The 276,453-nt window shown below is 39.7% G+C and overlaps 16 protein-coding genes, 2 long non-coding RNA genes and 1 pseudogene across 33 annotated transcripts; 9 read left to right on the forward strand and 10 right to left on the reverse strand.

Annotated features, from left to right (window-relative positions):
* Positions 1 to 930: 930 nt before the first annotated feature.
* Positions 931 to 1,771, reverse strand: LOC122843367 (ladderlectin-like). Its single transcript, XM_044138049.1, has one exon. The coding sequence runs from the start codon at positions 1,699 to 1,701 to the stop codon at positions 1,216 to 1,218; it is 486 nt and encodes a 161-aa protein (XP_043993984.1). The 5' UTR covers positions 1,702 to 1,771; the 3' UTR covers positions 931 to 1,215.
* A 4,191-nt stretch (positions 1,772 to 5,962) lies between these two features.
* On the reverse strand, positions 5,963 to 6,702 carry LOC122843381 (lactose-binding lectin l-2-like). The gene has a single exon (XM_044138064.1). The coding sequence runs from the start codon at positions 6,638 to 6,640 to the stop codon at positions 6,137 to 6,139; it is 504 nt and encodes a 167-aa protein (XP_043993999.1). The 5' UTR covers positions 6,641 to 6,702; the 3' UTR covers positions 5,963 to 6,136.
* A 1,559-nt stretch (positions 6,703 to 8,261) lies between these two features.
* Positions 8,262 to 56,372, reverse strand: rapgef5a (Rap guanine nucleotide exchange factor (GEF) 5a). The gene is made up of 26 exons (XM_044138131.1): positions 55,733 to 56,372; positions 45,217 to 45,267; positions 42,215 to 42,321; positions 41,591 to 41,712; positions 39,882 to 40,059; positions 34,539 to 34,620; positions 34,367 to 34,415; positions 34,168 to 34,241; positions 30,741 to 30,923; positions 24,521 to 24,666; positions 23,525 to 23,625; positions 18,925 to 19,003; positions 18,697 to 18,841; positions 15,195 to 15,286; positions 15,078 to 15,108; positions 14,855 to 14,933; positions 14,490 to 14,639; positions 14,136 to 14,233; positions 13,675 to 13,797; positions 12,901 to 13,079; positions 12,722 to 12,812; positions 12,588 to 12,638; positions 12,346 to 12,433; positions 12,192 to 12,256; positions 11,899 to 11,953; positions 8,262 to 10,935 (listed from the first exon to the last, which is right to left on the reverse strand). The coding sequence occupies exons 1-26, from the start codon at positions 55,874 to 55,876 to the stop codon at positions 10,817 to 10,819; spliced, it is 2,682 nt and encodes an 893-aa protein (XP_043994066.1). The 5' UTR covers positions 55,877 to 56,372; the 3' UTR covers positions 8,262 to 10,816.
* Positions 56,373 to 68,089: 11,717 nt separating this feature from the next.
* On the forward strand, positions 68,090 to 72,316 carry LOC122843371. The gene is made up of 5 exons (XR_006372698.1): positions 68,090 to 68,151; positions 68,589 to 68,751; positions 69,513 to 69,584; positions 71,889 to 71,960; positions 72,277 to 72,316. It is a non-coding gene; the product is annotated as an uncharacterized LOC122843371 (long non-coding RNA).
* Positions 72,317 to 81,070: 8,754 nt separating this feature from the next.
* On the forward strand, positions 81,071 to 84,012 carry LOC122844091 (interleukin-6-like). The gene is made up of 3 exons (XM_044139284.1): positions 81,071 to 82,373; positions 82,506 to 82,683; positions 83,297 to 84,012. The coding sequence occupies exons 1-3, from the start codon at positions 81,934 to 81,936 to the stop codon at positions 83,480 to 83,482; spliced, it is 804 nt and encodes a 267-aa protein (XP_043995219.1). The 5' UTR covers positions 81,071 to 81,933; the 3' UTR covers positions 83,483 to 84,012.
* A 720-nt stretch (positions 84,013 to 84,732) lies between these two features.
* Positions 84,733 to 87,973, reverse strand: tomm7 (translocase of outer mitochondrial membrane 7 homolog (yeast)). The gene is made up of 3 exons (XM_044138371.1): positions 87,813 to 87,973; positions 86,327 to 86,375; positions 84,733 to 85,063 (listed from the first exon to the last, which is right to left on the reverse strand). The coding sequence occupies exons 1-3, from the start codon at positions 87,913 to 87,915 to the stop codon at positions 85,048 to 85,050; spliced, it is 168 nt and encodes a 55-aa protein (XP_043994306.1). The 5' UTR covers positions 87,916 to 87,973; the 3' UTR covers positions 84,733 to 85,047.
* Positions 87,974 to 89,157: 1,184 nt separating this feature from the next.
* fam126a (family with sequence similarity 126 member A) lies at positions 89,158 to 112,267 on the reverse strand. Of its 4 annotated transcripts, XM_044137709.1 has the most exons (12): positions 112,082 to 112,267; positions 110,414 to 110,588; positions 102,580 to 102,661; positions 100,898 to 100,999; positions 100,524 to 100,703; positions 99,714 to 99,794; positions 99,501 to 99,616; positions 97,109 to 97,204; positions 96,383 to 96,499; positions 95,601 to 95,688; positions 94,410 to 94,566; positions 89,158 to 91,262 (listed from the first exon to the last, which is right to left on the reverse strand). In XM_044137709.1, the coding sequence occupies exons 3-12, from the start codon at positions 102,628 to 102,630 to the stop codon at positions 90,742 to 90,744; spliced, it is 1,509 nt and encodes a 502-aa protein (XP_043993644.1). In that variant the 5' UTR covers positions 102,631 to 102,661; positions 110,414 to 110,588; positions 112,082 to 112,267; the 3' UTR covers positions 89,158 to 90,741. The 4 variants fall into 4 exon arrangements, with proteins under 4 accessions (XP_043993644.1, XP_043993642.1, XP_043993643.1 ...); XM_044137707.1 differs by lacking the exon at positions 110,414 to 110,588; XM_044137708.1 differs by lacking the exon at positions 110,414 to 110,588 and having other exon boundaries at positions 112,153 to 112,263.
* A 738-nt stretch (positions 112,268 to 113,005) lies between these two features.
* On the reverse strand, positions 113,006 to 117,259 carry si:ch73-345f18.3. The gene is made up of 5 exons (XM_044138380.1): positions 117,178 to 117,259; positions 116,065 to 116,155; positions 115,472 to 115,553; positions 115,133 to 115,354; positions 113,006 to 115,033 (listed from the first exon to the last, which is right to left on the reverse strand). The coding sequence occupies exons 2-5, from the start codon at positions 116,113 to 116,115 to the stop codon at positions 114,636 to 114,638; spliced, it is 753 nt and encodes a 250-aa protein (XP_043994315.1). The 5' UTR covers positions 116,116 to 116,155; positions 117,178 to 117,259; the 3' UTR covers positions 113,006 to 114,635.
* Positions 116,857 to 122,012, forward strand: klhl7 (kelch-like family member 7). The gene is made up of 12 exons (XM_044138379.1): positions 116,857 to 117,311; positions 117,395 to 117,497; positions 117,876 to 117,969; positions 118,438 to 118,562; positions 118,644 to 118,819; positions 118,900 to 119,074; positions 119,520 to 119,662; positions 119,815 to 120,055; positions 120,219 to 120,420; positions 120,896 to 120,993; positions 121,084 to 121,267; positions 121,474 to 122,012. The coding sequence occupies exons 1-12, from the start codon at positions 117,183 to 117,185 to the stop codon at positions 121,631 to 121,633; spliced, it is 1,830 nt and encodes a 609-aa protein (XP_043994314.1). The 5' UTR covers positions 116,857 to 117,182; the 3' UTR covers positions 121,634 to 122,012.
* A 250-nt stretch (positions 122,013 to 122,262) lies between these two features.
* On the reverse strand, positions 122,263 to 128,146 carry aste1b (asteroid homolog 1b). Of its 4 annotated transcripts, none has more exons than XM_044138377.1 (8): positions 128,019 to 128,146; positions 127,328 to 127,397; positions 127,147 to 127,243; positions 126,200 to 126,466; positions 125,102 to 126,066; positions 124,141 to 124,372; positions 123,879 to 124,071; positions 122,263 to 123,773 (listed from the first exon to the last, which is right to left on the reverse strand). In XM_044138377.1, the coding sequence occupies exons 2-8, from the start codon at positions 127,382 to 127,384 to the stop codon at positions 123,473 to 123,475; spliced, it is 2,112 nt and encodes a 703-aa protein (XP_043994312.1). In that variant the 5' UTR covers positions 127,385 to 127,397; positions 128,019 to 128,146; the 3' UTR covers positions 122,263 to 123,472. The 4 variants fall into 4 exon arrangements, with proteins under 4 accessions (XP_043994312.1, XP_043994311.1, XP_043994310.1 ...); XM_044138376.1 differs by lacking the exon at positions 128,019 to 128,146 and adding an exon at positions 127,622 to 127,744; XM_044138375.1 differs by having other exon boundaries at positions 127,147 to 127,397.
* Positions 127,886 to 135,650, forward strand: smarcc1b (SWI/SNF related, matrix associated, actin dependent regulator of chromatin, subfamily c, member 1b). Its single transcript, XM_044138373.1, has 28 exons — positions 127,886 to 128,156; positions 128,478 to 128,597; positions 129,329 to 129,414; positions 129,509 to 129,590; positions 129,680 to 129,772; positions 129,899 to 129,968; positions 130,061 to 130,130; positions 130,281 to 130,356; positions 130,768 to 130,893; positions 131,132 to 131,211; positions 131,319 to 131,425; positions 131,529 to 131,588; positions 131,706 to 131,734; positions 131,874 to 131,989; positions 132,085 to 132,156; positions 132,241 to 132,354; positions 132,425 to 132,578; positions 132,674 to 132,784; positions 133,044 to 133,103; positions 133,281 to 133,539; positions 133,628 to 133,699; positions 133,782 to 133,822; positions 133,903 to 134,011; positions 134,117 to 134,247; positions 134,494 to 134,628; positions 134,903 to 135,035; positions 135,162 to 135,245; positions 135,342 to 135,650. Exons 1-28 carry the CDS (start codon positions 128,001 to 128,003, stop codon positions 135,407 to 135,409), a joined length of 2,814 nt encoding a protein of 937 aa, XP_043994308.1. The 5' UTR covers positions 127,886 to 128,000; the 3' UTR covers positions 135,410 to 135,650.
* Positions 135,651 to 139,184: 3,534 nt separating this feature from the next.
* LOC122843560 (chondroitin sulfate proteoglycan 5-like) lies at positions 139,185 to 158,870 on the forward strand. Of its 6 annotated transcripts, none has more exons than XM_044138386.1 (7): positions 139,185 to 139,454; positions 147,975 to 148,743; positions 150,779 to 150,967; positions 151,212 to 151,374; positions 151,744 to 151,806; positions 153,871 to 154,029; positions 157,792 to 158,867. In XM_044138386.1, the coding sequence occupies exons 2-7, from the start codon at positions 148,049 to 148,051 to the stop codon at positions 158,347 to 158,349; spliced, it is 1,827 nt and encodes a 608-aa protein (XP_043994321.1). In that variant the 5' UTR covers positions 139,185 to 139,454; positions 147,975 to 148,048; the 3' UTR covers positions 158,350 to 158,867. The 6 variants fall into 6 exon arrangements, with proteins under 6 accessions (XP_043994321.1, XP_043994319.1, XP_043994320.1 ...); XM_044138384.1 differs by lacking the exon at positions 139,185 to 139,454 and adding an exon at positions 141,533 to 142,184 and having other exon boundaries at positions 151,212 to 151,290; positions 157,792 to 158,866; XM_044138381.1 differs by lacking the exon at positions 139,185 to 139,454 and adding an exon at positions 141,535 to 142,184 and having other exon boundaries at positions 157,792 to 158,853.
* An 11,260-nt stretch (positions 158,871 to 170,130) lies between these two features.
* mrpl3 (mitochondrial ribosomal protein L3) lies at positions 170,131 to 182,837 on the reverse strand. Its single transcript, XM_044138388.1, has 11 exons — positions 182,755 to 182,837; positions 182,573 to 182,676; positions 177,743 to 177,924; positions 177,568 to 177,659; positions 176,241 to 176,339; positions 174,517 to 174,616; positions 174,370 to 174,430; positions 173,424 to 173,535; positions 173,255 to 173,332; positions 173,074 to 173,151; positions 170,131 to 170,330 (listed from the first exon to the last, which is right to left on the reverse strand). The coding sequence occupies exons 2-11, from the start codon at positions 182,653 to 182,655 to the stop codon at positions 170,181 to 170,183; spliced, it is 1,035 nt and encodes a 344-aa protein (XP_043994323.1). The 5' UTR covers positions 182,656 to 182,676; positions 182,755 to 182,837; the 3' UTR covers positions 170,131 to 170,180.
* A 1,962-nt stretch (positions 182,838 to 184,799) lies between these two features.
* cpne4b (copine IVb) lies at positions 184,800 to 221,728 on the reverse strand. 2 transcript variants are annotated; one of them, XM_044138389.1, is made up of 16 exons: positions 221,370 to 221,728; positions 213,732 to 213,922; positions 209,643 to 209,822; positions 206,160 to 206,231; positions 205,837 to 205,911; positions 205,255 to 205,338; positions 204,422 to 204,511; positions 200,093 to 200,194; positions 199,814 to 199,900; positions 195,997 to 196,056; positions 195,749 to 195,882; positions 194,101 to 194,155; positions 193,802 to 193,853; positions 193,135 to 193,268; positions 192,457 to 192,693; positions 184,800 to 188,142 (listed from the first exon to the last, which is right to left on the reverse strand). In XM_044138389.1, exons 2-16 carry the CDS (start codon positions 213,900 to 213,902, stop codon positions 188,011 to 188,013), a joined length of 1,665 nt encoding a protein of 554 aa, XP_043994324.1. In that variant the 5' UTR covers positions 213,903 to 213,922; positions 221,370 to 221,728; the 3' UTR covers positions 184,800 to 188,010. The 2 variants fall into 2 exon arrangements, with proteins under 2 accessions (XP_043994324.1, XP_043994325.1); XM_044138390.1 differs by lacking the exon at positions 205,837 to 205,911 and having other exon boundaries at positions 221,370 to 221,650.
* A 7,794-nt stretch (positions 221,729 to 229,522) lies between these two features.
* LOC122844092 lies at positions 229,523 to 238,194 on the forward strand (annotated as a pseudogene).
* Positions 238,195 to 238,544: 350 nt separating this feature from the next.
* dync1li1 (dynein, cytoplasmic 1, light intermediate chain 1) lies at positions 238,545 to 247,292 on the forward strand. The gene is made up of 13 exons (XM_044138391.1): positions 238,545 to 238,722; positions 238,979 to 239,052; positions 240,352 to 240,468; positions 240,593 to 240,823; positions 240,965 to 241,119; positions 241,524 to 241,617; positions 241,896 to 242,031; positions 242,117 to 242,228; positions 243,325 to 243,384; positions 243,503 to 243,547; positions 243,664 to 243,751; positions 243,859 to 243,978; positions 245,943 to 247,292. The coding sequence occupies exons 1-13, from the start codon at positions 238,619 to 238,621 to the stop codon at positions 246,059 to 246,061; spliced, it is 1,455 nt and encodes a 484-aa protein (XP_043994326.1). The 5' UTR covers positions 238,545 to 238,618; the 3' UTR covers positions 246,062 to 247,292.
* A 2,802-nt stretch (positions 247,293 to 250,094) lies between these two features.
* On the forward strand, positions 250,095 to 261,369 carry LOC122843564 (catenin beta-1-like). Of its 2 annotated transcripts, none has more exons than XM_044138392.1 (17): positions 250,095 to 250,269; positions 251,238 to 251,287; positions 253,096 to 253,305; positions 253,407 to 253,657; positions 253,749 to 253,987; positions 255,729 to 255,930; positions 256,007 to 256,151; positions 256,246 to 256,349; positions 257,288 to 257,422; positions 257,525 to 257,728; positions 257,813 to 257,971; positions 258,069 to 258,188; positions 258,311 to 258,461; positions 258,551 to 258,672; positions 259,694 to 259,754; positions 260,097 to 260,292; positions 260,379 to 261,369. In XM_044138392.1, exons 2-16 carry the CDS (start codon positions 251,275 to 251,277, stop codon positions 260,285 to 260,287), a joined length of 2,307 nt encoding a protein of 768 aa, XP_043994327.1. In that variant the 5' UTR covers positions 250,095 to 250,269; positions 251,238 to 251,274; the 3' UTR covers positions 260,288 to 260,292; positions 260,379 to 261,369. The 2 variants fall into 2 exon arrangements, with proteins under 2 accessions (XP_043994327.1, XP_043994328.1); XM_044138393.1 differs by lacking the exon at positions 250,095 to 250,269 and adding an exon at positions 250,932 to 251,065.
* Positions 261,370 to 263,712: 2,343 nt separating this feature from the next.
* On the reverse strand, positions 263,713 to 265,643 carry LOC122843565 (forkhead box protein H1-like). 3 transcript variants are annotated; one of them, XM_044138395.1, is made up of 5 exons: positions 265,600 to 265,620; positions 265,121 to 265,236; positions 264,770 to 265,050; positions 264,573 to 264,668; positions 263,713 to 264,468 (listed from the first exon to the last, which is right to left on the reverse strand). In XM_044138395.1, the coding sequence occupies exons 3-5, from the start codon at positions 264,911 to 264,913 to the stop codon at positions 263,890 to 263,892; spliced, it is 819 nt and encodes a 272-aa protein (XP_043994330.1). In that variant the 5' UTR covers positions 264,914 to 265,050; positions 265,121 to 265,236; positions 265,600 to 265,620; the 3' UTR covers positions 263,713 to 263,889. The 3 variants fall into 3 exon arrangements, with proteins under 3 accessions (XP_043994330.1, XP_043994331.1, XP_043994329.1); XM_044138396.1 differs by lacking the exon at positions 265,121 to 265,236 and having other exon boundaries at positions 265,600 to 265,643; XM_044138394.1 differs by lacking the exon at positions 265,600 to 265,620 and having other exon boundaries at positions 265,121 to 265,254.
* A 3,112-nt stretch (positions 265,644 to 268,755) lies between these two features.
* On the forward strand, positions 268,756 to 271,812 carry LOC122843567. The gene is made up of 2 exons (XR_006372726.1): positions 268,756 to 268,806; positions 270,922 to 271,812. It is a non-coding gene; the product is annotated as an uncharacterized LOC122843567 (long non-coding RNA).
* The last annotated feature ends 4,641 nt before the right edge of the window (positions 271,813 to 276,453 follow it).

The following is a 276,453-nucleotide window of genomic DNA, read 5'->3' on the forward strand; positions in this document are numbered from 1 at the left end:
TCCAACCCTTAATCCTAGAAAATTAAACTATCTGAATAGTCTAATTATTTTGAATCCTCATATTAAATAATGCCGTAATTATAAAGTTTGGAACCAAAAAGAATCATCCAACAGCACCATCAAATGGCTGTGCTATCATTGCACTCTGCTCCTCACCCTCGCACACTGATATTAAATCTCTGTCTGCTCGTATAGTCATTAAGGTTGGCAGAGACATTGGTGTCATAAACTTCATCTTGTCGGGACTCTTGTTGAGTACTTGTTAGTACCGTATATATATATATATATATATATATATATATATATATAAATATATATAGAGTACCGTATATATATATATATATATATATATATATATATATATATATATATATATATATATATATATATATATATATATATATATATATATATATATATATATATATATATATATATATATATATATATATATATATATATATATATATATATATATATATATATATATATATATATATATATATATATATATATATATATATATATATACGGTACTCTATATATATTTATATATATATATATAGGATTGTGCGGAGTGTCAATCAGTTTATGAAACTGGGTTTGAGTTCTTGTGCCTCGATTTGGATTTATTTTGATCAATCTCCATGATCCTGTGACATTAACACATGAACAAATCAAAATAGCTCTTTTAATTGACTCAGATTTCTTTAATGCACAGACAAAAATGAATCTTAGTGTTAATAGTTAAATTGCAAAGTTCTCAGTGTGTCGCATTGTGATTGTTTTTGCATTCAACCAAACACTCCAGAATATTGTCTTCCTCATATTTGGAAGTTTATTGTGATGTAAGTTCAAAACAAGTCAATGATTTTATATCATCTTTGAAACAGACACTTGCGATCATAATCTCTTTCAACACATTTTGTGTTTTTGGAAATCTAAACAAACTTCAGTCAAATTTCTTCAAAGCTTTATTTGCTTCAGTTGATATTTCTGACAAGCACATGTAAGGAGTAGCAATATCAGAAAACTGGGCAAGCTTCACAAAAAAATTAGTAATTATAAAGAATGATAAACAAAGGTCAAAAATCATTTTAAAAAAACCCAACCCAATTACACAAAACCTTCTGGAAAACCCTTAATTCTCCTGTTGAGTTTGATGTTTTCTGATTAACACATTTAAAACAACTGAGCAGATTCAGAATGACATCCTCAGCAAACCGGACGAGCTTTACAAACAGAGGAGTATTTGCCTGTGCACACAGAATCGTTCCATCCCTTGGATGGGCCAACGTTGGTGTGCACGCACGGTTCAGGTCCTCCTGAATTGTTTGGTTCTTTTGCATTCCACAGCTTGAAGTTGAATCTGGACCCGTCAGACCAGAAATATCTTCCATCCTTATGAATGTCAGAGAGTCCGATCCAGTTGACTCCCTCAGCGTGATCAAAGTTTCTGATCAGAAGTTTGACAAAGTTCTCTTCTGCCCGACTGTGGATGGACACCAGGTTTGCTCCTTGGGTCACACAGTACTGCTCTGCATCGGCCCAGGTCATCAAAGTGGAGACGTACTTGTAGCAGCGGCCGTTGAAGCTGAACCAGAACGGGGGGCAGCCGCCCCGCTGGAGCTTCATCTCCTGTCTGTCTGAAGGAACCACAGCAGCCAGAGAGAGACCAAACAGGAGGAAGAGCAATATCATCTTGGAGTTTGATGTTTTTCTCAGAGATTTCTGGTATTTGTTGGAGTTTATCTGCAGGGATGAATGCTGAAGAGAGTTCTGGATGGACAGGAATTCACCTGGTCTCTTTTATATATTTGTCAGAAAGGGCGTCAATAATGTTCCTGTTAATGAGCTACTTTAATGTTTGTTTTAAATTCCCATAAAAGTTCCTTCATAAAAACTCTTTATCTGTTTCCTTCCCTGGAAGTTATATTATCATCACAATTGTGGAAATATAATTGAGGGCATAGATGCCAGCTGCTGGTTGTCTTTATTACTTTCTCCGGTAACTCAGAACAAGTTTGATTACTGAAGAAGTAAATCAGATATACACGATATTAACATTACATTTGTCCACTTTTTCTGTAACTGAGGTTTTGAAATTTTTTGGAACTCCAAAAACTTCCTTCTGCAAACTTTTCACAACTTTATTTTCAACTGAGTTCACGACATTTTTGTTTTTCTTTATTTTATTTTATTTTTTACAAATTAAACCACCGGGTATTGCAGGTGTAAATCGTAAGACTCCAATATGGAGGCCTCAGTATTTGACACAGTGGTCATAGATTTGAGTTCAGACTCATCGATGTTTCCTGTCTGTCTAAAATTAGTCCCCAACCAGTGCAGGGAGGCAAGAACAGCAGTAATGAACTATCCATGTGGTCTGAAGGATTCATTTCTCACTTTCAAAATGTTATAGGTCGCTATATAAGTCAAGATCATTTTCCATGATTAATTAGGCAGCTCTGATCCAACAGACTGCTTAACATATCATACATAGATATGATATGTCTAAATACATGTTAGAAGTAAAATATTTTTTTACTTCAGACTTGTACAAAATGCACAAGATGCAGCTTTTGAATATTTCTTTAAACTGGTTGAGTTATTAATTTATCCCCTCCTACACTGATTTAAAAGGAAAATATTGCATAAAAATATGAATATTCTTATGCTAACTGACTCATGGGATAAGCCTCCATTGGTTCTAGATGGAACTCTAATAAAATATTAGGCATTATAATATTCTTCCTATTATTTCCACACAGAGGAAAGGATCAAAGAACAGAGAGAAAGCATTTTAATGTCGGATTTTAAAAGAGTTTATTACAATTATTTATTTTACATTGATGGTTATATAACATACACATGGAAATACAATTAACAATCACATTTCCATTTCTTTGCCTTTATGTTGGCTTTTGTTTTAAAAAAAGAAACAACAGTTGAATCTAAGCAGAAAAATCATCAGGAAACGCAGCATAATTAAGATCGTTTCCTTTTAATTGTTGTGTATCTAGGGACAAACTGTACGAGTTGCGCAGACAAAAGCAAATCTAACAGAGTGAAGCACAAACGATCATTGAAGTAAAAATTGCTTCCGTAGTTGGTGTGAACACAGTGTTCATTTCCACCAGCATAAAATGGATACTGACCTCTAGTGGCCAGAAAATGTAACAAGCACTTCCTAAATTTTGTCAGAAAGGCCGTCTATCGTGTTCCTGTTAATGAGCTACTTTAATTTTTGTTTTCATTTCCCATGAAACTATCCCTAAAACAACAAAACAAAACAAAATCTTTATCAGATTCCTTCTCATGAATGTATTATCTTATCATTGTGGTTGTGCACACAAAAATGTTTTCAAAAATCAGATCCCGAAAAGTGCAGCTGATGGAGTTTGCATCAGATCCTGCATCAGTTCTCCCGTCTTCAGATGCAGCAGAAGAAAAAAAGCTGAAAGAGAAAAAAAACAAAAAACAAATAAAATACAATGATATTAAAATTTTGGGAGCATCAGATGCTGATCCTGTCCCCCTTCAAAGAAGCAAAATCTCAACACAAAGGAATTGCATAGGTCAAAAGACAATGATGGTTCCAAGTAACAGTTCCAGATTGCATTCAACACTGGAAGAATTTTCTTTGACTCATTCAAAGGAGAAAGAAACAAAAACCAAGAGGTACAGCAATGTATTCTTGGAGTCTGATGTAGAGATTTGAGTGTTTTGCTGGGATAAAAGCTGAAGAGAGTTCTGGAGAGACAGAACAATATCTGTTCTCTTGTATATTCCTCAGAAAGGGCGTCTATTGTATTCCTGTTAATGAGCTACTTTAATGTTTGTTTTGAATTCCCATAAAAGTTCCTTCATAAAAACTCTTTATCTGTTTCCTTCCCTGGAAGTTATATTATCATCACAATTTTGCAAATATAATTGAGGCCGTAGATGCCAGCTGCTGGTTGTCTTTATTACTTTCTCCGGTAACTCAGAACAAGTTTGATTACTGAAGAAGTAAATCAAATATACACGATATTAACATTACATTTGTCCACTTTTTCTGTAACTGAGGTTTTGAAATTGTTTTGGAACTCCAAAAACTTCCTTCTGCAAACTTTTCACAACTTTATTTTGAACTGAGTTCACGACATTTTTGTTTTTCTTTCTTTTCTTTTTCTTTTTTTTTTTTTTACAAATTAAACCGCCGGGGTGTGTGATGGTATTGCAGGTGTAAATCGTAAGACTCCAATATGGAGGCTTCAGTATTTGATACAGTGGTCATAGATTTGAGTTCTGACTCATTGATGTTTGCTGTCTGTCTTTCACACTTTCCCATCATTTCAGTTTCAAATAAAGGCCGTTACAGCCAAAAAAAATTCGTCATAAATTTAACATCACATTTTCAGCTGATCGGCACATTTCTTGAGCACCAGATCCAGACATAATTAAAACTTTGGAAGCAACATCTGACTGTAGCACAAACCTTTTGTGCTAAAAGTTGAAACTAAAATTTTAAAATTAGTTCCCAACTGGTCAGGAAGCCAGTGCAGGGAGGCAAGAACAGCAGTAATGAACTATCCATCTCTGTGCCTGTGGTCTGAAGGATTCATTTCTCACTTTCAAAATGTTATAGGTCGCTATAAAAGTCAAGGTCATTTACCATGATTAATTAGGCAGCTCTGATCCAAAAGACTGCTTAACATGTCATATTTAGATCCACTGGACTGTACAGAAGCTCCTTCTTTGTAAAAATCTGACTCCAATCCATGTGAACGGGAAAGTTGCACAAAGTTCTCGATCAGCAACTTCACAAAGTTGTTTTTCTCCAAACTGTGGATGGACCAGAGTTTAGATTTATGGATTGAGCCTGTCCCAAAGGTTTAGGCTGGACCAGGCCAGAATTATTTGCTTGATGGTCAGGCTCTGGTGGCGTGTTTAAAAAGCTTGCAAAACATATAGAGCAGTAAGAACCAAATGAGAGTGCATGATTTAAAGTTGTGTTGATCTACTTACTACAGTGTAAATAGAGGAGTACATACTATAACCTGTTGAGCATATGAAGAAAATAAGTAGATGCAGAAGTTAATCTGATGGTAACAAGTGCAGCACACTGGGTGAAATTTACACAGGAAAGACTTTTCACAACTTTATTTTGAACTGAGTTCACGACATTTTTGTTTTTCTTTATTTATTTTTTTTTACAAGTTAAACCGCCGGGGTGTGCGATGATATTGCAGGTCTAATTGTAAGACTCCAATATGGAGGCCTCAGTATTTGACACAGTGGTCATAGATTTGAGTTCTGACTCATTGATGTTTGCTGTCTATCTTTCCCGCTTTCCCAGCATTTCAGTTTCAAATTAAGGCCATTACAGCCAAAAGAAATTCCTCATAAATTTTACATCACATTTTCAGCTGATCGGCACCCAGGGTGCAGATCTACCTCTGCACCCTGCTTATTACACTGTAATAAGCAGGGTGCAGAAGTTAATCCGATGGTAACAAGTGCAGCACAAAAAAAATAACCTGTCTAAATGTTTTCATTAGATGAAAACAGGGTTAAATATAAATATTTATTTTAATGCAAAACATTTTACTTCAGACTTGCACAAGATGCAACTTTTGAATATTTCTTTAAACTGGTTGAGTTGTTAATTCATCTCCTCCTACAGTGATTTAAAAGGAAAATATTGCATAAAATTATGCAATATTTTTATGCAATATAAATATTGCATAAATATTTGTGTAGCAAAATATTGCTTAAATATTGCAATATTTTAGCTATATAAATATTTAGGCAAAATATTGGAAAAATATGTCATGCAATATTTTTGTGGGATAAACCTCCAGTGGTTCTAGATGCAACTCAAATAAAATATTAGGCATTATATTATTCTTCCTAATATTTCCACAAAGAGGAAAGGATCAAAGAACAGAGAGAAAGAATTTAATGTCGGATGTTAAAAGAGTTTATTACAATTATTTATTTTACAATGATGGTTATATAACATACATATGGAAATACAATAAACAGTCACATTCCCATTTCTTTGTTGGATTTTGTTGGAAAAAAAAAATACAGTTGAATCTAAACAGAAAAATCATCAGGAAATGCAACACAATTAAGATGTTTTTCCTTTTTAATTCTTTTGTGTCTTGGGACAAACTGTGCGAGCTGCACACACAAAAGCAAATTTATTTGAGCACAAAAGATCGTTCCAGTAAAAATTGCTTCCAAGGTTGGTGTGAACACAGTGTTCATTTCCACGAGCATTGTCAGGCTGTCCAGAATCCCAAAGGGAAAACTTGTATTTAGACCCATCGGACCATATCCACCCTCTTTCCTTATGCATATCAGTGAGTCCAATCCAGGTGAATGACCGAGTAGGATCAAAGTTCTTGATCAGCACATTGACAAAATTGTGTTCATTTAGACTGTGGATGGAAACCAGGTTGGCTCCCTCTGACACACACTGGAGCTCTGCTTCTCCCCAGGTCATCCTTGAGCCAAAGTACTTGTAGCAGCGACCCTCGAAGCTGAACCAGAACGGGGGACAGTCGCCACGCACCAGCTTCAGTTCCTGACCATCTGCAGGAGGCTCAGCGGCCAGAGCCAGACCAAACAGGAAGAGGAGCCACATCATCTTGGAGCTCGATGCCTCTGAGGGATCTGAAGTTCTTGCTGGAGTTTTTCTGCAATGATGGATGTTGAAGAGAATCCTGGAGAGGCAAAAGGCCGGCTGGTTCCTTTTATAGCACCAAGAAAGGGCGTCTGCATTGTTATATAATGATTACAGCATCTATTAACATCCCACTCTGCACACAGCAGGTGTACCAGTTATTGCTCAATCATAATTTCTTTGTTCCGTTCCTGTAAATTTTATTGATTTATCAAGGCAGCTTTATCTCTTCTGGTTTTAATGAGGATGTAAAAGTTTGAAGAGATAAGGTTGAGCCACATCAAACATGTTAATAATGATTTAGGTGGGGTTTTTTGCAGTCCGTAGCTTTCTGCACTGGGAGCATGTTGATGGGTTGAACGTCAGTCAGCGCTGGGAGCTTAACTGAAAAGGCTTTTTATCTCATTGGACAACAAATAAGTGTATTTGCTGAATAAGAGTGAATCAGTTTGACAATTAAAACTACTCTGTGCATGTATTTAATGACATTAAAATTACAAAATCAATCCATAAAGGTTTATGAAACAAGTACTTCGAAAAAATCAAAGAAAATATTATAGGAAACAAATAATAACCTCCAAAGCTATGCAGACCTACAGGGTGTTTTAATCTTAAGAGATTAATATTAAGAGGCCAATAGGACAGATGTGAGGTCAACCCAATCCTGGACACTCTGCCTGTCCAGGTTCCTGGGACTTTTTTGTGTTCTCTGCTCCATTCTTGTGATCCTTGTCCCTCCCTTCTGTGTCCTTCTCCAGTTCCACAGAAATCGTCTCTTCCTCATTCTCTTCGCTCCGACTCGTATTATCCTGTCCCTCTTTTACAACTCAGCGACCTCGTCTGTCCCTTAACAACAAGCTTTGCATCACTATTTAAAAGAATGAATGGTGTTAGAACAGAAATACAACATAAAACTCAGCTTAGGAAGAACACTAAACACACAGGGAATGGATTACTGACTTTATTTGTATTTCTTTTGAGCTGGTGTATATTCATAGTTCTGATGTTTATGATTCTGGGAGATTTCAGAGTTTTTTATTAGAGTTAATCTGCAGGGATGAATGTTGAAGAGAGTTCTGGAGAGACTGCAGTTCACCTGTTCTCTTTTAAATTCGTCAGGAAGGGCGTCTATTGTGTTCCTGCTAATGAGCTACTTTAGTTTTTCGTTTTGATTTCCCATAAACGCTGTCCCTCATTTGAAAATTTGTAATAAAAATAAATAAATAAAATGAAATAAAAATATAAATGAACAAATAAAAATAAAGTGTCCCAGTCGGTTATTGAAAGTCTTTAAGTTAAAGACGCCACTCCACTGATATCAACACCAGCTGTGCTGGGAGTGTTAAATGTTTCTTCTGTGTCCCTCAAGCCACTTAGTAAGTCCTTTAACATTCTGAGCACAAATACTCATAATTGCACAGCACCCATTTATGAGTCACAAAGAGCACTAACTCACCTGTAGATGTCTCATAACCTAGACTGTATTAATGTTCAATGGGATTTTGAATGACGAAGCTGCATTTTAGAAAAAAAATTTAAAAAGAGACTTCAGCTGCCTAAAGTTTGAAAAAGACAAGGAGACGAGTTGCTTTGTGATTCACTTCTTTTCCATTTTACAACTGATAAATAACATACCAAACATAGGGCATATTTACACATAAACAATATTACAATTGTACAAAGTCTTTTCCTTAAACTCTTACACTGTGAATTTTGTGTTGTTTTTTTTTATCATGCAAACATGTTTTGAACAACAACTTTAAAAAACCCCAGAACTGTACACTTCTATAACAGCGGCTAATAAAACACTGAATACAGCCTCCTGTTGTATTGCTGTCCGTTCAACGTTTGACAGACTTATTGCACTTCTGCTGCCCTCTAGTGGCTACATTACAGCACAAAACGTATTTGACCCCGGATGCTTCACACCTGCTCTCCTCAAAGAAACTGTGGATGGCACAAAAACCAAAGACGTTTAGTCAGTATAAATAAACACATGTTTTTAATAAATAACCAACTTAACTTCTTTACACGTGATCAGCAAAGGGCGTCTGTATGTACATCATGCACAACTCTACGCTAACCAAAAAGAAAACATTTCAATGTTACTTTGAACTCAAAACAGATGTGCAATCTGATGAATAAACCTTAGCGACTATTCGCTGTGAGAGCATTTTTTACAACAAAGCTGTAATATTGTTAAAGAAGATTTAATTGTGATTATCATATAAAAAAGTTGACATCTCAAATTGTTTTATCTTAGTAGACTAAGAGGTTGCTGGTATAACTATGCTGAATTTAAGACTGTAACATTTTTATTTATTTATTTTTTTGCTGTTATCCTGACCAACTTCTAAAAGAACAAATACAAACCAGCAGATTCACCGGAATAGTTTCAGTTTCCAAAAGTAAAACTTCTTAAACAGTAAACACCTGAACATCTGTCACTTTTATGGGCTCTAATCCTGTATAAGATAAAGTGTTTAAAGCTCTCAACAATGCTTCCAAATGGATCCAAATCATAATGGTGACAGTCAGACTGAGAACTTTTCATTTTGAAATATTTCTTCACACCATGAATGCTGAACACATTTGGCACAGTTTGTGGTAAATGTCTCCTATTGATGTAACAACCATTAAAAAAAAAAAAGCTCTTTCTTTGAAATCCAAATAAACACTTGTAAGTGAATCTTCACAGTATTGCACTTTATTCCTAATTTAAACCTTAGGAAAGTCTAAAAAAGGCAGCAAATGCTTATCTGAGTTAACATTTAGAATATCACAGCTGCACTATTGCAAGGGAGTGACAAGGAAAGGGGGGAAAACAAAAAGGCATTTACAGAAATGTACTAAAATAACCAATGAGCAACACGAAGGATTTGTTGATTTGTAAGCATCAGTATATCAGACAATAGCCTTCTGCTTTCGTGCTGGATTTGTGTGCGGGCATAAAATAGAAATTTTTCTTATCTAGCCAGGCTTTCCCCCACAGTGACTTGGGAAAAAAAAAAAACAACACGAAAGAAAAAATCTCAAAGCCATTTCCTTTGGTTCCATTAATCTGTCAGCATCCTGAATTAGTTCTCACAGTATAAATGAGATTGTTTCGAAACAAAACATTATTTTCAGCCAGTAGGTATTAATTATCCGTCTTCTTCCTATGAAAGTGAATCAGTGGATCAAAGCTGTTCTGTTGTGCTGCACTGTGAATAAAAGACATGGACACAATAAACCTTAAAGATATATATATATAAAAAGAAACACTGATCTCTGCTAGGACCGTTTTCATAGAGACCAGGTTCAATAGCACTTCTCGACAGAAAGCATCTCTGCGAGGAGTCAGGTTGCCTTCACATGATCCCAGGAGCGGACGTCATGCTTGTAACGGGGCGAGCAAAACAGGAGAGCTGCAGCGCAGCCGGCCTGCAGCGCTCAACAGAAACGCTTGGCACTGAAAACCGTCGGGTCCACCGTATGTACAAAGCTAACTGATCGTTTCTATTCACAATAAAACATCATAGAGGTGAGAGGATGATTGGCTTTAGTAATTCCTGCACAATAACTAAAAAGGTTTCAAAACTAAATAGCATGTCTATGAAAATAAGGGTGAGTTATGCAACAGAAATCATAAAGGACAGTCTATGATGCTGCACATTAAGCTTCTTTTTTTTTTTGTTTTAAATGAAAATCTTAATGCTTTTGGGTTTGAAATGAAGACATGGTGATCAAGTCTTTGTTGATGTTCAATGGGAGCAGCGAGATTTACAAAAATAAAGGAATATTCCACCTGATGAACAGGAAAAATAACCAACTGATGATGAGAAGAAAACAAAGGCCTAATCAGCCCAGCGGGTACTGTACAAACTAATCACAGCCTCCTTGACGCTTCGCTCAGTTTCTCCATCTTCCTGCACGGATTCGGTTTCTGTAGGAGGTTCCCAGGGAGCGTGCGGAGGTTAAAAACACCCTCACAAGCAAATGTTGAGTGTATGAAAGCCTTTCCAACGTGGACCGTGTTGGACGACAGACTGGTGTCCATCTCACAGCATCGCTGGTTGTGTGATCTTGCTGCAGTGTCCGTGTGACAGTTTGCTGTACAAAGACCCCCCTTGTCACACAGGCTGCCGTTCCCGCTTATGCTTAAGCGCGCGGCTCCAGCTTGTGCGACAGTTCGAACAGCGTCTGTTGATTGTCGATGATGTGCAGGTAGTGAACGCTCGCCCTCACCTCCGCGCTGTCCACTCCGATCACCTCGTTGCCTAGGAGACAGACGGAGAACACGCGCAGAAGTCAAGCACGAGTCTTTCCCGGAAGCTTTCCCGCTGTGAAGCTCAACGAACACGTACAAAAATAAATAAATCGAAAACAATAACGCCCGGGTAGAGACTGTTGCTTGGTAACTGAAGGAGAAAACCGAATCGGCTGACCCAGTACAGATGCAATGCTCCAGCTGAGCTGCAGGTGGCAGCAGAACCCTTCCGATAATTAGCAGCATCAAAACATTAGAAATTTAGATGTTGCATTTCTCAAACTGACTTTACCTTTTATAAAACAGACATTATCCTAAATAATTAGGACAAAGATGCACATGATTAATTCATTCATTCTTTGCTTTCTTATGAATGAGTTTAAAGATTCACTGTTTTATATTGTATGCTTAACTGGTCTGTTCAGAGATGCATTAATGTTCAACATCATCTATTAAATTACACTGTAACGCCACCACTCCCTGTTGACTTTACATGCAAGTGTGCAACATAAAAAAAAGTTATTTTGAGTGCTCAAGGAAGCATTTTATGCACATGTGCCAAAGGAAAGATTTAGTTCCTGAAGTAGCTGTCACTGTAGAAAAACAAACAAACATTATGACTTTGATTCATTGCACAAGCTAAGCAGTACTGCATGCTTGGGTTGAAACCTGCTTCTTAAGAAGTGCTTGTTTTCCTTCTTTGTTGGACGTAGATCCACATACCACAGACACTGACTTGGCACTTCCTCTGCCCAAAAACATCAGAGTACAGAAATCTGTTTCCACATCTTTTCTTTGAGTTGGTTCTCCAGACACTTCAGATTTGGTAGATAAGAAACCAAAATGTTCTGACAATTTCGTCTTCGCACGATTCCATTTGAATCCAAAATCCTAATTAACTCTGTTTTTTTTATTTTTTTATTCTATATCTATTTTGCCATTAAAACAAATATCCATAAATGCTGATACACACCTGGCTGGTCACTTTGGCAGTGGCGAATCATCCTCACCGTGTCTGCTATCATATGCTGTTGAAATGAGAGAGGATGTGTTCAAACACTAAAGCTTCGTGATTAGCTGTGAAAAATAGAAGATCTTTTAAGGTAAATCCTACATATTCTGTCACCTGCATTTTATTCATATCAAAGGAGGATTTAGTTGAAAAGGTTTTCTGCAGGAAAACAATCTCCGGGACTTTCAATAAATAATCTGCTGTAATGTACAATTTAAGTGTTTTAATCTGCAAAAACTTAATTCTTCACTCACCAGCTTCTCAAAGTTAACCAGGTTGTCATGAAAGGTCTTATTTCCTTCATGGATGAAAGTGATATCTAAAAGCAGTGGAGAGGCATATTCAAGTTGAATTCAGTGTTGCTTTTAAAATCTATATTTATGTGTGAGTGAAGGAGTTAGAGGATACCTTTTAGGAGAAGAGGCATGAAAGGGATCTTGGGAGGTTTCATCCTTTTGAAGGCCTCTCTATAAGCTTTGTGGTTCAGAGATGGATCCTGTGAAGAGCCGGAGGAAGAGAGAAATGCTTAAGAAGGCTTGAAAAGAAGGGGAGAAATTTAGGGATTTGTCTATCAAGAAAGAAAGAAAGAAAGAAAAAAAATAGCCGGAGCACATTTGAAGATGTGCCTGCAACACTCTCTCTGTTCTCACCGTGATGAGCTCCAACTCTGAGAACAACTTCTTGAACTTCCCAGGACATTTCTGAAAACAAGAGTATTTGAATGTAATAATCGCCCAGCACAGAGTTTGCATCTAAATCAAAGTCCAGCAACACACAACATTACCTCCCATGTCTGGTTTAGTCTGCTGACAGCAGCCGTGTTCAGACCCATTATAATGGCAAACGCAGAGTTCAGATTTCTTTGGGCTTTGCAGCTACAAATGACCCAAAAAAAAAAGGAAACAAAATCAGAATCTTGATGCTGCCAATTAGTTTTCTGCTTTTCATTTTGTGTCCACTCACTGAGCTGCGATCTTGATGAACTTCTTTAGCAGCTGCACTCTCTTATTAAGCGACACACACATGAGCACCTCGGACATGACCCACTGCTGGACCTCGTTACAGCGCTGGAGGAGGACCGAGAGCGCCGCCGTGTGGCCGGAGCCAGGAGCGCGACTCAGAGTGTAGTACACCAACTCTTGCTGCATGACACATGGAAACATTTTTGGAAATAAATCACTTATGGGATCAATAGGAGATATGGCCAAATATATATATATATATATATATATATATATATATATATATATATATCAAAACAAAACATTTGATAGCGTTCTTTTGTCTTTAGTATCTTGGGAAATATTTTCTGTCAGCATCACAACTGCAGTGAGACTTTATCCCGTTCACCATTATTCCCATTGATATTTCTCACAAAGGTAAGAGCAGAAAAGCGGTATTTATTCAGTATTAGAGTCCAAGTGTTATGAATTAATGCTAAATATGACACAGATGCCAGATCCCAGGCAGGAAAAGATGTCAGCTTTCTCATAATGACAGTCAATGTGAATTAATTGCTACCAATATCGCTACTGTAATATTCAACAATATTGCTGATTTCCTAACATTGTGCAGCCTTAAATAAGTTTTGACAAAAAGCGTACAAGGTATTTTTCACTAACAAGTCAGATTCCCAATTGCAAACTCGATTTGTGCAAGACTTGCAGCTATTTAAATTTTTTGACACAATCTAATTTGAAATGCATTAAAATGTCATTTATGATTTTGTGCAGATACCTCATGGATGGATTTAAAGAGACTCCAGTCCAGGTGTGTGAGCGCAGCAGCCACATCCCAGGTGTTGATGCCTAAGAGACGAACAGGCCTCCTACTCAACTCAGAGCAGTCCGTTAGCGGAGGCTGCAAATACAGGCACGGGAAAAAAAATGAAATAAAATCAAAGAAATGTCACACACATAGACAGTCTTTTTATTTAAACTGCATTAAATATTGTCTTCTCTTCTGAATAAATGATGTTTTAATAAAAGGGATCCTAATTACGATACTATAACGTGAATTAAAAACAAAAAAAAATAAAATAAATCAGAAGATTCATTCCCACGTTGGATTATAACATATTGTTGGTGATGTAACTAACAATACCTTAAGGAGAAAACGTTCTTAGGAAGAGCATCATTATCTTGAGATTTGTCTCTACAGAGAAATTGATTCATGGATACAAAAGGATGTTTACACACCAACATCTCAGTGAGGTCCCTGTGACAGGCCACCAGCTTCCCCTGTGGGGTCAGAGACTCTGAATAGACACAGTCGCTGGGCTGCAACACCCTCCGCTCTGCAGAGACAAATAATAAAAAATCTGAGAGATGATCATGATATTAAGATAATCTAACAAAAATATATATATAAATAAATAAATAAATAGAGAGAACTCAAGTTCTCTTTGGGCACGCTCTAGGAACAGGTGATCACAAAGCATCCAGCAAATCATCACTAGGTCTGAAGTTACATAAGGCTTAATAAACTCTTGCATAAGTGAATCTCAGGAGAAACATTTATTTATTGAAAAACGGTGTGAATTCACTGTGTACCTCCAGTATGCGACACCACGGCCAGCACCATGTCCTCCTCTGCTCTGTCCAGCTTCAGACCCAGAATCCGCAGAAGCTCCCGAGCCTCCAGAGCCGGGTGTGTGTGGACACTTAGGTAGGAGTCCAGACTCACGTATACGCAACATATCACTGGAAAATGTATTGAAATATTTAGCATAAGGGAGAAGAAGCAAAGAGCTTCAGGAGCAAACACAAGCAAAGAGGACAATTTGACTAGATTAATGTTAAGTACAAAAATTGGAGACAAAGACGGGAACCGTATGTGTTTAGGAAATTTACATAAATCAAAATTCTGTTATTATCCCTAATTATGTTGAGCTGTGTTGTATTTTTGCCTCACTCACCCTCTCTCTGGTCCACTGGTGAATTACGAAGCTGCAAACTGTTCTCCTTTAAGCTCATCTGCTGGTACGTTTGCTTACTCTGACAGACGAAGAAGAACAACCACTGAGTTTTGAAAACCTCCAAATATGACGTGACGTCTTTTTAAAAGACCTTTTTAACTCAGTGTGAACAGTAAGTTTACCTTTACGTACTTTTAAATGTGAAACTGCTTACTTTACATACCTTTTGATTGGGAGGGCAGTCGTCCACTGTGCTACAAGAGAATAACACACACAGTAGTAAGCAGGAATTTAGCAACGCACAAACTTAAATCAATTCCATTTGATAAGAAGTGCTTACTGTCTGCGACGCAGAAGCTTCTGAAACTCTTTGAGGTCTTTCTCCAGCGAGGGGAACTCGTACAGATCCTCTAGAACGTACCTGTACAGCGTCTGACAGACAAAACGGGAAGGTGGAGATCAATGATGACAGCAGGACTTGTTAAAGGAAGAGTTAGACGTTTTCAAAAGGGTTAGTATGATGCGGAGTAGTCAGGATTGTGAGGAAAAAAAAACCCACAACCCTCTACTTGCAACAAACTGACACCAAATGTGTTTAGCTTTACATATTGAATCTTCCAGTAGGCATGGGCTGGTTTATCATAAGATATACTGAGGTTTTTATTTTGCAGCTGTGAGACATTTTAATGTGAGATTAGTGAAAGTCTGAAAAACATATGTGAATGTTTATCAAGTAAAAGTCTCTTTGAGTATAAAAATCCTTTCAGACAGAATTAACTAATGATTTCAGTTAAAATCTTAAAGATTAACCCGCACTCTAAGAATTTTCTGAGCTTTTCCTCAACAGCAGCTGCATAACTCAAAATTTTATTTTCCTGTTTGTTGAACTTTGATACAAGCCAATGAGGAATGTAGAACTATTCCAGCTTTTTTAAAAAAAAAAATCAAATTAAATAAAAACAAAGACACACATGAATACCAATTTTATGGATTGCAAGCCCAAACCAACATGTCAACTAACAATACAAGCTTTCTAATTAGTGAGATTAGTAGGATGTTCAAATAAATATCAGCATAAGAAACAGAAAAAAAAATCTAAATACCATTAAGCTCTCACCAGAGTCAGAGAAGCTGATTTAATAACCAATATGAGATGAATAACATGCTCTTTAGTGCAGGCGTGTTCACATGTGTGTATGGTGTAGAATTAATAATAACCTTGTAAACCCCAACACACTCTCACACACGCACACACACACATACGCACACACACACACACACACCTCTTTATCACTGTCATTGACCCTCCCTGGCCTCGCAAATCCCAGCTTCCCTCTCATCCCTCTGTTACTAGGCAACTATCACCTGGGTTACGCACTCCATATAAAATGATACCCTTGCCAAACCTACCACTCTGGTTTCCATGGCAACCCGTTGGAGCGCAAAGGAGCAGTCAGTTTTTGAAAGAAGGAGCAAGTGGAGGGGCGTGTGTTCGTTTCGCCTTTGAATGTGTGGATGTAACAGAGTGTGTGGCTGTAACAGAGTGTGTGGATGTAACAGAGTGTGTGGAAGTAACAGAGTGTGTGGAAGTAACAGAGTGTGTGGCTGTAACAGAGTGTGTGGCTGTAACAGAGTGTGTGGATGTAACAGAGTGTGTGGCTGTAACAGAGTGTGTGGATGTAACAGAGTGTGTGGATGTAACAGAGTGTGTGGATGTAACAGAGTGTGTGGAAGTAACAGAGTGTGTGGCTGTAACAGAGTGTGTGGATGTAACAGAGTGTGTGGATGTAACAGAGTGTGTGGATGTAACACAGTGTGTGGATGTAACAGAGTGTGTGGATGTAACAGAGTGTGTGGATGTAACAGAGTGTGTGGAAGTAACAGAGTGTGTGGCTGTAACAGAGTGTGTGGATGTAACAGAGTGTGTGGATGTAACAGAGTGTGTGGATGTAACAGAGTGTGTGAAAGTAACAGAGTGTGTGGCTGTAACAGAGTGTGTGGCTGTAACAGAGTGTGTGGATGTAACAGAGTGTGTGGATGTAACAGAGTGTGTGGATGTAACAGAGTGTGTGGAAGTAACAGAGTGTGTGGAAGTAACAGAGTGTGTGGATGTAACAGAGTGTGTGGATGTAACAGAGTGTGTGGATGTAACAGAGTGTGTGGAAGTAACAGAGTGTGTGGATGTAACAGAGTGTGTGGATGTAACAGAGTGTGTGGATGTAACAGAGTGTGTGGATGTAACAGAGTGTGTGGCTGTAACAGAGTGTGTGGATGTAACAGAGTGTGTGGATGTAACAGAGTGTGTGGAAGTAACAGAGTGTGTGGATGTAACAGAGTGTGTGGATGTAACAGAGTGTGTGGATGTAACAGAGTGTGTGGATGTAACAGAGTGTGTGGCTGTAACAGAGTGTGTGGATGTAACAGAGTGTGTGGATGTAACAGAGTGTGTGGATGTAACAGAGTGTGTGGATGTAACAGAGTGTGTGGATGTAACAGAGTGTGTGGATGTAACAGAGTGTGTGGAAGTAACAGAGTGTGTGGATGTAACAGAGTGTGTGGAAGTAACAGAGTGTGTGGCTGTAACAGAGTGTGTGGATGTAACAGAGTGTGTGGAAGTAACAGAGTGTGTGGCTGTAACAGAGTGTGTGGATGTAACAGAGTGTGTGGATGTAACAGAGTGTGTGGATGTAACAGAGTGTGTGGAAGTAACAGAGTGTGTGGAAGTAACAGAGTGTGTGGATGTAACAGAGTGTGTGGAAGTAACAGAGTGTGTGGCTGTAACAGAGTGTGTGGCTGTAACAGAGTGTGTGGATGTAACAGAGTGTGTGGATGTAACAGAGTGTGTGGAAGTAACAGAGTGTGTGGATGTAACAGAGTGTGTGGTAACAGAGTGTGTGGATGTAACAGAGTGTGTGGAAGTAACAGAGTGTGTGGATGTAACAGAGTGTGTGGATGTAACAGAGTGTGTGGATGTAACAGAGTGTGTGGAAGTAACAGAGTGTGTGGCTGTAACAGAGTGTGTGGCTGTAACAGAGTGTGTGGATGTAACAGAGTGTGTGGATGTAACAGAGTGTGTGGAAGTAACAGAGTGTGTGGATGTAACAGAGTGTGTGGAAGTAACAGAGTGTGTGGATGTAACAGAGTGTGTGGAAGTAACAGAGTGTGTGGATGTAACAGAGTGTGTGGATGTAACAGATTGTGTGGATGTAACAGAGTGTGTGGAAGTAACAGAGTGTGTGGATGTAACAGAGTGTGTGGCTGTAACAGAGTGTGTGGATGTAACAGAGTGTGTGGATGTAACAGAGTGTGTGGATGTAACAGAGTGTGTGGATGTAACAGAGTGTGTGGAAGTAACAGAGTGTGTGGATGTAACAGAGTGTGTGGAAGTAACAGAGTGTGTGGATGTAACAGAGTGTGTGGATGTAACAGATTGTGTGGATGTAACAGAGTGTGTGGAAGTAACAGAGTGTGTGGATGTAACAGAGTGTGTGGATGTAACAGAGTCTGTGTTTGCTGCCCCTCATGGGAGAACCCAAAAAAGTCCAGTCAGATTCTTCTGGAAAACTCACTTTTGACTTATTACAGCTAAACAAATAAACCTGGGCCAGTTATTTCCATCACTGATCAACAACTGCAAGTATACCCCTTCAATCCATGATGTTTTTATAGAGCTGGAATGTCAACATTTAACACCAAAAAGAGAATCCAATTCAATAAAAAGTCATAGACAGAGCGCTGCCAGTGCTCAGCTGACCTCATCACAAAAAAGGACACCTTAGGATCAAAATGATGGTGTGTAAATAGAAACCCATTGACAAGCAAGAGTTAAAAGAGACTGCTACCTTCATGAAGCTCCTGACATGCTCCTCTTCTTTGAGGAAGTCCTTGTATAGCCTGCTCCAGTGGGACACGAGTCGCAGTACTTTGCGTTTCCTAAAGAGGGCGTCTTTGCCTTCCTCCTGGCCCCTGCAGCGCACACTGCTATAAGTGAATATGTGGTCAAGGAGACAACAAACCAAGAAGTAGAGTGTGAATGGTTTGTGTGTGGGATTTGCATGCTGCAAGGATATTGTCCCAGCAGCGCCTGACAGAGGTCGTGAGTGGACATGAACACAAGGTAGGTCAGCAGGAAGTCGTCCAGCAGCATTTCTGAAACAACAAAGCACATCATCATGAGTCATTTTAAATACCTCTGAAATTACTTCCTTTATGCTATTAGACATTTAGAATAACAAACGTCTGACTGAAGCTCCCTGAAGCCCTTTGATGTGTTATAAATTTTATGAAATTAATTTAGGACCAAGCAATGATTGGCAGACAAAAAGATAAACAGTAGATGTGCATGAAAGGCAACACTCCTTTCTGTGGGGGGAAAAAAAAACACAAAAAAAAACAGAACTACACCAGTAAGGATGATAATTAATCCAGCTACCATTCTTCTGGCTGATTATCCTCTGGTAAAACAACCAACAAGTGTCAACATGGTACTAAAACTGAATGTTGACTTGGAAATAAATAGACCAGCATCTACTAAAGTGTTAAAATGGTGTAGCTTGAACTCTCTCCACTTGAGGAAGCACAAGATACAAAATCAGCAGATGAAACACGTTAGCCACTTCCAACGCACACTTGTTCTGTCCATTAAGGGACGGTGAAGTCAAATCAATTGCCCAAAAAGCTTATAGATATGCAGAATGGATGATACTTGAAATATTATAGCATGACAAATAAAACATCCAAGTACTTCACTTCTGTTTCTCATTGTTTTTTATGGGTATCAGCACCAGGAACTGAGATATCTAGAATTCCCCAAACATTTGTGAAAACCTTAGATCTTCTTTGTGAAACCATTATAGTGAATCATCTCTTTTGAGTTGGATCCGTGTAGAAAGTGGAGTGTGCACTAATTGAAAATTGTATACAAGTTAGAACATTTTTACTCAGGCACCAGATGTTTGATGACTTTACTGCTGTTATTATGGAGAGTGTTTGTATTCATAACATGACTGAGGAATATTCAAAGAAGTATTCAGGGAAGCATATTTGGATTATCTTAAAGGTAGAAGCTGAGGCTTTAAGTGTAGGCTCTGGTCCTGAAAAGGGCTAGGTAATCCATGTGCTGTAGCTATCAACGGAAATAAAATGTTTTTAAAAAACACCACATCTAAACTTGCTGTAATAGATCAGCTGCGTGAAGTTACAGGCTTGTGCAGGAACATCATAACCCATTAACTCAAGTGTTTTCATCACAGAACGGGTAGACTAGAACAGATTGAAGTGCAAGTGGGATATCATGAGAGTGCGAGTCTCAGCAGGTGATCATTGGGTATGAATCAAATGGAAATGGCCCTCAGCGCCCATGGGTAATGAGCCATTGTTGGGGGGTAGGAGCACTCAGCGTGTTCATGTGTGTGTGGTGTCAAAGTGTTTTCCTGCGAAAGAAAAAAATAAAAAAATGTGACCCAAATGTGGCCATGTGAGGCAGAGAGCACAGAAATCAATTATAGAAGACCGAGCACAGGCCGAGGCATTAATATTTGATCAGCTGTACTTCTTTTAGAAATAAAACTGCAACTTTTTAAAAATATTTCAGGCATTTTTAAGGGTCTGACGGGGCTCGTCAAATTTCAAAAGGCTGTTAACTTGCTTCACTGTTACTGTCTTTACTTTGCTATCGATAACACTATTCCTCCACCAGGTTTGTTCCTGCACCAAGTCTCCCCGCTTGGCCTCTCCATCACATCTTCCAACACCCTCCTTTTCTCTCTTCATCCCCCATTTTCCGCGACTTGCCGTTTATATTTCCTCCTACTACTCCTCTCCTCCTACGCTCACACTCTCTCAGCTCGGTGCGATGATAAATATCCATTTTCATCTTGAACATATGCCCCCCTGCGTTTGCCCGCTGGCATGCACAAAGTCAAACACATAGTTGCAGATGGCGCAGCGCACACATGCACACAGCCCTCTAATGAATAACTCATTCAGTTCTGACCTTGGGGATTTTATCTCTTGTGAGCAAGAAGGGAAAAAGGTGGATAAAATGTGTGTGCTGAACTAATCGTGGTAATCTGCTGCTTCTGTTTTTTTTTTCTCCCCCTTTGTGTGTGTGTGTTTTTTGTGTTCACAGCAATGGGGCATTTAGGTAATCGCTCTCTCTCTCTCTCTCTCTCTCCATAAAAGCATGTTAGAGCACGTTCAACACCGCACAGCTAAGCCAGTTAAAACAGAACACTGATGCTTGGCACCACCTCAGGGAGTCAGGCACACAAACATACAAAACACCATATATGTACATGTTTCCTGCGGCTGCATGAGCACACAGGACAGGCAGACATGGGCCCAGTCTCAGACTCCTCTCTCTCTCTCTCTCTCTCTCTCCCCTTCTCTTTACGTTCCTTTACTCTCCTCCGTGAATAAATATTAGCCGGACTTCCTCGACAAAGCCCATCTCAGTTCGCTTCCACATTTATCTCTCCCTCTTTCTTCCTCCGCTTCCTGCAGTTCAGTCAGATGGCTCCCTGTGGACTATTCGTAGCTGCTGGTACTGAGGTCTGAGCTGATGCATAAAGACTCCTTGTCTTTAAAAGCAAAAACAAATCCTAACAGGCAGTGGGATAGCTTAATAATACCCAACTAATGTCCTTGATGTACTAAAGTAATAAAAGTAGAATTTAAGCAGCTCTTGGCTCAAAGATAATGCCTGAAGTGTTGTTGTTTTTTTTTAAATAGCCATTTCAGGAAGCTGTGCTGGAACAAATGTTCATCGAGGCAAATTTTTGTTTTACTCTGCACAGAAATGTTAATCCCAAATTTAGACAGGTTGCTGATAATCAGATTTGGAAATGTTGAACAAATCTCAGACTTTCAATTTAGTTTGCATGCATAAACCACTAGTATCAAACACATAAAGACAGTATTACTGCACTGTACAATTTTTTTTCAAAAGCATTCACACCCATTAAAAGCCATAACTCTAAACTGACTGCAATTTAGTGTAATCAAAAAAAACTTGTTTTTGGAGTGTGGCAGGAAGCTGTGCCCCGCAGAGAATCCACACATGAACTGGGAGATTTTGTAAACTTTTTTTATTAACCAAGAAAATCCCACTGAGATTAAAAATCTCCATAAAACTTCAAATTGGGATTCTACCCAAGGCCTTCTTGCTGCAAGGCGTCAGTGATATCAACTGCCCCACCATGCAGCATTTTGCCCATCTAGAAACTAAAACTTGTGCTATGGCACTGCTTTGAAAAAACAGCTTGTGCTCAATCAGATGCAGAGTCTAAATGGGAAGCAACTTTAATTGCTTGATTTCAAATGAATCGAGGCCGAAGGTTTGACACGTGAAACAGATTTGATCAAAAGCCTCTTCAGTGCAGCTGTGGCTGTACGTTACGGTGCACAGTCCTGTGGAAAGCCAGATTCAGTATTTCGCTTCTTCCATTCTCCCATCAAAGCTGCTGAGCTACACTGCCTCAGGTGAAATACGTTATCCTCTCAACCTGATGCAGATAAAGTCCTGAAGTGTTGTTTTTCTACCAGATACCATGCGGGTCAAAATGTTCCCTTTTGGTCTGATTTGACCAGATCATATGTTTGCACTGCTGCTTACAGGGTTCTGCAATAGCACCTTTTTCTTCTTGCCACTGTTCCACATGAAATTTCTGTCATTTCAACAGATTGACGGACTTGAGTGGTGGATCTTTGCAGCTCTTCCAGAGTTAAAATTCACCTCTTCCTGCTTCTTGGAGTAATGCCCTCCTAGTTTACATGGATGGGTCTTGTAATGGTTGGTTTGCAGCTGTGTCATACTCCATTTTCAGATGATTAATTGAACATTGCTTTGTGTAATCTTCAAAGGTTTGGATGATGTTTAATAACCCTGCTCTGTTTTAATCTTCTCCACAACCTCATAATACTGTTTATTCACTTAACTTCTTAAGTGAAAAAACTTTCAAAATCTTCACCAAACAGTCTGGTTTACACTAAGATTACGTTACGCACACAAATTGTTTTGAACAATTAGCTGACTCCTGGAGGCTACTGGTTATTTTAAATTTGATTGAGAACTATCAGAGTAAAGGGGCTGATTAAAGATGCATGCTACACAGATTTTATTTAAAAGACCACAAGGAACAAATACCAGATACAGCTAAACTAAGACATGAATCCAAAACATCTCTGAACATTACCTGCTGTAGAAATATCTTGAGTGCCCTCTAACTATTATTTTACAATCTCATTATGGCATTTAGCCTCTTAAGTGTTCCTCATATTTACAGGCAATCACATGGTTGAATGACTGCACCTGGATGGGCTGACTCATGCAGCTACAATCACACAGAGGCTCTGACAGGAAGTGCACACCTCGTGGGTTTGAAGCCACTTGAGATTAGAGTAAAACTGAAAGCTGGACTGTGTTGGAACTTGTGCTGCACTGAAAAGTAAATTCCAAGGAAGAACTGTGGTATGAAGCACCTGGTATGTTTTTACAAAAGCAAAGTCAGGCATGTGATCAGTGCAGTTTGATTATTTGTCTTAAAGCACTTTTGACTTCAGCCGTCACCTTTTTACATCCAAGTTTAGCTTTTTCTAACATGTTGAATCAATATTTTCACCGATTGCATTTTATAACAAGGATTGTTTGGTGTGTGTTTTTAACCTTACCGCTCTCTCTGTTCTCCATCGCTCCTCTCTGATCGTCCAGTCGGAGGTCGCTGAGCAGATGCTCCAAGATCTTCAGCGGCGTTCCTGACACCACCACGTACCTGTAGGGCGAAGAATCGCAAACGTCTTCTTCAAAAAGACTGGAGAACAAAGTGCGGCCACCTCCATCTCTCCATCTCCTCTCTTTCTCTTCCTCCTCCACATCTTCATCATCGATGTAGGGAAAATGGGGAACATCAAACGCACATGTGTCCGAAACGCCACAATCTCCATCCTGAGTGCCCCCCTCACAGTCGTCTTCGTCATTATCCTCATCGTCAACTATATCATCCTCTGCCTGTGCAAGAGTAGCTATCTCAGAGTTCATCTTCATATCTTATCGCATGCCAACAATCTGTCCTCCTCTAAGTTTTGCATCCCCAGGAGGGGGGGTTCCTCCCTGGGGTTCAATGTCTTGCTGGCTGCTGCTGTCAGCTATAAACCTTTGAGATTAAAGCCCTCTCTCTGACAGCTCCTACAGTAGCCCTGCGAGGGAACTGATTGTTACTGAGACGGCTTTGAATTGTGTACACACACACACAAACACACACACACACACACACACACACACACACACACGCAGGCAGATTCCTAACCTGTCTGACACTCCCTGCTTTGTGCCTCTGGATCTTGGCAGACACTGCAGAAAGAAATCAGCCTTGAATGTGTACACTATACGGCCCTAAATAAATAGAATCTTGGTGTCATCTTGTTTCTCCCTTTCAGCTGAGAACAAAAAGCCATTCTCTCCCTTCTGCTCCAAGCCAGAAGCTTAACCATACATTATCTTGGTCACACACAAGTACAGTTTCAACAGCCCTGCTGCTTATTTTGCACCTTTGTAAGTTGAGATCCCAAAGCAAAACGAGTAAAGTAGAGGGAGGAGTACTGTAATTATGTGTTTTTGTTGTTAATGTTAGTGTGTAGGGTTCTCATTAAGAAGGGAGACGGACAAACCTCTTATTGCAGTCGTCCTCTCTGGACACGCCCCCCGACGATGTAGGTGAGGGCCGGTCGGACGGCGACGTCACTGATGACGTTACTCTCCGCAACACCAACACGTCCCGTCCTCTCTCCTTCAGACAAACCTTCCCCACTGCTTCCTGGAGGGGACCAAAAGAAAAAGAAACAAAAACAAAAACCACAGGCATGTCACAAAGTGAAGCAAGGACAAAAGTGCTAGAAGGCTGAACACGCTTAATTGTATAAATCACCAAGAATTTCTAATGGATTCTAGTCTTAAATTTCAATACCGTAATCTACAGGGTTTCCTGATTATTTAGACAGTAATGGCTTCATATATACATATGCATATATATGTAAACCATCCAGGACTGATGCAACCACGTGTGCAAACAGTACATAAGCACACAAAAGCCTGACATGTTGAAATTCCAGATGCAATTACAGGTTTTGTTCACCAGGGTGCAGTGACAATTCTGAACATGAAGGAACAATCTGAACTATAATGAAAAGCAGCTTATAAAGAAAAAAAAATAAAACTAACTCAAAAGACATGAAATAGTTACACAGCAAGTTCAAGCATATCAACACAGCCTCATCTGGCTCTATCAAAGGGAAGCGTTACATTTCCTTTCTTTTAAAGGGGTGGTGGCGCTACATATTAAATTACACTGGAGGGAAAGCGGGCTATGTGGGCTGACACCTGAAATTATCTCATCCTCAAAAAAGGAGCAGCGACGCTGAGAAATACACGGACACACGTTTGCCGTGACAGTCCGGCGAAATAGGAATAAGACCCAGGTGAAGATAAGAAGAAACAGCCTGAGGTGAGAAGTGAAAACAAAGACAAGAGATGGAGATCAAAGGCAAATGAGTAGCAGCAGATGCTCACTGCAGTCTGTGTTGCAACAAACCACACTGACATGGAGCTCCTTACATAAGGCTTGACTTTTTGTTTAGTTGAGTCATATATAACAATACTAAACCTAATGATTTTGAGGTGAAAAAACCTTTTCCAAGCCCTAACATTTCTTGAAATGATGACTGAGGTTCCTCGATAACACTTAAAAAAAAAAAAAAAAAGAGAGAGAGAGAGACGTGTACCAGCAAGCATGCATAAACAAATCCACACACGCCATCCTCTTTGACTGTCGGACAAAAGGGAGCGTCTGATCCTGAGAGGCAGCAGGTGGGACATGACTTGGGTCAGACAAAATAATATGCTCCTAGATCCCTTTGTGATTCCTAATGAGTCATTCTAGGAAAACGTGCTCCAGATGTTCAGCTGCTCCCAGATCCTCCTACCCAGGTGTGATACTGGTGGTTTTAAGCTGCATGGTGCCTTTCCGAGGCGTTACAACCACTAGGTTCTGTGATAGACCACAACAAAGTATTTGCGAAGTTCAATAAAAATACATTGATTTCTAAATATTTGAAATTATACTCTGATGCCACTAAATAAAACACAATTCAACCAATTCACCAAATTAGAAAATAGAGCCCACCTGGGAGTAACTCAAACCCAATATGAATCCTGTTGTCTTTTAACCATTTTAGAAGTTTGGTGGGACAATTAGTGAACAAACAGTATCAGATTCAGGAATATAGTTCGTCCAGAAGCAGGGTTAGGTTTTAAAACAATATCCCAAGCTTCAGATATCTGTCAGAGCATTTTAAAATGGTAAATTAACTAAATGTTTATAGTATTTTCCAAGTTATACAGACCACTCAAAGTGCTTCACGGTGGAGAGACTTTCACCAAATGAGACTCTCAAACATGCAAACTTTCATACAACAATAAGCAGCTCAGTTAAGAGGGTTAAGTGGCTCACCCTACCGGCACATTGAAATTTGGCTGGAGGGTGTTTTCATTTAAATACAACAGCTGTTTGTTTACAATAAATAAATAAATGAGAATGAAACATGTTTAGTTTTTTTGCCACCATGATTTTCATCCCTTTTCTGTCCTGCCTTGCTTTAAAAGCAAAATTTATCAAATAACTGCAATTCTACACATTTTTGTTTTCAATCGCAGAAAACTCCGAAACACTAAAACTTACTACAAACTACAATGTTACGTTGTGAATGTGATAAATTAAACTTCCCTTGCTGTTATCATCATCATCATCAGGATTGGAGCCTCAAGATTAGCATTGTTTGCCTGCGACAGCCAATCTAACGAGATGTGACACAGTTCAATTAATTACACCGGGGTCTGGCACCAACACCACACCCAACAGCTCAGATGTGATGTCAAGATAGAACATTTACCAAGTGCTGCAGGGGATACATGCAATTAGACCACATTGCCTATGATTCAAAAACCACCCAACGTTATCAGCACCGGCTTCTTCCTGTCTCAAGGGTCAGATATCTAATAAAGGGAAAGCCAGCCAGAACTACAAACGTTATGTAACCAAGAACAAGCACTGTGTAAACAAAGTAGAAGAAAATGTGCTGTGTTCCTTTACATAAGTGCCAAGAAAAACAGCTCTGGGTTCAAAATAGAGCAATGGAGTGTTAAATGCACATACTGTGTCCCCGTTTAAGATAACGATCCAAAGTGAAGCACAATTCTTACAATAATTGTTTCATAACAATAACCTCTGGAAGCACTTCTCAGTTTGAGCAAGGAGATTATGTTAACCTCAGTATGGTTAAAAACCTCTAAAAAGGAAAAAAAAAAAATTCAGAGAAGGAAAACAAATATTGTGAATGGGAGAGGCCATGAAGCTTATGTAATGAAAAATGAGAAAAGCAAGCAAGATGGAAGGTTTTGTGAAAGTACACAAATGAGAATGGGCGTAACAAGGACTTACTAATGACAGCAAGCGGAACACACTTAAATCTGATATACAATATGCAATAAAGCTCTTTTAACTTGTATATTAATTTGTTTTGACTTGCTAATTCCAACTTTTCTTCCTAAAGTTGACTAAAACCTCCAGCAGATTTTATATTGGTGTCAGTATTGAATTAAACTAAAAATGAAAGAATGAAGGATCGTACATTAGCAGTTGAGCATTATAACTAGCAGGGTGTCAGACAAATTCAGTTTTAATTCAGTTAAATGCAGTTTTCTTTCACAAATTTTGCCACATCTGTTTCACCCATGCAAACTTTTTGCTAAAGAACCTGGGGGCTTCGGAGCAGATAATAAGCCAACTAAAATATCCTCGACTCAAACTACAAGTAAAATGTTCATCTTAGGTGCATGAAAATAATTTAAAAAATATATATAACATGATGTATTCCACACCCCACAATAAATCAGGAAACTTTTCCACAGTTTTTTATGTTATTCGTACAGTTTAATATCTTCCATGTGCGCTCAAATGATAACATTTCAAGAGGAAAGGTGGACTTCATGGAAACCTGAGAGGAAGTTTTCTCTTCCAGGGACTGGGCCCTATCTGTGCTGTGATAGAGCAGGGCACAATTCCAGGGGAAAACGGATAAGAAAATGAAACCCAATCCTTTTAGGTCAGCGGCACAAAAAAACAAAAAAAACAAACACTGTATTGTAATTCCCTCACCATGTGGGAAGTAACACCAGCACAACTGTGAATATACCTCAATTTACGAGTGCATCAGAAAGTCAGCGACCTTGTACTCAAGCAAACTATGATGATCAAATAAAGCGTTATAAAAATTGAAGTCAGAAGAGACTAGAAGGCAGAGAGGCACTCTGCTCAGTCTACAGACACCAGTTATATCGCTATGGAAACAGCTCGCCTTGGTTTGTCAAGAAAGAAAGGAACACAAAATAATCTAGGAGGGAGAACAGCATCTGTTGTGAATAGAACTGATTGCTTGGTTTTGATTTCCACCCAATTCAGTGGCCTAAGATCATTTGGTTCTGAAGAGCCTCGTTAATTTGAAGTAAAAGTTTTCTTTTACGGATACAGGTAAAAAAAAGATGTTTGAAATATAATTAGTGCACAAGGTAGAGTCTGACTCTGCAGGCTTAGCACCTGAAATTAAGGAAAATGTACCAAAAAGTGTGATTTTAAGGATACACTCCAAATACCAAATTTTTTTATTTTGACATTTAGATGTTACATTCCCAATGAAAACAGTAAAAAAATAAATAAAAATTTTAAATCTACGGCCACTTTACCAGCCTAGGAATGATTACAAGGTTGCAGCCATGGGGAACTTCTTTGGCTTTGCATGTTTGGATGCGACATTATTGCACATATTTACTTTTGCATCGTTGAAAACACAAAGAAAAAAGTTAAACTGTGCACCGAGCAAAAGCATTTCCACAGCTGGGCTTCAAACAAACACTAGCTAATCAACATCAAATCTTACAAGCAGTGTGTGATGTAAGGTGAAATCAGGCTGCCTCTGCTTCGCTTACTGCCTTTAGGTGTACACTGCGGAGTGGGATTATAAGTTAGCTTCACTAACACCCCACTCATTATGAGCATCCACTGACTCAGTCTGCCACAGTGACCGGGAGCACATGAACATACGCATGAAAGCTCTTACAAATGATTATAAGCTCCAGCCAGAACAGTGACACGCACACAAGTGAGCACAAGTGAAAGACATACAAAGTTCCTGACAGCTTGTAATAAAAGCATGAGCTCACATTGCAGCGAGCCGTTATTAACACCCACCGTCAGACGAGCTGCAGCGGAGAAGTGGTGGTTGTTAAAAGTGATCTAAATAAAGCTAAGGCCAGTTTATCTGCAGCGACAGTTCTAGCTGGTGTTTATGTCAGATCACAGTTCTGTCTTCATGAGTGATCATCAGACGGATCAGAGCTGCAGGAAATGTGCACACTTGTGTGCTTGTGTATAACCTTGGAGGCACAGAGGGACCAATCATGTTGATCAGGATTTACTCTCCTGATCCCTGACCTGAATCCACGACCAACACCTGTGATTGTGTTTCAGAGTGACGACAGTAGTGACAACATTACCCACATGACGTCCATTACTTCCCACTCATGCTAACCATATAGCCGCAAATTATTTTGCAGATGGCATGTAGGAGTTTGCAAAGCGTCACCATCCATCACGAAGATGCATGCTGTTATTTGGGCAAGTTATACTGCTGATATTAGATGACTCTATAAAACGGGTGCAACAGTTTCAAGACATTCGAAAATGTAATAAACTCAATCTGGATGCTGAACAATAGACAATACAAAAGTGTATAATTATTATGCAATAGTTAAATCCTTCAGCAAATTAAAGAAAAACTGAGCAAAAGGAGTAGAATCGAATTGTGTTCACTGACCTTAATTAACTATGCATAAAAGATAATCCCCTCGCAACCACTCATAGCACCTAAATATGGTTTAAAGAGTTGTTCTGTCTCCTCTTTTTAAGTCTCACACTTTAAAACAGGGTTCAATTTAGCTGGCAAATTCAGAAGCACCTGGGAGTTCTCAATAAGATAGAAGTCGGGTGAGGAAGACAGCCATGTTATTATTCCGCCAACTGGGAGGCCTTGATTGTATACCCATGATCAAACACTTGGCTTCTTGCAATGATGGATTTCCCTGCATAAAAAAAAAAACAATCCTCCTGAATGCTGCTGACCTTTCACAGTCTTAAAGCAAAAATAAAGTATCCTCTAGAAGCAGATAGTAGATTTTGAAATTTAATACTATTTTCAGGTCAGAATGGTCCAACTACACCTCTCTTAATAATAGCCACCCAAACCTTTAGAAGAATCAATTTCTAATCCAGCTGCTACATCAAGACTTGTTCTTTATACATTTGCCCATAAATCTCTTTAGATCATTTCTGGTTCAGTCTTGACATTTCATCCTATTTAGTTTGGTGATGGTCTCGTTTCAACTTCTCTCATCTGGCCCAAGTCCCTGTGCTCCAAGTGTCTTATGTTTCTACAGTTTTAGAATATTACACCACCAGAAGATAAAGGGGTTCCTGGTCTACCAAACTTAGTTTTCTTCTCTACCTATATTTATTTCACATTTGCAACAAAAATATACATTTCTCAGTTATTTTGCTATAGTAGTACTTAAAGAGTTATTTCAAAATGAAGTTGCCTTATTATTGTGCATAATTCATGTTTCTTACATTACAGCATGTGTAGCTTACAGTTGTACAATATGAAATAGTAAAAAGAAGAAACAAATGATGTCAAAATACTTCCTTTCTGGATAGTAACGCACAAATTGTAAACTGCTATGTCTGGACTGCATTTTATGGTAATAAAGTGAAACTCTTCTAACCGCTTGGTTCCTGTCAGGTAGACGGTAGTTGTGGTTCTGCAGCAGGCGGCAGCCATCTTTTGCCAGCCGCTGGACGGCCTCCAGACCCAACCGACTGGTGAGCTCCTCTCGGCCGCAAACGGTCCCCATCCCGCCGCTGCCGCCACTTCTGTTCCCGTCCCGCAGAGCACACATCCCGCCCAGCTGCAACACAGGAGGCATGAAGACATATCTCAAACCGCAGTCCCAAGACATCCTAAAAAAGTCTGAGAAGCCGAGGTCGCAGCAGATCAATGAGTTTCTCCACAGAGCATAATCCAGAAATGATGAAAGGAGAAATCTGTGTCCATGTAACAACGATGAAAAGAAATAGTAATCCTGGGTGTCTCTAGGTTATCTTGTTCTCCCTATTATTCCTCTCCGTCTCTACTTCTTTCAATCTTTTAGAGGCTGTAATTCTTTTTATGTTGCACCTCTTTGAGTCAGGCTAGCTGCTCTGTGTCAGAGGAACTGGCGGCAAAAAGAGTCAGTGTGTGTGATTAGTAGTAAGTGGGCGGGAAGGGTGTCTGTGTTGTGTCTGTCTCCTCCCTTCTGTAGTCAGGCTTTTAAAAAAGCCCAAGCAGGGATATCAAAGAGTAATGTCATAAGAAGAAAAATGACACAAAAATGATTACAAAGTTTATTTCAAACAAAAGAGCAGAGGGATGGCAGGAGAACTGTTGCTTTTTTCCGTGTCTGCATGCATTCCCTTGGGTGCAGCTCATGTGATGGTTATCACCTGTGGCAGCCAGCTTGGGCTGTTTATTTTCCTTGGAAGAGAGACAGAGCGGCTTGTTTCGTTTGGCTGAGAGTCGGGCAACCCTTCCTGTAAGCTCAACTATCCCGCGGTACCACGCTCTAGCAGAGGGTAACACACACACACACACACACATGCTAAACATAATTTGTTTACTAGGAAAGTCCCCGCCACCCCTGAACCCACCTAACCCAATGACAACTCTCCTCTTGTACCCACATATACACAGTGATATAAAACCACCACCACTTGTCCCTCTCTGCTTCCTGTAGACCTGCTGTAGCCTTCCTGTCCAAGACATAAATTTACATCGCTCTCTCCTATTGTGTCAAATGTTTTTTTTTTCAAATCAAGAAATCCCAAAACGTCAATAGATTTAAACTGATGAGCTAAAAGTAAATGAGACTCCAGGAAACTTTGGTTGTTTTGCAGTTTTAAAGCTTTGGATTCCAACAACGTGTCCTCGACATTTTGTAGTTGCTTCATTGTCCCAGTTATTTATTGATACATATGATCGACTCTGGGAGTGTAGATAACTACCTCTCTTGCATGAATATTAGCAGAGGGATTGGGGGATCAATTCAACAGCCAGTGTCAGGCAAACAAGACTAATGTGATTTTAAAATGTATTAGTGACTGCATGGTCTGTCGTTCTCTGATAAACATGAAGTGCTTTGCATTCATACCACTTAAAACTCTGCTTCATTTTGTCAGCTTGCAATCACAAATTTCCAATAACACTAGGCTTGAATGTGACAAATACCAAGTAGTATGAAAGAAAAGAAATCCATTGTTAAAAGCTGGATAGTCTCATATGCTGCTTGCTACACAGCAACCATCTGAAACAAGGTGTTCAGGTAAGATGAAACAAAATATGAACTTTCTAGCCAATATGCAAATTGCTGTGTGGCACAGAACTAGCATTGTACATCACATTTAAAGCACCATCTACATGATGAGACATGGTGGTGGCAGCATTGTGGTGTGGGGATGCTTTTCTTCAGAAGATAAAGGAAGGTTGTGACACTCTAAAGATGGACAGGTTTAAAAAAAATAAAAAAAATAATAAAAGCTATGTACAATGCAGTCCTGGAAGAAGCCCTGCTACAGACTGCAAAAGAGATGAGGTGGAATAGGCAAAATATCAAAATAGCCCAGTCAAAGTCCAAATTCAAATCTGATTAGGAATCTGAGGGAAGAAAACTGATTTTCACAGATTTTCTCCATCTAATCTGATGAACTGTACGTTACATTGTACAGAAGAATACAATGAAAACTTGTTACTCTAACAGAATAAGTTAGAGTTCCTACTCAGTGCACTGGATGCACAACAGTTAATAATTTTGCAAGACAATGTAGATAAATACACTTATTCATAGACGGTGGGCATGAACAGCTATTTCAAAATATTTAAAAAAAATTAACTCATTAAGAAATGTGGAAAATCCTGTAAAATGCTACAAAGCCTCCCTGCCATCCCTTTAAATCTTACATCTGCCAACGGGATACTATAATTATGGGCTTAGCTGTCAATTATTTCAAAGTTTTCACTTATTGTACAGAAGTTATTTCTTCACAATCCGTTTTGCTCTTTTCTTTTTCAGTTTGCTAAGCCCAGGTCTGTTGTTGGCTGGGGTATGGAAAATTAGGTTATAGAAGCACCTCTGTAATATACTAACAGCTCATTTTAAAAATAATAACCTTTGCAGGCGAAACCAAAATAAAACACATGAACTGGAACTATTTATGCGAACTAGGAAATAAGTCATGCAAACGACTGAAATATACAACACTATATGTGTGTGTGGGAGCTCTTTTCCCCACCTTCCCTGGTCTCAGTGATGTGATGAGAGAATAAATAATTGATGGAGAGAAAAAGGTTTTGACTGTACAGACATGGGATGAGGAAGCACACGGGCCTCGCTCTGCACTCTTCTCCGACCCCGTTTTCTGAGTTCAGCCATGTGTGTACCTCCACATAAATAAAACTTGAACTCGAATGACCTTTAAAGGAAACCAAGTAGTCAGCACCACCTATTCGTTTTAAGTATGGTGCAGCGTCTAAGCAGTTTGTGTTACTGCTTATGGATTGTGGTCTGTGTATGTGCAACAGCAATATATGTAGTTAGTGAGGAACATACTAGGATACTGCAATCTCTTTGCAATACAGCAGCAAAAACTGAAACGGAGAGCAACTTAAACAAACCAGCAGCAGTTGTGATTTATAAGTGTATTATGCTGCGAATCAATCTTTAATGATTGGCCTTACCAAAGATTCAAATTGTTTGAATGCGGGAGTAAAAAATAGAAATAATTAAGTGACTGCAAACTGAAACAGCAAGGTAAAGAGTAGATCAGTCAACTTGGGATCAGCATCTGTGTATTTAGTTTCTGCCATTTATTTAAAAAAAGAAACACTAGAATCAACCACAATCAAAGAACCCACAGCACACGTTTCTATTTTGTGTATTACTCAACAAAAGAAAGAAAAAAAATCAGATTTGGTAGGAAAAGAGTCAGTCGGTCAGAGGTAAAAGAAATCGGTATCAGCTGGTAAAAGCCTGCTGTACTAGAAATACATTGAGAATGAGGGTTGTGTGTAAATAATATATATATTATATAAAATGCTGTTTGCATTAGTGTGTATATTACCGGGCTGCTCTCCTCACTGGGAGTGCTGGATTCCTGGCAGCTTGTTTCAGTTGTGTCAGAGTCCTGCTCTGATACTGCAAACAAGGAAACGAATATTTCAGATTATTGTTTGTTACACAAGTGCATGGTTTCACGGTAAATCCAAATAATTCCTACTAACAACGCTTCAAGGAAACGCTCCAACCACAGCATTACTTACGAGCTTTGCGAGTCTTTCTAGCGAGAGCAGCTGCCAACTCACTTTGCACCTGTTTAAAACAACAAACAAACAAAAAAAAAAAACAAATACAAAGTAAATCTGTCAATCATTCCAAGCTTGTTTCAATTTTGCCACGTATTCATCTTGTATTTTCATTCTGGGTGCCACTGACCGTGGAAGTCAGCCTCTCCAGAGCTTTCATCTGAAGAATCTCACTGCAGATGTCCCTGTTACCTTCAGAGTCTTCCTCTGACCTTAAAGAAATAGACAGAGTTTTATTTGCAACTGTTTAATATTCTAATCAAACAGCCCTCAGGTGTAAAACTTCCCTACAGATGTGCCTCTGCAGACTCTACACTGCCCCCTGGCACTGTGTGAGCAGAACTACATCTTTCATAATCTTGAAAATCTCCTCTGGATATTTGAATCCATGGACAGAAAAAAATAATAAAAAATACACATGTTAAATATTTTACATGCCTTTATTTAAAAAAAAAATATTAAAACTAACCGTTTTAATGATGCAGCTGCTACACATAAATGTTGCTGTCTTATTTCTCACAAGACAATATAGAGCATTATAAAATTATGGTCCAGGTGCACAAATGAATGGAAAAAAGATAACATTTAAAAAAAAAATGTACACAAATTGAAATGTGATGGTTTTCCACATTTTAGCACTGATGATACAAATATTTTTTTTTTAAATGATGAATGAATGACATCCTCCACAGCATTTCAGTCTCTGGTAGCCAAAGCATCTGTTTTAGGAAGTTTACTTCTGGTACGTCTATTTTCCATTAATAAGGCGGCATGTAAAAAAGCTCCACACACACCCTCTGTGGATGTAAGCGCAGCAATGCAGCAGCTGCGCGCACATGTTCGTGGATGTCTAAATCTTGAGAATTTTCATAAGCCTGTGTGCATTCATGAATATATTAGTGTTTGTCCTCATCAGTGTGCATGTCAGACAGTGTTTGTGTTTGGGGTAAACTTGGCGTTTTTCTAACAGCAGAGATAAAAGGTTTGCATAGAGGGTCTTGAGCAGCAACAGACGGCACCCGAGGGTTCCTCATCCAACATAAACTCAAAGAAAACTAAAGCCGGGGGTTGGTTTCCGATGCATTGCCTCACCCCCACAAATCCACACACACACACACACACACACACACACAAAGTAAGAACCCTGAAGCATGTACATACACACAGGCCCGTCTCCATTTGCATACAATTTGGATTGCATCCACATTTCCCAGTGAAACTTGTTGTAGAGGAAAGAAGACGAACCGTGGGATGACTTCATGTGTGTGTATGTGTGCACAGTGTGATCTGATAAAGTGGAATGATAGATGAAGAAGCCAGGGAGTAGGTGATAACACAACAGCCTTCAGCCTGACACAGCAGCTCTAGAGCTCCAGAACAGATATAGACACAGGCAGGAGGATTGCTGGATGCCTTGAAGGATGTTTACTGGCATTCTCATATTGTAGGGGGGGAAAAAATGCAGTGTTTAACTCTTAAACTCTTAAAAATGCATTGTTTAACTCTTAAACTCTTAAAAATGCAGTGTTTAACTCTTAAACTCTTAAAAATGCTGTGTTTAACTCTTAAACTCTTAAAAATGCAGTGTTTAACTCTTAAACATGGCAAAACAGATATGCTTACCAAATATGGAAGTCCATTTGCAAGATAAAAAAAAAAAAAAAAAAGCTATCTAAATCATCACGTTAAATTTATTCTCTTTGGGATCAGTAAGTTTTATTTTCAGCCAGTGTTCAGCTGGTAATTTGGTGACTCAGTGTGAGCCTGAAGGTACCAAAGCTGGAGGCGAAGCACAGTAGGAGGCGTGTCACCAGACATTAAGCGGCACAGAGCAGTGCTGGGAAATAACATGATCTGTGCCTGGACCACCTCCTCGTTCAAAGCCCATCAAGAGCTCCGTGATGCACAGAAATCTGTAAATGACCTCAAATCATTCTTTATTCGAAGTCCTTGAGCAAGAAAATTTTACATTTTCAGCCTTAAGAAAGACATGAAAGCTATGCTGTAATGTATAGAGTCTTGTTTATTGGTGTAGGACGCTAGATGACTGGTGTGTTTCAGTCGTATTTAGCATGACTTGACTCTGCCCTTTTCCATCCAAAAGAGAAACGAACTGGCTGGAACCAGAATGCAATGCAAAGTGGGCCACAACACTCCTCCTCCCAAGCAAAGGTATCATATTTTAGCTTCTGGCAACTCTGTTCGTCCTGCATTTCAAAGACAGGAACAACAGCTGCTTAGTTGTTGATTGTTCCCAACTCAAACTGTTTACTACATATAGAAAAAAAAAAAAAATACAGACCAAGTATTTTCTTTTCTATAGTGAGATTTGAGGGATTTTTTTTGCTTTTGCGTTTAATGTTTAAAGCAGCTGAAGTAGCCAAAGATTTAATGAAAGATGCAGGTACTAGGATTAAAATATTAACGTTGCCCGTTTCATAACGAGCTCGTAGCCCGATCAGCAAACTTTAACAAACACAGCCTTCCACTGCAGTTGGCAGAACATCTAAGAATTGAACATTAATGTTGTCTCTCGTCGCACCGTTCCTTTAAAATGTACTTTACGCACACATTTCTCTTCAACTCCGAGTGCTAAATTAAAGCTGCACTTAAATTTTCATTCATAAGAGATGCATGAAGCTAAGTTGCGTGAACTTAGATGAAATGTACATTTTGATGATATACTGTATTTCCAAAGCAAAATAAGAGGGTGTTATAGGAAACACTACTTTCTGATGCTAAATGATTTGCTAAATCTTTCATGTGACGTAAATAACAACTCAAATATAACAATCATTGTACACATGATGCGGAAACGTAACCCCATAAAAGACTAAGATATGTTCTTTGGCTTCAGGGATGAAGCATGGCATGTTTTGTTTCAGCTCATGCAAGAATCAAAGTAATGCTTCCCTCCTTAGGTAAAACACACAGGGAGCAATAATTAATAAAGAATGGAAATAACAGTCCAACGGCGGAGACAAGAGAAGCATGAGGAGCAATTATGTCTGGTCGCTAAATGCCTGATGATTTTCTGGTACATCAAGTCTTTTGGACCTGCATGGCGGTTATGTAATTTTGGCTTTTTTCCAAAGTAGCTTGAAACATTTTCGCTTTATGAAGAAAGGCAAACAGGAGGAAGGCTGTGAGATGGTTGTCTGCAGAGAAATGGAATCAAGCAGTAAGAAAATCGAGCACAAAGCTAGATTTATTACTACATTTCTAACTAACGAAAAGAAGAAACTCTAAGGGTCTAAATTAATTTGAAGCAAATAGATAGGGTTTTTTTTGCCAACATCCCATTTTTTTTTCCAACCACAAGTTTTGGTGTATTTTATTTGGACCAATACAAAGTACTGCATAAATATGAAGGGAAAAAAAAGATGGAGACATGTAAGAGACTGCAATGTTAAAAGATAATTTCCATCCAGTCTTACTGAGCATGAGTTTTTGCCTAGATTAGAATAGTCTAAAATTTCAATCTCAAGACATGCAAAGCTGGCAGAACTATGTAAAATGAAGCAAACTCATTTCTTGAACTGAGGAGTGCTCGTCTCTGATTTATTTCCTCAGTCACTAAAGTTGCTTGTCAAGCATAACGGATTCCTCTGGAAGTGATGCTGTTCTGTTCATAAATGAATGACTGATTATATCAAATTTGAAAGAATAAGAAATATTTGTGTAAATTAGTTTAGGAAAATTTCTAGCTCATTGGAATCACACTATAAAGAGTAATGACTGAAGACTTTTGCACAGCACTGAAGCTATAAAAATCCATTGTTTTTTTTTTTTTACATTTTACTGTCAAAACATGACAAGTTGCAAAATTCAGTCGGACATAAAGTGGCTCTGATGTTTTCCACGCATTAGTCTGAACCCTGTAATTGTGCAAGCAGTGAAATAAAGTAAATCGGAGCGCATGTCAACTGCTATATTGATCCACTGATCCAAAACACAGAGCCATGTTCGCTTTGATACACAAGATTTACCACAAATACGACATTTGGGTTCGTGTCGTCAGACTCTCTGCATGGCGTCTGTGCGTGCGCTCTTTGAAGCCGACATACAGAAGAATACATTGACGTTTGCATCGCTTCGCTCTCCACATATACACTTCAGTTTCATTACAGATCTCACTTTACTTCTCTGAGTGACAGATTGAGTTCAGTGGCGGGCTCAGCAGGAAGTCGACTTACAGGCGCAGCAAAGCAGGGAACTCTGAGTGACACGACTCAAAGTGTGTGAGTGGGAGAGCCCTGGAGACCAGCTCATGGATGCTGCCTGATCACATCATGTGCCACTTTTTGTATATATGTGCCCTTCCTCTATAGATGTGGCTGTGTATGTGCAAATAAATATCCCTCAAAGTTAGACAGAGGATGTCAAACACTGAATAGAGATTAGGTTTCTCTCAGGGACTTTAAGAGGATCTTTGGTAGGGTGACTGTTATACTCCAAGGACAGAATTGCACACACAGCAGCATTTGTTTTCTTTTTTTACTGCAAATCAAACTGACAAATGACCTTCATCACAAATCTAAACTTGAAGCTTGTCACTTGGGGCTTGTATAAAGAAGCAATGAGCTTTCCACTTCAGGTCAGTGGAGACCATCTATGGCTCCAGGGTTCCTACATTTTCCATTCAAAATTTAGAAGGTTCCAGACTCAGATTTGTTGATTTTCTTTTTTTTTTTTTTTCTGTTGAGACATCTTGAATGGAGCCAAAAAGAGTTGGTGTGGATTTACCGAACATGTTTGCAACTTTCTGTCTGCCACAGTCACCGTGAAAAAAATCACAGACTCTTTAGAAAAGATTCTTATGAAGGAAACAGCGACGTCTTTAAAGCTCCTTGCTGTAATTCCAGTAAATAACATTTTCACATTCAATTTAATTAGCTTGTACTATTGGCTCGTCAATCATATGTAATCCAGATTATTTAAAATGATCTAATTTAGAGTCAAAAATTCCACATTATTTGTTTCATTATGACTTAAGGCAAAAACATCAGGGCATGCTCTCCATCCCTGAGCATTTAGCCCTAACAATTCAGCGTCAATTGATCCTAATACCAACTGTGTAGAAGCGATAGAAACACTTGACTCAAGGGCAGGACTTGCAATTAAAAAGTAAAAAATTCCCAGCCAGTTCTCAGTCCTAACAGGCTTCCTTCTGTGCTTAAAATACTAGGAAAATGACCAAAAAACTGTGTTTCCACAAAGTTCTGCTGTATGAGACAACTTTGTTAAGATGATCCTGTGTCCAGAAACATAGCATTTTCTTTCTCAAATCTTTTTTGATGGCTTTAAATATAAAGACAAGAAGTATAACATTTATCTTTTAGAGAATGTCGAGTTTCTGGAAAAAATGGATGCATAGAAACAGCAACGACCTTTATAACAACCCACATCTCACTTCTATGAGATAGATAAACATAATAAATAACGTTCTCCTGTACATTTATTTATCACTTACGGGCTATTGGCCCCACCACCAGAGCGAAACTGGACATATGGAGCAAGCTGTAGGAGGAGTTTCACAGCTTCTGGCCACTCCCCCTCATTGGAGCGAAACTCGCAGGAAGCAGAGTCACATTCTTCAAAACTGAACTGGTAGTAAGTGTTAGAGTCCGAAAACACCACCCGTTGGTCCACTGGGAAAAAAATCAAATAAAAACAGAAGACAGCAGTGAGAAACAGTAAGGTTAGTCATTAATTAGGGTATAATCATGCTGCTGGGAAAAAAATGTAAAACAATCTTGCTTTCAATGCTGTTGTCAAAAACTAATACAGATATGATGAGGCTAGTTATGCCAGTAAAGATTTAGGTTTTGTGCTTGTGTGTAAAGAATGGACTTCCTGTAGAATCTTCCTTCGATGCAGCATCACAAAGCAGGAAAGTGACCACAATGAATCTAACTGACAAACAGAAAGTCATTCCAGAAGACTTGATACAGCAGCTTTTTGGGTGGATTTACAAATGTGCGGTTATGATGTGAATTAGCCTGTCTTGTTTGTTCCCCTCCCAACCCCCCCAACAAAAAACTCGATGACAAAACCATAACAAAACTTTCAAACTTAAGCTATGTGGCTGTCAAGTGACAGAAAAAGAAACCAGCAAGAGTCGAAACATTAAAAAGCCCATCAGCGTAAAGCTGTCTTGGTATGCAGCAGAGGCAGAAGGATAAGCAATGTAAAAGATTCAAACACTAGATATTCAGAAGAATCTGTGATACAACGATGTGAAATTGAAGAAAAAATAATGATTCTTTCCTATTCGTGGCTACAGCTTGTGCTAAAGAAGAAAAGCAACACCTGCAAGAAAAGAACTGAAGTGAGGCAGACTTCAATGATAATAAGGAAAACAAGCTTCAGAGGGTATGGGTGGAGAGATAAAAAACAAGGGCTAGGTGGGTGGATGTTATAGGGCTCTGTGAGTCATTGAGATAGCTGAAATAAAACACTGGCTTCCCCGTTCTATGATAATATCCCCCTGCATCCCGTCAAGCCTGATGAGGTCTACACACTGCAAGGCTGATTTCTACCAAAACCAACCAACAGGGATGACATGTTGATTGTGTGACTTTATTGGAACTTTTTAGGCCACATCCATTATCTTTCAATTTTATCAGTCACCCAAACACTTACACAGTCCTCTTGGGTAGCTAATTTAATAAGATGGATTTTATTCAAGCTAACACAAAAGCAAGTCTGAGGATCTAAATCTAGACAAATATAGATTAACACTTAAAATAGGTTTTATTAACCACTAAAAAATGGAAAGAGTTGGTTTCTAATGCTGACAGAAAGACAAATCCCACTGTTAAACAGTGGATCTTTGCACCAGACCAATGAACTTTGCCTGAGCAGGAGCAATCATTCTCTTCTGCAGAATAATGAAACAATACAGGAAAATGGGGCTCTGATATATGTGGCTGTAGTTCCCGGTTTCAATGTGACGGATCTGCACTAAATTCAAGTTCGTGTGCTGAGCAGGTGAATGAGGCAGCAAATGAAGTTCTCCTTTCTGCTGAAAATAACCGAGTTAAGCACTTGTATCTTTAGAGATGTGCTGATGTCGCTGGTAGGTGGCTATAAATTTGGAAGCACAGTTTTAGCTATCTGCTCGTGTGTGTGTGTGCGTGTGTGTGTAGGGGCCTGCGCTCGTGTGTATTTGTGCATTACCAGACAGCAGGACTCCCAGCTCCAGCAGCACCTGCCAGACACGCACAGCAGCAGTCCGACAGCGCACGTACACGCACTGCTCACACAGCCACTGCACCAGCTCCACTCCCACATAGCTACGCCTGTTAAAAGCAGATGCACATGACCACTCTATCGCACAAGTAAGGCCATATAATGTCATGATGCTCACATACTTTTATTGCATGAAAGCTCTCTTTTTTGTTTGTTTGTTTTTAAATCAATAGCCATTGATTATTCATTAGCTCTTTGTAAGGGTTTTCCTCAGAAACAGCAAATGTTTTTCCTCTACTTCCCCATGACGATAAAGTCTCTTTGTGTCGGTGCGGCTGTATTCACATCTTTTACAGTTCCGGGATCTATTCAGTAATCATTTGTTTTCTTTTTAAGGACCTGGATGTTCTGTATGTATGTCTAATTCCATAAAGTGACTGTATTCCCAAAATATTTGTGCTCCACATCTACATGCCTCCTTGTTCATTGTCCTGCATGAACAACCTGACTGACCAATTAAAATGGGCTCACCAGTGACTGGTGAGTCGGTCTACATGCTTTGCTGAATTCATCGATCCAGCTCTGCATACAAACAGGCAGAGACGGGCGTACCGTATGATTCTGGCCAGGTGGATCTTATCTTTGGCTGGGTACGGTCCATGAGAGAGGAAGGCATTCCTCACAGATCGACCGGCACATGGAAAACTCTGGGAGCAAGACTGAAACAAACATGTACAAATTAGCAAACAAACACATTTCCTTTAATCAAGCTAGAGTGCTGAAAACTGCAAATAAAAAATACACAAAACAAGAGCTGCAGAATTTGTTAAACACAGAATCATTTACAGATGGATATCAGATTGTAGGAAGCTAATGTGGTTATGTGCTGCTGCCATTGACCGGCTCACAAGGACAGCTCGATTTCTTTCCCCCAGAGGAATCAACCATTGACTATGTCTACAAACTCTGCAATACTCCCGCTGTCTATGCCGTCATAAACACATCTGTATTTCAATTAAACTGTTTAACTGTTCTACTTCTCAGGCCTTCTACTATACATGAATCAGAGCAGAGCATACTGCCTAAGTAAAGAGGCTTCACACATTATATTAAAACATCAAATGATTTCTGTGAAATCTTCAGCTGAAAGCTGGTTTACACATAATACAAAATAAAGAGGTTGCACATGTATTAACAACAATAGCGTGTTGTTCCCTCCAGGGGCATGAACTCCAACAAACCGGCACCCAAAGGTGAACAGCAGGTCCTAAAAGTCCTATTAACTGGACGGTGAAGCATCCATGATTCTGACTTTTTTTTTTAACAGAAAATCCCCAAAACTGCTAAAAAAGGATTGATATCTGGGGGAGTTGTATGCCCAGGTCAACCTCACAGAAATTCTTGTTGTGCACTTTGTGAGTTCTGCTTTGGTTCAAGAGCAGCTCCAATTAAAGGTTGAATCTAAGTTAAGTGGTACATGTCAAGGTGGCATCAACAAGGATGGCAAAATCCGATGTTTCTCAGCTGAAAACTGCTGGTTATGTGGTGGTGGACAAGGATCTGGTTCTGTATACCCATAACGGTCTGCAACAAACTGCAATGCCTCCTGTTTTGTGACTTTTATTCTCTCTAAAAACTGAAAATCTGACGTTTCACCAGGTGAAAAGGTCTTGCCCACAGGCAACATAAGACGTGGACGGAGCAGAAATCCAACCTGCAACCCAACAATTGCAGGACGAAGTACTACCACCATTGGTGCAATCATCCCATAACATTAAAACAGACAAACATCAGTACCTGTTGCTTTTTATTCTGACAAGATATAGGAACTATTCTATCTGAAACTCACTCAGCTATATGATAATAATAATTTAAAAAAAGACATTAAAGAAATTTACCGGAGTGAAAATGCCAAGGTCACCAGGAGGCCTTTCCATGCTGTGCACAACATCCCAAAAAAAGGAGCTAACTGAATCTACAAGCTTCAGTTGACAAATTAAATGCTAAAGGTTCATAACAGCAGGTTTAGAAATGTTGCCAGAACTAGGAAGAAAGTTGACTTGGCATATTGACCCAAATGATTAGCATTCACCCTGCAGCAATGTCTTCAAACTTCGTAATTACTAGTCTGAGCATAAACTCCCATATAGATTAAAAAACTGCAGAGTTAAATGTGAGCCCCGAAAGCTAAAACCGCCTCTACTGCCTAATGCAACATTCCAGAATATACCAGCATATCCACAACAAAATGACTAAACAGAACATAAGTGAGGTGTTGAAGAGTCAAAATCACCACCATCACAAAGCATTGTGGAGGGGAAAAAAAGGCGAACCTGCATCTACAAATTCCTGTAAACAATAATGAACTGATGAAGAGCTGTGGAAAAAAAAACTGCTTGTAAACAAAAAGATGTAGGAGATGCATGGGGATAGAGCAGCAGATAGCCTGACTAATTTACCGGTTAATACGAGCCTTTTGGGTTGTGCATGGTTGCTCAGTTGTCATAGCTAAATGCATCAGTGAAGCCATCACAGAAAGCACACTTGATGCATTTTGCAGATGGTGTCCCCACATTCCTTTAGTTACAAGTCACAGCGTTTGCTCTGTAGCATTTATTTTTCCTGAAGCTGCAAGTTTGATTATAAAAATAACCACGTGATAATTTCCTTATTCTCAATTCTAGCATGTGACATGTATGCACCACATGATTTGAGGAAATTTGTAGTTATTTGGTTAGATACTATTTGTATTCTAATACAAAAGGAAGTCAAACTCGCAGTGAACAATATAGTTTCAAAAGCATTAAAAGGAAATATGTAAAAATGGGTCAACTGTAATTGCAGTGTAACCTGTAGTGCTATCTAGCTACAAAGTGCTGTTAGTTGATATTTCACCCTCATCTTCTTTTTGTGTGGAAGGAAATAGGACGGCAACAAAAAATGCAAAAACATCTCCAATGGAGACAATATTTGTTTTGTTTTTTCCAAGCTCCTGTTGAGACCTGGTGGTTCCATATGGAGAAATGAGGATGAGGAAGAAGTGGTGTGATATCGCCTTTTAGACAAAGATCCATGGTTTAACAAGAGTTACAAAAGCACTTCTCAAATTCCAAACATCATTCAATCTAATCTGAATAACTGGTTCAAAAGTCAGATCCAGTGACTTCATTGGAATCCCCCCAGATTGTAACAGGAACCTGACAAGAGATCCTAGCAGCGAACATCCTCTTGTGTGGGTGGCAATGTAATGTTCACATAATTCTAAAAGATAAAGTTTTAAAAATCTAATTATTTGGCAAATTTGTTCTTTATATACTTGCCCAGGATGTGGGTTTATGTTTTATCCATTTTGCTTAAACCTTTCAGAGATGAAGGACAATAATCTACTATTTGACCTCTTAGGCTTTTTGCATAGTACACTGCTTAAAATACTCCCAAAACCAAATTACATGACCAAATGAGGCCCGTGTCAGAAGCGAAAGTAACTTGGACAATGCTCAAGGTATTATCCCCACTGATGTCATTTGTGAATAAATAAACACTTCATTATGCTGAACACAGAAAAGCAGAAAGTAATGATGTCATTTATATATACTTGTGTTCTTCCTCGCTACCTTGTGCACTGCAGACCCGGTGCTTGGTCCAGGGATAGTGTCGGGTGATTGCTGTTGAAACAAAACACAAGCCATCAGAGCCAACTCACACAAGATATCACACACACACACACACACGGTAAACACACTAAACAAACAACTCTGGGAAGGGGATGACTGGTTTTATTATTCTGAAAACATTAGTCAGGTTTGTTTGAACTCACAGCAGAAGTAAGCCAGGGAGCAGATCCACACATTAATGCAGGACATGTGTTATCACGAAACACTTTTATCAAACTTAAAGAAAATGTGATCGTGTCATCTGAAAGTTTTGTCAGGGGACTGTACCAATCATAAACTCAAGTAAACCATTTAAGCCATTTACTTTATATATTCTCATGCGCCTCTTCCACAAGTAAAACTTGTACTTGACAATTCATTCATCATCAACAAAAACCAGCCATCAGTGTAATGGTCACATTTCACAGACAAACCCACAATAAATATCTTCCCACTTAATAACACCATCCTTTCCCCCAGGTGTATCCACTTCTCCTCTACTTCCCCTATCAGGAAATAAACCCTTAATCTTTATGGATCATTGTGGTGCCGCTGCAGGAAGATGAGTGTAGACGCGGCACAGAATGACTGGTTATGAACCAGATTAACTATGATCAGGATTGTCAAGTAAATAGAGATGACTCATGAAGAGTGTTTAAACGTTTAGAGACTATAAGAACATGACAAAACGTCACCTTTAAAAGAAGAATTTAACATTTTGTTTACAGGTTTGAAGATGTCCTGTGTTCATGATATTAACCGCAAAAACACTAATGTAGATGTACAAATAACACAAAAACGAACTCCTGATGAAAATTTCTAAAAAACTATTGGGGCCAAGAAAAGAGCAGTAATTTAAGAAATAAAGACATTTTACCCTTTCTGTTCAACTGAATGCCTTCCACAGTGGTTCAGTTTGTACCGGTTTACTTTATCAAACACCAAAGTTGTCAAAGCAACAAAACGAGAGCAAACGTTATCATGCGGAGAAATGCCCATAAAACGTGTGAAGCACCACTGTAAACTGAAACTGGTTGCATATTAATCTTTATGACAACACACCTTAAAATAACGACTGACGTCATCAAGGGATTTCCACCATTTATGCTTTTCTGACCAATGTTCTCGCCAATCAAACAGAACACTGTAAGATGTGGGTCAGTGTAGCAAAGGTTATTGAGTACCGCATCATAAATGCAACATTAGCATTTTAATATTCGGAAGCAAAACTATATTTAGTCTACTTCTGCAGCCCCAGTGAAATATAAAACCTGCTTTGTTATGTGTAATAACTTTTACCAGAACTTTATTAGGAATATTATTTTTGAGTACGTTGAACATTATAAGGGTTTTTTTTTTTCGTGGAGGAACAAGACCTGAGTGTGGCTCATTGTGGGGACATTAAATGACATTCTCTTCAGAATACAAGGGATATTGTTCAGAGAGACTAACTACAGTATACTTTAAGTACACTTTATGCAGAAGAGTTGCCCAAGCGTTGCCATTTGCTGATGTGTGTACACATTTGTTACACCCTGTATTCATCCATCTACTTTCATTCAGCCAGCTGAAGCAAAAGTGCAGAGGTTTTCTTTTAAATGTTGATTCAAGGTGGAAATGGACAACATTGAGTTTAAAAACATTTTAAATTTGATGCAGGGGTCCTAACTCCAGCAGTCAGTGGAGCCGAGCTGGGCACCATTAGTACGGCGTTTGCAGGACATTTACACTTTTAAAATACTTCAATGTGATCCGTCACTAAAATCAAACCATGTTCTTGAACTCGCATCCTCAACATTTGCTCTCTTGGAAAGAATATTGCCTACAAGTAAAAATATCAGAACAAACCACAAAAAAAAAAAACAAAAAAAAACACCTCCTTAAAATATAGAGAAATGTAGTATATAAACGGACATGGCTGGAGCAAGGGGGCAAAATGTGTATGCTGCACTCCAGGGTAATGCCACCTAGACAAACACACTCTGTAAGTCCATTAGGATGATGATCACGTTTCTAGTTGAGTTTATTGGACAGAGACAGATAAGCAGCTCTGGCAGTCAGAGTTTAGCAGGTTTGTGAGCTGACTCAGTGAAACATGAATACTCGTGGGGTTGTAGCTGTTATAGGAGTCTGTGCTAGTAATTGCTGCTGCCCTTCTACTTTTTATACCCACCGACTAAAAGAAATGACAAACACATGCAGGTTAGATAAAATGAGCAAATGAAAAGCACTTTAATGAACATGAATGATGGATGTAGATTTAAAAAATGAGCTGAGGCGCTAGAGGGGACGAAAAAAAAAAGTAAAGGGCTAAACAACTCAACAATTTATGAATAAATAAGTGGATGTGTATGACAGATGGAGAAGAGGAGAGATGAGGATGTGAGATCATTGTAATTATGAAGGAAGCGAGAGACAAAGATGGAGAGGGCGAGTTGTTCAACAGAGGATTTGAGTTGCAGGGAAATGAGACGGAGAGATGATTAGAGGGATGGAGATCAGTCTGGGTGATCCTCAGTACAGCGATGACACTTTTTGGAATGCCCCACGCTCACACACGCAAGCCAGAAAATAAAAACCATACACATCTCCATTATTCTTTATCATATTGCAGTAAAAAAAAAAAACAAAAAAAAAAAAACAAGAAAACAAAAAACAACAACAAAGATCTTTATTTACTTTGTCACCAAAAATTGATCAGCGCAGATTTTAGGAATCCCTAGATAACTAATTTTGGCTCAAAAGAAAATTCTCCAAAATACATTTCTTATCTTGTTTGCAAAATGCATGAATATTATCTGCGCTAAATATCTCGTACTCTTAAACATGCCATTTGATTTGATCGCTTTCAGCCTGGCAGGCAAAGAGCGCCCCAGGAAGTCTCTAGCTAGCTGATTAGAAGTATCCGACTACACGGGTGTTATTGATTCAGAACGTGGCCAAACAAAGCTTTAGGTGTGCTTCCAAACACACACAGCCAATGCAGACATCTTCTGTCAAACTGGTTCTATTTTACAACTGCAGGTTTTTTCCTTAGTAAAATATTTGCCATAATCCATCAATGAATTGCAGATGTTCTTCTGTCAAGCAAATGTTTAGTAGTAGATCCTTCTGATTCACAATCTCTTGTTTCTGCCGTCATCTTCACAATTTATCAATATTTTCATTAATCAGAAGAAGATACATAATCCAAACAAATTATGTACAGATTATGCTCAGCCAGAGTGTTCCCCCAAAACTGAACAGTTGTAAACCGTTGACATGACCATGGGTGCCAAAGCTCAATGATGCATGGATGAACTGAAGGTTAACCCGTGTGAACTGGACCTAAGAGCAATGGAAGAAGACTCTCATCACATGGATGGCCAAATCTTTGCACGGTTTACCTGGAGAAACACATCCCACCAGGATGCACGATCATAAAAAAGCCAAACTGTCAGTGACACTGCAACGCTTTGACCAATGAATCTTTGGTCTGCTGTCTACATGGACATTGCTTTAACGCTTCAAAAAATGTATCCCCTCTAATAGAGACAGTATTCCCTGTTGGCTGTAACCTCTTTCAGAAAGATGAGGCTCCCTGCGACAAAGCAAAGATGGTTTGGGAATGCTTGAAGAGCACAACAAAGAGTTTGCAGAGATGGCTTCCCTCCTTCAACTAAATTCCCCAGATGACAATCCAATCGAGCATCCATAGGATGTGCAGGGAAAACAGATTTGATCAGAACCTTCTGCACAAATTGGAAATTTTACAGGATGTTTTAAAGGGTTCTGTGGAGTCCATGCCTCAAAAGAAAATAAAAATAAACATAAAGGCTGTTTTGGCAGACGTGATCATAATTCAATACCTTATTGATGTATGCCTTGATGTATAAATGTTTTTTTTTTCCTCATTTTAATTGAAAACACCAACCATTTTCAAGGAACCTGGAGCACCTTGGTTTATCTGTGATGAAATTTAATTTTAAAAAGTCTGTCTTAAAAATTCTAGATCTAGATCACTAGTATTTGACTGTTTACATATTTAACCACTGTCCTATGTTTTAAAAATCGTAATAAAAAAAATCCGATGTAATGCTGAAGTTATGAAGCTCGCTTTCTTGCTAGAAAGATGCCAAGTCAGTGTTGATGCAGTGCAAATGCAGCATTTGGACCAGGGCTTTAACAGAGTACACCAGCCAGTCATAGACAAAATAAAACATTTTCTATCTCTTCCTCTCGCTCCATGTCTCTCCTTTGTTTTTGATTCTCTATAGTGTCTCGTAATCTCTTTGTCTGTTTTTCTGGTTATAACACCGATCTTTCAAGGGTCCTTTGTTTATCCAGTGTCATCTCTTCTCACAGACACGCTCGGGAATCGCTCCAGCAGATTCCTGAGCGCGTAGAGGTGTTTCATTCGTACTGTATCACACATCAAGATGGAGTTCTGCCGCTATGTTCTTGTGAGTCTTGACGTTCGTGCATCACTTCCTCTGCAGAAAAACACTTCCATGTGACAAGGAGTGAGGACTAATGTCATTGCATCTTTAAAGAGCAAAGAGAAGAAAGAGAGGAGCCGAGAAGAGAAAAGAGAAGTGCACATGCTGACACACTTATCAATGCAATGACTTCAAAGTGCATATACAGAGAGTGAGAGAGAGCAGGAGCAGCGAGGTCATTATCTGCAAAAAATGGATTACTCTCAGATTAGATTGCTGAGCACAGTGAAGAGCTGGAACACGCTATGCTTGGTGAGCCCCCTCTCACGCACTCCAATACACATCCAGGCTAAGCTCCTGTCGACTCCTCGACACGTTCGCCACTCAGGGAAGTCAAAATGGAGTCATCAGAGGAGACAAACGCAGCAAATGCATTCAAACTCTCCAAAGCATGAGCTTTGGCTTGTCCAAACAAGTCTTAAGATACATCCTGTAATTAGTAAATACACAAGAAGTTTAAAATAATTTTTATGCTATTTTTGCTCAGTCTGGACAGTAATGAGCATATCCACCTCTAATACTTGCATCAAGAAATAAAAGCGGACCAAAATGTAAGACATGGTAACAGTTGGGGAGCAAAAACTTTGGACAGTTTGTCTATTTTTATGACAAACATGCTAAATTTTTAAACAGTTAAGAGCTTTAGTTCAGTTCAGTTAAGGTTTATTTGAGTTGAATTAATGATACAGCAAGTAAAAATAGAAAACAGTGGGGCGTGCTGCCGTGGCGAAGGGGATAGCGCGACCCACATTTGGCGGCCTTGAGTCCTCGACGCGGCTGTCACGGGTTCGATTCCCGGACCCGACGACATTTGCCGCATGTCTTCCCCCCTCTCCTGTCAGCCTACTGTCATATAAGGGACACTAGAGCCCATAAAAAGACCCCCTGGTGGGAAAAAAATAAAAAATAAAAAACAGTGATAAAAAAAATACTAAGAAATAAAAAAAAAAACCTGTGAATTATTCAACTAACTCCTCTCAGTTTGGGTTATTTTACTATTGAATGTTGAATTGAATTCATTAGCTTACAGAAACATTTAGATGAAAATGTACTTCATTGGTAAAGTCTGGAAATCTGAAAAACATGGAAAAAACGAAAAGAATTTAAGAAGTTTCCTATCAAATTGAATTTCTTTAATATTACGGTTCTCTTGGTGCATTTACGGATAACTGAGATATTTCTAAAAGCAAATTTAACAAGACAGATTGGCTTTGTTGTACTAAGACAAATGTTATGCAAACCGTATTCATCTTTGAGTAACTGGTAAAACTGCAACCATTTTCTGATCTCTTATAGGAAATGTGCCATTTTTCAAACAAATTTGGTTGGGAAAATCACAGGCAGTCACGATGAGGGAATGAATGGAGCACTAGCAATCACTCTTATTAAGGAAATGTTTTTTTTTATAAAGATACAGTTGCCAAGCTACAAACAGTATGACTAGTATAAAGCATCCAATTATTGCCTCTAGCAAAGTAGATAACGCAACTGAAAAGACAGTTACTATACATTTGCAATATTTGTAACGCTGAAACTGTAAAAGAAACATACCATTTTATTTAGAAAATAACTTAATTAAATAACTTAAATATAAGTAATGAAGCAATTTTCCACATTTTTATTTGATTAAGATGGTGTATTTTGACCAATTCAGGAATCTCCAACCAGCTCATGCCTAAATGCTTTCTGTGGAAAGTTGATGGCAAGAAATTGGATCTTAAAAACTGTTGTGTTTTAAAACTGACCCAAGGCAATCACATCATCAGTATTATTGGTTAAACAATAAACCCATGTTTATGTCAAAGTATGTGTGGCCCTTTAAATCCTTCTCCTGTCTCGTGAATATATTTGCTTATTTACTCCCCCGACATGAATGCAGTCTAAATTTTAAAAGAGAATAAATGACCCTAAGCTATTCCACTTGGCACTAAAGTTGCCTTCAAAGGAATTTGTGATAATGTGAGTTTAACTACTTCTTTCTTCCTTGTTTTATCAGGAATGCCACAAACATCGGCATTGTTATGTAACTTTTCCATTTCATAATTGTCCTTCTGGCTTGAAATATACTCTGTGTGCATAAAGATTGGAGCTTTGTGTACGTTTCTTCTTAATGAGACTTTTTTTCCCCCCAACCCACATCTTCATCTTTCTTATTTTATGTATGTATAAGGCAGTTAGAGAAGAGAAATATTTATGGCAGAAGCCAAATCACATCCGAAGCTACTGTTCGCAGCATTTATATTGTAGAAATTAGATCAGCTCCTGAGGAATATCAACAACCATCCACAGAGGGAGTTTTAGAAAGGGAGGGGAGCATTTTAGAAAAGCATTAACAGTCACAGGCAATCAACTTTACATTTGAAATCGGCCATCAGTCAATGTGCTTGCATGACGGAGTTTTCACTAAGGTTTCAATCAACACGAAATCTCAAGTAATTCACATTCATGAGTGCATTTAGGTTTTGAACACAAGCCATTTACTGGTGAGCGAATTACAACATCCAGGTTGGAACCTGTCAAAATCCCATATAACAAGGATTTCTTGATCTGATTCCAAGAATTAGTGTATATTGAAGAAAAAAATCTTTATTGTAGTGCCCGATTAAACTAAACTCACAGTATTCAGCTTGTAAATTTAGATCATTTTTTTATTATTATTATTTTCAAAAAGCCACTGACTTGTACTGTCTTGGAATACACAAAGAAGGAGAGACATTCATGTGAACAACTTAAAATTGATCCAGAACTTTGAACCAGGAGCTGAATAATCTTAATTGTATCTAGTTCTTTTAAAATGTGAACTTGCCCAACAACTATTTTTAGATGAATAATCGAAATGTAATCACTGATCGATCAAAGCACGAAGACTTCACTAGGGTAAAGTGACACTGGCAGTAAATCTTTGTTTCTTCTGATACTTCAAACACCTCTAAGCTCACAGCAGATCCCTCCTTCTGCAGGAGAAACATGGAAAGAACCTGGAAATGATTAACTCAGTTGTCAAAACTCCTCATACATTCGATCTAATAGAGCATTTCTGATGCATAGGGTATTAACCCTGGAATCCACACGACCCACTGGATTCTCTGCAAACATCCTAATGCCAAGCCCCAAAATCTAAACTCGCTCGATGTTTTATCGTGTCCGTCTCAATGTCTCACAAACACCTCAGAGAAACAGCGGCGGGCATCGACAACAATACAGATGTAGTTTAAACATTGTGGATATTCACCATAACATGTGCACACACGTGCACAAAAACTATTCAAATTCACCTTTACGACTATTATTTAACAAGGTATTTGGATCTAAATGCACTTAATTCCAATGAAAGACGCAATACGTTTCAGAGAGATCCATCTCACACCACATGCACAGCGATCCATCCAATTTTTTTATTATGTTTTCCCGCTTCAGTAAAAAAAAAAAAACGACACGCAGTGTTTTCTGTGAAAGTATTCTTCCATGTTGTTAAATTAAAACCCGTCAAGAAAAAAAAAAAAGAAGATGGGAAAAAAAACCAGTCAAGAACTAGAAACTGCAACAAGTGAATGGAAATGTAACCAGATCCAGGGCAGAGCAACATGGTAAATGTGGTAAAAGTTAAAAACTGTGTGTTATCAACTCTTTCTGCTTCTTCCACACTGCAGACATTAAAAGAAGCAATAAGAGGAGCGACAGAGCAAGTTAAAACAATGCGAGACAGGATTCTCCACGGTGAGTCTGCTGGGGGCTAGACTCTGAGGCAATTGATGGCGTTAGTGCAACGCAGCAGTTTCTATTCGCTCTGGATTTTTTTATGTGATGTGAGAAACTACTCATGTCAAACATTCTGCATTAATAAGTAACAAAAACAAAATGTGTGGTTTTGGGTAAGGTAAACGGGTGAAAAAAAAAATCTAAATTCATTTTAGAGTAAATTTTTATTAGATTCTCAAGGATTTTTGTTCACTGCTATATCCGTCTCTTTATTGTTTATTTTGTTATACTTATGGTGTGTGCACAAGCTATTGTGAGTGAATGGAAGAAACTGGTGGAATCTAGTGAGAACCAGCCTGCAGTGAACAGTCACATATCTACTCTAATTTTGTCCGTCTCAGTGCATAACTCTCACAAAACAAACAAACAAAATAAATAAACACAAATATTAATCTACTTGATCTTTCTGTTCCCTTTCCTTCAAATGCAGCAGTTTAAAAAACAGAAAATAAAATGTTATCAGAAAAGTGCCCAGGCTTTCTGCTAAAATAAATCAATTTTAAATACTTTTAAAAGATTTTCTGGCACTACTGGCCTTTATTCACAGCAATCAGTCACGAAACAGGCTGAGTGAGAATTGGTGAAAAAAAAATACAAAGAGGAATTGAACCCTTGATTGCTGTGTCAAGTACTACTAGTCATACTGACTAATTTTTTGTTACAAATTTGTACGTATTTTGGATTTTAGTATAATAATTTGGATAAGCTTGTAATTCTTTCATTTTTTTGTTGGATTAAAAACTATTACATCTATTAGGGAACTTACAGCCCAGTTCCACCACATTTGTCATAGTGCTTAGCAAAAAACATGTAAATATCAAGATCAGTCAAAATCACAATCTGCAGGTCCACCTCAACGGAAACACAAAATTAGCACTGGCTAGAAAAAGTCAATCAGTTCATCTTTAATTATAGGTTACACAATTAAAACCCTAAAGAAACTCCTTGTGCTACTTTCCATGTTTCAAATAACATCTTAATTTGGTTCCATGCATGTTTTATTCACCTCTCTGTCAAGGTCCAATATCAGTGAATAATTAGGAAAGAGGATTTCTATCACATTAACCATTAACAGGACACAGAGTGGCCTCACTCTGTAGTTCATTTGCACATCACTTAAAATTACCAGATGTAACATGACACAAACTGCTCTTCTCAGTGGTCCTATGTGGCTTTAACACAAGAAAGGCTGCATATTTTTAGCACATCTGGCTCCAGCGGGACAGGAAGTCCTGGCACACCACCGATGATTTTCACAAAGGGAACCGGGGACGAGTATTTGAGAGGCCGCCGCTGATGAGAAGGACGAGCAGAGCGGACACTCGGCATGTCGGGTGCTTTTTGTTGGACACAGCAAGGCTGAGAAAAAGCTTCACTGGCTGATCTTTGACAAAGAAAACCTAAAAGCAGTTGACCGATCAATTAAATATTGGTATTGTTTAAGAAATGCTGAATTTGAGGAGCGAGTCCGACAGGACTAAAATGGCTTTCAAGGTTGTTTGGCACTAGGAATGGACCTGTTACAAGTCTGAACGTACACAGAGGCTTTAAAAAGTTAAGTATCAAAGCAGCTATTGTTCCTATGGTTTAATGCATTATGATCTCCATTTGCATTGTCAGTCTTAACCATTGTTATTTTATGGGCTTCAAAGTAAGATTTGGTAACCAATAACACCCTACGTAATTGTAGTAAAAAAAATAAAAATAAAAGGCCACAGCTTTGACATTTTGATATGTCATCCAAGACTTTCACTATTTTCACCATCTCAATAGAATCCCTTTTCCAATAATGTCATAAATAAATTGACAGATATAAAAAAAAAATATAGCTTGTTCAGAAAAAAGAAAGAACACTGAGCATTTGAGTGAGAAATGTAATTACCACAAGTACTTTTAATGTGACTGTGAATGATGGTGGGGGTGGTGTTGCCTTGACTACGGGACTGTGAAGGTAGGGTGTCCAAAAGCTATTCTGGTCATTATGGATGTAGTAGGTAACAAGCACAGTTGCGCGCACACACACATATATATATATATATATATATTTAAAAAAGCTTGCCTCTGCGACATCTATGCCTGTGGGAAAATGAAAAACACCTGAGTCGTGACGAGCTTACAAAACGGCCTCAGAGCACAAAGTGGAGTCATGCAACCTGGCAGTTAAAAGATAACACAGCTAGTAACGTTCATCAAACACGGAAGGACGCACAGTCATTCAGTGGTCTGTTCGAAATACTCACGCTCTTTTTCCGCAGGTGCAGCCCGTGCTTGAGCAGCCCCGGCAGATCCCGAATTTTGTGTTTGAGCTGCGCTTGGTCCCGTGCGCTCCTGTTCCACCGCAAGCCCGCGAGCAAGCCGTCCTCTGCGGGCTCCGAGTCCTCCATGGTTCACCCCCTTTCTTCTTCTCCTCCACTGACTGCGTGTCCTCGAGCTGCCTGCCGCCTGCCTGACTGCCTCCACTCCCGGTGTCTCTGCCTAGTGTATCCTCAGGAGGCGCACCGCTGCCCGCGCCCGTTCGCCATTTCCCCCCTGTTCCTCGCGCTTACGCTCGCCGACCCGCATCTGCATCCAGACCGCGCGCGGCGCGGTTAACAACCTACCGAATGTGTTCCGCAGCACGCGACGCTGCCTGCTCCACCCAGTGGCTCGCGCGTCCCGCTGCTCCTAGCCTACTACCAGGTTGATGTGTGCGCTGTCCAAGGAGGGGAGGGGAGTTACAGGTGCATCGACACATTGCATCACTTCCACCTTTCACTGACGGTCAAACCAAGGAAAAGCGACAAATAGACTGTGATGACCTATAGTCATCACTCGGTGTTAGTAATAGTTTATTTTCAAATCGATGCTAGTTTTTCCTGTGTGCTTGTATCAAAAGTTGTAAAGCAACACAAAGGAGAATGCTTGGGGGAAGGGAGGGGAAAAATACAGAAGACAGATCTTCGTGAGGCTACGTCACCACATTACCTGGGTCAAATTTCTAAAAGTAAACAAAGGGACAGTCGCTGTCGTTATGTGTATATGTGTGACTGTGAGACAGCCCATTTTTCAGGCTTCAAGCATAGTTTTGTTCTGACAGTGTAGGGTACGTTGTTTAGTCTGAGGCAGGTGCGCAAGATGAAATATGAGCGGTCTTAATCCCGTGTTTTGTTGCTTGTTGTAGATGAAACGGTTTATGTAGTGTGGCTGCCAAATGACTGTAAATGTTCTTAATCCTTAAAGTCGGCAACAGACAAAAGCTAGTTTTTGAAAGTCCTTCTTTGCAAGGTTAGTACAATTTCACAAGAGAGTCTGTAGTATAAGCTTAAATAGGGGCCAGTGTAGGAAACTTGGTGAAAGCTTCAAGATATCATCATGGCCATTGGGACTGCAGATGAAATGTAGCCTTTTGACTAATTCTGGCTCTTTTTAACTCATGAATTGTCATTTGTTTTATTAATTATATTCCACTCTCCTCTTTCAAATAAATAAATCAAATATCAGTCAAGTAAATAATAAGTAATGTTACTGAACCATATACAATGTGCAGGAATGCAACATAAAGCAGAGTAAGTAATACGGTAGTTGTTTTGTTTTGGCTTTGGAAATGTAACCAACAATTTCACTGCACCGCTTTGCAAGATTAAGTCTGGATTCATTGTAACCATTAAAAATGCAGGGTTTCCTTTGTGATAGGCGATGAACTTACTCCTCTCAAAAAAAAAGCAAGTTCACAAAATATTGAGCAATGTACAGAGTATTATCCATCCATCCATTTTCTGTTCACCCTTGTCCATTAAGGGGTTCCGGAGGGTTGCTGGTTCCTCTCCAGCTACGTTCAGGACGAGAGGCGGGGTTCACCCTGGACAGGTTGCCAGTCTGTCGCAGGGCAACACAGAGACATACAGGACACACAACCATTCACACACACACTCACACCTAGGGAGAATTTAGAGAGATCAATTAACCTGACAGTCATGTTTTTGGACTGTGGGAGGAAGCCGGAGAACCCGGAGAGAACCCACGCATGCACAGGGAGAACATGCAAACTCCATGCAGAAAGACCCCGGGCCGGGAATCGAACCCAGGACCTTCTTGCTGCAAGGCAACAGCTCTACCAACTGCGCCGCCCCAAATATGGAATATCTTATAGTGTTTAAATACATATCAACACAACACAGAGTTGAAAAACCTTTGAACTGCATTGGCCACACATTTTCTACTGTAAAAGATTGATTGCTATTACACATTTTCTCCAGTAGAGAGCACTTAAAAGTCAGTCTAGATATCAACTCAAGTGCATTCATCACTGCTCATGGCCGTATTTTTATTTGATTAGCATCAACATAAATTCATCATCTACTAGGTTAATTTGGCAATTTCTGCTAAGTAACAACGATGAATAAAGTCTGGAATACACAGGTCAGCATGAGGCAAAAACTAACATGAGTGAATTACATGAACTATGAGTGATGTTTTTCTGGGAAAGGCTTAGGGAAAATGTATTAAACCTATCTGCATGACAGCTGTGAAGAGAATCTAAGAAATGTACTTATTTGTCTATATGTTTTTTGTTTTTGCAATTCCTTTAATCAACTGTGATCAAAATTAACTGTGCAGTTTCTCTTCCTGTATGTGATGCACATCTCGAGTGGCGTACTTATATTACTCGTCTTTCCATCCTTGCAGCGAAATTGTTAAAATTACAAATATTTTATTGAACAACCATCTGTGGTCTTGTGATATGAAGGTAACCAAGGGAAACCCCATCATCGTTCACCCCAGCGACCATCGCCAATTCATTCTAGGGAATCCTCATGGATCTCAGACAAAAACGGATGCACAGCCCTTCCAGTGGGTTCAAGGTCTGTCTCTGTGTCTCCTCTGAGTAGACACTGATTACAGCCAAACTACTTCATTTAAATGTTTTCTTGGCAGAGGAGTACTATTTATACTCCAAACTTCTTCTAGAGAATGGAGCTCCATGCCTCATCTCTCAGCACCAACCCTGTCAACCTATGAAGGAGGTTTAGTTCACCCATTTTTATCCTGCATCCATTTTTATCCTTGACCATCTTGAGTCAAGAACCAGAACCATCTCATGAACATAGGCAAAGGTCAGAATGTATTTCAACTTGTAAACTGAGAGCTTTTCTTCCAGCCACCCTACTCATCATCTACCTTTATACTCTGCATATGAATCCTACAAAAAACAAATCTATGACAAGGAGCACCTGTGTCAGAATCCGGCCTGTATTGGGAACAAACCTGATCGAAAGCCAAACTGCTTATTCTCAAGCCGAGGTTCAAAAGTAAGTTGTAGCCTTCTTTCCAACACTCAAGGGAAAACTTTTCCCCGAAGGATGAGAAGTGTGATCCCTTGACACTTTGAACACACTCTCTGGCCCGTTTTTATCCCACTCCACAAAGGGCTTCATGCTTTGGTTACAACATTTAACAGAATATCACTCTGTTTTTCTAAACTACTGCTGTATACACTTCATATCAATAACGGTGACCTATGTACCGTAATACCTAGCTCTGTGATCCGGTTCTGTAACAATATAAATTTTAAGGATATGGTAGATTACGAACATGCAGTTTGATTAAAACTTCATACATATTTATGTATAACCGAAACCATAATCTTATTTTTCTCTGTGTGAATTCAACATCCAGGGTCTTGAAACTACCACAAATCTACCATTTGCAAAAAAGCTATTGTGTCCTGCCTGAATACCACCCCGTTACACTGACCCTCATAATACCGAAATGTTTTGAGCAGCTTCTTTAATCTTGCACCACAGTCAGCCTCTCTGCATTGCTGGATCTGTACAACTCGACATTGGTTACTCAAAGGATACAATATTCACCACCCTGCACACAGAACTTAATCATCAGGACAAAAAAAAAACAAAAGAACACGTCCTGTACATTGATTTTAGCTTTCTGTTTAGTACTGTCTTTCTCCAGAGACTCAAAGAGAAATTTCTATCTAGCCTAAAATCTATTGCCTGTCATATTAACCATCCTGAATCATCCCACAGTAAGCCCATTTTAGATAAGACGTTTGAATCTCTTATCATGGCTGGGTAAACTCCAAGGTCGTGTGCTCGGTCCGTTGATGTTCAGACTGCTAACGCGTGACCGTGATTGTACATCCACACCTGAGAAAAACTTATTGTTACCTTTGCAGGGGCTCTGCAAAGGTAACAAAGCATGGAAGCAACGAATCCGTGTTTGCACGGACTGGATAACCCAGAGCACCATTTATATAAGAACCACCTCTGCAACTGGTGGTGCATCACATGAGTAAATTACGATAATGTGATTTGACAATCTTGTCCGTTTATATTATTTGACCTCTTTATTGGTCAGAATAACGTGCATTTTTACTCTTAGCTGAATCGTGATTCAGTAGCTTTACTTTTCCTCCATCGCAGTCAATGTAGATGAAAGCTGCTGTTCATTATTTTTCTGCGCTATCTTTTTTTTCTGTGTTTAAACAGAGAATGAAATATGGATAGGCCTAAATAGTAAAATACAACAGTGCTTGGTCTACTAAGAGCTTGCTGATTACCGAATAATTTAATTAAATAATTCCCTCCGATAAGATATGAAAGAGAATTAATTTAAGCTCGGTAGATATGCGAGGGTCTGAGCCTGATATTCCCAGACGACATAAAGTCAAGCAGAGTTCAATCTGAGCGCGGCTGGTTCAGTTGGATAACTCGAGTGTCGGATCTGGCTTTTGATAGGGTTTGTAATTTGGGATGATTGGCTCTCTTTCAGATACTCGGATTATAGCAGCACTATTTCAGCGAATTATAGTGAGGCGGTATGTGCTGGAGAGTCTGTCAAATGAATAACACATGAACAGAAAGAAACGCCGTTTTAACACAAGACAAGTAAAATGAAAGCTCTATATTCAAGACTGAGAAGTGAAACAGCGAAAGCCTTGCCTATATTTGAGATACTATTTTTACATTTTCTAAAGCGATTTATATAAATTATTTGTTAATCAAATGTCATTTTATGGCAATGTGGTCATAAGCTCTGTGTGGATGTAAATCAAGTGTTATTTCAAAGGAAAAGCACAGCATATGTTATATGACCAGTCGTCAAACTTTCAGAATAGTTTAAATCAGGGCTTTAGGAAGGGGATTCAGACGCTTTACACTTACATGTTTTAGCTATTTCACATCATTTTGATGCATGTCTGGTACTGATACAACCACTGGTTTCCAAATTTCAACCATCTCTCTGTTGACTTAACTTCAAGTTGCAGAATCCGGGCGTGAGCCTCCTCCTTTAAAATTCAATGATGCTACCACCACCGTGCTTCAGAGTGAGTACGACGTTCCTGGGTTTGACTCCTCCGAACACAATTGCTGTCGCTCTGCATAAATGCCTTGACCTTTCTTTCATCCGACCTTAAAACCTTTCTGCAGAAAACATTTGTCTGACGCAATTTTCAGTGGATCTCGTGTCATTTTTGACCAAATAAAGCATTAGAATCCCAAGCTTCTTACCAGAATTGCATTCCACATTTTTTTTAGACAACGTGGAAAAACAAGAATCAACAAAGCTCTAATGTAAAAGTGTATCCGATTTATTTTTATTTTTTTATTTTTTTAGAACCTAAACCATCTGTCGTAGTAAAATGAACAGGTTTTCTTCGTCTTTAAGACTTTTAAGATGTGGAATCCATCAATAAGGCCATATTAGTTGCTCCCCCCAAAAAAATTGCATAGAAAAGACTTTTCAAGAAGATGCATTTAAGAGCAAAAGCTGCGTAATATGGTCATCTCCATATGGACAAAATTACTACGGGGGGAGGAGTTTGCATGTGTAAAATCCTTTTTTGGGGAGAAGGGGTATTCCCTCTAATTTAGCTTGTTTGTGTAACGCGGGGAGAGTCCTAAATCTATTCTACACCAAAGAAAATGTTTTCACTACCTCAGAACCTCGGAACTGGGTTTTTCTCATTTGCATCATGTTATTCAATAGTGGTTCAGCAAGCCTAATTTAACGACCCTGATACTAAGTCTAAACCTTCATCCTCCAGCTTTATGTATATAAATAAAAAAAAACATCTCTCTCTGTCTCATTAAGTTCCTTTTCAAATCAGCTACGCTTTGAAAAGAGGAAGCGAGAGGTTTCATACTGTGATTTTTGCAACTTTTACTTATGTAAAAACCATAATTTTTCCTCTCCCACCAAGTTAAAGGAGACGCATGCTAACGAGAAGCCAGTTTTCAAAGGAATATAGAACAAAACTTCAAGAGCTCTTGTATAAACCCAACGAGAGTTGCAAATTCCTCCTCTGAAGACCAGAATCAACCTAAAAGTGAAAGAAGGAAGTGAGGAAAGCACTGTCTAACCTAGCAAAATTGCTGAAGATGCAAAAGAAGAGCAGGGAACTTCTTCATTTTTCTTTTATTTTTTATATTTTGTGTGTGTGTGTGCGTGGGTGTGTGTGTGTGTGTGTGTATGCTCTGTCTGGACGATGATGAAATATGCTGCTGGGGTTGTCCCCGGGGAGCACCCTGAAACCAGCCCACGGCCACGGCGCGAGCACACACAAGTCACACATGCGCACGCAGCAAATTCAAGTACACACGACAAGAGGAGGTGTGTGTGTGTGTGTGTGTGTGTGTGTGTGTGCGTTGGTATATGTGATTTAGCAGGACATTTCGTCAGAATACACACCACACTAGAAGGACATTTTGAATTAGCAGGACAGGAGCGGTGTCCTGCTAAAACAGAGAAAAATCTAAAAACGTAGAAAGGTTTCTATTGGTCTATTAACCCCAAAAATGCAAAAAAAACGAGATGTCCGCTTAATACACATAAACCTGATTTTGTGTATAATCTGTGTATCACCACAGTGCCCCCTATGGCAGGTTTGTGTAATAGCAGGACCTCATGAATATTCACACAAGGTCTTAATCTGATTGGTTGTTTACCGGAAGGTCCTGCTAATTATTACAGTGTCCTTCTAATTCACGTCTTGCAATTTACACTGGGGATGAGTTGGCAATATGATTACTCTGTGCTATAAGATACAGAAATGAATATATATTTTGGTCAAATATTGTTTATTTAAAATATTATGACTAATAAATGTGTGACATAAGTGCATGGATTAAAAGAAATATAAACCATAAGAGAGCCATTTTTCACCAAACTATTTATACACTCCACTGCTAACATTTTGTTGATTCTGGCTTGCTCTGCATCCATAGAACCAGAACCAAGCATTTTGAAGCAGAATTTAGCTTCAATGCACCACAAATCTTGAATAAAGCTTGAAAACAGCTGAAACAATGAATTCCTTTAAATCAAGGCAAAAACACAACTATTTACAATTGTTTCTGAATCTTAATCAAAGGTACATGTATCATTATATTTGATGTATATGATTTTAATTTTGATTTTACTTTGAATTTAATTTCTTTGTTTTTCTTTCTTAAGGTGAATGCACACCATTACAAATTATTATGCAAATTGGATTTAACTGTTATAAAGATTACATTTTTGTTGTGCTATTAAATTTATAGATGGTATTGTGTGTCAGGGCTCTTTTAATCACTATAATTAATTTCGGATTAGTTTGTCTGGTGAGCTTAATTAAAGGAAATCTACTTAAGAAGGATGTTCCACATTATTAAGCAGGCCACAGCTTTCAAGCAATATGGGAAAGAGAAAGGATCTCTTTGCTGACCAAAATCATCAGATAGTGTAGTGCTATATGACAAGATATGAAAACATCAAATATTTTAACTGAAACTGAAGCATTATTGTACTGTGAAGAGATTTGTGGCTGATTTAGAACAAAGATGGGTTTGTATAGATAAAGGCAGAATGAGGAAGGTTTCTATTAGACAAATTCATCAAATTAAGAGAGCAGCTGTTAAAATGCCCTTGCACATAGCAGCAAGCAGTTACTTGAAGCTGGAACCACAAGGTGAAGGGTCCTCCAGAGGTTTGCAGTGCATGAACCTACTATTTGGCAGCTCCTAACCAGAGCTCACAAGCAGAACTGGTCGCAGTGGGCCCAACTGTACATGAAGATTGATTTTCAAACAGATTAGTTCACTGATGACTGATGTGCAACCCTGGATAGTCCAGATGTTCGCAGTAGTGGATTGATGATGGATGGCCACCAAATTCCAAAACAGCTGTGACATCAACAAGGAGGTAGTGGAGGCTGAAATCATGTGGAGAGAGCTGGTCAGCCCCTTCAGAGTCCCTGAAGGCTTGAAAATGACCTCAGCAAAGTATATGGACTTTCTGACTGATCACTTTCTTTCATGGTTCAGAAAGAAGAGCCATACCTTCCATACCAAAATCATCTCCATGCATGACAATGCATCATCTTATGCTGCAAGGCCACTGTGTATAGGCATGAAAGGGGAAAAACTCATGGTGAGGTCACCATCCTCCTCTGATCTCTGACCTCAACCCTACTGAGAACCTGAGTTTCCTCAAACAGAAGATCTAAGGGTGGGATGCAGTTGATATCAAAACAGCAACTCTGGGAAGGTATTCTGACATCCTGCAATGAAATTCAAGCAGAAACTATCCACAAGCTCACAAGTTCAATGAATGCAAGAATTGTGATGGTGATATCAAAGAAGGGGTCCTATGTGAACACGTAACTCAGTCTATTAAGAGGTTTTTGATTGAATTAGGTTTTGATTTTAGTACTTGTGATGCTGCACATTCAAATATTGATTAGTTCAGAGAACTGTTTGCAGTTCTTTATAATCCATAAAATGTTTAGAAAATCTGCTGTGCATATTAATTTGGAACAGTGCATTTTGAGTTTCTTTTTGAAAAATACTGTTCTCCTTGGGAGCTTTGTTCAGTAAAATTTTATTTATACTGTAGTAGTTCTTGACTTGACAATCATACTGACCATCATTTCCATTGACCATTTAATAAAATCTGAGAAGATATCAATTACATAATAATTTGGAACACAGTGTATGTTACTTGTATGACTTCTTAGTTCTGTGTTTTTTTGATGTAAAGCACTTTCAACTGCCTTCCAGCTGAAATGTGCTATACAAATAAACTTGACTTGACAGCAGTTTTCAGATCTTGCCAAAGATTCTCTGTTGAATTTATGTCTAGACTTTGACCTTGCCACTCTAACATGAATGTTTTTTAAACCATTCCATTGTAGATCTGGCTTAATGTTTAGGGTCATTGTCTTGCTGGAAAGTGAACCTCCGCCCCAGCCTCAAGTCGTTTGCAGACTCCGGCAGGTTTTCTTCCAAGATTGACCTGTATTTGGCTCAATCCATCTTACAATCAAGAATGAAGAAAAGAAATGTTTGTCAGTGGGGAAGGTGTGTTCAGAGTGATGTGCAGTGTCCATTCTCCACCACAAGTAATGCTTTGCGTTTTTGCCAAAAAGTTCAATTTTGGTCTCGTCTTATTGTTTTTGCTGTATCCCAACATGGCTTCTGGCAAATTGCAAATGGGACTTTTTTATGTTTAGGTGGATGGCCTTGTCTTGGTAGGTTCACAGCTGTGCCATTCTCTTTCCATTTCCAGATGATTCGTGGAACCTGTTTATAACCTAAGCCTGCTTTAAGCTTCTCCACAACTTTGTCCCTGAGTTGTCTGGTGTGTCCCTTGGACTTTGTGATGCTGTTTGCTTCCCAATATTCTCTTAACTAACCTTTGAGGCAGTCTTAGAGGAGTTGAACTTATACTGAGATTAGATTACACACAGGTGGACTATTTAGTCATTAGCAGTCATCAGGCAACTTCTGAAGGCAATTGGTCGCAATTAGGGAAAGGGGGCTGAAGATTTTGTACACTGCACTTTTCAGCTTTTATTTGCAGAAAATGTTTTGAATCATGTATAGTTTTGTTTCTACTCCACAACTATATGCCACTTTGTGTTTGTCTTTCCCATAAAATTCTGTAAAAATATGTTTGCGGTTGTAATGTCAGAAAATATGGAAAAGTTCAAGGGCTATGGATACTTTTGCAAACTACTGTACCTACAATAAGTAAGGCAAGTCCAATGAGAGAAACAAGGTCCAGCAATCAACAGCTATGCATTGACAGTTATCAAATACCATGCTGGAATGATAAGATGGAAAAGGGAGGAAACTCAGTCCACTGATATAAGAATTCAAATGCTGCTGATGATGAATGGAAAATTGTGCCTCTCAAGGTTGTAGCACATTGGAGTAGCCCTGTTCTTTCATTGAGAATTTAACTTTTTAAACTTTCATTCCTGCCTTTCTGGGGGAAATATAGCTTTTGTTTGGACAAAAGTTCCTTCTTGTTTTGGATACTGTGTATTTGGACTGATTTTTGTAAATATTTTTTATACTTTGCTATTTTGTTATGATGCATAATCATAACAACAGGGTGTTTTACAATAGCGAGCAAACAATACTACCAATGGACAAAAAGGCTTAGACTGAAACACAGCACAGAGGTGGTATTTATGGTGGCACACAAGCAGGTGCCTAGTACCGTAGTTAATAGAGGCCAATCCACATAAGTGGATGACTTATTTTGGGCTGTCTAGCCCACAATAATAAATTTAGCTCTACATGGGATTGGGTGTCCATATGTTAGGTCATTATTTTATGACTTAGTGGTAGTGGAAGATTATTACATATTACAGGCTAGACCCAAGATGTTCAGTGTTTATTGTTGTGGTGTAAGTTTACAAAAGTTGGCAACTGTAGAGATTTACCATGGTGCTAAACATGGTGATTTAAAAGGAATAAATATTTTTCTGAGAAGAATTATGTCCACATATCATGTAAAAAGATAACTCTTTGTTTTTGGAATCATTAGGGCCCAATCAGCCCCAATATTAAAGATGAATTAATAATGCATGCCATGCAAAAGGTTAAAAGAGTGTGGAAGGTGTGGGCAACAGTAGTGCCTGTGGTCACTGAAACCCTTGGGGTAATGACCCCTAAACTGGAAGAGTGGCTCAAACAATACATCATCAGACCTCTTGATACAGAGAAGCACACCTTTGGGAACTGTTAATATACTGTGAAGACCACTCACACTCCAAGGCCTGTGGTAGAGGACCCAAGCTATTTTTAAATTTAATTTCCTTTTAGGATCAATAAAGTATTTTTGAATTTGAAAGAAGGGATAACCACTCATGGAGTAATACAGAATTACAAATATAAATATAAAAAGCATTTATTTAAAAATATTTAAAGTGCCAAAAATATTATGATTACTTATGTTACTGTTAGCACAAAACTTTAGATTGATATTTTGTCATTATCTCAATGTCACTACTCTGCATACATGCAGATTGTCTAGGTAGTCTAATTTGTCTGTAGGCAGGTACATAAGACAACCTTTTTCTGCTGGTGTTGTCTGCCATTAGACAACAGTTTTGTTTTTATGATTTAAAGTGTTTTGAACACTTTATATCATAAAGTGATCTAGTGTATATATATATATATATATATATATATATATATATATATATATATATATATATATATATATATATATATATATGTGTTGAAATGTGCTATAGAAGTAAACTTAAATAATTGATTGAACAGAAATGATTAAAAGAAGTGACCTTCCTGATAAAAGATTAAACATTGCTGGTGAGAGATACCATCTTACTGTTGTTTCCTAATTAAAGAAATATGTATGATAAACTATTTAACTTTGAAATATTGAATGAAAGTTACAAAATATAACTCAAATAAATTTGTTTTCTTGTTTCTGAAAAAAAGTCTGACCTTGTGTGCTTCAGAAACAAAATGGATTTCTCCTTTTGTTGTACCCCTCCTACTCTATCAACATGGTACAGTCCATCAAGGCCAGGTGCAAGCCATTAGTATTAATTGAACTTCTTTTGCGTGGAAGAAGAGGTAAGACTCATACAGAATCTCTTAAGACATTTAAGTACATATTGATTTGTAATTCTGAAGAATGTTGTAGGTTACTTGATGTTTGGATGCACCAAAGCATCTGATTTGCTTCAGTTTAGCTAGTTATCACCAACCATCTTAGTCAGTGTACCAGAGTTTAAAGGGAAGGTGGCTCACTCCAGAATTAGACAAAACTGTATTTGGACATTTTCTGTGCATCAGTGAGTGATATTCTTTCACAGGCACAAATTATCCTTTGTAATAATCATTACTATTAAGATAATGTTTTAATATTTGAAGGTTTTGAGAACCTGTCAATAGAAAGTCAATTATGTAATACTGTGTACTTCAGTACAGGTTTTTCGCATACAATAAAATCAAATCATATTGTGTACAGCAGAGGTGTCAAACTCAAGGTCTTGAGGGCTTGTATACAATAACTTTTAGATGTGTCTGTGATGCCACATGGCTGGATCAAATGAGGTGGTCATCAGCAGGTCATCAACTTGACTGCCCTTAGAAGCTAATTCAGTCATATAATTCAGGTGTTTTGGACCAGAGGAACATCTAAAAGTTGCAGTACACTACCCCTCGATGCCTGGAGTTTGACACTCCTGATGTACAGCATCATGTTGTTACTCAACAACAAATTACTCTGATCTTTGCAGGAGATGTCAGCAACAAGGTCTCAGAGAGCAAAAAGAAATCCCAAACATGATGCCAGCTATTATTCTCCTTGGGTGAAGATAAAGAGGGATTTGATGTAAAATACATCAATTCATTTAAAGGTGAGTTGTGACTTTTTTACGTACAGGATTCCAGAGTTTATTAAAGGATTGTTTTTGTTTACTTTTGTCTTGCTTTTTGACTTTTAAACTATTTTTATACTGCACATTAGCATAGATCATATATATATATATATATATATATATATATATATATATATATATATATATATATATATATATATATATATATATATATATATATATATATATATATATGTATAAAGGAGGACTGTGTTTTGAAATTCCAAGTATAAAAGAATGAGTGACATTTAGAAGCACCACTCAGCTGACAAACAAATGTTCAAGTAACACAGAAAGACCTCAAATTAGATAAATTAACTGATTTTGAAAATTTTTTAATAATCTCATTTGCTACTATTTGAAAGATATGCATTGTTTAAAGTTTATTCAACCTTACTCATTATGTTTACCTGCAGGTCGGGGTGTGTTCAGCTGCCAGTGCTTTCAAAAAGGAGATTTCCTTATTGAGTGCAGAGGGGAAGTCATAAGTAGGAAGGAACAAGAAAACCGATTGAAAATTTACCATGATGCACTCCAGGCTTTTATGTTTGATTTCAAGTTCAATGGACAACAGCTTTGGTATGTGACTGTTTTAATGTTGTTTTTTATTTTATATTTAATCAAAGTGATGTAAACATTTTCAGCTTCATCAGTAAAAGTAGTTTTAGTTGGAGGAGGAATATTCTTCTGACATGCAAACACCAAATATGCAAAATCATTTCCCTTGCATGGTATAATTATTCTTATAGCATACTTAATATTTTAGTGTTGATGCTGCCAGAGAACATGGATCATTGGGGAGGCTGGTAAATGATGAAGAGATGAACACAAACAACAAAATGAAAGTTACAAGGGTGGATGGAAGACGTCATCTCTGTTTGTTTGCACTCAAAGATATTGGTCCAGGGGAAGAAATGACTTATAATTGTAGTGATTCTGACTGGCTATGGAGAAGAAGGGTACTAGTAAGTGTGAAAATACTATCACAAGTCATTCTACTAGCATTGAAAATATTTTTGAAGGAAATGTCAAGTTGTAGTACAGAGTTTCATTATAGTTGAAAACAAGAAGTGATTAGCAGAGTGCCTAAAACCAGATTTTGGAGAAAGACTTAACCAGACCACTATTTCAACTTTTTTCAGTGCTATCCAAAATGCTAGAAACTGTCATATGTAAATTAATATATTTTGACCTTATATTAATGAACATTTTATAGCAGGAGACATATTTTGCAGTGTCAATACATAAAATGTCTGTTTAACAATCAGCTGGACAGGTTCATTAAATAGGTGGATTTTATTTTTCTATGGACTCATTCAGTATACATCTCTTCATTTCAGATTTCCAAAGATGAATTGTGTCAGGCTGGTGATGTGGAAACATGCGGATCCTGTTCAACCAACCCTCCAGAGGTAATTTTGGTGTCCAACGACCAACATATTATCTAAAACTAAGTCATTGAAATGATATTAAGTACTGTTCAAACACACAGGTATTGTCTAGTACTTGATATGTAAAGCTGCATTAAAAGGGAGGACAGAGGTTTGAAATTACAAGTACAAAAGAATGAAAGTTACATGTAAATTCGCGCATACACAGAGGTCCTGTGTAATACTCATCATGTAAGTTGCCAGAATAAGGAGGACATAGTTTTGAAAGAATGAAAGTGACATGTAGAAATGCCTATACACGCAGGTCCTGTGTAATACTCAAAATGTAAGGTCCCTGAATAAGGAGGACTGTTTTCTACATTGGGAACAAACTCGCATTCAATGAGTGTTCTTTACATTTCAGATTTCCAAAGATGAATTGTGTCAGGCTGGTGATGTGGAAACATGCAGATCCTGTTCAACCAACCCTCCAGAGGTAATTTTGGTGTCCAACGACCAACATATTTTCTAAAACTAAGTCATAGAAATGTTATTAAGTACTGTTCAAACACACAGGTATTGTCTAGAACTTGATATGTAAAGCTGCATTAAAAGGGAGGACAGAGGTTTGAAATTACAAGTACAAAAGAATGAAAGTTACATGTAAAAACGCCCATACACAAAGGTCCTGTGTAATACTCATCATGTAAGGTGCCAGAATAAGGAGGACATAGCTTTAAAATTACAAATACAGACGAATGAAAGTGACGTGTAAAAACGCCCATACACAAAGGTCCTGTGTAATACTCATCATGTAAGGTGCCAGAATAAGGAGGACATAGTTTTGAAAGAATGAAAGTGACATGTAGAAACGCCAATACACGCAGGTCCTGTGTAATACTCAAAATGTAAGGTCCCTGAATAAGGAGGACTGTTTTCTACATTGGGAACAAACTTGGATTCAATGAGTGTTCTTTACATTTCAGATTTCCAAAGATGAATTGTGTCAGGCTGGTGATGTGGAAACATGCGGATCCTGTTCAACCAACCCTCCAGAGGTAATTTTGGTGTCCAACGACCAACATATTATCTAAAACTAAGTCATTGAAATGATATTAAGTACTGTTCAAACACACAGGTATTGTCTAGTACTTGATATGTAAAGCTGCATTAAAAGGGAGGACAGAGGTTTGAAATTACAAGTACAAAAGAATGAAAGTTACATGTAAAAACGCCCATACACAAAGGTCCTGTGTAATACTCATCATGTAAGGTGCCAGAATAAGGAGGACATAGTTTTGAAAGAATGAGTGACAAGTAGAAACGCCAATACACGCAGGTCCTGTGTAATACTCAAAATGTAAGGTCCCTGAATAAGGAGGACTGTTTTCTACATTGGGAACAAACTTGGATTCAATGAGTGTTCTTTACATTTCAGATTTCCAAAGATGAATTGTGTCAGGCTGGTGATGTGGAAACATGCGGATCCTGTTCAACCAACCCTCCAGAGGTAATTTTGGTGTCCAACAACCAACATATTTTCTAAAACTAAGTAATTGAAATGATATTAAGTACTGTTCAAACACACAGGTATTGTCTAGAACTTGATATGTAAAGCTGCATTAAAAGGGAGGACAGAGGTTTGAAATTACAAGTACAAAAGAATGAAAGTTACATGTAGAAACCGCCATACACAGAGATCCTGTGTATTACTCATCATATAAGGTGCCAGAATAAGGAGGACATAGTTTTGAAAGAATGAAAGTGACATGTAGAAACGCCTATACACGCAGGTCCTGTGTAATACTCAAAATGTAAGGTCCCTGAATAAGGAGGACTGTTTTCTACATTGGGAACAAACTCGCATTCAATGAGTGTTCTTTACATTTCAGATTTCCAAAGATGAATTGTGTCAGGCTGGTGATGTGGAAACATGCAGATCCTGTTCAACCAACCCTCCAGAGGTAATTTTGGTGTCCAACAACCAACATATTTTCTAAAACTAAGTCATTGAAATGTTATTAAGTACTGTTCAAACACACAGGTATTGTCTAGTACTTGATATGTAAAGCTGCATTAAAAGGGAGGACAGAGGTTTGAAATTACAAGTACAAAAGAATGAAAGTTACATGTAAAAACGCCCATACACAAAGGTCCTGTGTATTACTCATCATGTAAGGTGCCAGAATAAGGAGGACATAGTTTTTAAAGAATGAAAGTGACATGTAGAAACGCCTATACACGCAGGTCCTGTGTAATACTCAAAATGTAAGGTCCCTGAATAAGGAGGACTGTTTTCTACATTGGGAACAAACTCGCATTCAATGAGTGTTCTTTACATTTCAGATTTCCAAAAAGGAACCGTATCAGGCTGGTGACGTGGATGCATGGGGATCCTTTTTAACCAACCCTCCTGAGGTACTATTGGTCTCCAAAGACCAACTTATTTTCTAAATGAAGTCATTAAAATGGTATTAACTACTGTTCAAACAAACAGGTCTTGTGTAATATTCATCATGTAAGATGCAGGTATATAGAGGACTGAGTTTTGAAGTTACAAAAAAATGAAAGTTACATGTAGAAGTGCACAGACACACAGGTCTTGTGTAATATTCAACATGTAATGTGCAGGAATATGGAGAACTGTTTTCTACATTGGGAAGAGACTCACCTTAAGCGAGTGTTCTTTACTTTTCAGTTGATTAACCCCATATTTTTTATATGTTCTTTTCAGCACAAAGTAAACACAGATGGTAAGGGGAAAGAGCTCAACAGAAAACTAAAACAGAAGGACATAGAGCTCCGCAGAAAAAGGAACACAAATAAAAATTCTGGTAAATCACCACACCTACACAAGTCTTGAAACACCAAGCTAGTTAAGCTCAAAAGCACAACTGAAGCATGGTCAAAAGTAATGATCTACACCACTGAAAGGCAATAGGGTGACCACGTTCTTCTTTATGCATGATATTTTGAGCAGACATTATCCAATATGTCATCTGGCTTAAATTACCACACACATACCATTTAACTGTGCCTTGTATTAAAATGATAAACTTTCACACAGCCAATGTTCAGATGCTAGAAAATCTAATTTGGTGATCAGTAATGGGACTGTTTATACTACTTTCTCTATCCCAATCTTAATCTGAAATACATTCACATATTTATATTTTTTTCAAAATATCAAAGCACCACAAAACTAATAAGCAAAGTAATCAGAGTATATCTTTAAATTTGGTTAATTTTAAGATATTAACCAAATTTAACATCTTAAATTTGATTAATCTCTGGTTTTATGAAACCAGAGATCTCAATAAATGGCCCTTTGCTGATGCTGCACCTGTACAGAACCTGTATTTTGGTGGAGTCAGTGAGATGGTTCAGAGTGGGATCTCCTTCACTGGAAAAAAGACTAGGCACCAGCATTAGAAGGAGGAACAAGTCTTTTGGCTTTGGATGGTTCTTCACCAGCTGCTGAGGCCTGTTTGTCAAACAAATGCAATTTTAAATTATGAAAAAAAAAATTTTTTTCTAGAATTCCCTCAAATAATTAATCATACATACCAAGCAACCATACCAAGTGTTAACCTGTTTGGCATTTGCAGAAATTAATTTTCATCGATGCAACCTACATGCTCATTTCTGTAGCTTCTCCCACTAATGTATGTTCTTTATGAATGCTTATTTGAAAACAGGCATTACATAATTTATAACCAAGAAAAATTAACAATTGGAGTTGGTTTTCACTAATGAATTATTTCTTTTTTCTAGCATCTATGGAAAGTGCTAGGAGAGCAAAAAAGCATCCATGATCTCCCTGGAGATTCCTGCGGTCATGAGGCACTTTGGCGAACACATCAAGAAAGGACAACTGGCCACTATAATAGAATGCCAGCATTATCTTTTTGATTTAACAATAGACCCGTAATTCATTTAACTTTGCCATTCACAGATTTTCCTTTATGTTCACAAACAGAATTGTTGCTCTAGTTCTTAGTGAAGGTGCTGTAAATAAAGTCCACTTTCTGTGTAGCCATATTCCATATTTCCATGTTTGGACTTAATACATATATATTTCATGTTTGTGTATGCTGTGGTCCTGATAAATAAAATTGGCCCTGACAATTACTGTTGGCATCATGGGCGGAGCCAAGCACCTCATTATCGTCTGTCCTTCTAATACAGCATTGCATCAGGTTCTTGTATTTTGAGTTCTGATGTGTGTATTGAAGTTTTCAAGTGAGATCTATGTTGTGTAGCTCAAACAAGATTTTTGACAACTTACTAGGTCTTTCTAGCACAAGTGGAAAGGGGTGACTGTTTAGTGTTGCAAAAAACTGGTTTGAAAAAATTGTCCCTCTAAACCACCAAAACCCGTATGTGTGTGTGGGTGTGGGTGTGTGTGTGGTGGGGGGGTTACATTGTTCGCATGCAGTGCAGAGCTATGCAGTGCATGATGGTTATAAGATGAGACAGTGAGAGAAGAATGAGATTATAGGGGAGGGGCAGGAATAAAAGAGGGTATGGGAAAAGAAAGCAAAAGAGAGACGATAAACTATTTACCGTGTCATCAACTGTCACCACATGCACAAATATACAGCACACACTCTGCTCTCGGTTTTTCTGCCTGCCCAGCATTTAAACGCAGCAGACAAGCACACGTTGGCCAGACGTCCCTTTTTATCCTTCACTCTCACTCACATTCTGGGCTCTCTTCAAACAAATGCAGTCTTGATTAAATATTGAAGAGAGCCCACAGCGAACTGAGCAGAGATACAATTCCTCTCGTCACTTATGGGGGTAAAAAAGGAAAGAAAGAAAGAAAGAGGAAGATGGAAGAGAAGAAAACATTGACCAGAGAAAAAAGACACAAACGGTGGATGAAGAGGATGGGAGAGGAGGAGAAAGATGAGATGGGAGACGGGCTGAGGAACTGCACGATAATGACCGACAAGGAGAAAAGAAGATGAGGCAGAATCAGGAAAAAGGAAAGACATGAGCAACTGTCATGTTAGAGTGAAATGTGAGGCCGCATATTGCACACAGACAGATTTGGATCTTCCTTTTCAAACTCTCTCACACATCTTATCCCAGATAATAAAAAGAACCTCCAAAAAACAAAAAGCAGTTCTTGTTGGGTTTTGTTTTAATTTTATTTTATTATTATTATTATTATTTTCTTTTTACCAAACACAGCTGCTTGGAATTGGTACTTCTAGCCCTACATACAGTTGCAATTCTTACTTCAAGCTATTTTAAAACTCGACTGGCAATATGCTGCTTTTTAAAGGGCAAGGTGTGCACATAAAATGCCTAGTAAAAGTGATTATTCCTCTTAAACATTTTTATGCTTTGTATCACAGACACAAACTCCAATGGCTAAAAACAAAACAAGACATGGTTTTCAAAAATTTTACAACCAAAAATCTGACTAGCGTGGCACGCAATTCTATTTAATCCCCTTTCTTTGATATCTCTAGACAAAATATAGTGTAGCCAATTGCTTTCAACAATTGCTTTCGGATTTAATAACTGAGTCTACCCGTTTGTAATAAAATACAGAGAGTTAGATTGGACTCAGTAAATTATTATCACTTTTTTAGATGCCTGTAAGTGCCACCTTCAGGTCAACGATATGTCTAAGATGATATAATCAGAATATTATAATCAGCCTAAAACTTTAAAACATATTTCAAGAAACTAAATAGTTCAATGAGTTTAATACTGCCGAGCAAATGGTTTCATGAAAGCTGAGTTTCTCAACGAATCGCGAACCCATTCAAATGCAAATCCCTACATTGCGGCGACATGTTCCACAAGCTACCTCTGATCGTTGTGAAAGTTATAAATCATTGTGCAAGAAGACATTTGCATTTTTTGCCTGAGGACATTACTTCGCAGACAGGAATCAGAGTCCCTCTTGTCAGAATTTAAGCATGACTGCCACCTGGCTGCAACTTCCAAGAACTGCAGACTGAGCACCTAACGATCAAAGTCTTTTCCAGTTTAATAAGCCATCGATAGCATTGTTTTATACTAAACATCAAAGCCTTAGTGATTTGGTGCATAAAAGAGCTCTTGGTACAGGTGGTTAAATGAAAGAAGTCCCTGTCTGTGATGCAAGTGTAAGCATGCATTGTTTTTTGCCGTTGTTTTTTTTCTACGCTTGTCTTTTATGAAAAAATAAGAGATGGCTTAAAGACATTTGTAGAAGTAGACATCTACATAAACTGATCGTTCTTTACTCCGTTGTGCAATGTGGGATGTAACAAGATGCTAAACTTCCCTAAGTTTCATTTATGCAAAACTGGTAAAAAGGGATTTTACCAATTTAGTCCATAAATTAGGTTTTCCAGGCTTGTCCTTAAGACTTGTCAGGGCTTGTCTGGACAAGTTCATAAGTTAGAAAGCCGTAACTCTTTTTTTCCTTGTGGTGATGGTGATTTCTACTGGGAGTAACAAATAATTTCCCCTTTAAAAATTTGCAATTTTTTAAAGGGGAATCTTTCTACTTGTGCCAAATAACTGTCTAGATTCTCTCTAAAGTCAGAGATCCTGTTAAAATGTATTTAAAACATAGAACCATGATGTCACAATTGGTGATATTTTTGACACACAAAGCTAAGATCTTCCTCCAAATATACAGCTTCTTGAACTAAAAATGTATAAAGGGAAGTGACTGACAGGGATTGCTGATGTAAGCGTGGTGTGTGAGCATGCTGAAATGCACAGCTTTATTATTATTTCAAATTTTAAAGTATGCCTTTTTTGGAGGCTTAACCATACCAAAAGCCTCCACATATTTAGCACACATGTTACAGCTGGACAAAATTTAAATATATTAAAGGGTTGAAAAAATATATATATTCAAAAATTTCTATCTGCACTGTCCCCCGAAACTGCAGCTCATTAGTACAGTTTTACCACAGGCGTTAAAAATTGGTATACATTTTTGACGTTTGCATGATGAGGGGGAAAAAAAAACCCATTTTGGAGGGTTTCCTTAAATCTGGGGTGTTGAACTCATTTTCATTTTGGGCCATATTAAGATGATGAATGTTTTCAAAGGGCCAATTCTGTCAGAAAATATTGATCAAACTACCAACTAAACTGTTACAATATGAATAAATGGCTATATCTGCAAATGATAAGTACTTCTTATTGTTAAATAGTACTGAGTATCTTTTTTACATTGATGCAATAACTACATTGAGGCAGTAAAAAACTGATCCCCCCCCCTTTGTCATCAGTCGCCACAGGGAATGTTCTTTTTTCTTTTCTTAAGAAGCAAATTTAAGTGTTAGAGTACTCAATACATACTCAGTGACTAAAAAGCCTCTGTATTAAGTTAATGCAGTGTCAAACATAATGTTTATGCATTGTGGTGTGTGCGTCCGTTGGATTACAGAAAATTGTTTCTTTCTGTTTATGATTTTCTGTCTATTAATCCAAACACAACATTGTGAAAACGCCTGCAAAAGTAGAAAGATCAATTGCAATGAAGCTTTTACATGGCCAATAAGTTGATTCTTATTTTATACAATTTTCTGTGGCCTCAGTTTGGAATAATAAGAATTAAAAAAATAAAAATAAATAAAAACTACAGCTACAACTAATTTCTTTCTCCCTTTTCTTGTTTGGTGTGATTCGAACATCCATCAGTAAAAGGATGACTGAAGGAAGAAAAGTGACAGGACAAGTGGAACCTCACTGATTCGCTTGCAGATGATGGACAGGCTCTAATGCGCTGAATGACGTTCCCTTGATCAAGATGACCTTTACCATCTCCTGTGAGTCCGGTCAGATCCAGGGCACAACAATGTACTGACACAGGATCTGCAAGATTTTAAGGAATCCGAGTTGTGACAATGCTTCTGTTGTAGGGAGGGGTTGCTTGCCTGTGGAATCAATCACTTGATCTCTGCCTTAGTTGAGGGAAATTAAAAATGAGAACGGGGCAAATTGAGCAACCTAATGAAGGTCTCGGTTGGTTCACATTTAGCTGAATTGAGCTCAAGTACGCAGTACAAATTCATGGAACTATGCATGTAAACTTGTTTGTGTTTCTCTCGACGTAAATGCTAATTTAAGGTAGATGGTTTATGGCATTGTAAATGTAGCCACAAGGCTCATCTTTAGACTGGAGAAATCTGCAGGTAATATGCAAAGATGAATAGTCTCACGCATCATTTTTGGGAGAATACTCTTTGACCCATTTAGATACAATTCGTATGCACCTCAGGATGAAAGCATCTGGGAGCATATTATTATGTAAACATTGACAGACGTCCAAACAACAATGATATCTGTGCACTTTTGGCTTTCACAGCAGAAAATTCTCTGCAAGGGAAGCATTCTTACATCTTGAATATTTTTGAATATAGCATCTGAGGACAGCAGAGAGGAAGCAAGATTTAAGGAAAAAGGATGTCATGGGAATCACAGTTTATCTCACACAATAATTTATTTTGTGATAAGAGGCAGCAACACGCAGGTAAATATCATTGCGCACCCATGCATCAAATGCATGGGTAATTCCTGCACTGCGACAGACTGGCGACCTGACCAGGGTGAACCCCGCCTCTCGCCCGGAACGTAGCTGGAAATGGGCACCAGCAACCCTCCCGATCCCATTACGGACGAGGGCGAACAGAAAATGGATGGATGGATGAAGTAATTCTTGCATGCACAAGTCTGTCCTCTGGAAGTGGCGGTAAAAACCTTTGGCCTTCATGTTCGAAAACGTCACTGCTGCGGTTCATGAATGAAAAATCAACAGGTTAGTGTTGTATCACATGGGGGTAATGTGTGTCTTTTTTTGATTAAGTTGTCAGTTTTGCCTCAATTTAAAACATTTGTTTCTTTGCGCTTGCTGTAATACTGCTATGTCTATGTGATGTGTTTCTGTAGCTCTTTGACTGCTTTCAGTTCATCTAGGGTTCAGTCCAGTTGGCCTATCTGTTATTATTTTTGCTTTACTTTATAGGTTTATAGGAACAAATGACAAGTATTAATAAATACCACAGATGTTAACATTTATTGTCTAAGGTTATTTCCGATACCTGTCCTTTGATGAGCTTTTGATTCCATAAAACCGAATGCTAAAATGTGAATGGTCATTCTGTGTTAGTTGGTTCTTGGTTTTAATACAACGAATCAAAATTCATTCCAAGTAGGCTCATTCAATAATTTTCCCATGCAACTAAAAGGAGCCATATTCCGCTAACATGCTTTTGTACTCAATACTGCATCAATCTAAGCATGAAGAAATGGGAAGTTCCTGCAAATTATTTTTAGTTACACCGAATATTTAGATGCTTTCACTTGTTTTCCATCAGAATACGGAACTTGCTTTTACATTTGCTAGTCTGTTGAAAACTAGTCTGTTGAAAACTAGCATCCATGTTCCCATACCCCAAATGCATATTGAAAATTGTTCAAAGACGACTTCTACTATTTCCCCGAGTCTTACAAGGCACCGAAACGTTTCCCAAAAACCACCAGGTACCTAAACTAAAACCTAGAAAACAAGTAAGGAATGAGTCAGAAACGAGTAAGACGAAACAGAGTTGCATAACGCTGGTCTAAGCGTTCAAGTGTTAAACAAATGCACATTGAGTTCAGAACGAACGTCCACATGTTAGAGCACATCACTATTTGATCGCTGAAACCCAAACGCAGGATTAGAAATGAAACAACTGCTTCTGTTTCACCAGACCTTTAGTTTATTCCAGAAAAAAGGGGACAAAAATAAGCAGAAACATCGTTGTCTGCATTATGAATGGGTTCATTTTGCCAAAATTCAGTTAACCCAACAAGCCTGATGGTGGTTTGAGGACGAGAATGTTGAAGATCGGCACTTCCCAGTAATTGCCCCACTGCCCCATAACCACCAACTTATTCTGAAGTCTCAAACACCACAGCGAAAAATACCAAAATACTTCCCTGTTCAAAACGCAAAGCCACTCTTGCAACCAACAGGACATTTAGTATTTTGTCTTTCTTGGACCCACTACAGAGAGTAAATCCTCTGGGAACAGTCTCACCAGTGGAGTGAAGGAGAAAAAAAAAAAAAAACTGAGGCATTGCAAGTGTATCTTAATAAACTGACAAATAATTGAATAGTTAATATATCGCATGAGTGTTGCTTGTGTACTTTTTTTTTTCCTCTTCCACTCAAAGATTGGTTTTTATGTGGACATTCTGTTTAGGATGGGATTTGTGTTTATTGAAAAGCCTCGAATCTTTGAAATCTAAATCGAAGTTGCTTTAGGGCGAGTTTGTCGGACCTACGTGATACTTTCAATGCTGAGTCCGATTTCTTCCTGTTTTTTGTGTTGTGTGCAGCGAGTATATGACATTACACGATTGGCGCCAGCTGCAATCTGGGAGGGAAATGATGCATGCTTAGAGATGAGAGATAAAGGTCCCAAGAAAAATTACAGGTCAGAAATCAGAGAAGCAACCAAGAAGCCCATAGCAACTTTGGGGGAGCTGCGAAGGCCCACCGCTCAGCTGGGAGAGTCAAGAAAACTACTAAATGTGCAACACAAAACTGGGGAATTTATGGAAGAGCAGTAGGATTTTTCTTTTTTTTTTTTTAAAGGCCATGTAGGAGGCTGTTCAGATGGAACCAAAAATGAATATTTTGGCCTACATGCAAGACATAATTTGTAAAAGAAAACACGGCATCCCCACAGGAAACTGTGGTGACAGCAACATGTAGTAGGGGATGTTTCCCTCAGAAGCCACAGTGATGCCGATTTTAAATGTGCAAAACTGGAAGAAACGCACCAAAGAAGAGCTGCAAGGGAAAGTACAAGGGAAAGCTGATGACCCAGAGAAATCAATATATGTTCATGCCATGTTTATGGATTATTTTTTCTGTTTTGATTTGTCTCTTAAAAAAAAAAAAAAGGCAAATAAATCAACAGTTGTAGTGTCTTTACATTTCCACAATTACACAGTACCTTGTGTTTCACAATCACATAAAGTTTCATTAAAAATGTTGAGGTTTTTGTGTTTATTATGCATACTGGATTAATATTGACTTCTTTTTTTTTTTTAAACTACCAGCTGTACTTAGAAATCCTTTCCATTAGACTACTTAAATAAATTTGTGTTTAGAACTTGTTCATCTTCTACAAAAATTAAAAGTGAACTTTTTCTAACATCCCTATGTGGAAAGGAAGTGTTTTTAAATAAACTCTATAGAAACTCATAAAAGTCCTTTTTTTTTTTTTTTTTTTTGCAGAGTTGAAAATGCATATCTTAGTTTCTGACAACAGCGATGAATAAGATCTAGATTGTGTCATATGAGTTTCCTTACGTCAAAACCTCAGATGTCCAAAATGTTTCCTTTTTTTTTTTTTTTACTCTGTGGGCTTACTAATATCCAGAACCTTTTGGAATACAACTTACCTCACAGGGGAAGATTAGACGTCCATTAAAAACAGCAGAGTAGGAGTTATTAGAAAACTATGGAAATGTTGTGTTTGAAACAATTTCCCAGTTGTATTTAAGGGCTGAAAATATCTTTGGGATTTCTTTGATTCCTTTGAGGGTGTGTTCTCTCCCCTCAGCTCGTCTTCCACTGCATGTATGTGTTCAGTCTCTATTTATTTTCCCTGGTTTTCCCAGGGCCAGATTTACAAGGTTCCGGGCTGGAAACTGTTTTGGTGCCCCATGTATGAAATAATAGTGCCAACGCTACTGAAAATCACAGTACATTACATACATAACCAGGTATAAACCGATGAGACCAACTGATGATGCTATCTATGTGCTTTGCCCAGGAGCTCAATTTTGTTCCATAAAATAAAAAGATAAAAATGACTGTAACGTCATAATTTGTTTACATTCCTACAAATCCCAAAGTATGCTTACAACTCACCTGATACAGCCTGTGACTCTTGTATGAATTATGTTTGCAAAACACAAGTTCATTAAAAAAAATTTAAATAAATAAAATTAAGAAATTATTTAGCCCTCTAAGCTTTCTCTAAAGTCTGATCTAATGTTTTCCAACCATTAGATTAACAATAATTCTTGTTATTTTAAATTATTATAACATATCAATCAAATGTATTTATTTTTCCTTAGTGTTTCTTCTTAATAGGTAAAGCAACAATTACAAAAAAACAACAGTAATAGTAAAAATTCATAGTTTCTGGGTTTCTACCTCATACTCACTTTGAGGACAATCCTCATTAAAATATCTCATTATGAATAGTCGCAATCATGCAAACTTGTCCTACGGAGGCAGTCCTGCCGGAAAATCCCTCGCCTCTGCAGGATATAAAACGAGGGCCCGTCTCCAGGACGGGGCATCTCACTCGGGGTCCGACAGCAGCGAGGAAACCCACTCAGAGCTTCCCAGCAGCGCGTCATGTACTCTACATTCAGTAAGTCATTTGCAGCCGGAACTGCTGCGAGCAGCTTCCTGTATCTGGGCCTCTTCTCTTCCTCTTTTCATTCATTCATTCATTCATTCACTCGTGGTTCAGACCTACGACTGCTCGCCGCCCTGATGCTGGCAGCAGCCCTGCCTCTCTGCGTCCCCGGAGCTCCTCTGGACGGAGCCGTCACCGACCTCCCTCCAGAAGAGAGCTCAGGCGAGGGAGAGGAGGAGGTCCAGACGAAGCCGTGCCCGACTGATCCTTTTAATATCACGGAGACTTTGGCGCAGATCCTTAAAGTCACCAAAGGCCACAAAGAAGAGGTGAGAGCTCTCTTTCTTAAGTTATTTGAATTTATCTGGCTTGTTTTGACACATCTAACTCCTTCTTTGTTTTACGATCGTTGTGTGTCGTCGTTTTTTTTGCTTTTGTCAGTTTAAGAATGAATTCCGTGGAAATGTTGATTACAACTCATTGAACAGGACCTTAATCCCGGTTAAATTCCCAAAGTCCAAGGTGAGTCAGATCCCCTTATCCTTTCGCTCTGACGCGTCTCATGACGTGGACGTCTGACGGCGCCTGCTGTGACCTTCCAGGAGGCTCGCCTCCAGCAGCTGGCTCAGGATCTGACGACGTACTCGGTTCTCCTGAAGCACGTCGACAAGGAGTACCCCGGCAGGTTCACCGTGACTGAACTGAAAGCGGCGCTTCCTCGGCTGATCGCAAAGGTCAAACGAACGGTGAGTCCTCAGCTAAAAGTGCAGAGCTCTCCATCTCGGTCAATTCTATTAAGGCCTTCAAACAAAGCAACAGAATTACCACCAATAAATCACGATTATTATGTGGAGTCGCAATAAGTGGAAAGGAAATTATGAAAAACAATTAATGTTTTATATGTTTTAACACAGTAGTTTGTATCTCTTCATTTTAGGGGACTGTGCTACGTATAAAGATGAACGATCTAAACCGCAAAACTGCTTGTATACATCAAACTGTTCAAACACTAGCTACTGCGCTTAGAAAAAGAAAAATAGTCAAGTTCAAAATGCTAAATTTTACATCTTGTTTTGCTGGTGTGAAGCAAATGTTTAACGCATCTAAAAATATATTACACTTGCATTGACTTGAAATGTGTCCGTTTACGTTCACCGTTTGTGTCGTACGGCTGCATGCCAGCAGATTATAGTGTCAGCGAAAGTGTTGATTTATTGCAGTCATTTAGTTCAAAAAGTAAGGCTCCTCCTGCACAGGCTACGCTGGTTGGTCATAACATGTTACAGCCACGCGCATTAAAGGACAGAGACAATGCTTTCTTAGACACCTCTGGAACCTCTTGGCCTTTCTGTCCCGCAGATGAGAAACGCTGACCGTGTTGTGGCTCTGACCGGCAGCCAGGAGCTGCAGCTGCTGGAGGAGCCCGGAAGCCTCGATTCGTACCACAGGAAGATGATGGCGCACAGCATCCTTAGCTCGATCCACGATTTCCTGGTGGAGTGGAAAAGGGAGCTGACTAAAAGGCAGGTGCGAAGAACAAACTAGTGATCTCACCGAGACGGAAGCAGACCGGCGTCTTTTAGGGAGGAACAGCTCAGGTACATGAGGTGATCCCTGCTCTCCTCGGGAGTGAAAGTAATCTACTGGATCGAATGATGCGGCCCCTCTGGGGCTATATGGTCGAACATTTATTCAGAGAATAATTAACATATTTATATTAAATAAAACACTGTATTTATTAGAGAAGCCATTATTATTGAATACATTTTGTATTTTATTGTGACTTCTTGTTAAATTCCTGTATTTTTTAGTCGACAGCAATTTTTTTTTGTAATTTTTATTTTTTTTTTTACATTTATCTATATAAAAAAGATAAATGTAAAAAACAGAAAGAAATACTATTTGAATTCATGTTGGAATTTTTTTTTTTTTTTTACATGCAGAAATAAAGAATGTTATTATTAATACATAAGAATCACGTGTCTTCATATTAAGCCTCCCCCCTCACCCCTCCAGAATATTTGGTTTATTTTACATATTATATGAGACTGTCCAAAATTTGCCAGTCACGCTTGCTCAGCAGAATATGAAAAAGGAGAAACAGACACAAATGTATACAAACATACACCCACACTCACATTTGGATGAGGTTGCAGATAAATCACTAACTTTTTTTTCGCAGCCATCAACAAGCTTTCTGGATAATTCTGGGTTGATATTTCATCAAGACTTTAATCTGTTACTTTGAGACGGAAAATGTGGATGTAGCTCCAAGATAAGCACTGTATCGGTGATCCTGGCCATACAACAGGCCCTCAGCATAATGCCGCCGCCATAATGTCGAGCAATAAAACTACTGCGTCGAGTGTCCTGGGGTGTAAAAATCTCATTTCAAATACTTCAAATATGTACATCGGCAGCAGCTAATCTTTTACCTCATCAAATTATTAAACTCCTTTCCGAAAGGTTTTCTGCTTCCTCGTGTGCCACTTCCAGTCGAACGTCAAACGGGGGTTCGTCTTTTGGTCCGCAGCCTCTCCGTTTAAGCTGACGTCAAATGTGTCTTACTTTGGATGGTGACTCTGGAGTCTGTGCAGCTTTTTAAATCGGAGACATTTAGCCAAAAATATTAGTGCAGCGTGTGCAACATGCTGGTCTTGTGTGAGTCGGACAAACCGATTCTTGATTTTAAAACTTGAGTCGCATTCAGGCCGCGGAAATTAAAATCGTACTCGTCTTATTGTCTCACATGTGACAACTAGATAGTTGATTTCTTGAGCTAAACACCACATGAATCACATTCCTTTGACATTTTATTGTCTTTTAAATTATTAATAAAAAAAGAAAAGTAAGCCGGGGTCCTTCTGTACACCCAAATCAAAACATAAAACATCGGGAATACACGAAGACAATCTAATTTAGAGACATGGGAGTCCAGAGCCATATGACTTTGTACAATATAATTCTGCACTTTGAACATTTTGCCCCACAGCTGTCAGACATTAGGGTGTACAGAGAGCAAGGAGAGTGATGAAGTCTGTTTCTTGGTCTTTAAAAACGCGTCACATTGTCTCAATGAGAGGAGGGGTTTGGCCGAGTGAAGGTGTTCCTCAACCCCAGAGCAAACTAGAGGAAATCAGAAAAATAAATGTTAGAAAAAAAAATCAAATATCTGGCTCCCCTCCCCCCAAAATCCAGGTTAGAAACCTGGGTTTCCAGCCCGCAGCTTCACAGATCCTCCACCATGCTTTTAACAGAGGTCATGAGGTTCCTTTTACAATATTCGCCATTTGTTGTACAAGAGACCCACTTGGCAGTGTTAACCAAGTAATATTTATCTTTTTCAACCAAAGCAAACTTAAGAGTCCAAGTCTCAGCTGAGATTTCTTACCCTAAAGAAAAAGATGTAGTTGGCATTAAGGACACAGGATTATCTTAATCTAGCTCATTTTCCTAAGCCAAGTCATCAATTAGTCAGCAAAGACATTTTACTCCAAATAAAATTTGTCCAGTTTGCTTCCACTAAAAAATAAAGGCAGACACCTTACAAGGACACTATAGTTTAAACTCAAGGTTTAATGCACCAGTTGCTGCATGGGAGAACTCAACCGGTGTGAAATCACACTTCACTTGTGGAAATACAACTGGTATCGATGACTCAGTCCGCAATACGACTTCCTAATAGAAATGAGTTTCCATTTAAATGAGAAGCTTTTGGGCAAATCACACCAGTGAACTCTGTCTGACTTAGTTTGAGGATTTTGTTTTTGTGGTTTCAACTCGCATATGGGTGGAGCAGATGACAGAATTTAAATCGGGGTTAAGCGCATGAAAACCGGTTCTTATTTATTCTAAGTTATCAATTATTATTATTTGGACAGAGAAACATTGGTCATGAAGAAATGCATAATTTCTTTTTTTCTCTTCCGTCGTTTAAAACGGGGATAATTGTTTCGGAATATTTACTTGCATGAAAGACATGAGGAGCCACTTTGTGGCAATTAAAGTTTTAAAGAGCAATAAACCTTTGAGAAGCCACGAATATAGGGCTAAGAAGCTGACTGTAAAAAGGCAAGACGCTGTAATTAATACAAATTTAAGTTACATGGAACATTTTATTTCACACAAGGCTACATGTGAAATCTCAAAACTGACTCTTGCCGAAGTGGAAGTTCCAAAATGTCCAAAAAAGTCTAAATAAACCCGGCATAATGTTTTTAGAAGAAAGTGAAGCCCGTCGGATCACATTCTGTTCCTCTTTTAACGACCCAAAAAAAATAAAAAAAATAAAAATCTTGCAACAGTTACATCTTCTCAGAGTCCAGACGGTTTCATTTCAGTAAAAACGTGCGAGCATCAAATCTCTTAAGAAAAAAAAAAAATTCTTACCTCAACAGCGTGGGTTCAGGCATGCCTGGATCTGCTCCTCGTTTGAAACCTGCCACACAGAAGATTTTAAGACACTTACTTCAATGTTATAATAAAAAGAAAGTCTGAAGATCAATCAGTGGGATTACTGCATTTCTTAAATGCATAGAAAATCAGCAGAGGTAATTACATATTGGGGGGGGGAAACAGAGGTATCTCCATCATTTCCTAAATAATTCTCATCTCAGTCATTTGTTCCAAAGCAACAGATTCTTGGAAACAGAAGACTAAAAACAGCTACATTTTACTTTAGGGAAATAAGTATTCTCACTGGAGTTTCAGTGACTAGCTTTTTTCATATATATATATGTATTTGGCTCACTGATGAGTGACTGGAACTGCTTTCACTGATACATTAAAGTATAACAAGTTGTTTCTACTAATCCGCACTGTGATAAGTGTGAAAAACCAAGCTTTAATGAATATTTCTAGACTCACCAAGTTGCATGGAGGGTTAAGCAGAGGTATACACTGAGGTTAAATTTCCATAAGAATGCATTATTTGTTGACTTAAGTCATTTTGAGTCTACTTTTGGTGGGATTGAAAAGACTGGGTTTTTAAATCACTGAAATGGTTTAAGCTACTTAATTATAGTTCTACATACATTTTCATACCTCTTTTTTGTTTTCATATTTTATTAAAACTTTAAACTTAATTGTATTTAATTGTGTAACCAACTAGTAAAAAAAGAAGCAGAATCTCACCATGTAGTGGAAGGAAAATAGACACTGGCTTTGCTTCTCACATACTTAAATATAAAACCACAATTTGCTCCCACTTTTACAAGTGTGCATCACTTTGTGTTGGCCTATCACATAAAATCCAAAAGAAAAAGCAAAAAATACAGAACCACGTCACAGGTATGTTTGTAACAAGTTAATCGAGGGGGTGAAACCTAAACCAGAGAAGAGACCTGTGTGATTTTAAAAAAAGAAAGTGTGACATCAGCTCTGGTGATTCCGATATGCTGAAGTCAGAGAAGATCCTGACACAGATGGCTAGATGATGTGTGGTCACTCATGCAAAAGATTCAAGTTCCCCATTAGTAGTCTCCACAGCACATCTATGCAAAGTTTTTAAGTTTCCCGTCGTTGCTGCTAATCTAAAATCAGGTTGTTGTTTTTTTGTTTTGTTTTGTTTGTTTTTTGGGGTTTTTTTTACCCCCTTCAGGAACTACAGTGTTTAAGCCACGGGGGGTGCTCTGATGGGGTCCTTTACACACTTTTCGGGTCACAAAAAAGGTAATTTGTTCATAAAACTGCGTCGGCCACCATACTGGAAAGTCACAACAAAACTATAAATACGTCATATAAAAAAGAAAGAAAGAAACAGGGGAATCAACAGGACCTCTCAGTGGAAAACCTAGCATGCGAGGCTAATTAGCCGACATTAGCCATGCATGTCTCTTTTTTCCCCTCCTCCGCCTTCATTTGTTTTAATACTAACCGAGGTAAAGCACTGTCGGAATGAAGCCCCATCGGATGACGAACTGGCTGCATTGGAACAGCTGCTGCAGCCGCTGTTTCGTCTCCTTGCTCAGTTTAGCCATGTGTTTGTCCCGATAGCAAAGATCCCAATGCTTCTACCAAGGACAGGAAAAAGAAAGAAACGTAGAGGAAATAGAAAGTAGCCGAAGGTTTGCGTCTTCCAGCTGCCGCCACCTTGTGGATAGAGGCGTTACTGCAACTCCTGTTAAAACAAAGCACATATCGGAGGTCAAGATTTTTACTGTTGCTAAACGTAACAGTATTGGGACAGCACTTGCAGTTTGCGATAGTATTGGCCTCTTATTTATTCAAGTGCCTTTTTTGTCATATTCTTGCTTTTTACCCACTTTTTATTTATCAAGAGTATTAAATAGATGTTTCTGACAGAGATTTTGTAAATTTGTTCTGTCAATAATTGCCCATTAAATGTTTAACATAAACAATAATATTTTTATGTTTACTAATGAACTCGTTTTTTTGTTGTTGTTCAATCTATGAAAACCAGATAAGTACTGCATTCATGGTAGAAAAAGATATTCAACAGTAATTGTGGGTTGCTTCATTAGACAATTATTTTTACATCTATTTCAATCTGCCGTTTACTTCTAATCTACTTTCAAGAAATATAATTTGGAAAAGTGACCAGTACTTGTCCTGAAAACATCTTAATTTTTATTCTGAAGTAGTGAGTTTCAAGTTGTAAATAAATAAATAATCAATTGAAGCCCCTGAAGTCAGTTCTTAGAGTCAGAAATAAGTATTTCATACAGTAGTGCCATGTGTATGAAATATGTTGAAATGTGCATATGTAGTATCTGCATCTGTAAATACTACATACGAGACAAGCCGGTTTACATGTAAATCATAGCAGTATGATTTACATGTCCTACTTTCCAAGTCAAATATGCAGCATAGGTTCGCCAAAATCTTTTTAGCTAATCTCACATGGCTTTGCAGCATCCATTCAGTATTTTTCAGATTTTATAAAAAGGGTTCAGAAGAGCAGAAAGGACTTCTGGTACTCTGTAGCTGGTTTTGTGATCTTGGGGTGCCAACTCTCACTACTCTGGAGAGACTTAAGACTTAATTTTTATCGTCTCACACTCCTCAGATAAATGTCACTCCAAATTGAGTGTGCCTACACTTGAAAATGATTTTTTTTTTCCAAATTAAAAGCCAACATTCCTAAACCAGATTTCCACAGTTATTATAATGCAGCTTTGACACTTTATCATTATCATCAACGGTCTGAATAATACGAATGCCCCCTAGTGGAAGAAGAGAAACATCTCAGAGCACACCAGTGAAATATAGAAACACTTTATTTCCAGAAGTTGTAGCAATGAGTTATTTTCAGACATAGAAAGGCAAATATAACCAACTTTAGTATAACAGTATGATGTACAAGGATAGCTTAACCATTTTACTGTAAACCCACATACAAAGAAACATGATTGGTATCGTCCCACCAAGCTATAGACACTCAACAGCTATAGTAAACAGACCAAGGGTGGAGCAGCATGACGGCTTGATTTAGAACATCAATTGTAGCAGATGGCTGGAGTTTTAATCACTTCTTGGTATTAACATGTCTTTTGACATATGGATGAAGTAACGAACAAGAGGAGAGGCAGGAATTACATCACCTTAGTACTACAAACATCTGACATGACTGGGTTAGAACATGTGCCCCCGTATTGCTTGAACACTTACAGATTAGGGATAATTAGAAATAACTTTGTTGAATCTAACCAACCTGCTGCCATACGGGGTTGTTGCATCACACAAAAGTTGGGAAGGCGTCTGAAAGGAGCAAAAAAATAGCATGTCCCCTTGGGGAAAAATACAATTTAAGAGTCAAAAACTCTTGTTCGTATGAAAAATACCAAAGTTCATTACAACCGATTAGTTCTTCTTTGTGCAAAATTCAGTACTCAATCATTCATATTCATCGCCCTCAAAGATGCAAATCATCTTTGTCATTTTTAAGAAGTCGGATCGAAAGTGTTGCCATTTATGACACGGTATGTAAAAAAAACAAAACAAAAGTTGCTAAAGGAGCAATGAGGAAGGAAAGTATTGCTTCTCCGTCACGGTGAGAATACTGTGTGATTGTAAACAGAAGAGCTGATTCTATTCATACTGGTTGATTATTCAGTGGCTCGCTTTTCAATGCGGTTCAGGAAGAATCAAGAAGCACGTTGAAAACTGCTGTCCAATGAGGTCGGAGTGATTAGCCCAAAAACATAAAAAGAAAAAAAAAACTTAATAGAAGTGTTCTGTATTGCTATGGGAAGGGAATTTCTAGTAATATAAAAGTAGTAGAAACATATACTTCGACTAAGATAATCACACTTTACTCACTGTACCAATCAGCAGCCGTTTTCTACAAAAAATATACACACATGCTCACACATACAGTACACATGCCCATAGACACATAGAGCATGGGTGGAAAACTGGACAACAAATGCAGGTTTAATAACTTTTTAAACAGTTTTTTTTTTTTTTTTAGTGATCGTTTTAAGTGCATCTATTAATGAGGGCAGACTTATGACCTGCCTTGACTTCAACTCAAAAATAACTATAAAACAAAACAAAATAAAAACAAGAGACCTGAAAGTGGTACACCCGATGCCCTCCCTCCATCATTCACCGAGCTGCTCTGGATGTTGGACCGAAGCGAGACGACAAGCCGGTTTACAGCACGCGGAGTCGGAAACGCCTAAAATGAAGTGATGGAGGGAAACACGCAGGGGGAGGTTTTCTTCACACCTTTGTGGTCGAATGCAGTTGGCATGGCTTGGAGTTCCAGATCACAGGTACAGGGTCACAAGATCGCAGGATCAGAGATGAGGGTTCGTTTGAGTAAAAGAGTCTTAAAGGGTTCAAAGGTCGGGGCTGAAGTGAACGCTAATGCTTGGGGAGCGCGAGCCGTGGTTCGGCTTGGGACTCAGGTACCCCATCGTGTCCTCATGCAGGCTGCAGGAGAAGCAGCCCGCCTCGGAGGCCGGGTGGTTGGGAGCGGAGTTGCTGCTGGTAACGAGCTCGAAGGAACGAGAGAAGACGGCGCTGGCAGTGCGAGTCAGACTGGTGAGGGCGCCCGCCCTGGGCACCGACTGGCTGGAAGTGAGCGTCAGCCGCTTGTTGGGCAGGTCCGAGTTCTCGCTGGCGGCCCGCCCCGTTATCAGGGCGTTGCACTCCTTGTCCTTGTTGCTGCGCCCGTTGAGCCGAACCTTCTTCAACGCTTTAGCTCCCAGGTTCAGTGTGGTGGTGCTGCTGCTGATAGTGATGGCGGGAGGGTTGATGGCGGGAGGGTTCATGTCGGGAACCACTGCTGCCGGCCAAACCCCTTCGTCCAGCTCGGCTATGTCCATCAACTCGTCCGGGGAACCCAGATCCACTGCGTCTGTGAGGCAGACGGAGGAAAAGAAAACAAAGCAAACTTCATCACTCCGTCACGTCATTTTAGGTTAATCAACCTCATCTGCTGTCCAGCTTATTTAATCGATGAAGAATAAATGGATTCAAAATAAACTGATTAATTACTTTTTAACAGACTAAATTGGCTGAATGTCAGATGAGGTTTAGTACCAACCAGCAGGTGGCGCCTTTACACTGTAATGTCATCTTAAAAAGAATATTTTGCCACCAAGCAAAAGATTATTAGTTAAAGTCCAGCACAGGTTAGAATAAGGAGGAGAGGTGTGAGATAACGGCTAATAATCTAGTTTTAAAGGAGTGCGTGTTTTATTCCAAAGGAAAGCAGGAATAGTGTTTAAAAGCACAAGCCTTGAGGGGGGGAAAAAAATCACAAAGGGAAAGTTGATGAAAGCAAATAAAAAGGACAATTTAAAAATAAAAACAACTTCTTCCCTTGTTTGAACTAAAAACTCTCACACTAACACTATTTTCTGCTTTCTGTAAAACATGAAACCAGACCTATGTGAAGAGCAGCATGTTCACAACTACAGATCAGAGCTGTTACTATCATGACAATACGAGCACAGAGCAGGTGAAACAGACAGATAGGAAGGTCCTGCTGAAGTCCTCCAGATTCAGCCCGCTCAGAGCAGGTCAGGAGATTGTTGCCTTAAATTCAATTTAAGTTCAAGACCTGCATATCCTTCCTTAGCTCCTAACTACAAGTCAGAAGCAAACAATCTGCTTCCAGTTGCAACCCAGGATTAATGTGTTGAGGTGTTTCGACCTTCCGTGAACCTTTGCCTTTCTCCTGGTAGAAAACGAAAACTTTTCTGGGGCCTTCTAGCGATCCTCTAAGCTCACTGCTTCAAGGTCATCAGGATTGCTCTCATTTTTCTGATGATACGGAAAGAAAAACATGCTCAATGATAAGCCTACCTTACAGTTCCTTGTAAAAGTTTTCATACTCTTTGAATGTGTTGACATTGTGTAAGCGCAACAACCACGTAACATGTATTTTCTCAAATAAACACAAAGCAGAATGTAACTGGGAGGAGAAAGATGTAGCCATGCATGAAATCTATTCAGTTTCTCTCGCTCTGCTAAAAATAAATAAATAAATAAATAAAAGACATCCCCAAATCATAATGCTGCCACTACCCTGTTTCACAATGAGAATGTTACTTTAAGAGTATTTAGATGGTCTGTTTTTCTGCTTATCGCTTGCCAAACCTATCAGTTTCCATTAATACCAAATTGTTTTTATGGTGGATTAAAAAGTTCTTTGTGAAATGCACAAAACTTGGGAAATGTAGCCCTGACTAGTCTACTGCGTTTCCTAGCCTTCATTACTCTTCCCAAACAAAAATCTGAAGCGTTCAAAGAACATCTGCACAATTCATGAGGCTGAACACAAATACATGCTACACTTCTCCATTTTATTTGTAAAAAAAACTAAAAGGCTGAACACTATACATTTCAACTTTGCAATTACATGCCACTTTGTGTTGAATAAAATACGTTAGTTTGTGGTTGTGACATAAACAGGTTTAATTGTATAAATACTTTTACAAAGCATTGTCAATTCTTTTGTGTACTTTTTAAAAAGTATGATCTGAAAAGGCACCAAAAGACATTTTTAAGAGGTTATTCAAATTATTCAGAGAGGTTATAAATAACTGACTGGACTTAAGGGAGTCATGGAGGCTGGTCTCAGTAATGAAGCTAAACCCACACAGGAGAGCGTGAATAAATGAAATGACGATCGATATCGATTGACAGATGAGAGAAATAAGTGTTTTTAGGTGAAGAGGGGGTGGTGGAGCCCAGCGCGAAAGGTAAAGGGGAAAGTCATCATGCAGCGTTTTCAGACCACTCCCCCACACATGGTTACCTAGGTTACCCCTGGAGTGGGGCTAGGGAGAGGGAAGGTTGGGTCTCAGTACTGGCTCCTCCCTGCGGAGGCCGACCCAGAACCCTCATTCTCCACCATTCGCCTCACAGACTTCTGCCTCCTGACCTCCTGACTCCGACTTCCGGAGTCGTGACCTCGGGAGTCCGTGCTGACCTCGGAAGAGGCCCCCAACGAGTCGTCGAGGTGGTTGCGTCCGTCGGAGCGTGGCCGCAGGGAGTCTCCATTGGCCATTCGCTCGCCGCTCACGCCAGTCACACTGATCTCGGGGACGGCCACGCCCCCCAGAGCTGAGTCACCGTCTACACTCACCTCCTGGGTCTCTGGTGGCGGGGAGTATGGAGGAGTGTGGTGGGGGGGCAGGACAGTACATAAACAAAACACACACACACACACACACACACACACACACACACACAGATGGAAAGATGCATTTCATGCACATAGATAAAAAAATAAAATAAAAAAAAGACAGTCATGTGCACAGACACACACAACCATAGAAACACAAAACAAACAAAAAGGAAATAAATTTAACAGACATAAATAAAAAACGTTACTGAGCAAAACATAACATAAAGTACATGCTGTGTGGAGATGAAGAGGACCACGCTAACTGAATGGATTTGCAGTCTGCAGTATTTCCCAAACATTCAATCATCCTTTCCTCCGTCATCTGAAGATACATAAGCTGCTTGTATGCTCCTGTTGGAAGCGCAGACGGCACAAGATAAAACCTGCTCATTAAAACAGCAGAAGGCTGTAATTTACCTGATGGAAGTGTGTTCTGGGAGAAGAGAGGAAATTTCTCCTAAAACTAAAAACACATTTTGCCCCCAAGAGAGCTGAAACTTTCAACATACAGGACAAACGCGTGACTTGCTTCACACTGCAACCATGGCCATGCATCTTTCTCAATCAGAAGATAAAAAAGGAGAGTAGATCCTATTACACTGATAGATGATCTACAGTTTTAAGGTTGGTCTCTATTATATTGCTTATAATAGTGACCATAAATGAAATAGAAGGTTGAATAATGACATTTTGCCCTCTCCTTTGGTGTAGAACGGTCCGAAAAGATTTCCTACAAAATGCTGAGGAAAAAAAAAAAAAAAAAGTCTAGAAGAGAACTTTTCTCTCCTTCACCTCCGTTTTTCCTTTTTTTTTGTGCTTCATTCTTTTTCCTTTGTGTGCGTGTGTGTGTGTGTGTGTGCATCTCACCGTTTCTCTTCCAGCGGTGTCCTCTTATAGAGAGGGAGGTGACAGCATTGCGGGAGATCCTGGAGGCGGTGGGCGTAATCTCCACTTGGATACTCCGACCGCCCTCCTTGTTTTTCAGTGCTGCGCTGTGTAGTGAAGACTTGATGGCATTACCCACCTGCAGATTTAAAAAAATAAATAAATGCATGTTCATACAAATAATTTCTGACGATGACGGCTTGAAATAAGCTCTGGACAGTCTACAAAGAGTCCTTCTGTTTGTATTCTAGGAATCATTAGTGCTTCTTTTGTCTTTGTGTAGCTTTATTGATCAGCTGCTGTAATCCCCAAATCAGTGATTGCCTTAGACCAATATCCACACTCATTACACCCACAATTGTTCCAATTTAAACATGTTTTCAGTAAATGAGGTGGACAACCGCAGAGGAGTTCTTTTTCATTGAATCGAGTCAAGACTACGCAACCTACTGAAGTAAAAACAATTAAAGGACAAAACAGAATACCAGAGTTGTATCAGGGACATCAGATGCACAAAAGACAAAGAGGATTTTGGGTGTCACAACTCCTTACATAACAAAAATCTGCTCACACTTAAAAATTCTTATGTGGCAATTGCAAAGTGATCATGTAACAACTGAGAGCGTATCATGAGGTAGAAAGCATTAGGATTGGAACAACATGTCTTTTGTGTGCAACGCTGCGGCAAATCGGTCCCGTGAAGAATACGTCACAGTTTTTTGCCGAGCTTGTTCCAAATACAAGCGTGTGTGTGTGTGTGTGTTTGTGATAAATGTCCAAAGACTGTCCTCAAAGTCTCAGACTTTTCTTTTCACTTAAACACTCTTTCTATAAATGTGCATCGAGATGTTGTGTTTTGATTGTGCCGGAGTTGTGCACCTTGACTCGTGTAGTAATATTGTGAGCTTACTAGATTCAACCCTCTACTCCCTGGGCCTCAAGGATTACAGCTTAACTGAGCAGAAGGGAAAGCATGTAAATAATCTAGTGGGATTACACTGTGCTCACAGTTGCAGAGACACCAGAGACCAACAGGAAGCAGCATACAATACCAGACACGAATCAAGACTGAGGCCAGCAAGTCCGTCTTTATCAGGGTTTCTCTCTCACGCGCGCACAAAGGTTTGAGAGCAAGCGCAGAGGAAGGGGAAACGAATAAAACGATGCACCCACCAAGAGAGCCTCAGGAAATAACTCCAGCTGGGCCCGATACAGGACGTCATCCAGAGCTTTGGATCCCAGCTCAACTTCACCATTGAACCTGTTCAACAGGAGAAACAAACGAGTTCACAAATAAACAAGAGTCTCATTAGATCAGAAAATACAATACAAGTCATTTTTCTTAACATTTTATCTATTCAGCTCTTGAAAAGAAAGCAGAACAAAAAAATGTACTAAAGTACATAAACAGAAACTTATTTTAAACACTACAGCAAACCAAGAGCAGCTAGAAAGTGTAAAACCTTAACTGGAGATAAATTTAATTGCACTACTAACATTCTGTATTTTAAAGCAATACAATGTAACGCAGAAGAAATTGATTCTCACATACATGTTTGATATTAAGACATGTTTTGTTCAAAAGGAAAAAAAAAATTTGATTAATCACAAATGACAGTGGGGACATGTTGCAGCGTAGTCTTGTGCAAAAGTCTAACGTTATTACTTTACTTTTGCTTTAGAGAAACAACGTTTTGTTGTTTTAGTAGTAACATGGCTATCCAATTAACATGTCTGTTTTAATTAGCTGTAAGTTAATAAAATGGAAGAAAATGTTGCTCTAAGTAAAGCTACTTTAATAGATTACAGTATTGCTTCTTGTAAGCAAAATGCACAAATAAATCATTAAGTACTAATGCCTTTGTGCAATATTGAGCACGAGGTGGAAAAATTAGGAACTGAAACCCTCAAATCTCACTGCATAGCTGTGGTTAAATTATGTGTCAAATACTCACAAGGCATAGTGGATCCCTGTTATGAGCTGAACCAAAAACTCTGACGTGACAGTGAGTCGTGTGCTGATGCCTTTATAGCGTCTCATCTGTTGCCGCGGGTAGCCACATATACTCACCCTGGAGCGGCAAAGCAATTATTATTAAACACAGTGGAGCAGCTTGCAATATGGGAAGCCAAACAATGACTCCACAGGGGCCACTTGATTACAGGTACTTTATGACAGCTTACTTCCCCATGGTGAGCCAATATGAAGCTAAATGTCAGCTGAACATAAACAGTCACAAATACGATAGCAAGAAGAATGAACTCATTAAAATATTACAATAAATAATTCATTGGCTGCACATGGGTTTTACCCAAACCAGAACGAAAACCCAGGTAGGCTTAAACTTCTTGTGCACAACTATCAAATAGCAAAAGGGAAATCCAAGCTGATGACTCCTCGTCAGACCAGTGCTCAGCTGCAGCTGGCAGCTTAGTAAAATCACTGTGCCTGGATGTGTGCTCATGGCAGCTCGAAGCCAAATAGTGGTATCTTAGATCTCGCTGGCAGCAAAGGCCATAAGAGGATCAGATCAGCGACTGCTTGCAAACTAGTGCGGGACGTGTTGACATCAACTATGATGGATCTAAGATATTAAATGGCCTGTGTTTTCAACATTTGCTAAGAGAAGCAAGTAAACACTGCATTACATTAAGAGCTTTAGAGTGTCTGTTTCTCTTACCTGGAGCTGAGCTGACAGAGGGACTGTAGGGAGGTGGGGATCATGTAGCTGAGAGCTGCGTTGTAGCACAGCAGCAGGAAGGTCAGCACCTCAAATCTCATTATCAGAGAACAAAACAGAACATTACAGTCAAGTGCATCGTGAGGTGACTCACCAAAATATCAAACATTACTGCAGACTCAACTGTACTTCCACCTGTTTGCTAATTAACAAAATAACAAAGGGCCTTGCAAAACTGATCATGTCCCTTAAGCCTTTTAATGGACTCTATTGGGATTAAACGTAACAGAACATATGATGTGATTTGAGAGCGAGAGAAAAAGGGGACATAGTTTCCACAGTTGAAAATATATTCAGCTTTCTTGAGCAATACTTTTTCAAAACACTTTGTTCTGCAATTACAGCTGCAAGTCTTTTGAATGATTCCTCTACCAAGGCCCCCCCCACCCCTTTTTTTTTTCCAAAAGAAGAAAAAAACTAATTAAAAAGCACAGTACAATTGGCTTGATATCAACTGTGATCAGCTCTTTTCTGGTTTCTCCAAAGATGCTGAATTAGATGAGGATGAGGGAGAGTTCAAGTTTCTGCCACACAACATTTTTTTATGTCGACCAAAATGTTTCACTATGGTCCCGTCTGACCAGAGCAGCTTGTGGCAGAAAGTTTTTCTTTTGTTATTGTTTTTTTTTTAACATGATGTCTCATGACTGTGAACACTTATTGTTAGGTTATGTCCTACAGTGCTATGAAATAATACTTTTTTCTAAAATGCTTAGGGACTTTAGCAGAATAAGATGATCCGAGTCGTCACTCAGAAGAGATCTTGCTTTGTTTATCTGCATAGGTTCAGATAAACAGAGTCCAGTTCTCTTTAAAGTCTGTCTTGTGCATATTTTTAGACTTACTCTGTCCTTCGGTATAAAAAGACATTTGAACTCTGCAAGTCAAAGATGACACCGACAGAGCTTTTTGCTTTGACCTGGATACCAGCGATAGAGTTGTTCGCTCTCATCTTGTAGAAGACTCATAGTAAACCTAAGTGAGCGCTTTTCACCTTTAACAGTTCTCTATTTTTTTTTCTTCCCACAAATTTCTCCACGTTTTCTGTAGTGCCTACAGAGCTTTTATCAAACTTCTAATCATTTGCTTTCATTATAATGAAAGCAAATATATTTAGCTCATTATACTGAGCTTCATTACGCTACGTCAAATTTGTAGGGTGCAAGACTAATAACTATTCTGTCAGTAGATCTCTGCAGCTCTTGCAGAGTTACTATGGAGCCTGTAGGAGGGGCAGCCAAATCTGAAGTCTGTATTGCAATGCATTGGGCAATTGAAAATTCAACTATCAAGCGTCAACACACAGTTATCGTGATGTTAATTTGTGACCTAATTTGGGGTAATGCAAAAGGTGGAACTTCAAAGTGCATTTATAGTAAACACATAAGGTCACATGCACCAAACTCAGCACAGGTGAAAACTAAAAGGCAATATTTTGAAACAAGACGCACACAAGAAACCATATTATATGGATTTTGCTACTTGTCGTCTTAAACCATAAGAGCACAGAGATGGCAATGTAAAAGCTCAGCCGTAACTCAGTGTGGTTGAAGCTAATCGCAAAGTTCAGAGCAACTTTTACCACTCTGAATGATCTGCAACCTTTCAGAGTTACTGAGAATTTGCTTTATGGAGCTTTACTTTAATCTAAACATGCAAACTACAGCAGATCCCCACCCTCAACACCACCATAACAAAGTGACAATGTCAGAAACGGCAAAGGTTAGCTCTAAGGACGAACCACAGAATCTCATCTCAGTGGTGCATTTATTGTTACATTTTCTTCTGTAAGGGACAATTTTGCAAGGCACTGCAAGGACAAGTTTTGTCGCATTTAATTAAAAGCATGAGATTAAACACAGTCCAACTAGACTGAAATGGAGATAGAGGGGGAGAAAAAAAAAAAGACAGAAAGAAGCTGAACCTTCAGGCGAACATGAATGATTGAGATTATTTAAAGTTGCATTAATTTAGGAAATCCTTAAGGCTATGCAACAACTTCAGACAAAGCAAAGACCAAAGGCAATCACTGAGTCAAGTAGATCATGGATAAAATAATTTGTTATGGCAGCAGCTCAACACACTACCACCACACCACGATGTCTAACATTCAAGTTGAAATTCATAACTTACAATGACACTGAACAGTTTTTTGTCTGACCCTGAGCATCCTTTGGGGGTGCTACCAATTCAGTTTTGCGTTGACGTTAGCTACAGTTTATTACCGTCATCGTCCTACCAGGAAAGTTCAATTTAAAATTACCGCTGTCCAGCGTTTCTCAATAATCTGCCCACCAGAAAAGTAAAACGGTAACTAAAACAGTCCTCCTACCTGTTTTGTGCTGTAAACGTCTCTCTCTGGAGGTGTGGCCCACTGTACACAACCCTGCTCAGCCCGTGATTGGCTAAAGCTCCTTCTGTAAGAGCTATGGAGCCGATGGCTGACGGCTGGAAGCAAAATGAAGAAGTTTAAAATGCAAGAAAATGTAAATAAATTGAGGATTTTTTTTTCTCTTTTTTTTGCAAGCTTGAGTGTGGAACGTACCTCATGATATACTGAGGGTTTGGAGAGGGAAGGGACGGTGAAAGACAATATTTTACTTTGCCCATCTTTATCAACTATTTCCTGTGAATAAGAAAGATAGGAAAAGAAATAAATAGTTCTGTGGGTAAAAAAAAAAAAAAAAAAAAAAAAATACACGCATGATTTCCACTAAAGTGAAACTTTTGATCGCTTAAGTCCCACCCATTTGCTATGTGTGGGCGTTTGCACATGGACCACAGGGTCTTATTTCCCCACAAGCTCTGTTGGAGTGTGAATACTTATTTGTGTGAACACACACACATACATACACACACAATCAAAAACCCCAGGGCTTTAATGTCCCCTGTGTGCCTCTGAATGTCAAACAGATTATTAGAAGCCAGTCAACGTGCTGACAGAGTGACAGTTGACCTATTCTGGTATTCAGAGAGGAAATGAGGAGATGCTGCACTTTGAGGATAGAGCACTTAGAGCCAAAGTGGAACAATTTTAATAATAAAAGTGCTACAATATCAGTGAAATGATTAAGGGCGTTTATAAGTTGCAAACTGTTTGTGTTTCAGTTCCTCTATTTCTCACCTTAACTTCCCATCATCCTCAATGCTTAACTTTCTAATAATATAAGAAAAAAAACAAAACAAAACTTTTAAAACTTATGCTTCTACAATAACCTGAGCATTTATTTAACCTGAACCACAATAAAGATTTAGGAAATCAAAAGATAGGGTTTATTTGCTCTCTTCGCAAGGGAAACATTTAATCAATATTCAATAAGACCAGCTCCTCCCTGGAGCTCATTCTTTCTCTTACCAGGTTGTAAATGCCCAGCAGCAATGCCTCAATGCAGCCGGACATGTGGGGGTCTCTGGCAGCGCTGGCAGACAGGAGGCTCCACAGGAGCTCTGGCAGGAACTGCAGTGTGAAACGCTGCAGTTGTGGCACGCCGCTCCGGTAAAACTCAAACAACTGGTGACAAACTGGCTCCAGCAGCTGAAGAAGGAAAAAAAATAAAAAAAATAAAAATAAACTAAATGACTAAAAGTTGTGGGAATGGTAAAAAATACTCAATGGTAATGCAGGTTCTTGTGATTTAGGTCTAGAAATAAAAAAACAACAACTATGTTGCCAAATTAAAAGTTTTTACTCCAAACAGATTAAATTTGTTAAAAGGTGTGTGTACATACGTCGCTGTAGTTTTCTCGTATGACCTTATAGAGTGCTGGTATCAGAGAGCCTTTCTCTTTAAGAGAGGCGGCATAGGTGGCGATGGCACTGTCTGGGAGGGTCTGAAATAACACAAACACAGAGAAGTTTGCAACACTGCTTTAATACATTGCAATATTGTTGGGAAGTTTAAGCATTTCTGTAACTCAATTAGTCTCTTGAAACACTTTATAAAGCATAACTACACACAGACTGACCCTCTGAGGCCTTTATTTCTATTAATTATGATTTCCTGTTAACATCTATCGAAAAAACAACACTTAAGATGAGAATAATACGTTGGATGAATAGGGGGAAGAAAAGGTGGGCTTAATGAACAGCATGCTTATTATCTGCTTAAGGATTTAAAAAAAAAAATTTACCTTTAATCCCATTCGATAAACCATTTTCTATCGGTAGTTTAATATTTTCATTAATTGTGTAGATTTTTTTTTTTTTTTCAAATTTCATAAACTTTTTTTCTCATCTTTCCTAAAAACTTTAAATTATACCCTACTTCAACTGATTTTGCTTCTCATCCTATATAGGATGAGATACAGAATGTGACCCTTAGTGAGAGTAGAAATAACACCTGTAGATGTTATTTCTTGTTGCCACAAAACCACATTTCCAAACCATAGACTATGTGTAGACTAGTAGCGAGTAACAATTGACACAAAGTGCAAAATGTCCAGTGACAGATAGTTTCTAAAAAAAACAATAAACACCTGCAAAAGTCTACGGCAATGAGATTCCATTAGAGCAAATAAATATTTTTATACAAGTTCTCACATTTGGAACTTAACAGTTAAGAAATATTGCATCCCTTATAGTCTTTTGTATCACTCTAACAAACAATGATACTCCCATTTTTCTATTTAATAGAGTATAATGGACTGCAGCTCTGCTCACAAATTATTTAACCTTAAGCAACATCTTGCATTAAAAGTACCGTCAGTGGTTAGGTTCAAAACAAACATGGTTTCCGATTCTACCCTGCTGCTCTTCCTGTTTGGTGTGCACCACTTTTACTGTGTTCTGAAAGTTTAAAAAAAAATAAATGTGTACGACCATTTACGATCCTGGATGCCTGATTTATAAACTACACACCAGATGTGGGTAAAGAAGCCAGAAATGACAAACATAAGTTCCTAATAAGTCAACAATTTCGGCAAGAAGTTGTTTTTTACAAATGGATCTCTGACAAACAAGGCCAAGTTTTATTTTGGTACCACATATTGTAAACAAGATTGTAAAACAAAAGTCACAAAGTTGCCTTTTGTTTTCATGAACTGTTGCGTCTTAAGTGTAAAAAGTGACATCATGGGCAACAAGAAATTGGAATCGATGGCCAATAAGTGGCATTTTGACTCCTTTTTACATCTTGCTCTAACATATTTTGCTCATCAATAACACTGGTTATTTACTTTGGATTTATCTTTATATATTTACACTAAAATTAATCTTTTGCTTCGTGTACCAGGTGAGTCCTCGTGTTTTGAGTGGGAGCACTCAAATTCTCTGGGAACAAAGCAATTCACAGAGCGCCTTTGTTTTTGTGAGTGAAATAAATTCTGCCAGTAAGAAGGAGCAGCAGAAACGTCTCGCATACAGATGATGGGCGAAGGACGTTTCAGACTTCGTACTCAGAATAAAGTCCTACCTTAAATTCGGACAGCCATTCCTCCACCACTCCTTGGTCCATTGCCAACATGTTCCCTCATTTGCAGTGGAGTCGCTTCTACCTAAAAAAAAGACAAAAATACAGATTAAATACACAAACTATTTATACATAGATATGGTTCGTATTGATTCACGCACACACACAAACATGGAGGAAGCTTCTATTATTCAACACCCTCCTGATAAAAATACTCAAATAAAAATAGCAAACAGTGAATGTACATGCTCCGGGGCTGCACCACTTCAAAGAAGTACAAGTCTCTCCATCCTTTTGCTTTTCTCTTGCCTGCCTCTCATCCCTCTCCAGACAAACACCTCTGCAACGAGCACCTTCTCAACTTAGGCTTGTAAATCTAACATCACCCACACAGAATACCCTGGCTGACACCACTGCTGAGAGAAATGAAAAAAAATAAAATAAAATCTCGCCGAACAAGCTGTACAGGTTGGATGTCTATGAAGAGAGAAAACGTGGATGCTGTGCATGTCAATTTATATATTTTTATCTGAAACAAACCCCCACTCTTTTCATCTCTACTTACAGCCTCATCATTATTTTCCTGTTACATTGAAAAAGACGCTTAGTTTCTGCACAATCCCCCCACCCCCCAGTGCGTTTATGTTGTGTGCATCAAGCTTATTTTTAAAAGAAACACCATTAAGCACTCTTCCTCGGCACGACTCTCTACATAAGTGAGTTTCCCACCTAAATGTAATTTCTAAAATGAGAAATGAAGACTTGTAGTGTTTCAGTCGAACTTGTCACAGCCAACACTTAAAGACGAGAAAAAACAAAAACAAAAAAAAGTAAGATGATGATGACAAAGCAAAATGTCTTTACAGGTTAACAGCTGTTCAGTTTGGTTGCTTAAAACTCAATGAGGAACAGAATTAAAATTGATAGAGGGTATTCATAATGCATGAGGGGCTCCTCTGGCTAAAATCATTTATTAATCAACTCAGTGCACTAGCAGATTTCCAAATGAAGTAATCTGTAGTCGTTGTTCACAGAAGAACAAAATAAAAGTCTGCACCTTCGCTTTCTGTGGTACAATTTATTATTTTTGATAAATATCCACTGGAATATGCAATATTTGTCATCGTTTTATTTTAGGCTATAAAATAAGCAAAAACATAAAACAGGTGCAACAGTGGAGCCTGAAAATATAAAGCAAATCCACCCATCACTTTTAAAAAGATAATGCTGTTTTAGAGTAATTAACAGAAATGTACAGTATTTACATAAGAAGCAATTGAAAATATAAACCAAAGCATATCAAAATCCTACAAACATAGCAGTGTGGGCTGGTAGAAGAGTCTTCTTACCCGAAACTACCACAAATTCAGTTTCAGAGTATAAATACAAAGATTTAAACCCCAAACCCATAACGTGATCTACTCCTTTCACTCAAAACAGAAACTCAATTCTTAAAGATGCTTACACAACACACTAATATTATAATTATAAGATTATCCATCACATTTACAATACATAGACATAAATGGGAGCAAAAACGATTACAGGGGATTGCGTTTGTTGGTTCGTTTAACTTAATTTAAGGGAATTTAAATTAAATTAGATAAGAATCAAAGACACTGCCACTCAAAAAAGTAGCTTGTTTTAAAAGATTAGCATTTTAGTCTAAGTTTCTAACTGAACATAATTACTGCACAGGATGTCGTCACTCTAGTCAGTGGGGGTCCAAGTTGGTTAAAATCAGCCAGGCTATCTGCTCATGTTGCTACCTTAATAGTTTGTTTCTAAAACCACATGCCGAACCAGCCTCTTGGCATGCCAACTGTACTATGAAAGCATTACGTCTACTATAAGTAATGGGCAGCAATCTCCAAGATCCCATGATATGACTTTTAAAATAGCCAATTATCGTTCTTGTACAAGAGAGGAATGTGGAAGAGTGCCCATTACTGCCAAAACAGGTCAGGTAGGGGTGGACTGGAGCGATTCAGTTACAAAAACTTAAAAAGAAAATAATCAAAAAAATCTGGTGGCTTGTGAACTTTTTCTGTCGTCTTATTTATAGCACTTTAAAATGTGAGGAATTATTGGATAGCAAATATTAAATATTTTGAGTAAAAACTTTTTTTTTTTAAGTGGGTCACGCATAGTGTTTAATTAATATTCAAATTTTTGTTTAAATATCAACATACAACAAAATTGTAGTAGTTTTACTCAAGGTGATCTGAATAAGAGACGTTCATGAACTGTCAATGTGAGGATAGATTGCACCTATTGTTGCATCGTGCTAAATTTAAATAGAAAACAGTGGTATTTAGGTGAAACGTATTGGTTAAATCCAAATGCTGATGGCATAACAAAACATGAAAAAGGTATCCAATATTTTTGGAGGTGTGAGCTGAAGAGAAGGAAACTTATTTTAAGTACAGGGACAACTCTGTACCTTGGATGAATTATCTGTAATAATTCAAGATACAAGGCTGTATCGTGCCCGTGTCTTGTCTGAGCTATGCAATAACAAGCACAAGGCTAAATTAGCAGCTGAATGCAGCAACCAAGTCCATGTTTGGTGTGTCTGGTGATGCAGTCACAGAGAAAGCAAGTGGGAGGAAAAAGTCCTTCAATGTAAAAATATGTGGAGAAAAGGAGCTCTTAGACTGAGACAAGAGACGGGATAATTGTTGGGAACGGGTCTTTAACTCCCTCTCTTTTATTCACTGTAGTCAAACATAGTCAGACACTGACAAAGTTGAACCTTACAGATTTTTCACATTTCACTTTGGAAGAATAATCTCTCATGTTGAAGAAGTGAATCCGGAAAAATCATTGAACAGTGCAGATTTTCATTTCTGTTTTCATCAAACAGAAATGATGAAAAATCCCATTATCCTCCAACTCTCCAGCTTTCCTTTACTCCTACTGTCCTTTGGTGCATCCTTCAAAACATAATTTCTCCTTCTACATCTTCCCTGCTTCTGGATGTAGTTTTTTTTAAATATTAATCCATCTTATTCGGTTTTACATGTTTTTTTCTGCCACATGGGTTCCTCCACTGCGGCCAGGTGTCTATATATGGACTGTACCAATGACAGGAATGACAAGGGGGGAGGGGAGCCAGTGACTCATGAAATGAGGAAGAATTAAACATCAGAACAGCCTCCTTTTAGAGAAATTAAGTCCTTTGTGGCAGCCTGTTGTTCCGTTCTTTCACACAGACGCAGACAACAAAGAGAATGTCGTTTTCTAAGGCCAGCATATGTGTTTTAATAAAGGCTGTGATTAAACTGTGGATGAGTCAGTCTTGTAAGAGGAAGAATTTTCCTCCTCCATAGTGACTTCTAACCTATTAACTTTGTCCGGGCCGACGTCTGGGGCATGTAATTTCAATCAACTGTACCCAGAAAAAGGCTACATACAGCAGCTGCCCAACGTGCTGCCAACAGGTGAGATTAACTTCCTACTGAATCTCCAGGCAGAAACTGATGCAACGTCAGAGATAAGGGCAAAGAGGAAGTACGAAGCAAAAAAATAAATCTGACAAATCAATTGTCCAACAGAAGATAACAGGCACAACAAAACAAAAGATGTATTTATTACTTAACGTCAATAAGAATGGACACTAGAAAAGAAAGAAAAAAAAAACTCTTAAAAGTACCTGCTAGTTGTTGGGATACATTTTGACCTCAGAATTGTTTTTTACAAGCAAGAAAAAAAGAAAAGCATAAGTATTTTAAAGAGTGTTCAAATCATCAAGAGTTAGATCATCAAAACTGCAGCTCTTGTGGGATGTTCCCAGTCAACTACTGGTCAAGGAAACTCATCGATGCCTCATTGGGGAGTGAAAGCTAGCCCATGTGGTTCTATCTAACAAGTAGCTGACGTTGGTAGAGAAGTCCTTTCTGGTTCTGAAAAAGAGAAGTCAGAATGCACATTGCACTGTAGCTTAAGGATGAGTCTTCTCAGTCAACAGCAGTCAGGGCAGGAATGCTGACCCTTCTCAGCCAATGAGAACTTCAGCAATGAACACATGAGCAACAGGACACAATGTGAAAAGTAAGTCTGTTTTGATAAATGATGTTTTCTTTTACGTCACCAAAACATTGCTGAAGTGAAACTGTATTCTTTGATTGGTGTGGCACCTTTCAAACAGGATATTGAGACATGCCACGAAGCCAAACGTGTTCAGGAACAGTTAAAAGACTACAACAACAAATTTGAGTTTGAGGTGTTGAACTTGCCTCCAAATTCCCCACTTCTCAATCGAGTCGAGTCTCTGTGGTATGTGCTGAGCAAACAGGTTTGATCCCACCTCACATCTTACAGGACCTTCAAGATCTGCAGCTACAGCCTGGCGTCAGACATCACAGCCCACCTTCAGGGGTCTGATGGAGTCTACGCCTCAATTGTCAGGGCTGTTTTGGCAACAAAGGAACCAACATCCTGTTAGGTCATTGGTCATTCTCTTTTGATCTATTCAGTGTGTAATATTAATGGGCAATGTGCTGTTAACACAAAAAAATTATTCTGAATACAATAATGTTTCATGCTGTGAAAAGTCAAAATGTCAGATTTGGGTTTTACTAACATCCCTGAATGAAAGCAATATAAAAACATTCACTTCATTATAAAACATAAAATACATGTTAGCTCTCTAAAGTGAAAGTTGAATTTTACATTTGAGCAACTAATCTTTCACACTGGACCTGCCCTAACCCTAAGAGTGATCAATTTTGACTAGACAAAAATTCATCCCTAGGAATGAAAATGTATTTTAATGAAAAGAAAAACAGCGCTAAGATTTCTGAGCTCTTGGGAGTCTCTACAGATTGATGCAAAACGATCTTGTGGAGGAAAACAGAAAACTAATCATGCTGGGAGAACTCTGCAGCATGTAATTATGTTTATAGGGCCATCATCATCGCTCATCTTTGTCTGCTGAACTGATTATGTCAGAAGTCAATATTTACTGGGAGAGCATCCCTGAACAACTCAGACAACAAGTGGTGAGGTAATTCTGCGTTCATGCAGAGCAACCAGATAACACGCACACAGTTCACAGCAGAGCAGACTTGAGATGCAGGAGCAAGAGCGTGTCCAAGTTATGAATGAGTAGAATATGAAACAGATGAAAGGATGAGCTGGCAGGCAGTACAGCAGGGGTGTCTAAAGTCAAATCTCAAAGGCGGGTATCTGGAATGTTCTGTTATTTTTTCTGCTTTATCACGTCTGATTCAAGTGAGAGTTCATTAGCAGACTACTGCAGAACTTTATGGTATGCTGAGGAGGAAGACGGACATTTGAATCAGCTGTTTTGAAGCAGGGACAGATCTAAAACTGGCAGAACAACACAGACCCTTGAGGATCAGAGCTGAACACCCAGTTCAGGATGATGAATAAAACAAACACCTATTAGATGAAAAAGCTGGAGATATACAGAGCTAAGAGAAACTTTAAACTTATTTTTTATCATTTCAAGTGACTTTCAATGTATCAAAATTTGAATTAGCAGATCAGACTACACAGAAATCTGATTGGTGCACCTCTATTTAGGAACGCTTTTAATTAAAATACAGATTACTTGACTTTTTTGCACTGTGATGTAGATATGAAGAAGAAAAAACGCACTGTTTCCCCTTTTCACACAGCTGGTAAATATGTAAATGTAGAAGCTACCACACCTCTGCTGTTGAACCAAATGTTTCTGCTGTTCCCTGCAAAAGAGCAAGTTGGTGTGTGGAACAACTCAAGAGGTGGATAACTCAATAGGAGTGAGACACTGGAGTAAATAAATCAGAGAGTTCATTAGGTTTCGATCTCTGCTGGCCGGCTCGCAGTCTATCAGCCTCCGAGAAACAAAAAAAGAAACCAGAAGAGTCTTTCGACGCACACACCTCCATAAAACCCAGAACCGCTCAAAGTAAGTTCTGCTCCAGCTGGGAAAAGTTCTGCTGAATCAGCCACTTGTCATGGGGTGATGGAGAGAATTTTATGCATTGCAGAAGTGTGTGTGTGTGTGTGTGTGTGTGTGTGTCGCAAGTGTTTACTCAGGGCCCAGTTTGACGAAACCTGTTCCTGTGAAGCTTGCTGAAGTTGACAACTCACTCCCTCTGAACTTCCACCTACACCACAGACTTAAAACTCTGACACAGCAGATGCTGTGTGCTACCCAGTCCAAATTAGCTTATTTTTAACTCCTTCTTGAAGACCTCTTTCGACACAAGTCTCCTGTAAGTTTACATTCCTAATCCCTGTTGTTGCGGTTGAAGGTTCTGGCAAACACACCCACAAGCTGACACATGATCCTCCTGTATTAAGCTCATACGGAAAATTACAGATGCTTAAAAAGAAGAGATGAAATAAAAATACAACCTGCAGACACACCTGCCAGTGAACTGTAGTGAGTCCCAGTGAGAATGATTTAGAAGGACATCCACTCTCATTTACAAACCTCCTCCCAACTGATTACCTAATTTTCAGTTGCACACATGTGTTTTTTTTGTTTGTATTGAGGAAGAGACTGGACCAGTAAGAACGGAGGCTCAAAAAGAAGGAAGACAGACAGACAGAATGACGAACTGGGTGGATTTTGTGAGCCACCAAGCCGCCCAGGCTGCTTTTTCCTGTGTTACAGGCTGCAGCTGCACCGAGCGACTGGTTAGTGTGAGATAATCACAATGACTCCTCCAATGTGAAACCCTTAGAATAAATTATATATGACTTGTATTCTTTAATTGAGCTCCAATATCGGATCTGTTACTATAATTAAATATGACCCAATCGGAAGTCTCAGCAACCAAATGGAAATGTTTTAACCCAAAAGGTAAGAAGTTGGGGTGTGACAGTGACTACATGACTTTGTTCATGCATGCCCCAACCTCACCTGCTCACCAATCCAGCTCTGCCAGGAGCTCCTAACAGCACCCAAAAGAGTGTTATTTTGACATCCCTCTTTTGCTTCTGTCTACTCCAGTCTTGTTTATTTGGACCATCATGGCCGGCGGACAGTCGTGTTGCATCACTGCCTCCCACCGTGCTCCCCCACACCCCCAAGGTCTTTCACAACAGTAGGTAGCTTTACGCTGAGAGGAACTGGTGAGAGCCGGGGCGATACTTATGTTTTTATTCTCTTCTACCAACAATAATGCAGGACAGAAAACCGCCTGCAGCAAACATGACAGCAGTCTCTGGCTTGTGTCTGCTTCAGCGCTGAGGGCCACGGAGCAATCTGACAGAGAGGAATCCTCTTATAGCAGCCCACGCTCTCTTCTACTTTGCCTCTAAGCCAGCGATGCGTCTTCGTCCCGTCAATTCTCCGTCTCCCTGCGGCAAGTGCGCTGGAGGATACCGCGAGCAACAGCTAATAGAGCGTTTCTCCGCTCGTTTCCCCTCCGTGTGTCCCAGCTTGATCGTCACAGATTGATAACTTACCCGATGTGAAAACGCAAACCTAAATTTAAATGCTCTTAAGATGTCTGCTGGATCATAGCGCTCAGAATACAGCTGCACAATTGACATCGTCACGACAATATGTAATATGGAAACTGCGAGGGATTGCTTGGATGCAATATCTTTGGAGACAAACATTAAAAGCATAAAACTCCGCTTGTTGGTAACATAATTGGCCACTTGGTATTGGATGAACTTTCACCATCCTTTGCTCAGCATTGACAATACTGTTACGGCAATATTAAAACAATATTTCAATTTCACGTCTTCCAGCTCTGCACACACACAGAAATGAAACTTTTACTGAGAAAATGAGTCTCTCTCTGCCACCTGTGCTGTTATTGTGCAAATACAAGGAGAACTGCTCAGTGTGAGACAATATTGCACTAACCTTCTGGCTCTGGTGCATATTAGTGATGCTAGATGACAGAAAAGCCTGCACTATCTTCCAGCTCCATAACCTCAGGACTTCGTTGTCACAAGGCATTAAGAGGCCTGGCACAGGGATGCCACTTTAAATGCACACATTCCTTCAGCAAGCCAACAGTGGGCAGTCACCTCCTTAACTAAAGGCAAAAAAAATGTTAACCTCAACAATGCTCACATGACAGAAAGCAATAACCTCCGATTAAAGTTACAAAGAGAATCTAACAATCTAGTTCATGCATTTTAGCTATTGTAATTATTTATATTAGGTCAGACTCAATTTAAAGCAGTACAAGCCATTGACTGATGCAGCAATAGTTCTGTTGAGAATCAAAAGGAGATATCACATTTGTCCCAATTCAATCCAAATTTGAACTTTAAATTTAATTGTCAAGTATAATGCCCTCAACAGCCAAGCTCCAAACCCCTATTAAAGATCAGAATGTTCTAAAATTTTCCCAACAGCGCTCTTTTTTCACTCTTTGTGTGACAGCAGGTTTACTGGTGGATAGTATATCTACAGGCGAATGGGATGGAAATCTAATGGCTCTTTTTTTTTTCTTCTGTGAAATCAGTTGCGGTTATGTCTGCTATCTGGGCACTCCTCTGGTTAACTCTCTTTCAGACAAAGCCATTAACACAGTTAATGATATCATCAAATGTCTTCCTGCGTGTTAACCCCAAATTGCTTGAAGCAGATGGGCTCTTAAAGCGAGACTTGCTCACATGGAGGTTTCGTCTTGTTAAAAAGGAGTTGCTCCCCACCACTTTTGACCCCTGGCTTGTTCACAAGGACAGATTTATGCAAAGACGTTTACTCAATGAGGTCAGCTGTCTCCCCATCCTTAGACAGAAAATGACAAACTGATTTGACTGAAATGTATGATAACTGGGATGGAACAACACTGCATGTAGGAGGACCTAAATGTGATCATATGATCTAATTGTAAAAGAAACCAATTTTGTCTTCTGAGGAAATGAATACCAAGGCATATGAGGTGATACACAGACAGGAAACCCAACAGTCAGAGTAAGGAAAAGCTACGTCACATGACAGATTATTAGAAACATTCTAACGACGCCTTATCCAACAACCCAATCTGCTGTGGGGATTTTCACTTCCCTTTCAAAACAAGAAGAAAAAACACCTGAAGAATCTTAATGGGTCCACACCCTGATACACACGGCCATAGCTAATCAGCCAAGTACAAAGTCTCACTCTTTAAACAGGTAGATACTTTCTATTTCTGTGGAAGAAAATTTACAACTGAAAGAGACGAATCCTGTAGCTTACCCATTACTTTTAATGTTTAACAATGCTAACTGTTCGTTTTAGTTTACTACTGTCTCGTTCCTTATTAAACTCCATAAAGCTTGTACTAAACTACGTTTTTTTTCCCCCAAAATAAATGTATCGACTAGCACTAAATAAGACCAACGCTTATAGTTGTTGTTTCGTATTTCTTAGGCGGTGACTCCCAGAGAGTGTAAATTAATCCCCCGCCGCCTCTCTGTCACGGCTTACTGAATGACTTCGAGCTGTCACCCCGGCTGCTGCATCCACATTAGCAACTCAGCTAGCTCGGATACGGCGCCGCACCGAGTGAAATTCAGAAAGTTACTCCACACTTACTGGCATGCTACCCGTCAGGTTCCCGGTATTATTGTCCTTCGTCGGCCCAAAGATTTCAGTAAAAGACTAACCGGTTGCTAGTCCACAAATCTTCTTAATAATTCAACACCATCTGCTCCTTCCATCTTCGTTACTTTCTCCGGTCAGACTACCACCAACGGAGAAGACGCAAGCTCCGCTGAGTGACAGATTTGTTAGCCAATCAGAGAGTAGGAGGTCAATTGTAACCACGCCTTCAAATATGGCGTTCAATGAAATTAGTCTATAAAGCGCAAAGTGATCATTTCCATGGTCAAGCTAGGTTGTCGATGTCATTCTTTGGTCTTTGACAGCCAAGAGATCTACTGAATATGAACAATATTAATCAGAAATAATGAAATATTTTATGCAACATATAAAGTCGCGAGTACTTAGTGAGCGCGCTGTAAATATTAAGCGACTTTGTCTGAAAATTTTTGTTGTACAGTAAACTGGCATACTTAAAGCTACTTCTTGCATAACTTTATATATTTTCATGAAAATGCATTCCCTGCCTCGTCATCATTTACCATAATTATTTCACATTTGATGGGAGACTCAAAAAATCTTAATGCAAAACGGCGGCTCTGTGTATTTAAAGCAAACAATGCAAGGGCATTTTGACACGAATTTATAACACCATGGATTTTCAAGCATTAATCATCGCGATGACCGTGTGCTTGTTTGCTTTCATGTTAATAACAATGGCAAATCTGCGCTTTTTAATCAGTTAACACAGGGTAAGCTGCAAATCTGCTCCCACTGAATGTTAATGAATGTCATCATAAAAAAAATGCTTTTCGCACAAACAAATAGTAAAATATTTTTTTCTTAGTCACAGAAAACATTTCTCATTTTATCAGTTGTGTGAGCACACGTATAGCAGTTCTATTTGGGGAAAATAAATAAAACCACAAATATCAGCATATTTATTATAAAATAAATGGATTAAGAAAATCGACATTTTATTAATCCAGACAGTGAAATCTAAAAATGTAACAAAGACCAAGCTGTAAGGTGACTCTCTGCTGCCCCCTTCTGTTTTGTTTTAGTTACATGCTTAAGAAAATTGATCACAGGTAGGTTACTGGTAGGCGTAAGATATGTAGATAAGCTGAAAATATGTGGTCTAAAAAAATATATGGGCCTCAGATTTTCTCATAATTATACTATACCACAAATATTGAAAATAAAATTACGTCAAAAACACATAAAGCAATTTACAAGTGATAGAAAAAAGAAAATAACCACCACATAAGTTAATATATTTCTGTATTTGCTCTCGTCAGGGTGTCCTCATTGTGACCCTCAAGGGATATTTATCTGTAGGCAAGGGGTGGATAAATTGATTTCTGTATTCTTGTATTAACTTAATTTTGGTGAAATAGAAAAAGCACCATATATACAATTGCATTTTTACATGTTAAGATTTACATTTCCAGTTTGCTGTACTGTTTTTACTTTTTTCCTTGTTGTTTATTGTAGTGTTACTAATAGTGCTGTTGTTCTGTGTTTATCTGTATGCTTACATTTGACAATCTCTTTTGATGCTATCAAAATATATTTGGGCATTGAGCGGCAAAAGAAGCGCATAAGATGCGCAAAAGGCCTGCAAGAAATCCAACAAGTGCAATTAAAATGAAAATGAGGTACTGAACAGTGCTTTTGTCAGTTGCAGTAAGTTCATTTTAAGATATTTAGGGCCATTATTATTTAAATTGAAGACCAACATGAATCGTGTAAAGAGGAGGAGAGAGAAAAAAGAAATGAACATTTAAAAATACAATGTGACTAAAAGTGTCTTTGAATCTATTAAATAATATCTGGACATTTGAAGATTTCCCAAGGCCTAAAATTGAAACAAAAACAAAACTGAAATAAAGCAAAATACAGAACGACAAAAAAAAAAGAAAAAAAAAAAAGAGAGTGGTGAAACAAAAAAATAACACAGGTGAAATAATAACAAAGAGGACAAACGTAAATTAAATAAGCTAACAAATAATCTAAGTCAATAAGCCAACTACAAAAAAAACAACAAAATGCCTAGATAATATGTAATTTTGAAGTTAAGGAAATTTGCCATAATTGATGAAAAAGTAAACATTTCTATAGATAATTGACTAGGTATAGTGATGAACGGCTGAAAACATTGTCTGGTGGTATTTTTAACCTCTGAAGATGATTCTCTTTAACCCAAGAAGCAAAGTCTGAAACTTACCTCGATTCTGTGAGCACTTTGCTGATAATAAATTTGTCCACCAGCGTTTTTTTTGTAGAAGAAGAAGAAGAAGAAACAAAGACATGTAACATCCTTTGCTATCATCCAGTTTCCCACTTGCAAAATGTTTTTGTTGTTCTGCTTTATGAACATTTAGAAGAAAAATTTGAATTCGAGATTTCAAGGTCTTCCATCAAGCATGGTACAACAGGTCACATTTCTAAAGCTTGTAATTCAACTGTTCCAGATAATAACATATCAAAAAGATATGTGAATTATTTTTTTTCATTTAAATGAACTATTTAAAAGCTGTGGGAATTATACAGCAATCCCTGCTATCTGTGCAGCTTCAGTGTAAACTTCTTCCGCCTGTTTCTTGTATTTCTGCGATAACTCTTTAGCCCTTCTCACTTCCTTGATATTCTCTTCCAGGTTGTCATTCAGTCTTCCTTGTTCTTGGTATGTTTCTGCTGCTCCCTTCACTTGCTCAACCATTTGACTGCTGCTCCGGAGCAGCCAGTCTATAAGCTGAAGGAGTTTGGCACCCTTTGAGACGGTGGCTTTAGCGCTGTCTGAAATACCCCTGAACTCATTCTGGACTCTCTGCAGACTCAGAGGCAGTGGTTCCTCCTCAGTTTCTCCCCCTGGGCCCACAGGATCCAATCTGAGAGAGAAGTCATAGCCCTTCATCTTCAGAGACACCCTGTATGTAGTCTCTGACGGCAGAAAGGTGGACAGAAATTAAATCAACCAACAGAAAAAAAAAGAACCACCTGCTTATATGCTGCTTTAAACAAAAATTGCTTGCTGCTCACCCTGCTCCTTCCTGATGGTCCCTATGCACTCAGCAAAAGCCAGGTTATCAACGTCTGTACTGTCGCAGCTCTGTCTCAACTTTCTGATGTGTCCAAGCATGGCTTCATGGTGTTCCTGCTGCTCATTGAATATCTCTGCCACGTCAGTAAATCTCTGATCCAACTCTGGCACATTCACCCGCCTCATCACCAGCTTTCCACTCCTTTTCTCTGTCGGCGCATCTGGACATCGCACGAAAGACACAAAGACAGCAGGCAAAAAGACAAGCGTGAAGTAGAAGAAGATTCTGGTATTCATGCAACATTTCAGTGCAGACGTGAAACGCAGACATGGTTTACCATTGTGAGCTGAGGGGGGCCGTCTGGCTGACTCAGCTTCAGTCACTTCAGATGGAAGTCCAGGCTGCAACAAAGGCTGCCTCTGAAACAAGAGAGACGCTCCTCTCATATTTATACACACACAGTGTTGCCCTCATTCAATTAATCCCTTGTAAAGATGTTTTAAGAGATTTAAAATGTATCTTTTATTTGCTGAAGCAAAATCTTATGATGTACAATTTAGAAAACTCCAACAATTAATATTAAATACACTCAAATCAGTGTAAAAAAAAAAGTCATGTGTTTTTAACAAACTCACCAGTAGTAAAAAATAAAAAAAAGTTTGTGTCATATAATGCTAATCTTTACTAAGAATGTCAATAAATGTGTAACAATTGAGCAAAACAATAAGAACAGCAAAACCTATTATTGTGCTTCAAATACAAAAGAAGTCGAGATCTAAAGAGAGTTTTGTTTACAGCCTCTCAGCCAAAACAGATCTTCTGCAAATAATACGCTCGAGAAAACTACTGAAGCTGGACAGAAATCTCCATTTGTTTAATTTTACTCGCGAGAAGTTATAGAAACCTCGGTGCGATGTATCGGCAGCATACCTCGCTGAGACTGTCGCTGGAGACGCAGCAACAGCAGAGCAGACGGAGCATTTTCACCAGCTTTAGTGTCCTCTAGCTTGTTTTTAGGTCACTTATTGTGTTCGTGAAGTTTTTGTCGTCCACATTCCACATGACGTCAGTGTCACGCGGGCCATGAAAAAAAAAAAATCGTCAGCGCTACGCTTGAACATTGTGACAGAGGTGTGATAAAGCTCGACAGGTGCGTCAGGTGACACACACACAATGTAAAAGCACTGAAGACCTTATACTTGCATTTGCACCGACGGATATGTGACTACCAAAATGATAGTGTAGCTACTCCAAACTGTTATGTGGTTACATTTTATGGATTTTATTGGCAAATGTCGCTAAATTTGTAAAATTAATAAAGTTGAAAAAATAAAATAAAATACACAGACACAGCCACAACAGTCAAAATTAATCATCATCAAACAATTAGGTCACAAAAGGGAAAGAAAATGTAAAAAATTCTTTAAACAACTGCTTTGTCCAATACGGAAACTGTTACAAATACATACCAACCTAATCTTGCCCCTGTCAGTTATCAATAACTAAAGCTGTTTAAAAAAAAACGCATCTGTGAAAATCAGATTGGATGAGGACTCACGTTTATTTGATTACTTTGTGAAGAAATGTTTTCCAAAGGTTCCTCTTAAACGTTGCACTATTTTTTTTTCACGTCAACAATTTAGGAGGATTATGTAGGCTAAGTCCATGTAAGTTTCTCTCAGGGAACAAATATTTGTTCTTATTAAACTCAACCGAAGGGGGCAGCATAATGCCTTCTCTGGAACTTCTACGCAGCCTTGAGGATGGAGAAGAAGACGTCAAAAGAGGGGAGATACAAAGCTAAGCTGAGCACTAGCTTACTAAATTAATGTTCAGTCTCCCATAAGTGTCTAGTTTCTGTCTTAGTCACCCTATTAAGAAAAGTGACATCTAACATTCGTTTTTAAATTTAAAAATTGAAAGCAAGTTGCTGTCATTGTCAGTACGAACAACGCTACTGGTTGCTGAGCGACAACAAAAGCCACACACCGCTGGCAGTGAGCCTACTATTACTTTACGCGAACTAGTCAGTCAAATACCTACCTGACATGACGGGCGTAGCGTCTCCGGAGAAGGCAGCAAGCTCCAAGAAGAAAAGCGAGAGGAAGTGTGCCTCCAAAGAAGAATACAGGCAGCTGTCCGGCATCATGGCAGGCATGAACATTCTGAGAAAGCAGGTGCAAAGATTTGCTTTATTGCATGGGAGATGTGTCTGTTTAATACATGTGACCACCCAATTGTGTTTGGTGTTTACCTCAAGGGTACACTCTGTGACGTGAGCCTGGTGGTTCAGGGGAAACACTTTCCTGCCCACAGAGTGGTCCTCGCTGCTGCCAGCCACTTCTTCAGCCTCATGTTCACCAGTAAACATCACACACGGACACATACAAACCAAAACAAAACGTTCATGTTGAGATGGATGCGGCAAAAAATGAACAAATCTCAGATTCTGCACCACATCATTGCAGATTATGTTTAAAGCTACAATCAAGATTTTTCTGTACGATCACTCAAATTTACTTTGAATATAGATTGTTAGAGTAGACTGGCAAGTAGCAAAATTTTCATATTTCCATTTTTCTTCCTTTCTTAAATGCACTTTAAAAACAACAACAACAACAAAAACTTTGTGCATTTTTAAACCCTCCAATGAAAGTCTATGCTTAGTACGTCTAATTTCTAAAATAACACAATGTTCGGTTTGGTTTTCTTTTGCATTACGTCTTTTTTTTTGTGTTCAGCCAGAATGATGGAATCAATGTCTCATGAGGTGGAACTGAGGAGTGCTGAGCCTGAGATCATTGAGCTGTTGATTGAATTCATTTACACAGCAAGGTAAAGTTCTGCCATATAACGCTTTGTCATAAATATGTAGTTTGCGGTTCCCTTTCGGTCGATCCACTCAGTACAACACTCATAGGAATATAACGCCCCCACGTGGCCTGACTGAAGACACCTTTAATCACACCTGTTGGACAGTGATGGGCGATAATGGGTGGCAGGCCCTACCTGTATATAAATAACCTATCATCACTGACGGTTCTAAAAGGGATTTGATATCTCAAAAGAAATGGTATAACATTGCTTGAAGGACCTACATAAACAAACAGGGGGGTCACTCACCTCCCTTGCTGAAGCTATGTGTTGCACCTCGTTCCTCTTCTTTAGGGAACAGTGGTTATATTCATAACATAACATTTTATTAAAGAAAGTCCAAAGGTTTCTAAACGGGGTTTATGTTCTGCGACATTTTTGTGTGTTTTTGTTTCCCCTCGCGCCAAGTGACGCGTCTTTGTGTGTCAGAATCTCTGTGAACAGCAGCAACGTTCAGTCGTTGCTGGACGCAGCCAACCAGTACCAGATCGAGCCAGTGAAGAGGATGTGTGTGGAGTTTCTTAAAGGACAGATCGACGCCACAAACTGCCTGGGTACATGCTTGAAATGCAAACCCAGTTCCAACAAATTACAGAGATTAGTTGTGTTAAGTTTCTCTTCCTGTCCTTCTGCAGGTATCTCAGCCTTAGCAGACTGTATGGACTGTCCTGAGCTGAAGGCCGCAGCAGAGGACTTTTTCCAGCTCCACTTTACAGAAGTCTATAAACTGGATGAGTTCTTGCAGCTGGATGTTACACAGCTCACATATTTGCTCCACCAGGACAAGCTCACTGTTCGTGCTGAGGCTCAGGTACGCACAAATTCAATTCATAGATTGAGCCTGGTAACTTTGTTTTTCTGATGTGCTTCTTTTCGTACGTTTGCGTTTAGATTTATGACGCGGCAGTGCGTTGGCTGAAATATGACGTGTGCAACAGAAAGCAGTACATGGTGGAGGTGCTGGGCTGTGTTCGCTTCCCTCTGGTCTCCAAAACCTTCCTGTCAAAGACCGTGCAGGCAGAGCCGCTCATTCAGGACAACCCACAGTGTCTCAAGATGGTCATCAGTGAGTAGGAGTAGGAAACCGAGCTAAAGAACCAAGAATCAGATCTGGCATTTATGGAACAATCTACCTTTCCAAATTAGATCTGCTCACAGCCTGGATCATTTTAAATCGCTTTTTAAAACTCATTTTTATTCTTTGGCATTTATTTGAAGTAGTGTTTTGATGCTGTTTTTATTAATTTGTGTTACTGTCGTTCTTGTACAGCACTTTGGTGCAGTTTTATACCTGTTTTTAAAGTGCTATGTAAATAAATTTGACATTTACATTCACATAGGAAGAGATTAGGGGTTTGCTGTGCATATCAGTAATGTTGTTAAAAGAAATCATGACTTGTATATTATAAAATCTCCTGAGAGGTAAACTAATGAGCATTTACATGAAGATAAGCATTTTATTCAGAAGAATAACTTTGGTTGACATCAGCATCCCACTTCTTTTCTCCAAGGTGGGATGCGTTACCATCTATTGTCTCTGGAGGACCGAGAAGACCTGGGAGAGAGCAGCCGGCCACGGCGCAAGAAGCACGACTATCGCATCGCCTTGTTTGGAGGCTCGCAGCCTCAATCCTGCCGCTACTTCAATCCCAAGGTATTAGGGATATATATGAACACACATCTGCGCACGAGTGCTATGATGTTGGCGCAGACGCATTTGCTAGATTCATCCTTTCAAAACATTTGAGCATCTCTATAAAATCATGTCTCTCAAAGTGTGGTGATGTGTCGACGTTTTCCATGCAGGACTCCACCTGGACAGACATCCGCTGCCCCTTTGAGAAACGCCGCGATGCCACCGCCGTCTTCTGGGACAACGTGGTGTACATCCTGGGGGGCTCGCAGCTGTTCCCTATCAAGCGAATGGACTGCTACAACGTTCTGAAAGACAGCTGGTATTCCAAGCTAGGTCCGCCCACTCCTCGCGACAGCCTGGCCGCTTGCGCATCTCAGGGCAAGATCTACACATCGGGCGGGTCAGAAGTGGGTGAGCATCAAGATCCAAGATAAAAACCTTTCAGACGTTAGACTGAGTTATTTTTATTTCTACTAATGGGGATGCAGACAGTAAAATGCTTTAGATTGAAGTAGTTGTATGTGTGAGGCTCGTGGTCATTGGATTTCAGCGTTGTTTGCGTGTGCGTCTGCAGGCAGCTCCGTTTTGGACCTTTTTGAATGTTACGACACAAGGACAGAATCATGGCAGGTGAAGACCAGCATGCTGTTGGCCCGCTGCAGCCACGGCTCCGTTGAAGCCAACGGACTCATTTATGTTTGTGGAGGAACGGTGGGCAACAACGTCTCTGGGAGGATCCTCAACAACTGTGAGGTGTATGACCCCAGCACACAGCAGTGAGTACATGTGTGACTGAGAAAGGATAGGGAGTGCGGTGAAAATGTTAAATGAATCTGTGACAGTGAAGCTCTGAGAGTTTAGTGAGGTTGAATTAATTAATTAGAGGATCGGCACAGACATCATGGAGAGTGTAATCAAGACTGGATCTGGTTAACCTTCATATGTTTGACACAAACAATTCTCCTGTCATCCAAGTTCAATCCAAAGATTGTATAAGGCTATAATAAAGTGAAGAAGTTTCAAGTTTTTGAAAATTGCATTTTAATAGTACATCCTACCAGAAGTCCAAGGAAAACTATAATTTAACTTGATGCAGAGTAGACTTGAGGATTTTTTAATTTTTTTTATTTTTTATTTATCCAGTACATTTCAGAAAGGCTTTCTCAAACCAGTAGCTCTTAGAATAAAACAAGCAGCTGTTGTCCAGCTGGTAACTTATTTTCTCCTAAACACCTAATTGCACAATTTCAGATGGCGAGAGCTGTGTGGGATGAGAGAGGCCAGGAAGAACCATGGACTGGTGGTTGTCAACAACAGGATCTATGCTGTGGGAGGACAGGGGCCTTTGGGTAACTGCCACCACCACAGGGACCAGTACGGATTGGTAAACTGTACATCAGGGCAGCTGCTATACGAGGATGTTTTTTGTGTTCTTGAAGGTGGACTGGATTCAGTGGAATATTATGACATTGCCAGCAACGAGTGGCGAGTTGCCTCACCAATGCCATGGAGGGGCGTGACGGTAAAGTGTGCAGCTGTTGGTGATGCAATCTATGTGCTGGCAGGCTTCCAGGGGGTGGGACGGCTCGGGCACGTCCTGGAGTACCACACTGAAACCGACAGGTTGGTATTGTAGCTTGCTTTCCAGAAATTCTAACTACTATTTCTTGAAGTTGTTTTTTGTTGTTGTTTGTTTTGCCTTGAGATTTCTGCGTGAAAGCACGACTTGGTTACCTTTATTTCGAAGCAGCCACATGTACACATTTCTATCTTGCACTTTTTCAGGTCCTTGACTGATTCAAATCGTACTCATCTTTTTCTGCTGTCAGGTGGGTGACGTGCAGCAAAGTGCGAGCGTTCCCCGTCACCAGCTGCCTGATCTGTGTGGTCGACACGTGTGGAGTGAACGAAGATGAAGATATGGACCTCATAGACTCTCAGCCGCATGCCGCGTCCTCTTCCTTGGCCCCCACCTCGTCCCCCTCGTAGTAAAAGAATCTTATCTAGTGTATTTTAATTTTCGAATGTATGTTTACAGTTTTGAAAGAAACCGATTTGAATCACAAAAGGCAGGGATTTTCATTTTTTGTTCCCTAGGAAGATTTGATGGCTCACTATTGTAAGAATGCTCTCTTACAGACATGTTTTTACTACATTATTTAACCTTTAACTTATATTCAGTCTAAAACCGCAGTTGTTTTTATTTTACCTGTTGCATTTTTCTTTAATTTCGAGCAAAAGCTTTAGTGCCACCTTGATGCTTTATAAATAATGCCACATACAGGCCTTTGAAGAAAATGTGTCAACATTTTATTTTCAGCTGTAGTTACAAGTAAAACAGTGGGAATAAAAACAGGAATGTAAATTCTGTACTGCTCTCATATACATTTTTAATACATAATTGTAGACAGGACCACATGAGTTAATGTTGAAGAAATAATGTCATAAAAAATATGTATAACATTACTGTGTATTCATAAATCGCAGAAGTCATAATGGCGGTGGTCATCTTGCCCCTTTGCCATTTTTTCTTCTTTTTTTTTTGTTTTTACTTTTGCAACTTTCATACCAGTCGTGCGTCAAATCATACCGACTGTGACCACTGATGATTTTAAAGTAATTCACTATAATCTGCTTTGCCAACAGAAGGTCAGTAATACCTACTTTTATTTGCCATATTTCATAATAAACGACTCTCCCAAAGTAGGAGCACCAGAAACAGAGTAAAATCATAAAAGAACCATGTTGTAAAAGTTCTGAAAAATTTAAAATCCTGTTTGAGATATGATCATTTTATACAAGTCAATGGGTTTAAAACGGAAAATTGATCTGGAGTCATTCCCTTTAGCTGCCACTTAACATTGCTTACTAGTTGATATTTTCAAGAGTTAGCACACAAAAAAATTTACTTTTATTTTTTAACGGAAGGTTGTTGTTTTTTTTTTCTTTCTAAATTTTGACCAATAACATTGTGTAAAAAAGCAAAACAAAAAACGATTCAGAACTCCCATCTTTGCCAAAACTGTTTGTTAGTTTTAGTTCATAAATCAGTAGAAAAAGAACCATATTTCGAAGTTTAGCAGTAGAATATTTTTTTCAATACAAGAGAGGCACAATTACAATTTCCCCGTTATCCACTCGTCAGCTCTGTTTGACAATTCCCATAACTTCCGAAATCTTTAGTTTCAAAAGGCCTCGTACATGCTTCAATCTAGTTGAGTAAAAATCAGTCGTTTTGACGCAAAAATTGAGAAAATCTTGAATGTTAGTATTTTCTATTTTTGGATTCGGAACAACTGTGTCTGCTGAAGAACGTGGAGCACATTTTTCTCTTCTTAGGCGTTCTTTGAATAAATAACCCAAATCAGCAGCTTAGACCTCAAATAAAACTCAAATTCCTCTTCTGCCAGACAAATCCTGATTGGCCCATTTCTAGTTCATACCTATTGGCATCGCTTTTATTACCTTTGTAATAAAAACACTGTTCTTTTACATTCAGTGTTTAGTCCTTAAGCAAACATGACTGAGTAAATATAATTAGTATATTTATTTTTTAAAAATGCCTGTAAAATGATGCACATGGTTTGAAACAGCTGATCAGCGAAGTTTATACACCGCATTTTAGATTGGTGTGTAAACCGATCTAAAATCGGTTAAGCACCTGGTATATGCAGGTGCTTATACCAGTGATAAGCACCTGCATATCACTGGTAGAGGTTAAAATACTGCAGAGCATGACAGTAAAGATTAAAAATATTATTCTCCTCCAAAGAATAACCCTTGAAGGTCCTTGCGTTCTAGATCTGTGCATTTCTCACTGCCTCTCTATCAATCCTCCTCTTCCTCACTCATAAGGAGAGCGAACCTGTTGTTTATCTCCTCTGAAACCCTCCCTCCACCCTGAGATTGTCCTCTTCCGCCTCTCCCTCTCCTCCCTCTGCCTCTACCTCTCTTCTTCTTGCCTAATCCGAAGCCGGAGGGGTTTGCCTTGAGGCTGCAGTCCTTCACAGCGTCCAGCAGGCAGAAACAGAGCTGTCCAGATAAAGATCCACCAGGCAGCAACGACTCCACAGGACTGCCTCCTTTCAGGTACCTGAAGAGGCCGTGTACCAAGGTACCGCTGAACAACCTAAGCAAGAAGGATTTTCTTTTTATTACAGGAAATCTAGCTCATACATCAACAGGTGGTTGAATATGTAAAAAAAACAAAACAAAACTGTTTTAATCGTCTTACAATGACACGTTGGGCTCGGGCAGCGGCACCAGCAGCAGCTGATTCAGGCACAGGGCACTCCAGAGGCAGGACTGCCATTGGCTGAGGCAGTGGGCCGCCCCGACGTCCACTCCCCGTCTTTCACCAGGTCTCACCCGCTGACGATCTAGTGCTGACAGAAAGCTTCTCTCGGCGGCCCAGTTTGGCTGTGGGGCTAGAACGTTTCACGCGTTAAGAGGCGGATCTCTGACTTGACGAACTGCATATTTTCAAATCAACTAACCAACGGGTATTTTACGGGGAGCTCCAGGCTGATTGCTCAATGTCAGCTCTCCGTAAATCATGCCTATCACTAAAGCCTTCAGCAGGGGCTGTGAAGGTGTTGGTGTGGCCTCACGCAACCAGAATCCAGTCACTGCAACAGCAAGCTGCAGATGGAGAGGAACCGGAGCCAGGGCCGCCTGCGTCACACCCAAGACTTCATACAGGGCACCAAGGCGCACTGCAGCAGGAGCCTGGATATGACATGTATTGAAAAACAACCACAGTCAAACAAGAAACAGTTCAGCAGACAAACCCAAGGTCGTATCAATGGGGATTTTTCTTATTTCATCAGTCAAAAGTTTTCAGGCTGCTAATGAATCAAGCAGAGCAAACATTTTCATCAGTCAAATCATTCAAACTGGAACAGACCTGTACTCAAATCTGTATGCATAGACGATTAAAATAATGCCTGGTTTGTTTTTTTTAACTTACTTTATAATTAATGATTTTGCAATTGAAATCAACATTTTAAAGAGTTTAAACTCTTCAAAATACAAAAGATTTGCAAAAGCACCCTCAAACCTTTTCACAGTACAATCACACATCTGTTATTCAGTTTTGTTCCCTGCCTTTGGACTTGTGATGCCATCCACAATGGATTGACCATAAAATGTTAATTATTAACTTTTTAAATAGTCTTTCCCTGCCTTATTTAATGGTTCTCTTCAACCTTCCAACTAAAGAGACTGAAGTCAACCAGCTGTTTTGGCTAAGATGTTCCACGTTCCAGATGGGAATATAAAGATGACCGAGCTTTTGCATTCGCAAAAACATGGAACGGTTTGCCTTTTCATGCAAGCAATGTGTAATTTTGTAAAAATATTAAGACGCCTTGTATGATTTCTTTCCACTTTGACAGTTTGCACCAACTAGTTAATGAACCTCCTGCAATACCGATAATTAATACAAAATGTGTTTACCTGACTGAGCCCATCCAGATGTATATGGCTCCAAAGGATGACTGGTTCCACTTGCTTTTTGCTGAGGTTTAGGTCCAAACGGTCGTACTCTTCCACAAAAATTGGAGAACCAGAGCCATGTAATTGTGTTTGTAGTGGAGCTGCATTGAACATGTGTTCTGGCCCCTGCTGGCCCCTGCCTCTACCACCTCTTCCTCTTCCTCTGTCACTTCTTGTTCCCTGCATTTGGACTTGTCCTGCCTTTGCCAGTTTTGCGCCACTAACTGGGCTTGCAGTGTTTGCAGCATTTTGCAGTAGAATCCCATACACAGCCTGACGTATTGGTCTAGAACTACAGTGGCTGCTGGCTAGTTTGCTATTCTCCACCTGCGGGATGAGAAGGACCCTCTGCATGACAAAAGCATCAAGAGCAAGAGGAGACAGCTGTCCCCGTGCTGCAGCCAGAGACAAGCACTCTGGCAGGTGTGCCAGACCAGATGTCTTCCCCCTCGGAGCTAACGTACCTTCCGAGAACCATGGAGCAAGAGAGCTTTGAGCCTTGATGTTGTACTCTTGCATAGCAGCCAACAGCTGGGAGCTGAGCTCACCTCCATGTCCTCTCCTGCCTGCCCCAGCCGCTCCATCCATTAACCTGCTAACCTCCTTCAGTGCCTCTGTCACATTTGGAAACGATGACAGCCAAATAAGGATGCCCTCGATACGAGAAGCAGGTGCCTTCCCCCTGCCTCGGCCACCGCCTCTTCCTAATGCACTCACGTCTATGAGAGCAAGGAGGGTCTCAGTCTCTTTTGGAGCGCTGTAGTCATTACCCGTTAGGACTGCACATAAAGGCAGCAACTCGCGATTCATGCCCCCAAACCAGCGGCACAGAGAGTTAGTGGTGTAACATCGGGATGGGATGTAGCGCTGAGAAGCTTTTCCGTTAAGATTGGTCCACTGGAAAAAATTAAGTGGCAGATAACCAGCTGACATAAAAAAAAAAAGAGAGAGGGAAAACAAGGGGACATAAATTGCAGGGTAACCAACAAAGTGCAAGTTATTAGAAAGGGTTATTTGAATCATCAACAATGTAGGAACACTTTCTCTTCAGTCACACACCTGGAAGGTCAAATATGTAAAAGTCGCTGTCATTTGTCAGCACTGGACAGTTCCACTGGTGTGCTAAGCAGGCAATCTCCCAGTCTGCCTCTGCTGGACACTGTACCAGTGGGATTCCTCTTTGATTTAGGACCTGAATGAAGACTTTCCTTACGAGGATTGGGAGGACAGAGCCATTGCGACCATGACAGATGCTGTCTGCCTCCTTTATCTTGGACTGCAGACGCTGACGCAGAGTAGCGAACTTCTTGTCACTTGGGTCCATTCCTTAATATAATAAAGAAAAAAAAACTGCCTTAATAAAGTCTGTTGGAGCAAGTCCTTTTTCTTGTTCAGTCATACCTATCAAGTCCAGGGTTAGGAGAGACAGTAGTTGCCAGGTGCAGTGTGTTTTCGCACAATCCCAAGCAGAAATAATTTTAGTAGTGTCTTTCAAGAAGCAATTGTTGTCTCCTACCAATTTGAAGCATTATAAGGCAGTGCAATTTGAAGTACGATGTTCTAAGACAAGATTGTACGTGAGGAAACATTTGGGAGAGACGAAAGTCTCACCAATTGGTAAATTCACCCTAATATCAGACAGTGTAATGCTCTGACAAAGAGCACTCATTACAAGACCATCAAATAAAGTTCATGGCTAGATAATTAGAATATGACTGAACAAACATAACTTATTATAAATGTTACCAGAAGCCAGGACTTTCCCTCTAAGAGGAAAAATGTCACATTAGTGCAAACATAGTAAGCCACCTATTATTTATCATGCTGTACTCTGGAGGGATGATTATTTGAGCTCATACCATTCCAATAATTTAAAGTCTTTTTCACCAGTTGCCAGAAAAAGAGACAGGTAATTTGTGGGCATATGCCACTACATTACATTGAAAGAGTGATCGACAGTAAAACATCAATTGAGCTGAAAGAACTGACCGCAACTGTATCCTTACCCCCATCCAGCACCACATATGGCTCGATTTTGCAAATTTCCAAAGCAGATAGGAACTCGTTGAGGAAGCAGGCGAACGCATCGTAGTCGCCCCCATGCTGCTGATCAAATCCGTAGTTGAAATACAGGCGGAAATAGAGACTGCAGCCGTCAATAACCAGCCGACTATCCCTGAACCTCACATCTTGAAGGAAGTTTCTGTTGGACTCCACATATGTAGTCAACCCCTGAACACCCATGACATCCCAGTGCCTGCAAGATGAAGATGAAAGCAAAACAGACAGTGGGAACAATGACGCATGGGCAACGATCAGTGCAGGACAATAACAACTAGTTCGTACGATTGGCAGAATATTAAATACTAAGATTTTTTTTTTTCTCTAGTTACCTTTCTAGTTGTTTTCGCGAATTATGACACAATAACATTAACTACAGCGACATAATGCACATACACCAAGCAAGTAATTTATACTTACTAAGTTGTCATACACGCTGCAGGTAGGAAGTTAGGAGCAGTACATATGTCACTTAAACTTGTTTTCTTGAAATGCGAAGTTACTTCCTTGTTGGTTACATTTCAAAATAAAGGTGTAGTCTGTTATAAATCTGTTGAGATTTTCTCTCTTCATTCTCCAAATTTTGAAAGAAAAATAAAACACTAATATAAAAAAACAAACAAACCTGAAAAACAGACGGTCTATGGAAGGCTAATTCAAGACAAAAACGTACCCATTATTTCGCTACAGTAGAGCTGCAATCTCGCGAGAGAACACGAGAACGCAAACCGCTAGCAACCGCGCTAGCCAATTTCGTTTTTTCGTGTTTGAAAATTTATACCGTACTGCAGTGCCTACAATGTCCGGAGGAACAAACCTCGGTTTTCCGGGGATAAACCAAGCGTTGGCACATCGCAAAAAAGACAGCAGTCCCTCTGCTCGGTTCTGGGAGAGTCCGGACACTTTAACCCAGCTGGAGGTGGTGCGACAGTGGATCGGGAAGCACTACAAAAAGGTAGCTAGGTGGAAACGATAGCCGCCCCCTGCTAGTAGTGACCCTGCACACTGTAAACAAATCTTTTCTGCTAAATAACTTCGCATGGGGATGCTCAGTTTTTCTTTGAAATATTACAGAGCTGCACTGCCGTGACGTTTAGCGAAAAAATAGCGAACAGACGTATAACTAAGTGTAGGATTATGTTCATTGTTTAATTTCTTTCGATAAATTGGGGATATTGCTTGTAAAGTGTAAGAAATTAACTTTTTGTTCTATTTAACAAAACCATTAATGGAACAATGCCTTCTTCTCCTCTCAAAATCTGTTTTTGTGTGCTAGTATGTGCTGGTGGACGCTCCATCTTGTCAGGTCCTGGCTGCAGTCACCTTGCAGCTTCTCCAGTTCCAGGAGGATGCCTTTGGCAGACAAGCTCCCAACCCTGCTCTTACAAAGCTTCCAGTGAGTATCCCAGTACTGCTTCTTCTGACTGTTGTCTAACAAACCTCCCACACCAGGGGTACTTTTGCTGCCTTTCTTGCTACCTAAAATTTATGCTGGTATTGCTAGTTGCTGTGTAAATACCAACGAATTAACGGTGATGTAGAAGTAATAAGCACCTGCGGGCTAAAAGATGAGATGTTCAAGCATGCTGATTTATCCTTTGTACATTAATTTATAATATTTTCTGATGTCTTTTTTTAATTCTTATTTTCATTTATTTAGGTTCTGGTTCAACCAAAATAAGCCAACTGTTATGAAACAGGAATAATATGCAGCCTGATCAAACTAAAATAACTAAGTGACCCTGAGTTGTTAGATGTTCTGTATTAGATCCACCTAACTACAATTCACTGCATTAGTCTGGTAACAGAATATGGGAACTTTCTTCTAATTGTTGGTTGTCAAAGCTGGTACTAATTGGCACACAGTCAGTACTCAATGTCATGTTGCAGACAGCTCCATTTTGTTTCCAAAGTTTCATCGGGTACAGAACGACAAACTAATCAGCGCTTGTTTTCTCGTTGATTAGAACAAAATCTTTGCCGTTCCCATTAGAAATGCCCATTTCTAATGGAAACTTCTGTTAACGTCTGTTAATATGTTTTCAACATAAAACTTAAAGATTTCATCATCAGAGTAAATGATGAACATTTTCTGAAACTGGTTAGCTAGTTTGATCCATTCTTCAGGCACATTGCTTCCTGGACTTGCAACCAGGCGGTGGACTCTGCCACATCCTCGGCACTGCTTACAAATTCAAGGTTGAACAGGGCTGGTGGGTAACAAGCATCCTGCACTTTTGCTCCTTCATATCCGGCTCTTCCCCAGACAGAGATGCTCGATGTTATTCCTTGTTTATCTTCACATAGGAGAAGGTTTGACCTGCAGAATCCGTCAAGAACTGAGAGGAACGTCGAGATGTTTGGTGTGATTGAAAAAGCTTTAATCCAGGTATCAAATCTGCAGATGTGTAAGAAAACTCACAGACATTTATACGAATGACTTTATATTAAACGATTGTGAACCTTTTGTGTCATCAGAACAACTGTGTCTCCATCCCTGTGGTATTTATTGACCCTACTGTTGACCTGGAGCTGTCCAGCACACTCACCGGCATCATCATCAAACACAAGGTAAAGCGATCCGAATTGTAAAGTGAAGGAGAAAATATTCCCTTACATTTTGAACAGAGATTATATTTCTTGTGAGGATATATCAGCACTGTTTAGCTCTGATGCGAGTGACTTTGCTCTCCATAGGGTGCAATTACTGAGGACAGTATAATGGCCACTCATCACATATACGGCTCACTTGCTTCTACAGAGGAGGGTCAGTAAATCTTCATATATCTGTGCTTTGTAACATATGACCGTTTTCTAAACTTTTCTTCTACTCAATTTTTTGTTCACATTTATTGTCAGATGAGTGGATGCGTCCCGTTATGCGAAAGGATAAACATGTTTTGGTCCACTGGGGCATGCACCCTGACAGGTAATGGAAGAGAATACATCTCTTAGCATAATTGACTTCATGAGGCATTATTTGTAAAACGTGCGCAAACGTAAAGGTTAAACACAGCAGGTTTCGTTGACCCTCTGCCATATTCACTTGGCTCTTAAAAAATGTAACTCTGTTCAACAGTTATGACAGCTGGCTGTCTTCAAGTGATGTGGAAGGAGACGTCGAAGACGTGCCGCACGTGGAGAGGCCGTGGAGGGTTAGTTGGACACGATGCACAGAAATGAAAAATGTTGACAAAGTTTGGTCACCATGTGTGTTTAAAGATTGGTTTTCAGCTCTGCAGAATTTTAACCTTCACATTAAAACGTTTAAAGTGAAATATTAACAGAACAGCTGAAGAAGCTAAGGTGTTAGCAGGGAATCTCGCAACAAATCTATAGAGACCTCTGCCTGATGTCTCTAGCTGCTAACATGCTAACAGCTCAAATTCTAGGCAGTAGAGAGGATATTTAATAGTAACAAGTCCTAGATGGTGGCAGAGATGACATTGGAAAATAGGATTTATCCTAAATAATGAGCTAATAACTTGTGATCTACCTTTTATTTTATGCATTCCTCCGTTCATGATCATTTTTCAAAATGATTTGTGTGTGTCTGTGTGCTCCAGGTTCATGCTGGTTGGGTTCTGGACACAGACGTGTTCAATGAGTGGATGAATGAGGAGGACTATTGTGTAAATGAGAGGAATCTGCCGCTCATCCTTCGACAGCGAATCCACCTACAAGAAGATCAGGTTCGTGTGAATTTGTTCGCATTTATTGTTGCGTCCAAAACGTTGTGAAGACAACATAATAAACACAATTACGAGTGTTAAAAATCCATCATGGCAGTTAAAAAAATATATTTTTATCTTCTCAGTGTTTTATTTTGATTCCAGTTCTTTGCATCCTATGAAATTGTTAATGCTTTTGTCAAATTAGGTTGCACTCCTGATTTAAGTTTTCCGCGTCTACCTTATTGTTTTGCCACAGGACTCCAAGTCCACTCCGTTCAAAAAGAGAAGACGCTCACCCTCTCCTTCCGCTGATGGCAGAAAAAAGGGAAGGAAAGGGTAATTGTTAACTGCACCTTTGAAACACGCATATGTTTTTGGTTTCCAGCCACAAGCTAAGTTGTCAGATTTAATATGTGTATGTGCGTGTGTGTGTGCTGACACAGGAGAAGGCGTGGCCAACAGGAGGAGGAGCCAGAAGAAGACCTGACCAAAGACATGGAGGATCCAACGCCTGTGCCAAATATGGAAGTAGTCATTCTACCCAAGAATGGTAAAACTTCTAAAACAGCATCCATATCTAGTAAAAATATCTAAAATTGTGATTTTATATATTCAATCTAATTTTTTCTTCGATTTATTCTCAACTTGTGTAGTGAACCTAAAGAAAGATAGTGAGAATACGCCAGTGAAGGGAGGCATCATGGCTGACCTTGGTAAGGTCGCACGTGCTACAGTAAATGTTCCTGAAAAAACTTTAAGCAGAAAAACTGTAAACATTGACTTACTATTATGTGCATACATTTTATTTTTCATTCTTGATTTTATTTCAGATGATCAGGAAGACGACTTTCCCGGAAGGGTAAATATTTTATTTATTTTTTTCTCTTTTACAGTGTCAATAGCAACTTGTGTGTGACACAAAACTTCTGTAACAGAGAAGAGGATGGAATATTCTTGAAAAATAAAACTGATGTATTTATGTGAAATATTGTCTCTAGGAAGAAGATGAGGGAAGAAGCGAGATCCCTCGCTTATCAGAGGGAGAGGACAATGTCACTGAACAAACTCATCATATCATAATCCCAAGCTACACGTCATGGTTCAATTATAACAGGTAAACAATACACCGACTTTTAACTGTTTAGCTTTTAATTAAGTGATCATCATAAATGAATGATTTCTAAAAACATCCATGTAAATGTTCTCCAGCATTCACTCGATAGAGAAACGTGCTCTCCCTGAATTCTTCAACGGGAAGAACAAATCGAAAACTCCTGAAATGTGAGTGCCTCTCAGCCATCTGCGTGCGATCCTACAATGGCGGCGAAGTTTATTTTAGGTTCGATTGTCCCGTGTGCATTTTAGCTTCCTGGCGTATCGTAACTTCATGATCGACACGTACCGACTCAACCCCCAGGACTACCTCAGCTCAACGTCCTGCAGGCGCAACCTCACTGGAGACGTCTGTGCCCTTATAAGGTAGGGGTCTGTACGAGTGTGAAGTCGCGCGGTGGCGTCTGTGCTTCAATAAGATGTTGTTTGTGCCCAGGGTTCATGCCTTTTTAGAACAGTGGGGTTTGATCAACTACCAAGTGGATGCGGAGAGCCGACCCCTCCCTATGGGACCTCCTCCAACCCCTCATTTCAACGTCCTGGCCGACACGCCGTCCGGGCTGGCACCCCTGCAGCACAAACCCCTCCAGGTCGGCTCTGTTGCTCTTACGTAGGACTCGCATTTCCAGATTTTTTTTTATTTTTATTTTTTGAGATTTCATTGTAATGGCTGTTGTTCTCGCAGGTGTCCGCCTCACAGCACATGTTGAATTTCCCAGAGAAGAGCAGAGAGAAACCTTTGGACTACCAGAACTTTGGTCTGCGCACCGACATCTATGCCAGGAAACACCCAAAGGTCCACTTCAGGACACAAATTGTATAAAAAAAGAACTTAGAATGCAGACCAGCTAGAAGTCGGTGCTTAATTATGAAATATAAAGATAATAATAAAAAAAAAAAACTGTTTTGACATTCTTTTTTTGGAAATGAAATCTGAAATTTGTGTTTTTTTCCATCAGTCTCTTCAGTCGATACTCGGTAGAAAAATAACTAACTATATACTATCAAACGCCATAAATTGAAGTCTGAAACTTTTCGCTACGTCTTCTTTACAGACTAAAGGAGCAAATGCAGGACGAGAATGGGCAGAGCAGGAGACATTGTTGCTGTTGGAGGTGAGACTGAAACGTTGTATTTCTTTATACTCCAATGTGGAGCCAGACCTTATAAATGGTTTAAATCTACATTGTAAATGTTCATCTTTTACTGCGTTTTCACCTTTTTTCCACCTGTTCAGTACATGTCATCTGACACAGAAATATGTCTTGTCTTTCAACCATGCCACCTGTCAGGCCTTAGAAGTGTACAGGGACGACTGGAACAAAGTATCAGAGCACGTGGGCTCCAGAACGCAGGATGAATGCATCCTACACTTTCTACGTTTGCCCATCGAGGACCCTTACCTGGAGGACTCGTCGGCCTCTCTGGGGCCGCTGGCGTATCAGCCTGTGCCTTTTAGCCAATCGGAAAACCCCGTCATGAGCACCGTGGCCTTCCTGGCGTCTGTGGTAGATCCGCGTGTGGCGTCAGCCGCAGCGAAGGCGGCGCTGGGTGAGAATCGATCGAGTCGATGTGAGGTGTTAAGCTTTGGGTAAGGTGTTTTGACCTGTTTTTGTTCTTTTTGTTTTTTTTTCCCCAGAGGAGTTTTCCAGAGCACACGAAGACTCGCTGTATAAAACCTCTGATCCATCCAACCAGCCAGAACAAACAGGTAAAACAACAAACGCATAAATCCCTCCAGAATGCCTGTCTGAATCCTGCGTGTGTTATTGATCAATTTCTTTATCGAATAGATGCAACGGAAGCGGAAAGACTTGACTCCAGCTCCCATCAGGTTAGAAAGAGGAAAATTAGTGAGCGCGTTCACCGATGGTGTCGGGTGTTTCTTCTAGTTTCAGTTTGCGCGTGTTGCAGGTCCCTGTGAGGCTGGACGGAGTCAAGATGGAGCCTGGTGTGCCAAAAGTGGACGGAGATCTTGTTAAAAGAGAACATAGTGAAAGTATTCTGACGGAGGAGGGTGAAGGTATGTTTGTGTATGTGTGTGTGTGTGTGTGTGTGTATAATGAGAACTTTTCAAAATACTCTTGAGTATCTGTGTAAGATTAACTGTAGTTTATCCGTGTTCTAGTCAGGGGGGAGGATGGTGAGAACAGGGGAGAAGGGGACGATGGGAGGAGAGGGATGGAGCTGGACCTGGTGGAGGGAAGCGTTCCCACGGCGGCAGCAGCAGCTCTGTCGTCTGCTGCCTCGAAGGCCAAGGTGAATCTCACCCTTCAATCACATGACTATTTAAGGAGGATTCAGTAGTTCTAGTCTCTTAGAACTGCAATCATTGAGACTGCATACACTCGCCTTGTATGCCTCTAAAAAAAATAAAGTAGAGGAACCACACACTGAAATCTGCCTCAGCCACTTATCGAGTTCTTCTCTTTGTTGACATCTACTATAAATTGTTGTTTGTCTCTTAAAGGTTGTGTTTTTCCCTCTTGGTTTTGTTTCTTGTAGCACTTAGCAGCAGTAGAAGAGAGGAAGATCAAGTCTCTGGTGGCTCTACTGGTGGAGACGCAGATGAAGAAGCTGGAGATCAAACTGAGACACTTTGAAGAGCTGGAAACCATCATGGACAGAGAGAAGGAGGCTGTGAGTATATGTATGCTTCACTGTTGCCCAAATTTGAAACTCTAAGCCTCTCGCACATTTAAAGTGAGATAAAGTTTACATCTGTGACTTTTTCAGTGTATAAAAGGCTCTTGAATTTGATCTAAGTGCTTTAATAATGTTTCCCAGATTCTATATTGTCAGCCTGTTAGTGGAGATATCTGGCATAACTTGATCTCAAACTTTGAGGAATTTTCATTCAAGTGAAGCACTCAGTAATTAAACTTTTACATGTCGGCGTGTGTGTGTGGTGCAGCTGGAGCAGCAGCGCCAACAGCTGCTGACAGAGAGGCAGACTTTCCATACTGAGCAGCTGCAACAGGCAGAGATGAAGATTCGCCAGCAGAGGGAGCAGCAGGGCCAGCCGGGTTACACAATGCAACATTCAGGTCTGAACCAAATACACAACTATCAATTGAAAGATGGCACTTTTTTTTTTTTTTTTTTTTACACTTATCCTCACATTAATGTCCCTACTGTGTTCAGTATTGATACTTTGGTCTTACGTTCTTCAGGCCAGTCTGTGGCCAACAGAATGGTACCTGGAGGAAACGGTCAGACGATGGCCCCTCGACACCCCGGAGCTCCAAATGGGATGTGTGAGTATTTTTCCGCGGGGTTTCACGCGCTGCTATTATTTTTCATTTCCTTAAAACTTTTAGAGTACTTACTGAAACTGTCTGGTGTTTTCTCAGACCCGTCGTCGCAGCCTGATGGGATACCGTCTGCTCAGCCCACTCCTCCGTCATCCAGCCACAGCTGAACTGACCAGCATACAAGACGCACATAAAAGAAGTCTGCTTTAATAAAGAAGGATGACTAGATTAAGTGTTCAAGTCAATTGTTGGTAGTCCATTGTTTCTAGACTGAAAACTTTGTGAGCACATAAAACCCAGCTGATGTGTGTTTGGTCATCAGTTGAGTTTGTCTTATATTTGTGAAATAATTGTTCTCTGGCATCAAGAGTTGAGAAACTCGACTCATTAAAGTAGCTTTTTTTTTTTTATGAATCTTTGTGTGTGCATCTCTGTGTTCACAGGAAAATCACTTGAATTTGGAGAGTTCAGAAATCCATTCTTACTCTGGATAATGATATCCTAAACTTTAATTCTTTACAAAATGAAGTACTTGTGCTTGAAACATCAGTTGCTGATTTAAAAATGTTTCGAAAAGCCTACGAGAACTTGCTTTTGTTTTCAGTCAGTAGCACTAAAGCCTGTCCTGACTACTTACTTATTCTTAAGAAATGTTTAATAAATCAAAGGATGAAATGTTTCACTGCTGTTAAAGAAAACACAAGTAAAAAAAAAATTAGTGACTCAATGGGTTACTATTTCAGAAATTGTAAAATACCGTGGGTACAAAAACTTAATTTATGACCCATTTGGCGCTGCAACCCATCATTAGAAAATAGGAAGGTTTCTGTACAGACCCACAGCTCAGGTGGAGGAGGATCTGTGGACAGGACTATCTCTATGAATTAGATTTTTTATTTTTTTTAAATGGAGGAATGGACAGATGAAAACCATGAAGAGCTCTGGTTGCGGTTTGTAGGGTACACAATCAGCGTGGACAAACATGTTCTGGTCAGATGAGGCCAAGATAAACTATTTGGCGCAAATATAATTGTTATGTAGTAGCGACGTGATGTCCTTGCATGTGTGAGCCAATCGTGTTCCTGCGCAGGTGTTTGCAATCATTAGCTGCTCACCATCACTCTGACCCTGGTGATTAGAGGCATCGTTGGCTGGAAGAGCGCTGTCTGAGACAGGGGTCCTCAGATCTGGGCCTGGAAGGTTCCTGCTTCAACACGCTTCAGACCAATAGCCTAATTACACCCTCAGTATGTAGGCAAGTTCTCAAGGATCTGTCTTTCAGTTTTCTGGTTTGAAAAATACTTTTGAGCTCCTTCAGCATAGCCTTGCTAGAAAAGACATGGGAGGTTTTTATACCCACATCCCACACTGAACTCTAATTCTGACAAATTTAGCTTTCTTACAAATGTTAACAAGAAATTAATTGTTGGGGCGGTCTTAAGTAATTATACCAGGACATCCTGTAGTTACATTTGGATTATTGGCACATCAACAAAGACTGAAATTTGACTGAAGTGTTTCTCACAATCACTAAAGACCGGTCTTAATGGATATTTTGAAGTACCTGCAAGCAGATTGTTGGCTCAAGCTATAATGTATTCACAGCCGGTTGCTGATGCACCTTGTGCATGAAGTAGATGATAGGAGAGCAAAGATGAAGGTATATGAGACTGTTTCCAAGTTGTTCTTTGTGTCTGATGTGTCAATGAAAACCTCTGGAGGTGAAGCCAAGAAGGCATTCTGAGCCGAAAGGGGAACCACCTCACCGAGTCCTTGAAATGTGGAGAAGTGACAAACTCCAAGACCCCCAAAACAATATGTTCATGAATCCAAGTGTTGTCATCAAATAAGCCAAATGGATTATCTCAGGCATTATCAGCGCTGTAGAGTTACAAAACCATCCGTGTCCAAGATATCAGCGTCATGAAAACTTGTAAAAAGCTGGAGGTCACTGAAAAAAGGAAAAAATAAAAATGTTAATACGCTTTTAAGGATTCCTCCGTGTGCCAACATTTGAACCAGTAAAAAAGTGGCCAAAAATAAAATACCAATGTGATGATTTTTTTTCAGACACTGGGAAATTCCATGAAATAGTCATACAGTCACAATAGAGCAAATTAGATCTGGTACAGATAAAAAATGTAAGACGTACATTGTTTATCCTCTTTTCACAAATCTGTAAATTCTTGTGATACGTCACTAATATTAACAGATTAAAATAATATAAGCAATGCATCATGCAGCCTATTTCAATGTATTTCATCTTTTTATTATTTTTTTTTTAAATGATTAAATATCTAACCTCAGCAAGTAAACAATTCAGTTTCCTGAGGTGTTGCAAGATATGTATGAACATAGTCTTGTTATGCAGAGAGAAGGTTTCACCCGTTCATACTGGAGGAATTTTGGACGTCCTGTGCACCTCTTACTGTTCAACATGGGAACAGGAAGCAACGGGACAGACACACACACACATAAAGCTTGACGTCACCTAAGGTGTGTTTTTCTTCCCCTCTGGGTCCCATCCATCTGCTCATCCCCATGAAAAGAGCCCTTCTTGTTCTTCAAGTGTATGTCTGGTTGTTATTATTATTTATTTTGCCCAGCAAAAAATACAGTAAAATAACCAGACACGAATATTGGCTATATTGTAAAAAAAAAAAAAAAAAAAAAGTGAAAAGTTAAACATCAAATATGTACATCCATATGACATACTGTGTGTGTAGGGGTGTGTGTGTGTGTATGTGTGTGTGCGCTCAGGGATGGTAGGTGGAAGCGGGAACAATTTTGTTCTGCTCTGTTTGGCAGTACATCAGTGTGATATTTTTTTTGTTGTTGTGTGTGTGTGTGTGTGTGCGTGTGTGTGTGTGTGTGTTTTGTCAGACTGCACCATTCTTCTGCTCCCCCTCTTCAATACTCACCCATCTATTTTCATCCTCCAAAACTCTGTCTCCCCCGTTTTGTGACAGTCCCTGCTCGCTCCCATCATAGCACTCGTGGTTGGAAAAATAAAATGCTCACTGGTTAGTTTAAAATATGGGAATATGTAGTAAAAAAAAAAATTTATTCTTGATGCTGTAGAATATGAGATTGGATGAGGCGAAAGAGCAGGTATACCACATAAAAAGGTTTTAAAATTAACTCTTTTTTTCCCCCCAGTTGTATAATCCATCACTGAAACTATTTTAAAACCTTTTAATTTTACATTTCTTAAGTTGAAAATATTTTATTATGTATTTGATTCTTTTGTAGGAATCAAAGTTATTCATACCACTCCTGTTTAGATTTGTACAACAACCTCCTGCCAGCAGAGTAGCGTCCAATTTTTTTAATACTGTTTCACGATGTTGAAGCGGATTTAAATCGTTCACCTTTGCATATATTTTCCTTCTTTGTCCAGAGACCTGCGTCCTCTCTTGTGTTTTTATATACAGCTCACCTCACAGGGTTTGTGTGGGTTTTTTTGTTTTGATGACTGGGAAGCCCCACAGGACTGCTAAAACGCACCTTAACGCTCTCAGCCCCTGTAGAGGATAAACAAATCCAGTAGATCTTCCACCAATTTAATCACCAAGATGTGTTTTTCCATAAAATCCTGTCATTTGTTTCAGTCCAAACAACCCAAATTGTTTGTCAAAAACTTCTATCTAAAGGCAAAATTTTTGTGTGTGTAAGCAAGGGCTGAGTGGACCACACTGAAACGTGACAATATTAGTTCAGTTGAACAAGAGTGTTTCACTCAGAGAAATAGTTTTCACCAGAGTTTAATAAAAGACAACATTGTGGTATTTTGTACACTTTCTACTTAGAACACCGGAAGAAGGATAACTGAAAAGGGGGGGAGGGGGGGGAGTGATTTCCTATGAAAAAACAAAAACTATTTAGTTTTTATGTTCAAGTACTTCCAGAACCTGAGATGGTCTAGCGGTCAGCCCAGAGAGTACCCATGACTCTTGTCCAATGATGTTTGGAGATAAGCACCTCCTGCAAGTCAGACCTCTCCATCAGCTCCCATTGCCTGTTAAGATGTTACCCTGTTGATCTCATCAGTGTTTAGCTCCACGTGTTTCCCCGTGGCTCTGAAGACTGGGAGCACTCTTCGGTTTGTTCACCACATCCTGGTTATGCCATGGGATCTCGAGCCACCGTGTACACAAAGACTAAATAAGAGGACATGCTGAGCCTACTCACTTGAAGTACTTGCTGTCACAGGTAAGGGAGAAAACGAACCAATATTTTACCAACACCTATCTGCCTGTCCACCCACGATCCTCACGTTGTCAGCCGAGCCACCAACCAACAACTAAAAAGGAACACGGCAAAGCAACTCTTGCTTCTTACTATTTCCTACTTCAGCCATTTTGACATTTCAAGCCGTCCTCTGCCGCCTGAGCGCTGACAACAATAAAATCAGGCAAACAAATGAATAGTTATTTTCATTTACCACTTGAGTGTCAATAATACGTCCTTCCTGCTTCCAAACCAGAACTGACCGCGTTTGTGTGTGAAAAATTAAGACTCGTTATTTCCATTTCGTGGCAGTAAACCGTTTAAACAGCCATTAGAATCTCGAAGTGTCTCATATAATTGACTCATAAACTGTTGCAAAACATGACACTCTCGTCTGGCCAAGGCACGCAACACTAAAAAACTGCTAAAACTGTATCTAAACTAAAACAGTCGTTGCGGGTCCTAATGATTGTACTTCTGGGGAGTCTCTAAAATCCAATTATTTCTTAACATAAAATTTCTTGTCTTCTAGAGCAGTGTTTCCCAACCCTGGTCCTCAAGGCACACTGTCCTACAGGTTTTAGAGGTTTCCCTGCTTTAATGTGCCTGATTCAACTGATTGCAGTTCAACAAACGCCTGTTAATCAGTCATCAATTGAAATCAGCTGCACTGAAGCAAGGAAATACCTAAAACATGCAGGGCAGTGTGCCTTGAGGACCAGGGTTGGGAAACACTGTTCTAGAGGAATGTATTTATTAAATTAAAAGCGTGCATCTTCTAAAAAAAATAAAAAATTATGTGTGAGATTATGCAGCAGAAATAAAATATCTATCTTTAGGCTTCGTTACACATCTTTACCAAGGATGAACGCAAATATCTCTGTATAGCAGTGGTTTATCTCAATTCAATTCCAGATTCAATTACCGATAAAAATGGTAGAGCAACTAATTCGCTGAAATCAATGCATTCAATCCTAATTATTTCATAATGTCTCTTACATAATCCAATTTTGGAGGGGAATGGGATGACAGCCCTCTGCAGGCTATTCTTGTTTGCTGGATTGGTGCCAGTGAACTGTGATTATACCCGCTTAGGGTGATAAAAGGAACAGATAAGGAAATGTGATTGAGTAAAATAAATATAAGCTGACGCGATATAGAGCAAAAGCTTACATACACAAAAAGACTGACACTTTTTTTCCCCTTTTGCTGTTTTTCTTGGTACTTGTAAATTTTAAGCTAGTAGCAGTTCTTGCATGCATGACTCCCCTCCTTCTTCATTCTGCTGCCCCACACATACCCAAACACACACCCACTCCCACATACAAACCGACAGACAAAACATTTTGTTTTCCTGAACACACACAAGAAAATCTCGTTTCAGTGTAAAATGAGCCCCGTTTAGCTTTGACCAGTTGGAATGCTAAAAGGCGTTTTACTGTAAATGGTCATGTGCAGTTCAAATATACTTGGTAAAACCTCCAAGTAGCCCTTTAACGTTGCACTGAATCAACGGGGAATCAGACTCCAGATACAGTTTTGTCAGCCACCGTGGCAGTGTACTATTTTCTTGCACTAATAGAAGAAAATTTGCACAGAGGTGGACATCCCACTGACTGCCTTGTGCATGCACAATGCATATTAATTTGGTGTGCAATTGACAGAATTTTCTTCTTTTCCTTTAACGGCCTGGGAAGACAGACAGCCGTATCCCCTACATCAAAAACCGCCAATGACCGGTGTATTGGTCATTGTGTTGTGGGCAATAAAGTCCAGCTATTCAGGGAGCCCTAAGCAGACGTCAAGTTCGCTTTTACCTCAAGCCTGTCCTGCATGACAAAGTGATTAAGGAGCAGATGTCATTGTCTCGATTCTATAGCATAACAAAAAGAGGATTATCCAGTCCTGTGCGTGTACACACCAATTTCTGCTGGCCGTTACAGGCAGCATGCACCCAATAACCTACTGACACATAAACGCCACCCAAAGTGGGGGCCCACATAATGCTCTCTCATGCATCTGAGCTGGCGTGTAAAATGGAGCATATTGACGTGCAATTGACAACAGACAACCGCGTAAATCCCCACGTTCACTCCCGTTCTACACGAACCGCATACGCTGAAGCTGGACTCAGAGGAGCATTTACCGTGTGGGCGTGTGACGATGTGTGTGTGTACGCTGGCACTTTGACACCAGAACGCACTCTGCGCGCGCTGTTTCCGTTCAGACAGGCAAGCAAGCACGAGAGACTCGTGTCATTAAAATCTCGTCTACGGACCCCTCCGTTGGTCGCGCGCGTCATTACGCCACTACTACAACTCCTGGCGGCGCTGCTGCTGTCTGTCGACCGAACCCCAAAGGCGCACCGAGAACCACGAGAAACGCGCGCGCAAAAAGGTGCGAGAGGGACAGGCCGGCCGCTTGGGGACAATGGGACCGTCCCCTCGCTGTTAAGCCAAGCAGACGGCGGCATGACCAAAACGGAGCAGATCTGAACTTTGACAGGATCCGCTTTGATCTGGATTAATTGCCACATCTGACCGGCGTGAAGAAGGGGAGAAGAGCAGATCAGATTTTTATTTTTATTTTCCACTGTCAGCGTGTCAAGGGGAAAGCTAACGCACACTATGGCTTGTAGAGACAGTCGACTGGGGACCTGGCAGGTGCTGCTGACCATCTCCATGTTCATCATCCCTCTGTGTGCACATAACGGTAAGACCACCGCTCCACGCGGAGACCCACCCTGCGCGTGTGCCCGGCGGTGTAGTTCGGTCATTTGTGCAAGACAGCGCGCACGTGCGTGGATCAAATCACACCTGCACTTGGACGAGGATTTAATAAAACGTGGAAAATGTCCAGATAGAGATGCGACGTTCAGCTAAATATTTCTTTTTTCATCAACCACATGGACACAGGCTTTGCATTGATTTACTAATATGTTGTAATAGTGCAGTACTGCTATTATATTTCATTAATTCGGGAAAGGTAGCAAGAGGAATGTGTATAATTAGGAGGAGGACATGCAGGTGTAACATCTCTGTTTCACTGGCTTTTTTACCCTGTAGTATTCTTAATTATAGGTTAAGAATACTATAGGTTCTTAATGATAGGTTTAAGCTACATTGCTATAGATACAATTATCACTGTTGAATAGTTCGAGTACATAAAAAGGAACACATACATTGTAGTATAATATAGATATGTCGTTATATTCTTTTTCTAATCCAAAATCCTCGTTTAAATAGCAAAACATTGAAATAGATTAAATTAATGCATTCCATCTTTATAAGTGAGATATGCTTATAGATGGTAAGAGTTGAAGCGGTTCATCCCCAGACAAAGGCCGGATTAGGTGCTCTGTGGTCGGTCTACATGATGCCCATTGTGCCGCAAAATGTAGTAAATTCCTCCAGACCTTAGAGGGGCTGGACGGGTGGGGGTCACAGGACAAGCCCAATCTGCCCCCCTCCTTCTTTTAATTTCGTCTTTCCTTTCCAACATATAAAGAAAAATCCCAGTAGACTACTGGAAATAAAGGAAGCAAAATCTTTCGGGCGTAACAGAAAAAAAAAAAAAAAAAAAAAAACGAGCGCCGCCGCTGCCCAGCAACAGGGTGGCTCGTGTACGTACGTGGGGTCGCTGGGGTTCACGCGGGAGCGCGCACACTGTACCCCGCGCCTCCCATTCCTCGCCTCATCCCTCGGCCTCAATGTGTAACCAGGCGTTAATGCGGTGACATATTGACCAGGAAATAGACAGGCAGGCCTGGCGCCCTTCCTCTTGTGATTTAGACCACAGCGACCACGTGGGGGATGTGATCAATTAGGACACAGTTTTATCTATTGGTAAAATTCCTATAATATACATTTCTATCTATCTATCTATCTATCTATCTATCTATCTATCTATCTATCTATCTATCTATCTATCTATCTATCTATCTATCTATCTATCTATCTATCTATCTATCTATCTATCTATCTATCTATCTATCTATCTATCTATCTATCTATCTATCTATCTATCTATCAATAAATAAGAATTTTGAATTGTGTTTAAGGCATCTAGCATGTCAACGTGAAAGCTAAGGATTACAAAGTGAAGCTGATTGGTCCTGGAAACTGAAACTGGCCGATGGTTCGGTGCTGCGGCCTGCCAAGACCTGGATTTACATCTGATTTCTTAAAAATGTCTACAATTTCAAAGCTTCATTGTGGTTTGTATAAATCTTACTTTTAAGCCATCATTATGCTTCTATTGGGCAGTCATATTCACAGGAGCAAAGAATTATAGGTAGGCGTTGTCACACTACAAATGATCTTCAAATGCATTATTCTATTCTATTCTATTCTATTCTATTCTATTCTATTCTATTCTATTCTATTCTATTCTATTCTATTCATTAACTATTTACCTAATTAGCTGCTTAAGCTTCTATGGTTGCAATTGCACCTTTGGACATTTTTTCTGTGAGGAATCAATCAACATTCTTTGAAAGAACTAATCGGGTAAAAGGCTAATAAATCCATAAGTTCATGGCAATGGGCTTTTCTTGATGCAGTCATGGAAAATGACTTGGACTGATTCCAGACTCTTGGGTGCACTGTCATGCAAATGTGTGTGTACTAACTCAGAGACTGCATACTGTGAGGTCCATCTGCCCTGCAGCCCTAGAAAGCTCATGATATGTCAGAATAGATCAGCTTGTCTCCATCTTTCACACCAAAACACACTGAAGGAGGTGAGGTCAGGATGGTATTTATAGCTTAACAAGCAGCAAGAAAACCACAAGAGATGATGGATAGAGCCATTTTAAAATGCCTGAAACAAAAATTCTGAATAAATTATGACCTCATTCTCAATTTTAATTTGAGTCTCTTTGCCTTTCTTGAATATTTTGGCGTTTTTAGTTTGCAACTTTGCAGCTGCGTCTCTTTACCACCATGTTTTCCCCCTCCATGTTTAAAATCGGTGTTACTCCTTCAACTCTCCCCCCGAAACAATCAAAATGACCTCAGGTAGAACTTGTTACCATGGTGACTCGCCCAGTGCAGTGGCAGAGGTTGCAAGCTGACTGTCAGTTAAAAGCACAAACCGCAGCCTGGAAAGACAGATGTCACATAGCAAAAGCAGAGAGTTGTGCGTTCAGTTGGAGCATCTTGTAATCTCCTCATGTTCCCCTTTTACTCTTGGACTCTCTACAAAGACTTCCAGCCGCCAAAAGGATGCAGCTTCGCCTAAGTCTCAACAGCGCAAATTGGCAGATTGAGCGCTTAAGTGAGAGCTGAATCGGCTGCAGTCAGTTTGAGTCGTCGGGGAATGTCTCTTCCTACAAAATGGAAGAAAAAACCCCCACAGGTTTTCAGATTCATTCCAAATCTTTCTTTTCCCAGAGATGGAGCTGGCATCCAACACCTACCGACTGGCCGGGCAGTTGATTGAAAATCAGGGAAGAGAAAGAGCACTAACACTAGATTCTCTGTTTCCACTGCAATTCCCTCGCCCTGCTCCTCCTTTCAACACAGCACCTCTTTACATCTCACCATGGCAACTGCGCTCCACGAGTGTGTGCGAGTGAGGTGAATCTCATGGCTTCTCAGCCGCCACTGGTCTTCGTGACTCGAGGCACGATCGGACGGTTTTTGTTTGAGGTCTGAATAAAGAGCCGTGTATTGAAAGGTGCCGCCTCTTTTTGAACCGAGGAATTTGAGGGTGGCAATGGAAATCCGGCAAACCTTTTGGCTAGGTTTAGCTGTATCTGTGGCTATAGGCCAAAAGAAAAGTGAAAAGAAGTGACAGACGACTGTGGGAACGTTCAAAAGTATTCCCAGAAGAAAAAGACGTTAATGGCTGGTACTTAAAAAACACTTTTCTAGCCTTACAGGCCACTTGTATGGCTTTTTTACACAACAAGCCACTTTCACCTATCCACAGATGCTTGTACAGATTGGGGACAATGTGGCATTTACTGTCTTAAGTATAGTGTGACATGAAACTATCTGCCTATTGGGAGAAGATTGCACATCTACCTAAGTCATAACTGCCCTCTGTCTTTTCATCTAGCTCCAAGCAGGAATTAGGATAAGAGTTAGCATCAGTGTTTAATAATACTATTGCATTCCTTTACTGGGTACCAAGTATCCTGATGTTGGATGGAAGGAGTTAGAATATTAACCATGATATCCTTTCACATGCACATCCACTAAGAACTCATATCCCTGCACATTAGGTAGCATCATGCTAGGGTAGCGCGGGGTGGGGTGGGGAGGTTATAAAGGGTGCCAAAGACTTGTCAGAGGTGCAGGGTTTAATTTTTAACCTGGATCATAACCTTAAACAAACAGCCAGAGCTACTGTTGGGTCATGTATGTCAAATTATATATACATGTTAAAATGTATGGAGAATGTGTAGCAAAATTGGAAGTTGAGGTTTTGAATCTTTCCAATCCAATTAAAGTAGGCGTTAGCTTTTTTTTTTTTTTATATATATATACTTCAAAAAGTAAAAAAAAAATCCCGTCTGTAGGTGTATGGACATATACAAGACTTATAGCTGTGATCACAGTGAAAGGTGACTATACAGTATTGATAAAACATTCAAACCATCACAATTATACATAACTGTGTCATTGGTCCGTCACATAAAATCCGAGATCAAAGTTTCTGGTTTATTTATTGTCATTATTTGCCTTTATTTTACCAGGTAACCCGTGGAGATACAATGTCTTGATTGAGGAAGACCTAGCCAAGGGGCAATGCAACAAAATTCTAATATGTCCTACTACATCAGTAGACATCTCTTAGGAAGCTTTGGTAGATTTTTACACTTAAATGCAATTTGAGTGCAGTTACCATGAAATATCAAGAGCTTTTCCTTCATTGGGTACTTGCACCTCTGTTGTCCGAGTCCTTCTCCCCAGATTGCAGAGTGCAGATGAGCCTGACCAGTCAGTCTCTAACCCACAGCTCTAAATCCCGATTTAATCCTCAGCAAGTCTCAGTCACCCAAGAACACTGGTCAGTCACTTACTGTAATAAATCCTGTATCACCACATGCAGACTGCACACTTGCATCTTCAACTTTTACTTTTATTTCTATAAAAATCTTATTTGATTCCCGTGAGATATTTCCAGTTTTTTTAGTATGCATCTCTCATTAAGAAAACAACCGATTTATCAAAGGCGAAGGTTGTGATTGTGGTGCATTCGGCTGGGAAATGAGCCTGGGAAAACTTTCAGACATTTCCTCTGAGTGGTGTAAAGAGACACTAACATTACTTGTGCACAAAGCAGAGTTGGAAACTTGGGAATTCTCAGATTTGCCTTTAGGTAAGATGCGAGATAACAACAGCGTAACTCAAAGCATTCCCTCTCACAGTCATGCTGACGGCGACTGTTAAACTCAGTCACAATTGATTTTATTCTGAATTGTCAGCTTGCGTGTCAGATTGTATCTGTGATCCTGTCATAATGCAGATGCAGAAGCAGTACCTGCCACCCCTGGCATGAAGTACGTTAAAAGGAACATAGTATACAGTGTCTACACTGAAAAATAATCCACCTTTTTAGAAACGGCATGTTAAGAAGCTAATAAATTAGGGTTTTTAAGCAGAAATACAAGAATAACTATTATTAGCACCCCAAACAATTCTTATAAAATAAATATAAGTGTTATTTAATACAACATTTTTGATTCATGATGGACTTTTATTTTTGCCTTCCTACATAATTCCATTCAATTCTCCTGCAAAGCATAGAACAAGGGAGTGGTTTCTACCCAGCTACCATTGGGTATTAATATGCTTTATCTCTAAGTCAATGATCAAAAATATAAAAGACAAAGAAGCCTTACATTCTAATAGATTTGTGGTCTATATTAAAATAGCTACTTTTTACACATCCCATTATTTTGATCAAGAAAAAGTAACTGAGGCAACTGTGACAAATAAGAAAGAAAGAAAGAAAGAAAGAAAGAAAGAAAGAAAGAAAGAAAGAAAGAAAGAAAGAAAGAAAGAAAGAAAGAAAGAAAGAAAGAAAGAAAGAAAGAAAGAAAGAAAGAAAGAAAGAAAGAAAGAAAGAAAGAATGAACGAAAGAAAGAAAGAAAGAAAGAAAGAAAGAAAGAAAGAAAGAAAGAAAGAAAGAGAGAAAGAAAGCAAGCAAGCTCTATATCACCATTGTTACGAATGGTATAGAATCCATGATTCCGTAATCTGTGGAAAATTTCATCAAACTCTTTGAAATACCAAAAGATTTCAAAGACAGATTCAGCGGCCTCTGACCAAACCACAAAATGGATTATCTTTGGGAGTTTCTGCATGACAACAGCCTTCATCAGTCATGAGGTGCTAAAGCAACCTTCTTGCATCGTGAAGCCTAAGGCAGATATAAACTATCTTGACTACCAAGAGCTCAGAGTTTTGTTTTGCTTGTGCAAGAATAAGGAATCGCTATACAAATGATCTTTGCTGTAAAAAATATTTCTTGCTGTTTCTGATTGATAGGACACCATTCGCTGGCCAGGCGTCATCCTCACCACAACCACTCATCCGTCCACAAGGAGGCCTTGGACACCAGGATGGTTCTCAGTGATGACTCAGCAGAGAGAGAGCACCTGATAGGAGCAGGAATCGGTGCCAGACTCCCGCTCGGCTCCACCAGGCATCACCACTCTCACAAACGCCACTACTTGGATTTTGTAGAGGAGGACCAACACGGGGAGGAGCTTACAGCTGGAGGGGCGGGGCCAGACCATCCCGGGAACCCGTTATCTGATGACGTTATCACGGTGGCGTTTCACAGTCCAGCGCCAGATGTTGTGCCCGCCGATGTCACTCTGGATTGGGCAAAAACCCCCAAAGCTCAAAAGCAGAGAGGTGGAGAACCTAATAAATATTCCTTGACTGAATACTACGACTACCTGTCTTCTGACAACGACGTCTCAGCAGTAGACACGACCCCAGAACCCGAACCCACCCCTTCACCGCCACCCGACATGGAGGATGAGAATCCGCTCCTGGCAGGTTCTCCGGTGATCCGCAAAAACTCAAGGCCAAACACCAGTGGTGGGTCATCTTTGCCAGCTCCTCCTATGCAGGGACCAGACAACAACAACGGAATGGGTGTAGGTGGGGCTGTGGGTGCAGATGGCTGCAGGCTGGGCTTTGTGCTGTCCGGACCAGGAGTTTGTGTTTCTCAGTGTGACATTGAGCCAAACTTTTGCTTCAATGGAGGGCTGTGCACCGTGGTGGCAGGAATGGGTGCCTTCTGCAGGTGAGAGACGTGATAAGGCTTTCAGGTCAGCTTCATTTTTGTCGCTTTTTGCTTAGCGTATTGCAAACACAGCATTGCCATGAGGCTGATAACTGGCCCCTCTGATTTGGATCAAAAACATTCCCCTTATTAATTAGGCTTATTGCAATCATACCCAAATGTTTTGTCCTCTGACACAAAAGGAAAGATTAAGGGAACTACATGCAAACATACACACACACACACACACACGCGCACACACACACATGCATGCACAAAGACAGAAGGCTGGCTTAACGTGTCATGTGGGTTCATCAAGATCACAGCAGGGTCCCCAATGGATTAGCTCTGTTTTTTGAGGTAAGAGATGTAGAGAGCACATGGCAGTCGCCTGCTCAAAGAAGTGTGAGGAAAATGACAACAGAAAAATGCACACACACACACACACACACACACACAGTATCCTCGCATGAACAATGCCAACACACAACGAAGACCGGACGCATCATGTTGCAACCATCTGCCCCATCTGCAGTTTGACCGTCAGCTTGGAGACAAACTGTTGCTCATCCTGTCCTATGCACGATCTGAAGCATATGCACAAATACATACGTACACCGGCACCTTATTCAGATATGTGCTGTCAGTTGCACAGGTAGAACAGGTTAAGGCTAAAATACAAGCATGTATGCATGCACATGCTCTGATCCTTTGATCTTATTAGAAGCAAGGCTGCGTGTTGGACAGCCTCCAGGTTGCAGCACATAATGTGCAAGTCCTATTGCACTCCGTTTTTTTAAAAATGTTGCACATCTTGCAGTCTACCTTGCAAAAGAATCTGTATCACTTGAGTTCTTGCGGATTTTATCACATTGCAGCGTCAAAATTCAATGTATTTTATGAGGATTTAATTTGATAGGTAGAACGCATCACATAATTCTGAATGGTAAGGGTAGTGAACAAAACAGTGTACTGTTTATTGTTTTCAGATGCCCTTCACTATAAAAAAAAACAAAGAACAGTGCAACCTCTTGATTTTGGTCCACTTCTTCTCCGCTATGAATCTAGCAGATGAGCGAAGGCCTCAGACGTCTGTTGGAGGTCAAACACCTGTGCCAAATGGCAAACAAGTTAGGAGTAAAGTTGTGAAGATATGTGATTTGAACATTAACAAAAAATAAGGTACAAATGCAAAGTTAATCTGAGATGTAGCCTATAGTCGCTCATGGTGACTCCAGAGGAGCTGCAAGGATTCACAGTTTTGGTGAAATAAATGTTGACAGAAACACCATAAGGCATGTACTCCACAAATCTGTTGTTTATGGAAGGGTGGGATAAGGAAAATCATTAATGTTAGAAAGAAGTGAGAAGAATTGTCTGTAATTTGCCACGTGCAATGAAGGAAACTCAACAAGCATCTGGAAGAAAGTGCTCCTTATAATCAGAACACTAGCTGAGGTGAAAAACTGGCACCGCACACTGTTCTGAGCAACATGAAACATGGTGGTGGCACCGCCAATCTTCTGTTTTCCTGAAGCAGGAAGAGCAAAATAAGTCAAATTTGATGGTGGAATAATGGATGGAGGTAAATACTGACATATATTGACTTACATATGTTCAAAAGTGATTGGGACGTTTTCAGTCAGTTGCACAGGCAGAACAGGTTAACAGAAAAATACAACATATGCTTTAAGATACTCTGATCTTGTAAAAAGGAGGCAAAGCCAAAAACTGTTGTTTTCCTTCAACTGCATAATTACTCTCTATGAGGTCCTGTTTAAAAAGCTTGATGAAAAATGTTAATGTTTGCCGTTGTAACGCCACAATATTAATATATAAAAGTCTGTGTGGTTTGAATACACATACACTTTAAACCTGCCAATGCCATGAGCTCACAGCCTTTGCATACTGACTCAATGACAGCAGGTGTCATTATCTACAAGGTCAAAGTGGTGGATAGTATTTACAAGGCTAATTTAGCATTTAGCGCTAAGTGGGGCTTATTGTCTGCTTTGTGTATCATATTTGTTCTTCCCTCCATCCCTTTTGGGTCCAGGTGTAACATACAGGACTACATCTGGAATAAAGGCCTGCGCTGCGAATGGGCCGTCACAGAGTTCCAGGTGCTGTGCGTTGTGGTGGCCGTGGCCTGTTTCGTCTTCCTCCTGCTCTTCATGATCATCGTGTTTTTCGCCAAGAGCCTGTACCGCCTCAAAAACGAGAACATGCGCCTTCGCAAACGCAGGTGTGTGTGCGCGCGCGTGTGTGTGTGTGCTCAATACCCCTTTGGATTCCACAGTGCTGTTCAATTTATATATATATATATATATATATATATATATATATATATATATATATATATATATATATATATATATATATATATATATATATATATACTGTGACTCGTATTGCAGTGAAGGGAGAAACAAAAAAACACTGCTGTAAATATTTATACCACGCCTGTGTCCCTCATTGCGTTCCCGCAGTAAGTACCGCCCCCAGAGCAGCGAGCCGCAGACGGACGGCCTCTCGGTTTCGACGACAGCTGACGGGTCGCAGCCAAATGTAAGGAAACTGTGTGACACCCCTCCGCCTGCCCCCCAAGCTCATACTCACAACCTGGCGTACTATGACAACATTATCTGTCAGGTATGCCTCCACTCTCCTCCTGTTTGCTCTTGTCCCTCTGTTTTCGGTATTTACAGTCTGTCTCTCTTTAACTCTACCTTTTGTTCTCGCTTCTTCCTTATTATGTTCTCTCCTAAGCCCCCAAGCCAGCTTAAACAGTGATTTGCTGTATTCTATGAATCTGTCTTGTTCTGCTGCCATGTGCGTGTGTGTGTGTGTGTGTGTGGGTGTGTGTGTGTGTGTGTGTGCGTGTGAGAAACTTTGCTATCTGTCAGTTTAACTCCAAACCATCAGCTAAATTAGAAGATTGTCACTAGGATGTTCACTTGCAGATAGTTTGTGCAGCATACTTGTGTTTAACCATTTTCACACCCACCAATCACCTCTCAGAGGCCATCAACCACCAGCAATCCCTGGGATTATAGCCACAAAAAGCCTTATAACCACCTCCAGGTAAGCCCAGTGGAGAAGTCTGTGTTGCCTCCTCTGCCTTCCCTATCATTGTTGGTAGCCCACCCACTGTCCAATTACTAGCTGACGATTTTGCTGAAAACCTTACTTCCAACATTTCTCTCCTGAATCCAATCCAATGCACGCACCAGGTGAAATGACAAATGGCCGAGCTCTCGCGAGGCAGGCATTTGTTCACTCGTGTTCTGCAGTGGCCTCTGCGGTGTGATTAAACACTAGGCTGCCTCATTTGTTTCCTTTCTCACCCGCGTCTCTGCAGCTTCCCGAGGTGCTCGGCGAGGCAAGAGCGCCTCCATTTCCCTCAACACGGCACATGCAGCCATTTTAGCTGCTTGTGCAGCTCTTCTCTATACCTTTTCTGAAACCTATTTAGGGCTTCTATGATGTTATGTACCAAACTGCTCTGTAGCAGCACATAAATAGGTGCAAATGACAGCCCATTAATTACCGTCTCAATGGAGGAACTAAAGGGGGTGGGGAGGGGGGACTTATTGTCTGCTCTGTGTGCACAAATCTTTGTTTGTTCATGCAAAACTGTGCAGTTGGGTACAAATAGGACCGTTTCACTCAGTCCACAGATACCAGCAAAGACCGTTGTTCTGTAAGACCCAGAGTAGAAATGAAGCTTCCACCTTTTAAAACCTTTCGTCTGTCATGCTAAGGCGTACTTAGTGAATTGTGTCCAGTAGTAGCTAAGCGTGACCGATCTATGGTGCCCTATTTACTGCCTGCTGTGACGTTGACCTTCAAATGTCCATGACACTCCAATAAATGACACGCTTGAACATTTACACATGGACACACAAACAAATGCATAAACACCCAAACAACACAGACACATCTCTTTGACTGATAATAAAGTCTGCTTAACTCAAATGTTGGAATTTAAACGCTGATGGATTCATTTATTTATTTTTGATAAGTCCTGCACCTGCAGTGAGAAAAACCTAAGCGAACAATTGTGGCTTTTCTTTTTTTTTTTTTTCAACCTTAGTCTGTGCTTTCAGCTCCGTTAACACTTCCCTGCAGCGATTATAGATGAGTTTCCGTGACTACCGGATGCTCTAAATGTCAGGGCTAGAGGCTAAAAAGCCACGGCAAGCTCATAGTCTGGACTGCATTTTCGGAAATGTCATAAAACTAACAGGTAGTTTTTATAAACCAGAGGCATTACATAAGAACGTACTCTGTCAGCCTACATAACAACTTTTAAAGAAAACATGTAAACCTTTTTTGATCTCTCACTCTTCATTAAACATTTTTCTTCATCCAATGTAAATGCAGAAGATAAGTTGCCAGTAATTATATTTGCTCAGTCCAACAACTCTTCATACTTGCTCGCGATGGTTCCTTTCCTCAAGCCTCTCCTCCATCGCTTGTTGACGTGGTCATGAAACTTATCTTGAACCTAAAAATCAACACATTCACCTATCCAAATACCATAAAAACGTTTTTATAAAGCCACACTGAAATGTTTCAGATCATCAAACATCGATCACACACACGCGAGAAAAAAAAAAAATCTGAGAGAATGCAAAAAAAAACAGTTTTCACATAATGAAAAGCTGCATGAGGCATTTGCGATACGTTCCGGTCTTTAGGCCACTCCTGATCAATTCTGTCTCTTCAACTGGTGTTGTTCTGCTGCATTCACTTTCTGGTCCTTTCCTCTGTCTGGTAGAGAGCTCCAGGGAGGTCTAGAATAAAATAAAAATTGTTTAACAGTTTAAAATGCCAATATAGACCAGTAAAAGCAATTTAAGGTTGATTCTAAAATGCACCAGATTGTGGAGACGTTAGAATCTGCATTTGTTATGGGAACTTGTTTTCTAGTCTCCATTTCCATTTCTACAGACATTACTGGACTGTTTTTGTCAACTTTTACTTTTAGTCCAGCCAGAAGCAGTCACTATTCATAAATTTCTAGTCGATAAATTTATTCTGCAGAGTCAACAAGGCACGAGGCAGTATTTGTCTGTTGAATCAAGCGTCATTTTATTTGGCACACCTCATTCATAGCTGAACGGGAATCGACTCTCTCTGCAGGATGAGCCACAGAAGAAGGAGAACCAAGCCAAATCCCCCCAGCCTAAGGAGGAGGGGTCCATGAACATCCTGAACTCCCACTCCCCCAAGCACGAGAACAACCGCCCCGCCTCTGTGGTCCACGGCCACACCCCCAACAACACGGAGGAAAACACAGAGGTAAACATGCTCCAGAACAACCTGGTGTAACATCAGCACACGAGCAAGTGAATCAGACCAAAATATCCGACAGTGCACACACAGAGGTTTTTGGAAGAAAAATAAATAAATAAAATAAAATAAAAGTTTACACCTCACTAAGTAAGATTTTCTAAAAGGAACTCATAAGATCTAAAGTTAAAAGTGAGCACAACACATATTTATAGTTCCAACGCGAGAAGCACAATAGTTCTGTTTACGAGGCTGCCATGCTCACATCCATCACACAGTGGCACCGCTGCCTCCTTTTCTCCTTCTATCTGCCTTTAATGCTGGACTAAAATCTCTGGCTCGGACCAACTACTGACTGACTGTTCTCTCTACTGATGCTCTGCCTTGGTCTTTGGACCAATGAACTTCCGTGTTGTCTTTTCTCCTGTTTCCCTGAGCTTCCCCCCTCTCTCTGCCTTTCCCCCACCTAACTGTGTCTCTCTGCCCGCATGCATTGGTGTTATCAGCGAAAATGTGTCTGAAAAACGTACAATTTTAAAAAAAAAAGAAGAAGAAGAAGAAGAAAATGTGTGGAAATAAAGTGAATCTGTATTTGCAAACTATTAATGTTCAGCATTGCTAAAATAAGTTGATATGTCTAGATTACCTGAGGATAAAGTAATTGCTTAGAGTTGATATTTGAATCTATATGCATATATTACAAACGCTGTGTCTTGGTTTTCAATGTGTTTTGCTATCTTTAATGTACTTGATATTCTTTTCTACCTTTTTGGCTATTCATGGAGGGTCACAGTTCACAGTTGTTGGAATAAATCTTTTTAATTTTACCCAGCTTGTCCCCGTGTGTTGCTATAAGCTCCCTCCCGGCCCCAGACGCTGCCTTCCTCTTTTGCTCTTGTCTCTTTTTTCTTTTTCTGCTTGTCTGCACACAATGAAGCTTAGTGCTGCCCAACCAAATAATAACTGAATGCATGGCTGACCCTCCTTTTATGCTGCAGTAGGCTGCTCCTCACAGATTACGCAGCAGAAATACAATAGTGAGCGTGAACCTATTCAGAACCGTGGACAGCTCCTAGAGTGTGACTGCATTAGGAACTCCCAGGAAAACCTTTCCTCTCCTTTCTTTACATTCCTAACTATAAACTGCAGTTTCAGTCAGAAGATTGCACGCTTTCATAAAGGGCATAAATGTTCAGTTAATTTGGAGCTGGTAGTGATGCATCCGAATACTTTTCCAAAGCCGAATGATCGCACAACAAACAGCTTCAGTGTTTGGTTTTGACCTGTAGAGGTCCATATTCCAGAGGTTCTGACTGAAGACTCTGACTGAAGACAATGTGTTTTCGCATAACAGCTTTACGAAGAGGATTTCCGGGGTCGTCGGTAATGTCCTTTATTTTATCAGGATTTCCTCTTTGCACAATAAGCTCCAGATGTTCCACAGAACAGAACCACTCTCTCTTTATCAGCTTGTTTATCCCTCTTTAAGTCGCTGACTCTAAATGCTTCAACTCCGGCAAATGATGGCAGGAGAGATTGCACTCCCCACAAAAGACTTATGGCACTCTCATTTACAGAACTGGCAGCAGGTTGGGGTTTTTAAGTATAACCTGCCAATTAACTATTCCAGATGTTTTATATTAGTCTACAGCGAAGTGACTTTATATCAACATTGAGCTTAAGAGAGCAGACCAAGTAAGAACCTCTTTCTCCAATGAAACTTAGAGCTTCCCACACGTGAAAACCAAATTGTTTATTTATTTATTAATTAATTTTTTTTTTTTTTTGAGAAAGCACAAAGACAAAGAGTGAGATATTTGGCCAATGTAAAGCTTTCATAGTAACACAGTACAGTAATGTGTGGCGGTGCAGTATTATGGTATGGGTGGTACGGCGTTATTCGCACATTGCACAAAGTGAATGTAATAATTAAAGACCAACTCCAAACCATTCAACTTCATCTTGAATTCATGGTTAGACAGCAGAGACATGGAATCAGTTGGATATTTAAGCCAAACAATGGCCGATATCAAACACGCCTTCAAATGCAAAAATACTTTGCTAATCCCAAAGGACAATAAAAGTTGTACCTCATATTGTTCAAGGTAATTTAAAGAGATGTTGTCAATTCTGTGGACAGGAAGCTGTCTCCTGTAGCGGTCTGTATCACAACAAATTTGAAGAAGCCTCTGATTAAAAGACACTGTCTTTGTATGGACATTGTCATGAAGAGGATGGTCAAGGTTGCCAGTTATTTTCTTGATTTTATATAAAATCCTTCTTTGCGTCATCATCTCCAGAGGTTCCACTGTGGTCCTCAGAACAGAACCAACCTCCTTCATCAGATTACTGGACCTTTTCAGGTCCCTGACTCCGATGCTGCCGCCCCAACGGATGATGGCAGAAGAGATAACGCTCTCGACAAAAGACTTAGACAAGGTGTGCGGCATCGTGCTGCAAACACTGAAGGATCTTCCTCAAGGAGTCCAGTCTGCTCCATCCTTTTCTTTTAGACAGCTTCACTGATGAGGCGCCAGTTCAGTCTGGAAGAATCCAGCAAGAATTCTGCCAAAAACTTTGTTGACGGGTATAGAAATCATGCAGTTTCTCTGCAGCCTACTAATATTTATTTTAGCAGGTTGGAACCTGAATAACCTCAATAATTAAGATTATTGATCTTAAGAATCATTGAAGCTGTTTGTTGTATAATTACTTCCTAAAAAAAAAAAGAAGTAATGAGTAATGAGCAAAGCTTTAAAATGACTTTCATGTATGTCAAACTTCTAACCAGAACTGCGTATGCTCATTTAATCCTCTGTGCTAATGTGTGTTCCTTTCTTAATGCTAAATTTGTCTTGTTCTTTAGGTAACCTGCAATATTAGCTAATGGGTGTCCTGCTTTAGCACAAAACAACCTCCTCTGTGAAATTCAAGCTATTTATCTACAGCAGCATTTCCAAATCATTTTTGGATAAATCCGTTCTGGATTAATAGAACTTACTAGAAGGTGCAAAAACCCATCTAATGTTGGAAACATCATAACATGTGATTGTCAATTAAGCATTATTTTCTAGCCTTGGTAAGAAGGTTTTCTTTATTTTATAAAAGCCTAAGGAAATAAATGAATAAATGTCAAATTGTCATATTTTTGCCATATTTGAAAAGCATGTTATTAGCGACAGGAATAATATTAATTCTATTGTTGAATCATTCTGTGTATCTAGGGGATGGTGTTTGTTTCCAGGTTATAATCTCCTCTGATTCGTCCAGGTTGCCATCTGGTGGTATGCTCAAGTAATATTTGCAGCTCGAAGTCCTGTATATCAGGATTCATTTATGGATATATGATATATACCTTCCAAATTCCCATTTATTAACTGTTTAGCTTAAAGAAATCTTAAGTGTTGCTTGCAAAATTTTGCCCATGAAATTCTGAAGGGAAGCGTCACTTAAAGCTGAGGCTGTTGTCGTTCGCCTCGCAGTCATTGTTTTTAGAAATAAAACGTAGCTTTTCCCTGGCGTCACTCTTGCACTTTATGGAGTTCTAATTCTTCTCAGCCAAACTTTATTAATTTAAAATTACACAATTCAATCAGTTGTCCACCTTCTCTCTTTTTAGTTCTGCACTAAGGAACCACACATAATCAATCCACCCGTTTTTTTTCTGTTTTAGTCCATATTGTTTTCTTTTAGTTTTTTTTTTTTAACTTTCCCTACATTGTTGCATCCTTTTTCTTTCTTTTTTTTTTCCTTATCACATTTCCTCATCAGGATGGAGTCACCATTGGCCTAGAAGTGCTACTACCCAAAGAGGCCAAGCTGCACCAGGAGGTCAGCCCACCACTTCAGTACGATGTCTTCCTCTACAAAGTTGCCAACAATGGAGACTCCACCTCTCATGGCCAAGGAGCTCCCTCTAACTCCTCCGTCTCTCAACCCGTTCCTAAATCTCCCAAAACACCCAAATCACCTAAACTCTCTGCGTCTGGGAGGCACTCCTCACCCAGCCGTCACTCCTTATCTGGTCGCCACCCATCACCCAGTCGTCACCCGGCACCTGGGTGTCATTCCTCCCCCACCTGTCACCCTAACTCCCCCCACGCTTCCTCCCAACAGAAATGTCTTCCAGGCCCCTCCGCTACCCCTCCTCAGCAGCGCAGCCCCCGAGGTGGACCGCCCAACTCGGAGCGCTCTGCGCGGTGGAGAGACCACCAGAGCGGACCCATCCACTCATCTCCCTCTTCACCTCATCTCACCCAGCTGCCTCCATCACCATCCAGAGCAAAGTGCAGCGCAGTCAGCACCCGCTCTCTGCCGCCTCTCTCCTGACCAAATGTTTCCTCTGCCCACCCACCCCAACAACTGCACACACAAACAATATGTCTTAATCCAATCTGTGTGGTCCAGTTTTGTACTAGCTTTTGGTAGATATTTCTTCAAAAACTACCCATCTGTGCGCTCTCAACTCACACATTTATTACTCAGAGGAAAACGAACCGCACCAGGTTCACCGGACCGGAGCTGGAAGCGCTAGAATTCAACATGGACGCACAGAACTACAAAGGCAAATCATTCTGTTGTCACTGCAGCCTTAGAATATTATCTTTGATGTAAATAACAAGCTTCATAAACTCAGGTTTAAGACGCACCTCAGATGCAAGTCCCGTAGCGCGGTGCCAACGTCAGCAGAAACTGAGGGCGTAGCTCAGAAATAAAAACCTTAATACTGTTATCATTGTTTTATATGAATCTATTTGCTAAAATTTCTGTTTTTGTTTTCACGTTTCTCATCTTAAATAAATAATAGAAAACAACAAGCCGTTGTGTTGTTTTGTCCAGTCAAGAGAAAAGGCAGATCCGACAGTATGAAGACCGCTGCTGCCACCCTGTGGACAATGTAGGCATTGCGACAGAAAGCTTAGTAATTCTGTTGTACCTTAAATTTTGTTTCCGGCGGTAAGTCTTTTGTTAGCGTTTATTTAAAAAAAGAAAAAAAAAGACGGTTTGATTTTTCTGCATTAGAATCTCATTGAAAAGGTTCAATTTCAGTAATTTAATGAAAGAGGTGAAACTCAAGTTCTGGCATAATCACGCACATTCCCAATTCAAAAAGCACTTTCACTGACAGAAAAAGCCTGAGTAGAAGAAACAAAGATGTTTTATTGCATAGGGACTGGATTCCTGGAAGCAGGATGGACAATGTGAATTAGACACTTTGCTAAAGGCACCAGAATTAGAGATCTGGAAGCAAACCGGAATCAACCACACAAACAAACAAAATGAGAAGAGGGGTTAGAAAACGTAGAGATTAAAAGTCCCTCAAAAGGGCAGTAGCACAAAAACGATTTAAGATCTTTTGTCCTATCAGCTGATGTGCCAGCCCCAGATGGTGGTAAATATTTTCCACACACATTACTGGAGAAATTACAGTAGTTATCTATTTTTATGTGTTGTGACCTAACAACTAACTGCAGTATTTTTGTAAAAAAATAAAAATAAATAAATGTTTGCAGTCACAGTCACTGGTAAAACTTTCTGAACATCTTTTTTTGTAATCTGTCAGAAACCATATAAAAGCTAGTCAATACTGGCCTGACAGAAGGACAGTCATATGAAATGCTCTGAAGTTCACGAACTCTCTAAAAAGTAAGCTTTGACCTCCCCCCTGGGGGTCAAAGCTGTATTTGGTCTGGCAACGCAAAGCCACATTAAAACTGATTAATCAGATGTCAAAAATACACCAGCAGAGCATTTTACATGTCTTTATCGTTGCTATAATTATGCTTGAAAACTATTAATGAATCAAGACTGCTTCAAATCTTCAGTCACTTTGTCGTGTATGCCAATGTCAATTTATTTATAAAGCACTTCAAGAACAGCTATTAAGTGCACCAAAGTGCTGCATCGTATTCTTAAAACTGCAGAAAAAAACAAAAAACATAAGAATAAAACACTATGGATTAAACAGACAGTACAAGCAGATTACAATGTCAGGGCTTACATAAAGTGTTGGCAGACTATTGGCAGATCGAATGGTGAAGGGTAAGTTATTGCACAAATTAGAAGGAGTGACGGCAAGCCTCGTGTAATGGTTTGCACTCTGACCTTTGAAACAAGTGGTCTGAGTTGGAGTGCACACAACCTTTTACACAAGGCAACGTTCTCCACACAGTAGCTGTTCTCAGTCCTTTCAGTCTGCTAAAGGAAAGACTTTAACATGGTTTTAGTCCAGCTGTTATGATTTAGCTCTTGATCGTTCTGCTTGAGCTTTTAAGGGGTGGAACTCATGGCTTGTTTTGTTGGTCTCATGAGGCTTTGCAAATTTCCCCTCATTATAAAATTGGACAACAAAGTTGTGTCTTAAAAGGAGAAAATACAAGAGGACATGTTCAAGTAAATAAATAAAAAAAGATGCAAGAAAACAAACAAAAAAAATCATAATAATAATTAATTGATTGATTGACTGATTAATGTAACCAACATTTTGAAAAGTTTTAAAGCAAACTCCTCAGAGGAATGTCCCATTTCAAGAGTCCAATCTGCCTGATGTACATTTGGAGGTCAGTCTGCTGGTTCTCTGCAGAGCCTCGTCACAGTGCAGCTAAGGAGTGATCTTGAGCCCTCTGTAGTGTTTTAAATCCGCTGTTACCATTCACTGCGTTACAGCATGCTTGAACCATGACTGTTAACAAAAAGAAAAAGAAAAAAAAAAAAACAAATAAAATGTTGCCCGCTTTTTCATGTCTCGCTGAGAGGATCTGATGAAATATTGGAGCAGCAACATCGTTGTTCACAAATCCATCCGTTGTTTTTTGGAGCAAAGTCACCTGAGAGTTTAGTGATTCTAAAGATCGCCTCCAAATTAATTATTAGCTTCAAAGAATGCAGAACCTTACACCATTTCCATGCAGGCTGCTAGTCCTCTGTGATGTTACCTCGCGCGACCCGCCCTCCCGTCTGTCTGTGCAGCGTTTGCAGGAACCTGTCAGTGGCGGTGTTACTCCACAGTTTGAGCCCACACTCCTTCGGTGGAAGAATATAACATAAACCCTCAGGCACTTTGAAACCACCAATCTGCATCCTCATTAGCATTCCCTCTGTGTGGACTGAGGCAACGTGTGCTGATTCAACATGATGCAGTGATAATAGATTTTATCACCATAGATATCTGGACGATCTTTGATGATCCCCGGTGTGTTTAAAGATCAGATTAAAGCTGGTACGGTGTGTAAGTCTGCGTGTGTGTGCGTGTGTGTGTGTGTGTGCGTGTGTGAGTACTCCAATACAAGCAGGGCTGAACAGATGATACGTCTGCAAACTGAACAGATGATTGTGTATTTTCGTACGTGTGAACCACTCAAGTGTGCTGCCTTTTAGAGATCTCATTACTGCCTCCTCACGACAAGCTGTAAAGTATTTTTGCTGACCCAAAACAGATGTAATTTTTTTTTCTCCAGCTTTGCTCCCACTCCGCCCACCCTTCTGTCTGTAGCTCATCCAATGCACACACACACACACACACACACACACACACACACACACACACACACACACACACACACACACACACACACACACACACACACACACAAACACACACAAACAGAGGCACGCTCCCGTCCCCTGAGACGCCGTCATGGCAGATGAATATTCTTATAATTAGTGGGAAACACACAGAGCGGAGGACCGACTGTGTTTCTCAAACATTTTAAACCTTTTTTTTTTCTTTTACAATGCTTTTTTGGTGTCTAATCTCAACAAATAGTGTCGTGCATAACTCTTCATGCCCCTTTGAACTTTGTAGCCTTTTGTCACTTTCTCACCACAAACCTCAAGGATTTTACGTAACAGAGCAACACAGAGTGCTGTGTAATAATTTGTATTCAGCCTCCATGAGTCAATGCTTTCTAAAACGAACCAGTTGCTGCAACAACAGCGATGTGTTGTTGGCATGTTGTCTTCACAAGTTTGCACATATTCAGAGTCAGAATTTTCCACTTTTTTATGCACAAACTATCTGAAATGAAGTCAAAATGGGTAGAGGGCTTCTGTGAATGACAGCTTTTAAGATGTTTTCAAAGATCCTCGGTTTGATTTAGCTCTGACTGTGTTTAAAATTGTTTTCCTGCCACTTTTGTAAAGTCTGTTTCATCCCCTAACATGCTTTTTTTTTCTTTTAAAAAAAAAAACTGCCCTTGTATTAAGCTCCATTTATCCTCTGTTTGAATCTTACACTTTCCCCTCTTCCTGCTTAAGAGAAGTGCCCCCCACAGCATGATGCTGCCTCTCGCCTGGGTTATGATGTTTTCAGGATGCCGTGCAGTGTGACTTTCAACCACATAAATAACTCTACTAATACAAATAAACTATTGGCATATGAGGATTACTGAAGGCAAATTTTAGTTATTATTTAGAGTTTTATTTAGGGGTATCAAAAGCGGATGCTCTTGCATGAACATTGCCCAAGGCAAAGGTAATTTTGTTTTCATCTGGTTCGCATTCACTCCCTTTTTTTTTTTTTCTTCCCCACCAGAGGGTCTTTTTGTGGGCTCTAGTGTCCCTTATACAACAGTAGGCTGACAGGAAAGGGGGAAGACATGCGGCAAATGTCGTCGGGTCCGGGAATCGAACCCGCGACGGCCGCGTCGAGGACTGAGGGCCTCCAAGCGTGGAGCGCGCTACCCTCTACGCCACCGGAGCACGCCCCATTCACTCCCTTTCTAAAGTCGCCATGCGTAACTGCCCATACGACCCAATGGCAAAACTCCCATTGCGCATAAGAGAAAAGGGGAATAACTGCTGGTGCATGCCACACTTTTCAGATCTTTGTCTTGCTTCACTTCACAATGACACTTCTTTGTTTGTCTGTCACATAAAATCCCACCAATATGCGTTGAAATTTGTGTGTGTAGAGTGACAAAATGTGATAAAAGCGTCGTTGAGACACGGCATGAAACAGAAACAACAATTTTCAAGTTGTGAAAACTTTTTTTTTTAGCTTCAGCCTCCACCGTAATACCAAACCTCCTGTTCGGTCTTTCTTCCTCTTCTCTTTTGATGCTGCCTCCTTTGTGCCCTCCAGTTTCTCTGAGTCAGGTTGAACGGCTTGCTGTTCACTTCGGCTTCATTTGTAGGCGTACAAAAGAATCATGTCATTTAAACAACACACACAAAAATCTACTGTTAACTTACTGTACTAATTGAACGCCTGAGTGTTGAGAAGTAAGAAAAGCAAAATGTCGTCTTTTTCTGGCTGATCAGGTAGACGTCAGACTGAACAGACTGCAGTTGTTTGAGAAGCAAGGTGTGATTTTGAAATTGACTTTTTGCTTTTTCAAGACACATTGCTCTGATGTCTTTTAAGTTATGCTTTTCTGCCGACGTACCGACACATGTATCATTCCTTTGCAGAATAAACGTGTAATGTAAGAATGTCTTATTTATGTAGGATTTTCTAAAATGCCAAGGACAGGTCTTGGCATTGTAGACCTGTCCTTGGCAGATCTAAAATGCTGACTGGAGCACAATCTGACTGATTGTGCTCAAGTCACATTTTTTTCCTGACTGGAGCACAATATTTCTTCAGGCGTTCTTTTTACCTGTGAGATCACTGAAAAAAACCCTACCTTTTCTTTAAGGGGTGTTCTTTTTTTTGGGGGGGGGGCAGCAAAGACTTTTTTTTTTATGGTGCGTTCGTGATGCAGGTTAAAGGGTTACTATCTCTATCTGACTGCAAACACCAAACTCTGTCAGCTTCTAAAAATGCCTATTACATTATTACATTTGTGTTTTTTTTTTGCTATTTGGTTTTAAATCAAACACTCTCCTCCAGGGCCTAATTTCTACAGAAGCAAAACTAAAACGAGTATCACTTGTAGCCGAGTTTCTTTACAGTAGTGACTCATTTCAAGTTGAAGATTTATTTTTTTTCTTTTGAATTTCATGCCAGACTCGTGGGCATACAGAACCATTTACTTATATATTTATTTACGTCAAAGCCTTTGAAAAGGTCTGGATTTTGAGATGATGACGCAGGAAGGTTCGATATAAAGGAGAACAGCAGGGTTAGAAGTCAGAATATGAAATGTTTGTGTGTATGGTCATGCAACTTTTTACTTTTCTATTCCCCTCTAGTTAAATATACAGAATACATTGTGGTTTAGTATGTATATTTCTGTCTTTATGTGAATTTTATAGATAGAAATATCTTTTTTTTTTTGTTATAGCAGCAGAGCTACATATATGATTTTGGATTTATTTTACAAAGTCAATATTATTGTGAAATATTACAATGATGGCATCAATTGCAATAAATCCATATTTTTCTCATTCCTCCCTGGGAACCATACTCTGAAAATTGGTATTTGTTGGGTCTTTCAGGAGGATAATGATCCAAAACATACAGTCAATAAAATAAATCGGACTTTTTCGGGTTGCTGTGTTCTAACAAACAATAAAACAAACACACACACACACAGTAGAGGTTATTATGTAACATTGCTAAAGCGTAGTCTCCCTAGTGACTGGACACTCCAATGAGCAAATCCCACTCGTTTTCCAACATGCAATTCACTTTGGGAATTTCTGAACATTTTCTACACTACCATTTCTTCTTTGACCAGTAAACTTGTCTGTAGATGCTTAAGAGATCTACATTTTCCATCCTGCAAGCAATTAATGTTAGATTTTATTCTGAGTTCCACTAACAGCAACCAAAGGATCACCAGTGACACCTGCAGCCGAGTTTAAGATGCTTTTGGGCTGTTGAGTAAAGCTGAGGACATTTAAGAGACACATTTCTATTGTTTTTTTCTTTTTTTTATCAGTTTCTATTAATTTCACTCCAAACACTGACTGCTATCCAGTTCTTTCAGAGTATCCAGTGAACTGGATGTGGACACTGTTCCTAAGACACTTTAGGACGACAGAAGCAGACTGAGGAACTGACAAAGGAGTTAAGTTGTGTTGCCCTTGTGATCGGGTCCAAGAAACAACATCGGTCTGAGTAAAATATTTCTGCTTTGACCCTTTCCGACAGGCAACAGAGGCTGCCATCCCCCTCTTCAAAGCCACCATGACTCCCCTTGACAAAAACAGCAATTTTACCTCACAGCAAACCAAAATTGCCATCCAAGTGCTGCCTGGACCACTTTGAGTTGCTGTGAGAAACCAAATTCAAAACTACCGGTACCTTTTTTCCCCTTGTGTCGTTTTTCCACCAAAGAATAAGCAAATATGTCTGATGCTCTCAGCTCCTCTGATGCCTTCATTTGGCATTCAGTCTCTTCTCGCTAATTAAAGTGCTATCCAAGTTTCAGCTGAATCTAAGCATTCTTGGGGGGGGCAGAGGTTTGGAATTACTCGGGAGTGTTTGAGAGAGATGGTCGGAGATTTCGACCCTGTTCCGACATGATGGATCTCCTGCTCCACTTCTGCTGGATCAACACATGAGAGATCTGATTTCAACTAGTAAAGAGGACGGACACACACACACACACTCTGTCTTACTGTCACACTCTAACTTATTGTGACTATCTCTAAATCAGAGATTGAATTCATTCTTTTCTTCCCTCTCTTTTTTTTTTTATTACCTGCAGATTCTCTGTCCAGGGCTTGTCAGTACTCACACTGACAGTTGCGACCTTCTTTCTGGGTTTACACAAGAGTTGGTGAGCTGAAGAAGCTGACCCGCATCTACACACACATACGCACGCAAACATGTGCGTAAGTGTGTGTGCCTTGCAGCATGAATTATTGAGTGTGTTATTTGAGGGACAGCTGGCTCTGGAGCACATCAGCTGCCTCAGTCAAACAGCCAGTCGTACAGTGACGGCAGAGAAGAAGATGAAGAAGAAGACTGGGAGCGAAAGGACGCCAAGCCAATTTCACTCAGACTCGTAGCATTAAGCTATTACGCCACAATTTGTTTGTGTAAGCACTCAAGTCAATTAATCCGAGGAACTGAAATAAATTCTTCTTCTTTTTTTTTTCCAGCAGCAGACGATGAAATTCTCTGCTGGAGCCCGTCTTTATTTGCGGTCCGTAAATAGACTAGAGTCAATTGTGAACTGATTATCCGCTGCAAAAGCTCCGCTTCATACATAGCACGATGATTCCTCTCCATCGTGGAACAAGCTTCCTGTTCCACGATGGAGAGTTGCTGAAATTATTGGACTGTTTAAACAAATTTAATCGGGAAGGGTTTTTTTTTTTTTAATTCAAATCAAGTCCAGTATTGTGAAAATTGGGTAAAATTTTGGTGCTTACGCGCATAAAACAGAGTGATGTATTACTACAGCCTGTGAAAACAAGAAACTGTTTCTCACGGGGTTTGGATGTTACATCAGAGCATTAAAAATACATCGTTAGTGAAAAGTAATGCTATTTTATGGCCTAAACAATTACGGGGAAGACTTCTGACTTGAAAGCTGTTTAGCAAATAGAAAAGCGACACACTCTACACAACAAGAGTAAGTAAGTACTTTATTGCCAAAAATGTTGGCTGATTGGAGAGCTGAGCCCAGGCACACTGATGGAAAGTTGAGAGGAAGAAAAAACTGATAGGTGGAAAAAAAAAAATCATTTTTTTTGGATCATTTCACACTTCCCTCTGTTGTCAATCTTATTGGCGATACTGTTTGATTTCCCAGCCTACACTACTAAGACTACAAAATAAAAGTCCAGATATCTGCTTTTCACACCAAGATGTCATACTTCTTGATTAGCCCGCAAACTGTCCTGATGTAAACAAAGAGACACATCAGAGATTCAATGTGAACTGAAGGCCACTACTGCAGCAACCAGGGATTCCTTAACACCTCATCAGAACCACATGCCGCACTGCATACGGCAAGAATCTAATGCATATGGTGTACACTTACTGGAATCCAACATTTTTGTAGTAAACTTTTTTTTTGTTGTTGTTGTTTGGATTATTTATCTGATGCAAATATTCACATTTTCGGTTTTGTCATTTTGTGTTTCTGTTAGCTGTACAATTAACAGAAATAAATAGGCATGCAACATAACACGACCGAATCTGAAATTCGGTTACATGAAACGGCAGAAATAAACACGTTTTCAGTGACAATCTCATTTGCTGAGATGAACCCGTAACCATGCGGCACCAAATCCAGAATGAGGACAGAAAGTGGCCTCTTGTTCACAGCCGTCACCGCGTTTCCCTTTAAGCTGAGCTGCCGGGGATCCTGCTGTGGCAAGCCCTTCCCAGTTGCTCACACCTGCGTCTCCTGTGTGCGTGTGCGTGTGTGTGTGTGTGTGTGTGTGTGTGTGTGTGTGTGTGTGTGTGTGTGTGTTTGCCTCCCACCCACGTTGGTAAATTTGGGTTCCTTCCTTGCAGCGCCACTGGGTGAGAGCAGGGTGCAGCCTTTGGGTCCCCACTTTCCTCTCGGTAGGCGTCCCCATCCTGCCTTCAGATGTTTGCTCTATTAATCTGCACGTGTGTCTTACATGACCTTACAAAAGCTCTGTCTCACTAATTCCCACTCAGTTGAACCCCGCTTAAGATCTGAGACACAAGAGGAGGCAAGAAGGAGTGAAAATCCATGAATGTGAACAAGGAGGACGCGAATGTTGACGTTTATTTAAGACACTCTAGTCGTCGATTTACCCTACGCAAAGAACCCCCCCCCCCCCCCAAAAAAAATAAAAAAAATAAAAAAAAACAACATTAAATTGCTCCAGCACCTCGTTAGAAATATTTGCAGTTGGCCATTGCTTCTTGAGGAGGGGGCAGCCGACACGTAAAATCATCCCGTTTTGCGAAAGTTTAAATGAGCCACGTTGTGACTGCGAGGTAAATGTCAGGAGGCTTTCAGCCGGAAACCTTCGCCACAAGAATGTGACCGCGGGATGTCGAGTAAATCAATATGGAAGCAGAGGGAGAAGGTTCTGAGTGAGGGTGGGGGTAAAGGAAGAGTTGGAGGAGGGCAGGGGGAGGATAGGTTTAGTGCTGCAGGTGAAAAAGGAAAATGATAGCAAAGGGAGGAGAAGCAGGAGAGAATGAGAAGAATGACAAGTGGAAGAGGAAACTGAATGAGGGACTGAGAAGAGTCCTTCGCTTTCTGTGACTCTTAAGGAGTAGGTCAATCTGTGACATTATCACATTATGTGTGTGTGTACAATTGTGTAAGAATAGGCCGTTATGTTTTTCTGCTTTAGAAAAAGATTCACTCAAAATCTGTGCGAAATAGAACACAGTTATATAATTTTGGGTTGAAATTGATTTATCCTGGTAAAGATGGACACAACCCCCCCACCCCTTAAAATCAATTTCATTGATGTTGTAGCCTATATGGTGGTCATGGAGACAATTGTTGTTAGGAAGACTCGATCATTTCAAGTCGTCACTCTTTCCTGCAGATTTATTATGACTTTCCTTGCAATTCTTGTTACTATTCGTGGGGGAAAGGTAGTTATGAGACTTCCTCCTGCCTCGTCAGAAGACAATTGGGTCAGAATCACGTCACATTATTACTCAGGGGAAACGGAAACTTATTGACTGCTGATGAAAGGTTTGTAGACATTTAGATGTATTTAGACTTTTAGGGGTGCCCACAATTATTTATCCAAGTGTTGTTGGATAACTAATTACTTGTAAACAATGAATTTTTGACTTTCTAAGAGTTATTCTGCAAAAAACAAAAAAAGAAAACTGTAGTTGAAGAATTGTGACACATTTCTTCAACTAGTGCCAATAAGTATGAATGCCAAACTAGATTTTTGTGGGGGTTTATTTCTGTTAAACATAAATAAATAGTACCATACACATCTCATTTCCAACCTTGGCAGTGCTAAAAGCTCAAATGAGTTCTGATCCGTTAGTTGATGGTGTTGCCACAACAACCAACCGAGGCACAATAACCAGAAGGTGAGGCATTCATTTGCCCTTCTGCTTACGCGAGTCAAAGATCGCTCAACTACACGACCTCAACTCTGAGGTCCCAGATCAAGGACGGGTTTGGACTTCCGTATTTCTGCTCTGCTGCTTTAAAAGACGCCAACCTTCCCACCCCCCACCGGGAGCCTGATGATGTGCAGGCTCTGCAGAGCAGGACGTTCAAACGATATTTCCATTTCAAAGCGCCCTTCTGCTTCCTCACAATCCTACAAGCTGTGGCATGTTACACAGATCGGGAGCTGCTCCGTGTCGCCACAAACCGCCTCATCACTCGCGCACCTTTGTTGCCTAAATGATAGTTAACCCCGTGGATGCTCCCCCTGGTCTCACAGAGCGAGCTGCCGTGGATGCAGTGGCCGTCCGCCGATGTTGCCGGTGGGTATTCCTGTGAGGCATCGCTGCTACTTCACAGCGGTTTCAAACAGAGGGGCCTTGTTACACGGCAGATATCTAGAGCAGAGGGGCAACTGATTTATATGCAGGCGGCTGAGGATAGATCCGCTAAACGGCACTAAACAGTTCAGAGGATGCAATTATGAGATTATTTATCCAACCCACCACAGAAAACTTTCATCACTACCATATATATATATATATATATGAGAGAGAGCAGATTAAGATCTGCTGGCTCCAAATTAATCTCCCTCATCTGAAAACTGCTCAACATGAACACACAAACGCACACTAAAGCGCCCAGCGGTTTCTCCTGCAACTTTAATGTTCTGATTTATCCTCTTATGCACAAATGTCAACCTTTGTCAGCCCTCAACTCTGCCTCTATTTTTCCATTTTTCCCTTTGCTGCCCTCCACACCTTCTCCAGCTCTCCCCTCGTCCTTTGTATTTGCTTCCATCCCTTTCACCCCGTTCACTGCCCTCCTCTCCCACGACAGCTCGTCCATCTTCTTGTCTGCATTCCACTCACTTTTCCTCTTATTGTGTTTGGCTCAACTGCTCCCCTGCCCTCTCCCCTCCGTTGTGCATAGATATTACACATTTCTCCAAGATATCCGTCTCTCTCTTTGCTTTGCTTCATTGTCTTTCCCTTCTTTCTCTCTGCTTGGGGATCCTCTAGTGACATCACTTCTACAGTTTCCATGGTTTCAGGTGGGAGAGGCACAGTAAAATCATTTTTTGATCAAACAGACCGGCTCGCTGCTGCGCTCTGCTCTTTAGAAACGACGAGGCAGATCCAGGAGTAATTCTTTATTAAAGCATTAAAACGCGTCGTTACAAGCAGGTCAGGTCAGCGCCACGGACGGCTCTGTGTGAACGAACAAGTTGTCATCGTACAAATCTTCATCCAGGTCGCCCTCCTCTTCGGTGAAGTAGGTGGGGAACGGCGGGTTGAGCAGAGTAGAGCGTCTAGTTGGGAGTACCGTGTCACTCACCTGCAACACAAACGCACACACTTGACTGGAAGAACGAGTTAACCCCATCTGAAACAAATGGAAACAACTCGGCAGCAGAAAGTGCATTTCAAATTAGCAGGAGTTTCTTACTCAGAGAAGCACATATAATGGATAAACCGCTATAAGGGATCCAAAAGGTTGAGGCAGGCGTCATACTCACATTTATTAAAAATGTGCCCAAAGGCTCGCTACGGAGTGCTGAGGCAAGAAAAGATGACAAGCTATTCTTTTTTTTTCTGTTTACAATAAACGAACTGGAGAAGTCCCAAACCAATCTCCAGATCCCACTCGGGCATTTTGACGTAATTAGTATTAAGGGTCTTAGACAAGACTCAACTTCGCACGACTGCTGATGCACCATCTGCTGTATCCATAGTGGGAGCCACGGAAAGGCAAAATGTGCTTTGAGTTGTAAATGTCTTCAAAATAAATTGTTTTATTGTTTTCAAGTGGAAGGCCTGAAAATGCCCATCTCTTAGAAATCAACATTTATTTATTTTTTTTCCCATCTGTTTTTTCAGAGGGGAAACATTCTGCAACCAGTCTGTTAGGTTCCAGTCAAAATAAAATGTACTGTAATACATATGGTATAACAGTAGGTGGTGATATGATTGACATTAACAACATAAAAATTCAAAAGAGGCAAACAGTGCTGGACTAAACGGTGGCAGCTCTTGTTTTCCTTTCCACTTAAACATTTCATTTGGAGTTTAATGCATCAGAGTGGACAAAGTTAGAAAGATTAAAAAAATAATAAAATAAAATGGCTGAAATGTTCCTGTAGTCTCAGGTATGCAAATTAATAGCGTCCATCTCATCGTATTATTTATCTCTTTCATATAAACTCACCATAACTTGGCGGGAGAGGCTAAAACGCAGCAGAAAATTTTAGTTTTAACGAGCCAAAGAGATTCAGCGTCACAGCTCGACATTTAAAGATCCACCGACAAGTTGACAAAATCAGTGCTGAAAAGTGCAGCAAGAGTTCCAGCAACACACACTGGTGTTTATCTTGAACAGATTCTCACAAAGTTTGGCGAAAATGAAATTTGGATGCAAGACGTGTCTGTGTGCATCTGCATCTTGTGTCATGACATGAACTGTACATGCTCCACAACTCCTGGATCAAAGACTAATGCCATTGAAACAGAAGCACCACTTTCCAAACACGGAGAAGTCGGAGCCATCGACCAACACTCAGCAAGATGCTCCAAGCAGATCAGGTAACTCCGATTGTCTACGGATCAGGACGCGAGATGAGTGAACGAAAAAATGCGATTTGTAAGAAAATGGTATCTTTTCGTCTCTCTTACTTAAACGTTTATTCTTTGCACGTCGAGAACCAAGTGCAACACAGTCCCGTTTCTTGATTCAATTAGAAATCCCCTGCACTTTCAAACGACACTTTTTTTTTTTGTGAGGTTTCCTGTGAAGTTTTAAATTGAAGAAAGCAAAAGAAAATAGCTGAATGGGACAATAACAGGAAAAGGCAACATTATTGTGAATTCCTGTGGCCGCTGCTCCTCGGGCTGCGTTGTTTAGTCAATTCTAACAATGACAAACACTCCGCCTGCCAGCGAGGAGACGTGGAAAATGAATGAGCACAGAGGAAGAAGGAGGACCTGCGCCTGAAGCCATTCTGTTCGAGTGGGGAGATGGTGCCCAGTCACGTAACGCGTGAGGCCATGAATGAAACCTTAGTTAATGACAATGGCGGAAGAACTGCCACTGAGTTAGGCTAATTTTAAAGCTTCCACTGGATACTCTTTGCAATTTATTGTGTTCCAGACATACTAAGCAGCTCAAGGAGCCGGGATCACACTGCAGTATCTGCACACCGCTTTAAATTCATGCAGTAACAATGCAAATAACCATTAGATGGTGATCTGCATGGTAGCAAGGAGGTGGTGGGGGGGAAAGAAACAGCAATGGAAAACTTTCCTTTAAAGTGCCTAAATGCTCATCCATCATATCTGCTAAATATGATGGATGAGCCTTTAGTTTTCCCACATGAATCACTTTAATTTTCCCTGGGCTACACATCAAAGAGACCCTGACAAAGTGTAGAAACTACCGGCTCAGATGAGCTGCTAATTACATGTTCAAATAATAAGGATGCAGAGAAACAGTCTTAGCAGTTAGCTGTAGTTGTAAACGCAATCAATAACTTAGACATAATCCTCATTTGCATTTGGGCATTAAGGTTCATCAGAACAACAAAAACAACAAACGCATATTTATTATTAACCTGCAGCCTTTGGGGTGTTGCAGTCTAAAGGGTGTGTGGGTGTGTGTGTGTAAAATTCAAAGAGCATTAGTATTCATTATTACTTGTCTCCAGATCAAATAAGAGTCCAGGTATTTGCAACACTCCCACGCTGATGAGGCGAGCACAACACGCAGGGTAGGGAGATGGATGCTGAGGGTATTACTAACATTGTTAGGCTACACGCTTCCATTTCCCGTCCCATGAGAAATAAATACGCGTGCACCAACACACACACACACACACACACACACACATCCACCCATGCCTACATGCTGCTGATCCAGCACACTGTCGATGAAGATAAATCGCACCATCTTGCAGATGTGACGGTGTTTCACAGGTGCAAGGTCACCCGTCGCAGTCAGATTTCTAAACATGCCGGAGCTGACCGCTGACTTCACACTCTACTTTGTGTGCGTGCGTGTGTGTGTGTGTGATTGTGGTCGGCTTCACCTTCAGGACGCAGTTCCGGTGACCGGGGACGGTGCCGTGAACGTACAGCACGTTGTACTTGGTGTTCACCCTCCACACCTGGACGGCAGAGCGAAGCAGATTGGACAAGACTGGATTAACGAAGGAGCGAAGAATAAACAAGCTGAAGGCAGAAATCGCCCGCGTTTGGATCGGCGCTCACCTTTAGTCCGTGAGCCGTGATGTACGTGTTGCCCATCCTGCCAGGCATCTTCTTTCCTTTGAAAACTTTGGCTGGATCCTAAACGGACATGAGTATCACAAATGCTTAAAGTAATGGGTAAAGAGAAGCAAACCGCACGTGTGTGTGTGTGGATGAGTTCGTATGTTACCCCTCCTGGTCCAGAAGCTCCTGGTCTGCGGTGAGTTTTGGTTTGACCGTGGCTGGCTGGCTGACCTTTGAATCCCCATCGCTTCATCACACCTTGGAAACCTTTACCGATGCTACCAAAATACACAGAAAATTCACCAATACACACACACACACAATATGGAACCGGATTTACATTGCCTTAGAAAAGCATTGAAGCATTCTCTTTGTCACCTTGCAGTCAAAAACTGCATTTTAACATACATGTGATGGATCCACTGGATAATTGAGAAGTGGAAGAAAAATCAGGAAAAATAAATTTTAAGAAACATCTGAAAATGTGATGGATTTCTGTTTTCACTCCAAACCACCTCCAGGGTATAAAGGAGTGGTGGCAGCATCATGGCCTGGAGTCTTACAGGAAACAAATGATTTGAGAATAACAACCATGAATATGGTGGCCAGCTGATGCTGAGAACCAGGATTATGAACTGCTGGTTTGGATCAAGGCCTATCCATATGATAGAGTGGCCTAGTCAAAGTCCAGACCTAAATCCATATAGAAAATTAAAACTCTCCATCCAGTCTGACTGAGCTTGAGCTATCCCGCAAAGAATAAGCAAAAACTGGCAGCTGTAATTGCAGCAGAGAGGTTTTCTAAAAACAACTAAATCACTGGGTTTGGATATGAATGCACACCGCACTCTTCAGATTGCCATTATTCTTTTTTTTTTCTCTTCAAATTATACACCATCTTGTTAGGCATGCATACTCTTTCAAGGCATTTCAGTGGATTTAAGTAGATTAGTTGCTTCAGTGAGGAAACTAATTAAACAACAGATTTAAATTTGCACGTGAAGTCAAATTTTCCTAAACAAACTAATTGGCAAGAACTGGGAAAGAGAGCAACACAGGGGAAGACGTGCAAAAAAAAAAAACCCCAAACAAACAAAAGAAAATGAACTCACGATTTAGCTGTGACGTCTACGTATTGGCCCGGACGGAAATGTGCTGCATACAGAGGAGTGCCTTTACACCAACGAGACAAAATAAAGGAATCAATATCCAGAATTCCAGCTTAGTGTATAAAAGCAGGAGCGAATCTCTACCCATACCTGGTTTAATGATCGCGTTGTCAGACACTCTAAAGACGCTGACTTTCTGTTTAGGGGGAACTCCTGCATTCCTGAACATCTCCATTTCTTCCTCTGACTTCTGTCGATCATTGTGATGGGAAGGAGGAAAGAAAAATAATAATAATAAAAAAAAAAAAATCGAGATTGATGGAAAGTGGCAGGAGAAGTAGGAGCAGTGAGCAACAGTTGGACTTTTAAAATATACCATCATCCTGTTACGACTGTACGGGAGCCAAGGAGACACGCTCGCATGGAGACGCAAGCAGCCTTGGCAGCGAGAGCCTCTCTGACATTTGCTTTCGCTCCCCTCACTCTCAGACTCTCAGCGCCTCCAATCACTCCAGAACTCTCCCTCTTCCCTTCTGTTAACTGGAAATCCGTCTGCCAAAGCTGCTCCCTCCAACTCGCGCTGACTGAGGAGTGATTCGGCTGTGAGGAGGGTTCAAAGCATCCCCACCACTGAAGGCCCGACGCGGATCCATCAGGCATCCATCAAGCCGCAGTTGATAAATCACACCTTCATTTATTCGGTCTTGCTGTTTTTCATCTTATAACGATGAATTTCTACCGTACTCACGGCCCGAGTGGATTGGCTTTGAAAAACTCTTTTTTTTTTTTTTACACGTCCTTCATTCCTGCATGGGACAAAGGATGGATTCGCTATGCATGTTCACTATGTGAGAAAAATGGTACACAAAAAAATAAAAAGTATTCAGTCATTCAGGTTATCTAGTTTTTGAAATGCACTGTTTTAAGGAATTTTTGGAATTGAAATAAAAAAATATATATTATATTTCAGTACTAAAGCAACTTTTCATTTGAACTGGGACAGAAGTAATTGGACACCAACGACTTTAACATGAAGTTAGTTATAATCAGCAACTAGGTTGACTGTAAACAGGCTTAAATGAAAGTTGAAGTTTGCCGTAGTTAAGAGAGTGAAATTTAACAAGATACACTAACTGGCCACTTTATTGGGTACACCTTGCTAATACTTACTTTAGCTTGTCATCTTCATCAGGTGTAGATGCCTAAAGCTATTGCGCTCCATCCATGTGACTGACTGGTTCACGTTGTGTTAACAAGCACTTACACAGACATCCCTTATACAGTGGTTGATAAGTGTACACTACGCTAATGTCGAATGCAACAAGAATTTCCTGCGTCTTCATTTGCTCAGAGGCCAGGAGCGCCTCAGGACTTCAGCAGAATATCTGGTGTTGCTGAGATGCCTTTATGGAGGAGCCGCAGCTCCGGAGAGAAACTAAAACGGGCAGAGTGCGAAGCAGAAGCTCGTCTTTTATTTTTGGGATCGCGCCAAATCAGCTCTTTAGGGAAAGACTAATACAGATGCGTAAAATGGGGATTAAACAAAAGCAGCGGGAAGAAGCCTCAAACAAAAGTATGGCAACTCAGGAATCCCAGGAGTTGCATTTATTATCATGTTGCCAACCAAGTCCTTTAGAGAATGTAGGAGACAGAAGAATAAGCTACCGAATTTCAAAAATGTGCTATTGTGTCTTTTTGAAGAGAAAAATAAACAAATATATCAGTGTGTTTCCTGACTTGTTAAAAAAAAAATGAATGTCTAATGAACAGAACCAAAAGCAAGCCTCGATAAAAACACTCCATTCCATTTTGCACATAATTCTCAAAGTAGCGTATAGTAGCAAAGTAGCGATTCTGACAATTTTAACACTTACATGGAACGGTGACACGTTCTTCCCTCCTACTACAAGAGCAGCAGCGCGTCCATCAAACTCTTCTTTGGGGAGACACTTTATTACGTGGCAATCTTGCACCTGGGAAACATGTTAAGAGTCGAAAATATTGCAAGAAAACCCAGGAAGACAATGTCAGCAAAGCGTCTGATTAAACACCTGCCTGATTGCGGTTTCCACCGCTCAGCGGACATAAACAGCTGAGCAATTAGACGGACGTCCCTGTTGTAAAGCGTTAATGTTCATCCACACGGTTCATTCAACTCTCACAGCATTTGGTCTAATCTACATGGATGACATCGAATCACCACACACGTGTGTGCCTCTGAATGCAATGCATTACATAAGGATGTCATAAAAACGGATGTTCATTTCCAAGTTAAAATGAGCCTCTAATCCAAAATATTTAACTACGTAAAGCCACGCGAGTAAGTAGGTAAAGCTAATTACGTAGCGCCTTTCAAGAGGAACCTTGAAGTGCTTCAATAAACAAGATTTAAAGAGAGGCGTTTTTAACTCCCTGATAATAAAAAAAAACAAAAAAAACATGCGGCGATACTTTCAAACCACCAACACAAATTGAAAATTTAAACGCATTTTACGTAAACCCCAAACGTTGCAGCGGAAAAGTAAATTACTTGTACAAATTGAATGGGCATTTTCTTCCAACTGGAACCAAAGACGGCAAAATAGAAAGATTGAGAATTTGCCAAGAGAAAATATTCACATCTTGCATATTTAATTTTTCCACTTTGCAATCAGAATTTAAAGCATTTTCTCGGGATTATATGTGATAGATCAACAGAAAGTAGGACTGCACCGTATGTTCGCCTCATATAAAATACGTATGTACGTACTGCACTGTAAGCCTATATATGCACATATTCTACATGTTACTACCCACTGCAATCTAACATGGTGTACATGCTTAAGCCACTTTGTAAACTCTAACTTTTCAATAATTTTAAAGTTGAGCAGGACAATCCTGATAGGATTTTTCCAATCTACCTTAACAAGTGCTGGTGGAACACGATGTGCCCAATGAGCAGTCTGTCTGCGCTGCCTTTCAAACATTATCAGAAACAACTTTCACAAAGGCAGACTGTGGAACAATCAAACAGAGCACGGAGAGAAGCTTTCATTGTTGTATTTTCCGCCGTTAGTGTCGGCCGAGCCAGTCATTCTGTCAAATAAAATTGGCCGCTTCTTTTTTTTCTCCCCCGTTGCTCATTTCCCTTCAGATGACAAGGATCCTCGCTTATTTTGATGCAAAGCGGACATAAAAAGTGTTTTATTTTTGTTGTACTACCTGCAATAGTGTGACTGCGTGTCTTTCTCCTGTTTTAGTCCAGATAGGAGCCATCCCCAACTTGACAGCAACTAACCCAACTCGGCGACTTCCTGGACAGATGAAAAGCTGGTTAGGACAGCTGATAGGAGCGGCGGTCCCGATCAACGGAGCGCTGACCGATCGCGGCGTCCACCTTCTGTCCAGTCCTGTCGCGGCCAGGGCTCATCTCTGAGAGGGTTGAGCTTCTCGGCTGTCTGTTTCCTGAATTCCTCTGCCGTGAGGTTTCTCAAGTACTTCTGGTTGTCCTCTGTAAGGTGCTCTTCGAAAAACGTCGCTTTCATCACAGTCCTGACACAACCCAACAGCTGGACGGGGCTGAAAGACAGAAGGAGATAAAGACTCGGAATCGGCTTTAATTCACAAGTTGTTGTGCATAAAGACGGAATTTCACATGATACCCGACAATAAACATAAATATATGAATTTTAGAGGAGTTGGGAAAAAAAAATAATGGATAGATATTTGTAAGAATATATATCCATATGTACACCAAATATTTTGTGAAAAATAGTGCAAATATGCTTTTTTTTTATTATTATTTTAGAGCTGAGTAGATAATTAAACTGGCTTTCAGGTGGTCCATCAGAGAGTTTAGTAAGAAGTAGTCTAAACAGTTTGTGTCCAGGATGTGTGGGGTCTACAGAGATTTTAGCTGCCGCCAACAAGAGGCAAGTTACAATATATTGACACTTGGAATAAAGAAATCATAATAAATCACTCCTAAAAATCAGGGGCGAATCTAAAGGCAGTGTACCAAAGGGAAACACTGTCCTAAAACATCCCTAATATTGTTTTATTTTTCATCAAGGTGTCCCCCTTGCAAATGAGCAAGGTTGCAGAATATCCCCAGTTTTTCAGAACCTTTCAGTTATGGTGCGTTCATACCAGACGCGTCACAAACGCGTCTGATGCTTCAAGTTCGATTGCGCGTGCTCTTTTCGTGCGTTCACGCCAAACGAGTTTTGAGCCTCAGACGCGTATGGTTTGCATTCAAAGTCTATGTGGAGGCGCATCGAGGGCACCTCCACATTTCGAGCATCTAGCACGGCGTGATTTGAAGCCTTTGACGCGTCGAGAACGTCCAGCGCGGCCAATGCTCCACGCACCATTAAATTAGGTCAATGGTGTCCAAAGTCAGGCCTCATGGGCCGAATCCTGCACGTTTTAGTTGTTTCTCTGGATCAACACACCTGAATCTAATGATGGCTCGGCAGCAGGCCTCTGCAGAACTTTGACCTGCTGAGGAGATAATTAGACCATCTGAACCAGCTGTGTTGCAGCAGAGACATGTAAAGCTGGAAGCTCGACGAGTTAGAGAACTTCATGAATATTAAAATTCAAAGTGATCACCGTTAGACATCCAGGCAAACATCAATGCAATAAAAAACAAAACAAAAAAACAAATTTGAAACGATAGAACTTTAAAAAACTAACTGAACATGAATATTACATTTTCCCCCAGAACAACAGAAACATACATATTGAGTAAAATATTCCAAACCTTCAGACTCATACATTTAATTCGGGGTTTGAAATGGAAAGAAAATCTCGCTGATCCCTGTAAAAAAATAAAAATAAAAGTCCAATTTGACGCACAACCCAAACAACAATCATTCTTCTAACCTCCCAAGACTGCTTTCTACATTTTTGCCAGACCCTTTCAGACACTAACCTCTTCCTGGGCCTCATCAACGCCCTCCGTAAGAAAAGTGGCCTCAATGCCCCAAGGTACTAGAAATCATCTGTGCATGTAATGGAAGGATGCACAGTGCATCTAGAGGGTGTGGCATCAGTACCCTGTGGGAAGTGGTGTGCTATGTGGTTACTTCCATAAAATCTGGTAGTTCTGCTAAAAACGCTATACTATTTGTAGCCAATCTAAAGTTGAGCCAACCTTCAATGTTTCAAACTCCGGGTTTATTCCTGTGAATGACTGTTCATTTTCTAATTTGGAAAATTCCTGGAATAGAAACAGGAACACGTTATAAAAGATAACCACCACAAGGAGACTAACTTCTAGAAACTACTGTTATTGTGATTTTATTGGTAAACAGACAAGTTAAAATATCCACTAAAAGCTTGTGAGGATGACCTGATATCACAGACCATCTCAAATTGATCTGGGACCAATTTGAGGGAAGCCAGTAAATGAAAACAAAAACCAACTGATATCTTCCGAGTACAGTCCTAACTCATCAAGTCTTCAGACAGTTTTCTCATCCCAACATGTCTTTAGTGTCTGAGCATTTTCCAGACGCTTGGACAAACATCTAAAGCAACAAATCTGATTAGACGACTGGAGGCAAACAGTTCCAGAGCTCCGGGGTGGCTAGGCGTCCCTTCTGCAGCACAGCTAATTGAACTGGCTGAATTATCTCCTCATTTTTGTCACAAAGTTCTGCAGGAGCCTGATAATGGCCCATTCATTTCAATTTGGTGTGCTCGTGTAGAGAAACTTCTAAAGTATCTGAAACGCCGGTCCTCCAGGACCACAATTGCTTTTTAACCTGCTTTTTCATACTGGGCTGAATGCAGTGATGTCGGCGAGGCAATTCAACCCGAGGGTGTCTTAAAGCAAGTCTCAAAAAGAAAAGAAGCATTCCCCCCAAAAAAGACTAAGAATCAGAAAGCCCTCAGGTGCAACATTCAATATGCAGAGGAAGTGAGGAGAGAAAGATTTCTACTGAATAATAAGTTAATAACTGATTCCAGTGTTGATTTGTTTTTGCAGCTTGTTGTTCACATTTTCTTTGACTTCATTAGGGAAGAATTTTGTAAACACAATTTCTGCCGCCATTTATCCGCTGATTAGCAACAAATAGCAGGAGGGGGAGGGTAACATTACAGAAGTCCTTCACGGCTTTTTCGAGATGGTTTTCTATAAGAAGCCTTTTAAAAAATGCTGATCAGAAACCTGCATTAGTAGCAATTTTTTCCTCACTAAACCGTATGAATAAGTCATGGGCACAAAAAAAAAATATATATATATATATATATATATATATATATATATATATGAAGTCTTTCTGAGCTCATTACACAAATACAAGCATCCAAGATGGATTGCAAAACAGGTTTAGCTTTCCATAGCTTAGTGTGAATAAGTGTCAGCAAAGTTTGTCACCAAAAAGATGAACTGTGCACACGAGTCGTTACTGCCGAGCTATTTGAGTCGTCTCTGCTCACTGTGTGTGAGGAGCTGCTTTTCTAAAAGTTGCAGAATGCTGCCTGAGGTTGGACACATTGCATGTCAGCGATGCATTCCCGGCTTTTTTACTCTTATTTGAACTATTAAGGCTGTGCATGCATGTGTTAATGTGAAGACTATATTCGGCAGCTCAAAATCATTTGACTTCACTCTGCCTTAATCACATTTAATATGGATATTATGTGAATGAGTCAGATTTATACTAAACACATACCTACAGTGTATGAGTCCTTTTTTTAAAAGCTACATTTAAATTATTTTAACAGATTCATGTTGCCAGTTTGATCCTATGCTGGTCAGTCTGGGTTTTTTTTTTATTTGTGAATGCATAAAGAATAACAGCTTTATTTTTGGCACTACATACATATATTTATGTCCAAAGGTACTAACATAGTACTACGTTACAAATATTTTTATTAGTCAAATTAATATAAAAATTAATAGTATAAATAATTATTGTACTTATTTTCTTTTTCAGAATCACCTGCCTTTTTTTCAACTTTTACTATCCTCAACAACAAGGCAGGCTTATCTTTCCAAATGACAAACTGACTTCCTCTGATGTTTTTTTTTTTTTTGTCATTTCATACCACTTTGTTGTCTTCTAACCCTATTGAGAACCGGAGATCTTTCTTAAACATATTTACAGTGAAGGAAAACAGTTTGCTGTTTTGTGTATACTGGTGACCGTGACTTGACTCGACAAGCTAATCACAAGCTAATCAGAAAACTAACAGACTCCAGGAACGAGCAGCTCAGGTTGGGTGTTGAAAAAGAAAAGTATCAAAATCGGTCATTGACCCTTTTTGAAATAGCAGAAATGTTTATTTGTACATTTTGAGTTGTGTGCTTATTATTAACTAATTTAGTTGCAAAATAAGTCTACACAGTAATGCTTGCTTGATAACTGTGCACACGGATATTTTCCCAACAACATTGAAACTTCACTTTCACTTTCTTAAATATTCAGCAATAAAACAATTGTACAAACATTGACAACAGAAACATTTCCCAAACAGGTTTTCTGTAATATAAAGACTCGTGAGATTATCGGTTAAAAAAAATAATCTGGAGGCAAGACCTTGAATCTGTTTACAGAGCTGTGCTATTTGAAGCTTTCAATGTGCTTAAGAACTAAATCAAGGCATGTAAAACCCGAACATAGCCCTGGAAGGGGGATTCTTGTACGTAATAACTACTCACGACACTCCTTTTGGTTGAATTATGGTTACGGTATATCTTGTGGTTCAAATCCTTCTGGAATTAAGCAGAAGGATTAATTCCTAAATATATTATTATTAATTCTTCTGGAAACTGGGGCAGCAGCTTAAACACTGTTATTAATACCTCATCAAATAAATAAATAAAAAACCCACCCACGAAATAATTAATTAATATAGCTTGTTTTTATTTCATGAGCGAGTACATTTATATGATTATTAATAATTTATTTTGAATGGTACAGTTCTTAAATCAACGGCATCACAAGACAAATGGGTGTTTATAGCTCTGCTATTGTAGCTGTATATTGTGGCTAGTGATTTCTGACAGAATAAAAGTGATCAGTTTTATATTTTAAGCTACACAATAACTGGCGATATGACTGAAAACATATTTTAATATCCCAGCCTCAAACAATCCCAATACTATGTTACAATGTTAAAGTAAAAATGTTAAGTATTTTCACCATAGAGACTCGTCTTCAAAGCAATCAGGGATGAGTTCTTAGCACAATTAGCCAGTTAGCATCTTTACCTTTCAGCAGCTGCCCGTGGAGAAATGAGCTGTGCTCCCCGCTGGAGAAGCAACCGACAGCCCAACTTTGCCATCATCCTCATTCTTCGCGTTCATTCATAAATCTGACACCAATAAAAGTACATTAAGTTATGTTATCGGTTTAAACATGAAAACACATGCTTTCGTCTTCGTCTACTTACCTAATGTCACCCCTACCATTTCCGGTACTTTATCAAAATAGTTCCGCAGCACTGCGGTCAATGCAAAAGGTTCCGTATCACATTAGAAATGTACAACAGCGGTTTAAATCCTTATCGCTAACTTCTGAATCCAAATATATAATAAACATTGATGTTAGCAATATGCAGCTTTAGTTTCACATAATTTTACTTTTATTTTGACATGTCGTTATCATATTGTACTTTGGGTATAGGTATTATTTTTTTCTTTTGTGCTATTTCCAATAATATCTTGGACTCTAGTGTTAAAGTCAAATGAATTAAAAGTTGAAAAATAGGAATTGAGCATTTCCATCTGGTTTGAAATATATTATCTTAGACGCTCTTAGGTCATCATTACTGTTTCCAGGCTATTCTCAGAATAAGAAATAGATGTTGGCTGGTCTGTTGAATACTAATGGGCCTTTTCACAGAATGAGACATTTATAGAGTGTACGCAAATGACAGACTAAGTTTGGTCCCCCCTAATTATCGGGTGCAATATTGGTGCAATAATTTATTCTTGCATATTTATTGTTTGTGTGGGAGCCAGTGAAAGAATATGTCGTCTGGAAAGGTGTCAATTGTGTTGGCAGTGTTAATTATATCAAAGGAAATGTGCATAAAATGTTAGATGGGTGTGTCAATATTGATTGACACTCGCATCACTCTCAAAGTTCCAGATTATTTACTAAGATGTCACTGTGAGTACATTTTTTTTTTTTTTAGAATCAAGCATTTTTTTGTCTGCTGTTTATTTGTTTTGTGTTGACACTACACAATGCCTTGAGATTATTTTTACAGGGTGATGCATAATAATTAAATTGCAAAAGGTTTCATCAGCATTTACTTTTAGAACAAAGCACACATACCTCAGATGTGAGGTTTAACCTACAGATCTGTCCTTGAACTTGTACAATCACTGATTCAGGCAATTTAAACCATCATCCACACAGTTTGTGGCTCAGTATAAAAGAGCAATTCGAGTCTAAATGGAAAAATCATGTTTACCATCTCTCTGGGCACTAAAGTAATAAAGTCAGTTAACTTCATTTCTAGCATAGCATATCGTAAGCATGGGTGAAACTGTGTTTGAGTCCAGCTGAAATCATTCTGTCCGTCGTTCAACCAATGTCTTCTTGTTTTAGGAATGGCTATCATGAAAGGAGAGTATTTTGCTAATGAGAAAAAATGTCATAATTATAACAAAGGACTTCCAGCTGACAAATTGAGTTACAATGAAGTAGAACTCAGTGTTGTCCAAAAGGCCCATGTTGACTATCTGCTTGAGGGAAGGGCACTGCAGACTCACATTGCCAACTGTTGCAGAGGTTGCTCAACATTGGCAGCACGTGATTGTGAGTGCATCTGCATGCAGAGTTAAGTGAAGACATTAAGACCATGTAATTATGACAGAAAGGGTGGCTTAAAAGTATGTTCTGTCCATGACAAACAGACATGGACAGAAATTTGCTGCAAAGTTATTTTCTATGGATTACTTTAGAGATCATGAAAATTATTTGTTTGGAGAACAAACACTGAGAGTCCTCTGTGGCATGCCAAGAGTGAACTACTCCAATGCAATACTGTTTTTGTGTGGGGTGTCTTCTCATGCCAGGTTGTAGATTTACTGTCCTTAGTGACGGCATCGTTGCTGGTGGATAAACACAAACAAAAATCAACTACACGAGTACACTTTCACAAAGTAAAAATCTGAGTACATACTTTATTCCCTGGTCTTGGTCTTTAATGTGCTGTAAGTTCAATAATTTCTCTAACACATTTCTAAGGTTTTCACAGAACAGCTGTAATATAATCAAAATAAATAGGATAAGGACTGAATTTATTTACCAATTTGGCAATTTCTGAAGTCAATCTGTTGGACTAGATTTTCTAGGAGCATCAAGAAAACAAATATGTGTAATACTCTGACAAGATTTAGATTTCTATCGTAGTAACAAATCCTTTCTCTCTCTCGGTCTCTATCTTATACAAACAGACACACTAACAAAAAAGATAATGCAAAGTGAGAAACCCAAATCATCTTTATTATTATCAACATGCAGGATACAGAAAAAAGCTTACAAATTAGACTCTACCACAAACGCTTTTCTACCATCCTGAAACTCTTTACAATGTACGAAGGTTATTAAGAAATTGTTACAATTGTCCATTAGTTATTCATTTCCATTTAGCAAAATCACAAGCAAATCTGTAAAAAAAAAAAAAAAAAAAGGAACCCCAAATGCCCGAGATTACCCCACTGCTTCACACAAATGACAGAGATACTTTATTTCATAACTAGCAAGCGGCTACTCGAGATTGGATATTAGTGGGAGCTGAATTATGCATGCATTCATGCAGTACACTAAATTGAATGCCACCAGTCCCACAAATAACATTTGCAATGCTAATTCTACGCATGTGGGGAGGGGAGGGAGTTTCCAGGCTCATGTTCAGGCTTTTCCCCTCAAATGTTGGGGAACCTTTAGCATTGTGTACTTGCTAGTTATCTAAATAAGGTAGAAGTGTCATTTCTTTCAGTGGGACATGGTCAGACTACACATGCCGGTTCTGAAGACTGTTAATATTTCTACAAATACATTTTCAATATACAGTATATAGCAATAATTTCCCAAGTGATGCCATTGTGGCCAAACATGCAATAGTCATCAATGGAGTAGTTCAAATTGCTTTACCATAACAAGCTAATTCTCTCAGCTAGACTACAGTATGTTGTACTAATGTGTATATGTATTTTCTTATATCTACTTGTGCTTTTAGACATGTATATATTGTACAATATTTGGATGTTTTTTATATAACTTATCAGGGGTGTAACAAGATCTGGTTATGAAATTCCACTGGATTAAAACCCTTTAGTTTCAAAATCAGTCAGACTTTGACTTTAGCTTAGTAATTATGGCTGATGCAAGAGTGTTTTTAGTAATTTACGTATGTTTATATTTGCAGGTATAGTGTTAAGTGATTTCACCCCAGTGCCATAAATACTCCTTGGTTTAATTTCCTCCATTGTCAGATCCTCCACTGTCTTCAGCTTGTTGATGGCAGTCTGTTCTTGCCTCCTGAGTTGTGTTATCAAAATCCTTTAGTTACTAAGCTCCTTCTGTCCCTGTCTCTGCATTTGGGACCCCAGCAAAACCGACACATGACATATTTCGCACTGAAGTGAAGCCAGGGTTGCAAAGCGCTATCCAGTTTGTTTAATTTTGTGACTTTTGTCTTGTCAAGCAACACCGAGCTGTTATCATGAGCCCTGCACATTGACCAGAAGCTGCTATCTATGTTTAAGGCTCCAACTTTTAAAGTACAGGAAAGCAAGTCGTTTTTGAGATGAACTGATGTGGTGAACAATCATGAAGGCTGTTTGTCAGGCTTGCCGACGACATTGGTTACACAACCAATGAAGAAGAGTCTACAGCTTTTAAATTATTTACCACAAAGCGTTCAGGTACTCAAAAGAACACAGGAATAGTGAGAAATGAGATCTGAACAATTTCCTGAAGCACTGTGAGCATCTTAGGCTAACTGTGTGCCAGAAATGACGGAAAAGTTGGAGTTTGTTTCACAGGTTCATTATAGAGCTAGAGTTGACACCCCAGTCACACTACCGCTTAACTGCCCTGAATTTCAATGGAGCCTGAAGATGCACTGCCTAAGGTAAATAATGCTCCAGCATTGCCCTCTTACATGTTGCTCCATAGAATGCATTATCTGATTTCCAGGTAAACCAGGCAGGCACAGATTTTTCTAAAGATGTCATAAAACTCAGCAGGATGGGTGCTGCAGGTCTCACATGCCATGTATGCAGTACTTCATCCATCCATCCATCCATCCATCCATTTTCTATACACCCTTTGCCCCTAATGGGGTCGGGAGGGTTGCTGGTGCCAATCCCCAGCCAACGTTCCGGGCGAGAGGCGGGGTCACCCTGGACAGGTCGCCAGTCTGTCGCAGTGCAGCACTTCACTGCTACACATATAATGCTGCAATAACCCATTCATCCATCATCTTCTGCTTAATCCAAGGCAGGGTAAAGCAGAGAGGCCTAGACTTCCCTCTCCACAGCCACTTGGGGTAGCTTTTTTGTGGGAATCCCAAGGCTTTTGCAGGACAGCCCAGAAAACGTAGAACCTCCAGCGTGTCCTGGGTCCTCTGGGTCGCCACCTGGTAAGACGTACCCGGAACATATCCCCATAGAGGCATCCAGGAGACATTCTAACCAGACAACCAGCCCACTTTAACAGGATCCACTCAATGTGCAAAATCCCAAGAATAATACTAATGAATCTCATGCAACACTACTATCTGATTTATTTGGCAATTTTTTTTTTCTGGCCACCTAACGGCACTTGTTCAGCACTGAAAACTCATTCGGATCATCTGAAGAATATTCCAGTATAAAAACACACCACAGCTATACAGTGATGTGATTTCAGAAGTAATAGACCACTTGTTATTACAGATGGACAATGTGAATTCCACACTCTTGATCCCAGTATACACGCTCTATTCAAAACAGAAGCGGATCAAAAGCAGCACACTTTGGAAGCATAACAAGACAAATGTTCCACAAAATTAGCTTAATTTCTTCACCTTTAGACCTGCATGAGGTCCAGCGTGGCAACATGCACAGCAAGATAAGAAACTGCATGATCAGCAGCTTACGGACTAATCAAAGATTTTAGGAATTACAGACCTCAGTTCAGTATCTCAAGCTTAAAATCTGAAATTCTTTAAATATTTAATTGGGATTAAGATCACTATTATTACTATTATTTCATTACAAGAGCACAAAAAGGAACAAGTTTATTGCTTTGGTGAAATTATAATTCCCTCTCTACCCGCCAAAATGAACAAGCATCCATCCATGCTTTGTTTGGACCCACTTATCATGGCAAGGTTGTGGAGAGGCTGCTGCCTATTTCTAGTGGTCATTTGATAAGCATAATAACCTCATTATATGAACTGGTCATAGCCAGACTGAATTATTTTAAATTAATTACTGACTTGTGGAAGGCAGATTGGTAAAGCAAAAAAATTCCCTGACTCCCCCAGCTATTGCTAAAAAAAAGAATCATGCTTCCTTTTTGAGAACCCATTATCTTGCATTGCTTTGTGTGGTCTTGTTTCATTAAATGGATGTTTTGTTACACCCCTGTAACTTATATATGTATATGAAAGTGTTACGTTTACATATGTGCATGTTGTACATCGTCAGGGGCTGAAGGTTCTTGAGGACTCGTAGTCCGATATACACTTAGGTTTGATTCCTTTTGCGCTGTAGTAATCCATCACTTGGTTAGGAACTTCAGCCAAAACACTCTTAGCCAAAGCAGCTGGAGAGGCCTGAAGAAAACAGAGACAAAGAGGAGATGTTTGAAACATGCAAACACACACTCGCACACGCACGCACGCCCGCACACATAAGCACACACACCACTATCCACTCTAAGATCTTCAGCGGAAGAATGTAAGCTATACTGTGTGTAGACCACCGAGACTGAAGTGATCCGACAAGATTGTCTGACAGCTTCTAAAATATTCTTGCTTTCCGTGTTTTTTGTTCTCTGGTGTCACTTGATTTTTGTGCACAACACGTGTGTGGGTGTGTGTGTGCGTGGGTGCGTGTGTGTGTGTGTGTGTGTGTGGAGGGGGGGAATAGCCCAGCCAAAAAAAAAAGAAAAAGGAATTGCATCATATTCTTTGAGCTCCTGTCACCCTTATGCATAAAAGCGCCGTCTTAACACAACATGAAAGTAAACAATCGCACAAAAACTAAGCCACAGACTCTGCTTTTGCATGGAATTAACAATGCACAGTACTGAGATTATGTTTGTTCTTGTTTGCTCAATGTAGACTGATCTTTAGTTTGACTGGGCTGACGCAGGCCTCTTTTCCAAGAAGGTCATTTGACAGTAAGCTGCTACTTTGTTTGACCTTGGAAATGTCAGCTTTTTTTTTCACTGACATGTAACAATGTAGAATTAAACAAATCCAGTGTGATATCATTATCATCATCATAAGCTCAGCAATGGGACTTAATTATTTTATGTGTCATGATTTCTTGATACATGTGAGCTAACTAGCTAAAGGTTTGTGTTTAATGGACACAGCGGACTCCACACCAAATACAACCTCTCACTGAGTGAGACGCATGGTTGCATGTTCAGATCTCCCTGTCAGCAACAGGCCCATATTCATACAACGATACGGAGTTTTCAATGCAGCCTCGAATGGAGCGATAAAGTGCAACTTGTCATTTGTCTAGTGAGAAGAAAGGAAAGAACTGAAAAGAAATTGATTTCTCATTGCTGTATCACGGCAGAGTTTTCCTTTATTGTCCCATAGTGATAAAGTAAAGTGTCCCATTTGGGAAATCAGGAAACACAAGCATAATTGTTTTTCTTCTTCTCCGCCTGATCTGATTTGCAATGTTTTTGTCTGCTTTGTATTTATTGCCACCGTTTGAATGGGAGGTTTATTGATACTACTGGTGCACACAGAGTGTGTTTTGTAAGAGTCTGATGTTGGTGGTGAGGCCTAGCAAGCCTTAGTGAGCAGCTTGTAACAAGCCTGGGTTATTTTCATCTTGACCAACCCTGACTGATGGCTGGCTGGTCGGATGCTCAAAAGCCTGATTTATTTATTTATTTATTCATTTATTTATTTATGATTGGTGAACACATTATGCCTAGCTGCAGAAAGATCATTCTTAAAAATTAGGAAGCGAGACCTCAGCTTCTGGCACTAATATGCATTTGTAGTTTTAGTCTTTTGTACCCAAACAAACTGTCTGCCACAGGATAACACTTTTGAACCTGCATTTGGGACTTCTTGTTGAATTGGCAATGAAGTCCCCTGGCTGACTTCAGCAGATACCAGGAAGGCAAAAACATTTGCTGTCACAGGAAAGTTGCCAAAAAGTGAAAGCTCTGGAATCGTTCACCTTAGTCTCTTTTGTAAATAAATAAGCTGGGGTTTTTTTTTGTAAACTAGTCAGTTCTAGACGCAGGGCAGCCATGTTGGATGTTGTTGTGGGGTCATGTTTGTTTCATTTAGAATATTTGGGAACCACTGCTTTAGGTCACAAGTCTCCAACCTGTGGCTCCAGAGCCACATGTGGCAGTCAAACATGATAAATAAATATGACTTGACTGTGTTTTAAATTAGTAAAGCCATGTTTTACAGTATATTATCTGCATGTATCATTTAATTTCTTAAGCTTTCTGGAAGTCTTCAGGCGTTTTTTTCTTTGACCTATTTTAATTCACATGTGTATGTCTCAGAAAAATGGCTTAGATAATATTGATGTAAAGTGGCTTTCAAAGAAATGTGTTTTTTTCAGTTTTTTTAAACATGGGATTTTCTTGTATAGTTCTCCTGCTCTAGATATTTTTTTATTTTTCCTCAGACATTTTCTTTGACCTCGTTCTGTCATATTCTCTTATTTGTAAGTATGCACTGCACAACATGATCTAATGGTAAGGTACCAGTACTGAACAGAAACATAAGTTAAAACCTGCGAAGACCTTCAGAAAGTATGAAAAGTAAAAATCAAGGGCAAGTTAAAACACTACAAGAGAGCCTGGATTTTTTTTGTTGTTGTTGTTTTTTTTTTGTATGCAGGTGCTGTATAAAGAAACCAATTACGGTTTATAAGTCCAAATGACTGTAAGCTGAAAATACACAAACGTTTTGTTCATACTTGAGTAATAAATCTGTAAAGATATGCTGAAAACACTGAAAAGTAACTGTTACGTAGAGAATTTCAGTCATCGTCACATTTTTCAGTGCTTGCAGGAACGCCAGGAATCAAGCAGACAGATTCGCATGACTTTTGAATCCTCAAAGTCAGAGAGGCCGTTGTACTCAATCTCACATAATTCCACGAGACAATGCATCATCAAAGCGCCTTCACCCAGGCCTCCTCACCCTCTTCTTCCTCCGTTCCCCTCCTCTCATTTCTAGCCTCCCACCGCCTCTCGTTCCTCCGCTCCTGCCTACCTGTTATCCCCCACTCCGCCTGTCACCCAGCAGCTCCGTCCTCCTAATCCCTTCTGAAAAGAGACGACGGAGCAGAAAATCACCTCTCCACCTCTGTCACACACTCCCTCGCTCTCTTTTGTCTTTAGCTCTGGTCTCCAGCTGACCCCCTCGAATGCCATCTCTAGCGAGCTGTCTGCCTCCCTCATCTCCCTCCACAATATTCATCGCCTCTCCTCTCTGGCCAATTCTCCCTCCTCAAACACTCGGTACATGTTCCCTCTCCTTAACTTACTGATGCGATGGGATATAATTGCTTAATTTCCCAGCTTGTCACAAGCCAAACTCACCATAACGGACCCCGCCAAATCCATCTGGTCAGAGCCAAGCGAAATGAATGCCAGTGGAGAGGGAAAGACGTAAACACAAATGAACATGAACACACAAACACTCAAGGGAGCGGAGACCTGATGTGTTTTGATGAGACTGGCAAGCATATTACACCCACATTGGGGGGAGGGGGAAAATCCTCGTCATTTTAAGTGCAAGAGCAACAAATGTCCTAACTTCAAAAGCTGAGTCTCGCAAATATATATAGTGTATGCAAAAGCAACACTAGCAAGACTTACCAATAATGTACATGGCATTTAACAAATATATTCAAGACGACTTTTGAGTTGATACTCATCCAAGTTAAGAAAATAAACTTACTTTAAGTTGCCTCTTATACCAAACCATGTTTCCTTTAGGCTTAAGTAGCTCTGGCTCTTGAAAGTGCCCCACAATTCACTTTGAAATAAAATCCAATAACATTTTCTACATTGTGAAGTCTAGCCTGCCGTTTCAACATAAAAATTTAAGTGGCTGTCTTACTTTTCAAATATCCCGGTCAAACTATTGTTTTGTGGTTCAGTGTCGTGTGTATATCAAAAAAAAAGAAAATGCCATGACATTATGTATTACTTTACGGCAGATTTCTCAACAGTTATTGAAAGTAAAATACAAGATTGTCATTTGTGTTTTCCTTCATGTATTGTGTGTTTGGAGCCTAATTACACCAAGTAAAATTCAGGATAAACAAGTTAATAATAATAATAATAATAATAATAATAATAATAATAATAATAATAATAATAATAATAATAATAATAATAATAATAATAAACCCTGTGTTTAAAAAAAAAAGAAAAAGTACAACAAATGCTATAGTACCTAAAGTTTGGGTGTTTAGTTCTCTGCTTACAAAAGTTCCAAATCTAAATTGTTTCTCCACTAACTTTCTGCCAGGAACGGCTTCAAGGAGAACTAAATAACCTGCCCAACCTCTGTCGTCTGATCTTTATCCTTCTTGACTAATTCGCCTCTCTAAACTAGAGAAGGAAAACAATCTATCTTTATAAAAGTCTTTGGGAACTTCTCTGCTTGACAAATCAAAGTGGATTGTGACCAGGGGGATTTTTGTGCGGGAAGCCTTGCAAAAAGCTGCTCTGTTCAGGGCTGAACATCGGCAACTCATTATTATTATTTTGTTTGCTTTTGGTTTTGTTTTTTCACCCCACACAGCAGCAGCACCATAACATAATAGTGGGACTTTTGTGAGTCAAACCTTACAGTTGCTTGACAAAGTGGCGGCGTTTGGTGGGAGTGCAACTGCGTGCATTTGTGACGTACACCTACGTGTTTGAAATCCTTGAAGGGGACAAACTGAACGATGTCCCGGAGGACGGGCTCGCCCTTGGGGGAGCGCAGGATCCCGTCGTCGCCGTCTAGGATCTGCATGTCCGTGAAGTCGGCGTTACCCACGCCAACGATGATGACCGACATGGGGAGGTGGGAGGCATGCACGATGGCCTCCCGCGTGTCCGCCATGTCTGTGATGACTCCGTCCGTCAGGATTAGCAGGATGAAGTATTCCTGGCGTGACGAGGTAAAAAGGCAGGAATGAAACTGATGTTTCAAAAGTGACTTCCTGTCAGGGGCTGATTTAAATAAAAGCCATTCTTATCCACCGGAGGGAAGCAGATGGCATTAATGCAGAGAAAAGTCATGCTCCAAAATTTATGACTGGAATTAAATTAATATCAATCAGCCCTCTTCAAATGTACACACACACACACACCCACACACACCTACACACACACACACACACACACACCTACACACCCACACACACACCGACACACGCACACACACACGTCTCCTTTTTCAGTTTATTCCATTTAACTCGTCTTATCCCTTCTTATCTGTCACTTTTTGTCTTTTTCCTTACTTCAATTTCTCCTTGTCTATCAGTAGTGAAAGATCACAGCAATAAAAATCTATTCTATGTTTCATCTGTGCTGTTCACTCTCTCACCATGGCCTCTTTGGTGTGCATCTCCTCGGAGGCAGAGGAGGCCACTTTCTGGATGATTGGGGCGATGTTGGTGGGCCCGTACAGCTGGATTTTAGGAAGGCAGTTCTGGTAGGCCTCCACCACACCTTGGATCCCTGAAACACGGACATATGTGGGTTCTCGCCGCTTTCTTAATTTGTTTTCCCACCCTTCCACCAGTGTGTAAGCTGCGCCCACGCCGGCCTCGCGGAGTCGAAGTTCGCGTACTTGCAAACGTGTCTGCTAGAATAAATCAGGCTCTCTGCGTGTGACTGCGCTGCAAGGTGAATGAGCATTTTTCGAAAAGCACTCCCTTATGGTCCTCACAAACGCATGACGTGACACACACACACACACACCTTCACAACAGCGACTGCAGCTATGTGCGGAGAGGAGCACAGAAGCCCATTTCACACATACAGATTAGTGTTGTTTCTCTCTGTGTCTCTGAGCCTGAAATACATCCTGCAGCATTGTGACAAACCTCCCAGCTGCATTGGTCTGCACGCGGGGTAATATGTGCAGGCGTGGCCATATGTGTGTGTGGTGTATAATGTGAGGGAGACAGGCCTATAGTGCTTTCTGTCAGTCTGTCATGGTGCATCTAAAAATGAGCAAAGTTATGCGTGTTTGAGATGCGTTAAATCACCAGCGCATTCTGGATTTTCCTCGTCGAAGTTCACAGCGAAGTCATGTGAAACCTGCAGGCATGAAAGAGAAGAGAGAGGAGAGAGAAGAGGGCGGGGAGAGAGGGTCTTCAACAGCTGCGACAAACCGATCGCTCAGCACAATGTGTCAAGTCCGGTTTACAGGCCTGACGCACAATTTCTGCTTTCATGCTGATCAAAAGTAAGCGGCACCTCCAGAGGAGGTTTAAAATTGAATCTGAACCATCCAGAACTCCCCTTGCTTCACTGACTATACAAGCGTGCAACTCTGGTTGCTTACCTTGAAATCCGGTGGTATCAGAGCTCCGAAACCAAACGCAGGAAACATTTTATCACTGCAGAAAAGGAATGAGACACAAATTACTGAAAACCAAGAGAGAGAGAGAGAGAAAGAGAGAGAGAAAATAGTAAAAAAAAAAATATTATTATTATATACGCCTTTTTAATTAATTTATATTTGCACGCTACAAATACAAAATTCAGTGTGCCATTTGGTTTTTATATGGTAGACTGACACAAAGCAGCACATCTAAATAAATAAGGTTACATTGACTTCAGAGGTAAAATAGATGTTTTTTTGTTTTGTTTTGTTTTGTTTTGTTTTGGGGTTTTTTGTTTTTAGAAAACTTTAACAAAGAGCATTAGGAAAACAAAGAAAGACAGTAGACAGGTCAGAAAAAATATACTTGTGAAGAAGTTCAAAGTCATGCACTTTACAAATAAGAGGAAACTAAAACTTATCATCACCCCTAACCACAATCCCCAGCAGTGGTGCGTCTTCTTAATAGTACTTTGAGGGAGCTTCTACCTCCCCACCAGAGCCCAACAAAGCACAGGAAATTATGAGAGATTCTAGGAAGAGATCAAATGCATTGCAGTCCCGCACAAAGCATGTTGGCTAATCTTGCTATTCTCAGCAGCCAGCAGGGGAAGCCTACTAAACATTTGGGGGGTGGCAACGCCCCATTGACAGGGCAAAGTAATAGAAAACTTTCTCATTACACAATTGCTAATGCCACCCTGGAGAAGAATGCCTAAGGACCATATCCAAAACCACCACTAATGTGTGGAAATGCTTTTTTTTTTAATGATTTTTCTTACAGCAGGGATGGAAAAGCTGGTCGGAGTTAATTGGAATATGGGTGAAGCTGGATACACGGCAACACTGAAAGATAAATCTGTTGGAGGCTTGAGAGTCGGGGAGAGGTTTTACTTCCAGCACGACAATGAACCCTCAACACACAACCACAGCTGCAAAGAAGTAGTTTAGATCAAAGCATATTTTGTGTTAGAATAGATCTAACACAAAGCATTAAACCAAATTCAATTGAAAATCTGTGGCAGTCCTTTAAAATAGATATTTACAGATATTCTCCATCCAACATCAAGTCCAACAATGACTTGACGCGATCCGCTGGGTTTCCTTAAATAGAAACCTTTTTAATTACTCTGAGTAACTAACTGAGAATACAGTTCTGTTTGATAACTAGAATCAATTGGAATGCAAGTGTGGTTGAATTGAAATGATTTTTTTTGGGGGGGGGGTTTTGTTAAATGTCTTGAGATGACATTTGTTGTGAACTGGGGCTGCATAAATAAACTGAATTAAAGTAAATTGAACTTGACAGAGCTTGGGCTCATTTGCATACAAGAAAGGACAGTCTTTAGTTGTTGAAGATTCCTCAAAGTTTGGCTGCTGTTACTGCAATGGTGGGTTGCTCTATAAACTGATAGAATACGAATGCATACCAAAAGAAAAAACAAACTTTTTTTGCTCTTTCTGATTGAACAGTAAATCTCTTTCTTAATCTACTTTTTAGTTTCACGTCATATTTAGGGCCAATCATAGACACTGTATGGCACAAAGTCAAAACTCTGTCAAGGACTTTAGATGTAAAGCAAAAAACTACAACTGCAAGTTACTTCACCTGTCATAGTCCTGACAGATCTCCCCTACAGCCACCAGGGCTTTGAGGTACTCGTTGGGTTGGTAGGGATGGATGTAATGGAGAGAGCAGCTATTTCTTGGATCCCCATTGGATGCTGTGAAGTCTATGGCCACCTGGGACAGAATAAAAAATAAAAAAATAAAAACAGTCACAAAGCACAAGCGAGCACAAACTAGCGATTGAGTGCACAAGTGCAAATGTCTATCACTGTGTCCTGGATGTCTTACCGTGAACTGAATCTGGCAGCCTCCCATGATGTAATCCAGGAAGGAGTACATTTTGATGATCTGTCAGGAGAGATCACTTTAATTAAGGCTGCGGTCATGAATTGTTCATGGGGTATGAAAAGACAGATAGATAGTGGTTGCTGTCTCGGTGGGAGAAGTGCTTCCCTAACAGGCTCAAACTGGCTTTCCGCATGAATCGTGATAATGAAATATGCAGAGTACAACGAACACATGGTTGCATATCAAGACAACGGTACAACCAATGCCATTAAATGCATCACCATGAACTGCTGGGTAAACAACAAAATTGTGTTTTATCAAAACTGACAAAGAAACAGACTGAGTAGATGCTGACTGGAACAAGATGGAGCGTTTTGGAAGAGGGGAATCGATTCATTTGACGGTGCCAGCCACGATTACTGGCACTCCTGGCAAAGATGTGTAAACAGCATTGAAAAAACCCCAAAAACAAATCTTGTGTTGCAGTAACATAACCACGCTGAAAGTTTGAAAAGTCCTGTCTTCAATTTAGGTACAATAGAGAGTAAAGAATACTAGTGACAAGAAATAGTTTTTTGCAAAATCTCCAGGGTTACAGAAATCATCACTGTTCATGGCTGGAGCATTGAGAGAGATGGATCTCTCGCCATTCCTCTTTGTACAACGAGGACTAAGATAATCTTAGAGGTAAGCTGGATTTATGACTGACAAAAAACTAGTATATTGATATGGTTATATCATGTGATTTATATGGTTGCATTATATCAATATTTATGGTCTGCGTGACATAAATGAGGCCTTAAGTCCTCCAAAAGCCTACCGAATCACAAAATGTACCGTCTGCAGGCAGTCATGAACTGTCAAAAGGTTCCCAAAGAGAAAACTCTCCATGTTTACATTTGTGATATTAGAAGAGAACAATATTTTTGATTTTGTTTGTTTCTCATACAGATTAAGTCTAGTATGTTCTGCGTGACATAAATGAGGCCTTAAGTCCTCCAAACGCCTTGTGGGTTTATTTTCCAGTGAAGATGTACAGAGTGCTTATTTTTGTTGAATCCAAATCATTGCACATGGACAGCTAGCAGAAGTTTAGAATAGACACATCTCGGTGTCACATGTTGAACATGTACATGTTGAAACCTAAATTGAATTGTGTCCCCGAAGCCATTATTAGACAAAAAAAAACAACAACATATTGACACCATTAAACAGGTGCAATGGTAATTTTCATATTATCATTCGCTTGCATCAGCCAAAGAAACAGTTAGGTTGTTCTGGTAGCTCTATGCCACCAACATAAAAATACACTTGGATTGGAGCGCTCTAGTAGGCCGCTCCGGGAGAACATTTGGATATCTCCACTCTGCTGACGTGTCCTCAGGCCCCACATTGCCTGAGCAGTCCAGATGGGACCCCAGGCAGGATGGTGCATTCGTGAGCCCAGGAAACGGGGAGAAGAGTCGTGGGATTGAAAGGTCAAGGAAATATGTTTTCTAGTTACGTCTACTGGGAAGTATGAAAATGCAATAAATGGAAAACAACCAGTAAGTCAATGTTACAGTCCATGAATTGAAGGTAGTATTAATATGTAGTCTCTAGCACGCTGGGTTTATGACAGTGGAGCAAAATGTACTGTTTTTATTTTTCATCTAGCCACTTGGCAGCATATTCCATAACACTGGCATTAAGTTGTTATCCACTAACATTTTAAAATATTTTGTTCAATCTACACAATGACAAATAACAGGTTTAACACACAATTTGAGAAAATGGTTGGATTAATGGGGGCTGCACAGTGGCGCAGTTGGTAGAGCTGTTGCCTTGCAGCAAGAAGGTCCTGGGTTCGATTCCCGGCCCGGGGTCTTTCTGCATGGAGTTTGCATGTTCTCCCTGTGCATGCGTGGGTTCTCTCCGGGTTCTCCGGCTTCCTCCCACAGTCCAAAAACATGACTGTCAGGTTAATTGGTCTCTCTAAATTCTCCCTAGGTGTGAGTGTGTGTGTGAATGGTTGTGTGTCTCTGTGTTGCCCTGTGACAGACTGGCGACCTGTCCAGGGTGAACCCGCCTCTCGCCCGGAACGCAGCTGGAGAGGAACCAGCAACCCTCCTGACCCCATTAGGGAAGAAGGGTGTTCAGCAAATGGATGGATGGATGGTTGGATTAATGGAAGAAAAGGATAAATAAGAGAGAAAAAGAGAAATCCAACTTAGATCCCTTTGAGTGTCATGTAGATGATCTCAGCGTCCCAGAGCGCGCTTGGCTCTGGTCATCCTCTCTTTATGAGCCAAAAATGCAAGAAAATCTGCTTGTTTGCCTAATCTGGACAGCCCTCTACCGACACTGATGCATTCGCATGCATCTGAAGCTCTTTTTAGTACATGGTGCAGAAAGGACATGGTCTCCTCAAAGCAGCATACAATTAGCCAGTAAAAAGTGCCAGAAAACAGGGTCGCCTCGAGAAAATGTCTGTATAAAAGTATTCACACCTGTTGAACATTTCCACAGTTGGTCACATTACAAACACGTTTCAGCGTGTTTTATCGGGATTTTATGTGTCAGACCAACACAAAATAGTTTCCAACGGTGAAGTAGAAGGAAAAGTATTCATGGTTTTCAAAATAATAATAATAAAAAAAACAACAACTTTATATGAAATCCATAGAAGCAATTCATGTAGTGTTTGGATTCGACCTCCCTCAGTCCGCTTTGTTGAATGGCCCTTTATTTAACTCTTTTGGTGCGCCTCAACCAGTTTTAGCATCTAGAGAATTTTCCCCCATTCTTCTCCGCAAATTAGCTCCAGCTCGGTCGGAGTGGACAGCTTGTCAGGGAAAGCGTCCCTATTGCACGATGCTCCACGTTTCGCATCAGGGTGGATGTGTCGCTTAGTGTGACCTTTTCACCACAAAAAGAATAATTTGCATGTGGGCCGAAAAGTCCAGTTCAGGCCTCTCAGCCACTTTCTTCCACGTGTTTACTGCAGCCTACCAATCTCTTGTAGAAAACGGTGAAATTTGCTTCTATGGCTTTCATATAACAACAGCTTTCTTCTTGCAACATATCCATAATGTCAAATTTGTGGATACTGTGGGTAGTTTAAACTGATTCTCCTCTGCAAGCTAGTGATCTGTACAGCTTGTCCAGAGTTACCACATGCCTCTCGGCTGCTTCTCTAATCGATGTTCTCCTTGCCCAGCCTGAGTTCAGTAGATGTCCAACTGTGCCTCACTCTCTATTTGTGCATGAGGGAAGAAACAATGCTTTGTGAGATGTTCAATTCCTATGAGATTATTTTATAACTTAACCCTGCTTTTAACTTCTAAATAAATTAATGCCCTTACTTGTTTGTTGTGTTCCTGATCGTTATGATTCTTTCAAGCAAACCTCGGGAGGCCGTCGCAAATTTTTAGACTGAGATTAAATTATACACAGGTGGGCTCTACTTACTAATTACATATAAGGCCATGGATTTGAACTATGGGTACCAGAGAAAAAGGGGTTACATCAAAACGAAAGGCCATGCTTTTCAGATTAGTTTTTTAATTCGAAATAATCAAAACCACAAATCAGTTTGCTTTCACTTCATAGTTATATGAAAAAAATATATCTTATTATATTAAGTCTGTGTGAGAAATTGTGAAAAAGTATACTTTTGTTAAACATGGATGCAATCTTGGCATTTTGTTAAGATCTGAATTACAGGACATTTTAAAGACACAACAACTAATCACCAAAACAGTTCTCGCCCTCGTCGTTTGTTTCAATCACGAACACAAGAAGCACACAAACATCAGGATTATGCTGTGCAAATTACCTTGCAGTGGTTGAGTATGACAGTTCCAGAGTTTCTGTAATTCTTCTTCTTCATCTGATATTTGGGGTTGATGCATTCCCACTGAATCTGAGAAAAGACAAGAAGGTGGCGGCGGTGGGTGCTTTTGCACTTGAGGCTGTTCTAAGGCACTCTCTGCGTATTGTTACACAAGAAATTATTCAGATGTGGTGCGGAGGGAGCGCAGAGGAAGCCGCATGCCCAATTACATGCAGAGCACATGCGAGCCAAGGCTTTGATTTTGAGCATGCATTTTCTTACCTGCTTGCCCTCTTGCTCAGCCCTCATCATCTCCTTATACGTGGTTTGAAACTCTCCAATAAAGTCATGTTTGCCATTGGAGTCCCAGTCCCAAACCGTGCACTAGCGCAGAAACAAACACACACACACACACACACACACACACAGGAACACGTGGTGAGAAGAACTGCTACCTGAGCATCCACACATGCACCCACAGCTCTGCAAAGAAATGCCATGCTGAATGATTGATGGGGTGGAGTTGGTGGGGGGGCCATGGAGCAGTGAAATATTAATCTGACGATGCTGAGAGGCTTTAGAGGCGGCTTTATGAGTGTCAGGGTTTAGACGTAATAGTTTTTTTCTCTCTCAGAGGAGATATTTCGCGATATAACTGACTACAATCAAACCGGGGTCAGAGGACAAAGCGTCAACACCTCACAAAGAAGCAATCTGATCATTTCAAAACATGACAAAATACTTTTATGTGTACAGACACGCACAGGCCACTTTATTAGGTACATATTTTTTATGGTCGCATCAGACGTGACAGTAGCAGGGTGGGAAACTAGTTGTCTTGCAAACCCGAAGTCGTGGGTTACAGCTTTCAACTGCCACCAGGCACACAGACAAGTAACCCAAAGCTCCCAACTGATCCGCATATTGGTGTGTAAATGAGTGTTGGTGAGCTTGACTGAGTGAATGGGGCTCCAGTTTGAAGTGCTTTGAGTGGCTTGTATGATTAGAAATATGCTGCTACTTATTATATCGATTTATTTGGCATTTTCACGTTTAATAGCTTGTTGACAGAAAGAGTGAATCAAACACTCAGTGAAGTTGGCTGTCTAAATAAAAGGAAGATAACTAAAGTTCTAACTTAGCATCAGAATGGTAAACAAAGGGGAAATAAGTGACAGAAGACTGTCAAAAAAAAAAAAGAAATAAGAAATAAGCCACAGCAGCAGTCAGATTAAAAAAAGGCAGACAGGTTTAAGATAATAGAAAGGTGACTCTCTATTAACATCTACAAATATCAACTTTCTAAGGAGAAAATGTCCAACCTGGAAGCAGAAGGGCTGCAGCAACAGAAGACAATGTCAGGTCTCCTGTCGACTAACAAGAAACTGAGACCTCAATTTTGGACAACCCTAGACGGTGTAAATGCTGCTTCATCCAAAGAGCCTCAATTTAAGGTACAACATTAACATCACAAGATCGAAAGTTGGTGCAAACCTTAATGATTGCATGGATCCATCCTGGCATTTAGCAGCAGTTTAAGCTTGTTTTGGTGAAGTTGTGGTGTAAGGAACATTTTACTGGCACACCGTTAGTTCCTCAACTTTTCATTGTTGAGGAACACTACAGCCTATTGTTGCTGACCACATCAATCCCTTTATGACCAGTTTCTCTTAATGGCTACTTCCAATCTTATGTGCCAAGCTGTAAAGCTCCAATTTTCTCATGAAGATGGTTTCATTGTACTCCAGTTGCTTCCAAACTCAATCCCAATAGAGCACCTTTGAGAAGTGCCTCATTTGTTTGTTATGCCGCAAAGAATTAAATGGACATAGTTTATATAACACCTTTCCAGTTATTCTGACGACTTTGCTCTATACTACGGACACGTTCACCCATTCACCCTCACAGATCGGGAGGCGACTTCAGGTCAAGTGCCTTGTCAGGAGGAAGCTGCAGTATGACCTACCGATTGCAAAGTGACTACCACTGAATTACAGTCACCCCACATTAAAATATTTCTGGAGGCAAAATGTGGAACAAACTGGCTCCAGCAAGGTGTGCCATGAAAAAAAAAAAAAAAAATTGTAAGGGGATATGGGATTTCCACTGAGGTACGGTGTTCAATGACATCCTGGACAGTAGATTTCTGATTTAACACTTATATCCAGATGATTCTTACATCTGTTCTGCTGCAGTGGGCTAATTTACTGTAAATCCTGTGACCCTCTTGCCTTTTAGGTCAAACCAGCCACCTGCAATCTGAACCAGTACAGCTGTGATGATTAAAAACAAGGACCAGCAATAATCCTCTTATTTCCTGTCTCCCACTTAAGCTGTTGAGAGCCTGCACCTGAAGTGTGCATGCCCCTTTTTTTCTTTTTTGTCTTTGCATGTGTCTCATAATTTGTGCTTTTTGTTATTGTTGTTGTTGTAGAAGTAATTTCCTTGTAGAAGGGAAGGGAGTTCTTGCTTTTGCAGCCATGCTTCACTTCAAGAGGCAGAGAGGCTGTGCGAAGGACTAATGAAAAAATGAAGAAGCTCTGTTCCATTCACTGAATACTAACTGGCGGTGAGAGTGAGAGACCAGTGAGAGTGGGGGAGAGAGGGAGGAGTAGGGAGGTGAAGAAACGAGTAAGAAGAAGTACAAAGATAGAGGCAGCCAGACTCCACAGAGGAGGGTAATGCATTTATGCATTGGTCACTTAAAGACCCTGGCGAAAGTAAAGTCCTGGACTGAATGGAAATCTCTGCGCTGCCGTTTCTAACCATTGCTGTGATGCTTCAAACAGGTAGCCCTGGAAGCCCTGGTCGATGGCATCCATGTGCGTTTCAGAGTGTGCAAGCCCTTTCTCCTGCTGTCAGGAGCCACGCAGAGTTAAGAAGCCTTTGAATAATTAATGAGCGAGTTCATGTTTATTCATGAGGAGAATAAACGTTCACAGCTGATGTGCAGCACTGCGCGCGCACAGACACGCAGGCGAGGGAAGGTGAGAGTTTAAGATGACCACTGAGCCCATTAAATGAAATAGACAGCTGCACCAAAACTGAGCCCAGTGCCCAACTGACAGACCTACTTAAGCATTTTGCAAAGGTACTTTTAAATATATATTTATCTGCGGATCAAAGGTGTTTAAATAGTTGTGTGCACCTATGGCACTGGTAGCATCCTAGTTTCTTTGTAGCATGTGTCCCTCCCACATGGTACAACTGAGCTGTGAAAAGGCCTGGATCTAAAAATCACATTATGCTTTAGTTTCCTTCAAGTCATCGCGTGGCTCAATCTAATTCTACTTCGAAGAAGTCTCAGTAAATAAGAAGAAAGACTGACTGGAGCCGAGTAAGCCTTGAATGACTTCACAACAAAAAGCAGCTCTAATGCTGCTTTTGGTGGGGCGGATATACGCAGAGAAAACAGATCTGGTATGAAAGATAAAATTAAAACTGATGGCCAGTTTCCAACCAACAGAATGATTTCTAATGGGTGGATTTATTATTAGTGTCACAAACACTTTTAGCAAACATTTAACTTAGGAGGCTTAGATTCAAAAGAGTTCAAGGCCTTTGTCAGCAATTTCTCAAATAGAAAGGGACCTCAAAAAGAAAAAGAAAAAATAGAGATTGTGGGTTTTGCACTACAATTCTGTTTTTTACTCTGCAGGACCTGCTGTGGGCAAGGAGTGAGGCCAGCTGTGGGTTTGATATGAGCAAAGGATTCAGCTGCAGATACATGGAAGAAGTACACTTCTAGCATTACAGGACCATTGTACTGGCAAATATAGATGCAACTAACAGGCAAATATTGGCAAAGATTTTTGTCTTTTGTGGTGATGTGTTTAAACTGGAGCTAACATCATGGTGCATCGGTGTTTCCTGCAAAACATTAATTTTCACTCCTATCTATAAGTGTAAAAATGTATGTTTTGTTTTCTAATCATTAAAATAGGGAAATAAATGAATGAGCACAGCTTTATTTTTGAGTTCTGCCTTGGCAAAAATATAGCCCATGTAAAGTAAGACAGAAGGACAGAAATAAAAAGATGTAAATAAGCTGGGAAAGCTTAGTTTCACAAGACTTTGTGCTTGCCCAACATCATGCACTTTGACCTCCTGTAATTTAGTTGATTGGTAACTTGTTGATTATTTTACATTCTCAGAAAACAACAGCCTTTAATAGTCTTTCTCACATTTCTCTGCAATCAACTTGCATAGTGTCCTGATTTCAGGGAGAATAAATAACTTGCTGATTGTCAGCAGAGGCTATTAGGAGCAAGTGTGTTTATTTAGCTTTGACTTTTGCATTACATCAACAAGTCATAGCTAAAAATATCTAATTAAGGTCTGCACCCTTTCAATGGGAGCACAAACTTGTGCGTGCTACTTAATGTAGATGGTTTCTTATGAACTAAGAAGAAACATTTTTGTAGATAGTCATGTTAAAAAGAAACTTCAGTAGGCGTTGATGTGCTATGTGGCCTATAAGAAAGTCGTGTGTCAAGTTACATTATGAAACCAGCTCTGCCCAAGGTTTTCCACAGAGTGACGGATTGTATTTAAGTCTAACTGGCTCCTATTATTTTCGCTTTTCTCACACAGTGGGACTTTCAAACTCACCTTTAGCTCCCTGTCGTGGTCTCCACTGCAGAGAGTGTTCAATGAAACTTTAAATGATTTCCAGATTGGGCTCAGGTTGTTCATCACTGTCTGCAGAAGAAAGCAAAACAACTTTCAGAGGAGATGTGTAACAGTTGACCACAAAATGTGAGAAACTAGACTCTTTAATTTTTTTTTTTATTAAATTTTGTCATGCTTTGATCTGTCCCCTATTGTACCTCTGGCTTAAGGGCCTTAGCCCTGATGAAAGGTGAATCTAGTTTGCATGTTCTAAAAGCTTTTCTTCATGCATCAACCTATATTTAGCTTCTTCCGTCTGCAACCAACTTCCTTGCACATATGCTGCAGGGATGGTTACAGATGCACATGTTTGCTATGTTCCCTGCATGGCTTTCTTTTAACAAAGGTTTCCTTCTTACAGTCCCATTAAGGCCAAATTGCAAGAGCTTCTCCCATCCAAGCTGTGGATTTTGGGCTCTTGGCTACATCTCTCATTAAGACTACCCTTGAAAGGCTTATCTGTTTAGGTGCCTGGCCGTGTTTTGGTAGATTTCTCTAATAAACCGTTGCTTGCTTCACAGAACAGCTGGATTTATACTGAGATCATATTCCAAAGATTTTACTGATTGAGTGTTTCCATCGAATTCAAAAAAGAATAAGGTGTGGTAGTTAAGAGGACGTTGAAGTTTGTGGCTGTAACATGACAAAATGCAAAAAGTTCAGGATGCTTCGGTAGACGCCATGTGTGCCGAATGTGTGTGTGTGTGTGTGGGTGTGCGTGTGTGCGTGGGTGTGTTTGTGTGTGTGTGTGTGTGTGAATCCACTACAATTACCTCAGTTCGGTGTACAAGCGACTCAGTCCCATCGTCATTTACTCTAAAAATCTCCAGAAAAGGATCCGACTTACTGAAGAAATCCTTGACAGAGAAAAAGAAAGAAAACACACACTTTGATCATAAACATAAATCATTCATACAACCACCAGAGCCATCATTTCACCTTCTGTCTCTGGCTTTCTTTTTGTTTGTCTCTCCTGTCCTCTCCGATTTATGCACCCCTCCCTCGATTATACTCCATCATTCCTCTTGGGTACAACTCGTTTGGATTAGTCATCCGTGGCTGTGGGTGAGGCCGCGTGTGTTAAGGGAAGCCAAAAATTAATCTAGTACTTTGCGCGCGCGTGTGTGTGTGTGTGTGTGTGTGTCTGATTGGGTTGTCTAGATAAAGGAGGGTTATTGTACGAGGGAGGTGCCCACCTATCTCCGCAGGTCTTCCTTCATGAGCTCAGATTGTAACCCTTGTATTTTGCATGCGCTATTTCATCATCAAATCTCACTGGCCTCCACCTACACACACACATATAAAGCTCAGATTCCTAAACTTCAAAAACAAGCAACTGGACAAACCGGACAAACCTTGTCGTCTAGCTTCCGAGCGCTGAAAGAGAGTTCAACGTAATCGTCGTTTCCTGACAACTCCTCTGCTGTCACCTATACAGATGGAGTGGGTGGTGGTGGGTGGTGGTGGCGGGGGGATTCGGGTAGCAGAGGGGGAGACGGACACAGAGGCGTAAGTAGGAGGTGAAAGGAAATGAGATGGAAATGAGGAACGGTGCAGAGCGAGGGGGAAACATCGTCAAATTAATTATCTCCAGAGCTTGCGAGTGCGCGGTGTGTCGCGCGCGTGTTCTGCGTGCGTCGAGCTGAGGTGGCGCTGGCTTTGGGAAGGGACGTCGTACCATTATTGAAGACTTTCCAGCAGTGTTTCCCTGTTTGAGAAGAGCTTTGGTCAGCTTCCTTTGAGAGACGATCTGAAACCAGCATACAAACAGATAAAATGCATGAAGATCAAAAGACAAAAACCCTGCCATCTTTTCATTTTTTGTTTTTTGGTGTTTCATGTAAAAAAAAAAAAAAAAAAAACAACAACAACAAAAAAACCCGCATTCATTCATATTTAATGCAACAATTGTATAACTGCAAAAACAACAAAAGACTAAATTTTTCATCAGATGTTTTACTCGCGACGTGTTTTCTGGCAGCTAGTTTGAAGTAGAGGAATTAATTTAACATAGACATGTTGCACTTGCTTTGTCTTCTTAAAGTATTCAAACTTTTTTAACATTCACACATTTTTTTAACTAACATTAATATATTTTATTGTGTGACAGAAGAGTGTGGCGGCTTATCATAACACTGAAAGAAAACAATGCAAGGTTTTCTGATTTTAAAGAATAAAGGGGGACTGAATTCCGGGTTTTTACAAAAAATACAAAAAGCAAAATATTTGTACTGGTAACAAGACAATAACGTTTATGTGGTATGAACACAGGCCATGTAAAGTTGGTGGCATACCGCTGATTGGTTTTCTAACATCAACTCCTTCCACCTCTTACAGATTTTTGAACTCTGCTCACTCATAATGGCTTTCAGAGCTAAGTTCATCTGCAGAGAGCTGCGTCTCTCCTTAGCAAACTACCAAATGCTGCCCTGATAATTGCAGCTTTCATACAGTCAGCACGATAAATTACAGTATTAAACCCTTACGTAATCTTGGCAGGAAACTTCCTGGTGTCTCTCATTTTATGAATAGATCAACTACTTCCTCCTCACTGATATTCCTCTGCACACGTTTATTGATTCGTACTAAACAGAATCATATTCTTAACCAAACCCTGGGTAAACAGTGGGATATTACAGGTAAAAAAAAAATTGTCATTCTATTAAGCAACACCTCTCTGGCATTAAAAATCCTTCTCCTCCTCTTCTGAGGCTGTTATCTTATGTCTACCAACAATTGCAAATCCACCAGCTTTATGCTGCTGATAACATCTCTGGCCTGGAAAAAAAAAGTAATAGCAAACATATTTCACTCTTCTGCAGTGCCAGCCAAATCTTTGAGATGCTGCTCTTGCTATTTCCTTACATTCAATATGTCACCAGGGGGCAACTCTCTGATGGGGGGGGAGAAAAAATCAACCAACTCATCGTCTTAATGAGCATCGAAGCAATAAACGTTTTCTCTTTAAATGGCCCCGGATGCTGAGTGATTGGAGTAAACGAAGAGAATCTTTAAATATTGATTGCAGCTATCGGCGGGTGAGGCTACATGTATCAGCGTATGCACATTTAAATGTGCTGAAAACAGTCTGGAAGAGCGTTTTAAACTAAGCCTTATGTAAATACAAACACCAAGGACACCGAAAGAGTGAATGCTGATGCTGCTAGTAGCTGAACAACAGGGTTCAACAGTTAAAGCCAGCTAAATAAAGCGCATATTATCCATCTACAAAGTGCTAAACGGCAGAGACCTTTACAATTGGTTCTTCAACTTGCTTTCAAGCAGTTCTGGCGTGGAGATCGTCTAAAAACTAGCACCCAAAGGTGGCTCTTCTACCCACATTTAGCAGGTTTCAAGCACATTTAAAAAGCAGAGAAACATCTACTCGTCGGGTGAGCTCTCTTGAAAGAATGCTCTGATGTGAGTCATAAACATCTCTTACACGCCCCAGTTCTCCTATAGAGGCGACCTACCTAACACCGTGCTCTACATTCAAGCTGCATGATGTGGTGGAGGTCGACAGTAAGTAGCGTGACCATACTTATAAATCTCGCATGTACCGGAGTAACTGTGGTCAGAGTTTTAAAGAACATGTCGTGTTCATGACAATGAATTTAACCCAGACAGGAAAGCGAATCAGAGCAAATAGGGATTGATATCTTAAGAAAGAAAATATACAATTAAATGAAATTGTACAGTGCCCAAAAGTATTCAAAGCATTTTTTTTTTTTGATTTTGCAGTTACAAAATTATTCTACAGTCAAATAAGAATTGTTCTGCTGACACGTTTGAACCTGTTTTCAGACATTTTGTAAATAAAGTAATACAAACATTTAACAGCTGAATAATTTATTAAACTTATGGCTTAATATTTTTAATAAAAGCACCTTTCACAGCTTCAAGTCTTGTTGGGCACGTCTCTCTAAGCTTGGGAGATTTTATTCAGGAAATTGTTTTGACAAAGATCAGTTTTCTGTAGATCATTGCAAGCCTGTTAATATTGGATGGATAGCATAGAAAGCCACATCTAGGTCTTTTCAGAGAGGTATTCTAGCAATGCCATGCAGTCTGTCTGAGGTGCAGACAGAGCACTTGGTGAAGGTTTTGCAGAAGACTTTCTTTGTGATTTTGCTGCTACTAACTCAACTTCTAAGGACAGTTCCTGCTAAAACATCCCATGACAATGTTTGACAGTGGGGATGGTGTCAGCAAGAAATGAGGAGTTTCCTTTTTTTTTCGGACAAAATGCTTGGAGTATACAGGAGAAAAAAATCCTGCTACGTGACTGATAAGATGAGCGGAGTCTGTCCTATTGATGGATTGCATTAGGAACGTTGGATCTTGTGGATGGCTCTTCTAACTTCACAAGAGAGCTGTGCAGCTTTCCCCATCAGTAAGACATAGATTTTTTTGACCAGGTTCTTTCCGTAGGAAGAACCTGGTCAAAAGTTAGATTGAGCTCCCGTGTCTGAGGAAGGTCTAGGTAGTTCAAAATTTCTTCGATGTCCAAATAAGAGAGACCTCCAGACATTTTGGGACATTTAATGGAGTCTGTATTTTTTGTCCCTTGGTTTAAGCTCTGACTAGCACCATCAGCTACCCAACCTTAAATAGACAAGTGTGTTCCATACAAAAATGTCTGAAAACATGTCTGCACTTTGTCATCACAGATTGTTTTGTGAACTGTACTTAATGTGGTTTCAAGTCTTTAACCGAATGAGGTAAAAATTAAGGATTGTCAATACCATTTGGTTTCATGTCAAGTGATACTTGAGCATTTTCTGATTATTTATAAAAATCTGTATTGACAAAGACAGGTAAGTCGACATGCAGAAGTTAAGCACACAGATGCAGTGGGTTTATAACGGGTGCAAAATGGCATTAAGTTGGGACAGAAATGTACAGAGTGAGAAGAGAACAGGGGTAAAATTGATCCACAGTCCTTTAAGCATTGCTCTATGTAAACATCAGTGTTGTCAGTTTCCACAACTTCTGTCTTCAGTATGGCACTTTACAATATGGACTCGAGCAGAATAAGTTTTTAGTATTTATTTATTCATTTATTTGTTGTTTTCTTCTATTTATACATAATGACTCTACTTAATCAACGTACTACTTAAGCAAGCTTCGCATTTAAGGCCCAATCAGAAGGCAGATTGACCTGTCCCAATGTGCACTCCATGGCTCCCAGGAAGTCTGCGTCACGGAGGCCGTTGTTTCCAGAGCTGATGTCGTGCAGCTCGAATCGAAGCCTCTGGACCTCCTCGAAGTAGTAATCTACCAGGAAGATCTTAGAGAAGACGGGGCTGCTGCTGCTACGGATCACTTCGGTGCGATCCACCTGCACACACACACGCGCGCGCGGTTAAACACATGACACGCATGAGTAAATCTGACAAAATTAAAATAAAGCAAAACATGTTCTTATGAGAATAGTAACCTTGAAAAGTGACAAACGTTTACATGACCGTGGGTGAGAGTGTTGACTAAGCAAATTCTGGTCATGTTTAGGGATACAAACAATATTCCCTTTAAAGGACTTCTACTCTGATCAAATTTCAATAAACTGGCTTGTTCTGTCAACTGGGTTAAATTTAACTATAGTTATGAGGGATTCAATGTGTTTGAAAATCAAATGTAAATAGTTTTGTATTATTTTGATAAAAAAAATCCATTAAAAAAAACAAACAATGAGCTCTTCTGATATAATTACATTCACTCAAATATCAAGCTTTTAATACTCCTGTTAATACAAATTGAAGTTAGTTCTGTTTAAATTATGCCTCAGGACACGTAGGGGCAACAACACACATAAACAAATTGGCTCAATGCAAAACACTATGCAGAACAGATAACTCCGCTCATCTCCCCAAACACACCGTCCCCATGGCGGAGAAAGGCGGTGGCTCCATCACCATTATTTCCCGGGTCACTTTAAATAGACTTCTTTATATTCATGCGTGCCGAAGTATGAAACTCTCACTGAGCATCCAGCACACTGCAACTCTGTATCGACTGTGAGCTTTGCCAGACTTTTCAGCTCTGCAGCAATTACCACAAATAGCCATTACTGCATTGTTTGCACTTATCAACTTGAGGACTGCAAACATTGATTTTTCTTGATGCTTTAGAAAAATCCCACTAGCTGTTTGACTACACAGAAATCCGACTGGAGCTGCAGCATTGATCTCAGATTTTCTTCTCTCTGACTGCCTGACACAGAAAGGATCAGAGTGCCAAATTAAAGTCCGTCACAGCGCTGACAACAAAAAGCTCGAGAACACTGGCAGAAACGAACGTCCACTTTAAAAAAAATTTTTTTTTTTCCTTTCTTCTTTTTTGAATCGCTCATAACCCTGTGGTTCACACACAAGCACAAAAAAACAAAACAAGAAAAAGTTAAATATAACAGAGCATACACCAGATGTTGCCCACTTTTTAACCTCACCTCAATGAGTTGGCAACTCACTGAAGCACAAAACGTCTTCAACGCATTAAATATGCACAAACACACCCAGCTGCTTCCCAACAACAATCCAATTAAGGAAGTAATTCTGATCGGCACAGATTGTCCATTCTCAGATCCACACACACACACACACACACACACGCACACGCACACACACACACACATGAATTCTCTCTCTTTTTTTTCTTTTCCATATGAATAAACACACAGACACTACTATGCTGCACAAAGTAGCTTTTTCTGGACTCCCCTGAGATACAGTTGCCTAACACTGCACTACTTTTTTGAGTACTTGATCTTGAGCCTCGGTGGAAAAAGCACTGCTTTTTGTAAGTCTGTGAGAGTTTGAGTGAGGAAGTTTTTCTGACTTTATGTGTCACGCTTGAGTTTGTGTTTTGACACGCGTCTGCTAGACCCCCAGCCTCTGTAGAACAAGAATTTGACAAAAAAAAAAAAAAAATGCAATGGATATTTACAAGTGACAAATTGCAAAGATGTCTGACTTAATTAGAAGATCGTTGGGAATTACTTTCATCTGAAAAGAGGATTATGTAACACTGAGCAACAGCCCAGTCCTTTAGCGCAGCTTAGATGCGTCTGATGTCTCTTGTTCAGGAGTGGCACACAATAAATGCGATAGCTGTAGTCCATGCCCCTGATGAGACAGTGTGTGACTTTAGCTTTAATCAATACCGTATGAATCGGTCCTAGCCTCTCCAATTCTTGTTGCCTAGGAACCTTTTCTGTCAGTTTTTTCTTCCACCCAACTTTACATTAACATATTTGGATACAGCTGTCCTTTTACACTGTATCAGTGGTGTTTGGTGAGCAAGGCAGCAGTTTTCCTCATAAGACATAACATATGATTTCTATATTAGATTTCATAATAAAAAAAAAGATGTCACTCTGTGAAATGAACTTGTATAAATTTCACTTTTTGAACTGATTGAAAATAATTAATTTTTCAATTATATTCTATATTACTGACACAGACTTGCATCTACACTGTACATTGAAAAGCAAAGACACACAATCTGTGGCCTGTTTAACTCAGAAAAAAAAACAAATGAAAATTGGCTTATTCTAAAAATCCATTAGGATTTATCTTTTTCCTAACGTTGGATTTTAATTATGCTCAGATAGTCTTTTGTCTAGTCCATTAGAAAGGGCCAGGAAGGCACGTGTGCCTCCCTGATAACTGGAAATGGAGTGGAACACCAGTTATCCATTGCCACAGCCAAAACAACCTACACAGAAAAGATGTTTCCTCCATTTATTTGGGACCTCTTTAGCTTCGAATGAGGCCAATAAAACTGAAAATGTGGGTTTGAGGGTCTGATTGCTTTCATTACCAACAACAACAACAACAAAACAGAATACACTGCATCTGTTAAAAGGGCATTTGCTAGATAAACAAAGTCTAGACTATGCTTGTAGCAAAGGCTGGGATTCCAGTTGAGCTGCATGATAATTAGGACACGTAGCTCCACACAAGCTAAAAGGAAAACAACACAACGCACTCATAGTCTGAAATGGTAGCTTGAATTTTCTAATTTAATGCCATAATTTCACTAATCATTACTTCAGCGGAGTGCGTGGATCATCCCAATACCCATAGTGGTACTTAGACTGCCCCTGGTGGCACTCAAAAGAAATTTTGGTATCAATTATTTTAACCAGTTAGCTCTCTGACATATTTCAGCACTTTACCAAAACACCATTTAATTGGTGTTTTCGTGTCAATTCTGCCTCTGTAAATAACTGAATTTGCACCAAATATGAGGCACGAAACATCCACAACAGTCATTTTGTGCTCGTCAAAGTAGCATTTTCTCGTTCCTTCTAACAAATCCTTTTTATCTCAATAGATACTCTGCTCACAAATCTACTTTGTGAGCAGAGTAGATTTCAAATGGCATATAGTGCTGTCTTGAGCACTGTCAGGCGAAATCACCAAGGTCTGACTTTTTTGCACTGAATCAGCATCAACAGAGTAATCAATCATAATGAAAACATGACAAAGCAATTTGACTGTCTTGTTCATCAAAAAGGATATCAGGACTTTTCATTTTGATCATGCTGACACTTTCTTTGACATGAAAACTTGCTTTTGAGGAATGACAAATCAAGTTTTAACAAGAGATGGACTAACTGTTGTGCAAATATTAATAGTGATGTGAGAAAATCGTCAAAGAGCCTGGGAAAGATTCATTTCACATTAAGGTGAATAAAATCAATAAACTAAACAAAAATAAAGTACTAAACAATAATACACCAAAATGAAACAGCCTGATGTTTACATAGAAGTGATTTCAGATTACTTATTTACTTTTTTCAATGTTTGAGCTAAATGTTATCATCTTTATAATTATTTAAGACCCAGTTTTCTCAAATGCACAACTGCTATTTTTGGACTTAAATGACTTAACACCTTGTAATAACATTAAAAGTCAGTATTTTAACAAAGAGATGTCAAAATATATCCATTGTCTTCCATCAAATATTATAAATTACTCCATTGTACGTGTGACATTCACTGTAATCCATAGAGGAGCAACATTAGGAGTTGCTTTGACAAGTCACTGCCACTTCGCTTAATATTCAGAATGCTTTATAGCATTCTGAGTAGGTAAGAACACTTAAGAATGACAAACTCCTGATTCACTCCTGGCCTCACCATTAAACCTTCATTTTCAAAGTACGAAATAGCCGTTCGCAACTGGAGACTCATTTGAGCGGAGCGGCATCTCTCTCATTATCCTCTCTCCATTTTCATCGTACCTCAAACCACTGGCCGTGTGACTGCATTTTCAGCACCACGCACGGGTCGGGTTTGGAGAGGGCGTCGCGGTCCGAGATCCCCCGGCAGGCCACTCTCAGCTCCACTTTGGTCAGGCATGGGGAGCTGATGAAGCCCAGCGTGGCCTCTGCAGACTCATAGATGTTACTCATGATGGCCGTGCAATCGCACACTGAACGGAAAGAGAGGAAAAAGGAGAACTTGTTTATACAACATACAGTATAGATAGATAGATAGATAGATAGATAGATAGATAGATAGATAGATAGATAGATAGATAGATAGATAGATAGATAGATAGATAGATAGATAGATAGATAGATAGATAGATAGATAGATAGATAGATAGATAGATAGATAGATAGATAGATAGATAGATAGATAGATAGATAGATAGATAGATAGATAGATAGATAGATAGATCACTTTTTATTGACTGTCACAAAATACTGCAGTGTTGTGAATTATAAGGGGAAGGAACAAAAATTTTTTTTAAATTTCTATCAGCTTTGAAAATCTTGAGATAATTTTTTTTTGTCTATATTTATTTTTCAATACAAATAAGTCGATAAATAAAAAACTGCCTCACAGTCTAATGCTGTCAAGACAACTATTATGGAATTTATAAATTATAAAATGGAAGCCAAAGATCTGTTTGCCAAATTGAATCCATCTTGTTAATATCCACCTGAGACAAACCTTAGTTCTACATAGGACGTGTAACGCATGTTTTTGGTCTAATTGGGTTCCAAAACCTAAAAACACGAAGACAGCCCTGGCCTATACGTTGCACCCGCCGAGCCTCAGCATGATCCATACACATGCTTTACTGTGGGATAGCATCTTCAGGGCTGGATGCGTTATTGGTTTTTCAACATACGTTTTGAACATAAGGCATGGGGAGCTGCCTTATGTTCAAGGCCCATATCATATGTTTGCTTTATTTAAGTGTTTACTATGTCTAGCTTTCTGTTGTCAAGGACTTGAGGGAGGATGGATGGATGGATGGATGGATGGATGGATGGATGGATGGATGGATGGATGGATGGATGGATGGATGGATGGATGGATGGATGGATGCAGTACATCTGAGCTGTCGTCTGTCTGGAATAAAGCAGATGCAGAGGGTCTGACTAAGCAAACAGAGCTCGAACTGTCAGGACAAGGTCAGGACTCTGAAGCTACTCAGTTTCGGGCACAGTGCTCAAATGCACACAAAAAAAAAACACGTGTAACATACGCAACAAACACACACGCACTTGCACATCCTGAATGCAACACATAAGTTTAAGTCTATCGGAACGCTGATGATTGCAAATGCGCACCAACACACACACACACACACACACACACACACACAAGGGCGCTGTGAGCGGCGCTGAGTCTCCGGTACACGAGAGATATGTCCCTCCTCGGGTTTCCACAGTCTGCATAGTGTTTCCTGTCCCTGAATAGAACATTCTATAGAATGTAATCACAGCAACGCTGACATTATTCTAATATCATGTCGACTGAATTGATAATAATTCGTCGCATTTTACAGTGAAACATGTAAAATGGAGTACAGATAACTATGATAAAGCCTACCAGAAGTTTTAAATTGGATTGTGCCACAGCATTCCTTATGATATAGTTAAGATATGAGGCATAATTATCAGTATATATATATATATATATATATATATATATATATATATATATATATATATATATATATATATATATATATATATATATATATATATATATATATATATATGAGGACAAATGTCTAATGGGTTAACAGGGATCACATCTATCAGCCTCCCACACAGGTGTTTTCAAACATTCTGCGCAATAAGGCTTTCTCTCAGGACTGTGTGGGTGTGTGCAAATTCAGCTCCGCATTCTTCTGTGGAGTTGCTGCACCTGTTTCAGTTTTTACGCCTCTACAAAAGGTACCCTGGTAATTCCCAGCATAACCTAAAGCCCTGTCTGCAGCCTTCAAAAGAAGCTGCACAGGAGCTTTGAGGGATTAGTTCAGCGTGTTGGCGCGATGTTTGGAGCACCTGCTTTGAATGTTAGTCGCCCGACTTCACAGCCCATTCTCACGATAAGACAATAAAAGCTGACACATAGTGGAAATTATTTATTACTGCTGATGTCTCGGATCAGTTCACTTTTATCCAGGTGTGAGATTTCTCTAGTATCTTAGATTCATCTGGAACACAACTGATGCCCCAGTGGGCTCAAGAAACTGAGATTTCTAACATTCATACCAGGAAAATCTATTAATGTAGGTCGAATCCTTTTTTTAAGCCTACCGTATACATTTTTTAACAGTTAATTCCAACCAAACACTGAGAAAAGGTGAGTTAAAGCATAAAATATGCTGGGTTGGACAGGAGTGGAACCTGGGCCTCCTGGGTTATAGCGACTAAAAATAAAGGATACTTTTTTCCGCCTGTCAAAACATGCAATTTAGAGCAGCTTTAAAGGCTATGGGATCATTTTCCCTTTAAAAACTTTAGGATTTGTGAGTTGCCACAAACGTCCGTATATTTTTACAAAAATGATATGCAAAGTAGAGCATCAGTATGAATTGCAAGAAAAATTTGACTTGGTTTTCTAATCTCTTCACGGATAAAATATTGAAAAGTGTGCATCTGAATTCATCCCCTTTAGTCAGAGCTTTGCAAAACTTGCACTTTAATTACAACTGCAAATCTTTTGGGTCGTGTCTCTACCTGATTCACACATCTAAAAACAGAATTTAACTCAGTATTAGGTTGTATTTTTTTTTTTTAGCTAAATCCAACCTCCCATTCACTTTGACCATTATAATGGTACTTTTCATCTCTTTCTTTCACCAAGGACTTTCTTATTTTCGCCACTCAAATCCAGGGTGAATGATTCTGTCCTGTCCTCAGTTTCTCCCAGCTGAGCACAAAATTTATGGAGCTCCTCCAGAGTTACCGTGTGCCTCAGTTCAGGTGGACGACCATGTTTGCAGCTGTTTTGTATTTGTTCTGTTTTCAAATGACGGATTAAACAGGGCAGATGATGAGATAATGTTTCTTCACCTTCGAACTGATGCACTACTTTGTGTTGGTCTATCATGAACCAAAAATACAGTAAAATACATTTTTGTTTTGGGCTTGCAATTTGATAAAAAGTGCATATACGTAAAATTATGATATTTTTTTTTTCAGCTGCTTATTGTAATAAAAGCAAATATTTCAGTTGCAAGTTCAGAGCTAGCCACAACTCTACCTCCGTTTGTCTCTCTGTAATAAATATGAAACTACAAGTGGGAGCTGTTAATTTTAAACAGACATAAAGGCTGGAGCTGGAAACAAAACAACTCGGCTCAGTTCTGGCTCGCTGCTACGAAGAAGCAAAATTAGCAAACCAGATCTTCTCAAGCTCGCAAATTAACAAGTTATGTTAAATAAATGAATGCGCCACATAATCGGGTGTAAAAATGACGGCGCGTTAATCAGTGGCCTGAAGAGGTGTTGATGGGCTTGTTTTTAACATCTCGACTGAGATGTATCCGGCCAAACTGTTCCCTCGTTGCAAGCCTCACGTTTGGCAATTTACGACAAACGAAGTAACTTGTAAAATGTTGAATCGTTTTCTTTTCGAGTCACACAAACAGAGTTCTATTTTTCAGTGTGTATTGTGAAAACCTAAACCCTTCTCTGACCCTGGGTACAGTTAACCTAAGTTGAAGGAAGAACACAGGTTCAGTGCTCCAGATGATACCAGCTGAATTTTAATGATGCGGTCTAGTAGTACCATCCTGAGGGAACGAAGCTCTTAGAACTGGGTCTGACTCTGACCTGAATGTCTCTCCCTCTCTCCATCCTCCATAATTCATGTTCTAACTGTGTGTGTGCGCGTGTGAGTATTTTTAGCTAAGCACAGTGAACAGGCTGTGTACAGACAAACAGACGTGGACAGAGCCACATGGCAGGTGTGTGACATACAGCCGACCTGTGAAGGAGAGAAGTTTCACTGGTTGTGGCTCCACTACTTCAGCCTCAGTGTGGAAATGTGTGCGCGTGTTTGTGTGTGTGTGTGTGGGTGGGTGGAAGCAGATGCCTGTCTGTTCTGGTTGACAGCAGATGACACTGATAGTGAAGGGAGATGTGGAAGATTTCCACATTCATCTTCTGGGTGCAGAGTCTGTCCTTGCAGCCCAGCAAAGCATCAGCTGTCACATGCGTTACACACTGGCGGAGGTGACAATTAATTTTCACATTGCACCTCATCATAGGATCTCACACTACCGTCAGTGCTCTGAAAAACACTCCAGTCAACTGCTTAATTTTGACATTTAAGTGCCGTATTGCTCATTGATGGTGCAAAAACACCAGAACACAATTGGACTGTGAGCAGTGAAAGAAATGAGAAGGGATGTTTGAGAAAACTTAAACTTAAATCATGTGGAAAATCAGTAATCATTAGAGAGAATAATGAAACCTCATAAATCAAATACAAGATGAGCAAACTAAACATATATATATATATATATATATATATATATATATATATATATATATATATATATATATATATATATATATATATATATATATATATATATATATATATATATATTGATTGAATATATATTGAATTCAATTAGAAGGTGTGTCGAAACTTTTGGTCTGTACTGTATATAAACAATACAATATTTTAAGGAAATTTAATTTTGTTCAAAACATTTCTAAAATACAGATATTCAACTATTACAAATATGAGTTTATGTGTCCTAATTCTGAAACCGGACACAAAGAGAGATTTGCTCATAGAAAGGCCCTGCCAATCAAATACTGTCTCTTTGCACTTCGCCATTTGCACATATTTAAAGGAGGCGGAAAGCATGCCTTTAGGGTAAAGCCTGCCAGTATTTATGCCAATTACGACGAGAGTCAGAAGAGCTGTGTGTTATGCTCTAAATGCCTGGTAAAAATACCATCTGCTGAAAGCAGGGAAGTAAAGATTTTGTTACAAGTGACTAAAGAAAAAGTAAAAAGCAATGTTTTATTGTTCTAGTTTTTTATTCTCTATCTAACAAATGATTGTTCACAGTGGAACCTGAATCCCACTTAATCTCTTAGTCCTCAATCGCAACATACAGGTGTCAAGTATAGGGCAATCCCCACTGATTCTGTGCAGCAGGTTATAAATTCAGACTCTTCTTTTGCAAACCTAAAATAAGACTAGGAAATGTAATGTAAATGCTGAAGCAAGTCTTCAGATGTATTCTGCATCAGTGTTAAAGCTGCAGTTGCAAACTCTTTTAAAAATATGCTTTTATATATTTATTAAAACCGTCCACATGCCGTAACATGAGACAGGTATTCTGCGGAAATGTCAGGCTCCTTTGCCTCCTTCCTCCCTGCCATCTGCAGAAATATAGCACTCCTGGTCAGAAAAAAAAACAATCAGAGAAGGATGAAGGTCTTTGCACTGTCAACCACCCTTGTGTACGTGCCACTCATGACTGCCGGTTTGCTACAGCAGAGAAACAACTTACCATTCCAGGAAAACTGTATGGTATGTTATGTACTTACCATACAGTATGTAACTTACTGTTACGTGCTGTATGTAAAGCGAGTGGAAGGGTGTGAGCAGTGTACACAAGTATGATTGACATTGGGAAGACTCTCCTCTTAGCTCTGATTGGGTGTTTCTGGTTGGGATCATTGCATTTCTACTGATCTCAGTTGGACCATAGGAAGGAGGCAGAGCAGCTTGATTTTTTTCCCCCCAGCCTATCTGTGAAAACATATTTTCTATAAGTTACCTATGGCCGCTTTAATGATTTTCAACTAAAATAGTAGAAATGTCATTTTTCTATTCAATACATTTTACCAATGGAGCCATTATTATAATGATTTTTACTATTATGAATACATAGATATTTGTTTGTTATTGTCTCCAGTTCTTCTCAACAAGTATAACAGAAAAAGAAACATTATTGTGAAGAAACCATAAAAACTCCTTCTTTAGCATGACTGATTCGAAAATATCCAAGTGAAAAAAACTTAATATACATTTACTGACATGTTAATATATGTTTGTTTATATATGTTTGCATATTTTCAGTAATCACTAACACACTTCAAGTACGATTATGCATAAGAATAGCAAGGCCAGTTTTTTTTGTTTTCTTTTCAATAATCAGAACGTCATTGTCTTCTTTTGTTTCCATCTTCCAGGTCTAATGATTGTTTGGCCATCTTGGAGTGAAAGTTAATGTAGTAGTATAAAAAGTATATGACTGCCCTCAAATGGCCAAGTTATTATAGTTGAATTCTCAGAAAATATCTCAACTTCACTGCCATGTCTACCACTTTGAGCAGTCAGCACTTAGAGTGACTCTTTTGTTGATGCAGACAGAGCATCTGCATAATGCAGCATGAGATTAATTACTATTATAAGATCATCAACTGCATCTCTTAGTTGCAATGTTGATGGCATAGAATTCATTGACACGTTAAAAAGTTCGTGACCACCTGGTTTGGCTGGATGTTGACTTATGTTTGAAACAGTATTCCACATGTGAAAGGGCGATGATCTCAAATGTCATATGAAGCTAAATGCAACACAACAGCGAGATGCAAGGAAGACAGTTTGTCGGATTTATTGGTAAGCAATAAAAACCGGTAAATTCCATTACTTTATTGAAACCCCAACATGTACTTTGGGATTCCCACTTTTTAAATATTCCTCTCTGCATTTGACTGCAATATTTTCACAGAGGCAGCCATCAGCCAACAGATTCAACAGAGTCTGACTTTTTTTAAGCAGTTCTCAAATAAAAACTCGACTGGTTGCAGAGTTGGGGTTAGAGCCCTGAGTGCCCTCTTCTCTGCACACTGTGACAATCACCAGCTCCACTGCCTTGACCATTGCCGGTGTGTGAGTGTGACCGCTCACCTTCATATATAAGCGAAACAGCGACTCTGACAGATATTGCCATCAACACTGCAGTCGCAGGAAAGTGTGTGACACCATCTATAATTGCTTGGTCACATATTGATTATCAGACAGATAGAGGGGTTGAATTCACAAGCACCTTGTCCTATAAAAGCGGTACGCGGCATTCGCTGAAAAGCAGACATAATCATAAAATCTCACCAGGATGGAGAAAAGCAGAAAAGAACATGAAAGAGGAAAACTTTTTCACTGAAGTTCCAGCGGTACTAGAGCTGAAATATGAGGACGAATGTGGAGAGTTTGGGAGGAAGAGAGGGGATTAGTAAGACTGATTCTGAGAGAAAAGAAGAAAAGAGGTAACTGGGGAAGGATGAATCAGAGCATGACACAAGTGAAGCAAAAATGTGGATCTTCATGGAGCACATCTTTTCTTCTGAAAGTGTTATATTAATTAATATTTTTTTTCTTGGTAAAAAAAAAATTTGTGATTTTATTTCACTGAAATTTGTTTATCTTCAAAGTCAATTAAAATGCTAAACTAAATTGTTTTTTTTATTCCTTTTCTTTCTTTTCCTTCATATACAAGTTTACATCATAAGCGGTTTGTTTTCACGGGTATGTAGTATTGTTAATTTATACAGAGGAAATAGCAGTCTATTGCCAGAGATTGCAGTGGGGAAACTCACCTCAGGGTCCTGGAGGAAAGATCCGAGCGGAGCAGAAGAACTTCACCCCCGTTCACTCAACAATCAGGAATACCTGACCGCCTCCGGACCCATCTCACTCTTGTTGTGCAGCTATGTTTCCCCCTTCAAACCCCCTCCTATACTGTACTCACATTCGCACACCCACTCCCACCTCTACCCTCTCCTGCACTGCAGAGCTCGAGCAGTTTTTTGGGGCGCTGACTAGAGAAGCGGAGATGAACAGCCTCTGCTTCCAGATCGGAGAGGATTCGCTCGCACGGTTCTGCTCCGGTCGCAAGATGTAGAGGAGGAGGGACGGCGCGCCACTTAACAGGAGTTTGTAATCCGCTGGCTCCATCGGGGGCCGCAGGGAGCGCACCCTATACCAAGGGACCAGCGGACACTCATCGCGGTGTTTTATCGCCATCTAGTGGTTGCTTGAGGAACGCTTTTCCATTAGAAAAGCACCCCCAAAAAAAACTGGTTCTCTGCTGCTCAGCTTTGATTGGCTGCGATGCGCTTCACTGGTTTCATAATAGGGACTGACCACACACCTGAGACCGCTTAGGAGCTGAAGTTCACAGTGTTCCCAGCAGATTCGTCCCCTGAGATAAATTTAATGTGCTCAGAAGCCACGCGCATGACTGAATTATCTGCGTAATAATTCAAAATGGAAACAGCACAAAATCCACGTTTTTATTTCTTAATTTGACTATCAATATGTTATTGTAAAACACATCGTTAAACTTAAACCAGTCAGACAGGGATAACACATTTGAACACATTTTATTTAGGTTCATCTTGTCATGTTAATTTATAATAATTTTTTAAGTTCAGTTCTCCACTTAATTAATTTAATTGCTCAGATAAATTAAGTTATTTTTTAACTATTAATATTTTTTTAATTATTTAAACCTTAGGTCGATAATTTGTTAAATTATGCTTTACGGGTGCACTGGACATCACCAAAAAGTTAATGCATTGCCGTAAATCCATTTAAAAGTAAAGCACAAGATTCCCTTGTGCTTGTGGGTCCATGTACTGTGCAGTAAATGCAATGGATACTTGTCAGGCACACCTTTTGCATGAATTTCCTCATCAGTGGAGATGATCAAGCTGTGGCCCTGCTGGGGTGTTAAGGAAGGCCAAGTTACTTTAATAGCAGCTCTCATCTGTGTTGTTACCTGCATCTTCTTCTTGACAATCTTCCACAGTTTCTCTATGGGATTTATGTCAGGCAAGTTAAATAAGCATTGTAACGCTATGGTCCTTAAAGTTACTACTGGTACCTAAAGCAGTGTGGGCAGATGCCAAGTACTGCTGGAAAATTAAATCAGCATCCCCTGCTAATCTGCAGGAATGCATGGCATGCTCTGACTTTGGCCTTGATAAAGTACAGCGGACACCATCAGCAGATAACATGGTTAAGTCATCACTGATAGCAGAATCTTCACAGTGGGCCTCAAGCAGCTTCGAGTCTGTGCCTCTTCACTCTGCTACGGGGCTCTTCAAGTCTGAATGACATGCAGAGTTCGCTTTCATCTGAATACAGGACTTTGTATGCCATTAAGCAAGAATGCAGTCCTTTTTTGCAGCACAATCCTCCCAAGGTTGGAGTTATTCCAACTCTTTGTGCATCGTTTTCTAACACACTTTTTCCATCCGCTCAACCGTCTATTAATTTGCTTGTCGTCTGAAGTCTTGATTGGGTGGGCCTTAGCATAACCTCCCTGTGAACATTTTATTTTTGTTTCTCTAATGTAATACTTTAATCCTAAGAAACTGAGTTTTTGATTTTCATTAACCGTAAGCCACAATCCTCTCAAAGACAGAAATAAACCCTTTGAATGTACAATGTGACACAGGGTGTAATGAATCTACATAATGAGTTTGCATAACTGAATTCTGAGTTCCTAAACTGCATCTACGTTAGTGAAACTGAAATGTAAAATCTCTTCACGTTCGACCCTTTATAACAAAACACCACATAAATCACAAATCTCAATCTACAATCATCTTTTGTTGTGTAAATTCAAAATCCACAAGCCCTCTCCAATCAATGGTTGCCTATTTTTCAGTGCTCATGTGCCGCATTTCTAATGCTGTCCTGGGCAATTGCCCTTAACCTTCCTGTTGTGTTGTGGGTCAAATTGACCCCTTTTAAAGTTGACTCTTTTTTTTTAAATAGTTGGAAGTATTTTTTATTTATTTTTTTTGCATGAAACTTTTCTTATTTGTCTGAATAAGTGCACTCTACATATAAATTGAAAATTGATTCCTCTTACATATTTGCAACTCCCCCTGTGTCTACTTTTTACATAGTGTTCAGGTTAATTTGACCTGGCAGTTAAGTTGAAAGGTAAAAAAGATTTTTTATTTTTTTTTAAAGTCTATTTCTATATGTTTTCTTGTAGCTACAAACCATATTTCACTACACACACACACAAACACACACATACATGCGCACGTTCACACCCACGAACCCACTTTCTCACCATTCTCTTTACTTCATTAGGAAACTGCAAGAAAACAGGTGTTCATACAACTTTTGACAGGAATCTTTTCTGTTCCTGTGGACAAACTCCACCCACTCTGAGTGGACACTCAGCAGAAGTGGAAGAAAACATAAATACTCTCTGCATCACTTATTTATCCTGATTTTAATCAGCAGGTCAATTTGACCCAGAACAGTATGTGTGTCTCAAGGTCTATTATAAAGATCACCTCTTGAAGAAAAAAAATCTAAATGTAATATAAAAAATTTTACAAAAGATCAATTTCAAGGAAATTATAGATTTTTTTTTGTTTGTAGGGGTTTTTTTAGTGGATATAAAAAAATGTAAATTCCATGTAAATTTCATGTCCAAATGAGTAAATGAGTAAGTTGTCGTCATTGATCCTTTATTTGTAAGAAATAACATTAAAAAAAACATCATTGCACAAATATTCATTGAAATGAGAAGTACTGAAGTTAATAATCAGATACAAAAATGTTTTGGAGGAATGTTTTGGTTTCTGACACTATTGTATGATTAAACACTCCCCGGTTCAAATTGACCCACAAACATTATTGCTGTACCTCAGAAACAAACATAACAGGAGCGTTAAGGTAAGTGACAATTATTCTCTACCAGTGTACATTACAAATAACGCTCCTATCTTCAGTCAAATTCTTAAAAGGTTTAGCTAGGATTTGTTACCAAATTAAATATTATACATTGCATATGACAACCTAATCTGTTGAATTAAAAGTTAAAGAATTTCAATGGCTCACATTTATTACAATTTTTATATATATATTTTTTATAACGTAGGTTTGCAAAGAAATACGGACTGTGGCCAGCAACCTCTGTTTGAAGTGCTTCCAAATCCCACATGGAATTATAGCTTTATCTCCTTACAAGCTTAGGCCCGGTGCCATTTCATTCACAAATCAGAGGCAGTGATTTAGAAGGCAGCATATTTAGGGGGATAATTCGCCTAAGACAGATTTGTGTTGAAAATGCATTTAACCTGATAATTTTGGGGGGTAAAAAAGCCAACATACTCAACAACATATTTTGTCAAAGACCTCTATATTGTGCAGTCATTGATGATTTCTTTCTCTCAAGGAGAGTGTGAGATAATTGTATAAATGTTATTATAATTATTTCATTCCAATGAGATAATATTGTATCTCATGAAATAATTAGAATATTATTATAATGAAATGCTGTAATATATCAATATAATGAGATAGTATCTCATTTTATACGATGAGATAGTATCTTATAGTCTATAATTATATAGTATCTCAATATACCATGTTGAGATACTCATTATAATAATATTATCTCATTATAGTAACATTAGACTGAGACACTAACTCAATATAGTATAATAACATACTATCTCATTATATACTGTGATGTATATAATAGTGTACATCATGTATATATGATGTCATATACTATGATGTTAATACATCATAGTATATGACATGTTACATCATATACTATGATGTGAATAGTATATGACATCATATTACATCATAATATATGATACATCATAGAATATACATAGTATATACATACTATGATGTATATATTATGAGATACAGTATTATATCTCATAATATAAAGATATAAAACTATCTTATTATATTATCTCAATATAATGAGATATATAGAGACACTATCTCATTATATACTATGAGATAGTATCTCATTATAATGAGAGACTATTATATTACATTATAATAACATAATGTTACTATAACAATATAATGAGATACTATCTCAGTATTATGAGACAGTATCTCATAGTATATTGTAATCGTTGTAATCTGTTGATTACAACGAGATTGAGACTGTGCTTGACTCGAGTTAAAGTGCAGGTTATATACACGTACACAACAACCAATATACATACACATACATAAAAAGATAAAGAAACAAACAGCACAAAAAGAGAAATAAATATACATCAGAAGATGGCTGCAGCACCTGGAGGTGTCACAGAGTAAACAGAATTTACAGAAGTTCTTATGCCTTTGAATTTAGTGCCATGATTGCCATCAGGTAGAAATTGTTTTTTAGGTGATTTGTCCTGGTTTTTATTGCTCTGTATCTCTTGCCTGGTGGCAGCAGCTGGAAGAGACCATGACCAGAGTGTGAAGAGTCATTGAAAATGTCCATAACTTTCTTGCGGAGCCTGGAAGTGTAAATCTGTTCCATGGTGGGGAGGGAGCAGCCTATGGTTCCCTCTGGAGCGCCTTCTTGTCCGAGGATGTTCTGCTGCCGTACCAGACACACAGACTGTACGTGAGCACACTGTCTATGGAGCAGTGATATAAGGCCTGCAGCAGGTCTGAGGGGAGACAATTCTTCCTGAGGAGTCTCAGACAGTACAGTCTCTGCTGTGCCTTCTTCAGCAGCTCCTTGGTGTTGGTGCTCCAGGTTAGCTTATCCTCCAACTCCATGCCCAGAAACCTGAACACTGGGACCCTCTCCACACAGGTCCCACTGATTGTGAGAAGCTGGAAGTCCGTTTTGTTCTTCTTGAAGTCGATCACCAGCTGCTTTGTTTTGGAGATGTTGAGGAGCAGCTTATTGACTACACCTCCTCCCTGTACTCCCTTCCCACCTGAGATGAGACCAACAACAGTCGTGTTGTCTGCAAACTTTATGATCTTGTTGCTGAGGTGGTTGGAGAGACACAGTCATGATTGTAGAGGGTGTAGAGAAGTGGGCTGAGCACGCAACCCTGTGGCGATCTCCTGTTCAGGCTCAGAGCAGTGGAGGTGTGGGGGCCCAGTCTGACCCTCTGGGAGCGACCTGTTAGGAAGTTCAGGATCCAACTGCAGGTGGCTGATGGGAGCCCAAGGTTTACTAGCTTGGACACCAGACATTGAGGGAGCATGAAGTGCTGTGGATACTCAGCACTTCATGCTTTTTTATACTTGTTTAACACGAACAAGTATAAAATGAACAAACTGCTTAACATGAACAAGTATAAAATGAACAAACTGCTTAATATGAACAAGTATAAAAAGACAAAACTGCTTAATATGAACAAGTATAAAAATGAACAAACTGCTTAACACGAACAAGTATAAAAATGAACAAACTGCTTAACACGAACAAGTATAAAAATGAACAAACTGCTTAACACTAACAAGTATAAAAATGAACAAACTGCTTAACACGAACAAGTATAAAATGAACAAACTGCTTAACACTAACAAGTATAAAAATGAACAAACTGCTTAACATGAACAAGTATAAAAATGAACAAACTGCTTAACATGAACAAGTATAAAAATGAACAAACTGCTTAACACGAACATGTATAAAATGACCTAACTACTAACTAAATGTAAAATGACCTAAGGACTTCACATGGATGGAGCAACCCTGGATGAATGTTTCCGTGCAAATCTGATGAAAAAGCTCCTGATCTTCTCCATCAGACCTTTGCGTTCTGACTTTGGCTCAGCAGTTTGGTTTGTCATCTCTTTTTCAACATCTGCAAGCTCTTTAGGCTGAACTGGGTTGTCAATGGGTACTACCTGGGATTGCTCATTGGATGCACGCAGTATAACCATGAGGTCCTTTGTGATCGAGATGGCTTCCTCAACCATATATCTGTTTATGAGTACATAAGGTCTCTGATTCCTTGGTGTATCATTTGAGTCCAAGCTGTGATAGATCCTGTCCAGCAGATATTTCACAATGAGCTGGTTTAAAAGCTCTGTGTGTTCAGTATGGTAGTCTCTATCGACGCCCATGATTTCAGCAATGGTTTCGGGAACCTTGTTGCCTACGACTGCCTCCAAGCCCTCGATGGTAAATTTTTGTTTGTGGAGATTTTCCAGAACGTTGGTTGTAAATATTTTCAAAATATCTCCAAAAATCTCACTCAGAGTGGAGGTGGTGCTGGGTGCTGTGTTTCCAGCTGCCAGCCTCAACCACTCCTCTGGGGTCATGTCGATGAAAAAGCGGTCGACGACCGCCTCCAAGGCTTCGACTGTTACGGTCTCCATGGATGGTGAACTCCTTCTATCGGGCATGGTTGTTGTAGGTTTGTCAAGGACGGATCTAAGCTCTGCGACCAACAAGTGCAAAGTGACGGTTATAGAAAAAGAACGAGCAAATAAAGACCCTGTTGCCTATGACGTTTATACGTCATAGACATCAAACCCACCCGAACGACAGTCTTATGTCGTCACGTAATAAGTCACGTATAGCGTCAGCAGCCACTGCGTATGTCGCCTTCAGACTACTATTTAACTATTTAAATTATTAACAGTTGGGCTAATTAAATAATTTACAACCCGCCTCTCTTCGCCCGGCTCATCTTTTTCATTTCTGAAGGCTTAGTTTGTCTTCATTTTCTTCTGGTTGTGACCAAAATAGTAAGAAATCATTTTATTTATCCTTTGCACGCTAAATATGAATTGCGGTTTATCGGTTTTCATAAAACTTATGTTTTAGCCCTGTTCTGGTGTCCTCATTGTTCACCATATTTGTCTAGTGGGACTCTTATCTCACTGAGACCTGATAATTTTACCGTAAATAAAACCGCTTCATTATCGCTATTAATATCCGATGTTTGGGGAATTTTCTCTCTCATTTATAGACTCCCTTGCATTTAATCATTACGGCTCATTCAGACAGTGGTATCTTTTTAGAATAGAAATCTATAAACTCAGGGAAAGTAGTACATCTTGCTTTCACAATAGGATGTATTAATCTGGACCTTTCTCAACATGGACTGTTTTTTTTTTGTTTGCTTGTTTGTTTGTTTTTTTGTCTTATTCTGCGAACTGTTTATTCAAGGAAGTGATCACTCAGAGATATTGCATAGTGCACATTCTATAACTGATATTTGGGGTTTCAATTTTCCTTTTGTTAAAAGCATCCAATATTTTTGTTAATAATAAGAAATGTTAAAGCTCCCTAATATAGGCTACAGGCACTGTTTTTTATTATTATTATTATTTTTTTTTTAAGTCACCTTAAAGTTAGTTAGTTAAACCTTTTTAAGTTGGCGCAGCGCTATTATGAAATGAAAAGCTTCATAAAGCGCATTGTGGATTTCAGCGATTGTCATGTAAACAGAGGGTTCCAGAAATCTGTACACCTTTCTTCCAGATTCTTTCGAAGACTCATATTGTGAAACAAACCTCAAAATACGACCTCTGGTCTCTGAATTATTATTTTTTTTAACTTAGGAACATAAATACTGAACAAAGCAAAGCGTGGAGTTACGCCTAGGGAAATAGCTTTTGACAATGTCAGAAAAAAGTGACCGCAAACTGGCTTCATCAGCCACTCAGCGATGAAAACGATGATTGGCCAAAATGTAACTTTGTTCAATTCTCATTGGTCAAGGTTCTATTCCGGATAAAATATGATTGGTCAAGTTGTTCATCCTGCATCCTCCCGCTTGGTCATACAAACAGAACATGTGAAATAATAACAATGCCCAAAGTTTACTACGTATTTATTAATTTCCTCCGATATAGCTTATTTAAAAGCTGTTAAGAACTTTCAGTGTTAAGGAATTTGCGTGTCGCTTTCTAAACTATGTTCATTTTTAATCGCTAGCTGATGACATCTGCTGTGCAATAACAAAACTAACTGGAAAAGGTTTAGTACTTTAAGTACGTCATGCGAAAGTGGAATGCTTAAAATTTTAGAGTCTGTTATTGCAAAAGAAACGTGTAAGCTGTTTCGTGAACGGCAACATTTGAAATTCAAAGTTAAGCTTTTGCGTTTCCGGGCACAGCTCTGAACAAGCAAGTTCCCGTTAGACTCGCACTGGAACATCTCCTTAGCCGGCTGCGGCTTCCTGGGGATTTACCACATCGGTGTGGCCAGCTGTCTGCAGGAGCAGGCTCCTTTCCTGGTGCAGAAGGCCAGACACATCTATGGAGCCTCTCCTGGGACCCTCATCGCCACTGCTTTGGTGTTACGTCCACACAGGGCACAACATATTTGAGGACACGAAGACAAAAATGAGGATTGAAACGTATTTTATTTCACCACTCTCTGGACCTTTTCTTTATCTTCTTTTTCCTGTGAAGGAAGAGAGAGAACCAATCCTCAGTGTTCCCCGTGTCCCAAAAAACAAAAGAAAACAAAAATCCCAAAGTAGAAACAGAAAGTTGGACCTGATGAGCCGATCAAAAGGAACAAAACGATACAGCAGGGGGCCAACCCTATACAGGGCCGTCGAAGCCTCTGCTAGTACCGGACTACAAAAAAAGAAACTACTGAAAAGGAAAATTCGAAAACAGGACAATCGGTCCCACCAGGTCAAAATCACAACCAAACAAAGGGCTAACAAAAACTACCGTGAGGCAGGCTGGAGACGTCAAATCGCATGCATCCTAGGTGGTGGTTGGAAGTGGGCGCCACATTCCTGGCGCAACCCAGCCTATTTATAGGCGGTCCAACAGCCCAAAATTAACAAACCAAATTAGAATAAATGATTATCTAAACTCCAAAGTACATTAAACAACAAAACGCCATACAACTAAAGTAAATACAAAACGATCCAAAAGAAAGAAAATAGAAATAAATACAATGTGCCGAAAGCACATAACACCCCCACCCAAAGACTCTGAATGGGGATTGATGTAATCCGCACAAAACTCAGCCCATTCAGAGAAAAAAAAAACAAAAAAAAACACTAGAGTCGTGAGAGTGCGTCGGCAACTACGTTGTCCTTACCTCGAACATGTTGAATAGAGATATTAAAAAATTGAAGCCGCAGAGACCAGCCCATCAACCGCCGATTTTTATTACGCATGCGGTCCAGAAAGACTAAAGGGTTATGGTCCGTAAAAACAACCACAGATCCATTGGAGCCGCTTACGTACACCTCAAAATGTTCTAAAGCCAGGACCAACGCCAGCGCCTCCTTTTCGATGGTTGAATACCATCTTTGATACCTATCAAGTTTCTTCGAGAAATAAGAAACCGGATGTTCCACCCCATCAGTACCATCTTGCAAAAGGACAGCTCCGACGCCTGAATCACATGCGTCCACAGCCAATTTAAACGGCACGTCAAAACGAGGGGCAGACAACACAGGAGCGTTAACCAATAACTGTTTAGTTTGTTCAAAAGCAGCTTGACACCGGTCAGACCAAATAAAAGCTACTTTTGGGCTAAGTAAATCCGTTAAATGGGCGGCTACAGAAGAAAAGTTTTTACAAAACCCCCTATAGTAACCAACCAACCATCGCTAAATAGCGGCGTAACTCTGTACGATTGGTCGGTACAGGAACAGACAGAATAGCCTCTACTTTAGCCTCCACTGGGCGTACCTGACCTCCCCCCACCCTTTTTCCAAGATAGGTAACTGTCGCTTGGCTAAATTGGCATTTGGAAAGATTAACAGTCAAATTAGCCTCACTCAGACGCGCAAAAACAGACGTCAAATGTTCAATGTGCTCAGCCCATGTAGTAGAACAAATAACCAAATCATCCAAGTAAGCCTCACAGAATGATAAACCAGACAAGACAACATTCATGAGCCGCTGAAACGTTGCTGGGGCATTACGCATCCCAAAAGCCATCACTGTGTACTGAAGGAAATCATCGGGTGTGACAAAAGCGGAAATTTCTTGGGCTCGTGCTGTTAAGGGTACCTGCCAGTATCCCTTCAGCAAATCCAGCTTGGTCACAAACTGGGCAGCCCCCACATGGTCCACACAGTCCTCCATACGTGGTAGTGGATAACAATCCGGCTTAGTCACCCCATTTACCTTCCTGAAGTCCGTACAGAAACGGTCCTCCCCATTGGCTTTAATAGTAAGGAGGCATGGCGAACTCCACGCACTACTACTTGCAGTAGCAAGTCCATGCTTCATCATGTACTCCACCTGTGCTTTCAAACGGCGTCTCTTGTCTGGGTTCACTCTGTAAGGATGTTGTTTAATAGGCTTGGAATCACCAACATCAATATCATGGCTGAGCACACGAGTCTGAGTGGGAATGTCTGCAAACAGCGACCTATAAGACTGGATCAAATGAATGACATCAGCCTGCTTGGAAAAATCAAGGTGAGACAACAAGAGAGGTAAGTTTTCTAACACCTCCGAATTTGGAAACTGTCCTTTAGAAACATCCGGGAAAAAGACGTCACCTTCAAGTTCAGCACTGGACAGCTCCTCCCGTGCGTCCGCCCCTGCACCGACGCATGAGTCAGCTCGTTCACCGGAAACGCAACTCACTGCTTTAGACAGAGAGGGCGCACGCTCGATGTAAGGCTTGAGCATATTGATATGGCATAGGCGAGACATCCGCCTCCGATCAGGAGTAGAAACCATAAAATCTCTATCACCGACCTTCCTCTTGATTACATAAGGGCCACTGTAGCGTGCTTGTAAGCTGGAGCCGGGAACTGGAAGCAACACCAACACTTTGTCCCCAGGCTCAAAAACTCTAGTGGCCGCCTTTCTGTCAAATAAAGATTTCATTTTAGCCTGTGCAGTTTGAAGATTTTCTTTGGCTATCTCGCACGCACGGCTCAGCTTCAGTCTAAAATTACTGACGTAGTCCAACAGATTTTGGTCAGATTTTTCACACAACCATTTCTCTTTCAATAGCTTTAAAGGACCACGAACAGCATGAGCAAAAACCAAGTCCGCCGGGCTAAACCCCAGAGACTCCTGAACTACTTCCCGTATAGCAAACAGTTGTAAATGTACCCCTTCATCCCAGTCCTTTTCGAACTCCAAACAGTAGGTGCGAAGCATTGTTTTTAATGTTTGATGGAAACGCTCGAGTGCGCCCTGACTCTCCGGGTGATAAGCGCTGGAATGACAGTGCTTTATGTCAAGTTGATCTAAAACCTGCGCAAATACTTTAGACATAAAGTTAGACCCTTGGTCAGTCTGCACAACCCGAGGTAAGCCAAACAATGAAAAAAACTTTGTTAATGCTTTAACCACTACTGGCGTAGATATTTTTCGCACCGGAAAAACCTCTGGAAAACGAGTGGAGGTACACATCACCGTTACCAAGAACTTATTCCCCGCTTTGGTTCGAGGCAACGGACCCACACAGTCAACCAGCACTCGTTCAAAGGGTTCAGCAATGGCTGGAATGGGATACAACGGAGCAGGAGGAATTGTCTGATTCGGTTTTCCAGATTTTTGACAGAAATGACACGAATTACAATATCGCACGACATCACTCTTCAACCCCGGCCAAAAGAAATGACGCAAAATGCGATCATAGGTTTTTCTTATGCCAAGGTGACCAGCTAGTGGATTGTCATGCGCTAATCGCAAAATCTCTGGTCGATATGGGGTTGGGACAACAATCTGTTTCACGACACTCCACTCTTCAATAGGGGAAACACTTAAAGGCGTCCATTTACGCATCAAAATCCCATCATTTAAAAAATAACCAGTAGACATAGAATCAGACTCATCAGTCAATGCATCGTTAAACAAAGATGCTAAGCTTTTATCAGTTTTTTGGAGCTCCATCAATTGTTGTCTAGATAATGACAGAGCCTTGGCATCAAACATGCCCTCCTTCAAACCTTCCTTTACTGGGACATGTTCAGGTTCAGCGTTGCACAGAAAAGTTTCACTCAAGTCCAGGTCATCTTTATCTTCCTCTTGTTGACGCTTAAGTGCTGCGCGAATCGCGCACGATGTAAACACATCAGGGAATGTACGAGCAAGCTCATCTGGACAGGTGCGCAACACCGGGACGGGTGTAACGTCTGGAGTAACTAACACTCGACCCCCAGCCAAGTCGTTGCCCATGATCATGGAGACGCCCGGTATGGGAAAACTAGGGCGCACCCCAACCACCGCGTCACCAGACCACAGCTCAGACTGGATGACGACTTTGTGCAGAGGAACACCAATGTCTTGCATGCCAAAACCACGAACCGGCACATCCGAACCAATTGCAGTGTCAACATTTAACGGCAAAATCCCCTCCAAAATAAAAGATTGAGAAGCAGCAGTATCCCGCAATATTTTTACAGGGATTTTCTCACCAGTATTTGACACAGAAACAAATCCGTCCATAACGAAAGGCTTAAAATCAGCATACTCACAAGACTTTTCAGTTGAAAGTGACTGGGTAACGTGATTTACCGTTTTAATTAGAGCGACCGGCTTAGTGTTCTTTTTCTTTAATACCGGACAATTGGCCACAATGTGTCCTCTCTTTTTACAATAAAAACACGTTACATTTACTTTTAAATCCAACGCATGGTCTGACTTACTTTCAACGCCACTAAGGGCAGCAGGAGTATCTGATTCTGCGAATGAAACAGGTTTTGCACACTCTTTCCCGTTATTTTCTGATTTGTCAAATTTATTAAAAACATGTGATCGCTCAAAATTAGCTTTGTGCGTCAACATGTACTCATCAACGAGTATTGCCGCTTTTGACACGTCTGACACTTTATTTTCATTCAAATAGATGGCAACTCTCTCTGGCAAGTTGTTTTTAAAATCTTCCATTAAAATGAGCTGCTTAAGTTGTGCAAAGTCCGCAACATTTTTAGCAGAGCACCAACGATCAAAGAGAATTTCTTTGTCTCTGACAAAATCTGCGTAAGTCTGATGATAATGTTTTTTTAACTTACGAAATTTTTGGCGATATGCTTCAGGCACTAATTCATACGCCCGCAAAATAGCATTTTTAACTTTGTCAAAATCAAGGCTATCTGCGACAGACAGAGAAGCATATGCTTCTTGCGCTTTGCCACTTAATGCACATTGCAACAACAAAGTCCATACCTCTTTAGGCCATTTAAGTGTGAGCGCCACCCTTTCAAACAACGTGAAATATTTATCAACATCTCGCTCATTAAATGGAGGAACCAAGCGAACATTTTTACTCACGTCAAAATCATTTGATCGGGATTGCGAAGACACAGCACCAATCTCAAGTTCTTTCAAACGCAGTTCGGCTTGTATCTCCACTTTCCTTTGTTCAAGATACAGCTCCTTCTCTCTCAAAGCAAGCCGTCCTAATTCAACTTCAAGTTCCTTCAAACGAACCGGATCATCTGACCACGAAGCTCTGGATGGAGACCCAACAGGACTTTTTGGTAAACTTGTAGCAGGAAAAATCCCAACCTGAACCAGTGCTGCCAACAACTCAGCTTCAATTGTTCCTCTTTTAGCACGCTTATTTACTGTAACCTTGAAGTGATCGGCTACCAACAGCAACTGATCCTTTGTGCATTTACTCAAGGACTCCAATGTGGGCTTTTTAACAAACTCATCCAGGTCAAACTCCATGTCAAGACCACAGAATCAAGCCACACTTTTCACTAAAAGCCCATGCACAAACAAAAGCTACCAGAACACCACGCCCACCTAAATCACTGCAACGCACACTAGCTGTTCCAAATTGCATAGAAAAACCACACAACAAACAAACTCAAAACAAGCTCAGGACACGACTAGTCACTAAAGGTAAACCTTGTTTAAACGAGCCCCCATAAATATGTAACCTCCCCAAAGGGCACAACATATTTGAGGACACGAAGACAAAAATGAGGATTGAAACGTATTTTATTTCACCACTCTCTGGACCTTTTCTTTATCTTCTTTTTCCTGTGAAGGAAGAGAGAGAACCAATCCTCAGTGTTCCCCGTGTCCCAAAAAACAAAAGAAAACAAAAATCCCAAAGTAGAAACAGAAAGTTGGACCTGATGAGCCGATCAAAAGGAACAAAACGATACAGCAGGGGGCCAACCCTATACAGGGCCGTCGAAGCCTCTGCTAGTACCGGACTACAAAAAAAGAAACTACTGAAAAGGAAAATTCGAAAACAGGACAATCGGTCCCACCAGGTCAAAATCACAACCAAACAAAGGGCTAACAAAAACTACCGTGAGGCAGGCTGGAGACGTCAAATCGCATGCATCCTAGGTGGTGGTTGGAAGTGGGCGTCGCCGTTACCTGGCGCAACCCAGCCTATTTATAGGCGGTCCAACAGCGTCACAAATTAACAAACCAAATTAGAATAAATGATTATCTAAACTCCAAAGTACATTAAACAACAAAACGCCATACAACTAAAGTAAATACAAAACGATCCAAAAGAAAGAAAATAGAAATAAATACAATGTGCCGAAAGCACATAACATTTGGTCACTGGAGTTGTCTTGGTATGTACCGGTTGTTGTCTGATATAAATATAATAAAAATGCATAGTAACGTAATGTAATGTTAAACTATCAAAATAAACTCTCTTATTTTTAATTGGATATATTACTTAAGTTACCTATGGTACTCTCTTGAACTGAGCTGGTACAGCTCAGGTGGAAACTGGCTCAAATTAAATTCAGCCGTCTTTAGAAAAAAAGGAAAACTTAAAATCATTTACATAGCGTAACTTTGCTCATACTAATAATCATTATTAAGATAATCATAGACATAGACATAGACTGACTTTATTGTCATTTTGTATGCACAGGGGTGTATACATAACGAAATTTTGTTGCATACGGCTCAGACAATGTTTTGAGGTTCCAATGAGGTTACTCCAGAAACTGACATTATTCACATACATACATTTTAATCAAACAATACATGTAATTTATTTTAAGTGTAAGTTTTGCTTGTTTGGGAAAGTAAACTTAAAAGAGTCAAGACAAGTTTCCCCAAATGGCCGGAACTTGAACTTGACTGGGTTTTATGTTTTGTTAAAGTAACATCAAACAAAATGATTAGTTTTTTTCTGACAAGTTTTTTTTTTTATAAAATAGCTCGCCTAAATAACTGTATCTGAAAGGTATCTTAGTGTTTATATATTAACTATTCAGTGTAAAAACAATGCTAATTGTTGTTATTTATTGTACCTTGATATTGTCAATTTGGGGGGTTGTTATTTGTAGCTTTTTCTATCTCCAGGTTCTGCTCAATAATTCCCATGAACCCATGATGAATAAAGAGAATCCTATCTGTCGTTTAGATCATCTCAGAATTATACACATTGGGTGCTACATTTTCATTGAATTATTTGACTGTATAATTTCAAATACTTTACTCCAGTTTAATAGTTTACACTCAGTAAAGCAATAAATGTCTAACCCTGATGTTTGGCTGTGATCCACATGATTGTGAACCTTCATTCCTGTAATTAATTGCAGGAGATGCTGGGGCAAGCATAGCTGAAGTCGCCAAAGAGGCAAGGAAGCGGTTCTTCGGACCCATGCATCCCTCTTTTACTCTGGTGAAGATTAAAAAAGGCGGACTCTGCCCGCTGATAGCTCCCATCGGGCCAACGGGCAACTGGGAATCTCTCTGACCCGTGTGGCAGATGGAGAAAACGTCCTGGTGTCTCACTTCAACAATAAGGAGGAGCGGATTCAGGTATACTAAATAACATTAAGACACTTTTAGTGTGACTTAATAACATTAAGCCACTTTTTACAGCAACTTCCAGAGTTGCCTATTCTCACTCGTCTGGAGTGAAACAAGTGAAGTTCCTCTAATTCTCACACTCTTACTCTGCCCAGAGAAATGCACTCCAAAAAAGGGCTCAAGTGTCTAACTTACAATTATTTGGCTTTTTATTAGGCATGTGTCTGCAGCACCTACATCCCCGTGTATTGTGGCCTCATTCCTCCCACACTTCAAGGAGTGGTGAGTAAATTCCCTGTTCCTGCGAGTCTGTGCAGTGGAGTCAGGAGGGAAGTGAAGTTTTATTCCAGGGTTGGAGCTGGACACCAGCTGGTGTGACAGAGCAAGTATCCCTTACAGGTCTGGACACTGCTATAAACCAAGAGAAGTGGTTCACAGAGGAACATGCCAGCTACAAAAACATAAAAGTTGATTTTCTTCCACAAGTAACACTGTGATCTGCATTAAAATAGAAAAACAAGCTTTATGGTCCAATTTCAGATTTTCTTGTTTACCCTGGCTGGACATCCCCCAGGATAACAGGGGTAACCCCTGTTATAAAGGATAACCCCCAGGATATATATATATATATATATATATATATATATATATATATATATATATATATATATATATATATATATATATATATATATATATATATATATATATCCAAACTTTCACAAATTAATATCAGAATAAAATTCTCTTTCACCTCTCAAAGGGTTATTATTATTGATGCAGATTTTGTGAAGATGTTGAGAAAGAAACGCAGTCACAGGTGCATTTTTCGATATGAAACCCCGCATTTACCCTCTATCTTCTCCATCTTTCCGCGTGAAGGTTCAGTCCTGATGTGACATCGCTGTCTGATGTCTATAGCGGAGCGGGAGCTTTGTGAGGGTGGACCACGCCCCGGCCACGGCGTGCGGTGTTGTCTAACGAACTAGGTTAGCTCACTGCTGCCACTGCTGCTTATTTCAAGGTGTTGCGCCGAATAATGTACCCCTACAATAAAAAGCACACCCATCTGGGGAGGTCATTGATTTATCGAATAGTAATTTTATTAACGATATTTCTCATGGAAAAATGAAGTATTTTTAATTAAAATAAATAAAAGTAACACATATATAGTGGGGCATGTTGTCAACTTAGAGCATACAACCTTTTCTTTTTCTTTGGAAAAAATATTTAATGTCACTGATATTATCTACCAAAACCAGTCATCAGTTCCATTAACGAGATATTTTTTTTATTTGAAAAGGGGGAATAAAAACTGCCTTCCAACCGTTGCACTTCAAATGACTGGGGGTGCGTTTTTCGACATAACACCGTGCGTCCAGTTAGGTTTACAAGCCCTGCGAAGATGGCGACTTCAGGGAGAAGTGCATTATTATCCTCCACATCAGCTGGATCTAAGAGCACACTGGAGAGCTCCAACCCAGAAGAGGACGATGGGCAGAACCTATGGTGGGCGATGCGAAATTAAAACTATTTCAGTGCGCACAGGTTTTGAGATTTCACAGCGTAGAGTCACAGTGTTGGGATAAGGATGGTTTGACAGCTAGTCTGCTAGCGATGCTAACTAGCATCAGCACCAGACTCAGTGGTGACACAGCGGCACCAGCTCGCGCTAGCCTCTTGCTGCTGCCAGTCATTGTTTATGTATGAGTGAATAAACAAGCCTCGTTTGGCTGCGTTTTTAACGCCCCTGCTCTGTCTGCAGGTCCACCATCCTGAGTGAAGTGTCCACCCATTCAAGATCAAAGCTACCGTCTGGGAAAAATGTCCTGGTCATGGGTGGGTATCTTCTCTGCAGTCTCCTGGCTAGCCAATGGGCATCGTTAGCTCGGATAGCCCTGTAGCTGCTGATCACCTCATCCTGTTCCCTTGACTTATACCTGCTCTCTAGCTAAGCTAGCTGCCTCTGGTGATGGGGGTTTTGTGTCAAAGCTTTGTGGCTGGAGAGACAGAGACAGGTGTATTTTCCTGACACAGTCGTTCATCATCACATTATGAGAGAAACCCTGCAAGTCATTCTAGCTCCCAGTGATGCTAGTCGCTGCTAGGCAACGATAATTCTAGGAAATGGGTGAATAAAAAATGACATGCAAAATACACAGAGACAGTTTGGTATTTTTCGTTTGATTGAAGCAGAAAGGGTGCCTCCCGGACCTCGCTAATGTCCGCACACATTAACACCCAGCACACACACACATCCGCCTGAGATAATCCGCTCCATGCTATCCATTACAGCTAATCAGCCACTTGGTTGCCTATGTATGGAGTGCTGTGTGTGTGTGAGGCCATTTGCTTGTTATGCTGTCCATGACAACATCAGCAAGCTCAGCTGTAATAAACCGTGTCCCCCTGTTGGTATAGATTAATATGACACACAGCAAAAATGGGTGAAGAGCTGGCCTTATAAACGCGTTGTTTAAAACAATGTTATGGATGGTGTTTCCATGCAGACATTCACAGCTGCGTTTCAACGAAGTAGGATGATGTTTAAGCTTATTTGAAAACTTCCTCCCCTTAGTTCTAATTATGAAATTTGAAAATCGGTGTCTACCAATTTCACCAAATTGTCAAATACCCAAACATATCAAATCCCCATAAACTATTCATTCTAAACAAGACAGCAAAGCAACTTCTTTGGTACTCTAATACATAGCTGTAACTTCAAAAAGTAATGTCTTTATATATTTTATAAACAGAACTAAGGACATTAGTTGAATTCTACACTACATGTGAATATAAAAATACTCTTTCTGGTCATCTGAATAGTATGAAACATTAGATTTAATATACAATTTAAAGTTGTTGCACCCCTCTCTAACAATGTTTGGATTCTTGAAGATTGCATTTTGTTTTTAACTGGGAGTATTTGATAATACACTACAGTACGTGATTAAAAGGTGTTCATCCTTACCAGCTGCAAAATGTTGGTTGAGGTCAGTCCCTTTTTAACTTGACCACTATTCAACCTTAAAGCATTTTTTTTTTAAAATAAAAAAGCATTGAAATGTACATTTGAATCAACATTTGAATTGATTGTCCATATGGGGCCCATGTTATTCACCTATTTTCTGTATTTAGGTGAGGTGGGATCTGGAAAGACCACCTTGGTTGCAAAGTTACAAGGTATTGAGGAGTACATGAAAGGGCGTGGCCTGGAATATCTCTACTTCAGCGTTCACGATGATGACATTGACGGTAACCAGACTACAGATTCTCTCTCTTTTTTTTTTTTTAAATCTCCAACTGCTTTTAAAACACCAGTAGTACCGCATGTCAAGACAAGTTTTTAAATGTTGACCTAGTTTGTGTGTTTGTTTAGATTACACTCGATGCAACGCGTGGGTCTTGGACGGAGACCTCTACCACAAAGGTCTGCAGGGAGTCGCTGTTCCAGTGGGCTCCATCGAAGACACTTTGCTGCTGATAACAGTCGACATGTCACGGCCATGGAACGCCCTGGACTCTCTTCAGAAGTGGGCCGCCGTTGCTAGGGAACACATCGACAAACTCCGAGTCGCTCCGGAAAAGCTGCGGGAGCTGGAACACAAAAGTGAGTCAGCTGAGGGGCGGGGGAGTGAAGGGAGCGGCCTTTACCGAAGCGCGTCTTATTTGACGTTTTATCTGAAGAATGTTTCAGAATGTGCCCATGTTTCAAATGTTGACTTTACTTTTTTTTTTTTATTGCTTTTAGTTGTAAAACAGTTTCAGGAGTACACAGAGCCGGGCAGCGGAGAGGACGGCGCGCCACAGAGGAGGAGTGACGAGGAGGAAGGCGTGCTGCTGCCGTTAGGGGACAACACACTCACACACAACCTAGGAATACCGGTGGTGGTGGTCTGCACAAAGGTACAAACTTTCCAAAGTGTGTCTTTACAAACAGTTTTGGTCCGAAGGAGCTTTTGAAAACCTACCAATTTAACTGTAGAGAGTTCTAATAAGACCGGTCAAACGGTTAGCCCAAATTTTGATTTACAATTCTGACCTTTTTATGGATTAGCAGAAATTCACAATGAATTCAAACTGTGGACTCAGACCTATTTTTTTTTTTTTTTTAATAAAAATCAGTAAAGTTGTTTTTCATTCAAGACTCCAATGAGTGTAAGTAATCTTATCTCCGAAATGACTTTTATGTAAAACTTTTACTTTAAGGTACGATACATTGTGGATAATCGCTGATTTTTTTCTTTTTTTTTTCCCATCTGTTGGCAAACCTTCAAACTGATTTCTGTCACCTGCTTATCTGTCCTCAGTGTGATGCTATCAGCACACTGGAGAAAGAGCACGACTACAGAGACGAACACTTGGACTTCATCCAGTCCCACATCAGACATTTCTGCCTGCAGTGTATCCTTGAACTAACACAATGCTGCGGCAGAATATACAGCACTAACACGGCTACATTGCAACACATATTTTCTGATCATTCAGCAGTTTACCCATGAAGTTACTTTTTTTATTTATTTTTTATATTTTTCTGAGCGGATTTCAATGAGCCAAAACTCGAATCAGTTCATCTGAAAGTCTATTTTCTTTTTCTTTTTTAGGGATGTTTGTCGCCATGGTTTTCAGGCCCTTGTTAGCTGAAATTGCTTTGTTCGGAATAGCCTTGACAGTGCGTTCAGATGGCGCCTCTTTGCTTTACACGTCAGTGAAGGAGATGAAGAACCTGGACATCCTTTACAAATATCTTGTTCACAGACTCTACGGCTTTCCCTTCCACTGCCCGGCTCAGGTGGTGGAGAGAGACGCCGTTTTCATGTAAGCTCGTCGCAACGCTTCCTCTCCCGGAGGACGACAGGATCGTGTTTCGGTTTGCTTTGTAACCCTCTCTGTCTTCTGCCAGTCCGTCAGGTTGGGATAATGAGAAAAAGATCGCTATACTTCATGAGAACTTCCAGACGCTGAAATCACATGACAGCTACGAGGACGTAGTAGTCAAACCGCCAGTTAGAAAGGTACAAACTCGCAGAAGAGCATAATGGCTTCCATCACACATCATTTATACAGCTAATGCTCTGTAAACAGCCTAATGGGCACTGTCTTGTGAAAGTATTGATATCTGACCAACACAACGTAACACAAAATTATAAAACAGGAAGAAAATAATCTCTTTTCAACATTTTTACAGAGCAAAATCTGAGAAGAGTGGTGTTTATTTACATTTAGCTCTACTTTGAAGAGCGCCTTGGACCGTAATTACAGCTGCAAGTCTTGGAATGCTTCACCAGCTTCACACTTCTAAAGGCTAACATATTTGCCAGTTCTTGGAAAAGTTGCTCAAGATTAAATGGAGAGCATCTGTGAAGATCTTTTTGAAGTTTGGCTGGGGGTTTTTAATTAGATTTAGGACTAGATTTTGACTGGGCCGTTCGAACATAAAAAACAGACTGAAGAGATTCTTTCATAGCTCTCGCTGTCTGTTTAGAGGAAGACCCTGCACCTCACTTTCCAGACCACACGGTTGCGGAAACCACATTGTCTTGAAGTGTTTACACCAGAAACGTCAAACAAGACTTCTTGGGGTTTTCTTCTTGCTACTTCTCCATAAAAGCCAAATTTGCGAATTACCCAACGAATTGGTTTCATGTCAACAGATCTTCCCACTTGAGCTGTTGATCTCTGCAGCTACTCTAGAGCTACCACAGCTGCTTTGGCTGGCTTTTTTTTTTTTTTGTCTGATGCTCTCCTTTCACAGCCTGTGAGTTTATGTGGACATCCGTGTCCTGGGTGTGCAGATATGCTCTTTTTATTTTTAAATGGTGACAAGTCCAAGGCTCGGAACTTGTTTTCTAATCCTGCTTTAAATTTTGCCACAATTTCCTGCTGACGTCTCTTCTGATGCTTGTTCATTAGTTTTCTCTAAAAAGCCCATGAAGCCTTCACAGAACGGCTGTAATTATGCTGACACTATTTAAGGAAGTGGCTCATGACAATTCACACTATCACACTGAATCGCACAAAAATCCAATGCATCGGCCTTTTGGAAATTGTGAGGTGCACTCAGGTCTATAAGCTGCGGGTTGTAATGTTTTATCCTTTTCTTTTCGCTAGATTGTCCATGAAAAAGAAATTCAGGCAGAAGATGACCAAGTGTTTCTGGTAAAGCTGCAGGTCAGGAAACATTTCCACTTTGCTAAAGCATGCTGGGTCGCACAGAAATTAAATCTGTCTTGATATGTTAATTAGGGGCTAATTGTTGGGAGTGTGCATATTGTCCTCTAATTTGCAGACGCTGCTTGCCAAACAGCCTGCTGTAACAGCAGGGCGACCGGTGGTGAGTGGCTCTTTCATTTATTTCTCTTTCCCCAAAACCTTTGGCTCCAGTAAAGGGAATCCTCCTAAGTTGCCATATGTGTAACTTTTTGTTGTTGTTGTTGTTTTGATCTATAGGACACCACTAGCAGGGCGCCCACAGGTTCCCCGAGAACAAGCAATCGCTCCGCAGCGGCCAACGTGGCGAACGCCATGCCTCAGTCAGGTGTGAACTCATCTGTCTTTTGCTCTTTGCTCTCTCCTGGCGTCTGCATTTTATTTTTTTTATTTTTTTGCATCACATAAATGCTGTCCTAATTATTTACACCACAGGTCAGACAAGTGAGGGTGTGCTGGCCAATTTCTTCAACAGTCTACTGACAAAGAAAGCCGGGACAGGCGGCCCCGGGACACCAGGTGGTAACAACACACCAGGAACTGTACGGAAGTCAGGTGAGAACACGAGGCCTCTCACTTTTCCTTATTTTCACAGTGTGACATGTTAGACAACTGTGCTTGAGGAAAACATTTCCATCTTTAGTCACGCCTCATCACTTCAGCTCCCATTTGCTCTCTGTTATCTGTACTTTCCCACTTGTTCTCCACTCCATTTATAATGTGTGTATGCACTAGTCAGAGGATGCTGGCCACGTTAAGGTGTGTGTGAGAAAGATATTTCTCATTTACCGCTGCTCGCCTTTTTTGTGTTTGTTTGTTTTTTTTTAAATGCATCCCTCCTCCCTCTTCTGAATGTCTTTCCCAAGAATCATAAGAGGAACATTTATATTACCTCGACATATTTTTGTCAAAAATGCCTTTTTTGGCAATCAACTTGTCTTACTAAAATGAATTTAAAACAAGAAAATCATGAAATTACAACTAAAATACTGGATTATTTTTTATAACTACATTTTTAGTTGCAAATTGGATTTTACAACAAAGCAGACCCAGTAATTTCAAATGACATAATCAGCACAAAGGCAAAAAGACGTGAATGATACGTAGTTGCTGCATGTTCCCCTTTCTCCTCTCCAATTGCCAACATATTTTTTCTTAACTTTTTTGAGTTGTTTTTTTTCTTGAGGTCTTGTCTGCTTGCTGGAATTTATTTCTAATCACTAACATCTGCATCTGTAAATGCACATGATTCTAACTAAGAATAAAACACAGTGAAGGAGCAACAAGCAGCATGGAATGGCTGAAAGCCCAAATGCAGACATCATTGACTCTGTACTATACTGCTGTTGTTGGAGAAAGAAATTGATCAGAGCCAGATGACCTCTTCTGTTGCATAAATGATCTTGAAACTTCCCCCATCCACACATCAGACGGCATCAGGCTTATTTAGCTGTTCGTTAAGGTTAGGTATTCTACTATTCACAACTACAGAGTCTGCAAAGTCTTTTTTTTTTTTTTACTTCTTTCTAAACATTTTCAGTATGGCCTTCATCATTTCTGTTCTTGCATCTTCTCATTTGTCATCGGATATATTTTAGCTATGTGTTTGACTGCCAAATTCAGGCATCTGCAGTTGCGCTGATTGTCAAGAAAAATGCTAATAGTAGTTGGTCTTGGTATCCTCTACAGTTTAGGATGTGGAAGTCCAGCAAACTGTGAAACATGATCTGGAAATGCTTTATCTTTTAGCAGTGAGAGGGAGACTGCAATGGACGCGTTTTTAGAACGCTGTTATGTACGTGTTAGAACGGCCCAGTTAAAGTTCAGACCTAAATCTATTTCAGAAATGGGGTTCGGACACCCTCCATTACATCTGATTGAGTTTAAGCAAATTTTTTTTTTTCCAATTGAAATTTTAAGAAAATTTTCAGATGTGAAAAGATAAATGGATACCTCATAAGTCTAGCAACTGTCTGAATGCAAACGTGTGATAAAACGTGGAAAAGGGTTGTAAACACTCGACTTGCTTGGCGCTATATGTCAGATAAATCAGACCGGAATTGATCTTGTCCAGCTCCTTTGAAAAACTCTGTGGCTTTTTATTGATTTCCTGTTACCATTCTGGGATTATTCTTGTCAGTGTTGGCTGTTATTCTCTGCTGCAGCGACGCAACAGCAGCTGCTCTTCCTTTCTGCTAATGAGTTCAGACACAATGAGACCACTGGAAGCGCAGCAGCCTTCTGAGATGTTTGCATTAAATTATTAATTAACAATACTGCAATTGCTGTAGTGCTTATTCTCATCCAATCAGAATTATACTCAGATTTTTAGGGTTAAGGAGGTAAATTAAGCTGGACTCTCGCTGTCCTAGTTCCACCCAGTTCTTATTTTAATCATGTGCATTTGAAACACAGCTTATCGCGTTGTGGGTAAAAACTACGTCAATGTTCACTCCTCTGCAGTGTAGTAGCAATGGTTTACTTTCTTTTCCTTCTTTTTTTTTTTTTTTTAACTTCAGGTTCAAAGCTGGGACTGAGCGACGTCCAGGCAGAGCTGGACCGCATATCCAACCGGGAAACTGACTCGGACTTGTCCAATGCCAACGACACCGCCGCCACCGACGGCCAGGACACATGAAGAGCAACGCACTTCACCACTGCTCTCCTTCTATTCCCTCCTCTGCACCTCCCTTTCTTCCCTCCACCTTCAGCCTCCACTTCATCATAAAGAGCGCGGTGAGGGTGGGGTCAGGGGGTCGGATGGGCGGACAGATACTGTCGTTCTCATCACTGTCTTCTCGAAGAGAACTCGCCATCTCTTCCCCCTTACGTCTTCTCTCACCCGCACCTCGTTCCTGCCCCCTCGTTTTTGTTGTTTTGTTTGTTTTGTTTTTTTTTGTCTTCTCAGCTGTTACACCAAGGACAAGTTTGTGTCACTGTTACATGCAAGTACGTGTCTGTGGGGAAAGCGGGGACCAGTTGGGGTGAGAGGGAGAGGGTGAAAAAGGATTTACTGAAAGTGAGGATGTTTTATGCATCCATTTACAGTGATGGTACAGTTAGGGTTTTTACAGTATAAATGCTGAGGGTGCATGTTGATGAGACTGCACTTAGGGTAAAATAGGAGGGACTGTGTGTTTATCGTACAAAAAGCACCAGATGGGGGACAAAAAAAATGAAACAAAAATGCAAATAGTTTTTTTGTTTTTTTTTAAGATGAAGGGAAAACATACCAGTATTTGTATGTGTGTGTGTGTGTGTGTGCGTGTGTGTGCTTGTACGGATGTCTGTGTGTATAAAAGTAAAAGAATGTGGTAGATAGAGGATGACTAGGAAAGTTCCAACCAGAACCCGTTTCTTACGAGAGATTTTTGGGCCGTTCACTACCAAGTGGGAAACGTCATTACCATTGTCATACACTACAAGTACACCAGCTGCATCTGTTACACTACCAGACTTAATTGAGAAATACAAAAATAAATAAATAAATGTTGATACGCAAACACTAAGGTTTCCTGTCCTATAATTGGCCAAACGATCCGCTGGGGTGCTGTTACCAAACGCATAGAGCAAGAGGCGGTGCAGCAAACTGAAAGAGTGCTAAGCAGTGGGGTGGGGGTGGCTGAGCTTTACTTGTACAGAAAATAAAAGCATTTGCAAGTTTAATAGTTGCTCCTTGTTGGGTGGGTGGTGGTAAAGGTTCAAGGGGAGGGGGGGCGTTAGAACAAAGGGAGGGTCACATCCAGAATGTACAGTCATTGTCTCGCTGATTGGTCCTGTTATTTCAGAGCTCCGTGTCGGCGTTTGTATAATCAGACATGTCAATCAGTCAAATAAAAAGGTGTATTTATTCGGATTTACCTTTCATCTCCTTTGTTTGTTTGTTTGTTGTTGTTTTTTTTCAGAATTCCTACGCAGTCTAGAAGAGCATAGGACTTGATTTAAATGATTTCTGTATCTGAAACATCATATTATGAGATTAATGTTCCAGTGTTAAAAAGTTCCCTTCATCTGTTTCATCAATCTATCTACCCATCATTTTACTCATCTTTGCCCATCATTAGTCCATTTATTCATCCATTCCTATGTCTAGCAAGCATCTATGCATCCAACTATCCTTGAAACCTCAAGATCATTCATCCAGATCCTCTCATCTGCCCCTTTTCTGTCCATCCATCCATTCTTACTCATCACATATTTATACCCTCACCTCAATAGAAAAATCTGCAAAAAATTGATTTAACTTTTCTTTTTTTCTATCCTCTGCTAATTTGAGTCTGGAGGAGAATGGGATTTGGGGGCAATAAATGTGCATGAACCCTGTCAAATGTTCACATCACATTACACCTAATAAAATTATACAGATCATTTAGAAATAAAATGGTGCTCCGATGAACGCCTTCAAGAGCTCTCGCAAAGAGTACCGAAGGCTGAGCTGTGCTGCCACATCAAATAATCAAATAGGTTTCTTTTCTTCTTCTTTTTTTTTTCTTACATGGGGGTGACATGGTGCCAGGATGCTGGGTTGGGGGGGAAGAACGTCAAATGTTTGACTTAAGACTGGAATAAATGGGTGAGGGGGGAGAGAATTATGGTTTCCTCATTACTTTGATCAAATTCAATGGTTTGTGCAGGGCAAAAAAAACGATACAGGGATGTCCCGACTCACAGCTTACAGGGCTTCAGGAATCCTCTAATGGCAGCTTGATTTCAGATACCACACAGCAAGCTGTTGGCAGATTAGAGAAATACATCCCTTGATAAGATAGGGTCATTTTTAAGCACAGACAAGCAGCGTTATTATCAGGTGAAAAGTTGGTTTGTTGGTGTGTTTTATTCTGAGTTGTGTCTTTTTTGCACGAGCAGTAAGAAGCCATTTAAGCCCTGGGTGTTGCATTTACAGCACTTCCCAGTTATCTTTTTGATGATGATGATGATGATGATGATGATGAATACTTTATTAATCCCCAAGGGGAAATTCAAGTTTTGTGTAATGAGCAAACAACAAGGCTGCTAAAATGTAATTTCTTTCCTTACCAAGTGTCAAGGTAAATTAGGCAGTGGTTAAGCTTCATTTAGCTTTATTCCAAAGAGCTGATTTGATCTATTTTCACATACAAAATACAGATTCATTCACTAATTTAGAATGCTATGTGAAGGTTCATTTATTTTCTCTCAATTCTCTATGAGAAACACATCATACAAATTATTCAGACTGTTTTCAAGTCTTTGTTAATTATCACTTTTTTTTTTTTTGACATACAGAAATACTAGTTCAATACAAAAAATGTTTCAAACCGAGACTCACTGGAACATGTATTCTTACTTACTTAACATAAAAACAAGAAAGAAACGGTAAAGACTTTTCCTCGAGTGTTTCACCCCTTCAGTGGACACATTGCACGCTACTGTATAGCTTCCTGGTGCGTTTCCTGCTGCTAGAACAATGTGTTTCTCAATAACCCTTCTTGGACTTTCACCTTTTGAGGTCTGTGGCACGCTTCACACACATGGCCATGCATTACTGTGCAGGCATGATACTTGCTTTTTGTTTATTTTACTTTCATCTCTAACTGTTCTGCTCCCTTTCTAGGCTAGCCTATTGATTCAACTGGAGTTTTCAGTTACAATTTAACTAACCCTTGAGTTTGTTGTTAAAAATACTTTAGCACAAGCAAGACTTCACTAACAACATACAACCATAGCACTCCCATTATTCAGCTGTTGCAATTACCACAACGAAAAACAAAACAAAACCTTTTTTTTCATTCATGAGTAATGTCTAACAAAAGCACAAATTTTGTTGTCCTTGCAGAAGTTTAGGTAATTCCCCTATGTAGAAATGAAGAGTATAAACTGCTTGCCTATTTGTAAGATGTTAATCTAGTCAAAAGCAAGTATTTTATAATAGCGACCGACCACATTGATTTACATATACAATTTAAAAATATGACATCTCACATGTTTTTGATTTCACTTTGAAAAGAAAGAGAGAGAAAAGAAATGGCATTTGTGTACTAGACTTGCATGATAATTCCAGCTTTTGGATGCTCACTTTTGGTTTCGGGCACTAGGCAGCTGCTTCGTGTATCTTCTTTAATCAGTTGCCTCATGTGGGCATTTGTGTGCAGAGTCTAGTTTACAGGAGAGAAGAGTTAGTTTTAAATGTTACATATTAATGTTATCTATAACAAATAGAAATGAAAACAAATCATCACATATCATCCACTAGGCAGCAAACTACATCTGAAGTAAGTTAAAGTCGACAAAAACCTGGTTAGAAAATCCAAGTAAGGAAATCTACTCATTTATTTACAATTTACAAAGTTTTCTTCTCAAAACAATAATTACATTTTACCATTTAAAGAAAAGTTCCTTGTACCTAACTATTAATCTATTCTAATTTGCATTAATAATACAAAACCCACCTACGGGAAAGGTACCAAAACTGTTTCATACCAAGGATCCAATGTCCTCATTGCTACTTTTAAATCTCTAAACTGAAAAGGCAATAAACACTTAATAAAAACCTTAGATTAAAAGATTTAAAGATAGATTCCCCTACGGGGGAAACGTGTAGCTATTAAGAGATCGTTTTAAGTATGTTAAAAACTTATTTTGAGGAGACGCTCTACTTTTTGAAGCGCGGCAGAATACAGTGATTTTGCCCCTTCGCCATCTTGATGTTCGATTCCATTGGCGGAAGCAACATCTTCGACTGAGCAGCAAGCGGGTGTGGTTTGGACCAGGACGGGTGGTTCACCTAGCAGTCCTTTTACTATTTTCAGCCAAGAGAAAGGAGAAAATTCGGCTCAACAGAAACAACGGAGGAGCCTTTCCACTCTGGTGAATACCGCAAGTTTAGCGCAGACATCGCTCGGTGTGTCAGTTCCATGCTTTAACCAAGAAAATCATCTCTGGTCGATCGAGGAGGGGGGCTCCGGTGGGGTTTTCTGATTCGGCTGGCAGCAGCACAGCAGGTTTTCTATGGTGGCGCCTGGATCTACTTTTTCGTACGTCTCGGATGGCTAAGCTAATCAAATCTGAATTAAATATTTGCGGTTTTCCTCTCGTGTCAAGGTTCCTGTTAATTAAAATAACATTCTTCAGTAAAGGTAGCCACGGGTCACACCGGCTGCGCCCATGAACAAAGGCTTGTTGCTATGTGTTCCAATCATTCAGCATTGATTGTTTATGTTCGCTAGCTAGTTGGCTAACTAACGGTGAGAATAGCTGCGCACGTTAGGTGGCTAATTCGTGTTAGCACTCCCGTTATTCAGCACGCTGAGTAAAAATCAATGTATTGGAGCAACAGACAGTTTATCACTCGGCGTTGATTGGTATGCTTGTTATTCTCCCAGTTTGAGCCTCCACGAGAGAGGAGGAGTCGTAGAAGTGATTGCGGGTAGAGGGGGTTGTGTCTCATTGGAAACCCAAGCTTCGAGGTCGGAACTTGGCCGTGCTAAGGGGGGAGGGGGAGAAATATGCCTTTGATGTTGTATGCCGTTGAATAGTGAATTGTGTTCGTGCTGGAAATACCCACCGCTTCGCTCTCTCTTGGTTTGAGGTGGAGACTCGGCATTTCCCTCCTCCTGTCCTATCTGCGTTAACTAGCCAAACAAGCGAGAAGACCTGGCAAAAGGTAGCGGAGCAAAAAAAGAAGGAAAAAAAAGGGAAAGGCAGACGGTGGTTTATTACAACACTTGGAATAAAAACACCCAAACACCACGATTTTATTAGGCTGTGACAAATATGACATTTAGTTGAGACTGTTTTCTTAATTTTCCGTGCACTAATTTTACCTTTTTTTTCAGACATATTTGCTGTGCGGGCTGAGGGCAGGCAAGAACAATGGCTACCCAGTGTGAGTATCGCAAACTTATTTATTCTCAGTTTTTCCTTTTCTTCTCTTCCAATTTTTGTCCCCCCCCCCCTACCTCGCACACATACACATCGCTTTCTCAGGCTCAATTTGTACATGTCTTAATTAGTGAGTTACAATAACACTTTGTCAATTGTGGACTTTTATTTGGAGCACATGTAACAGTAACTTTTTTTTTAAAGTATTTTGTTCTTTATCATTGGGGTACAAAGCACAGAGTTAAACATGATTTTAGTGTTTTAAATCATTTTTATTTCGGTTTGAGTTTTGTCATTTACATTTTTTAACCCTCTTGGATCTTTATCATTGCTTAGATTATTGCAGAGAACAGGCAGTAACAGGCCCTGTTCAGACCTGGCATTAACATGCGCTGACTCGGATAAAAGTCTACAGAGCACAGCCTAACCATTCACACCTGGTATTAACACTTGTCCGAAGTGATCTGATTACTGTTGCCCACTTTATTTCCACAAAAACATGTAGACACATCAACAAGTTTGTTGGTTTTTCTGCACCTTGTGAATTTTCATCCTTAAATTCACAAGGTCTCTTTTTTTTCTCTCTGTTTTACAAGCCATTCTATCCTAAATACCTAGAAATCATAGCTAAACAGTCCATTTAAAAAAAAAAATCTAGATTTTTAGGAAGGTTTTAAAAATTCAATGTTAAAAATGCACATTTGCTTTGCTGAACATTGAAGTCTCTTTAGTTACTATTTTGCTTTGTAGTATGTGGCTTCCTTGCAGCTAATTGTGTGCAGACCTGCCTCATTAATTAGGTACCTTGATATTTAATCACACGTGTCGAGCATGTCGCATCAAATAGCAGCAGTGGCCAATAAGGTCGGAGTTTCACTGTGAATGTTGGTCTTTTTTTTTTTCTGTGGAATCGCTTAGATTGTTGGACCAAAATCACAAATCACGTAGTTTCAGTTAGGAGTACATTTTAATTGTCAAAGTCGTCCATATTTTCGACATCACAGAAGTCATAGGATTGCATGTACAGTCAGTTACATGAGCTGTGTTATTCAGACATCCACTGATTTGTCATACTGGTGGCCATTTATTGTAACAATGAGGAATTGCAATTAATGACGTTCGAAAGCTCCTAAAACTGTCTTTCTTGTTGGAGTTATTTCTGTTTCTATTTTCTCCGCTGTTGGTTTCACGAGCATATCAATAAATGAGAAAATATGAATAAGTGTTCCATGACTGTTTGCAGTTTATTTTTATGTCAGGAGTCTTGAAGAAACCCCTTCCAAAACAGGTTTTCAGTTTAAGAGGTATTTTGTTTGTTGTGCTTTGATAGCAGTTGCCTTAAGGCTGAAAATAAGTTGTGAACACTTTTTTATTGTCATCACAACATATTGCAATAAGGTTTACATCTATGTTGCCCATCTCTATTGTGAACCATCAGAGTAGTAAACATTTTGTGTTTTAGGATTCTTAAGAGTCAAGAAAAATCTGGAGTTTGATCACTGTTTTCTTTTTGACGTTTGGAACTAGAAAACTGTTGTTCTTGTTCCAATAACCAGAACAATATAAAAAACTTCTCAAAAAACCGAGAAGTTTCTTATATTGCTTTTTAAAGATTTCTAGGAACCATCATAATTACATAAAGGGGACTCTGGATTTTACATTAGCATTAGAATAAGACATTGGTATTTTCCAAATATGTATTTTTGCACAAACTCAGCAATTGTTTACACGGCAATCTCATCAGTCCTTTGTTGCTGAAAATTCCTGGTGAGAATTTGTTTGTCTTATTTTGTCTTTCTTCTGCCTGTGTAGCTGATCTGATGGAGTTGGACATGGCTATGGGTGACAGCAAGGTTGCTGTGAGCCAGTGGCAGCAGCAGTCCTATCTAGATTCAGGAATCCAGTCTGGCGTCACCACCACAGCACCATCTTTGAGTGGCAAAGGGAATCCGGATGCCGAGGAAGATGATCCAACCCTGTATGACTGGGAGTTTAACCAGCCCTTCACTCCTGAGGCGGCAGGTAAGTGGAGCGTCATCAATTTGGTAAATATGTAGATTGAGCTCTAGAAAATTATGATGAATTTCACACAATGTATTTATGATTTTCTGTATTTTTTCCAGACATTGAAGGTTACGCCATGACCCGAGCCCAGCGTGTGCGAGCTGCTATGTTCCCTGAGACCCTAGAGGAGGGTATTCAGATCCCGCCCGCCCAGCTGGACGCTGCCCATCCAACGGCAGTCCAGCGTCTGGCAGAACCCTCTCAGATGCTAAAGCATGCCGTGGTTAACCTCATCAACTATCAGGATGATGCTGAGCTGGCCACTCGGGCCATACCCGAGCTCACCAAACTGCTCAACGATGAGGATCAGGTCTGTGAACAAACCGTTACTTTAGTTACTCAAAAGTACTTATTTATCTTTTCAGATTGTCACCATTCTTAACAAAACTCTTGTTTTGTAGGTTGTTGTGAACAAAGCTGCCGTAATGGTGCATCAGTTGTCAAAGAAGGAGGCGTCGCGTCACGCCCTGATGCGCTCGCCACAGATGGTTTCAGCAGTTGTTCGTGCCATGCAGAACACCAACGATGTGGAGACGGCTCGCTGTTCTGCTGGCACGTTGCACAACCTTTCCCATCACCGTGAGGGGCTCCTCGCCATCTTCAAGTCTGGAGGCATTCCTGCTCTGGTCAAGATGCTGGGGTAAGATGTGAAGGATTTATACACCAATACGCTTTTAAAAGCTGTTGCAGCTTTTTGATGTTTACTTTATGTGAAGCTTTGACCTGCCATCACAGATTCCTAGCGGATTTCTCTTTTGGAAATAGATTTATTATGAAAGTTAGTGTTTTTGTGCGATACAACTAATCAGTATCAGGAGCAGAGGAGATGGATTATCCTCAAGGGGAAAACAGAAGCTCTAAAATGGGATTTAAAAAATATATATTTTAGAGTGTTATCTGCTCACTCTCAGCCTGATTGGACCAGAGACTTCTCTCATGTTCTGACAATCATTTCCTTTAAAATTTTGTTTAATTTATTCCTTTATTGATTTATGAAGCAATTTAAAAGATCTAAATAAGGAGACCAAAGTTCATAGTAATAAAGGCATAATAATTAAAGACTATTGTTATATCTTTCTGCTTTTTAACACCCCACTAATATTAAAGAGTTAACTTTGGATGTTCCTTTACTAATATAGAAGAGTGTTGTTTCTGTTATCATGTCTTGGTAGAGCTGACGTTTGGTGTGTTGACTAAAAACTAAAGTTGGGACCAGTCTGATCTGATGCTGATGTCATCCTTTTTGGATTTCATATTGCATTTAGACTCCATGGTCCTTCAGATACTGCAAGTCATATTTTGCCAGATTATTCCTTGTTCTAAAGCATGTATTAGTTAGATTTGCCAGATTACCCAGGTTTGTCACAGCAGGCTGCTGTCGGTGGATTACCTCGCTACTCAAAGCTAATTTTATTGTTCAAAGTGAATTAAAAAAAAGAAAAAGCCAAACGACTACATGTGTGTTTGTCGCAAACATTTAGAGGGATAACATTTACGTGATATTGTTGCAGTAATGGACTATATCGGTCAGTAGGCAGCAGATATCCAAAGTCTATAGTGGTAATAGTTGCTAGTTTCACCTTTTTTTTTTCTTTCTGTTGGCTGTATTTTTGTTGTCCTGTTTCTTGCTTCTGTGAATACATTTTCACAACAAAGCTCCTTCTACTTTCCCCAGTTTGAAAAAGGAGCGATTTGTTCTTTCTTTATTTTTTTTTGTCAATTTACTCTCTGTATTGTGTCCTCTGCATAGTTGTGTGCATAGTAGAGCAATTTGCAGAGACGCCCCCTCCAAACTGTTCTATAGATGAGCAGCTTTTTTGGAAAGCTGTGATGCAGAATTTCCACAGAAACTCCTCCACTTCTCGTGTGTTTGAAAGCTCATAAAGGCTTAAAGTTGCAGACAAAACACTTGGCTACAAGGCAAGTTGAGACCTGTTGGACGGAGCACCTGTGTTTGACTTCTTTATTGTCTCACGTTACTGTGTTTTCAGTGGACGTTGGAACGTTTACAACTTGTATAGATTTTCATCTGACTTAGAAGTGAATAATGTGTTCTAATGGTCTTCATAAATACATTTTAAAAGAAGGCGCTCTGCTTGCATTCTGTCTTAATTTGACAGTAATTGCGTCAACATTTCTTCCTTGTTGGCCTAATTGGGTGGACACTGACATATTTAGTGCACTTTAGCATCACTTTGCAGTAATTATCTCTATCGGTCATTGCCTGAATTTAGTAATTACCACAAGCTAAACAAAATGTTTAACGCTATATTAAGGAATCAGAAGGTAAAAGGTTTTGGAGCATTAATTACAATTAGCATTTTAAAACGATTAAAAGTTGTTAAATCTTTCTGCTCACCTTTTTCTTTTATGTCTTTCAGCTCACCGGTGGACAGCGTGTTGTTCTATGCCATCACTACACTCCACAACCTGTTGCTGCACCAGGAAGGGGCCAAGATGGCAGTGCGCCTCGCCGGAGGGCTGCAAAAGATGGTAGCCCTGCTGTCCAACACCAACGTCAAGTTCTTGGCCATCACTACTGACTGTCTGCAGATCCTGGCATATGGCAATCAGGAAAGCAAGGTACAGGAAGATCTGTTTTTCAACGCGTCGTCTTTGTTTCAGCGGTGCGTAGTAAACATAAAACTCTTTGTTCTAGCTGATCATTCTGGCCAGCGGTGGACCTCAGGCCCTGGTCAACATCATGAGGACTTTTACATATGAGAAACTGCTTTGGACCACAAGCAGAGTGCTAAAAGTGCTCTCCGTCTGCTCAAGCAACAAGCCGGCCATTGTAGAAGCTGGTACTTATAACAGAAATTAAACAGATTAAAGCAGTGCCACTGCGTAGGTTTAATGATTTGATTATTCCAATCATTATTTTATTTACCTTTTTAGGTGGGATGCAAGCTTTGGGTCTTCATCTAACAGACCCCAGCCAGCGTCTGGTTCAGAACTGCCTCTGGACTCTGAGGAATCTTTCAGATGCTGCCACAAAACAGGTAATGTCGGACATAATTTAATAGATAATAATCTGGTTTATTTATCTTGTATGGTTTTTTTTTTTTAAAGAATCAGGAAGCAGCTTTATACATTTGGGATGTTTTTCAGACATCTACTTTACTATAAGCATTTTGTTACAACTGATAAATTTTTAATAGATGTATTTTCCGCACTATAAGGTGCACCTTCAATGAATTGCCTATTTTAAAACTTTTTATAAGGCGCACCGCATTATAAGGTGCATAGAATAGACGCTACAGTAGAGGCTAGGGTTACGTTACGCATCCATTAAATGGAACTGCGCTAAAGGGAATGTCAACAAAACAGTCGGGTCAGTCAAACTTTATTACCGTAATAGATTACAAAGCAGCTTTCTGACAACTTGCTGCTGCTCTTTTCCCGTGTTCTACTGCGTGACTGATCGCCTTGAGTTTAAAGTCTGCGTCGTAAGCGTGTCTCTTAATAGGAGCCATTTTGGAGTCTTTACACAAACACACAAATGGAAATTAAACGGTATGCTTCGCGCAGTCATATATCCCAGCATGCACCGCGCGCTTCTTCTTCTATGGGGTAAAATGAAGTCGGCGGCTGCTTACCATAGTTGTGAGACCTGTTGTGGCTCAGTAATGGTCCATATATAAGGCGACCTGATTATAAGGCGCACTGTTGGCTTTTGAGAAAATTGAAGGTTTTTGGGTGTGCCTTATAGTGCGGAAAATACGGTAACCAGAAATTCAATAAACAGAATTTGGTAAAATATCAGATCTGATATTTTTGGTGTTCGAAAATTGCCCTTCACAATCTCTTGTTGGTGCACTTCTATTGTTCAGTTTAGCTTATCGCTGTGATTTTTAGTGTTCAAGTTTGAGCTCAGTTTGTAATGAGAAAATCTAAACCTCTAGGAAGACGAGTTACATTCATCTGTTCTTGTCTGTAGGAGGGGATGGAGGGTCTCCTTGGTACCCTGGTCCAGCTGTTGGGCAGCGACGACATCAACGTGGTGACATGTGCTGCCGGCATCCTCTCTAACCTGACCTGCAACAATTATAGTAACAAACTCATGGTCTGCCAGGTATGAGCTGTTGCCATCCACATCATGTCTTGATTTGAGTCTCACTGGGACTCCATCTTGTTTTATTGATGTGTGACATTAACACACGGATGTTGCCGTTAGGTTGGCGGCATTGAAGCTTTGGTGCGAACTGTCCTCCGGGCAGGCGACAGAGAGGACATCACAGAGCCAGCTGTGTGTGCCCTGCGTCACCTGACCTCACGCCACCAGGATGCAGAAATGGCCCAGAATGCAGTGCGCCTTCACTATGGCTTGCCTGTGGTTGTTAAGCTGCTTCACCCACCATCCCACTGGCCACTAATCAAGGTCCTTTTTCTATTACTCTTGTAAATTGATGAAACAATTACAGTAATTACAATTTTTAAAAGGTACAATCCATCTTCTGTTTAGGCAACGGTTGGTCTCATTCGCAACCTAGCCCTGTGCCCGGCCAATCACAGCGCTCTGCGGGAGCAGGGAGCCATCCCCCGATTGGTCCAGCTGCTTGTCCGAGCGCATCAGGACACCCAGAGGCGCACGAGCATGGGGGGGAACCAGCAGCAGTTTGTGGTATGCTGCTTGTTTAACTTTCTCTTTTGACGATTTGGATTTCTTTTTCCTCTTCTTTGTGTTTGACTTTCTTTTCCCCACCCTTGAACTCATCCAGGAGGGAGTGCGTATGGAGGAAATAGTTGAAGGTTGCACAGGAGCTCTGCACATCCTGGCCCGGGATGTCCACAACAGGATTGTGATCAGAGGGCTCAACACCATTCCACTCTTTGTCCAGGTACAACCACAGAGTGCTATCTATCACTAAATCATTCTTTTTTTCCCCCCAATTTCAGAATTATCAGTAGCCTAAAATCTTGGACATTCTTAAATCTTCTTCTCTCTTGCTCTTGTATCCAGTTGTTGTATTCTCCAGTGGAAAACATCCAGCGTGTCGCAGCAGGTGTGCTGTGTGAACTGGCGCAGGACAAAGAGGCAGCCGAGGCCATTGAAGCCGAGGGGGCCACTGCACCGCTCACTGAGCTGCTGCATTCTCGTAATGAGGGCGTCGGTGAGAATACAAACAGATGCAGTTTACCCTCTTGTGTTTTTGGGTTACCGGTTGCTTGAGGGGTTTTTTTTTTGCACGTTCTCCTTTAGCAACCTATGCTGCAGCTGTCCTGTTCCGCATGTCTGAGGACAAACCCCAGGACTACAAGAAGCGTCTCTCAGTGGAGCTGACCAGCTCACTGTTCAGAACTGAGCCCATGGCCTGGAATGACGTATGTGCTAATTCTAATAAATGAGCCAAAACAAAATTAATGAAACGACCGTAATGATGCTTGCTGGGGGACTGTGTTGAATTCTTCTGAGTCATAGCATGACTAAACAGAAGACGAAGGCTGAGAATTCCCATCATTTGGTGCATTATTTATCAAAGTGAATGTTTAAGTTCTCTCTCCAAAGTAGCTCTTTTTTTTATCTTCTACTGGTACATGTCAAGTGACTACTCATAATGATCTTTTCAACTACTTCTAAAAAGCAGTGCATCATTAACTAAATAGGGATAGGTTTAAATTGAGGTTTGCCTAAAAATTACTTATTTACAGAAGGTAACTTATTGTAAATCTAGAACAGTTTTTCCTTTAGTCTTGAGTCTTAAAAATATGACGCTAGTTGGCGAACCTTTTAAAGGGATGTGGTTTCATTTACACAGAAGGCAAAGATAATTAGGAAGGAGAGGCGGTGCACCACTAGCCAACTTCCTGTGGGGGAAACGCAAACTACGAACTGTTTCCCAAAACTACAGTAGCAGTAACATTCGCAGTACAGCTTTTCACGAATAATTTTTGACTTTTAACTTGCATTTAGGCTCCTCTGCAAACACCCTTCTAAGTAAACAGGAAGGCTTAGTGGCTCCTACTTTGACAGGAGTGCTTAAGTAGGAGTCTTTAAATCTTAATGGTTTACATTAACTGTGCTGATTGAAGTCAGTTTAGTACCAGAGAGAGCTTCTGGAGCTAACAATAACTGCTTGTAATTTTAAACTTTGTGCTTCTAAACTATCATCCATCCATCCATTTTCTGTTCACCCATTTGTCCCTAATGGGGTCAGGAGGGTTGCTGGTTCCTATCTCCAGCTACGTTCCGGGCGAAAGGAGGGGTTCACCCTGGACAGGTCGCCAGTCTGTCGCAGTCTAAACTATCAATGTTTTGTTTATTGTGAATATCTAGAAAGAGCCATTCTATTGGACAGATAAGTAGTGTCTATCAGTCAGCTAATATCAGTGTTTGGTTCTTCAGACCGGGGACCTGGGTCTGGATCTGGCAGCACAAGGAGATCCTCTGGCTTTCAGGCAAGACGGTGAGTTTTTAAGCTTTACATGAGCTTCATTCTTGTCTCCACTCCCCAGATGTTATCTGCATTTCTAGAAAATCTTCAGGATTTGGTGTTTTTTTTTTTTTTTGGTAATTGCACTGAAAGTAACTGCACTTCTGTTTCTACACTGAGGCTTCTCTCTTTCAGCATTGAACTGCACAGGAACAAACCTGTGAGTTTGTACTTATCCAAAAACTACTACAAAGTTGCGCTACTGTACACATTTCCTGACAAATGTAAACATGCCAATTAGCATGAAATGGCAAATGTATAACATGACATTGCGTTTTTGCATTGAACTTTGTGGATCTTATTTTTACTTTTCAGACGGAGCATATCGGACGTACCCAGCAGCTTATGGCCAGGACCCTCTGTTAGACCCTATGTTGGAAGGTGCAGACTACCATGCTGACGCGCTGCCCGACCTGGGTCACCATACTGATCCTTTGCCAGACCTTGGCCACACCCAGGAACTGATGGACAGCAACCAGCTGGCCTGGTTTGACACCGACCTGTAGGATTGGTAAGAGACTGCGGATCTTTGACGTTTAAAAAGTCATGAATGGATTACAGTATATTAATTACACATTATCTTACGTCTTCTTTCAGTGATTTTTCCAATAGAACCTGCATTGTGACTGTCCTGTATTGTCTGAAGCAGCATTACGATTGCCCTGTAGAGTGTTAAAGGTAAAGAGAGAGGAAATTAAAGTGGTCCTGGGAAGTGTCTGACACAAGAAAAAATCAAAATCAAAGATGGTTCCCACAGGATTGTTTAAGCAAGTTGAAACCGAGGGGAAAGGAGAAATTCCAAGTATCAAAGATATCATACAATGGAGGTTAAAGAGCAGGTTATCTATTTGGATGAGTGCACAAGAGGTTGATCTTAAAAGTGTGAAACACATGTTTTAGCCTTGCCTGTATTAGGTTTTTTTTTTTTTTTTGTTTCTACTTTTCTTATTCTATTTTATATTTCTTTTTGTAATACTCATTATATGTTATGGTACTGACCCAGCTTGCCTTCACACTATCCATTTTCATTTTCTCTCCAATGGTAATCATTTGTATTTTTTTTTCTTTCTTTTTTTTTTTTTTTTTTAAGAACGTATATTACACGTAGTGTTAAGTTATAGTGATATTATACAATGTTCCTTTGGTTATGGTCGAATGTGTAGAACACTAATAATCAGTTGAAATGTACTCTGACTTAAAGTGTAACATTGTGTAGGTTTTTTTTATATAATCTCAAAAATGGAGAATTATGCACTCTTAATATGTGCTTGTTTAAGCATAAAAGTATGTCGGTGTCAAATGTTCTAAATGGGGAAATGGGTGAAATTATGGGTGGGATGGGGATAAATCTACAAACAAGTGTTTTATAAACAGTATCACTGGTAGGTTAACAACTATTTTGTATGCCATCATTGGATGTTTGATAGGAAAAAAAATTTAAAATAACGCTATCGTTGGTGGTTTGATAAAAACCCACGTTTCATGTCCTATCAATGGTAGCTAGGTTGACAAACGGTTGTAGTCCTGCTGTGTTTATTTTGGAGACAACGTTATGACACGGCTGAACAATAAAAAGCATTTTATTTCATCCAGTCTTCGTCCTGCGTCTTCTGTCTTGGCTTGGGAGCATAAGGTTTAGCTCCATAACATTCATTTCAACCACATTGCTAACACTTTGAAATTTAGGTTTAAACATAATTTAAAGCAATAAAGAAATGTAAATAAATTTCAAAAATCCTATATATGCTTTTTTTTCATCAATTGTGGTAAAATCAACCAAAGAGTGGTGCTCATTTCTTTCAGTATAAACAAGTACAACTTTCATTAGCTGTAGCATAGCAGTAACTATTGTGGACGTATATCAACATGACCTTCACTGAATCAAAATAAGTTTTATAAAGGTTGGTTCGAAACCTGTCTTGTATGCTTGCTTTCACTTCTGAAATAGTTTGTGGGGGAAAAAATGGATTCACAGCATTTAATCTTTTTTTATTTAGCAAAAAAGATACTTCACAACTGATTTAAACCCTTTCTCACACGGTCCCAGAAAGATTTTTTTTTTTTTTCTATCTGCAAATGTTTTGCTCTCATCTGAAAGAAGAAAACTGCAAGTTAACTGTTCTACTTTTTATTTTCTCCACAGCATCGTACCATTGGAGGTATTTTTACATGAAGTACCATTGTCTTGTAAACTATTGTGTCCTTTGAGTTGAGTCAGTCAGCTAAGGTCCTTAATATGGAAATGTGGATAATGGGTGGTTTGATGTTGATGTCTGAAAGCTTGGGAATGGTTAGACATTCATGACAAAGATTCTTGTCTGATGGCTTACAGGAAGGGTTGTTTTTTCTCTTTAGTATACCAGCAGGTGATGTTTGAAGACTCAAGACAGTAGCATTAATTGTGTTTTTTTTTTTTTTCAACTGGCTAGGTCGTCCTACAACAAGGCATCCATTTACCATGACATCTCCACCTACACAGTTGGTTCACACAGTATTTGGCCTATGCTCAACTCCAAATAGTTAAATTTTAAGTCAACTTGTGGTCTTGAGTTCTCACTGACAATTCTCTCTGGCCTTCTGTGGAACGTTTTTGTCTACTAGTCGTCTACTAGACTGTCAACATTTGCAACTGCTTGCTACTGTAGTCCCATGATGACATCCTAGATTTTCTCACCAGATTTTTATTTTGTTTTATTTGGTCCTGAAGTTAAAGGGATTGTAGAAATCAGTGGTTGGGTAAATGGGAGCACAAACAATCTCTAATGTGGGTGATTTAACAAGAGCAGTGTTGTTTGAAGGGATTTTTCAAATGGAAATGAAATGGCTGCATTCCAGTCATTTTCACCTCATTTAATGTCAGCACAGTCTGACCCAGTGGAGGTCAGACTGGGGCGGGGCTGTTTTGTCCAGAGCTGTTTTCTAAAGCCCTGAGCTTTTTGTGTTGTAAATGACGCTAGTTGTAGAATAAAACGTTTTGGAGCACATGTAAAATTCATTTAACAAGGTATGTTTCTTTATAGTTGCAGGTCAAATGTAGGTCAAATGTCAAATCACATGTAGAACATGTCAAGCTTTTAAACTACGGTAGTCAGGGAACTATTTGTTAGTTTTTACCAACAAACACTCCATGAGTGCCTGACTTAAAGAATAAAAGTAACACATGGTGGAGCATCTGTGGTGCTGTTTCTAGTCCAATATCTGCATTTTTTTAATCTCTGCAAGGACTGCTCTTAAGTTGCATATTATTTTTCACAGCACTACAATTTTACAATTTATAGCATTTTATATTTTATTTTATTTATCTACAACTAGTTGTTACTGTGTCTTGTCTCTGTGCTGCAACTGCGAAGTAATTTCCCTGCTGGGATGAATAAAGTACTTCTATTCTATTCAAAGACTTTGTGGACATCTTGTTATTGAGCATCACATACCAGAACATTTTAATTAAAATCTGTTAGCCTGTGTCTAAAAACATAAAATTGATCTACATTAATTCTCTATTAAATCTGTATTCTTCAGAATACTTATCCAACAGAATGTTACTGATTCCTATTAAAAACCTCATGAGCTAAACTGAGGAGTAAATTAAATGGCAGAAGAACCAAAACTAGTTTATCTGAAAAGAATGTTTAAAATAAAAATTAAAGGTCACCATCTTTCTTCAAACCTCTTGACATGCCATCCGATTAACTGTAAATTTGATCATGAATGCATTTTGCTGTTTGTTTTGATATAACTTCTAATTACCAGAGAACCAGCATTTTTTTTAAATCTGATTTCAAAGTAATATTTACACACGTTTTTGTATTTCTCTTCCTTTTTTTTTTTTTTTTTTTTGGCGTTTAATCGCAATGCTTTTGCACCTTAATATATGTGACGATCATTATTAGCCTTACTCAAAAACGTTTATCTGGGACAACAGGGGAAAGCATTGAGACACAGCTAATACAATGACAAAATACATTTTCCTCATTTCAAATACCTTCTGCATTCTAATATTGAAAGAATGCAGTTGCAACATTTTTACAGGTTTCTCAGAAGAAAAAGTACTTTGACGTATTTCACCAGAGGAAAACGCAGGAGACTGGTTTTACAGGTGTGAAACAATTTATTGCCAAACATGAGATGCGACTTCAGTAAACATTGGTGCGGAATAAGTGATGAAACTGTGCTGCGCGCCGGTGAAATAAGGAGCAGACGAGGGATCATTGTGCACAGGAATCCACCTGATGGGTTGAACAGCTCCGTTGGCAATGAGTGTGTGATCTGTGCTGCCCCCTGCTGAGCCGATGTGGGAAAAGCAATTTGAACTCTGTAAGATAACGGGTTCCACGGGGTAGCGGATGAAGTCTCTTTTTGGGGTCGTGGGCAAAGGCTGCTGCTCCATGCCAGACAGATGGGAGGCTGTGGAGGTCTGAGAAGGGGGGCTGTCTCTCTTCAACAGGGATTCGACGGAGAAAGGGCCGGTGAACTTCACCTCGCATCTGACCTGGACAGCTCTGCGGGACGCAGGTTGAGGAGAGGGGAGAGCGCTGTCCAGCTTCTCCGTTTCCAGCTTAGAGGCCAACTCTGGGAAGTATAGCAGGAGTCCGCCAAAGTGACGGCGCACCATCTTTGCTGTGATCTGACTGCAGTCCAGTTTCCAGAAGTTTTTATTCCTTTTCAAGGAATTCGGGATCACTGGAACCTAAACGAAAAATAAATAAATAAACGGGTCAATAAAATGCAACCATGCTCAGATTATTTTACTAAATATATAGTCAAACAAAAAGTAACAAAAGTGAAACTTACTTTGGTGAAGCAACTGTGACTTGACAAACAGACTCTGATGTTGTTCTCAAGATATTTTCTGTCCCTGGACATCAGCAGCATCAGTCTATCCATCAACTGGAAAAAAAGAAGAAAATATTCAGCATCCTTCTGACAAATTCCTTCATATTACATCCAGCACACGACATGCATTTTAAAAATTGTTCAGCTTTTCTTACCTGAGTAAAAGTGAGCATCCAGTTTGGAGCATTCCGGAGGATTATAGCAATCTTGGACAGGAATGTCGTGGCCCACTTGAAAGCAGCTCTCTCAGTAATGCCAACGGGGACAGGATGACAAAACTCAGCTTCATTATCCCTCATCTTGCTCTGCTTTCCCTTTCTTGGAGATTCGACCTAGGCACGGAGACTGGTGATCACATACCCTGCTTCTGTGCGGTCACAGTGGTCGGCTCTGGATATAAGTCCCGTTGGAACAATGAGACATCAGAAGGTGTCCACTGCAAGATAATGGAGAGCTTTTCAGAGGATAACGGCCCCATTAGTGCTGGAGGTGGAGCCAGATCTAACCTGTATTTGCGTTTTCCAAAGTTGTAGACAATAGCTGAAATGTGTGATAACAACAGCAACGTCTCTTTCCAGCAGTTTATACCTCTTCGGGGCTTCAAACCCACTGGAATGTTTCCCTAACAAAGTTTAAAAAGAAAACTTTTCTCTGTAGAAATGTTCATAGCTTTGTATTTAAAAAAAAGAAAAAAAAACTTTACAGAGAGACTTTTATCAGGGAAAATATAAAAATAACACTAAGGTGTGATGACAGCAAACTTCTATGCTAGTCTTTGTAAGATGTGTTGCATTAGGCTACACACACATATATATAAATTTCATTTCCCCTCTAATGTTACTATCTTTGTAAAAGAAAACTGCACATTTTATTTAAGCCACTGATAACGTGTGTACTTTATGTAAAGCCTAAAAACAGATTACAGGTACATTGAAGAAAGGGAGTGCTACTTGATATTAAAATGTGGTCCTTGGGGCACACTGACCTGCATGTTTTAGGTATTTCCTTGCTTCAGTCCAGCTGATTTCAATTGATGACTGACAAACAGGCGTCTGTTGAACTGCAAGTTGAATTGAGTTGAATCAGGCACATTAAAGCAGGGGAACCTCTAAAACATGTAGGACAGTCTGCCTTGAGGACCAGGGTTGGGAAACACTGGCTTAGCAGACTCCTACATTAGGTTTTTTCTGGATACTTTTACGTTAAATGCACTGCATTTGTTTGCACTGAGATTCTCAATATACAATAAAACCAAAGAAAGAAATTATATACTTTATGTTCCCCTAAGGGATTTAACTGCACGTGGTAACACACAAAACGACAAAACATACCAACACATTATAAGAAACGCACACACACACACACACACAAAAAAAAATCACTGTACAGACAAATTTTAGCAATAGAGACAGCTGTACTAAAGCTGGAGGGAGGGACAATAATGCTGATGTCACATCTTTATTTAAAACGATACATCTTCAGATGTTAACGTCTTCATTAGTATGCTAAACCCTTGTTTAGCTTTTGCTGTAGTTTCTAGCAAACTGAGAAGCAAGTAGGGAGTGCGAACAGCCCCTCTAATCACAGGCAAGCAAATTGAGCTGGGATGGTAACAAGACTCTCATCCCATCAAAGATGTACAACCTGTTCAATTTGATTAGGTCTACCACCTTGCATACAGGAAATGTGTTGATGAGTTCCAATGGAAATCACTGATGTTAATTAGTGCGGTCATTATCAGGGACAAAAGGTAGGAGAGTGAATTAGAAAGCTGATATAAAAGCCATGCTATGGGTTGGGATAAGATTTGATTGCTCTCTGGAGTGTCACAGGTAATTCACAATGTAGATATCAGTAAAGCAACAGGGAGGGGAAAAAACATACTTAAATCTGTTTTTCTTTTAAGCTATGAATTTTGGTTAATTAAAAGATATAATGAACCAGACGTCTGCATGTTTTTCCACCGAGAAAATATCCAAGCAGATATAACACTTGTTACTGGGGTTTAGGAGAAGAGTTTAAGATTTCACAAATCTAACTTATTATCTTGAGTTCATAAATGCACATTTTAAACAACAAAGCTACCATACAAGATACTTCTATGGGTAAAAAAGATATTCAAATATTTTCCCAACTATTATTAGAGTTTTATGTTGGATTTCTCTACTTTTGTGTATTTGAAGGCTTAACATTTTGTTATTTATTATAACAGTGGGCACAAAATACATCTCTGAAAAAGACAGCATGCATTTCAATGAGCACATGGAGATAGAATGTGTCTTTTTAAAAGGCTATAATATTATTTCCACTGTTCATAAGATCCTCAAACTTCAGAAAATTTTGAATGGATGCTTAAGGATTACTAATGTATTTGTTTTAAATTGTGAAATGTATGTTCTGTTATAAAGCTTTGGAGCGAGACGTCGCTGCTCTAAGCGGAGGGAACTGAGCGCCATCTTGTTTGGCCACAAACATAACCGAGAAAAGAACATAACCGACTGTCTCACAGATATTTTGAATATTTTAAGTTACTTAAAATTACTTAGCAATGGTACAAACTTGCTGCGTTATGGGATGTAATTTCCGATCACACGACCGAAACGGTAAAAAGATGGAAAACGGACTTTCGTTTCACTTTTTTCCTCCCTGTAAACAACGCGAGGAGGCTAAGCTAACGGATCTAAGCTATCGGAGCTAACGAAAAGGAGAGGAATGTCCTGGGTATCAGCGGTGAGATGTCCTGATACCCAGGGATGTTGGAGATGACGTTCTCCAACATTCCAAGTTATCTACGAGTTTGCTCCAGACATGTCCATTCTGGCGAGTCTCTAAATTCACTTTGTTGGTGTTGTGTCATAATGTTTTGCTACGATTTTGTCCGGGTGTACTCATGTTACGTTACTTTGAGTTCATTTAAGTGGGTCAACCTTGTTCAGGTCGGGCTTATATTTTTTATGTAGCATAGTCAGAGTTTTGTCAGTGAACATCAAGATTATTACCTTATTGTGAAGTAAACTATTTTACTAATGTTGTCAAATTTACAGTATTAATACCGACATGTGTTCTAATATGTCCTCTTCAAGGCAAACCGACGTATGAAATGGATTAGCTCAATCCAGACTGAATGTGGGTCACTGCGAGGTAAACGCCACAACATGGGACCAACATGCGCATCAATTAAAGAGGCGATACAGCAAAACCATGGTGGCTCAACAAGTGGGGGAGCAAGTTACAGGGACTGTTTTCATGATTTACCCTATAGACTCCACAGTAGCGGAGCCTATAGAAGAGGAGAAAACCCCAGGAGGAGAGCTCAGCCAGGCTGCACACTCTGAAGAGGAACATGAACCATTTGTGTTGAAATAAATGTGTTCAGTTGGAAGTGGCTGCTTTCTCTCAGTTAATAACTTAATGTGGTAAACATTCTAGAAACGTTTGATTCAAGCTCTTCAAGTTGCATGTAAACAGGTGATGAAATGAATCACGTTTCAAGTAAAAAAATTGATATTTTAAATACTTCAGGTAATAAACATGCATGTAATGAAAAATGACGTTTTTAAATAAACATTTGATGTGATCAGACATTTTGCAGTAAACATTTAATTTAACAGTCAAACCAGATGAAAGAGCCCATCTTTAAACATTTAATGTGTAACTAAACAGTTCAGAGTAAACAATAAAGGTAAATATTATGAAATAGAATAGATCACACTTTAAGTAAATATTTGTTTTATTTAACACATTTCAGGTTAGAAGTGAACATGTAATGAAATAAATCCTGTCCTCCAATTTTATGTAATTGATCATTACAGGTAACAAATATTGCGATCATCTGAGGTAATACATTTTATGAATTTTTTTAAAAATATATATATATTTTTAAATATAAAATTAGTTAAATAAACAAGGGGTCAAATGTAATAAAGATGAGTGTGCTTCATCTATACAGTCTAGTAGAACTATTTCACTCTGATTTTGAGTTAATGGGGCCACGATTTGGAAGCTATAGAATAAATCAAATTATTCAATATTAAAATTATTTATCCACCCATTTTCTTACACCGGGGGTCTCAAACTCCAGTCCTCAAGGACCGCAATCCTGCAACTTTTAGATGTGCCTCTGCTGCACCACCTGAATAGAATAATTAGGTCATTAGCAAGACTGTGGGTAACCGATCTACACAAGCAGGAGGTAATTAAGCCATTTCAGTCCAGTGTTTTGTACCTCGGGCACATCTAAAAACTGCAGAGCAGTTAGCCTATATCTAGGTTGCGTTTTGGACATACAAGGTTACAGTAATTTATTTAAAATAGGAAAATATCGAACTGGAAGTTGTGATTTTTGTTGTCAAGAAGAGACGGTAAAACATGTTTTGTTGTTCTGTACCAAATATTCTGTTGAAAGAAGGAAATTAGTTAGTCGGTTACAAGAAAATAAATTAATTAAATTTACAAAATATTTTGGGAAAAATTACTACTTCTGAAGATATAAGTTATTTAATTAATTACCTTAAGAAAACAAAATTGATAGAAAAGATATAAGTTGTTTTTTTTTGTTTTTGTTTTGTTTTTTGTTTTGAAGGGGGTGTATATAGTTAGCGTCCCGATCCACACTCCATTCCAGTAGATGGCGGTAATGCATATCTAAAAGTTGCTTGCCAACCGCCATAAAAAAAAAAAGAAGAAGAAAAACTGCAGGGAAGTGGCCCTTGAGGACTGGAGTTTGACACCGGTGTCTTACACTCTTGTGTTTAGTGGGTCGGGAGGTGCTGGTGCCTCTCCAGCTAACGTTCCGGGCGAGAGGCGGGGTCACCCTGGACAGGTCGCCAGTCTGTCACTTAAAATTTTAATAGAGGATAGCGTGCCTCGTGTAATAACATGAATTACCACTTTTTTGTATCAGTTGGTCATAAGGCATTTATTTACTGAAGTGTTTGGTTCGGAAATGGACGGTCCCTGTGTGAATCTCTGAGCGCTTGAGGAGGGAGCGCTAGAGAACATCTGGCCTGAATTGGCATTCATAAATCGGATCAACCTTGAGCTAAACGCCCCTTACTCCGCAGAGCGCCAATATCTAATAACCAACTTGAAAACAACTTCACTGCGGTCGGTAACACAATGAAAACGCCGGAACATGTTTGTTTTGGTATGTGGCCATACAAGATGGCGACATAAACGTCACACGCAGTGACGTCAGCTCCAAAACTCTAGATTACCACGTTAAATTAAATTGAGTTTAGTAATCTAATTCAGTGCAGCTACACATTAAAGCCAATTTGTGCTAAAAACTGATAGTGAATTTCTGTTCAAAAATCCAAAAGCTCCTCATCAGAGATCATAGAAATAATTTTTTTAAACGTTTTATTTGCTGTGAGTTGTGAGTTGAGATGCAGCAAATTTCAATTTATTAGATCCTACCTTTTCATACAATTGTTTCAATTAAAAAATAAACAAATAAATAAAAACATAACATGACAGGCCCAAAACCTTCAAGAGTATTTCAGATTTATTTATTTATTTCAGATATATCATTTGAAAGAGCTTAGAATCCAATTCTTGGGAACCTAAGATGACGTGTGTGATGGTTAAAAATAAAAGAATAATAATTTAATGTTCAAATAAATATTTCAGTTTCTTGTATGACACACCCACACCTAAAGCATCATTTGAAAATTTCCTTCATCTGAGACTGAGACTGCAGTTGTCCACCACTGCAGTCTCATGCTCCACCTCCTGCATTCATTGCTCATTGTTTCATGAAACGATAGCCGTTACCCTGCAGCACACATCCTCTATCGTCCTGTTGCTCCAACAGGATTTAGAACTGGAAACCACAGACTCTCATCTAGACCTTTTCATTACTCCCATTTGCGTGAACCCTGATTCTCTAAGAAACAAGATGCAGAGGAGGACTGGGAAGTTTGAGAGTGAGCCGTTTTATTTTGATAAGCTAGCTTCTCAGAACGGATACTTCATAAAAAGCATCACATACTTGGCAAAGATTGTCCTTGCTTTCCAGAATGGTCCAGGCAAGATGCTTACCATCACCCAAGGTCAGAAGACATTTACAATTTCATCTTTGTCATCGAAAGCAAAACGTACAACTTTCTGAATCCAAAGTTTTACAGTTGTTGGACAAGTTGGCTCGTCTTATTTCAGAAGACAGGAAGTCTTTTGAGAACAACATCAGAGTATGCTTATCAACTCTCAAATGTTTTCTTAAGGCTCACATATTTTTACTTATTTTAATATTAACTTAAATTTGTTTGGTAGCCGCATGTCATCTAATAGCCCCTGACTTTTTCAGATTCTACTGATCTCAGATTCAAGGGGCCGCAGGAGGAACTACTGGAAAATGGTCTGCAGTCGGATTAGATCAAAGATGGTGCGACGTCACTTTAATGGCCTCCTGAAGGGCTTCCCTGAGTTGACCTCTAAACTGGAAATGGAGAACCTGAACATGCCCTCAGAGCAGAGCTCAACTCTCCCTTCTCCTCAACTTTCAATCCTGCAGCTCCGCTCAGGTCAGATGTGAAGGGGAAGTTCACTGGTCCTTCCTCAGTCGAATCCCTGCTGAAGTGAGATGGCCCATCTGCTCAGACCTGGGCAGATCAGCTCCCAAGGTGCACCAGCTGCTGCTACTCTAAACAGGATCTGCTCCTTCAGACTTCTTCTGGATCTTCCCCTATCTACTCAGCAGGGGGCAGCACGCCAGGAGGATTCCTGCACACTCTGATCTCTCCTCCTCCATCTACACAAGAGCTTCAGCTGCTTCCTATTTCACTGGCTCGCACTACGGTTACATCACGTACTCTGCGCCAGCATTTCCACCAGAAACTCTCCATTTTTAATTGTATGTTTTTGCTTTAAGCCTAACAAAAGAAAATAAAAAAAATAAATAACTTTTAAATTTGTGGTCACACTCCAAAATATTTCAACATAGATATGCAGTACAGCCAGAAAAAGCCTGTGATTTGTCTTATTTTATCTTATTTTTTTAAATTTTGATTTGTTTTATTTTGATAAATAAACTTTTGCAATAAATGTATGATTTTTTCAAACAAAATGCTCCTGTTTTTTAGGTCCGTATGATCTGACCACAAGATGGAAGTAGAGTGTTTCAATTTGTTTCGGAGATGTACCATGAGACAAAATTACAATCTTGTACAACTAATACAATAAAAATCTCATTGTTTGATTTCTGGCGTCAGGGTCAACTTTAAAAAAAATTTTTTTTTTATTTTTTATGCCTTTTCTGTTTTAGCTAATTCCTTCTGAAGTGATGAAAGAAATGTCAAACATTTCCCAATGTTGACCCAAAAGAGTAAACATGCTGGAAACTAATTTCCCCTTTTAAATGGACTTTAAACTCTGGTCACACTCACCCCATTTGGCAGAGTGAGTGGCATGACACAGAGTTATAAGACCACTGTGAGATTAACTAGAACACATTGTTTAACGAAAAGAAGCACATTTAGCTCCCACAGAAACAAGTCTTAACTTGTGCAAAACATCTCACTTTGGGAAAGCAAACGAGTCCATCTAACTTGCATGAAGTAAAGCCAGCTGACTGTTAAAGTCAATAGACGCACTAGACTGAATGATGGGTTGTGCGGAAACGGAACTAAGCAGAAAAGCAACCAAGTGGCTCATGGTGACTGTGCAGAAGCTGCGGAAGTCTGTTGCTCTGGAATAACACTCCAACAGGCAGTTCATTTCACAAATGTGCCCTTTATGGAAGAGGGCACATTTGTGAAATGTGCCCTCTTTCACAAATGTGAAAGAGGGCACATTTGCCTCCAACATGAGGGCACATTTGCCTCCAACATGTGTAAACACATTTTGGAGGCTGTGTGTGTGCTACTGTTGCATGTCAGATCTTGCAGTTCTTGCTAAGCGGCGCTTTTGTAATGAATGCAGTCAGGGCTGTTGCGATGACACTGATGTGTCATCATGACAAATACTTGTTATATTGTAAAGTAACATTTTGGTGTAATAAAATTTTTTTTTTTATTGGAATAATACAATAAATATATGATAAATGTGTGGTTGAGAGAGTATAATCAGATTTTTAGGAATTCTGAAGAGAATGGGATTAGAAAAGGTGTTGGAGGATATAAAGGGGTTAAAATGGCTATCTTCCAAGGAATCCAAGGTAAGCAAGGCACTGAATAAGAATAAAGGTGTTAAAGATAATAGAAATTTATTTAATTCATTTCTAAAGCAGCGGAGGTTCTGTTTATGATGTTGTAAAAAGGAAGAAGTGGTTCATATTAAGTGCAAAGTTGATAAATTACTAATAAACTTAAGGTCTTCTTTTTGATATAAGTTATTTCTTTAAAAGCTTCCCTCTTTGTCCTCTGATATAACTCCAACAATTAATGTCTTTATCCCTGAGGGTAATTATAATCTGTAGTCTAGCTTTTTATGTGACTTTTCAAGTAACTGCTTCCTTCCTACTGAGTGCCCTTTGATTTATTTCAAATTATTGGTCTACCGCTTCATACAAGGAAGCAGTGAATATGAGGTGTTGCCTTAAAATACATCCACAAACATCTGGACTTTCCCAAATTGATCCCTGGTGCATGTAAACATTGGAATCTGATAAGACAAAAAATAAAAAAATGAATAAATCTCAAAATTCTGGCACATTCACTTAATGAATTTGTTAATGATTTCTCTAAAAGAGGCAAGGTATGGTTTTATTTAATCTCAGACAGAACAACTGTTTTCATATAGTGCTTGTAAGTATCTGGTTTCAGCTGTATCTACAGAGAGAATAACAGCGGAGGGAAGAGGGATATTAAGTGTTTTATTGGAGATTCCCTCTGCCAAAATCCAGATCATCCTGACGATTTATCAAAAAACTGAATGTTTGGAGCTCTAAGTTAAGAGTGAAGTAAAAGGAGTATCTGTCTCCCAAATTCCAGCTAGCTGATTTTTTTTGGAAACCCTACAAACCACACACATCATCACATAAGAATATGACTCGATTATATCAGACACACTGGAACACTGCGAGATTGTTGTGAAGACCTTTACACATTTGTATTTTACCATTTGCTTTCTTCAGCATGTTCTCAGAAGGCGATCCTAGAAATCGAAGTTTTAAAGGGCAACTATGATGTGCAGTGTGAATCTAAAAGAATTGAACTTCAGACAAGCCAGAGCTCATTCCTTTCCCCTGGTGAACGTGAACCTCATTTATTCCCTCCTGCAAGTCAAACAAGGTCCTGCAGTAAACGAGCACGACTTTGGGCGATAATATACAAAAGAACATCCTCAAGCTACTGCTTGCACAGCAGCCTCTCGTACTTTGCTCTTTAACGTTTCCACATGGAGCAAACACTTCACAGGACATGAATCGTGTATCGGGGGGGAGGTCAAAGAAGACGAGGTTCAGCTGAGGTCTCCATCGCCTGAGAAGTCACAGGGAAGTCATGTACACGTCCAGAACAGCTGGCAGTTTACGATCCAGCGAATCAACACCGGACATGTGAAACAGACGAGCACCATAAACGGTGATTAAGTAAATGATGTGCAAACAAATATTTCTGAAATGCTTTCCCTTTTTTATTATAAAGAATAGAAAACACAACAGCACAAATTAAAGCATTAATCTACTGGTCTTTTGGTAATGTAGAGGGGAAAAGTTATCTATATCTAATATGTCTGAATTTATTGCCTTTTAGCACCATCTATAGCAACAGTAACTTTGGCTTAATATTTTCAGTAGCTATTGATCAGTTTTGCACAGTAGCTTTGTGGGATTTTAGCCCTTTAGCCATGAGTCCTGATGTCTTTCCTCACATGAACTCTTCGCCTTCTGCACCTTTCACAACCTTTCTTTTCGATTGAGGTCAGGACTTTGACTCGGCCACTCTAAAACATTAACCAGAGGCTTTTATTAACTACTATTTGGCAGGTTAACTTGTGTGTTTAGGGTCATTCTCCTGGCGCATTACTTACTATCTCCTCAGTTCATGGACAGGTGTTCTCAGGTTATTCATCCAGCTCTGTATCAGTCAAAACCCCAAAGGACATTCAACTGGGTTTTTTTGTTTTTTTGGGACACTGTAACAGTAATTATGGAAATTTTAATAAATTATAATCTCATTAAAATTTGAATTTGAGTCATTCCATGAATTATCCAGTTCACTTGTGGTCATTTTAAAAAGTAGAACTCATACAGTTCAAGTTTATTGCACACAGAGGGAACTATTTCCAGCATTTCCTTCTGTTGATTTTCATGGTGCCATTGAGGACCCAAAGTAAGTTTCTTTGACAATAACAGTGCGATGTAAGATGAATAGAAAAGATTTTTAAAATAGAAAATATCATGTTACGGGCTACACAATAACAGGAAAGACTGCTGACTTGACAGACAGTCAGACACTTTCCAACAGGAAGGTAAGCCACATGAGGTCAATGCTAAAGAAGCTGGCAGGAGATACAGTGTTGTATCCAGAGATGTAAGCTATAATTAAAAAAAATTGCATAAATAAATCCTTGAACTACATACTGTGTAAATTAATTTATGTGCAGTAATGAGTTTCACTCTCTGAATTGACTTACTGAAATGAAGTAGCATTTTAATGACTTTCTAATATGAGGACCATCAATCCTCATTGAGTGAACATTGAAATGATCAACAGCATTTAAGGGTGCAGTTGAAGAAATTATATCTTGTTATGATTTTAGTTTTATTCACCTCTGTGGTGGCCGCTTGACTCTCTAACCCTGGAGACAAGAAGTATACTACTGGTCCAGAGGACAATACATTGAGCATTCCAGCTTCCTACGCCGTGCTAATCAAAAATCAGAAAACTAAATGTTAGGCTAACTGGAAACTCGAAATTCGCCAAAAGTTGTTTATCATATCTACAGATGAAATGCATGCCTGACTTGTTCTTATCAAAATATACTTTTGCAAACTTCCCATACTTTCGAAATATTATCAACCTAAATATTTAGTACTGCCATTATTAATAAAAAAAAAAATAAAAATAACTTTTTTCAGAAATGATGAACAATCGAAATTAATTTTAGTTTCAATGACATGTAAGAGAAATCAGTTCCGCACATTGACTTGAAAAGCCTTAATAAAGTTGAGAATTCCCGTCAGATATCGTCACATCATGTGTGCTGAGAGGAAACAAAGGAACGTTCAACACAAAACAAGAATTTACAGAACAGAAGGCAGATGAGTAGGCTGAGCTCAACATTTGGCACCCTGTGCCCACGACATACTTCCATCCCAAAGGGATTACTGGCAGACGACCTAGATTGGAGCACTGGCCTCCTGTCCTCCATCTTTTTTTTTCATCTCTCTCCCTCCCTTTTCAGACTGATCAACAGAGATTACACACAGAGAGTTGTGAGCCTGGCACTCAGACAGAACCACAGAGCATGTGACTTAGTGACACAGAGGAATAGAAGGGAAACAAAACACTGTTTTTCTCTGTCCTTTTTCACAGCCTCTCATTTTCTTCACAGCTTTTTTTTTTTTTTTCTGCCACCCTGTGTCATGGACACATTTGCCCAAGAGCAAGGTTCAAACTTTTTGTCAAATGTCTATGCCAGATCAGACATTAAATACTTTGTTCTGAGTAGTTCTACAATTGTTAGAAATTGTCAAAAAGGTAACTGTAATATCAAATAAAATTTAAGTTTGTTATCGACATTGCTGCTGTTTAGTATTAACTCACTACTTTATATTAGGTGAACTGGTTCAGAGATTAGCCCTTGCTTATCGAATCCTTACTGTGGTCACAGTTGTACAGAGGGCCTCTCCGTATCTCTTTCTGACCTCATGATGCATATAACACAGCAACAAATA

Source organism: Gambusia affinis, linkage group LG14 (genome assembly GCF_019740435.1).
Source record: "Gambusia affinis linkage group LG14, SWU_Gaff_1.0, whole genome shotgun sequence".
NCBI lineage: Eukaryota > Metazoa > Chordata > Actinopteri > Cyprinodontiformes > Poeciliidae > Gambusia > Gambusia affinis.

Coding starts and splice junctions, on each gene's coding strand:
- LOC122843560 (XM_044138381.1), top strand. CDS start 142,100: ATGGCTTGTAGAGACAGTCGACTGGGGACCTGGCAGGTGCTGCTGACC. Junction 148,744..150,778: donor GGAATGGGTGCCTTCTGCAG/GTGAGAGACGTG, acceptor TTTTGGGTCCAG/GTGTAACATACAGGACTACA. Junction 151,807..153,870: donor AGCCTTATAACCACCTCCAG/GTAAGCCCAGTG, acceptor CTCTCTCTGCAG/GATGAGCCACAGAAGAAGGA.
- mrpl3 (XM_044138388.1), bottom strand. CDS start 182,655: ATGAGGATGATGGCAAAGTTGGGCTGTCGGTTGCTTCTCCAGCGGGGA. Junction 173,536..174,369: donor GTAGACGTCACAGCTAAATC/GTGAGTTCATTT, acceptor GTATTTTGGTAG/CATCGGTAAAGGTTTCCAAG. Junction 173,333..173,423: donor GAGCTTCTGGACCAGGAGGG/GTAACATACGAA, acceptor ATGTCCGTTTAG/GATCCAGCCAAAGTTTTCAA.
- LOC122843381 (XM_044138064.1), bottom strand. CDS start 6,640: ATGATGTGGCTCCTCTTCCTGTTTGGTCTGGCTCTGGCCGCTGAGCCT.
- LOC122844091 (XM_044139284.1), top strand. CDS start 81,934: ATGTACTCTACATTCAGTAAGTCATTTGCAGCCGGAACTGCTGCGAGC. Junction 82,374..82,505: donor TCGTCGTTTTTTTTGCTTTT/GTCAGTTTAAGA, acceptor CGTCTCATGACG/TGGACGTCTGACGGCGCCTG. Junction 82,684..83,296: donor TCGCAAAGGTCAAACGAACG/GTGAGTCCTCAG, acceptor TCTGTCCCGCAG/ATGAGAAACGCTGACCGTGT.
- LOC122843565 (XM_044138396.1), bottom strand. CDS start 264,913: ATGAGGGATAATGAAGCTGAGTTTTGTCATCCTGTCCCCGTTGGCATT. Junction 264,669..264,769: donor GGATGCTCACTTTTACTCAG/GTAAGAAAAGCT, acceptor CTTTTTTTCCAG/TTGATGGATAGACTGATGCT. Junction 264,469..264,572: donor GTCACAGTTGCTTCACCAAA/GTAAGTTTCACT, acceptor TTTTTCGTTTAG/GTTCCAGTGATCCCGAATTC.
- fam126a (XM_044137707.1), bottom strand. CDS start 102,630: ATGTTGGCAATGGACCAAGGAGTGGTGGAGGAATGGCTGTCCGAATTT. Junction 95,689..96,382: donor ACAGGGATCCACTATGCCTT/GTGAGTATTTGA, acceptor CCTGTTGAACAG/GTTCAATGGTGAAGTTGAGC. Junction 94,567..95,600: donor TATTTCCTGAGGCTCTCTTG/GTGGGTGCATCG, acceptor TTAAATCTGCAG/GTGGGTAATGCCATCAAGTC.
- cpne4b (XM_044138389.1), bottom strand. CDS start 213,902: ATGAGTAACATCTATGAGTCTGCAGAGGCCACGCTGGGCTTCATCAGC. Junction 199,901..200,092: donor CTGAGCAAGAGGGCAAGCAG/GTAAGAAAATGC, acceptor GTCTTTTCTCAG/ATTCAGTGGGAATGCATCAA. Junction 193,269..193,801: donor GGAAAATCCAGAATGCGCTG/GTGATTTAACGC, acceptor TCCGTGTTTCAG/GGATCCAAGGTGTGGTGGAG.
- rapgef5a (XM_044138131.1), bottom strand. CDS start 55,876: ATGGAGGACTCGGAGCCCGCAGAGGACGGCTTGCTCGCGGGCTTGCGG. Junction 34,416..34,538: donor TGGAGAGGCTGACTTCCACG/GTCAGTGGCACC, acceptor TGTTTTAAACAG/GTGCAAAGTGAGTTGGCAGC. Junction 15,109..15,194: donor AAGCTTCTGCGTCGCAGACA/GTAAGCACTTCT, acceptor ATTCTCTTGTAG/CACAGTGGACGACTGCCCTC.
- aste1b (XM_044138375.1), bottom strand. CDS start 127,384: ATGGGTGTTCAGGGGTTGACTACATATGTGGAGTCCAACAGAAACTTC. Junction 124,373..125,101: donor ATCTGGATGGGCTCAGTCAG/GTAAACACATTT, acceptor TGTCATATCCAG/GCTCCTGCTGCAGTGCGCCT. Junction 124,072..124,140: donor TCCCCGTAAAATACCCGTTG/GTTAGTTGATTT, acceptor GAAACGTTCTAG/CCCCACAGCCAAACTGGGCC.
- LOC122843367 (XM_044138049.1), bottom strand. CDS start 1,701: ATGATATTGCTCTTCCTCCTGTTTGGTCTCTCTCTGGCTGCTGTGGTT.
- dync1li1 (XM_044138391.1), top strand. CDS start 238,619: ATGGCGACTTCAGGGAGAAGTGCATTATTATCCTCCACATCAGCTGGA. Junction 238,723..238,978: donor GACGATGGGCAGAACCTATG/GTGGGCGATGCG, acceptor CTCTGTCTGCAG/GTCCACCATCCTGAGTGAAG. Junction 243,752..243,858: donor GAACGCCATGCCTCAGTCAG/GTGTGAACTCAT, acceptor TTTACACCACAG/GTCAGACAAGTGAGGGTGTG.
- tomm7 (XM_044138371.1), bottom strand. CDS start 87,915: ATGGCTAAACTGAGCAAGGAGACGAAACAGCGGCTGCAGCAGCTGTTC. Junction 86,376..87,812: donor TCCGACAGTGCTTTACCTCG/GTTAGTATTAAA, acceptor TCTGTGTGGCAG/GTTTCAAACGAGGAGCAGAT.
- LOC122843564 (XM_044138392.1), top strand. Junction 255,931..256,006: donor ATGGCAATCAGGAAAGCAAG/GTACAGGAAGAT, acceptor TCTTTGTTCTAG/CTGATCATTCTGGCCAGCGG. Junction 257,423..257,524: donor ACAAACTCATGGTCTGCCAG/GTATGAGCTGTT, acceptor TGTTGCCGTTAG/GTTGGCGGCATTGAAGCTTT.
- klhl7 (XM_044138379.1), top strand. CDS start 117,183: ATGACGGGCGTAGCGTCTCCGGAGAAGGCAGCAAGCTCCAAGAAGAAA. Junction 117,312..117,394: donor TGAACATTCTGAGAAAGCAG/GTGCAAAGATTT, acceptor GTTTACCTCAAG/GGTACACTCTGTGACGTGAG. Junction 118,563..118,643: donor CGACGCCACAAACTGCCTGG/GTACATGCTTGA, acceptor GTCCTTCTGCAG/GTATCTCAGCCTTAGCAGAC.
- si:ch73-345f18.3 (XM_044138380.1), bottom strand. CDS start 116,115: ATGCTCCGTCTGCTCTGCTGTTGCTGCGTCTCCAGCGACAGTCTCAGC. Junction 115,554..116,064: donor CCAGCGACAGTCTCAGCGAG/GTATGCTGCCGA, acceptor CTCTTGTTTCAG/AGGCAGCCTTTGTTGCAGCC. Junction 115,034..115,132: donor GACCATCAGGAAGGAGCAGG/GTGAGCAGCAAG, acceptor TTCTGCCGTCAG/AGACTACATACAGGGTGTCT.
- smarcc1b (XM_044138373.1), top strand. CDS start 128,001: ATGTCCGGAGGAACAAACCTCGGTTTTCCGGGGATAAACCAAGCGTTG. Junction 128,157..128,477: donor TCGGGAAGCACTACAAAAAG/GTAGCTAGGTGG, acceptor TTTGTGTGCTAG/TATGTGCTGGTGGACGCTCC. Junction 132,785..133,043: donor ATGCCAGGAAACACCCAAAG/GTCCACTTCAGG, acceptor TCTTCTTTACAG/ACTAAAGGAGCAAATGCAGG.